The sequence below is a fragment of the Anomalospiza imberbis genome, chromosome 1 (assembly GCF_031753505.1).
Source record: "Anomalospiza imberbis isolate Cuckoo-Finch-1a 21T00152 chromosome 1, ASM3175350v1, whole genome shotgun sequence".
NCBI classification, from domain to species: Eukaryota; Metazoa; Chordata; class Aves; order Passeriformes; family Viduidae; genus Anomalospiza; species Anomalospiza imberbis.
The window spans coordinates 99195044-99430751 of NC_089681.1; the positions used below are offsets into that span (position 1 = coordinate 99195044).

Below are 235708 nucleotides of genomic sequence, written 5' to 3' on the forward strand. Positions count from 1 at the left end.
GCAAAGAGATGAATAAAGGAGACTGAAGTACCCACATAATCACTAGAATATCCAGATAGCTTTGCTGGAGATGGTGGGTTCATGTGTCATTCGGCAAACAAAACCTGCCTGTATTACACTGTAAGTGACTGGGTTAAATCACTTTCCTCCATTTTAAAACAATCAAAACAACCTTATTTCTGAACTAATCTTCTTTCTTAGTTTGGCTTGAATTTGTAAAGTTTCAAGCCGAAACGTTTATGAAATATTTTATGGAAATTTTGTGGTCTGTAAGTTTTGCCCAGCTCTCATATGTGTCCAGATCAAAGCACACCTTAATGTTCTTGACTCAAGCATCCTGCACACAAAAGTATAAAGAATTGTCTTTTGAATACAGGTGGACAAGTCAGCCTCTAAAAAATGTTCTATGTGCAGTCAGTCTCTAGCACTAATATTTCCTGGATGATCTCTGACAAAGTAGAAAGCCGTGAAGAGAAAATTTTATAGTTCACTGGTAGTCATAATAGCAGGGTTCCAAGAATGGGGCTTAATTGCTTTCTGAAATTCAAAAAAATCACACTGACTATAGTATATTTTACATCATGTGCTACAGTTATTTTAAGATATGAGCAATTTCAATCTTTTTTTAATAAAAGCTTTTTGCATGGCACTTTAGCAAATCTGTGTGTAAGTGGGTTTCCAGAATCACTTACATTCTTGGCATATTTTCAGGAAGATGCAAATTCTGTTAACTGGCATCTATATATAGATGTCATAAATGCACAGACATAATTTAATTAACTTTTTGCATTTTTTTTCTTTTTAGAAACATCTTTAAAATAAACTAAAATTCTGTGCTTCATCTTTGAGGTAATTTTAAATAAGGCTAACTTACAATTTCTGTGAAAATGCCTGCCTAAACCAGCCTTTAAAAGTTTGATCCATATGAATTATTGTTCTCTATTCAACAACAAAATCAATTAAAAAATACATTCTTAATTTTTGTTGTTTTCACTCAGGAAAAGATTGAGAAATAATTAACAGAATGATAGTGGTGGAAACACCAAAGAACAGTCAGAATAAATTTTTGAATACTGCAATAATTTTCAGTGCCTGCAATGCTTCAAAAATAATCGTTCTCTCAAGGGTCTGATCCTAGTCCTTTTCAACCTGATGGAAGTTCTTCAATTAATTAAATGAAAAACAGCATAGACACAAGTTAAAATGAACTTGTTAGTTGGAGTGTCACTTTATATTCTGCCTCCGCAGAGCTAAAATTTGTTGTCTACCAAATGAAATTCTCTTCATTTGCGTACTACATTTTTATGTTTCAGTGAGAAATATCCCTGTCTTGTGTTTACTTGGGTTTAATCTTCATGTGTCTGTGCCACTGTGGGAGGTAAACTCACAGGTTTCCCATTTGAAATCAGTCTCACCTATTTACCTGTGAGTTGCTGCTGACTATTAAGCTTTGGGTCACCAGATTAATTGCTTGTCTAAAGTCACTATCTCCATCATACTACCTAAGCTGCATGTTTTCTGAACGTGTTGGCTTTAATTTTCTAGTGTTCGGCACACCTCTGAGAAGACAGCTATCAAATCTTTTATAGTGACTCAGTGTAAAAATTGATTTAAGATCATTCCAGGCAGTGCAAGCACACAGCATTTGTCAATGCGGTGGACCCCCTCCTAGAGGCTCACCCAGTCGAGCTCCCACTCCTCCTCTTCCACAGGATGGAAGGGAGAATAAAATGAGAGGGGGGAAAAAAGAGCTTGAGAGTCAAAATAAAGACAGGGAGATCATTTACCCAGGGGTGCAGGGGGATGGGTTGGCGCGGTCACTCTGTGCCAGTCCCTCTTGACCGCTCCTGCTCTCTTTCGCTGTTCCCCTGCTCCGGCGGGGATTCTCCAGGGCAGTCCGGCGGCCGGAGCCTCTCCTGCCCCTCTCCCTTCGGGGCTGGCAGGGCCTTTCCTTCCCCTTTTCCCCTCACGCCTTCCTGCCCGGGGCTGAGGGGCTTGGCTGTACCCGGCTGTGGCCGGCACGATGCACCCCGGCCTCGCCTCGCCTGTGGACACCCGTGCGGCCCCCGCCGGCACCGGGACACCTGCAGCTCACACCCTCATCAAGAGACGTGCAGGACACACCGGGCAGACACAGCAGAAAGCCGTGCTGCTGCTCCAGGTAATTTGCTTCTGGTGGAGGAGCACAGCGGCCTCGGCAGCTCTGAATCCTGCGAGCAGCGCTGTAACTGATTTGTGACAAAACTGACACGGTGAAATGTCGATTTACGGAGGTAACTGCACACTGTAAATAGGCCAGAGATTTTTAGTAACTGTGACGATTATCACAAGGAAAAGCTAAACAAATGTTAGCAGCTGGAAAAGAAAACCTGTAGGCGCTGCTGGGTTGTGAAGAAGCTTTTGGCAAGGGGGTTCACCTGTCCCTGGCAGCAGTGTGCCTCCGCTGCCCGCAGCTGGGCCCGCGGCGTTCTCTGGGAGTGTGCTGCTCCTGCCGACCTGCAGCACGGCAGCAAGGTTCCGGGTGGGCGGGTGCACAGAGTTCTGCGGAGCCTTAGAAATTCTGTGTATGTATTAAAACACTCTTTCGGTGTAGAGCCAGGCTAGCAGTGCTAAGTATATGGATTTACACTTAGGTGGTGCTTGTTGTGGTGAAGAAAATATTACACATTTTAATATTTTTATAAAATTGATCAAAGGGTTCTGTCTTTATAGCCATGATAAAGAGAGCTGTGCCCATGGCTATGTACAATGCTGCCTTATGCAGTGTCAGGTTTTGGGGACCAAAGAGTCTTTGCTAATGATCTATGCTATTTAAGGTGTGGAGAAGAAACTGCTTTGACCTTAATGATAATAATCCAAGGCATTTGCACAATGAAGTTCTGAAGTTCCTTAAGATACCTACTATGCTCCATATTGAAGAGCATAAGATATATAAGTGGCTAATAGGGGGACAGGACAGGATACAGCGAAACGTATATGTTAACAAACTCCATTAGGACTTACAAAAAGCCTTTAAAAACATGCTTCCTTCCATTAGAAGCACAGAAAAGCCACATAGCCCCACTATGGAAAACAAAATGTTATTTTTGAATCTGCAAATGATTAAGTCAAATAACAAAAAAAATGAAGTGATTAGTGTTTATCCCACTAAAAAGCTACCATTAGAAATACCCTAGAAGTATTATACTTATTTTCCAGCTTTTATTTTTATGTAGAGACAAAAGAATTAAGCAAGAGTTCATATGAAAAAATGTCCAGAAGTTATGAAAGATATATCTATGCTGTAATGTAAATGTTGAAATACCTAAGTTAGCTTAAAACAAGAACTGGAACACTTTAGTGGTGATAAACTGGCAGCTTATCAACAACAGTGAATTTTCCCTCCCATGTCTCTCAGTCGGAAACAACCAGGGAAGATAGCTGGGTATGGGTTTCTCAGAATAGGACAGCTGTGGCCTTTGCTGAAGTAGGTGAACTGCTCTGAGTATCCCAGCTTGCTCCTTTGAAAGCAGACTGGATGTCTCCCTACTTGGGCAAAAAATTGCAGCAATTTAGGAGGCACCATGGCTTGGAAAAAAAAAAGCCATTAAACAGCCAAATAGGAAAAAAACCCCAAACAACTGAAGAAACTAAAAATCCAGATCAAACCAAACCAAACAACCTCCAATCCAAAACCACGCACAAAACTCCCCCAAAATCCACTTCTTGGAACATCTGTACGTTTAAAGGATGAGGATCCAAAAGCCATGAGCTATTTATGTGCCTTGCAAAAGTATAAAAAGTTGCAATGATAAATTAGAAAAAAAGTTTTGAAAGTGATCCTTATCACTCTAATCTGTTGTGTTTAGAGGATAAACCAGCCTTTACTCTCTGAGGTCAGGAGGAAACTTTTCATGTTGGGGCAGCTCTTCCTATGGTCACCTACTGAGTAGACTTTGCTGCACCTCTTACTAAGCTGGGACTGCCCACAGTTGAAGAGGGGATAACCGGGTGTATGAACCACTGGTCTCTTTTAGTATGGGAGGTTTTTCTTCCAAAAAGCTCAACCAGGAAACCTGAAAGAAGTGTGGTTTGGGGAGCTCAAATTGAGGTAAGAGACAAGGTAGGTACTACAGAGGGATTCTTCCATTGCATCAGCTTCTGGATTGAAAATGTCTGCTAAGATGTTTGGGTTTGTTTGTTTTTTTGTTTGGGATTTGTTTTTGTTTAGTTTTTTGTTCAGTTGGGTTTGTTTTTAAAAATCTTTTCCTGTGTGTTACTGTCTTTTTGCTACCTATATAGTTTTTTTTTTTTTAATTTATAATAAAGGAACTTTTTCTTAGTAGATTGCTGTGCCAACTATAGAATTTTAATATGCCTTCAAGATAAGGCACTGACAAGGTCTCATGTAAATCAGATGCAGCTGTTTCCTAAATCCAGTCATTCCTGCCTTGTTGTTTTCTAGTAATTATCTCATCTACAAAAAATACTGTATTCCTGTATTGTGCCCCTGAGTGTACTAAGTGCTTCTATTAGCTTGCCTACTGCTGAGACTGCTCAAGAGTTTTTGGTGTGGGATTGTCTTTTTTTTTTTTTTTTTTTTTTATCTGAGTAAGCCCTATGGGTGTTGCACCTTGCATCCCAGTATTCCCACTGGTTTAATAAAGTTTTGGTACACACTCCTTGCCTGCTTTGAGGTCTGTCTCTGGATTTTTGAGATGAGGGCTTGTTTACATACTGTGGAGTTTTGTCAGTCATAAGATGCGATGCCCAATGTTGGCATTCTGGCTGATCATAATTTTTTCACAACTTTTCCTGGGAAATGTATATCTGTTTTTGCCATTTAGTCCCTGGATTTTTGAGCAGTTACTCAAAGAATTTATGTAATGTCAACAAATTACCCCAGTCTCTCAGAAGCCTTTTTGTCTCCAGATGCAACATAGTTCCAGAGGGTTTTTTTAATGTCCCCATCTCTGAAAATGTGGGGCTTAATTTATGTATTTGTTCTACGTCACTTTAAGCCTGTTATGATTTTCAGGGTCATGTTGTCCTATTTCTGGTCCCACTACAATAAAATTCCTGAGCATTCATTCGTCTTAAGGTGTTTAAGTATTTCTATTGTCTTTCACATTGTTTTGATGACTTCATATGAAAAGGAATCTACTTCCTGGATAAAATCTAGTTTATTTGTCTGATTCTGTGATACACTGCCTTCCCCTTGCAAATAAAGGGTCTCTGTCATGCTTTAGGGAAAACATAAAGTTAAATATATTTTCTGTAAAAACTCATTTCGACATGGTTTGCTTTCTTCTCTGAGTAGAACAGATCAAACCATGCAGAAATCAGACTGAAAGTCTGATGGGGACATTTTTCTACTTGCAGTAGTAGTAACCTCTTGTCCCATCAGCCACTGGGTTCTTTCACATTGTGCACTCAATGTCCTTCTGTTCATATGGAATGACTTTTTTTTTCTTCTCTTTTTCCTTATAAACATTTCTTCCTAAGGATAACATTGGCATAATATTGAAAGTGAGATATACTGTGCAATTTCAGGTTTTATGTCATAGCTTTCTGTTGACTTTACTCATGTTCACAGTCAGTCCTATATAAGACTTTTTGAAAATGGAAGAAAGATTCCTGACTCTATTCATGATCCTTTTCCATGCCTTTTGGCTTGCAGTGATTACTGTTTTCCAAACTGCAGGGGTGAAAAAGCAGCTTCTGTGCTCTGTCTTCTGTTGATGTTTCATTGCAAAGATGATCAAAGAAATGCCAAATATTGTAAGATTAATTAGTTTTAAAAGCCTAACAACCTGTGTATCAATTAAATATTAGTTTTTTCATCAAGCATGTCATAATTCAAAGACTTTTATTTATATTTTTTAATATAAATATTGTAAGATTAATTAGTTTTAAAAGCCTAACAACCTGTGTATCAATTAAATATTAGTTTTTTCATCAAGCACGTCATAATTCAAAGACTTTTATGCAATGTCTCTCTATCCTATATTCCTAAAATGGTGAAGCATGAAACAACCCATTCTGAATAAAGGTGGATGACAAAATACCACTTGCATTTATAGCATGACTTTTTTAGTATTTCCTATTAGCTTATGGGTTTTAATTTTTCTTTAAAGGCCTGTGGAAAAAACATTGCCAGCTACATTGCTTTCCAAACAAGCAATATCATGAGAAGGCATATACTAGTATTTTCAAATGTAAATGTGGGATAGCCTCTGGGCACTAGACTAAGATATCTGTTAGTCTTGTGCTTTTCAATATAGGTATTTTTAGTTTTGGCATTAATTTCTGTTAGTGCTGGAGGCAGCTGTTCCAAAGCTGTATAAGTCTAAAGAAAGTGCAAGGAAAGAAGAAACTGGTTCCAGAAAGGGAAGATAGGAATGTGTCAGAATTTTTTTTTTAATAATATTGTACTGTTTGAACAATAGTGTTGCTTTATTACAGTAATTTGAAATTTAAAAGTTCATTATGGGAAATAAATATTTGGATACCGCAGCATTATATGCTCTGATGACTTAATGATTGCTACCAATTCCTAATAAAGAGTGACTTGTTCCTAACATATTGACCCTTTATACCTCTTTTGAAGGCAAGTTAATGGGATGCCACCTGTATTTCTGAACCTCTTAGAAAAATTAAGGTTAACCTATAGCAAACACAGCTTCTATCATAGCACTTGAACATCTGTCAGAGGTTCTGGTTAGAAGTCACAAGCAAAAATACTCCATATTGACTCATGAATGTTTCCACAATCCAGGACACTGGAAGAATATTGTGTCACTTATAAAAAGAGTGATAAAGAATGCCAACTGAGAGCCCTCCTTGCCAGGCTGTGAGTAATGCTCTATTATCCATTCTACATTTTGTGTTCCAAAGTCCACATTGTGTTCCTTGCTCCAAATCATGAATTCTGGACATGTTGCAGGCAAAACAAATTTTTGTTACCCCTTGCTTTGATCCTTGGCTAAAAGAGCAGGTTAATTTACATGACAGAGACTACCACATCAGTGCAATTGAAAAGAAAATTGTGTTTCCTTGTGTTTCTTTGCTTGTATCATAACTCAAGCTTTGTTTCAATGCAGGTTAAAGGTGAGTCTTTAACATATTTGAATGAACATCAGTGCAAAGCTTATCATAAAATCTGCCCTACGTGTAGCTCTGGTAAGACACCATTTGATCTTCAGTAAAGACACAAGTGTAAGTAGCATAAATTAGAGTTTGAAATTTCTGAAGTAATTTCTTTCATCCTCTTAAATAACTTGGCTGTGGATGGTCCATCAATTTAAATGATAGAACAAAAGATTATACAGCTACAAAACAAACTATTTTGGCTTGCTTCTTGGGTGGCTGCTTATTGTTTTACAAGACAATGGGAATTGTCATAGTGTTTTGGATTATTTTTATCAATTTATTGAATTGTCAGGAATACTTCAGTTTTGTATTTTGAAGTTTGATACTACTTACATTTTAAAGAAATCCTCTGGTACTTTTCCAGTTTTCCGTGACTTTTTCTAACTGCTTGCTCTCAAAATAATTTTATTTGTGAACTGAGTAAACAATCTGGAAGTCATTGATAGACAATAAAAATGGGACCCTACAACGCTGTTTAAAATAAAAAAAAAAGGGCGACAGACACTATTATCTTGTCTATGTTTGACATAATTTCCTAAAATTTCCCACAATTACTGTCTCAATTTCAGCTCTACTGGTAGTGAAAAATGTAGAAATGTCAGTAGATACTGATGTGAGCTGATGTTTCAGATAATCCATTGTTATTTATTGCTATTTATTACTTGTATATTGAAGTTTCTGGGACCCAGCCTCATGGATCAAGTATTCCATTGAGCCTTGCACCAGGCCAGGTCTAGAGAGCAAGACTGTACCTGCCACACTGGGTTAAAACACTGTGGTTAAACTGCTGGTGAGCCATGCACATCAAAATATTTCTTTGGTTAGCAGAAATGCAGAGGCAGACCAACACAGTGCCCAGGAAATTAAAATACTAGTTTGTGCTTTCACAACAACTTCCATGTGGAAGTTGTGCATTCTTTATCACTGTAAGATCAATGGATGTTTGAGTCTACTCACTACTACAAGTATTTTAGGAATAAACACAAAAATTGTGGTGGGGGATGAAGGACACTGACCATGAAAGACTTAGCAGTATGTAGGTTTTATACTCTACTGGCAGATGTAGCAATAACTTGTCCTTCCTGTATCTTTATGTAGGTTTCTGGAGAGCAGGAGAAAATAAATTTCAAATAGGTTTTATATTTCTTGTGAAAATTGCTCTTAGACAAATATATCATTATATATACACTGCTGTAATCTCTAACTTGGCAAGCCAAGTTAGCCCCTAAGCAGGGGCAACTGGATTCAGTGGACACATAACATGTAAGGAACTGTGGAAGTAATTTGGTAAACTATAAATGTTAGTACATTCACAGTATCACAGAGTCTGCTATTACTAGAAAGCTGAACATATTTTGACTGATCTGAGATCAAGTTGTAGCCTTAAAACTGCGTTCTTCTTCTGATTGAGTTTGACCAGAGGAAGTATATTTGTTCAAATGAGCCTTTCAGAGGAAGGTGTTTCATTACCCTCTGAGAACAGATACATGTGCCAGAATAAATATGTTTTAACCTTTGCAGATTTTTCCTAAGGGGAAAAGGTACTGCCTTTTCTCTGTTTTTGGGAATAGATGAGATTTCCATTACTGTAAGAAGACAATAATTTGTGGACACCTTGAAGTAGTGGTTTGTCTATAAATTTAGCTGGTAACTAACTGGAGTGGCATACTGAATTAAGTTATTACAGTATAACACGTTAGCCTGGAGCTTTTTTACTTATCCTGAATTACAGTAGTTCTTGATAATGATTGGATTGTTTCTTCTTCGGCACCAAATGCAGCATTGCTGGGAATTCACTGTGTTGTGTAACGGGATTAACATTTATTTATGGATTTCATTCATCAGTACTGAAGTAATTTCCCAAAGGCATTTTTGAATGCTTTATTATTATTATTATTGTATCAACTTTCCATTGTATCATCATGATATTTTTGGTAGGGAGCTGGCAAATATGCAGGCATTTAAAAAGAATGCAGGAACTTGGAGCCCCACTGGAAGGCTTTCATTTGTCATTTTTTAACATTGCCAGCCTGCCCTAGGTATTAATATTTCTTGTTATCAATTTTAATGGGTAAATAAACTGCTTTTAATTAATTTCTAATTGTTTCATGGTTTAGACAAAAGAGAAGAAGGGCTCTTGCTGGATTTCTTGTGAGTAGGACAATGATTGGTATCTTCATACGATCTCTATAGGAGTGACATTTAGAAATTCTAAACTGGTAGAGGTTACAGGGATGTACTTTCCCTGCCTGAAAGTCTTTATTGGATCTTTAAGATTTAGGCAAGCTCCACCCTGTGCTTTGATAAGAAACATTCCCCTTTTGTTTTCTCCTATGCTATCCAGAAATAAAATCCAGCTTGCCTTTATTTATTTATTTATTTTAATATCTCTGGAAGTTTTATTCTCTGAAATCATGGTTCCCTGGAACACCTCCCATGGAAAGCGTAAGATGCTTCATTTGCTTCTTTATAAAGCACTTTGATGTAATATTTCCATTGTGCAGCTTATTTGGCATGTTTCTGACTACACATTTACTTTGCTATAACCTTCGGAGAATACCATTGTTAAAACCTCACACATCAAACTATGAAAAGTATTGATTTATAGTAATCTTACTGGGATTATTTCCAGGTTTTCTAAAAGATCATTGGGTGAGGCTGTTATTATAGAAGCTAAAAATCAGAACTGAAACCACTAGGTAGAGACCTACTTTTCTCCATCAGAAATCCAACCTGTTTAAGATGCACAGCTACCAAGTCCTTGAGATCATTCTTTCCATTTAAAACATTGCAGTGCAACAGGAAAACAACTGAGAAGCTGCATGCCCCATCTCATCCACGTAATGAATGTAAGAGATCACAGAAATAAAGCCTAGCTCAATAACGTGACACCACATTAGGAACTGCAAAGAAACTACTTAAGAGTTTAGTAATCTACTGATGGGGGTGTTTAATATTTCCTGTCTAGAAGTTAGACCTTTTTAAGAGCTACAAGGAATGAGCATTAATTCTGCTTTGAAAAAAAAAAAAAAATAGGAAAAAACCTAATACAAAACCATTTTGAAACAGCTCCAGGAAGTCAGATATCATTATACTTGCCTTTAGTGAAGAAGCATTTTAGAGACAGGTCAAATTCCTTCCAAAAGTAAATTGCATTAGTGGGCACAAAACATCTGGAAAAATATGGTATGTCTAGAAACACCCTCAATGGCCTGTTTTCAGAAGACTTGTCTGTATAACATGGTCTGATGTTTTTCTTGTCTGTGGTTCAGTTAGTTGGTTGGTTTTTTTTCCCAAAGTAGAATATAGGCTAGGAGATGAGATAAAAAGGTATTTGTAAGACTATGGTCTATTTATGTAGCATTGATTATTGGAAAAAAATAATGGTTTTGAATGGAGAAATGAAGTTATATGTGATTGCAGGTAATTTGCTGTGAGAAAGGGTATAGAGTTAAGATAGGTAAAAAAAAAAACCCAGACCCTGAAGATCTACATTGTGGGTCTTACTTTGAATGGTTTACATTTTTCAGATGGACCATAAGTAGATCAGTTTGTAACTTTTCTTAATCTGGGAAATTCTTGTTCACAATTCATGAATCAGTTGTTTAGATTCCCTTAGGGAGAACATGACTAAAGTCTTTTAAAATTATAACAAAACACTTGTTTTAGCTTTACTGCAGAAGTCAACTCAAAATTTTACATAGCATCTCATGCTTTACATTGTTCTTCAAAGTGAACAGGAACTGAGATTTTGCATCTGAAATTAAGTCTATTATGTTTTGTTGTGAAAAGTGCCTTATGATATTAATTGGTTGTGGCATCCCGGGTTTGGGTGTAGATTAGGGGTTCTAATCTGTGTTAGCTAGCCGAGCTCTGTGTACCCCCGTGCACCCCCCATGTGTCTCCCCTCCCCCAAGGCAGTTCGCTCCACGTCTCTCACTGCTGGAGCTTCAGCCCGTCACTCCTGTAACCACTCCCCATCCCGTCCGGAGTCTTCGGTGTCTGTCATCCCGATCCTGCAGCCCCGTTCGCCCCAGAGCCCGGGGTCCGCCCCTGTAGCGTCCCCGTTGGTCACCGTGGTCCTCGTCATCGCCACAGTGCCTGTCCCCATTGGGCAGGAGGACTTCTGCTCTCCTTGCCTCACCCCTGATAAAATCCTGCACTTCCCGAAACTCAGGGCCACATTCCCCCATGCGGGCACTGGAGGCAGGTCGCGACCTCTTCGCCGCAGCTCCCTGCGGCCTTTAAAAGACTTTCAGCCTCCCTCATGGGTGAATTAGACAATTCCTTCGCTTCTTTGCCAAAGCCCCTCGCTCATGGCGGTAGAAACCACGGCCAGCCCTGCCCAGACTGCAGAAGGAAGCCGCGTCCGGGACAAGCGGTGAAACCCAAGTCCCAGAGAGAGGCGGTGCCACTCCAGGCACCGGGGCTGCCCAGGGGCCCAGGGAAAAGAATGGAACACCACAATTGGTTACAGCTAAAGTTGTGTATTGGAAATACAGAGTTTACATTAACTTAGTATTGAATTTTCATTGAGCATTTGATGGGAACAGTGGCAAGAGTTTGGAACAAGTGTATCAAATTTTGCAAGGAATTAAGTTCTTGCATATTGAACATATTGCTGAGTGTGAGCAGTGTCCTCACTTGGTCAAAAGGTTGATTCAGATTATTTTTGTCCTGATACTGTGTGGTGGAAAGAAGTAGGATTGTGTTCATGTCTTCTTATGATAAAGCTTTAGTTCCACAGAGGTGAATACCCAGGACAGAATTTAGCATTACCCAGCTTCTTTCAAATTATTATTCCAAACTTGAGTGTGTGCAACTTCCCTTTTAATGTTGATGGGCACCCTTTTCCTCTGCCACTCTGGGTCAGGAACGTTTTAAAAAGTGTGGTGAATGCTGTGGGTACAGTTATGTTTGATTTTTTGTTGCTTAAGAGTATAAAGGAAATGTTAGGAGAAAAGGCTTCAGTTTAAAATTTCCTGCTTATATCTTGCAAATATGGCCGGGATTAGTATTACAAATGTCTGCCTCCTGTTTTATTTGTACCTCTGCAAGTCAAAGAAGAAAGAACAAGTGTGGCATATAAAAATTGTACTAAGGTGTATTTAGATGAAAAATTTTGTTTCCTCAGTTTCTAAGGTGCATTTGAATAGCTATTTATGTATAACCTTTAAGACAAATTCAGGCATAGAGCAGAAACAAGGTCAGAGGCAAGCTGAAGTATGTGTTTCAATCAATGAAATACTTTATTTTCAAAATATTTTCTCACATACACTCTTTCTTGGTAAACAGAAAATGTTTTAGAAACACGATAGTGTAAAAGAATAGTCACGGACAACATTCAGAATTAAATCACTACTGGTATCAAATGATCCCTTCAGCTTGAGTGGACAATTTGTTGGCAGTACTGTTGAAATATCTCTGCTTTATTGCCTTGCAACTATTAAATAATAGTTTCAGATATTTAAGGCTTTACTCTGTGTCGTACAGAGGTAAGAAATACCTGTCTATTTTATGCTGAATGCCCCTTTTGTTTCACTCATTTTGCTGTATTATTTTTATTAGTTTGTTTGCAAATAGAGATAGTTCAGGATGCACTCTGTTGCTACTTACAATGGAGAAAGAAACCACAGCACCATCCTCACTGTAAGCAAAACTCTTTTCACATCTATGGAGTGTCTGAACAGACAAAAGAGCTTTGATCACTTTCAGCCTCTTTTAACAAGGGACTTGTTTTAATTATAGAATGCTTTAGCTATTACTAAACATTTGCCTGGCACAGTTGGCATATGACATCATTTTACAAAAGCTTGGGTTTCTTTAGAGCATTCCTGCCTTAGGCTGCTCTTGTTAGAACTAAAGAAGGAGCATTATTTTTCCACCAACTGAAGAAGGTATCTTTAAGTTAAAGCCAATAAAAATAAGATGATAATCCAGAACCATTCCCAAGTAATGACCACAATGCAGCAGTCACCTAATGAAGTCCTATTTATATTCACTACTGCAGTGTTTCCGGTGACCTCATAACAATACCAAAGATGCAGGAAAAAAAAAAAAAAAAAAAAAAGGACAGAATTTCTGGTAATCTCTCTACCAGTTGTATTGTATTGCTCTCTGAAAAAAAAAAAAAAGCCAGAATGATGGAGAATGTTTTTCTATCCTTGTATATGCTGCATGCAATGTATATTATAGATGAAATACCATGTAGAGTGAGTATAATGTAAGAAGAATCTGTCAGATCTGTAAATGGATATTGAAAACAATATTTAATTGTTCAGTTTGACTACATTGCAATATGCATAGTTTGTATAAAAATAGAGTATTAATATTTGTTGTCACTGCTAACTATCCACATTTTCTTTAGTTCCTAAAGTGGAGTAAGATATATGAAATGGGTCATGTTAATTACATTTTAGCAATTCTTTGGTAGAGCAGAGTATGACTACTATTCTCAATGTCATTTTCATAACCAATGTAAACTCTATACATATCCCATCATTTGGGCTTATTTGCTCTTGTCTTCATTCAGCTTTAAGACTTAAGTCAGGATTATATTTTCCCCTAATGAGATGTAAACTATTCATATTTTTCACACAACACAGTATGTTTAAAACTTAGCATAGAGTAGCTACAATATTATGACAGTGGCTGTCTGAAGTTAAAGTTTCATAAAAGCTTTTCAAGTTCAATGAATGATTTCTCAGAAATAAAGACTGCTGAACTAAAATTTTACAGCTTGGTGTTTGTCCAGGTTCAGTCTTTTCCTCTATTCTTGGGAAATTAATTTGGTTTTGGAAGTCTCAGTATAACCAATATAGAGTACTGCTTCGAGGTAAAGCAAAAAATTATATAAATTTCTCACTGAATCTTGGTATTTCTGCATTCCTATATGCTTCAGATATGATTTGATTGAGTACATAATTTCAGGGTCAGTTAGGGAGAATCAGTAACCCAGGCAGAGGAATTTTTAACACCATTGTAAATGTTTTAGTCATATCTTTGTAGAAACTAAAATTTCTTACTTTTTAAATTACACACCTGAATGAATTTATTTAGGATTTGTTTGTATTTTCAGCATCAATCCAGTATTTCAGCATTAATTTCAGTATTAATCCAATTCCAGTTGTATGTTGCATATGTTTATCACTACCCAGTACCTCTTTGGTCATTTCTAAGATAAGTTTATCTTTTTATCAACTTTGATGTAAGTAGGGCCATATCTGCGAGGTATGGTAAATACAATGAAAGTTAATTTGCTTGGGCTATATTTATCCAAAATTTCTTTAAAAAGCTTGTCAGCTTACCATCTGGTGATTTTTCTCATGCTATGTCTCAGAGATGATTTAGTTTACTACTTGGTATTACTTGAAATGAGAAATCTTGTTTTCTCAGAACTATTACCAAAATACTCTGACCTGACTTGAATAAATTTCAAAAATCTTAATATATCAATTTATATATCCTTATTGTGATGGCTTTTGAGCCACGTTTTAGAACACATGACTTTGCTTACCAGTGTAAGCAAGTGTTTGTGTTACTGTGTTTTTAATTTACATGATTCAAAAAGCTACAATTATTTACCTACATTAAACACATTACAGAAATTATAGTTTTGTAATTCAGTGCATAGGTTGTGCATTACTACCCAAGGCACTACAGTTGACATCAAGAATCCAAAACTTCATTAAATTGGATGAGTGTGAATGCTATTCAATACCATTTTACATTTGGAGGTTTTAGCCTTCCATTTTCACAAGGTTGAATATGATCTTGTTTTCTTAAGCTTTGGATTTACCTGCCTTTGAAAGAGAACTTAATTTTCTATTTTAGAAAAATTATTTCTCTGCAATGTCTACAGGGAGCATCTACACAACAAAATTAAGCAGTGGAACTGTAGTCATCTTTATCACACTAATCCTTCCCCAGAGATTAGACTGTATTTATTCTACTATCTGAAGTATTTCAGTATATTTAACATGAATAGATTCATATTATCCTTAATTATGCTATTTAAACCCTATTCAGCTTAGTGCTTAGATAAGTCATGTTCTTCAGGAGCCATTTATATGTCTAGGGTGAGAAGTTATTAGGATAACGTCATTGACAGTTGTAGTAGCTCTGATTTATCTCTATTAGTGTGACATATTGAAACCTCATTAAATTTCTCTGTTGCATTGAGGGATGCCAGCCTTGTCAGTTGGTGAAAGTTGCACACTATAACCAGCTGTGTTTTCAGTTTAGGAAGGTCTTAGCATAGGCGTGAGACAAACCTCTCTTGTTTGTGTTCACATCACTGCTCTAAGCAGTGGGTGGAGCGTTAATGTGATGACATTTTGTGAAGGCTACCTGCATTTCAGGAGCATGCCCCTTGTCTTCTATAGGTCTTTATTCCTCTAGCAAGTCTGATTCAGTGCTGGAGCCCCGCTGCTGGTGCTGTATTTTTCACATAGATAGCAGCCTTTTAAAATACTTTTGAAAAATACAATAAAAACAAATTTAAAGAGCAACTGTATGCCCTAAGTAGTGTTATTAATGCATAGGTAGCATTCGTAAATATGAACTGTTTGATTATATAGATCTAAAATAAGCTTTTTATCTAACATAGTTTTAGTCTGCTGATTCTGGAATGGCACAGGGTGTCAGCAAGCATTTGTCCTGAGTTAACCACTTCCTGTATTTCTCCTGAGAAGCAGTGGTGCTGTCCTAGAGGGGAATGAGAAGGAAGAGAAGTTATTTGGGAATTCTTTAGGGTAGATTTGCAGGAGTTCTGGGCTAATCCAAATTTACATTAATTAATCTGAAATCTTCAGATGCATTCTCTTAATGCAGTTTTACAAGCAATAAACTTGGAGGGGGAGAACTGGAGAGAAGACAAAGCAAAAAAGTCTGAAAATCACATTTCTGTGTTTCTCTTGAGCTCTCTGTCTTTCCTTTGGGTTAGCACGAGTTTTCTGTCTCTCTCACTCATTGTAAGTTCTCTTCTTCCTGGAGGATGAAGAGCAAAAGTAGGCTTTGCTGCTTTTCATTAGCACCTGCCATGGAATGTCTTTGAAAGTTGGCAGGGCATTCTTAGAGGGCTACTGTGTAGAAGAGGGGCAGCAAGGCTGCTAGTCTATTCCAGCACTTGTGAAAGACTTCAAAACACATCTCCTCACAGGTGTTATTTTTATGCTGCATAAAGAGGGAACCAAACAAGAAATTTTGTGTAATGTGACAAAAATATTTAGGTATGAATCTGACTTAATAATGCTGATTTTTCAAAGCTACTCTTAACAGAAGCATACATTTGAAAGGATGCTAAACTGGAAAATGTTTCTGCTTTCTGGGAGGGCATTAAAAGTTTTGATTTGAGAGAAACGGCTATTTGAATAGAAAGGTGGATGGTGCAACAAGAGAAGTAAGTGTCTAGAATACGGGAAGTTTAAATCACATCTCTGCCATGTATCAGGTGAGTCATCACACTTTTATACCCTTGGCTTTCCTTGGGTGGAACTAGTCCAGAAAAGAAGAAAATAAAAATTAAGGGGAATTTAAGTCTTAGTATTGCACAGGACTTAGTCTAGTTATTTTTTAACTCAAATACTGCTTAATGATGACCTGAAATTGAACATGTATAACAAGGTAAAAAAATATTTAGCTGGGAATAGCAAATCTGATGTAAGCCTCTTTCCATCACTTTTTTTCCTTACCTCAGTAGAGCTGAGAGCCAAGGGAATCCTAAGCCAGCACTGATTTAGGCTGGTATGCACACCAGGTGCAGGATGACGCATTCACAGTCTCCCTCCTGGTTAGCTCATGCAGTGCAGTTTCTGCAGTGAAATACCTGCTTCTTGTGCCATGACAAAGGGGTTGTACAGCTTCTGGTTACAGCTCTCATGCAGTTCATGGTGTGATCTCTGCACAGGAGACACTCATACAGTGAAGATCTGTGCTTAAAAATCTGTCTCATTAGGTGTAGCATGGCCCCCTCCTTATAGGTGTTCCACACCTTAAAAAAATCCTTTTTCATCTCTTAGCTTTCAGCCTCCGTTCACAAGAAAATGAGGTTTAGAGGATGACTCTCTCTCTCTCTTTCTCCCTGAGGAACTTAGTTTATTTGCATGAACTAGAAACCTGAAAACTTAACAAAAGCAGATATTTTTTCTTTGAGATTGGAGAATATAAATATGTGTTGAAACTTTTGTTTTTCAGCATTATTAAAAAATTATCATCTTCATTCAGTGGTAGACTACTGCTTTTTTTTTTAATCACTGTTCTTGGTTTCCCAGTGAACTAAGATGCTCTCTGGTTACTACCATGGAATTGTGTGGCTTTTTCCTAATCATGATATAATTTTAGGGTTAAAAGGGAGCACGAGAGAGCATCTAGTTCATCACCCTGCCCCAAGGCAGCATGAGCTAATGCTGACAGATGTTTGTCTAACCTGTTCCAAAGCTTTACCAATATTCTTTAAGGCCCCCAGGCAACCTATTACAGAGCTAGCTGCACTACACTTACTCTTGGGTATTTTCTGCTAATGTTTAAAAAACTTCTGCTGTTAAGCTTGTCACTTCTTGTCACTGTGGATATGGGAAGCAGATTGCTAGCTTGCCCTTTGCAAGGGGTTTGGGGTTGGTTTTGTTTTGTGTTTGGTTGGTTGGTTTATGGGCTTTTTTTTAGCTTAAAAATCATAATTTCTTTGCTGTTTTACTTTGCTTCCTAGAGTTCCAATCCTTTCAGTCTTCTTGTGCGGCTGATGTTTCTATAGGCAATACATATTGCTATCTTGTATGCCTGTAAGATCCATTCAGACAATTCCCCCATTTCTTTTTTTACCACTACCCAGAATATATTCTACCAATTCTACAAGTTTGATGGCATTTTTCTGTACTAAAAACTCAGTTCTTAAAAAACCACTCTTCATTTGTAGTCTACTATTGAAATGATACATAGCAGCAGTGCAGAGATAGCTGATGTATTTTTTGTAAGAGATTACCACTGCAGGCAGTAGTGATATCTATTTCTTTACTTAGTAGTTACTCTTTCCTCAACATGTCCTTAAGACCAGTGTTGGACACTAGGTACTGAATTGGATGATACTACCAAAAATGGCTGTATGCTTTAATAATCCATGTTTTTCACTGATGTCTTACTGCTGAGTATATGAAACTTCTATGCAATATTTCTTTAATGCTTTAAAAATTAGTGCAATACTTTGGCATGTTAAAAGGGCTATTTGAATGTCTATTTTATACTAAGTTCATAAAGAGAAATCTGCACTGTTGGCTGTCTCACTCATGGTCATGTCATTTACTGTCCCACATAAGAGCCAGCAAATGTTGTGGGTCGCAGGAAACCCCTGGCAGACAAACTGTATGGAAATTATTTTATCCCAGCTTAAAATGGAGGAACTTGTGGCCATTCCATGTACATCCATGGAAGCTAGGCATTTATAGATATCAGAGGCACTATGAATGACTTGTAATCTTTGGGGAAATCTTTAACAAGCATTAACCCTAGCCATGGTCTTGAATTTCCATGACTGTCTCTACAAAAATGTATCTCTTGGGGAAAGTAGTGTTTTGGTTTGATTGTTAAATTCAGAGTGAAGAGTTCAGTTATTTGTGTAAGACTGTTATTAAGTCATCATGTCTCAAGAGTTAAGTGATTTAAATGACTTTGTTATGAAAGAACTTTCATTTTCACCATCTCTGTCTTACTTGAAAGCAAAACTCCAGGTGGGAATCCAGCTTCTGAGAAAATGGTCTTCAATAAAGAAAATCATTTCTGGCTATTACTTTATATTAAAAATAAAAACAAGTTTATTTTCATTTTTTTTTCTTTCGTTTCCTTTCTTTCTTGTTTTCTTTTTGAGCATTCATATATTATCACAGCCATGTCTCTGTCTCTGTCTCCATTTTTTCTTGAATGTTCTGTTTTAAGATATGTTCACCTTGTCTAAAAAGCCAGCTGGGATGCCACAAATAGTGTGCTCTATTTATGACTGCAAAGTAATTACAATGGAATTTAAAGACTTGGTTTATAGATCCAAGACGAGGATCTTCTGTGTACACTAAAAGGATGAATCCTTTCCAGACCACTTCTTATTTGGCTGAAGATGAACTTGAGGAAGCATTTTGGAGCGTCAGCCAAGGCTGCTTTTAGAAAGACCTGGGTGGGATTCATACTGTTGATATCCAAATAAAAATAGGCCCTGATTTTAATCTCTGCATGGTTACTTTATTGTCGTTATGAAACCATGAATTAACTTTAAGGCTTTCAAGGATGAAAGGAGACATATAAGTAAGTGCCTGTTATCTTTTTAGATTCATGGGAAAATATTTTATCCAGTGTCCTAGCAGCTTTCTCTTGTGGACTTGTCTTTTGTTTATTCTGTTTCTGTGTGGTATGCATTTTGGTTTGTTTCCTGTGAGAGCAGAATCTCTGGGACTGGGAGAGATATATTACAGGAACAGGATAAGATGGGCAGTTTGGGGAGGAGAGAGGGGCTAATCTGCTACTTATAAATGAAAGTGTACTAAGTATTCTTTGCTAAAGGTGAAGTTGAATATAGCTCTGTGGTAAATGTCACTGAAAATTGTACAGTTTCAGTATTTTTCAGCAAGTTTATTTCAGAATTCATTAAGGGGCAGCAGTTTCATAATATAGCCCTAATCATAAGAGGGATATAAATATAATGATTCAAATGAATATATTTTAGATTATGCAGAAACCTTTTAGAGTTTAAATACTGTCCTCTCCCTGGTTTCTTTAGACACCTCAGCACCCCTCTGAGGTGCATAAATCATATGGACATCAGGGCATAATTTGTAAGACAAATATACTTATTCTGCATAAAATTTTAACACTTAAATGAAAGTAACTTTGGGACAGGAGAGAAATACATATTTATACTGTGTGTGACATAGAAAAATGCATTCTCAAATTACTACTTTATGTGATTTTGAGGTAGAGAGGTCTCTTTGCTATCAAACTAAGACTTACTTTGTCATCAGGACAAAGGATAATTGGCTGCATGACTGTATTTCTAAGCAAATATTTATATTTTGGCATCTAAAGAATAAGATATGCTGGTATTCCCAACATATAGGTCTCTTTCGGTTTGCTTCTTGATATATAGTCAAATGTGATTTCCATGTCTTACTGGAAGGCAAAAACTGGACTCATCTAGTGATAATAACGTTTGTTAATGAGCCATTGCCTATAATGTACAGGCAGTACAGAAAAGAACAGTGATACCACTTTGAATATAGCCATTGAGTGAACTTTCAGTCAAAAGCAGGCTTGCTTCTCCTAGTCAGCATGGAAAATCAGATACTTCAAAGTCCATTCTGCATTCTTTTATTATGAAGTTATACTTCTTGAGCCAACCTGTATGATAATGACGTTATTAAAAAATGCCTTCCAAAAATGAAATTCTCTGCTTTATTTATCTTTCTTCATGGAGTATTAACATTTGTTTTTTTCCTCCATCTGCTCCTCTCTGTGTTTCAGCTTTCCGTTTTTTACCTACAATGTCGTTTAACAGCTGTAATAACTGTGTTAGGGTTCCTATATATAGTTAAACTCACGGTCTTAGCACAGTTAGACTGAGACAACAGAAAATGCAAAATTAAAACAAGACTGGTGTGCCAAAAAGGTGGCCTAAATGGAGTGATGTGGTTGTCCTTGGCAGTCTGCTCAGCAGATACTGTCAGCATCACTTTGGGGGGAGAGAGAGCAGGAGATGAGCAAAAAGAGACCATCTGCTGTGTGGTTTTTTACTCTGGGATTATACAGTTTTCCTAGTCCCTGTTCCAAAAGTGGCAGATCTTGAATGTCTGTGTGGTTTTTTTTAGTGGTTACATATAGCTGCAGTGCATATTGGCAAACAGAATTGACACCATCTTTGTCAGGAAGCAAACAATCATCTTCTTAGTTTGTCCAAGTTTAGCAAGTACTCCTGCTCATCCTGACCATCTCTGCATTCCCAGCCTACATAATTTTGCCTTTTCACCCTTCCTAAAGAGAAAAAACTATAACCAAACTCCAGATATTTTAGTGAGCCTCTACAAATATTATTGCAACTGTATTGGCATAAGTGATAATTTCTCTTTGGGGCAAAGGCTGCTAGTTAAACAAATACACTTATCCCACTCAGACTGCCTATCAGTTACTGGAGCACTGTCAATATTTTTATATTTTTAATTTTTTTTTTTATGGGTGGAAATGAGGACACAAAAAATAATACATCCAAAGACTGGCAATTATTTATAACTTTCTAGAATGTAAAAATATGTGGAATAAAGCACACTTGTGTACCTGTGCCATGTGAAACTTTTTCTTGTCCACACATTAGTGGGAATTCGGGTTTACAAACTTGGCATACCTTTTCCTTCGCTTAGGTCTACATGGCAGGAATCAGCTCCAATATTCTGCTCTGTCAGCATGGGCAAAATGCCTTGTGAATTCAGAAAACTCAGTAATTGGAATTTAAAAGGGCAACAAGATCTGAATATAGGAGGTATAGCCATCATCCCTTTTTGAGAGAAAAAAAAATGCCATTAAATCTTAGCTGAGCCTAAATCATTTAGGTAATTCAGTTGACAGTTACTTAATGTTGGCAGCAGTATTTGTGTATGTACCACTGCCCTGGTAGTCAATGGAGGATGTCATAACCATTCAAGTGATTTATCAGTTTATAATTGTTATGGGTTGTAGTAGCTAGAGGCCAAGAGGAAGATAGTAGAGATTCTGCTTTAGCTCAAATTTTCCCTCTGGAAACATCCTACAGAATAGTAGTAAGAATGAAATCAGTGTTTTACTATGGAAAACCAATAGAATTATCTCATCCAAAATCCTATATAATTTACTGGCCATAATTATAATTCTTTGCTCTGTTGGCCATAACACAGAATTGCTGTTACTGTGGGATGTTTGAGAAAACAAACTACAAAAAATTTTGATGAGGTTATCATTCTCCATTAAATTTGTTAGTATTCCTCCAAAATGTTCTAAATAGTGTCCAGAATTTACACATCATTCCAGAAGAGCTTTTATAAACCAATTATGTTACCATAATCCATTTCCAAAGAAAAGATTAGGTATAAAGAATAGGACTAATCTAAAGTGATCAATGCTCAATTTACCAAGCCACATGCACAAAAAAAAAAAAAAAAAAAAGGGCTTATTCCCTAGTAGAGTAATTTCTAGATGTTTTCCTTTTTATTCCAAAGCTGATACACAATGATTGAAGACTTCCTTAATTTAAATTTCTTAAATCCACCTGTAGTTTCTTGGGTTATAAATATTACCTCCTGACTATGAACAGTGCTAAGTGATTGAAGTTTACCTGAGTCTGCAGATGGCCTGAATCAAATCTCAAAGCTGCTTATGTCCTGCCACTTTGAAAAAAAAGATGATGCACATCATTGTTCCTATTATTAAATATTTCCATAATGGCCTTTTTAGCAAGTGGTTTGCATACTTCCCCAGGAATTCAAATGTTCTCTCATTACCATGAGTGCAGAAAGCTCTGAACTTCTGCCATACAGTCATAAATACCATTAGCCTGATCAAATTTTGCACATTCTTAAAACAAAAGTCTGCATTGAGAACTCAGATTGTTTGCTTTTGTACATTTTCTTTAGCAGAAATGAATGCAAGAATTATGGTGACAGAGCTGCCCTTACAAAGTAAAATGTAAAACTTTCAATTAGTACTATTTTTAGAGGCTATTTTGACAACTACAGAAAAATCTTACAGAATTTAGAATGCTAGCATAGCATATGAGTAATTTATAACTTTTTTTGTTTTTAATAGTCATATCAAGAATTGCTTATTCTATAAGGCTGTTTAAAGGGTAAACATTATAGAAGAAGAGAAGCCATAGGAACACTGGGGACAAGTGACTTGAAAACTTTAGTATGGCAGTAAAAAGTTGAATTTCATAGGAAAGAAAAGAGAAAAATAATCTGGATTTTCTAAATGCATGGGATTACAATAGTCAGAAAAAATGAGTTAGGTTTTACTATTTAGCTCAGCACAGCTCCATTTTTTGTGTTTATCATAACATGCTGAATAATTGCTCCTCTCTGGCACTGAGATACCAGAATATGGGTATGTTGCATGTAATCAGAATCGATCAGTACTGTGCCTTTTTCCTACCTGATACAGTTTCTGCAAGGTGTATCTGCAGCTTTTGCATAGCTAGGCATTCTGAGCTTTTAACAAAATTAGCAAATTCATTTTCAAATCACAGCTTCAAAATATGGACAACAAGTCCCACTGTTTTCATTACTCGGATGGGAGCTCTGTGGCAGAGTGCTTACTCTTGTTTCAGGTCACCATTACACAGCAAGTCTGATGTTCTACTTTAACATATCTGTATGTGGACAGGAAATAGAAGGGACAGGAGTAGCTCTGAGGCACTTTTAGATCACTCTGAAGTCTGGGGCTGTCTTCAGATGTACTTAGTTCTGAGTAGAAACCAGAGCAATCTCAGAACCTCACTGTCCATTGCTGTAAATGGAGCAGAGTGCAGCAGTGGTCAGGAAATTCAGTCCCGGACAGGAAATAGAAGGGACAGGAGTAGCTCTGAGGCACTTTTAGATCACTCTGAAGTCTGGGGCTGTCTTCAGATGTACTTAGTTCTGAGTAGAAACCAGAGCAATCTCAGAACCTCACTGTCCATTGCTGTAAATGGTGCAGAGTGCAGCAGTGGTCAGGAAATTCAGTCCCTTGTTCTGTGTGGAGAGCTTTGTACAAGTGATCAGCGTTACCACTCCTACCTGTATCATTTTTTTTAATATCTTGAGAAATTCCTTTCAGGGTTGCAGGTTGTGTTTTAAGTTGTCCTTCTTCCACTTGTGCATTGTAAAAGGGCTGGGACACTAAAAGACAAGTTAGGCCCAACATGCACAGGGACCATTATATGTAGTTCTACACACCAAACAGGAGTCCTTCTTAATAAGGTCTAGACTGAGAAGGAATAGATTGCCTTACACCCGTGTGTAGACTACATTTAAATAATGTGTCTGATTTTGCTGTGTGAATTTCATATCTCATGTACCTTCACTTTCATTTAAATGCCAGTATAGAAAATGCTGTACTCTAGAAAAGGCTTACTCTGTGTAAGCAGCAAAGAGTTAAGAAACTAAGATGGTCCAAACATGAAGAAAAATGTAAAGACGTTGCAGTCTGATGAAGATTACCAGACCATCACAGCAAAGCCCAAAAGCATCCTTCAAACCTCAGGAAAAAATGCACTACAGAGTTACCATGGAAACAACAAATTTAAAGAACAAATGAAAACCAACAGTTATTTACACCCCAACAGAATTATACAAACAAACAACAAAAACAGAATCGTAAATCAGCTAAACTCAATAACTAAGCAGCATGTGGAAAAACTAAAATATTAAACTTGTGAATAAAGGAGGGGGGGAGGGCAGGAGAGGAACCACCCAACAATCCAGTGCTAACTGACATAAAACAGAAAATAAAAATGCTGTATAGAAAACAAAACTGATCATTACCACAAGACAAGATATAAAGCTAAGCAAATGCTTCAATCTAGATAAATGTTAGTGTATTTTGTGTGATTTCTGCTAATTTCTTTACTATATCATCAGTGAGTTTTTTCAACACCAATCACAAGCAGTCCATACTGAAATCAGTATGTTATGCTGATATAATGAGAACACCTTTTATCCATCATCCTGGTATTCATGAAGAATATATTAGATATTGATACCTTGAAAATATAGAGGATATGGGATTTTGATTAAAGGGATGTCAAACTTTTTTCCTTAGACATTCAGGTCCCCTTAAAATCAGATTCCTCCAATATATGCTTATTTATTTTTAAAAAACAACTGTAGGAAACTACAAAGTAGTGTTATAAGGTTACATTTGACATGAGGAGGAAAGGCTATTAACCTGTAGCTGGAATAATTTTTAATTAAGAACTCCGATGTGATAAAAAGATGAGTGACAATAGGCCCCCTAAGATTAATTGGTGCATTGAGAGTATCTTGAAAATGTTGTCTTCCTCAACCAAATAGGTGATTTATGTATATGATGCCAAGAAAAATTTATATTGCAAGAAAAGAAAAAAACCAAACTAAACTCAAAAACTTATCATACTTCAGTGTGTTGGAAGCATCCTTCTTTATATTTTACTTATGAGATAAAATGTAGTTTCACAAATTACTGGAGTCCATTAAGGAAGAACAAGACTGTGTGGTCGAAAGTCTCACAGGGATTCTGGTCTATGTTCGGGAAGCAGCTTATTCATTTTCTCCCAGACAAATATTTGTTATTTCGCCATTAAATCAAAGATGGGTTCATGCTGCCAAATAGATTTGAATTCAAACCATTAGAGAATTTTAGGTCACTCCCTTCCAGAGCTTTGATTTGTGCTCATCTCTTAATGTGGTGAGGCTTTTAAATTTCTGCTTGCTTTATCAGCATTAGTTAACAGATGAAACTGTGTGAACATGGAAGGGAGGGTGGGAGGAATCCTGCCTTTTGAAAGATTCTATTAATTTTCTTTGGCCAGACTTTGAGTTTGCTTCTTTCCCCTTTTTGGCAAGGTCATGGTTCTCATGAATATTTGACTGAGCAGTTGAATCTGCACATGAGAGAACATATAGTGGAAGTGGGTATTTTGACTTGGTGCTAAGGACAAGTGACTAATACAATACACACTATATATTTATACACTGTACTGGTAGAAGATAATCATCTGCACTTAAAAGTTGCAAGCACCTTTGTTGGGTGAATTTGAGTTACTGAATTTTTTTCTCATCATACTTCTTGCAGAAGGAAATAACATGTTAATCAGATAAATTATTAATTAAAAATAAATTTTGATTCTATTGATCATTTTAAAAAAGAGAAACCCCGCCTCTTGCTGGCTGGAGGCAAAATTCTTCCCTTGTTTGAAGCTAATCACCAATTTAAAATCTACACAGCCACATAAAGTCAGAGAAGTTAGTTGTCTGCTTCAGATACCAGTTAGTGTCTATGCCACAGTTGGGAATACATCTCAACATTTGTTGGGGTCTCATCCTGTGATAACATTCTGAGTTATTCCAAGAGGTTCAGTGCCTCCTAGAATAGCCATTGAATATGGGAATCTGTGCAAAAGTTGAGATTTAGCAGCAAATGGAGAAAGTTATAACAATGCTATAATATTAACATCTTGAAGTGAATTAATCGTGCTTCTATTGTAGAGATATCATACTGAGGTTAATCAAAAGAGAGAGAGTTAAGAGAAAACCACATCCTTTCCACCTTGAAAAATGTGGTGTAATCAATAGCAAAAAATAAATGGGTGATCATTGAAAGTCTGTTTAATTTACTGTTTACTGTTTGGTTGCTAAGGAATGTCTTGGAAGATGGGGGCCAGGTTTGTGAAATTAAAGTTTTTTATCCATTACAGATTTTGTTCCCTGTGTGAGTCTGCGTCAGTAGCACATAGTGAAATTCAAAGTTATTCCAGACTCCTTCATTACATGTGTGCTAACTGCTACTGAAAACCTCATATGATTTTAAAATACATTCTACACTATAGAACTCAAAAATTAATGCAACTTTTTGAATAATTTCAATTTTTTGATGGGAAAAACAAACCAAAACAACCCAAGCCAAACAGCATGGATTTGTTCCTTTTTGTTTACAAGGATATGATTGTGAAACATTACTAATAAACTTTTATTAACAATAATAAATGACAGCTGTGTGTAACATGTACCAAAAGCCTGTTCAAAGATTCATTTCTAGGTTGCATGTCATGTTTAAAGCTATAAAATATAATGACCTTTTCAGAGATCAAAGCTCTGTCTTTTTTTTTTCCAAAAGAGATGTTTGAGGTTGTGAGAGCAGTGAAGCTACTGAGTGAAGTTTCAGTTTCTACCAGAAGTTTATTAATAGAGAAGTTGAGAATGATAGTGTCATGGGTGAATAAGGGTGACCAGCCAGGTGGACAAGCAGTGGACTACATGCACTTTTCCTCATGCACAATCCAGTAGATTAATTTGCTACCCATGGATCTTGCCCCTAACAGAGGACCCTGTAATGACCTTCTGTAGGTGGATTTCCTTGTGGTGGTTGTGTGGCACAGAGCAAGGCTTTGCTGATAGTCAGCTTGCTATGCTTCATCACTCATAACAATGATAATAACTCTCTCATGTCTGCACAGAAGCATGGCTAATGTGGTAGCTTTGATACTCTTAGTCTTGTGGAAATATTTCCAGGCTGGCTCCATTCAGCTGGTATAAGCATGCCAAAGGACAGCCACATCATCTGGGTGCACATTCCTGTATCTCCATCAGTATTGTCACAGGCCTCGATAGTACTCCCCATTTATACGGAATCTTTACTGCTGCATGCTTTGGAAGTAGTATGTGTTCTTTCTATGGCATGTACTATGCACTTTGCTTTTATTTAAACTAGTGGTTGTTCAAAAAGGTATTAAAAGGCTCTCACTGTTCTCAAACTTGGCTTGAAGTTTATAAAGTACAAAGCAGCAAACTGATGTGTGAAGAAGCGATGATGTTTCGAATGAGCTACCACGATATTGTCACAGAATATTTTAGTTGGCTACCTCTGGCCTGGAATCTTGTCTGGAGAGGTCAGGCAGTCTCCCTACATCTGAAGTTTGCAGATTGTCTTGTTCTGGTGTAATATAAACAAAGTGGCACAGATCATATAGCAGAATCTTGCTTGCCACTACTTGCCATTGTAAAATTCAGATATAATTCTTCTGTGCATTTCTCTGTTGTGTGAAAAACCATGAACCCTGTTATGAGTATTTTAACCACAAGGTTCCAGATTCCAGATAAAATAATTTTTTAATTTGTCTGAGAAATAAGTAAAAAATTACGATGACTGAAAAATATTATTTTCAGTGTTTTTTCTGAATGAAATTTTGTATAAACCATCTCATGTTTTATGGGAAGATCAGCATGGTCTTTGCAGAACTTCTGTGGTAGAAGCTGTGACTAAGGGGAGATCCTTCTTGTCAGTTTTAATCGACCTGGTAAGGTAAGATTTCCATCTCTGCTCTCTTTCTTGAATGTTACATCACCACTGACTTTGGTCTGTAATTGTAAGTTACTGAGTAAAGATAGGCTTCTGAAGGAATGTATTCAGCCTCCCCACTGTTGATAACTGTACTGATGCTGAGCAGATGTTGAAAAGGATAGTTCCAGTGTTGACTTGTACTTTCACAATCTTTGGTCAATATTCTTACTGTCTGTGCTCTTAGTTAGCATTTTTCTGTGCTGTATTCATCCTTAAAATTCTGTAGCTGAGCAGAGACAGCACATGTGGGGTTCATCATCAGAAGTACCTGGTATTTCACCACCTTACTTTCACTCAGCATTGTTTTAACTTCCTAGCATACGTTTCCATAAGCCAGCTTCCCAGCTTCCCTTCTTGGTTTGCCTACAAGTGCTGTAGAGAATTACAGGGAGTTTGCCCTTCTGTGCTTAGGCTGGCATCACCAAGTGTTTCAGCAGTGATATCTTAGCAGCCAGGTTTGAAGAGCTGCAGCTCAGAATGAGGGAAGGGGCTATTTTGGGTGATATTACTCCATTGCAGACACAGAGGCTGTGGATAAGCACATATATTTATAAGGACTGAATTTTTGGAAGACACCAGATACCACAGTGCCATACAAGTACTTAGATAAACTCTTTTCTGGGAGGCTGCCAATATAACATCGAATGAAGCATGAAGTTAACACCTTGTGTTGCATGGTGGTCATAAACCAGGGCATTTCATCTTGAAGGGGAGAAATTGATGACATTGTGCTATCAGCAACTTCAAGTTTTACTACAGCCTAATAGAAAGCTAAATCTCCATAATAATGGCACCAGAAAAATGATGAGATGGCATTTTTTAAAATGACAGTAAGAGAGGAGACAATAGCAAGTACAAGTTCAATAGTAAATAACACATTTATTATTTACAGAATTACTATTATCTACAGAATTATTACATACAGAATTATTCTCCCATCAATAACAATCCATTAGGTTTGGAGGAGACTGACAAGGCATTGCAGTTAATATACAAGCAAACAAATGGATACATAAGTAAGTTTTCAGAATCAAAGAAGCAATTAAGGTAATCAGTATACATTTGGTACAGACATAAAATGACCATACAGCATTCTTGGTTTGGTCATAATATTGTGCATATATATTTGTGGTTCCTTTCTCTGCCTGTCTCTCTCTTTCCCCTCTTTTGGTAACATTGTCCAGATCTTCTTTCCTGCCTGTGGGGCCTCACATTAGGGTATCATATTTTTTCCTATCTGGTAGCCTGCGGTTTGTCTGTTCGTCTATCACTTGAGTGTTTCTATTTTGGTGCCAACTTATAATATCCCAGACTTCAGATCAAGGGTTTCTAACAGAGATTGTGCCATGGACCTGCTTCCTTCCCATTTGTGATCATAAAAGTACCTGTTTTGTTCACACAAAACCCCTGCAATATGCTGCTCAGGGAACCAAGACCTGCCCTAACAAGGCAGAATTTCTCCTAGTGAAAATGGAGTTATTCCAATGGAGTCATCTATATGCTCCACACTTTTCTCACCCAGGCGTGTAGGAGTTGTGTCTGGGCAGACTGGGTACAGTTTCATTCTGTACCAGAATTAGGAGAGCAGATGGGTGATTTAGAGTCATATTTCCCTCCCATCTCTGATCCTGCACTGAATCCAGATCAAAATCACTATTTTTCATCTCATCACCCTCATTCTTTTCTTCTAGCTGGGCTAATTCTTTTCTCTCTTTCCCAGCCTCCACAAGGAGATGTTGTCTTAATTTCAAGAGATGGTTACCAAAAAGTTTCCTCTAGGCATTTTGAAAAAGGACGAGTATTGATCCAAAGCTAGAAGGAGGTAGGAGTATCTTCTTCCCCACCCCACCCTCCAATTCAAATAGAATTAAAGTAAACTTGTGCTAAAAGCCAAATTTATTTTTTTAATCTATTTTAAAAGCTGGAGGGATGGCTTGCTAGAGTAATCTTGTATCCCAAGGATGAAAATACTATCTTAATAGGGGAAAGATGTTTTTTGAGCAGGGAATTCAGCCTTCAATGTGCCTGCATTAGGAGTTCCCTCAAAAGTGTTGCTGCTGTTGCATTTCTGAATGCCTTTGAAATGTCAGGTTTCTGGCCATAACAGCTTTGACTCCATATTATTCTTAATGAGGAACCAAAAATATTTCTATTTTCATCTTTTCACAGCACATTTTTCACTTTTGGGGGGCTACAGTGTTATTACTGGGGTTGTTTTATTCTTGTCTGTAGCTCTTTATTCTATAAAGCATATGGAAAGCCAAAGAGACAAAACGGAAACACAGAACCTACCAGTTATCCCTAGAAGTTATCTGTGCATTACTGTGGAGACTGTTCTTTGTGTCTTTCTATTGAATACTTGGTTTTGTCTACATTTATATTTAAAATTTATTTTTTAACAATTTAAATCACTCTTTTTACTATGCTGTCCAATCTTCCATCCAGTTATTTAAATCAGGTGCGCTACAATGCATCTCTTTACTTGAAATTGGTCTATAAATGAAATCTCTTAGGACCTAGAATAAATTTAATATTAAACTTATAACTAAACAATTTAACAAAAGCTAATTAAACTCCTCACAGGCATTCCAGCATTCCCTAACTTCTTTTTCCTGCAAAGCAATCTGTGCCATGTAATCAGTACTACAGAAATGCAGCTGCAGTTTAAGGCCAATGCATTGCATAAGAGTATGCACCTCTGCTATCAAAACCGGCCTTTATAGATTAAGCCCAGTCTTTAAAAGTAAGGCTAAGCAAGATTATGCTATTTGATATATTGCTGCTATTGTTTTGCTCTGGATGCTAAGTTGTGTTGTCTTACCCATTAGATTTTTCTATCTCTATCAACCTCTATCAACCTTACTATGTTTGTTGTTTCTTGTGTTTTACATACTTTGAAGCATGACCACTACCCTGAACTTTAAGGACACTCATGTCAAAGGTGTACCGAATATGCCTATGTCACGGGGGACACCAGCACTGTATAAAGTAAAGCAAACTGAGTGTAGAAAGGATCCTCTGACAGAAATCAGAGCTTTCTCCCCAGCCCCCAACCCTGCTTATTTCACCAAGCAGAATATAAGAGCATATGCACAGACAAACTGGCGTCGCATTACATTCCTCCAGGGTAAATAATTTATCAGGACTGATGCTGATTAAGTATAAATGTGGAGAGTGTCAGGAATCCAGGTGACACAGTAGTGAGTGCTGGCTTTTGCCTCCAAGGAGTGCAAGTCACATTTCTGCATTTACATCCACATCCACTTTCAGGGAATATTTGTGATTCTTGTGTGCTATTTTACTTTTGGTGAATAGAACTCTTTTAGAAGAAAACAAAATATATTCACTCAGGCTAGTGTCATAGCCCACATTTAGTCCTAGAGTGTATCTTCATTAGGAGGTAATTACACTTGGTTGGATCTTCAACTCACTGAATTTATTCAATCCTCTTTATAAATCCTTCTGTTTCAGTCTTTCCTTCTGAATACATTTTATTCCTGAAGTTTTATCTGTCTGTTTTGGAAATGCTCCAGTTTACTTCTGTCTTAAGGCTGTAAGATTTAAGCAGGTTAAAAGTTGTGTACACATACCTTTCATCAGATGGCAATACTCACTGCTCTGTATTGTTGTAACACGGGCACTGAGACAGGCCTTGGAACTCCAGTAGCTCACAGGGCATCCAAAAGCTAGATTTTGTAACACCTGTGGGGGTGTTGATGTGGACATTGTCAAAGTATCCAAAGCCACTTTTCCAAATGGATCTCATCCAAAGTATTCATTTGGTTCTTGCACTGATGAGATGGGAAACATCAAAAACAGCTCAGCATTTTCTTTCATAAAAAGAGAGACATCCCTTTCCTTATAATTACAGTCTTAGTATTCTCAAAGTCTATGCCTTTTGGAATCCAAGACGGTCGTCTCTTGAATTCCCTTTCTCTATTTCCTATATAGCTCCTTGTAAGTCCATTAGCAGGAAATCCAGTGGAATGTGCAGAAATAACTTCCAGACTCATGGAAGACAATCCAGTCATTTGTCCTTTGACATGGAATATTTAGGCAAAACAAAGTTTTAAACTAATCAAAAATCTACCAAATTTTAGAAAAAAAAATGTTAGCTAACTTATAAAACACTAGTCATTATAGAGTAGAAATATATAACTCTTACAGTAGTTTGATTAGTTTTACTAATATTTTTATTTAGTCTGCATCTGCTCTGTTCCATTTTCTTGTTGTGTTAAACTGTGTTGACAGCTATCCTAGTGAAAGTATTTCAATGCACTGAATAGACAAGGAATGATATAAAAGCTTCCCAAAGAATAACTGAGAATAAATCCTATAAATAAATATAGAAATGAGCTTATAACCACAAAAATTTATTGGGGCTAGTCTTGGCTTTTCCCAAATATTAGACATATTCAAATCTAAAGTCCTATCCTTTTTTTCTTTGGAAAAATTGACTTCAAAAAAAAAAATCTGAGAGGTTTGAAATTTTCAAAATGTGTTGTTTTTCTAGTTTTGTTTTAATTTAACTTATCAAATCAAATATAATTTCACTTAGGTTTCTTTAAATCTGAATGTCAAAACAGAAACATTATTGTTTGAAACACTTTTTTCCTCCTGAAAACTGTTGCTACCGTGCAAGATGTTTTTCTTTTTTTCTGGACAGTCTTACATTGCTAGTACCTTTGTCCAGCCTCTGAATTACACAGCTGCTAGATTTTACTGTCAGTCCCCCTAATTCAGCTTTTCTTGCTTCACAGGATTTGATTAATCAAAAGGATTATTTTAAGTTTATTGTGAAATGTCAGTTAAGTCTGGCAAGGGCTGTAACCTAAGTGAGGAGTAATGCTATCTAAACTTAGAATAGAAGACTGTACGAAACATCTCGATGAAGGAAAAAATAGACTCAGAGCTTGCTTCTGAAATAATTTCTCTTTTTTTGCTGTTTATATATAGCAGTCAAGTTCAGCAGAGAGAATTTAGAGGACTGGGAGAATACTGGCTCCTCTGTACATGTCATCTTGACAAGGTGAAAAGAGAGTGTCATTTCAAGCCAGCTGTGAGAGGAGCACGGAGCCCTCTTGGAAGTGGTACAAGGAAAGTCTTCATGTTGCACAGGAGTCAGTCTTCTTTGGAATCCTTTTACTAGTACCAAGCAATAAACTAACTTGTGTGTGTTCAACATGAGATAGAGTTTGAGTGTTCCTCCCCCGGCTCAGAGCCCCACCAGTAGGAGTAACCATTGTAAGGAGTATGCAGCTGTGGAGCCATTCAGGCCTGACCCTGTAAGGTTTGCTGTTGACTGCAGCCTGTTACTCATCTCATGTAATGTGTAAGGCAGCTTGGGCTGATGCAGCCAACTTACCTGATTTACCCTTTCTTCTAAGTGGGAGGAGAGAGCAGTAAGCACCTTGCCAGTGAGACACAGCAACCTTCCAGTGTTTCTGAGCACTTGGCTGGAGCTTAACCACTTGTGGCTGGTTAAGTTGGCCTCAGATAACAGTCACCAAATTGACTGTATATGCTACTGGCATTCTCTCTGAAGCCAAATCAGATACTTGCTCCTTGTGAAGGACTTAGATTGCAAAACCAGAGCTGTGTTGCATTCAGCATTGGAGTGGATTTGGAATGCTGTTTGGGGAAAAAAATAGAAAATTACATGACTCATTCTATGACAACCATAAAGTACAGCAGTGTCAGAATCATAAATTGTTGTCCATGAATGTATCACCCACCTAGCAGAGATAGATTTCTGCCAATAGATCTGCCAATAAGAGATAGAGTTTGGCATAATTTTTAAGGTGGAACCTGCTGGATTTAATTACAGTACTAAAGTTTGCCACTCAAAAAACATCATTACATTGTTTTAGATTATTTCCTGTTCCATTCTCAGCAGCTGTACTGTGGAGCAGTAACCTTCTTAAATATGTTTTGTGGACATTAGGAAAATAAAGGAAATCCTGACAACATAGTTTCCAAAGTTACCCAGAGGTCATTACTAAAATGAGACCACCAGAAAAGAGGCAGTGCAGAAAAAAGAAATCCATGCTTCGAACAATGTCAAGTCTTGACTTCACTCATACAGGGTGTTCTGATAAACCCAAAAAAATAATCTTATTTGCCCTTATTTGCTTAGTTGTCCCCTTCACTGCTTAAAAGACAGTAGATTCATACAACTGATCTCTATCTGAATCACCCTAGTTACAAGGAGCAACCTGTATTTTGGCCGAGGTGGGTACAAAATATAAGCAGTTAAGGGCAGAATGGGATAGATTGTTTTAAGGGGTGTTGTATGTACTCATGCAGAAGAAAGAAAAAACACACATCCTATTCCTAACTTCGCTAGTTTGCATGAAGCATGCTAGAGAATGAATACTGTGATCATTTAGAGCAGCTTAAATTCAATTTACATTTTCATAGTGCTTGTGTTGGTTATCGTAGTCTCTTAGAAAATATGGTAATCTGGTAATAACAAGTGCTAACTGTAGGAGGGACAATAAAACAAGCCTGAGAGCTGATGTAAGGATTGCCAGCTTCTTGACTTTAAGGATGACATAATTGCTGTCACCACAATCCATCGATGCAAAGAGGCTGGAAGCAAGCTGGCAGAAATACAAATTTTTCAGAGAGTTGACTGGTGGAGTAATTTATTTTACTGTCCTTTTGAGCAATGTTAGGACTCATATAGGCTCCCCATAGAGCACATACTGTGTATTGTCCCTATGAAATATGATGAAGCGCAGATCTTTTTGAGCACATTAGTAACCAGATCCAAAACAACAGGGCTATAATTTTACAGTTACTGTGCACAATCGACTTGCCTACATCCTCTTATCCCTTTTTTGCCTGTTACTTTTTAAAACATGAAATACATGCTGTAGTGCAACCCTTCCTGAAAGAATATATTATCAGTGCTTCTGTGTAGCGGATGGAACTGTCTAAAGATTTCTGTTTTGTTTCTAATTTTCCCAGTGTTTTTTAAATTGTTTTGAGAATTAGACAAGTCAAAATAACTTGAGCTAGGAAAAGGAGGAGCCACTGTTAAAAGTGCTATATAGTAAGATTTAAGTGACTGTTAGGATTTTCAATGTCTTAAAAATTTTAATGGGGTGCTGGCTGAAGTGCTTTGGAAGCAAGGAAGACTGTAAATACTTTAATTGCCAAAGTGAAGCTTCTTCACTGCTCTTGTCTGTAATACAAAATCACCTAAGGAAAGTGAAAGTGAAAGTTGTGATGACTGGTGCCTCCTCAAGTGTATAATTTAAGAATCATTGAATAAGAAGTGGTGCTATCATCTTGTATCACCACTGGCACGGCTTAGAAAATTTCATATTCTAACACGGTGAGGTGAAGTATTATTTTACACCATATATGAGACTTGGCACAGTGCAGTGAAACAGACTTCTTTAATTCCCTTTTTCCCCTCATTTATTCAGGGGAGAAAAAAATTAAAATTGAAGTAAATACCCAGAAAAATATCATTTAAAAAAAAGTTATCTCTCTCTTATGCTATATAAGAGTGCTTACATTCCTGTAAGCAGCCTGAGAAACTGGGAACAACTTTCTGTAGGATCTCCAGAGACTGACAGGTTTTTTGCTCCTAACAGAATTTTCTGGAGGTCATAAGCAATACAGTGGATTTTTAAGTAAAACAGTATTAAAAGATTCCTCTAGGAACCTTGCTGCCTTAGACAGAACCTGCCTCATTTGACTGGGATTGTGGTTCCATTTTCTTGGCAGTGAGTATGAAAACCGTGGAGCTTGTGGAGCATAGCAGAAACTACAGCCTTATTGCAAAAGGTGCAGAGTTGGTATGGCAAAGCTATAACTTCTCATGCCCCTTAGAGAAACTGATTGTTGAACCAACCTGATATTGATGCATCTGGGAAAGGAGTCTGACAAGGAGCGCACATGAAAATATACAGGATTTGTTGTTCGAAATGACAGGTGGCCATCTGACTCAAGCTCCTCCATGTCACAGGCAATGGGGACACGGTCTCACACAGTTCAGTAGTTAAAATTTCAAAACCAAGCTGTGTGATTAAAGTCAGGAGATATTCTGATTTGTTGAGTGTATTGCAAAAAATTATCTTGTAGGAACTGGCCTGAAATTGGCTCATGTATCATTCAATATGTAACATGTTTTTTTGCATTATGATTCATGCTGCCATTGCAATTGCTGTAACTATCAACTGATGGCTGACAGTCTATCACTAAATCTCAGGATAAATAGAGAGGGTAAGCATTACTTTCAAAGGAGTTGTGCCTGCTCCATTCCACCAATTAATTTACTTAGCTTCATGAAATGCCACACACCATTCTTTGTTGTGTTGTCGAGGGAAGATGGGGATTTTAAAGGATGTGCAAGTCTTTCCTCCTGTTATGTGGCATAAATCAACAAGTCTTGTGCTCCAAGGGGGAAAATAGGCTCCTACAGTGAAGTCCTGGTTAGTGCTAGGAGCTCTGCTTTGAAGAGCTAAAGTCTCACCCTTTAATTTTCAGAATTAGCAACCAAAGTATGAATGAATTTCTAAGTTGACAGTAAGGATAATTAGTTACAACTAAAAGATACTGAATCTTTGCATTTCTGCTGAACAAACTGAGATAATTGCTTCAGCAAAAAAAGGTAAGATGACACTTTTCAAGGGTCCACTATTTGAACATATATCTAGTGTTTACTGTGTTTTCTTACTGTGCTCCCTTTTTGCACACAAAACCCCTGTTCTCTGTGGGGAGAATTTTTGAAAGCCCGAAGAATGCAGGATCAGGTAGAAGTTAGGCATGGACATACTGAATGTGTTTTCAGAACATGATATATCATTCCCTTGCTAGTTTCTCATAATGCCTGGCTCAGAGAGTACACTTTATTCAGAGAAAGCAGTGTAGCTGGTCTGTGTCGTTGGGACATAGCCCAGATGTGTGTGAAGGACATGCAGCATGCAGCACTCTGCTATTTGTTTTCTGAGTACTTGTATGTCATCATACTGCCCATACATAACTCAGATGTAAGTGAAAGCCACTTTCCTGAGCTCCCTTGTTGATCCATAGGGTCTTTTTAACTTTGTAGAAGCTTGCAGTGGCAAAGGGCAGATGTAATTAGAAATGACCTTGTCTGTTCAGTAGGTTGCATCTGTTTAAATTTCAGCTTCTAATCTGACATAGTGCTCTCAGAGCCACATCTCTTAAAACTTTCCAGTAATATTAATAGGCAATGAGGCTAACCTATGTCAATTTTGCATAGCAAAGAATTTTCTCAGCTGAACTTTTAAGTATATATAGCACCATTTTCTATTGCTTATCTTTGTAGCATATTTGTTGTATAAGAATGATGTCTTTTCATTCCTGCCACTGCTATCTTTCATTCTTTGCCAATCTATATAATGGTTTTGAAGGATGAATGAAGAAGCTCTGAGCTGTTAATGAAAACTCCCTTTTTATCTTCCACTCTCAAAGTAACTTTCTAATAAATTTGTTTGTTAGAGAGGATAAACTGTTTGCTTCAACTTTGGTTTAATTATGATACTGAACTGTAAAAAAAAAAAAACTTAATGAGAAAGTGCTTGGTCAGTGCTTGAGCTGGAAAAATATTTCTACATTTCTACTAGAGCTAGAAAAATATTTTGGCATTTAGACTATTACTTAAAATTTGCAATTGACTTCACCCTTTGGGATTGCTTTGTACATAAAATCTAGGAAAAAAAATATTGGCAGAATACCTGCAAAAAACAGCAAAGTTGCGACTTAAGCTAATTCCCTTTGGTTCAGGTTTTAAAAAGCCAATCTTATTTATGGTTTCCTGCTTAATTTTTTACTTTCTTGTTTGTAAAGTTGGGCATAAGAAATCCAGTAACTAATGAGTGTTCTGGTATGCTTGGTGCATATGTGTAAAATGACAGAATCACAGACTAACCTGAGTTGGAAGAGATCTGCAAGGATCATCAAGTACAACTCTGAAGTGAATGGCCAATATGGGGATTGAACCCCAACCTTGGTGTTACTAGCACTATGTTCTAACCTAGATGATGATGATCCCTGCCATTATGAGTCTAAATTTAAACATATCCTCTGTCTGGATATCTCTCAGTATCTGTTTTTCAACAGAAATGTTGTTGAAATGGAAAGGCGCTGGACATTTGTTCAGCGTGTCTGAAGGTCCCAGATTCCGTATGTGTGATCAGTCCATGGGGCATGTGGAGAGCACAGGCAGGTAAAGGCTGCTGGGCTGCTGACCTCAAATCACTGATGCAGTGCATTAGAGAATAGGTATTTAGGAAGTGGTGTGCATAAACATCTGAACCTATGGGGCTGACATCTAAGACACCATATCAACAACTGAAACACAGAGAGTGACTTGCAACAAGCAGTTCAGAAAGAATCTGCATCTATTCAAATGGTGAAATTTATTAATGAGCTGAGAAACAACATAGTGTTTTGAGAATTGTTTGAACCCTATTCAGAGGACTGAAGTGATGCATATGCCTTATGCTGGTCCTTCACTGAGGAATGATATTCATCCAGTGTGAATATTTGTGAATAGAGAATGACTATTTAAACCACATGGAGACAACTGATGAATAGAAAAAGACGATAAATTATCAAATTAATTAATATTAGTAGTGAGTGCTTACAAATAGTGCTCATCAAGGACTAGACCTTTTGTTGCTCTGACTGGGTGGGCCCTTGCTGGTTTGAATTATCTTTGTAAGAAAACGATCATCAAAGAAGGCAAAACATATTTTAAGAAACCCTTTTAATACAGCATAGCTCAGAACAAAATATACTATTGTTTAATAAAGCTATCATAGGCACAATTCTGAATTCATAAAAGTTAGCCTTTTGGCTTGAAAGCAGAACGATATCCTATTCCAATGCATTTATTTTGTTATTATGAGGTGTTTCAGTCAAATGTAATGCATTTGATTTTAATAACCTGGAACATAACTGGCCTATAAAAGTGGAGGAGAGGGCAGCAAGCCAAATGCTAATGCCTAATTTCTGTGAAGAAGTACCGAACAACATATTTGTTTGGTTTTATCAGTACCATTATTAACTCTTAGATGCAAAACATACAGAAAACATTGTAGAAGTTCTACACTGTTTCTAGAAGATTTTGATACTTCCATGTATACTCTTTCTGAATGTTATGCAACCCTCTCAATTTTAATCACTTTCAATTTCTTTAATGTATGACATTCTCACTTTTAAGTTTTGAGATTTAGTGTAACACCTTAAATCAATAAAAATGAGCTTTTGGGATATTCTAAATAATTATAAATGTTTTAAAATTTGTTGATGAAAAACTTTATACGTGCATTTTAATATCAAAGCATAAATCTTTTTTCATCCATATACCATGACCAAAAGCTTCTGCATTGAAGTATTTCAACCATTAAATCTAATAATTTCAATTTCAAGATCTATGTTGTTTCATTGAAAAAAATCTTGCAGATTGTAAATTTTTACATTTTAGCAAAGATTTTTAAATATGTAAGTGTCCTCAGATAATTAGAACATTGCAAAAAAAGGAAGCATACAATCTTTCATTTTATGAACCTCACCCGAAAAAAAGTATTGCCAGATCGAAGTATTATGCTTATTTGACTTAATTTTTCATTAAATTAAATTAATTACCTTCTGTCCTTGTCTCTTCTCTAGGTGTCCCTCTTCTCTAGGTGTTTAGTTTTGGTCTGTCTTCCTTGGCTGACACCTTGTCAAGTATAACTTTGTTTCAATGTAGTGTTTAACTTATACTTTGAAGATCTATACTAAATCACAGTTTTCAGGTGTGTCTGCTACTGTCTCAGCTTTATTCCCATTGAAGTCACTGATTCCCCTTCCAGCCTTGATGTCAGTAGCAGCAGTTAGGCCATTATCAAGTATGATCAAAAAATTTGGTGTCTATCAACTCTGCACAGTCAGAATAATGATCCTTTCTTTGATATATCCTAAAGTAGTCTTACTTGAGTTCAGTATAAATTAAAACTCTAATTTATGGATCTGCTTTCTTCACAGTCTCAGGCCAATTGGCTGAAAAGAGATCTTGCCTCTTAATAATTTTATTTTTCTAAACCAATTTCCTTGTACCTAGATTTTGAGTTTTAATACAGGTCTTTGGTTTCAAAATATAGCAGTGTCATCACAATAGCTATTGGCATAATTAGCACTTTGGATTTCTTCACAAAAGAAAGAAAATCTACGCAAAACGTATGTTCCCAATCACAAAGAGGTGCTGACTTGTGCACTAGGGAAAATCCGCGTGCTGTGATCTAGAGGATAGATCACAATGTACATATACATTGTAAATAACCATGTCAGAGAGAAAAAATGTGCTGTGCAACAGCTATAATCCCTCCAGTAGTGTAGAAGATAAAACTGAACTCAAGAGGCTGGATATGTTTGCATTTAACCTTCTCAGGGAGCTAGCAGGGAAGTAACAGCTAGTGTGTGGATCCAAAACTCCTGAAGGGACCATCACACATAAGAGCAGGAAATAGAACCAGAGGGTAGTGAAGGTTGGTATCCTCTCTTCTACTTCCCTCCCAGTGGTGGGGATAGCCTAGCCCCAAAGGGCCCCAACCCCTACTTGCAAACTTCTCAGGTAGCTCAGCAATGGAGAGGCATCCAGCTCTCCTTGAGAGACTGAGTATGTCCTCCCTGCACATGATTCTGTTTTTTTAACCCACCTCTGTTTTGCTCTTTATCATCTTACTTGCTGACTTAATTCTCCAAAATTTATTTTTAATATTCTACATTTTAATGCATTGATCTGCTGCATGTCTTAAGTCACATGCTTTTATTGGCTCTTCTTCCTTATTTGGAATAGGCAGCATAGTAGGTCTCTGATAAGCTGATACCCATCTGCCCTGAGTCAGTGATGTGGTATTAATTAATCTACATTATGGAATGATTACCTGTATCAGTACATTAATCACTCTTCCATAAATAATGCAGACATTTACCTGGTTGTTACCTTAGAGCTTTCTGTCATTTCATACTCTTGGCTGGGGTTTTGGCTGGTTCTAATTTTGACACATCATGATGTGAGACTCTCTCAAATATACCTTTTAATTGTCTTCCTAATCATTCCATTCCTTGGAAGAGTAAAAAATACAAGCTTATACAGCTAAAGTTCCAAATGTCCATGATGCAACAGATAAAGCTTTCTCAAACAGTTACAGAAATCTTTTCTTGTAAATTGCATTATAACTGCTTTGAAATCCAGTGGAAATAATTTAGAAGTGGTGAGAGCATTTGTTGCAAGCCCATCTTTAACATATTAAAATCGCTCCTGAAACAATACTGGCTATGGACAAAAGGTAGTGTTTCAAGAGGAAAATACAGAAGAAAATAAAGAGTTGGCCTGCCACTCCCAACACATGCATGCACAGCCTGCCACAACATTTTTGTAAATTGTCCCATTTTTAAATTACCAGGATGCAAAATAGACACTTGTTTTATTTTCCACATGTGAAGCAGCTAGATGATGTCAGAGACCCCCATGTAAAAAATTATTCTCATATGAAGTGGACTCAACAATAAGGTGAATTCAACTTTGGGCATCATTAATTCATAGATCAGATTACCAATGGTGGATGGGTATGGGGAAATATCCCAAGCTTCTTTGAAATTTTCTATTAGTAGAGGAACATATATATGAATGTGCATGTGGCAAGAAAACTTTCTTCCCTATGTGCAGAGCAGACACACTTTCCTAGTTCAGTGTGCTACAATCCTTGCTCAGAGGTTTAGGACTTTCACAGATGGGTTTATTAGCTGGAAGCTAATAGTGCCATAGCTGGAAGGCAGTCGATGGAACTGAAATACAGAAAAATTCTCATCCAGTGTAAGAGAAAACTTATTCTTAATGATTTTTCTATTAGTATCTGTGCCTAATGAGATCTGTTCGTGGCCTGATTTAAAAATCAAGGAGGTTCTGACAAGGTGAGAAAAAATAATTATAGATATGGAATACTAACTGTGGACAATAGTTTGATATTTAAATCCTGACAGGAGAATTATAAAGATCTGTAATTCACAAGTGGTGAAGCAAGAAGTACTGTGAATTACAAAAGTCCTATTTCACATATCTGAGCAGAAAAATGCTTTATTAGTAGCTCCCATAAATTTCTGGACTTCATCTCTTAATTCTTTAAGTGCATGAATTAATTTTTACTTTTTTTTTTTAATGTGGTTTTGTATATTTGACTAGTATTGTAGGCAAGGTAAGGAAAAAAAAAGCTGTTCCACAGTGAGGCATATCACTTCATGTGTTAAACTGGCTTTTTCTGTGGTTTGCAGATGAAAGATTACCTGCTTTCTACATTTTGTCATCTCAAGTTCGAGAGGTTTTTATTTGTTTGTGGAGTTGATTTTTTGGCTTTTACCCTGTGGGGATGTGAGATCACAGATACTTAATCCATATTAAAGAACTCAACTTCCTAATGATATTTTCCACTGAATCCTAAAGAGAATCTGCAGGTGAAGAAAAACCCTGAATTGCCTGAGAAGGACATTTTTGTCTTAATACAGCCATATACAGTCTAACAGAGCCTTTATCTCTTTATATGACACCATTTCAAAGACATGAATAAGATCTGCAGTTGGGATTCTGTTGCCTATAGGTGCACTTGCAGCTCTGAATGGGGTGGCTGCTCCCCAGAGATACAGACCTAGACTGTGCTGGAGTTTGAAATTGCCCTCATTTCTGAAGGCAAACCTGTATCTTCATCTCCAGATACATAGAATATTTTTGATGCTTTAAGTTAAAAAAAAAAAAAAAGGTGAAGAAGAAAAATCCTGGAATCTTAGATTATGTATTTAAAACCAACAATCAACTATCCTCTTCTTTCCCTCTCCTTCACCCTTCCTCAGTGGATAGTTTTGGATCCTATGTAAATGCAACAGATATGACTGATTTATACTGGAAAAAATGTGGAGGACTTACTCTGTAATTTACTTCAAAGCAAAAGTAAAGTGCCAAAAATAATATTATAGTATCCAAGATACCTTTTCAAGGCGATATACTTTCACAGTAATTAATGCACGTATAGGAAAAAAAAAGGTTGGGATTTTTTACGGAGCTGACTGATAGTTTAACATATTCCACACATAATGAGTACTTCGAAATCTTAAAGAATACAGTATAGGTCACATTACACTGCTAAAACCATGCATGTGAACTTCACTAAGGCAGTTATTGAGATTCTATCTCCTCTCATCTCACTGGTTTATGTTGTTGATTTTGACTGTAAATGCTCATATATTGTGAACAAAACTTCAATTTCACATCCTATTCACTGTAATCATACCCAACACATGCCAGGTATACAATGGAATATGTTACAGTTTCTGTATAGATTCCATATAGAAACTATTCCGTAGATTCCTGTAATTAATGTAAGAGTTTTATAAGTTGCTTGTGACTGACTATTTTATCTGTGATATACTGCTGTGGTAATCCCCAAGCAATGAGATAAACACAGGAAGGATCCTACAGTCATGAAATATGGCTCTACAATAACCATTATGGATAATTAATCACACTAGTACTGTATTTCATTGTCTTCTTCATGCATTGAGTTGGGTAGAGTCTAGATTGAGACTTTACAATGCTAAAAAGCAAAAACCAAACCAAACCAAACCAAAACAAAACAACCAAACCAAACCAAACCAAAACAAAACAACCAAACAACACCAAAAAAACTGCCAAACAAACAAAACCAAATCACCAAGACCAAAACCCCAAAACTGCCAAACAACCAAAAAAAATATAACTCAGAAAAAAATGCAAGAAGAATTTTATCTTCTCAAACCAATACTGATGTAACAGGACTTCATGAATTCACAAGATGAGATAGACTTCACATATCAAGTGCTGCATTATAGAAGATTAAATCTTATTTTCTGTTAGAGAATATATCTTAATTAGAGATCATCATACATAATCTCTCTTTTTTTGAGATTTTGGACAATGATCACAGACACGTTGTATGATTTTTGTGGTTAGTCTGTGCATGGCCTAGGATTTGGCCTTGGTGGTCCTTGTGGGTCCCTTCTATCGCAGGTGTTCTACTATTCTATTATTCTGTGATAATGGAGCCCATAACTGAGATGGACTGAGAAAGACACCATAGCTTTGGCTGCTGTACACAAAAAGATATTCAAATTTGGTGGAGACAGGAGAAGAGGATGGGAAAAATTTGGATAATGTTGTCGGTGGATGGATAGCAAGCAGAAAAATTTCAAGGAAGGTCAACATGTGCTCCCCCTTTCTACCTAAAGGAATTTTTTTTCACCAGCAATAATTATCCAAGATTATCCAAGGCTTGTCATCATTGTGGGTAGTGTTAGATATAATCCTGATTTGTTGCTCTCCTCTTCACTGTCCTGGTGTCAGAAAATAAATAAAATACTAAAGGTAACTGTTGGTGAGGCACTTTTATGGGCAGGATCCAGCTTTTGAAGCCCTTTCTTGGGAGTTTTGTGTTGCTAAATCCAGGTTTCTGATTAGATGTTTGTCTGAAAGAAAGACATCTCTTTAGGTATTTCCAACTGCTTGTTTATTTTGCCTTTTAAAATTTGTCTGAATTGAAGAAAAGATTGTACTAGACTGACCTTAATCCATCTCCCCACTTCCACAAAAAAGGTGGCACATAGGGGAATTGCAAAATATTGGCATTACCCATTTATCTTTGAATTCCATGTTTTTACAAAATATATTGCTTTTTCTAGAGGACTAAAAACTGTAGTGTGCAGGTAAATAAACAAAATTTTGATTGAACTTCTTCAATTTCCTATGTATTTGAGAGTTGATTTGAGATTTATTTGCTTGCTGCTGCTATTTGAGATTTCTGACTGTACAGAATCTGGGAACATATTTTTCTCAGAAATAAGCAATAAGAATAAATACAGTCATATCTTACATCAAGGAATTAGTGGGCTATTTTCTGTAACTCTTTTAACTGTGATATTTTCTTGTATAATAAGTTTGCTGACAAGTTATTTTTCCCCACAGGAGTAGTAGACTCAGGGAAATTAAAGATGGAAAAGTCCTATTAGGTCATATTGTCAATTTTCCTGTCAACACAAGAATGCTCCTTGCAAAGAGATTTTCTTCAGTATTTCTGTCTGCTGAGCCATATGAAAAGAGTCAAGAGTATGCGTTTTTTTGATGTAATAACAGCAGTGAGAAATTAGGAGCTGCTATTTAAATTCCTTTTTTGAGGCAAAGACGGTCAGAATTATCTGGAAAGAAATTCGAGGCAGTTCTTTACAAAGTAAAAATCACTTAAAGGTGAAGTAGAAGTAATCAGTGAATTTTACTACCTTTATCAGAAATTAGCTACTTTTGGTAATAATAATTTGTTATTTTTGTTTGCAAAAAGTGCTGCACATAGAAAATGTCCACATTGGGTCCCATTCCTCTGGCTATTCACAAAAACTGTCCTTACTTAGGACATACCACAGATTGAATTGAGGCTTGTCATAGGAGTAGGAACTGTTTTTATGAGTAATAGTTTTCAACAATGATTGTATAAGCTGTGAGGGGGAAAATGCAGTATGAAGAGCTGGGCAGAAAATACCTTTTCTGTTCCGGGAAAATTTTCATGTCATGAAAAATGTTCCTGTTGCATGGAGAGAGGTGGGGGCAGGAAACATCTTTAAAAGTTTTCCATCTTGCAAAGAAGGTGTGGGTGTACTTGTTCACTAGCACAAACATGCAGATCAGCCAGCTTCTCTGTGCATGAGGCACATATCCAGCTCTGTGCTGTCTTTCACCAGCCTCATGATAGCTCTTCCAGTGTAGGGCTCTCCTAGGCTCCTTCTTGCAGCTATGGGAGCTCTTTCTTGGCTTGATTTTTTTAATGGTAAATGGGGCAGCTGCAGTGAGAAAGAGTGCCTATAATATGGCCCAGTTTTAAGTCTTACATAATATGTGAACAACTATCTGAAAAAGAGCTCTAAAGTAGGTCTCACATCCCCAGAAACCACCTGTGAGCTGTTGGCTGTCCTTGATCCTCACAGTTTCACCCTGGGACTCCAAGGCTTTTTTCGTTTGAAAATCCAATGAGAACTGGTATGCTCCCATAGAATTTCAGCTTCATTGGATTTACTCCTCATTTTCCATTATAATCTGTCACATTAAAAAAAATGCCACTACCTCTATTTCTCCAGACTGTCAAGCCATACTGTCTTATAATAAAAGGATTTTCTAAAAATGAAAGCAAACTACATAGTACTATTTTGAATACAGAAACTCTGGTTTGCTCAGAAAGGCAAATTCTGCAATATTAAGAGACATCAAAAATACCAAGCAGATCATTCCTGACATTGTCCCTTTCCTCAGGTGGTATTTCTGATTATTACTACATGTCAGTTTATATGATTTATTAGGTGGAAAAGGAGTATTAACTTGGCAGTGACTAGCTGTGCTCTCCTTGTAAAAAGTAACAGAACAATGGATCTGGTTGCTTCAGAGACTTGTTTCTGAATGTACTCTGAGAGCAATGTTATAAGATAATCACATCATAACAGGCTTTTTCTTTATATATTTATCACTACATGGTACTTCAGAAACAGATTTGGTAAAAAATACATGTATCAGCCTGAAACCAATTGCTGCACTTCTTCACTACTGTAACCTTATTCCTGAGTGTAAATACGTCTGGTTGCATCCTGTTTATAACCCACTCAATAAATAATAAATTGCTTTTATTTGCTGACTTTATTTACTCAAGAAGACCAATATATTATGGCATCATTCACAATATCATTTTTTCAAGTGTATTTATGTATTTTTAATAAAATACATAAATTTTTGTTATTGCTTATATTTCTTAGTATTAGCTTCTATTGCTTGCAGTGGATTTTGTATCATTATCTGCTCTGTGGCATTGAAATATATGTGGGATAACTCTTATTGTTTGTCAGGGGGTTGTTTGATTTTGGTTTTACAATCTGTAAGTACATTACAGCATTTATGATAATATAATTAATATAATACACAGAGTGAAGTTCTGTCCAAGTTCCAAATGAATGAGTATCAAAAGACTTAGTGCATGAAAGAGATTGTAATCTTTGTCTAAAACTAGAAGTTGGCTTGGTATGTAAAAATTCAGGAAACAGTGCAAATACTTGACATATTTATTTCTTGAGTATAGTGTGTCTCAGAACTGATACCTTATAAAGAAGATTGTTGAAAAGCAAGAATTGCTAAGTTTTGCCTATGACTAACAATAAGGTTTGGTTTTGGAGTGGGGTTTTTTATCTTTCACTTGAGGCTTTTAGCCACTTTCTATTTTTGAAAGAAGTTTTAAATTCTTGTTCTTGTCTTGCCATGCTGCTTTATCAACAAATATGCACTATCTTCCTCTGACTGCATACATATTATTCAGTTACTTTGCCTCTGGGATCTCTTAAAAAGCTGTCCATAAAAATACAGCCAGAAAAGTGGCCTCTTTGCTTGTCTCACTGGTTAGTTTTTAATGCAGGGTCATTCTGAATTCAGTGGAATTTCTTACACTTTCATAAAGAAGAAGCAGTAGCTGATTTCTTCTAAAGAACAGTGCTTAAACACATGCATACTAATACTCTGGGCATAATTGCATTGTCTTTCATCTTTACAAAGTACTGGATAACCTGAAATAAATGTGAATCCAGATTTTTTTTTTTTTTTTTTTTTTTTGCTGGAATTGCTAAGATGAACTTTGGTAAAGGGGAAAAAGATAATATTTGATGAAAGGAAAATGGAGAAAAAAGGCAGTCCTGAGTCTAGTGAATTAAAGATGCTAGAACCTGCCATACTAATGTTGTGGTTTTCATGGGTGGTTTTACAGGGAAAAAAATTTAAAAAGTAGGACCTCAGAGTGCAAAGTGGAAGGTCATGCAAAGAAAAGAAATGTAGGCTCAAAAACCTGACATGCTAACTGTGAGATACCACTGGTAATGCAGTAACAAAAATAAAGTATGAGGTTTGTGTTAATTGAAAGATGCATTTCTAGAACAAATTATGACGGTGTAGTGCTATCCAGTGTGTATTAGTTTTGTCCTTGTTGCAAAGATATATGAATAGCTGCAAAGGCTTTACATCATGTTTGAGAGAGATGGCTCAAAATTAGAACAAGAGCAGGAAAAGATCTCTTTTTCCATTCTGAAAAATCATAAACTAATCAGAATTTTTTTTTCCTCAAAATGCATGCAGTAGATAAAGTGGAAAACAAAGAATCATGCAAGATTAAGATGGGCCAGAGAATCAATAATTTTTGATTTATGATAAATTTACGCAGGAGATCAAGTCACGTTTCCTTACCATTATAGTACTGAGTATTCCAGCTGGGAGAGAAGGTGCAGCTACAAAGGCGTGTTAATATATAGCTAAAAAAGTTTTTTACCATATCTCTGAGAGTGGGGGACTCAGCATGATGGTGCAGGAAACTCCTTTTTACTTTGTTTTCTCCTCCTTTTCTCCTGTAAGTGAGTAAGGTGGAATTGTTGAGGATTGCAGGGACCTCTTGAGACCATCTGGTCAAACCACCCTGCTCACACAGGGCCACACAGGATCATCCCGGATTGTGTCCAGTCAGGTTTTTAGTGTCTCCATAGATATAAACTCCAGTCCTTCTCTAAGCAACCAATGGCAGTGCTCAGTCAAGAGGTAGAAAAGAGGTACCAGGTAGAACACTCATGCAGGTGGAACCAGACAGGGAAAGCTCCATCGGGCACATTTCAAAGTTTCTTTTCAAACATGTTAATTACTTCCAAGCCTTTCATCGACTGACTCCAGCTCTTTAAAATCTGACCCACATAGATGTTTGTGTAAGGTGAAAAGATTGTTGGAGCTGTTTTATACCTCAGAACATAGATTTGAGGGTTGGATGTGAATGTTAGGATTAATGATCCTGCATTGTTTCCGGATTGACAGTGCTGTAGCAGTATGACCTATTGGTCATTTATCATATGTAAGATGTATACTCAAAGCTCTATACTTAAATTAGTAAGACTCCAAATCAATGTAAAGCTAAGAACTAAAGGAGGGCAGAAAATAGTTTTCTACAAAAGTTTTTCCCCCTGAAAAGTTCCAAAGCTTGTAAAGATCAGTAGTTGTATAGTAATGACATTTTTGTGGTCCATGTTTCTGACATGTGAAAGAGCCTCTGTTGAAACAACCCTGCTCTAGTGACCAACTTGAATTTCATGTAGAATTTAGGTTGATAGTATAGAGTTCAATGGAGTCATTAAGGGCCAAATCCTGATTTCCTTGCCAATGCAGGTGGTTCCTGTGGCTTCCATGTGACTTTAAATTTTAAAAAAATGATTTTTGAAGATATTTCTTTCATCAACAAGTTTCCAAAGAGGTACTTAAAAAAATATATCAACATATTTTTCTTCAAAACTGTGTGATCAGTAGGAGTGGTTCCTTAATTTGCTCTTAAATTATCTGTAACATTCACCTCAAAATTCTAGGATCTAAAGTACAGTTCTGATGAAAATATATCTCCAATCTGAAAAGACAAACTGAATGCTTTATCACGTGATGTGCTGAGAAAGCTAAGCAGAGGTGATTTTTTCCAAATTTTTTATTTCAGGGTGAATATGGCATACTAACCTTAATGCCTCTTCATGCTCAGCACTTCAGAGCAAGACCCATTCTAACTGTCTTGCAACCTCACTTGTTTCATACTGAGATCCAGAGAAAAGCTTTATTAAGGTGCCATTGCTAAGTTGGGTCAGGTATTTACCTTCCAGAAAACTTCTGTCTTATGAGAGGGAAGACCTGCTGATAACTTACCCAAACAAGCTGGATAGGTATTCCCTTACCACTGTCCTAGTAAGTGTATTTACAAGGTCAGATTTCTAGCAGAGAAAAGGAAGTTATCTAGTGTTGATAGTAAAGTAAGTTTTTACAGGGAGGTATTGGATTTCAGTATTCCCCTTTCCACCTGCATTATCTTTTACAGATACCAAATGACAATAGTTTGCTGACATTTTACTGAAGACTGAGTGAAAGACTAAGCATTTGAGGGGAAAATCTTGTCTTGAGCAGCCAAAGTGAAAAGAAAAAAAAGAATCTATTGGCGAGGGGGTTGCTAGAAAACAAACATGAAAATCATTCTTGCAACTGAATGTTTTCACAGATATTTTAAAAATGTTAACCATTGTAATTTTGCCTCATAGCTCATATTCTGATCCCAATCTTCTGTTCTTTTGCTGTTTGCTCTTTTGTTGTCACTGTTTCTTTAAAACTTCAGGTTTGAGGCCTTATCATGTCTCAGTGTCTTACGAGAGAGGATTTTATTGACTGTGTTGAGGTCTTTCTAGTGGGACAAGACCAGGTGAAAAGGCCCTGAAAAACAAAGGCATTGCTGGGGTTACAAAAGGCTTCCAGAAGACAAACTTTTTAACTTGTTTTTGTTTTGTTCTGCTAGTGTACCATGGCAGGCTGCCTGGGCTCTTTTTTCACTAGGTGTTCAAGTAAAGCTAACTTTGCATTTGCAGGCTATCTTAAATTTTGGTCTCTGTTTATTGGCTGCTAGAAACCTTACCAGGGCAATGAGCTTAAAGGAACAAAGCGAGTGAAACTGCAAAGGCTAGTTACAGAGAGAAGCATATACTTTGTCACAACAGCCCTTTGTTTTCTTACATTTGCATTGGGTTAAATGTCTGCATATACTCACAATGGACAGCTGAATTTATCAAGGACAAAATTTGGTGAAATGCATAGGTGTGTTTAAAGCTCTGGCTTGATGAAATAGCAAAGCCATGACTGGCTGCTGCTAGTTAAACATGTGAAATCCAGAGATTAAAGCCATGGTCAAAAATAGCTTCCTCTCTCATAAGAGTCCTTCATCTCCCCTTCTAGTCCTGCAGAAACTAACATGGCCTATGCACAGTACTGTATCTTGACATACAGTACGGTGTACAGCTGGAATAGCTGGTTTGCAGGAGCAGCTTTATGAAAAGGTGCATTGTACTTTAAAAGAAGTCAGAAATCAGGAAAGATCAGGGTAGCAGGAGGATAGAGGTCTTCTGCATCCTTCTCAATACCACCCTTCCCAAAGACAAACCAGCACAGCTGAAAAAGCTGTGCACCACCTGGCTTTCATATTTATATTGCTCTCCATGCCATTCTGTAGCTGTGAGCCCATCAAGGTCTGCAGAGCTCCCTGACGCCTGAGACCCGACCCCTCTGCAGAGGTTTTGCTCTCCCACTCCAAGAGAATGAATATGAATCTGCAGAAGAGGCTGCAGTGTCTTGCTGCCAGTGGATGCTGGGTTTCTGCCTTGCTTTCCTGGGAATCAATGAGACTCATGCAGGAGAGTAGAAGAGACTTTGTTGCAAGCACTGAGTTATGCTGCCAGTCAATGCTGTGGAGACAGAAATCCATGACGTAGGGGCTGCAGGGGAGAAGATCCCTGAGCACTGCAGCTTTTGACAAGCATTGTTACAGCCACACTGGACAGTGAAAACTGCTTCATCCTGTTACATGTGGCATTATCACAGGTCCACTTATCTTTGTTCCTCTGGATTTAACTTTTTGCCATATCACTGCATGGTTTGTTACTTGAGGTGACCCCCAGGATTATAGAAAAGAATACTTTCCCACATGGGATGTCTACTATTGATTTTGGATGTTGTATAATCTTCCTTCCTCACCATTCCTGTCACTCTTACAAAAATTCTTGTTCTTGTTTATTGGGGGAGAAGGGGAATCCAATATGAAGACAATTTGTACTGTAAACTGTGGCACTAAGGAAGCTATGTCCACAGCAAAAACCTGCCTTCCCCTGCAGTCTTGAAGGGCTCTCCCACAGTATATCCAGTATTCTTTTCACGCTCCTTGGAGCTGAACCCTGTGTATCCATTACCCTCTCCTCCCCCTGTCGCATTAGAATCCTTGAGTGTTTCACAGTAGGGTGCAAGGTATCAGATGTTGCAGGATACTCTGGGCATGAAGGAAAGAGCTTCTGGGAGCTGCTGTGGGTGTCCTTGCTGTGCAGGCATGACCAGACTCTTGTTGTGCTCTCCTTCCATCCTTGAATTTCCAGAATTTTATAAGAATCTGGTATCTTTTCAAGTCCTATCATTTCCCACCTTAGTCAAAACATAGTTCAGACTAGCATAAAATTTCAAAACTGGGAGAAGAGGCAGAAGCACAGAGAGCATAATCATTCAAGTCTATTCCGCTACAGAACTCAAGCTTGCAATGCTGAATTTGCAGTGTAACTGGTGTTACATTTGTGGATAAGGGGTTAGGTTAACCATTAACAGGGGAATGGGGGTTCATGTTCTTTCACCCAGGTTATTTTGCTCAGCTGTGAATGTTGTCTCTGCCTCTCAGGGACTGCTCTCAAATGATTGCAGACAGCAGCACCGTGCAGAGCCCTTGGAAAGAACTCTTGAGGTTGTAATAGGGTTCCCCTTGGCATTTTTCCAATTTTGTTTTTGCAAAACTGGACACCTTCGAAATTTCCATCACATCAATAGTTGTTGCAGCAAAACACAGATCATTCAGCAATGTTATAGAATTTGTATGCACTGCCTTTTTTTTTTTTTTTTCCAGTTAGGTTGAGTTGAGTTAGGTTGAGTTGAAAAAATAAGCAAGCTGCATGGAAAGGGTGAACATATACCCAGGAAATAGTTTGCTGATAACATAGGAGCCTTCATGTCTGGTGGGTGGTGCCTTAAGTTTTCTTAACAAAGAAGTGAGTGTTAGTTCTTCAAATAAAAGTTACTTTTTGCACTCACATAACTGAGGCTGAGAATTTCCAAGATGAAAAACTTGGCCTTTTATTTATTTTTCTTTTTTTTTCTTTTTTTAAATGGAACATAATTTGAGTGGAATCTCCTCTCCCTCCAGCAACCCCCTACCCCCCACATTGCCCTCCCCATCTTATTAGGATTACAGTATCCCAAAAACTCTTTTAGTACTTTGAGCAAAGGAAACAGAAATGGCTTTGCATTATGAACTGAACAGAGATTAAGTTATTGGAGGACTTGAAATAGCTCTTTCTCAACTTCCATTCCCATGAGGTTATCCACATAAAGTTGCTGTTTAGTACAGGGTCAGTGTGATGAAATTTTTGTTGAGTCTCTTCGGTGCCAAAGCTTTTGCCAACAATCTGATCTACCTGATAGTGGTACTATTTCAAAAATGTCCAGTAAGTAACAGAAATGCTGTATCTGTAGAGTTTCAAAGACAGCAGTAGTAAGTGGGATCAGAACAAAAAAATCAAAACAAAAAACATCTCTCCTTTTAATAAAATAAATGCATATAATGATTACTTAGACCATTTTAAAGCTACAAAAAAGTAGACATTACTTTTTCATTTCACATACTGCCCCTGCCCCTAAGCACGTGGAATCTTTTATTTATCTGATTCCATCAGTGGACTGTATTGGATGTGCTTGTGTCAGCTGCTATATAAAATAATTAACTCCTAGCCGTCCCTTTCAGATAAAAGTTAATTACAGGAGGAGGGTACAGGACCAAAGTGTTAAGACGGCACGGACTCCAGATTTTGCATATGGTAACCGGTTTTTTTTCTTTTGCTTTATTACATTTAAAGAGTTCTCTTCCTAACCATTTGCTATATTAAAAATCTGCAGTACTGTATATCTACATAAATTATACATAAAAGAAAGGCTTAGGAAATGAAGGCTTGCCATTTTAAATACATATGTTGTAAAACTATATATGCTTTTATTTAGTCTCCAAACTGCAAAGGAGCGTTGTCTTTCATTTTATTTTTCAAAACCTTTAATTACCAACATCAAATGAAATTATGATAATCTTCCCTTTGTTTAGTCATCTGTGAAATGAGTTTATGCCAATGGTTTCCTCTAAGTCAGTACCACATCAAAACCCCAGAGTGTACAGGAGTAGTGTGTCTGTGTTAACTATGACCAATTCAATTTCCCATTTTGCATTTTATAGGGAATATATATATACAGGTATGGAAATACCACAAGAAGCTTTCCACTCAGCAGCCTTCTTTTATTTAATTGAAGACTAATATGAAACCTTGAGAAAAGTCCATCATACCCTTGCCCACCTCTGAAGCTTGGAACGGATCAACTTGAGACAAGTAAAACCACTGTTTCAAAAGCCTCACTGCTCTGACCTGCTGTCCTACTGCACTCTCTAAAGTAATGTGATTTGACCATCATGCTTTCTGTTTACATGCAGATATTAGCCAAAATTGTTAAAAAAAATAAAATCCAAATAAAAAGTCAACAAATTGCTTTTGTGTTCTCAGTTACATAAAATAGGGCATATACAATGCAAAGGCCTATTTTCATATGTTGCATTGCAAAATAAATGTCTGGCAGGAAGAGAAGATAGACATCTGTAGTTTCAAATTTCTACATGCCCAGCATGGTGTGCCAGCTGATAGCATTACGGCAGCTTCTTGCTCACCTCAGCTGGTCAGTGTGCTCTGACCTATTCCAAGGGTGTGTTTTACCTGTTGGTTCACCTTCACACCAAGGGTTGCTTCTTCATGACTGCCTGTTGCATCCAGGCTGCTGCAGCAATCCTGCAAGACAGTGCTCTCCTTCTGTAGGAAGCTCACAGTCATAGCAGGGAATATAATTGTATTTATTTAAGCTTAGGGTTAACCCTCATTTGGTGAACATGGATTCTGCCTGGTAGGCATGCTTTTCCCTTTTTCCCCTGGTCTTCAGGTTTTGGCTATAGGAGATTCTCTTATATTTAAAGATTTCAGAATGGTTGTGGAGGCTTTTTTGTTCTGAGATGGTGTTGTCTAAATATAACACAAAACACATTCAACTGCCAGTACTTCTTAGAAAGCAACTCTGTAGCAGGGATTTTTCAGGCTCAAGCAAGATAGGCTCTAGTTTAAGGAAAGCAGACTCTTGTAGGCAGAATCACAGCAGTAATGGGTTACTCTCTGTCTTTACTGAAGGACATAAGGCTGTGCAAGAGACTGAGCTCCCAGACTTTGGACTTCGGTAGCCATATTTCCCAAACTGCTGGTGTATCCTAGTTAGTGCCTTGAGATATTTTGGCCTTGATTTTTTCTTCACCCACAGAATGGCAAAATTTTGTGTTGCCTACATGGCTGAGAAGCTTGAAACTTCCCTTTTGTAAGGCTGCACATGTTCAGACAGCAGATTTTGAAAATAAGGTGGAGAATGTGTCAAGTGCCTGCAAGATGTACTGTAACTTTGTTTAAGACAGGTTAGGATTGAGGGTGGGCCTCATAGTCATGGTTCATGCCCGGACTGCTTGTCATAGGAGCAGTATGAGGAACATGTACAGTGTTGTCAGTATTGTTTTAGGAATTTAATCAAGGGCCATATGCTGACTCAGTCACAAGGGGTGATACTAATCTCCTCTGAGTTCTACTCTCACAGAACTTGTTCTCACTCTTTCATCCTAGCCTGTATTATTTTTATGCTCACCACTGAACTCTGATTATATTCTAAATTTTTTTTTCTCTTTCTGTGATGCCTTGATTGTCCCATTCTTTGTATGTTCTTCTGATTGCAATTAGAAACCAGTAACACTTAATTCAAACTAGTGGTATTAGAGGATTTGAAAAATCCACATGATGAATTAATTCACACATCCTTTATTCAGATAAAGAGATGTCAAGTGCCAAAATTAAAAAAAAAAAAAAATCAGTATTTCAGGAAATTTCAGTCTTTCAGGTTTCTGTATTTAAACAATTAACATTAAAGCAAGACAGCAGTAAATGATTATAAATCTTTAGTTTGACAGTCTTGATATGGACACTGGTAGTTCAAATGCATGTCATCCAACCCTTCACTCCTTTGTCTTAATGATAGACTGCTTGGTATTTTCTCCTAAAGCTTTATTTGTCCTATTGTGTGTTAAGTTTCCCGTGCCAAATTCTCTAGGTCTGTTTTCATAATTTACATGATAAGATAAACAGTATTTGTCTGCTGAGGAAGGTTAAATTGCCTGTCACTTACTTTATGTTTAATCTGTTGCTTCAAATAAGATAGAGCAGATACAGTACATGAATAATATCAGAAATTTATTTTTGTGGAATGCATATTGATGGAGTTTTAAAACAAGTAAGCATTAATTAGTCTTTAGCAAAGGCTATTGAATTAAACTCTTTAGTTCCGCAAATTCTACTGTCCTTCTTGTAAAGGCTTCTGCACCCAGGCCCACATTGATCAGCATCTTAGGCTTTTGCTGAGCCAGTGCTCCAGTCCACTGAAAGGTGAAGCATGTTGGAGAGGCTGGGGATTTCCTGGTGAGCCCCCTTGCCTACTCTGTGTGATGAAACCCAGGGAAACAGCAGTAGACCTGAGGCAGCCCTGAGCAGTATAGGGGAAAAGGTGATCTCTTCTGTAACTTGGCTGTAGGCTTCAAAGACAGCCCAGGCACAAACAAGCTGGCATCACGGGGCCAGGCATACTTATGGATTCACAGCCATCCCACTTGCAGTGGCAGGAGGTCAGCAGCTACTGATTCCTGGACCTGCTCCAGCTTGTCAGTATCCTCCAAGGCTGACAGAGAGCAGCCACAGTCTAGCTGAAGAGAATAGGAATCCAGGCAGAAGCAGTGCTGCCTTAGAAGGCTGGACAGAGAGGCCATACAAGGCAAATCTTTGAGAGTCTGAAAGATGAGCTGAGGCTGTTGTCAGACAGGTTGTTCTTTGGGGAATTTGGGGTTGTGTTCATATTCTATAGAGGTGGAAAGACAGAGACAGTGTACACCACCAGATGGATAAGCATTAGTATTAAACAACAGCTGGAGTGTGTTTCTCAGAAGAGATTTGACCTCTGTGAAATTGCAGCCCTCCAGAAGGGAAAGTGTAAGGTGGAGGGTGGCTTGTTATGTTATACTTCAGTGCACTTTGATGGGCAGCAAACCAGGGTGGAGAACTGCCACTAATACGCAAAAGAGCAATAAGCTGGAAAAACAGACATAGGTGACTCTTAAAAGATTGTGTTCCTCCCCCTCTACATGACCTCACAGCTTCCCTGCATTCTCGAGCACTCGATACTACATTTAAAAAAGACGTTGAATACTCCAAGTCCAGGTATTATGCTGCGATGTTTCTCATATGAATGGGCTAAAGTGTTTTGTATCCAGTACAAAAGAAACACAAGAAACACATGGAATTTTGTATTCACAGAGAGTATATAACATAATTTGGATTTTTCATTCTTCATAAAGCTGATACACAGAATTAGTTCAGGAGGATATTGTGCACTTCTCCTGTTGAAAGATTTGACATGAGTACTAGGAGGAAGAGAAAATTGGCAGTGGAACGGGATGAGAATTTGAAAACTAGAAAGTAACATGTTGGGTTATTCAAGTCAGAACCAAACAAACGGTACTTACCAACTCCAAGTACAGTAATGAAGGGCTAAATTTCATTAAAAACAAAACAAAGCAAAAAACCTCCATGCAGCTGTCTGTTGATAATTGATCATTTCAAGACTGCAATTTCAAAATATTTAAGAAAGCTTTGCCCTTGTCCTGGCAAAAATCAGCTTTTTACTTCATTAGTATATATCTCACACTGATTTATTGCATTGCAATTGCTTTAGCTTGGCATGTATGTAGCTGAAGGCCATGTTTAGAATTACAGTGTTTAAATTTTTTTTTATTTTAATTAATTTTGTGTTAAAATAATTTAGAGCTACTTGGCCCAGATACCTTCACAATAGAAGATTTCATTTGTCCATGTGATATTTCCTGGTAAAAGAATAGTTAGATAAATAAACAGCAACATGGAAAAAAAAAAAAAAGAAAAAGAAAAAAAAATTAAAAAAAAAAAAAACCTGCTGAACACCAGGCATGTTTTCATACTGGCATTCCTTTCTAAGTTATCATCATCATCAGACATCCCCTCAAGTGCTGCCACGGTATTGTTGATTTTATATTATGAGAACAGGACAAGTGCCTGGAGGTGCTGCAGATAGCATAGCTGGATTAAGGAAGCCTGCAAATTGTGGCAGCAATTTCCATTAAAATTTTTTAATTACCACATGGACCATGCCAAGAAACTATTGCAAAATATGGATAGTTTGATTTGTTTAATGTCTCCAGGGTGCGTTGTAAAATGGGAATCTGGGCCTATTACCTTTAAAAAAGTGTAACTCTTGTAGACAGACTAACACATGATGCTTGCAGTGCCAGTGGTATTCTCCTAGGTCAAGAAAAATGACTGCTGAGCCAAACAGTCTCTTGTTTTTTAGCAGATAGAGGGACTTTTTTCTCATTTGCTAATTTCTTTCTCCTGCAGAAGCCCCTTTTTGGCATATTCATTTTAGTGAGATGCAGCCATCTTCTGAGTTGTCCCATGTCCCAGTGCCTCACTTCATAAGGAGGGTATAATACATGACACTTTCAAGGTGAGGTAGACTCCACCCTGAACTGAAGAAACATGCATATCAGCAGGAAGGCAGCTGAGATTTCCCAGAAACCAAACCCCATATGTTGTCTTTTCCTCCACTATATTGTTGAGGGCAAGTACAGCTGGGAAGCTGAGGTATTTTTTAAATTGCATATTTAAAACTTTTAATGTTCAAAACAGACTACATGGAGACATCTGCTCTCTTACCATTCAATGAGTCATGACTCGGTATTGTTTTGGTTTTTCCAGGGTGAGAAATTTGATTTATCAAGATTGTTGACCCTGTCACAGGACATAAAAATTACCAAGGATACAAATTTAAGGATTATTTTGTCAGGGTTTTGTCATTTAGCTGTAGATTGGGTCCTATTAAAAGGTTTTAAATGCTTCACATCTGCTGTGCCACAGCAGAGAAAAACAGAGCTTTGTCTGAAGTTTAAAGTGTGGTTACAGTCAAAAAAGTGACTGTGAAAATGGTATGTTCTTAGTCAACAGATTCATTCCCTATGTGTATTACCACTTTCATATGCATACTTGACTTGTGAGAGTAAGTCTGTCATTACATTTCAATCCCTTTGCCCATGGAGTGCCTGCAGGCCTATAGGGAGCAAACTATGGAATGCTTTCTTGCACATCACAGATGGATTCCTCAGTGAAATCCCTCCCAGCATCAAAATCTTTTGCCATAGAGAGGGTGCATGAGACAACCTAACTTTCAGAGACATGGCTGACGGCATAATACTGGTTAACCTTGCTTCCGTTTCCATTCCCCCTCACATGCCTAAAGAGAAACAGACCAAAACAAACCCTAGCCCAAAACCAAGCACACGTACCATCTTTTTGGTTTCAAACCAAATAAATTTGATCTGGAAGTCATTGAGAAACAGTAAACATGAAACCCTACCGTGACATATTTACGGAGTGATATATTCAGAAAATGACCGCACTTAAATAAAATAAGTTCAAAGACTAGTAATCAAAACCAAATATGGTCAGTCCATCTCCCAAAGAAAAAAACACAAAAACCCCGAAAAAACAAAAAAACTCTGAAATTAGCATTTCTTGAGTTGGATTGATACTTGTATATGAGTGGTAGAAAACAAATGATAAACTGGTGGGATTTGAAGTGGAAAAATTAGCATTAGAAGAACAAAAACTTAGGTGAACAAAAAGCCTGAGTCAAAATTTATGTATTGGCTTTCATAATTTATGTTACTACTCTTATAGAAAAACTAAGCAGAGACTATCCCCTCTCTTCTCCTCCTTGGACTGCTTTAAGAGTTTGTAACACAGTAGTGAGCAAATCACTGCCATAATTCAATCCTAGCATTTTTCCTCTGCTACAAGTAGCCAGCCCAGCTGAGGCTGCAAACTCATTTTTCATAAGTCATTTTTCTCATCTACATACTCCTGAACTGCTCTGTCTCACAGGGTGAGTGGGCATGGGTTTCTGCTATCCCAGAGGTAAGTAGATGTGCTCTGGTTTGGGCTGTCTGCAATTACTGATGTCAGGTAACATTTTAGTCCCTCACATTCTTGCAAACTGTGAACTGTATGAGAGGTGATGTGTAGGAGGGTGAAAATTATATCTCTGGAACTTTCCAAGTGAATTTCCACATGTGGAAAGGCTGAAATACACTGTAAATTGGAGACACTTACATTCACTTAAGCCCTTTAAACTTTCTTCTGAATCCATTTCTATATCTTATTAGGTGACCAAATTTGAAAACCTCTTTTCTGTGCTGACATGCTACTAATTTATCAACTTGTGTATTTTGAAGTGAGTGGGAAGAAGGAAGAGAATAACAATTTTGATTAATAACTTTCATCTTTCTTGCTTTAGGAGTTATTACTCTTCAGCTGCCATGTGTTCTTTCCTACAATATTTCACTTGCACTTGTTCTGTTTTCTTCCTGTGATGGAAATCTCAGTGGAAAGTACTATGTCATGTAAATAATATACACATGACAGTCTATTATTTTCTGAGGTTATTAATCCCCATAGAGTTGAGAGCTTTCTGGTTTGCCTTAATGTAAAATCCATAAGCATGTTCCCACACAGAAAAAACTTCGGACTTGTATTTCAAAAAGCTTAGAAAAGTTCTTTTGTGAGATTTCCTGAGAAATTTTAAGAAAGTTAAAAACCTGCTGATAAACTTTGAGATGCAGATGTGGATTCAGACGGGCTTCACTTTTAGCTCTGCATAACTACTCACAGATATTTAAAAATTACTAAAGCCCCTGCTGTTTCTAAGTTTGGTGTGCATTAATGAAGCCTTGAAGAAATCAGTTTTCATTGCAGATGGCACCAAAACAAGTTGTCCCTCTCAGGAACAGTGAAATATTAATGTAGGGACTTGGAATCAAGCCATCATGGAGTACAAAAGAGGTGTTCCCAAGGCCTCATATTTATACATAAGTAATGTCTAATTTCTGCCTCCTTTACTATGTATCCTTACCAAATTCTTCACAAAGCTAAGTTAGAAAGGCATGCGTGCTTGTACAGAGATTTTTCTTGAGCTGGAATTTTCCTGAGAGAAGGTCTAAGTTACACCTATTTTACTGTAAATGCACAAAATAGGAGTTTCAAAGTGTTGTAATTAGACAAAATCAAAATAAAGTGAGACCCTCTTGCTGGGGAGTATTTTCACCCCATGTTTCTACTTTCTAGCTGCTTCTAGAAAGTCTTGCTTTTCTAAAATGGAAAAGAGCCTTTTTTTTTTTCCTAAGGTGGAAATTTCCTCTTTCCCTATACTTCCTCTCCCTTTTTTTTTTACAATCACTGAACTGTTCACTCTTTCAAAAAAATTAAATGTAATCACCTGCAGCCAGAGGCTCAGAAAATATAATCCTAGTGATAGATGTCTGAGAAATCTATCATTGTCTGGAAGCAAGAGCTGTGCTGTTGACTTCTGTTACCATTTTTGAAGCAGTTCCTTTTTCTGCAGGATCTATACCTTAAGAATCATAAAGTTTGCAACAACCATTATTAGATAAAGGTTAGGATATCTCCCTGAAGGAAATAACTCAGGAGAAGTAAAACTAAAAGTCTGTAAAGCAGAAAATTGAACAGCCCATTTAATGGAGATTTGGAAAAAAAGAAAACAAAATTGCTTGCATAAAGGTTGAATAAAAAGAACCAGTAAATATGCAGGCAGTGAAATATTTTTACTTCAAATACATGTGATGCCCCATAATCTCTTAATAATTTTTTGGCAAGAAAATAGTTGATTCTCAAAAGGCCTGGATTGCCCTCTGTCTCTCCTGTCCCATGCATCTCCAAGCTCTAAAATTCTTGCAGTGAGGGAGGTCAGGCAAAGTGGTGCAAAACCTAGGGTGTTCTCTATGGAGGTCAGCAGGCTCATCCTATTAAAGCCAGAGAAGGAGTTAATATGAAATAGGCTCCAGTGACTCACAACAATTCTCCTGTTTCCCTGCAGGCTGTCCCTGAGGCAGTGGCAGTGTCTCTTGCTGTGCTCTCCTGTGTCCAACACACAGGTAAACAAGCTCAAGGCTATGGAAGCATCACAACATGACAACCTGTTCTGAACACACCGAGCAATGTCTTCCATACCTCATCAATACCATGCTGAATTCAACTTGAGAAAATAAGTTGGGAAGCTGAGCAACAAACACTTTTTCAAGACTACTGAATCAAAGGGCAAATGCATACAAGAAGCATCACAGAAATAGCAGTGAGAAAGACATGTCCAAGCTGCTGGAAGTGATCTTTGTAAACACTGAACCTTGCATCCCTGTGTTTTACAAAGATCACACAGAAGCCAACACCACACTGAATCTTAAAAGCCAATTACATGTGTGGTTTACCTCCCAAGGTCTTCCCCAGTATTATTATCTCTAACAAAGGGGCCAGTTTTATAAAAACAGTTAGTGTTGGCTAAACCACTTGAATGCCATTAAGAAAAGTTTCTTCCTCCCTGGATTACAGTCTAAAAGGTTTGACTATTTTTTTTTTTTTAATTTAAATTGTAGTAAAATTATGAATGGCCCTTATAGTACCAGGAGCTCCTATGTATAAATTGTATGCTATTAGATGTAAAGGAAACAAAAGAATGATTTTGAAAAGTTTAGTAAGAGTATTTACAATTCATAACAATCAGGCTTTTAAATGTGTTGTCATTTCAGTTTTGTTAGGTTTGGGCTTTTTTTTTGCTTTCACGTTTTAACCTCTCTAATGAGGAGGAAGTTGGTGCTGAAAATACTGGCATCAATACCTGCTCTAAGTGTAAATGCCCTGCCCCTGGACACGTGTTCACATTTCTATTGGCAGAAACAGTATGAATTCTGCACTGACCTGGAATTTTGCAATTTTCTTCTTAGCAGCAAGAGATCTTCTGGAAAGTGCCGCTGGGGAATATTTTTTCATGTTCTTCCCTCCTTTTCCTACTTCTGACACCATCTGGTAAATTGGATTTTGGTAAATTGCATAGCCACTCCTGTCATACTCTTACTTCATACTCTCAATTTTTTCATTCCAACATCCCCATCTCAGTGCTCTCCAATGCTCATGCAAGCAGACTGGAATTATTCTTTTTTATTACGTTCCTAAGCACGCCACTGAGGATGTTTACTAAGGAAGGAAAGACTGATATGAACCTGATAGATTAATAGAGAACTGGACCCAGATTTTTAAAGAGAGTCTGGAGGGGTTTATATTCCAGAATTTTGTCTCTAGTGAATAATGCACTGAAGTTTGAATAATTCCTGCACAATGTCTTTGACTGATGAAAGGGACATTTCTCAAAGAAAAGCAGCCATCAAAAGTTTCACATACGTATGTGCAAATGGCCTTGGGATGGTTGCAGTGAGACTCAAGATCCTGCCTCAGTTCCATGCTGACCTCCAGTTAAATGTTTTACCAAATACAATCAGCCAGTTACACCCTGATTAATATTCCTTACCTCAGACTGTATCTGAAACAGGTTTTGAGTAATACAGGGAAAAAGCCCAGTCTCATTCTCAAGTAACATTGAAATCCTTTATTCTTGAGTTAAAACAAATTCATGGAAAGCTAACTTGTGAGCTTACAGAGGATACCTTTTTACTGAACTGGATAGAAAGAAATAACCTTTTAGTCACATTTAGGTGTTTTTCTATATGAGAGACAAAGGTTTAATAAATGTGTTCATCTCTGCTGTGTTACAGCTGGGTAGCCTTTAGACTGTGGTCATGTATTATAGCCTCTTCTGATACTCCCCCTCCCTGGTTTAGATATCTAATTTTTATTTTAGATTCCTTATCCTTGTAAGGAGATAAGAATTAAATAACTGGTATGTCTGTACCTGTTGGTCTTTGCTTTCTGCTCTTCTCCATCCTTCACTCTTCCTGCCACAAATGTTGTCATTTAACTCATGGTCATGTTCAGCCAGGCTTGGGAGGCAAATAGACATCTCAAAGATGGGTCTGTCTGTGCTGATTTCTGGGGGTGATCAGTTGAGCTGAGTAGTGAGCTCTGAAGGAAGGTGCAGCAAAGATGAAGCAGGAAGAACAGGTGTTGTGACCTCTGTCTGACAAGGCTTTCAGACCCCACTTCCTCTCTGGATAAATGACATGCTCTCTCTGGTGGATAGGAGACACTATCTAGGTTGTTGGCTACAAAATGGGAGGGAAGTGGGTTAATGCAAGAGGAAATTCCTCATGAGACAAAAGGGACACATATGTAAGGATGCAGGTTTCATTAGTTCAGCTGTACCAGAATGACTTTGAAGTACCTCTAAAATTGACATAGGTCCTAAGTTCTTCAAAGAGTTCTTTTTTTTTTTCCACCCAAGATATTCAACTGCTGGTTTTGTTTTTGTGCACAGATATATTTCTTCTAGTTAATTTTCCTTTACCCATATGAAGGCTATTAACACAATCAAATACTTTGACTCAGTAGTTCCATCTGAGAGACATGTATTTTTCTGTCAACAAGAAAAACAGTAGAATTCAAAACAGATCAGTTCTTCAGGATTGCATTTTTTAAAAGATACCATGCTTTTGATTTTATGAATGAAAGACACATGCTAAAATGACATTTTAAAAGCAGCTCGTGTAAGGTTTGGGAAGCAAGTCAGGACAACACTTTGGGAAAATAAAACCAATCTGTAAGCAAGCCATTTTCATCATATACCAGTGCTTCTCAATGAGTGAAAATCCAAGAGGTAACACATCCACTGGGATTAACTGAAACACTCCCCTTTCTAGTAATATCACAAGAAAAAACAAAACAAAATCATGTAGCACCGTTAGCCTTGTGATGTCAGGAGTGGTGCCATATGTCATCTTAGGAAGAACTGCCAGTCAGTAATTGCACCCTGCCTATTATTTTAGTTTAAAATGATTTAAATTCATTCCCTACAGACAGAAGTCTTCACAACAGATTGTTACTGCTTTGTTATTTTCTAGATATTTTTATTCTTCAAACCTAAAATATAATGACGAGATTTTCACCCAAGACAAATTTTCATGATTCTGTTTTACTAGAGTCAATGATTTTACATTCTGGACATGAGATAGTTACTGTCAGTTGTGAACATGAATCTTGTACAGATGAGCAGTTAGTCACCCGATGAATGGCTGGACTGACGGAGTAATGTGTAAAAAGTCAAAAGTCTGGTGTACAATTTGCTGCAGAAATTCGTTTCTCCATTTGAACCTTTCAGAACCTTCTGTCATTTCTTGTAATGATAAAATAGTGATTTTTTGCTTCTTTTCTTTTTGGCAGAAGTCTTTATGATTTTCTATACTTACATGTTATGAAGTATTTTATGCAGTGAATTATTTTTAATATCTCAAACTGCATATTTGCTGTATTTTCTAATTTAGCCATGGTAAAAGTCACTTAATTAGTTAGAAAAGAAACTCCCTGCCTGCAAGTGACTTTTTATTTACTGTCTGATTGTACTAATCTTAGGATTCAGTTCTGATGATACTTAAGAATCTCAGTGTTCTAATTTGCAACCAGAAAACAGCCTAAGTTTTAAAAAGAGACTAGTTATGTAAAGATGGGTCATACTTGGGATACACAGTACAAAGCATTCTCAAAGAAGCAGGGTTTTTGGAAGGTATTGTCCCTTAGGAATTTTCCATCCTCTTCAAATCAAGCATAAGACACTAGCTGTTCTGAAAATTAAAAATTAAATCAATGGTTCCAATTGCAGCTGGAGGCAGACTTCCCAAAAATTTCACAAGGAGCTTGTACTTGTGAGATTTTCTTTTGCTGGACGCTATAGGATTAGTATAGTCTGTCTTGTTATAAGCATCTGAGCATTGGAACTTTTTCCAAAGTAAGATATGAATTCCAAGGGTTTTTTTTAATCTTCATATGAGGGGATTGAAAGATGAGACTGCAAGGAAAAAAAAAGGTATAACTCATAAATAGTTACTTTTGGAGCAGATATGTCATCCTTATTGCTGAAGTCCTATTTTAATGTAGTGGAGTGGTGTTTTATTCTGTGCAATGTGATTGTATGGTGTTGATTCAATCCCTGTGTTCACTTGAGTTTGATGCTAATCGGCTGTAATTGCATAATTTACAGATGATTACTGAGAAATCCTCTACTGGTCTAGCAAAGACCTTCTGCATTTCTGGGCTCTGTAGTATCAGAACATCATTCTTGTGGTCCTCAGTCTTTCACAATCACATTAGTTTGGCAAATGCCCAAAAACATATTTAGTTATGAACTCATTACTGATACAACAGGCAACACAGGGCATGAAACACAATGCTGCCTGCAGCATTCCTCAGTAATGTGTTCTGGAATGCTTATCTTAGATTCCAACTTGTTATTACTTTGGCACACTTAAATAAATGGACTTGTCAACAAATAACCATCAGGAGCAATAGGCAACGTTTCATTCAAGTTATCTCATTGCCCTTCAGATTTCATCGTCCATATGTGAAATGCATTTTGTTCTTGGGAAATAAGAAACATGGGGAAAAAACAATGAATTTCTATTAGTGTTTGACAGTAATTCAAACACAGTGATGTGTTTGATGAGTAAAAGAGGCAGTGATACCAATCTAACACAGCAGCATTATTGTAGCCAAGACCAGTGCCTTCTATTCCATATATTACCAGTGAGTCAATGCTTCATTTATCCAAACTGCAGCTTGCCACGAAGAGAATTCTTTGACCCCAGTTTTTGTGCAAAACCAGCAAGAGGTGGCCATCCAGAATTTCAGAGGCAGAATTTAAGAAGCAGTCATAAAAATTATGCTTATGATGTCTCTGTGCTTCCTTGCATCCTTTTGTAAATTATAAGGAAAAAAATCTTCATTTTGGTAAGCATTTGCTTTATTCCAAGTTACTGGTGTGCATATCAGTAATAAGGACCAGCTCTTCATATCTATTGTGAAATGAGTACAGAAAGAGGGATAATTTCCTTTTTCATATGGTTTAGAGACTCAAAGATTTTGGTGAGATTAATAGTATGAGCTTTAAAGTGAGCCTTCACAATTTTTCATGCGTTAGGAAGAACTATTCCAGTCATAGGATCTGTGTGTGTGGGAAGAGAGTGGGAAGGGGTGTGTGTGCATAATTGACAGCCTTCTGAAAAGAGCAAGAGCAGTTCTTTCTTGGTTTACACTATATTAAAGAATACAGTGTGGTTTTTAGGGTTTCCTTTTGAAATACATATTAGTACTTCTACCCTGGGCACTGGAAAAGGCACATAGAAGAAATAGGGTACAATCAAAGAGAAGGCATAAGTGGGCAGTAGATAAGGCAGAGGCAGTATTGCTGATAGTGAGTGGTGTGGAGTGTCACCAGTTATAAGACAAACCTATAAAATCGGCAATCTGTGAGCTATCCCTCTTTTTCTCTCACTAGAAGTTACCTACAAGTGCAAAAAAATATTGGCAGCAAGAACTATTCTTATTTTCTTATTCTGTATCTATCCAGATAGATGCTATATCCTGATACATCCAAATACACTCTTCCAAAATAAAAGGCAGTGTAATTAAGTATTTTATTGTTAGCATGGTGATATTGCTACTCAGCAAGGCAATCACTTTCTTTGTCTTGTATTTTAAGTGCTCCTGCATTACTATGCTTCCCTTACTTGAGGCTTAGCTTCCAAGTGATAGCAATTTTTCCACTGAATCTCTTTTTATGGCCAGTCCACTGCTGAAAGGAAGATTGAAATTTTCAGCTATGCTGGGTATTTCCCATTGTAACAGCCTACTGTTTCCATAGAAATCCTTCAAAGTGTTTTAATAGAACATTATTTAAAAAGGAGTTTTGTTGACACATTTATTCTGCCAGGTTATTAACGACTTGATTAATGTCTCTTCAATATTCACTTCTTTTAAAAAACAAATGCAAAAATGTAGAAAACATATATGCTGTTGCCACAGCACTTTCACTATCTGTTTCCAGGACCCTTGAATTTGTTTCTCCTTTCTCTGTTTTTCCTCCCCATCACCCCTCAACCCTATTATCATTTTGTCCCTGAAAGCCCTTTGCTACATAAAATTAACACTAGAAGATCTAAAGTGGTGAAAAAAAAAAACCTTAAATCAGACATTGAGCATTTTATGATTCATCAGAAACTCTCTATGCCTCTGAATCAAGTTGCTTACTAAATGGTGGCTGCATCATGGGCAGAGCAAGATGTGAGTAACCCATGCCACGCATTGGAACTTTTGGAGCCTGTTGGAGATACCCACGTTGAGCTGAATACATTTTGTTTTAAGGGGGTGTTGATTTAAATGTTGGATGATTCACTGCCTCCTGCTGTCTCCTGCAGTGTGGGCATAATAGTCGCACATTTAAATGCAATGCTTTTTAATTGCTTTCATTTAATGTCCATCCTCCTCATCTATGCCACAGCATGATACCAGTTACCTTGGGAAATGTTCCGGCTACTCCATTCCACACTCACTCCTTACCAGGCCCCAAAGTTGTATACCAAAATTCCTAGGAGTCATAATTCTAGCTTTCAGCATAGTTGTTATTCTTGCAAGGTATTATTACTTGTAGCCATGTGAATCCTTCTCATGCTTCTCCTGAGTTTGCTCTGTTCACATTAAAATAAGAATTAGCTGTCTCTAGTTGTTAAGTAGGAACAGAAATAGATAATGCTGGCAATGACACATATTAATATGTTTTTTAATTAGATGCTCTGACATCTGGAAATGAGGTTTTGGTGAGTCTGATGATGATCAATAGACTTTTTATGTGATCAGCTAACCTATTCGTTCATGACAACAATGAAATTATTGTGAGCCTAAGTGTTTGCTCATGAACCTGAAGGATGATTTGAGTTTTAGCACAAAGTAAGTTAGTTCCCATTTTTTGTACCCATTATGTAATTTCAAAGATTTCAAGCTAGTAACCTGCTAAGCAGAAATCCCTTAATCTGTCAGGCCCTATAATGCCCTCAGCCAGTGAAGTAAGAGTAGGCTTCTTAACTAAGGACCTATCTGTTTATTCATCTTAAAATGTTTTTCTCATTTCTTACTGCCTCCAATTACTCTGTATTTTACACATTTTGAGATAAATTTCTGGGTGTTTCAATATAGGTATTTAGTGTCTGTTCAGATGTCTCTTCTCAGTATTTTGCAAATGTCTCAGACAGAAGAATGTATCTAAAATGGCAGTAGTTGGCTGTACTTAAGCACCTGAATCTCATCCCATACTACTTTTTAGTCAATATTTGCCTCACTAAACACTCTGTAAATCAGATAAATATAGGGCTCCTTAAGTGCATCTTCAAATGACTTGTGGTCAGTAATAAGCTACCTCTGCTACTTGGATTCCATTTCCATGGGAGTGAAAGAGACCCTTTTTATAGCTTGCATGTCACTGGTTCACACTTCTTTGCCTATCCTGTATTTTTAATGTTATCAGAATGAATTGGTGTGATTTGAATATATACCCTTCTGCCGGTGGAGATTGGCTTCTGCCTATCAGTTGATAAATTCTATTCAGTGTAGGTCAGAGACCAAAACTGCAGCTGACACCCGTAAGGAGGAATGTTCTGTGCATGTCCTTGGAAAGACAGGATTTTAATTTCTTAGTGTCACTTGAGTAAAGTGTCACTATTGCCAGGGGACTTCCATAAGAGTAACAAACCTACCAGACACCATGTAATCACTCTCTAAACAGCACCTTTGTGGCACGCATTTGGGATTTTCTCCATGTGTTGCTTTGAAGACTCAGCAGCAGTGATTAAATATGTGGATTGCTTCTTAGCTGCAGGTAAACTAAACAATTTATGAGGAAACTAAGTTAGAGAAAGCACAAAATAGGAAAGCCTAAAAACTTGGAGGAAAATTAACATCAGTGGAGAACACTGACAGCAGATGCAGATCTGAAAAAAGGCCAATCCATTGTGGTTTCTTAGCAAACCAGGCTAGCAAATTTATGGAGCCATTATGTTTAGAAAACCAGGGAACAAATAAGAAGGTGAAGGATAAGATATTGCACCTCCATTTCTGTTAAAGCAATTTTGCCCATTTAAATATTAAGCAATACAGTCTTGTCTTTTACATGAACCCAAGCATGAATCCTTTTAAAGCTCTGATATCATAAACAAATGCTCAATGAATTGCCGCAAGCAAATGGTATTTTAATATGTAGTGGTTATAAGAGCTTGCAGAAATCGCCTTAGGGTCTTCTGTGTTGTCTTACAGTTATGCTGCTGCTAAAATTCTTTGGGGATAGAAACAGCTCATTAAATTAAATGCAGCTTCTTCAAGATGTGACAGAACATAATGAAGTTAATAGTGATTTAGATTAAGGAAATTTTGATACTGATATTTTTGCTCTGACTGTTGGCATATATTGAATGACTGGATAATTTCTTTGCAATGAATAATGGATAATTTTGTCTAGCATACTGTAACATTATGCAAATTCATCACGCACAGCAGCGGTACAAACTTTGCTCTTCCCTCTTGTTACCTCTGGCCTGTGTTGAAATAAGAAAGACCGAATTCAGAGAAGAGGAGTAGGGTTGTCCAGGGTTGCTGGGGATTGTAACAGCTTTGCCATTAAGACTATGTTTAAATGCAGAAGTTGTATGACTTTTTGTCAGGTTTTCTGCATTCAGATCAGCATGGCATGCAAGCTTTGCCTGCCTTTTGTTATTTAAGCAAAATTAAGGTCATGTTTAGCACCAGTACACAAAACTGCTTCAGCTGAACTACAAGCACAGTGTTAGTTAAAGCCTAATATCTCCTATGAATCTGAACATGATGTGAATTTTGCTATGCCTTGATTCATATTGCTGCAGAATTTACAAGAAGTATAATGCTTACCAGTGGCATCATTACTGAAAAGTGTTTTTATATTGGTGAAAACACACAATAGCAGTGTTGAGTTATACAAAAATTTTGGGAGTGGAGAGCGCATTGATTTATTTTTGTTGCCTGGGGAAAGATGATTTTGCACAATTTCAAATGAGATATCCAGAAATGAATAAAAAGAAAAAAGCTTATCCCCAAAAAGCCTTCACATGAAAGATGCAATTCAGAAGCTCTGAGGAATGTTAGTAGTGAGTAAACTGTGTAAGTGTAAAATTTTCAGACCTCTTCTCTCCTATACACAGTGTGGGAACTCAAGCTTAGTGGAAGCTGTTCCCCACAGAAAGGGAGAAGAATGGATCTAGCCACTAACTGGGTTCATTAGATCCTTTCCTACACTACTTCATGGACTTACACATTTGACTGACCACATAAATCTTTCACCAAATACATAAAAATGGCTTTGTAAATTTGATGGTTAGATAAGCTCTGCTGACTTTAAACTAAATGCAGGATGTGCATTTTCATATGTGGAATGCCACAAAGTTCTCTGAGGGTCTCACATGGAACAACTGCTTTCTGGAGTGTGCAGCACCCTGCCACATAAATCCAAGTATGCACTGGAAGTGCAGCATCTTCAAATACAGACAGATAGGCATGTTAAGTATTTCTGCTTTGTACAATGCTGAGGTTGCTGATGCTACAGCTCTATTAGCTGACTTGCAGTCTCAGCAACTAGGAGGAATATAGAAAAGAAATCATCTGGAGAGGGAAGAAAAGAAGAGAGAATAATATGGGAGCTGGGTAACCATAATGTTTTCTGAAGGAAGGGATACTTGTGTTTGCACGTAACAGGTAGATAGACCTGTCCTTGTGCTGCCACTGCTTTCTTTGAGAATAGTCCGTTACTGCCAAGGATTTACTGGGTAGTCAGGGGCCAAGGTTCTGTCTGCCAGGAGCTAAGTGGAAGGAAAAGATTTGAGAATTGACCATCAAACTTTGTTCTTGAAAGATTGAATAAATGAGAGCTGTTTATTGAATTTTAAGCCCTCCAGCCTCTCTGGGAATTACGTGTCTCCTCCTACACAGTGCAATGGTAAAAAGGCTTCTGGGGAGGGGGAAAAGGCTGTCTCTTCAAAGCTTCCTCATACAGACCCTCAAGAAATTTATTGCTTTCAGATGTTGTTTCTCACTCAGTGTGTGTAATCCCACTCTTCAGCTGAGCTCTGTCCTTTACTCGATAGGATTCAGTTCTTGTCAGGCCTTATGTGCTACAATGAGCCAAGACAGTTTTAGGAACCTTTTCTCTTGTGTTGAATCACAGACTCTATGTAAGCGTCAAAGGAGCACAGGAACTCTTTGGCTATGGCCTTTTAGGACTGCAAACCAGTTTCATACTCCTGTTACTATATGTCATTCCTTCTTAGATGTCTATAAAGTCATTGCTGTAAGGAGGATAACATGGTATAAAGAGCAGCATGAGGTACTGCAGATTATATTCAAATTTATTTTATGCTACTGCAGATGCATTAGCTTTCTGCACACTTGCACCTCCTTTTTTTTTTTTTTTTTTTTTTTTTTGCTTTGCTTGCCCTGAAGTGGCTGATTTATGTGTTTTTAAACACTTGGTGTAAACAAATGAGTACATGAGACCTTTTGCAGCACTTGTGAAACCCCTCCCAAGTCCATCTGTCCTTTGCAGTTGTCCCAAGCCACAGAAAGGGGTGTGTACATGTGCTTGTGGTTGTATATGTAACTATATATTTATAGATTAATAATAATCAAACCTATACTTTTTCCATTAAATTGTATTGGAAACCACTCAGTTTCAAATACATCATGGTTTCAATACAGGATTGCTTTTTTACCTTCTCATTAAAAATAAAAATAAAAAAGAAGGTATCATGCAAAGTTGCACAGTGTGCTGAAGAAATCTGAAGTGGATGTCATGCAGGAAAACACTGCTTTTTGAACTGAGTTAGTTATGAGAAGGAAAGGGAAATAAACAAGGACTGAAAATGGGCAGTACCTCCTTTTTCTTTTGCAGTAATTTGTGATGTCAGAATTTCTTCCTAATGTCCTATTCTCATCCTCCTCCTCCAGATGTACCCTCACCCTAGCAATAGTAGAGAAAGGAAAAGTTTTAATTATATATAGACCAGAAAGTGAGCAAACTTCTTTTTATAGTGTGGCAGTTAGACACATTTGGAAAACTGAAAAATTTTCATTCAGATATTTCCTGGTCCCCTTGTGGGATCCATAATATAAATAGTAAAGCCTCTCCAATATTTCAAATATTTAAATCAGAGAGTTGCAACTGTGCTGAAATGTTTATTGAAAACACAGGCCATTTTCCCACTAAAATTTTACTGCCGATGAAAAGTATTGCCACTTTTTTTTATCAGACCTAATGTCTTTTCATTTAAAATTAAATGAACAGTACATGAATGATTTTTGATGGATTGTTAAACATTATTTAATAGGTTACTTCAACTGGTCAAGATTTTGAAGTTTTGGGGTCTTTGTGTGCATGTGTATGTGTGTTTTTTTAGTAAAATTATAACCCCCCATTGAGGCCCAGCTCTAATGCAACTAGTGGCAATTTAGGGATAAGACCTGAGCATCATTTAAATTAATACCCTTTTTTTTTTTTGTTGTGGATGAGACAACATGTCTAAATAAGTTCTTCCACCACTAAGCTATGCTGTTCTGAAGCTGGTGTTTAATGTCATTCTGTGATTCTATGGTACTCCTCGTTCTTTATCATCTAAGGAGTGCCATTTCAGTACTTGTATATGAACTCAGGTGCAGTTTTATTTTCTGTATGTTCAAAGCTGTGATGTGCAAGGGCTGTGTGAGCCCCAGTTATGGACAATAATTCAGTTTAGCTCCACTGAAGTATTCTAATATATTTGTGGAAAAAAAATTCTTGCTATTTCTTTATATCTGAATAGCATGCAATGAGCTACATGCAGTTTTCCCTCCAGATAAATGATGGAAGTGCAAATAACAATTCTGGGAGTTGTTTTAAATCAAGCAATTAAAATATCTGCTGTTTTCAATTCTGTTGTTATTGTGGTTTTAATGGTGATACTTCTTGTTTCAGTTTTCCTCCCATAATGCTATAATTGAATGAAGCTTGGAAATGCAGAGAGAGAATAACAAGAATTATATAAATAAATAAAGAAATGAGGAGAGAAAGGGGAAAGAACCCTTTAAAGAATCCGAAGGGAAAAGGAATCTATGTGCAGTTTGATTTTTAAGGTGAGGTATTCATCTGTTCTTAATTTATCCACACAAATACAATCTTCCCTATCCAGCTCATCATCTCCTGATGAATAATGCATGGATAGATATTGCTACCTATGAATGCAAAAGTAGTTTATAATTCCCCAGAAAGGTTTTATTAATAGTACAGTGTTAACCACCTTGGTCTGAGTCATAACTAATTGTTACTGTATATGTGTGAAACCCAAGGAAATGAAGACAAGAGGAGGCAGAAGACAGGAAAAAATCCAACTCTGGAGTTCATTGTATTAAAAGAATAAGTTCTTTTTAGTCTAAGCAGGAAGCTGGTGATACTTATTAATGTTATTCTTTAAAATAGTCTTTCAGATGATTACGTTAGAAATCTTCACTATGCTCTAGCTGGTAACAGAAACCACCTGAATTTTTGGAAGGAAGTCCAATGGAAATAGAGTTATAATATCCAGAAGCCTATGTAATGGCATGCTAAGTTTTCCATTGAATGGTTTAAGCCCTCATACTCCGTTCTCACTTTAAAAATATACTATTAAGGAGAGGTTGAGAAGTGAGCATGTTTGACATTTTATCCATTTGTTGCTTCACAGCCTATTAAACAGAATTATAACACTTTGTTTAAAAATAAATAAATTTAATTAGTAATGTTAAGTTACATTATACACACACCACTAACCTGCTTCACACTGTCTCCAAAAAAGTCACATTGAAAGGTGGCACAGCAGATCACTAACAGGACCAGAAGTGGAACCTGAATGTGCAAACTATTACTCAAAGTCCCTCTGTTCCTTCTTCAGTGTGAAAACTTTGTAGAAGGTATAATCCAAGAGAGGTCTGGCAACAAAACAATTCTTCTCTGAATATAGTTGAATGGATTGGACAGGACAGAAATCCTGGTAAACAGTAAAAAGCCCTAGTAAATAAATATAAATTTAATGCTCTGAACTCCTCTGAACCCTGACAGTGGCAATTCATTCCCAAAGAATACTTATTTGTCATTCCACCCACTGCTGTGCTATAGCTGACACTGAAAACATATTAGGAAAGTGTATGTAATGTTCAAGGCATCTTCAGACTCTTTCAGATCTGGAAAATCCAGACTGGTTGCTCAACCACCTTTTCTACCAAAACACCAGCTGGAGAGAAGCTCCTAATTATTTGGAACTCAGTGTGCTAGTATGAGCTTGAACAGATGAAGACTAGATGGAGCCAAATTGCCATTTCACACCACCTTTACATTGGTATAACATCACCAATTTAAACACCATTAAGTGACAGATGAGTGGGTCTGTGTATCTGCATAAAGTGTGTGGAGGAAAAGGAAAACTTTTTCTCTAAAATGATCTTAGGACCTGTTGTGAGCAGAGGAGGGAAGAGGAAACAAAAAATATAAAGTGGTCAAAAAAAATTCGACCAGTTCGAAGGGGAGGAGAAAAGCAGTTCATGAGGAGAACAGAATTCCCATGTTGAGAGACCTCTCTGCATGGTGTGCGTTTCTTACTGTCATACCTGCAGTACGCAGCAAACAGTGAAAAATGCCATGACTATTTGTGATCAGAGATTTTTCATTCCTGTGCTGTGGAATGTCCAGGTTAAGCTGCATGAGCACTAGACATACATACCGTAAGTAATAACAGTTTGTTCAGGAAGCTGCAGAGATTTTGGCAGCTACTTCAAAATTAGCAAAGATACTTGGAGATTTACGGGATCATTTTGTTCTCTGTGAGAACAACATTTCACCCTGTTATCACTTGATGTAAATTGATTCTTGCAAGAATTTCTATTGAATCTATTTAATGAAATAGGAATTTAGAAAATAAATCTTTCATGACTTGTAATGCTGCTGGTTTCACTTTTCCTTTAGCCCACTCTAGAATGTAATTGGCTGGATTTTATTTCTTGACTATTGAGACTAATATAGCTCTAGGCAAATCTCAGGAACAGAATATGTATGCCATCCCTGAGCCACTGATAAGAACATCGTTAACATGTTAACAGTGTTATTAGTTTTTATATTTTTTAGCAAGAAAAGCTAACAGAGTCACACCACTTCATTAGAAGAGCACAACTGTGAGTCTCTGAAGTATAAATTAAATCTCTTCTTGCTGCCTTTGTCTTTCTAAGCTAAGAGGGAGTGTTATCAAACCATTTCTTTACACTGCAGGGTAGCATTACTCTTTGGAAGGTCTCCAGCAGATGCTGCAATAAGCCCTTTAGGGCCAGATTTACACAGTTCATGCTTCTTTCTTCTTAGTGGCATGGAGTCAGAAGAGGGGACCATGAATAGGCAAAGTTTTGCTATCCTCCATTAAAGAGCCTTGAAAATCCCCATGTAGTCTTCACTCCTCTAAGACACCCAAGAATGAAAGACCTAGTTGAATGAAACTGCGTGTTAATAATAAAATCATAGAATATCCTGAGTTGGAAGGAACCCACAAGGATCATCAAAGTACAACTCCTGGCCCTGCACAGGATACCCCAAGAGTCACACCATGTGCCTCAGAGTATTGTCTAAACACTTCCTGAAATCTGTCAGACTTGGGGCTGTGACTGCTTCCCTGGGAGCCTGTTCCAGTGCCCAAACACTCTCCAGGAGAAAAATCTTTTCCTAATATCCAACATAAACCTCCCTTAACGGAGGTTCATAATGTTCCCTTGGTGTCCTATCGCTGAGCACCATAGAGTATAAATCAGTGTCTGCCGTGCATGAGTTAATTGTAGACTCCAATGAGGTCACCCCTCATTCTCTCCTCCAGGCTGAACAGACCAAGTGACCTCAGACTTTCCTCTATATGGCTTCCACTCAAGGCCCTTCATATCTTCATAGCCCTCCTTTCAACACTCTCTAACAGCTCAATATCCTTCTTATATTGTGGCACCCAAAACTGCCCCCAGCACTTGAGGTGAGGCAGCCTCAGTGCAGAGCAGAGTGGGACAATCCCCTCCCTTGCTCAGCAGGCGATATTGTGCCTGATGTACCCAGGACAGGATTGGCCTTCCTGGCTGCCAGGTCACTGCTGACTCACATTCCACTTACCATCGACCAGGACCCTCAGGTTCCTTTCTGTAGTGCTGATGGTCCAGTGTCTTGTTCCCCAGTCTGTCCATACATCCAGGGTTGCCCCATCCCAGCTGCAGAGCATGGTGTTTGTCTTTTTTCATATGGTTGATGGTTGACCAGCCCTCTAATTTGTCCAGGTCTCTCTGAAGAGCATCCATACCTTTAAGGGACTCCCAATTTGCTGTAATTGAAAAACTTTTTTAGTGTTTCTTAGTGCTGCATTCAAGTCATTTATGAAGATGTTGATCACAGGGCCAAGGATGGAGCACTGCAGAACCCCACTAGTAACAGGTCTCCAGTCTGATGTCACCCCATTCACTATAACCCTTTGTGCCTGACCTGTGAGTCAGTCGCTCTCCCACCCCATGATGTTTTTATCTTGCTGTGGGCTGGAAATTTTGTCCAGAAGGATCATGTGAGAGACAGTATTGAAAATTTTACTGAAACCCAAAAAGATTACATCAACTGGCTTCCCTTGATCAGGTAGGTGGGTTACCTTGTCATAAAAGGAAATTAAGTTTGTCAAGTAGGACTTTGACCTCATGGAGCCATTGGCTGTGACCAATGACTTCATTGTCCTTCAGGTATTTTTCCTCTCAGGATAATCTTCTCCATAATTTTACTGATGACTGCAGACACCAACAGGCCTTATCATTTCCAGGGTCATCCTTCTTGCTCTTCTTGAAAACTGGAACATGTCCCTACCTGAGCAGCTGGAACTTAAAAGAATAGGAAAAAGGCTGGGGTTTTTTTAAGGCGCTGTAAACAGGTAAGAATGCAATCTCTATTTTAGTATACATCTTAGCAGTATAATCCTGCTAGCATTATACAATATACTTGTTGAGCTACATAGAAACAGTCTAGGCAGTGCACTTAATACACTATTCAGGACATAAGAGTTTGACATGAGGAGAACTTACAGTCCCCATATATGCCAAGAAAAAATGTTGTTATTATACATAGAACTACAAGGAAATTTACATTATCAATGAGGCAATAGCATAGTTGTGTATTTCAGTTCATAAAATTGACATTTTTAATAAAAGGTGTTAGTTTAATTTAGAGCATAACCAGAGAACATAGGCAAATATTTTCCAATTCATTAGGCCACAGGCCCATAGCATGGAAATAAATTCTTCTGATGAGTCCTGTCACCACATTGTAATTCCAACACTGCCATTTTCTGAAATTAAGCAGACCCATGCCACCCTTCTCTCTGCTGATGTAGCTCCAAATATTTCACGTGAGTTTCCCAGGGCTGGCTGTGATGCTGCATCATAGTGGGAGCCATCTCACAGGATGCACATGGGGAATGGAAGGGGTGTTTTGCCCTGAGTTTAAGTTATGAGACATGAATCAGGAAAACAAGCTATTTTCAGTTTGTCCTCTCTTCCAAGTATTCATCTTGATGCCCACTCACACAAGCATATTTGTTCTGCATTTGTAGCACTATTAACGAGAGGAGGGTTTTGAGGATCTGAATATAAGCTGTGGATGCTCCCTCAATGTAAAGAAGAGAAAAGCAGAAAGACCCAAGTAAGTGCTGCAGCTTCTGTGGTTTTGGGAGGGAGGAGCTGTATCATGTGCGGCCTGTTGGAGGGGTTTCCCTACTTTATTGTGCCAACTGGCAAACCTCTTACTGAAACTTCTGTCAGTTTTCAGTATTACTACAAAAAATCAGTTGGCAGTTGTAATCCTTTTGTTTAGATAATTGCAATCCACTGTAGAACAAAAGATTTACGTCATCTGCAAAAGTATCCCAGTTTGTAGAAAGTGCATGGAATTTTTTGTTATTGTTGACATTTACCTTTCAGCCATTCATATTTATAAAGGAGTAAAATCTCTTGGCACAGCTTGCCTGGTGATTGCATTCAGGATAGACATTTGGAAACAAATATTGCTAAGCTAATTGTTGATATTGGTAGGTGAAGGTTGTCAGGTTGTCTTATCAGATGTGAACTGGTCAGAGGGGAGAGCACATCACTTCTTTTAATGAAACAGTCCATCATGAATTGTAGAACACTTCATTTAGCATAAATTATGCAAAAAACAGCTCACTTAAGGGAAATGGAAAAAGGTTGGGGTTTTTTGGTGTGGGGTTTTTTTTTTTTTTTTTTTTTTTCAGATCTGTCCAGTAGTTGCACAGTGAATGATGTCTTTTTCAGACTTGTAGATACAATGTCTGCATGCTGGTGTTTGGGAAAATACCTTGGACCCTACTTGGAGTGCTGCATCCAGGTCTAGGGTACCCAGCAAAAGAAAGATCTGGACCTTTTTGAGAGAGTCCAGAGGAGGCCATGAAGATGATCCAAGGGACCTTTCCTGCTGAGAGGACAGGCTGAGACCGGCTTAGAGAGCTGGGGTTGTTCAGCCTGGAGAAGAGAAAGCTCTGGGGAGGCCTTACTGGGTTATTTTCAATATTTAAAGGGGGATTTTAAGAAAATTTTTACCAAGGCCTGTAGTGACAGGGCAATGGACAATGGTTTTAAACTGAAAGAGGGTAAAGAGGGTAGATTTAGTCTGTATATAAGGAAGATTTTTTTTTTCATTGTGAGGTTGGTGGGAAACTGGAAGAGGATGCCCAGAGAAGTTGTGGATGACCCATCTTGGAAGTGTTTAAGGCCAAGTTGGATGGGGCTTTGAGCAACCTGGTCAAGGAAAGGTATCCCTGCCCATGACTGGGAGTTTGGAACTAGATGATTTTTAATGTCTCAGCCAACCCAGATAATTATAATAATTCAAATAATTTTGTCATTCTATGATTTTATGAAAATTAGACTTTTCTTCCATTTTTATCTGCAAGATATTGGGTCCAAAGGGAAAACCATGTGATCCAACATTGGGCACAGTTTTCCTCCCTTCTGCGGCCCAGTTTCCTTGGCCTTAATGTGAGTACATTCATCTTCTAGTGATTGTTAGAGAAATGGTCCTAATTTGATATTAAAAGAGCAACTTTAACTGAGTGGAATCAAGAAATCAAGATGCAACAATGAAAGTTTTCTGGTGAATGAATTTGGAATTAACCTCCCAGAGGTTTATACTGTGTCTACAAAAAGTAGCACCATATACACAAATTTTTCAATTACTGTGTTTTAGCAACTAATAATATAAGAAGATTTTGCATTTCATGTAATACATTTCATGTCATTTCATGTATACATTTCATGTAATTCTCTCCTATAATTAGGAAATGAAAGAAATTTTATGTGTGAAAGTGTTGTTTCCCACTGTCTTTTAATGATAAAAAACCCTTGGATTTGGTTGCTGAACAAAATTTTCGGACCCAACAGTGCTAAGTACTCTGCTCATACTTTTTTCTAAAGTGATAAAAGTAAATATTGCACTTGAGGTAGATTTTTCCTAAAGGTTTGTCATGAGAGCTTTTTTACTTGCTCCATGATTTCAGTGCCGTGGTAACAGAGACATAAGGATAACATGTTTGTGGATCCAGTATTTACAGTTCTATATTAAATAATATAATTATAATCCTCTTAAGTACTTCTTGCATAAATCTAAATAGCATTACACACATAGATTCTCCAGAAAGTATTGAAAATACAGTAATTAGGCTTGCATTAGCTAGCCCACAATAGAATAGCCGCGGAATTTTACAGTACTCAGCCTAATATGAGTATTGTTTACATTCTTTTGTTAAAGAAATAATTCACTATGTCTCCTGGTTTGCAGGTGGAAGCCTAATGCTTTTCATAGATTCTCACTAAAATCAGTGAAAGTATGCAAATTCTTAAAGCTCTGTACTTTAAAATATTTTCTTGATTCAGATTTATATACTTTAAAGCAGTGGAAGTCTTTTCACTGATACTAACAATAACTGGGTAAGAATACAAAGTGCAGTAATAACCATATTTTTGCCATAAGTGGTAAGTAGGAGACCCTATACTTTTCTTATGTGCTTATATTTTTCTGTTCAATTCCACTTTTCTTGCAAACAAGTTGGTGTAGCTCTGCTAATATTTTTTTTGTGGGAACAGTTTCAAGGAAGGAGATCTTTAATTGTTCCCTCTTAAAGCAGTAATAGGTACTTCCATCTTGAAGCAAGGAATGTCTGTTTTTTGTTGGTTATATTTTTCTATCCCCTGGATAACATAAAACCTCAAATATGCATAGGCATTATGGATAGTGATTAAGGTTTGCATAATAGAAAGCATGAGTTATATATTCAGTTTTTCCACAAAATAGAAGTTCTTTTTTGCAAAGGAATGTCTCCATTTTCCCTGTCAGTCTGGTTGAAGAGCACATGATTTTCTGTAATTTATGTGTTTTGGTGTTTTTTTTTTAAATTTCATCTTTCTGGGATAGTTTTAAGGGAAGCTTTTCTATATTCTAGTTTTGAATACTTTCTGGGAGAAACTAATAGGGTGAATGGAGGAAGTTTGACTTATTCAGTTGCCAAAAGTAAACATGACTGGAAATTTGTGGAAGGTCATCTTGTTGGTCTGGGTCTTGATCCAGATTTGTTACTTGTTGTTGATGTGGTGATGTCTCCTGTAGCATCAGACAAGTAGGTGGAATGGGGCAGGTGGTCCAGCTAATTGCACTAGTGTTTATCATGCCTTGCATGAAGATTTTTACATCAAGACACAGAATGGATCATTAGGAGTTTGGCAAGAGTGTTTTGTGGGAAGAGTAGCCTAGGAGGAATAGCACTGTAATAAGAATAACATAAAATATAAAGATAAGCAGAAAAGAGAGCTTACAATGGCAAAACACACTGTCTGTATCAGCTTAAACTTCTGAACTCATAGTTTGGAGAAATTAGAGCTGTAGTTACTATCTGAGATCTGCTTGGGTCACTGAAATATTTTACTACAGTCTGTGTACAGACAGAATTGCCATTGCTTTTCATCTAATTGATGATAGGAAATTTTGGGCCATTGTCAGGACATTTAGCTTGCTGGATTGTGCTCGCTGAGGTGATTTCCCAATACCTGATGTGAAGTGGTTGGTCATTTCAAACACCTTTAACCTCTCACTATCGCTACTAATTAAGAGGTGATTCAGTCATTTTGAGGACTTAAAAAGATTTTGTGTATTTTGTAGTAAATTCTCAGCTCTGATTTTATCTCTTTAATCAAGCAGTATAGAGGGACCCAACCCATTTAGATTTCTGCTAGAAATCTTCTGCAGAATGTTACAGATGCTTTTAGGAATCTCCAGTTTAGCAAGATCTAACAGAACTTAACTACAATCTCCATCCCTCTTCTAGGTGCCCGTGCATGCACGTCCCATAAGCCTCCACAATCCACTGTGCCACAGTTCAACAGCACATATTCATCCACAATTCCTGCTACCAAGATAATGTTTATGCATCCTTCTCATGGTTTGTCAATGTGAGTTTTATGCAATGTATGTCTGATTCTAAAGAAAAGCATTGCTTAATTCAGACTTATTTTCCCAGAAGAATGTTCCAATAAATGCTGAAAAAAAGTTTCAGTAGCAAGTCTTTCCTTTATCAGGAAATCTCATGTGGTGCCACCATGAATGTTGGGTTTTTAAAATCTTTTTTGTTACTTATTACTGATTGTGAGCGTTCATGCTCTGTTATTTTACACAGTAGAGTTTTGAACAGTGCATGCTATCATTCTCAATATTTGTAAAAAACCTGCTTCTCAAGTAGTTCTTCATTCAGTTTTGAGGTTACGTGGGCAGAACATAAAGTATCATAAAGCTGGGCCGAATATCATATGCACTGGACTGCTGGTTATTCCATATGTTTAAGAAGTACATTGTCTGTGTAATCTCTAAATCTCTACTGTTTCGTCCTCTTTCATCTTTTTGCAGCCACCAACTCACCTCTCCTAGTTTTGGTTTTGATCAATCATTTCTATCATTTCTCTTGAAGACTTAAGTTTGGACTTTTTTTCTTTGCATCATTTCTTTTTCCCAGCTTTTTTGGTTTTGACACAGATCCTTTATTTATGGCCAACTGCTTAATTTCATATGAAACCCATCCTGCACACCTATACAGGAGTATACAGCATTTATGAAATTTTGACTTACTGAGATCATAAACAGTAATAGAGATAGTAGAATTATCAATGCCCCAATGAAAACAACTGGAAATAGGAGGAAAAATGTGCAACAAACTGAACAACTGTCTGCACTCCCCATCCCCTGTCCCTGACCTGAGCTTAAGGAGAGGCAGAGCTAATTCAAAACTGCAGTTGAATAAATAATCTGTGGAAGATAAAAGCAGTCCTTTGAAGTTATAAAATACAACTTATGCTCTCTTGTTTTCCTTTCTGGCTGTCTTGGAGGCAGTTCTCTCAGTTCATTGGAAATGGCTAATCTGTATGTTTTGGTATATGATTCTGGCAACTATATTTTGCATAGTTATTTAAATGGAGAAAAAGGATAACTGAGTAATGGAATGTAATAAAATTCTCCAGTGATAGTAAACACTAGGCCCAAACTGAGAGGAAGAATTGAGCTAAGAAAGCAGTTTTACACTGGTGGCATTAGCATGTAGTCTAGAAAACACTGACTGGGCTCTGCTTCTCATATTCAGAGCAGGAGAAACAACGAAGCATCATGTTATCTGGTGTAAAAATACTATACTCCAGTTTAGCTTTGAGTAGTATGATCCTAGTGAACAGAAGTCAGGTCAGATCAATTTGAGACCAAAAATCATTTCACAAGCCCACCTCAAAATGTTAAAGCTTCTTTTGCCCTCACAAGGGTATTTTGAGGATTAATGTCCTGTCAGCACTTTGAAAATGTAAAGTGCTAAGTATATATTATTATAACCTTTTCCATTTATTACTTTTATTGATGGTCTCGTGGTTTCCATGACGCTATGTTGATTTGCACGGGATTTTCCTGCAGCGTGCATTTCATCTCATGAAGAGTAAAAAAACAAATAGTTCTTTTTAGGCCTTGTGCCTTGTTGGATAATTTCCAGTTACTGGGGGACTTGTTTATGACCCACTATCTCTGCTGTGAAAGCCTTACTGCAATACATTATGCAGCTGTTTGTTTTCAACTTTGTTTTCTCAACTATACAAGCCTCTGCTGCTACTGAGACCCATGTGCTGCTCCTAACTGACTCCTAAGGGGTTCCTGAGTGAAAAGCAGACTTACCACCCACTGAACTCCTGTATTTTTTAGTAGTAGTGTGCTCAAGGAGTGGGACTGAAGCCAGGCATGTCGATCACTGGCAATCAGGGAATATCTTGCTTGTTGAAGTTCAGTCCAGTTTTTTCTGCCTCTTCTGGCATTGGCATTACAGCCAGACCTCCTGGTGGCCAAGCTTTTCTGAGGAAAATTCCAAACTTTATTTCAAAATTTTAGATTTACACTTTGGCTCTGCAACATGTCTGTCTAACTCCCAGCCAAGTCCCCAGGCGGCATTTACTTTTGGAGCAGTTTGCCTCCTCAGCTCTGCTTTCCTGCAGACTTCAGGGATCAAGTTAGGCCAAGAAAAGCCAAAAGCCCATGAACCATGTGTGCCTTTTGCTTCCTCTTCTGTTGAGAGTCTCAGCATGGAGGTTGGCCCTGATCTGTCAAGAGTGTCAGATGACAGCCTCAACTAGGTGGGTTTTCCTTGGCCCTCATCTCCCCTCAGGACATAAAGAGCTGTGGAAGCCACAGCTGCAGGTCAGCCAGCCCCTCTCTTGGAAAAGGTCATGTGACAGGGCAAAAGTGCAGCAGGTTGTACCCAAAGGCATGGATGAATTGCCACACAATGCAGATACCAAAACTATCCAAGTCTGTGTTCTTGTGACACCTCTGAAATCTTTTAGGGCCTGTATCAACTGCTGTGCCTTTAACTATATCTCTCCACATCTTTTTCTCCAGGGTTCCAGGGGGCTTGGGGGTGGAAAAAGCCAGAAGATGTTGCAAAGGGCCTTGGACCTGCTACCTCTTGTAACCTTTCATGTCCCTTGCTGAATTATTTCACAGTCTGACATCTCGAGGAGAAACACAGGCCCACCATACTTCTGTGAAGTACAGGGGGATTTGTGGAACAAAGCAGGAACAGCAGACTAATGTAGGTTGGAAGGGACCTCCGAGGGTCATCTAGTCCATTCTCCTGCTTAAATCCAAGGCCCATTAGTTAATAATCAGCAATGTGGAGCATGCAATATGGTTTCTTTGCCAAATATCTATCCTGAATATTTTTCTAGAGCATTTTCTTAGCTTAGTTTCCCTCTCTTGTTCAGTTTAGTGAGAGAATAGAGTGCAGAGAGAAGATGATGAAGAATCTAATGATGCAATCAACAGTGTTTTGTTTAGCACCTTTGTGGACTAGAGCAGGAGTGATCAATATTGAAACAACAAAACCTCAAATCTGATGATTCCTCTAGACAGATAGCATTCCAATGCTGTCAAAGCAATTCCTTCTCTTAGTGAGAGAAATCCCAGCTGTCCATGCTGGAGAAAAGAGTAAAAAATATTCTAGCTTCTTAAGATGTTGATTAAAAATAATCAAACAGCCAAAGGCTTGAACTTTTTCCAACCCAGCTTAGAAGTCTGTAGTTCCTTGTTCTCTATGGGAGAGAACAGCAGGGTTTTCCTGTTGCACCTAAAGGATGCAATTAATGTATTTTATGTGCCTAGTACCTGCTGTATGTTTTTCTCAAGGTGTTAACTGCAAGACTGCTATGGTTTCATGCTCACAGTATTGGTCCAAAAATGCTGCCATATCTACTTGGAATAGCTTATCTCCCTCGTTCTGTGTCCACTCCATCTGTCTGTGATATGAAGAAGGACAAAAATCCAGACACTAGGAAGAAAAATGGGCAAAAGGGAGCCTTTTTGGCAGACTGTTTTTGGTATCAAAAAGGAGCAGGAAGTCGTAAGGCAATGACTGCTCAGGACACAATTTATTAAGATCTTTGGGCACTGCCCCTTCCACAGATATCAAGTGTCCCATCATGGTGCTCAAAGTGTCTGGCATTGTTCCCACCCAAGTCAGACAAGAACAATCATCTTTATCTTCAAGAGAAACTGTCCTGCTTCTGGTAGAGAATATGTCCTATCCGTGTGTGTACTGTCTGCTGAGAGAAAAGAAAAACACTAAGACATAGACAGCACAATTGCATACAGAGGTACCTTTCTTGCATAGCTTTGTGGGCTGACAACTGACCTCTTTGGCTGTCAGAATAGTCATCAAGAAAAATCATGCAACCTGTCTGTATCCCGTGACCTCACTGGTGAGTTGATAAATGATATAAAGTTCAGAAAGTTCCTGGGTCTATATGTGTTCACAGTCCCATGTTTTCCATTGTTCCTCAAGGTGATGCTGAAATAGCAAAGAAATTGAGAGGTGATCCTGTTTATGCCATGCTGTCTCTGGGGTTATGAGTGTCATGTCAGATAAACAAAACAGATCTTTAATCTTACATGTTCCAAAGAATAGAAAAGGACCAGTATTCCCTCTGGGACCAGGTAGACTCAAAACAATGAGTAAATGTAGTAATACTTCTCTGTAGATCCCAAAAGAAAAAAAAAAAGAAAAAAGAAAAAAAGAAAAATAAAGAAGTAGAAGATGTTGTGGAGTTTGGTGGTTTTGTTTTGTTTTATTTTATGTATACTTTTAAGGCCATTATTTTATTAATACAGTCTAACCAGTGGGATGAATTCTCCACAAAAAACCACAAATGCCTAAACAGAAGGCTTGAATCTCTTTCCAAAAAAGGAAATTATCTACAATTTGGAACATTAAAGATGATATCCTTAGGATATTGTTCACATATATCAAATCCTGAAATGTCAAAAAGACAACATTAATGTTCTTTACTACCTAGAGTAAACCTTACAGCAGACAACTGTATTTCATGTACCGTAAGAACATTTTCTCTAACAGGACTCTGCCATGTACTGCTAATTCTGGCACCTAATCTTCAGACCTGTAACAGTATTCACTCTTAAACTACAGAAGGACTATTTCTTGAACTTACTGAAATATCCAACTACAGTGTTTACAGCATTATGGGGTTTGGGATCCATGGTACTAGAACCATGCCCCCCTACCTGTGCTACACATTCAGCTGGCCATCAACACAGTAAAAGCTTCTAACACCACAAGATAGTCAAAACCATCTCTTTTTTTAAAGGTTTTTATTTCTTGTCCTCAATTTTTTCTTCTTTTTTTCCCCCTGAGAAATTTTCATAAATCTGCATTGCTTGGATAGCCATACATAAAAACTCTTCTTCACCCTTCCACATTTTTAGATGTGCGTGAATCCAGTTGTTACAAACTGTACAACCTAATGTGAAGAGGAATAAGGATATTTATCCATGTACATTTAAGTATTTTGTTCTTCTGAAAAATAAGATTCTAAAATCTAACTTTTCTTTGGAAAGAAGTATAATCCTAAATAGAAATGAACATTGCTGTCCAAGGATTGAAGTTTTTCCTGGAGCAGAAGTCCTACATGCTTTTTCCTCTTAGTGCTGAATTATATTTAACAAGATTAGTGGTCTGGGAAAATATATCGGACTTAGCCCAACTGTGCAGATTACATAAATTAGAGAGAACGTTGGGAGGCAGGGGATCCTCTGGTGTTAATGCCTTGAACAGTCAAATTTTGTGCCTATGCATCTAGAAGGTTGAAAAAACACCCCATGGAATGGACTTCTACATTGTATTACCTGATTGCAATACATTTGCAGCTGAACAAAGATTAATTGTCCTGAATTCTTGTTTTTCAGGAAAGCTGAGACCACATTTATGTTGCCCAAAAATCACTCAGAAACAATCACTATAACCATGCAAACCCTTTGAGTTTATTTCTGTAAAATATGTCTCTGCTAAATGTTAATGAAAGTATTTAGTCTGGAAAAGTTTGGCCACACACTGGACTTTCAATTAAATAGAAAGCTTTGAATTGGCCAAACATCTGTGTATTTTCAAGTTAGTGCAGTAGCTGAGAAGTGACTCTAGGTTTCTCTCTTACCCCTTACATATAGCGTAAAACAAGGTAATAAATGAAAATCTGACTTTCGGCTTTATGACTATGTAAAAGCATTGGATACAGAGAATGAAAGTGACACGTGATGAATGCGAGGAAGATTACAAAATCTTCCTGTGCAATGCAACTTACTTGGCTGTTTCTTTTTCAAGGGAATCCAAGCAGGGTAGCAAGACTGTCAAATCTGGATTATAAAATAAATAGCATTAAAGGGAGAAGGTAACACTTGCCATTATTTCTGCATTCATTATATTTTTCCATTCTCTGGAGAATGATCAAATCTCCTTCCAAATAGTAAAATATTTAAAACAAAATGGCTTCAATATATATGTCTGTGTTTGCCAAGATAGGTCAAGTGCTTTATGAAAGGGATGCAGAAGTTCACTATATTTTTCCTTTTACTTTACACATTGGAATACCTCCAAGTTATAGTATCATAGAAATGGAAACGACCTATTAAATGATGCATTTCCCTTCCAGTGGAAGTGTACTTCCAACATACAGAACTTTCCATCTCAGGCTAATAGGCACCTACCCTGTCATTTGAGGACTCTATTCCACAGTAAAATTAGTGTTGGAAATTTTCCCTACATCTCAGCATAAAAATATTTTTTTTTCTCTTGTATTGCCTTACTCGCACCTGTGAGCCACCTTTTTCTGTGCTTCCTTCTTAAGAGTTCAACTATCAAACTCTTGTAAATTGTTGTGATATGTACTCCAAACTCTGTGAAGTCAAACAAGTGTAAAAGCAAAGTGGGAAATCTGGTTTTAAGCTGAAATTCCAGACAAACTGTTTGCATTTAGTAGAGGTGAAATATCTGCCTTCTCTTTCACAAAATTTCACAATTGTATCAGTTCAAAGTGCTTCGGACCAATTCTTACCTTTATCAATGTCTTCCTCAACATTTAGATGACTCAGAGATAAAAAGGACAATATCACCGGTACAGTTCTACACTTGAATTTATTTCAATAGTATTGCAAATTCAACTTTAGAAACTGCTCAAGAGGTGTGTTTCTTTTATAGAGGTATGCTACCCCATTTAACATGGGCTCCACTTCCTCTGTTCATAGAAAGATTTAACTTAGGAAGCAAAAGCCCTAGTGAGCATGTTGTGTGCTGAGCTGGAACAGTTCCTTCATAATTCCACATAGTAAATGTAGTTTCATGAGCTTTATAATGTGTCTGTTAACTTGAGCCTTCAATCACTGCATTATTATTTCTTTTCATACTTCTGTTTGATTTATGAGTGTTTCCCTCATGATAGGTAATGTGGACTGTATACAAATGGTTAAAAAAGACATTTGAAAAGTGCAATAAGACAACAGGGAAACATTCTATATCTTCTTGTTGGAAAAGGGCTGTGTAGTTATGAGGAAAAAAAAAAGAAAAAAAAAAAGCCACCACTGGTTTGCATGGGAATTTGTGGGTCAGCTGCCCATTGTTAAATTAAGTTCATTTATTCATTTCCAAGAGTATTCCTTTTCACCACACTACGTTTTGCAGTGGATACAAGCCAGGTTGAGGATTTACAGCCTTCTATGGCTACTCTGAAGATCTGAAGATCTATGTGTCTGCTACCCTTGCAGACACATAGATCTTCAGAAGGTGTTCAATATGTATGAAGAATCTTTAAAACACAATTTTTTTGCTGTAGGCATTCACTGCTCCCTCCCTTTTCTTTCTTTTTCTCTGCCTTTCCACCACCTTAGTTTGTCTGTGGACTTGGCTTCTTTGTTCTTTCATGACTAATATTACCATCTGTGACATTACATATCAAGATAGCAATGCAACATATTAAGCACAGGAAAACCCGGAATGTTTGAGCTCATCCAAGCATTTGTTGCTTAAAGCTCCAGCATTACTTGTAGCCACCTGAAGCATCCCAAAGTTTCTAAAAACACATTGCAATAAAACAGCAGGTTTCCATGTTGTTATTGAAATTGAGATATGACACATTATTGGAGCTACCTTCTTGCAAACAATCTCAGCAACTTAGTCGGTTTTATTCCTCACTAAATGCTCATAAAACGAGCTTTCTTTTTTATGGCATTAGCTTAACTACCACTTAAAGCAGCTCACTTTTGGGACTCCCCAACTCATTTTTGTCAAGATCTCCTGTTCTACAATGGAAGCACCTATGACCACAGCCTATGTGAGCTATGCTCTCATGCAGCAGGGACCCAACAGCCAGGCAGGACCAGAAACAAGTGCTTATCTCTGCCACCTTCTGCCCTTCCAAGGATGAGGAGGGGGCAGCAGGTGTGAAGAGAAATGTATCAAGTAAAAGAATCTTGAAATGGACACGTCAAAAGATGAAAGATCACAATCAGAATGGAGGTCTCCTCCTCCTGATTCTCGCATAGTTCTAGACAGATCCACATCTTATTTACCCAATAGGGATTGCAGTAACCACCAAGATCTGATACTGTGACAGACAGACCTTTGCCTCCCATTGCTGATTTTTCAGACAATGAGTTGCTTCACTGTTTATCTCAAAACCTGTACTTATCTGCAGACATGAACCTGTCCAGTTTTTCTCTGCATTAATAATTTTCCACTTCAAGTTCTAGTACCTTCATGTGGAATTCAGTATTGAATAACTCTATGTTTCAGACTGTGTCTTATTTGCATTATTGCATTCTACATTTTATAAGAAAAGAGCTATAGCTATAGCACATAATAATAAAACAGTGAATTATAAAGGTCTTTGTAAGGTTAGGGAAGTTTCTTCCTGTCCACATTGGAAGTCTGTTATCTCCTTTCTAATTTATCCAAATTGCCACTAGCACAAGTGAGGAGGGAGCAAGCTTCCTCCCCTTATCTGCTCCACCTGTAGCACCCACAGCTCCTAAGAGCTGAGGAGTTAATGAATTTACTCCTCATACTGCCATATACAAAATATATGTGGGTATGTATAACACAACACTTTTATACTATGTTTAATTCTCCTGTATCTGGACATTTACAAGTCTTTACTGTCTAAGGTGTCAAATAGTCTAATAGTTTCCTGTTGAAAAAAACCCCAAACAAATAAATACAATTATTCTTTCTGTGTAAGTCAGAGAAATGAGAACAATATTACACAAGAGATATAAAAAAAGCACTATGGTAATGTCATGAGATGGATTTGTTAATTTGATTCAGCATGAGAGACTTAGAAAAATATGTAATGGTTGTATTATTCTGAGGAAGGAAAAGGTGAGCTGGAGCTGGAGAAAGAAAAGGAAGAAACTGGAAGGGCAAAAAAAGGGGAATGACAGCTTAGAAAGAGGAAAAGTGTGCTTCAACAGAAATCCCCTCATCTTTTGCCCTGGGCCTACAATAAACCTTGCAGGGCCAAAATATTTGCTAGTGGTGATGTCACTAGCCTGTGTTTTGTATAAATGCTGGGTCATTTATGACCACTGTGTTGACATGTTAAGTGGTATGTGATTTATCACTGCGGTAGGGTAAATGATCTTTCTCTGAACAGGAATTTAAGGATAGCCAATGTGCACATTAGATAAATGTGTGCAGACTCACACACATACTCAAGAGTGCACAAATAACATTGTAGATGAAAATCTGTCTGCATAGGAATCGACAGAAGTGCAGGTGTTGCCCCAAGTGTAGATACATTTTTAGTCCATAGAACACATATATTGAAATATGTGTGTAACTTACTGTAGTCCTCTGCACTACGATGAGAGATACAGTGTGATACAGAAAGTGTATTCAATGTTCATTCATGTATGTTCAGATCCTGCCTATTTCTGTAGCTGATGCTTTAAACATTGAGTGTAAGGGAAATACTTATGGTATAGGCATAGATGACTGAATTAGACATGTGGTTAAACTTCTGCTGTCCACCCCAAAACACCTTGCAGCACAGGCCATAGTTAAAGTTGATAGTGGCTTCTGTTTGTGAGCTGTCTTTCTGGCTTGGGTCCATGGGACCCCATCAGCTGAGATCTTACCCAAGGAGGTGGGGCTGGGCGCTTTCCTCAGCGGAGTGTCAAAAAATCTTCAGCAATGAGCCACATTGCTCACCATCCCTCAGAAGTTTTTCATGACACTGCTACCCCCTCCCTGTGGCCCCGAAACAGGGTTGATGAAGCACAGGAGGCTTTCCCCTTGCTGTGGTCACTCCTGGCCCCAGGCGCCCATGGGGCAGCAGGAGCCCCTGTGGAGATGGGGCTGGGGAAGGCAGGTGTTGTTCCCACGACCAGAGCCCAGCTCCCGGGGGGGGAAAGTGGGGGTCAGGAAGTTAGCAAAGGTCGGCCAAGTCCCGCTGGCTCTTCATAATCCTCTTTTCCACCCACAGCCCCTTGAAACTCCCCTGATTTCTCCCAGTGCGGTGTCTGGGGGAGTTGCTCTACTGCTGCAGGATTCAATTTGTTCTTCTCACTTCCAAACTATGCTTCTGCAAAGTCTCAAGTCAGTTTTGTTTCAGCTGGAGTCGAGCAACACACAGGAGAGATGTGGCTCTATTTCACTGGTTTGTTTTCCTTCTCCTTCCCTTTTTTAACCTTTTTTTTTTTCTATTTTGACAGGAAATCTTGCTCGTTTTTGTCTTGCATAAGTATGAAGTAACCCTGTGAAAACAAATACGATTACTTGTTGTTTACATGGGTAAAAATAAAAGGACAATTTTGCTGATCGAGTTGTATCTGAAGACTAGAGTTGTATAAAGGATTTATTTATTTGTATTTTTATGCTGGCCAAACAAAAAAATCAACAACAATTAAAAAATTCTTTTGGTCTACCCAGAATTAAAATTTGTCATTTTTACTGCCAAATACCAACACACAAATTTGAAAGAAGTGTCATTTCAGGTCAGAAGACATTTCAAGTAGGCTTTTTAACATTGATTAAAGACAAATATAGGTAAATTTCAAAAGAAACCCTTAATACAAAATGAGAACTGGAAACTTTCTGTTTGAAAACATCAATAGGATTCCGCTTGACATTTCAAAATGTTTCCTTTGACCAAAAAGTTTAATTCTGCTGTAATAAAGATTGCTCCTTGTAAGGAAATTAGAGCAAGTTTTTGAGACCAGTGATGCTTCCTCACGTAGAACTGGAAAGGTTAAAAAGTGGTTAACTATCAATCTTCTTAGGTATAGCTGGAGAATGTACTTCTTGGATTTGGCTTTATACAAAGCATCCAGGCACTAAAGCAAATTAAAATATATAGACTATAGTGTCAAGGAAAAGTTTTATCCAAACAAAATTTCAATAAATTAATGCATTTCACTAAGTTTAAAAAATCAAATAAAGAAATAATTTTGCACATATGTAATGGTCTCAAGATTTTGTAATTTCTCTTCCATTTTTAAAACAATAAGACCCAAACGTGGATAAAATCATCTCACTCTTCCCATTGAAAGTGAAGAACTTTTTCCAAGTTCTTATCCAGGAAAAAAAAAAGTATTTCTTAGGAACTGATGATTAAAACTATATAGAATAAAGGTTTTAGTGCCCTAGTTAAGGAAAAATAAACAACTGCATTAGCTAATCTGAGTTCAAATAAACAGATGCATAAACTGGGCTATCTCAATGCAATACAGAACTCAACAGAGACCATTACCACTCAAAACACTTCATATGGTTCAGAGATTAACCTCTTCAAAACAAAATGTCTCGTATGGTTGCACTGAAGGAGTGAGTGATAACACCTCTATATAGTAGCAAACTCTAACTGCATATTTGCTGAGCATGTATGCTGGTACACAGTGAAGCTCACATGAACTTAATTTTAAAGATGAAGACAACAAAAAATGTGCTCTCATTTACTGTTTACTGCAGCCAGCAAAGCTGACCAGACACAGTGGTGTCTAATGCGCTTTTGAGTCTTAGCAAAAAATCTAAACTTTCAGGAACATTAACTCTCATGTGCCAGAAGAAAGCCCTTTTGAGATATTACCTAAATGTTGTAACATAGTATTGAGCCTTGCTTATTCAGCTCTGTGTACAAATGATTGGTGGCTCACCGAAAAATGTCATGATTTTTAAGAAAATCTTGGCTATCTGTGCCGCTGGGTAACAGAGATGAAAAACACAAAATCTGTGGTTTGGTGCACTGTGAATTTTCAAACAGATCTCACCAGCTTCCCAAGTCTACAAACTATTAAAAAAAAACCCCAAACTAGCTTACCAATTAACCGGAAAAAAACTCCCCAAAAAGCCCAAACAAAACAACACAAAAAAAAAACCACTACAAGAAATCTACCACCAAACAAAAACCAGACCTATCTGAACTAGCAAAAGACTGTTGTATATAGGTCTCAGAACACACAAGATATGAGGACATCATGCAATAGTGCTGATATCCTGATAGAAAATACAAGACCTGACTGTTACCGATATGGAATGAGGCTTGACTTCTCAGGCAAGAGAGAGCAGCAGGGTTACTCACATCTCCTTTGCACCGGCCTGGGGACTCTACGTTATTACAGACCCTCACCTCACGCCTGCCAAAATCTTTTTCCAATCATTGTTTTGCAAATGCTTTAGATTCAAATCAGCATGGATTGCTTTGTATGAATTTTTTATTCAATCAGACTTTTTCATATTTCTATAAAATAATTCAGAATCATTGTTGAACTTGTGATATTTCAGTTTATTGAGGGAAAGGGGGAAATATTTGACATTTTTGAGGATCACCCAAACAAGATTTTTTTTACTCAGGAGTCCAGTCCAGGTTTTACATAGACTTCGGTGCAAGCCAGGCTAGGATTTTGGTGTTTAAGTCAGCATTATGTGATTATACATATAGAAATGATCAATAAGGTTTCTAGTTGCAGAGGTCACTATTAAAACCTTTACAGTTGCTATTTGCACATAATTAACATTACCACATGGTTTACTGTATTCCCCACACTATGAATGTTGCTGTAAAGATAATTAGGGAAAAGTTAGAATTGTAAAGATTTGAATTTGTGTATTCCTTAATACGGAGTCTCAATGCTATGATTTAAGGAACTCCCCATAACTGCAGAAGCTGCAGGGGGCTTTGCATGGGAAAGGAAGAACAGTATTTCTTTTAAGAGCTTCTTAATACTTTGTTCCACCTATGAAATCCTCTACAGTCTGTACTATTATAACGTAAATAATCTATACTATACCTCCAAATTTACGTATTTTAATTACTTAGTTTTTCTCTTATAGAAATGACCGTTACTTCTGTTGGAAGAATTCTGCTCGCAAATTTCATTTTCAGAAATCAATAAAAATAGCTGCAAGAACTCCTGATGGGTTTGAGGTCAGAGCTTTCAAACAGGTTTTCACATTTGCCAGGTTTTACAGCCCATTTTAAAAATATTTGCTGGTGTCAAAGAAGCCCAGTGGCATGAAATGATAAACATGACATGGGATGCTTCAAACACAGGAATGACTCTTGACTTCTCAAGCAAGAGGGAGCAGCAATTCTGACACCCTAGGGTCTTCCTGCATTGTTCTAGGCTGATACTTAACGTTCTTCCAAAATATGAGTCCAGGGAATGTTCATTTTGAGGTAGGAAGACATAAGTTATTTCAGCTGAGATGTGGTATCTCTGTCACCCCACAGCCTGCAGTCCTGAGTGTGTTTGAGCTGTATAAACATAACCACAAGCTAAACAGTTTCATTGTTCAATACAGTTTTTTGTTGTGCTTTGGAATGGAATTATAAATGCCTTTCTATAAAAGCGCCTTAAGGGTAACAGATGCCTAAAATATATCAGCTTCATTATCAAGAAGTAGATTATCCAAGCTGAATACACAGTATCAGAGTTTACTGTTTGGTATATAATGTACATTCTTAACATTTTCCCAGAGTGCTGTTAGTTTGAGTTAGCAGGACTTACTGTTCTCTCAGTGTTGAAAGATGAATAGGCCTATCAGCTGAACAGCATAATAAATTTGTTAGGCTGCATACATCATGCTCCACCTCTCTGTCGTTCTTCATCATGTATAATGTAGCCTAATGCAATATGGCAGCTGATAGCAGAAAAATGGTGCAGCAGCCATAAAAAAGTGATTTATATCTTAGTACCAAAGCAGCTAATATTAAGAAGCTGGTGCTTGGGAGGGCAGCAAGCAAGTGAAATGTGAAACACGGCACATATATATTCATGAAACGTAGGAAGCTGTGAAATGTTAGACTGACAGTGAAATTCTCCCTGGGTATCCACTGCAAGGTCAGATTAGTAAAGGGGGTAATTGGTGGTGATGGTTGTGGATGTTCAGAGTTGCCCACATGTCACAGCTGCTTATGCTGGAGTATCAGAAGTATGTTAAATGCATCTCCTGACATGAACCCAAAGATCCTTACTACCAAATGACATAAGAAAGGCTAATTTAAGGTGGCAGCTGACAGAAAGAAAAACATATCAAGTAGGAAAGTTGTTCTTAGCAGCCATAATGTAGAGAGGAAACAGTGGGATGAGAGTAATAATGTGGGCCTCATTCCTCTGCTGCATTTTTTTACTGGTGTAATACAACCAGTTTAAGGCTATAGATTAGGGATTAGTCATAGATTAGGGATTTCTCCCTGGATGCTGAAACTTCATCAGAGAAAATTCTGTCTTTGCCTTATAACACACCTGATGTGTTATAAGATATATGATCGTGTAACATCTTGTCAGTTTTGCCTCTGAATGATGTAACAGATTCATTTAAGACACAGTGAATTAGAGCTATCACACCAGATTAATCCTTGGTTTCTGTTTAACATACTCTGTCTATGTTTTTAGTACATATATACTAAAAACACACATATGTCTATGTACATATCTACTCATGCTGCTGCTAAGCATGATGTTCCTAGTTCAGTGGGTGGAAGTCTTCCTTCTCAGTCAGTGCTAAACTAGTTCTTCCTCCCATGGTGCTTAATGCATATTGGAATATGGTTGGGTCAAAGAGGTTAATAGCCCTACTTTTGTGAAAAGTGCCATGGAATCTTTCTTAGCAAACAGTGGGAACCTCACATTAAATACCCTTTGAAAGAGAGCCTGTGACTTGCTCTGAGTTACAAACTGGGGTGTTGCTGTAATGCAGAAATAGGGGAAATCATGCTACATACTTAAGTGACTGAGTCATCCTGCCCCCACAGACATTTGCCAGATGCAGTGAAACTTTGCTTGTGTGGAGCTACAAAATAATAATGAAAGGTAGTATGGCTGGAAAATACTGGAGCTTCTCTTTGACATTTTTTTTTTTAAATAAATATGACAGAAGCTTTCCCCTGATTGTGTGTAGTCATGTCATAAATTATTTGGTTGGAGATCTCTCAGACACTTTGCTGTCATATTCTGGATTCAATAAGTACTGAATAAGTTGAAGTAAGTGAAACCTGTGGCAAAATGGCCACATTTTGTGTATTTGCTAGAGGCCTCAGAGAAAATTCCAGTCCTTTTAGGAAAGGGCTGTAGAATACCTAGTTCCTATGCTTTAGATGTCCTAAATTACTTTCTAGCCACTGATTAACCAAGACAGAGATTATTCTAACAGAATGTTTTATGCTTTGAAGTTTTGATCATATCCATGGCAAAATTAAACAACCAGGAGGAGTCTGTTTTGTGAAGCCCTGCTGAGCTGTTGCCCTTTTCTACTCAATGTGGCTAGAAGCTTCACACTGGCCACTGTATGGGCTTTCTGGACAGCCACTGAAATTTAGCCATCAAAGTTTGTGTGGCTCCAGGAGTAGGTACTCGTTTTGCTTTTGCCAGCAGTGCTTTAATATTGCCCTATAGAGGCTTATGCCATCACAAAGCATTTCTGTACCTATCTCCACAGAGACCTGGTAGGTCACTGCTACCCCACTGAACTTTTAAATTATGATTCAAATCACATCGAGGTCCTCAAGTAGCCATTCTCCAAGGCCATCAATCTTGTTGTCCTCTAACATAATGATGGCCAGTTTCCTAAGGGTTCAGCAGCATATGTGACTTCTCTCCCCTTCCCAGACTTTCCATCCAGTGCCAAGGAAACCCTCCTGTGTGTTCAGAAGAGCCCAATCTCTGTTAGCCCATTGGTGTTGACTTCTGCCTCCACAAGCCACTTGGGCTTCAAAATACCAATCGTCGATCCATGCTATCATTTTTTTTTTCAGCACTGATTTATTCCAGACGAAGGGAGCATGCCCTGCATTGCCATCACTAGAATTGATTGGCTTGCTGCATCAACATGCCAAGGAACTCATGCTGCCTCTATACCCATGACTGGCTTTGTCTTTGCCCTGAGCACCATGTGTAGGAAACCTGTAGCTGCTAAACATGGCAAAACAGCTTAGGAACAATCCTGTCCCACTGAAGCAGGGGCAAAGAGAAAAGTGTACCTAGCTCAATAGAAATTCTAAGGAAAAAGACTTGGCAAGGACAGCAGGATTCATCCCACTATCTCTGGGGTTGAGACACCTCTTAACTGTGTATCTTGACTGTTTTCACAACCTACATGACTGAATTCTATTGTGTAATTGTGGTACCACACTATTAAACATATTTTTTTTCACCAGTTTCTCTGCAATCTCTCTATTAGAGGATATGAAATAATATCTTTACATTTCTGGTTAAAAAAAACCCATAAATCCCTATGTTAGACAAGACTGAAATAATATTTTTGTATTAATTATGTTGTTCAGCCACTACTTATCCCTTGAAAATTGTGATGGTTTCAGAAGTCCCAATTAGGTATTCAGACTTAAAACTTTATCCGAGCACACAGCGATTTGTCAGATAATAACACCCTTGCATTGGTATGGTCTGTTACCTGAATAGATTTCAAGAACTAAGTACAAACCATAGAAATTGCTTCAGCTGTCATTACTTTGTGGTATTCAAGGTGAAATGAGGTAATTTTTAAATAGCATGAAGTAAGATTGCATAATAATTTAGGTCAAAAAGTGAGTAACAAGTCATATAGCTGAGACGAGCAGAATATAGTGAGTATAGAACTGCAAATACCAGGCATCTCTATCATAATTCTAGTCCTATTAGACTAGTGATTTCTTGAAGTTTTGATAAGGGAAAATATTAACTTTTCTGCAAGGAACAGTTCTTACAAAATTTGATGACAAAGGATGATCTGTATTTTTATGGAGACTGACTAAAACATATTTAGAGATACAGGTACAAGCAGTATATGATTATTGGAAAGCTGAAGAACTTACCCTCTCATGAATTGCGGCACTAATTAAAACTCCAATAGAAAGAAGCAATTCCTGCCCACTACAGAAAGACCTTTTGCCCAATTATAACAGGGCGTGTGATACTGGAAGCTAAAGCAACGCAGGCAAATTAAAGTGGGCTCTGCTTCCTTGCTTTTCATTTTCGGAATGGATGAGAAACACACATGGATCAAAGCAAATGCCTTTGTTTGTGGCTGCAGTCTCTACCATTTGTCCTTTATATGCCAAATCACACAAAAGCATTCCAAAACAAGTTTTTCCAAATACTCCTAATCTTAAAGGATTATGATTAGGTGAACTTGTTATTCTATATAACTATTTTACTGAATCATCATTTTTATGATTTATATATTATATTTCAGCTTGGTCAAGTATGCTGTTGAAAAATGTTTCTAAACAGAATGTTTCTACCTAAGAGTATGTTTTCTATTTTTCAGTGGCAACCTATGCTTTGGTTTTGTGTCTTTACCCATTTGCATGAATCACTAAAGCAAGAAATCCTTTATTTTTCAACAAGTACCTTAGTAGATTAAAGACATCCTCTGATGGAAGCACCATATCCATCTAGTTTTCAAGACAAGGAATAGGATCATATCTAAACAAATAAATAAGTTTATATGCAGCTTTACTTCCAGATCAGAACTTCAAAAATCTATCTTGTTCTGCTTGCTGTATCTTAGAATACTTCTCTGACTTCCTGCCTATTCACTCTCTTGCTCGATAAAGTACATACTAGCACTGCCAGGATCAGCATTATAAGTAGCTTTACATGCTCCTTCCACCTCAGAGTTTTCTTCAAAAATACCCTGAACATCCTTGCAGTAATTCCAAATTAGGGAATTTATTCAACAGATAGAACCGAGTTGCTGTGCCTTTCTTCACATTGGCTGAAAGTACCTGAGTTTGAGTCAGACATCAGCTTTTCAAGGAGCTGTGTGTTGTGCTTATGTACCTTTTTGCTTTATGTAACTTTTTAATTTATGTGCCTTTTTAATATCCTTTTTTTCTTTGACTGTGTTCAAGTGTTCCATAATGAAGGATATTTCTGCCCTTGTTTATTCCAGAGTTTGTTGGATCTCAATTTCAGTCATACTGGACTGCATCGGAAGTTATCAGAATGCAGTAACTCCAAATCTCTTCTGGTGTCGCTAAGATCAGGTCTGACTCACTTCTCCTATGCCTAGTCTTTAAAATCAAATGTGTTCTTTTTCTCTTTAAAACTGTAATTTTGTTCTGCTGTACTTTAAATTGTAGTATTACTTTGAAAAAAAAAAGACCATAAAAATGACATTTCAGGGTTCTATATTTGTCTGACAGCTGTTTCTGTTGCAAAAGTACTCATTTTAAAAGTTAAAAAGTTATCTTTCCTAATACTTTCCTAATACTTATCCCAGAATGCAGAGGGTGTTATGATTCGAGTTATTGACACACCATCTTCATATTCTGCAACCACTGAAGGCCATTTTTTATTTTAAAGCCTCTGTTTGCTTGCACCACCCTGTCTTCTTCAAATCATGCCCTGGTAATACTGCCAGACCTTTTGCATTGCATAAGAATGTTACAGGTCTAAAGGATCATATAATGCAAGGTAAATATACACTTCAGAAAAAAAAAAAAAAGCAGCTCAGACATTATGTTTGAATGGCAGGAATTGCAATTATTAATAACACTAGAATGTCCTTTTTCCTATCAGAAACAAGTAAGGATCTATTCAAGGTCATTTTTTGGGTGCCAGGTTTGACACATAGAACTTTTAGCACAGAGATCTGGCCACCATTCTGCTAAATGTATCAGAAAAGCCTTAATTTGATCTCAGAGGAGAATCTAAGAAAATTAAAACAGTACCTTTCAGTTTGGCAGAAGTGGTGGTGTGTTCAGCTGCTTTGTCAGGGAATGTGCTGCTAAGGGTGTACAGACAGGAGCTGGCAGAGAAAGGGGTTAACTGAAAATTATGGATGTAGCACATTATGGCACCAAGCAAACTTCCACATCCCCTTGCAGTCAAAGGTCTGTCTTTCATTTTCTTTTATAAAATGTATCAACCAATTTAGCATTAAAAGTACAACTTTTGTCATGTTGAACATAACAACGTGTTATAACACAAAGGAACAAAGGCTGGAAGTAAGGGGAAATTTTAAAAAATGGAAGAAACAAAGAAAAAAATGAAGACATGAAATAGTTGTGTTTTGTTTGGAAAACAAAACCAAACCAAACCAAACCAAACCAAACCACCATCTTTCCCTTTACTCCTTGCCTTTTTTAAAATATACTTGAAAATGCAACATTTGGGAAAATGTACACATGTCTAAATTTAGGGTCTCTGTTACTTTACTCTGCATTTCTTTATCACACTTTACTTATCCATATATCATTTTGTAGAAAGCCTATGTGGCAGGCTGATGCATGTCTTACTTTATAAATATTTATTACCCACTGATGTGTTCCTATCTTTGAAGTTACAACCACTTCTTCTTTTCAATCCTTGTTCCCTCCTTTTTCTTATTAAAAAAAGAATCTTGTCAAACAATTTTGTTTATGTGAAAATGCTGTGAAGACTAGTTTTGGTTTTAGCCTCATCTTTATTTTAGTTTGCCTTGCTTCCCCCCTCACTTTTCTTCTTAGAAAGTGTAGGCCTGGAATAAGAATGTAAACAGCATGATCTCTGCTGCTGTTACATGAATGCAGCAAAGCAAACCTGGCCATTCACAGGCTCATATGCCCATGGGTCTGTTTCCACAGGGATTCCTTGGAACAGCTAGGAGGACTTGAGCTTGGAGGAAGTATGACTGGCCTTTGAAGAAAGTTCAGAGACAACAATCACAGGCTGTAGCTGCTCAAAAATGAGGATAATACAGTTTTGTGGTTTAACAGGAAGGGATATTAAAATATATATATTTAAAAACAAAACCAAAACACAGTCAACCAAAAACAACAACAGCAAACACAGCAACAACTAACAAAACCAAACCAAACCAAACAAAACCAAGAAACTCAAACAAACAGAAAGCAAAACAAAAAGCAAGCCAACCAACCAAAACAAAACAAGACAAAAACAAACAAACAAACAAAAAAAAACCCCACAACCCAAAACCACCAAGCAGTTGGCTGTATCAGAAGGATAACCAAACTGTCTGCTTTGCTGCAGCATAAATGTATTCTTGCCTTGTTATATAGAGTGAATTCTCTCTGTCCACAGAGGATCAATGTTTTTTCTCATAACCTGATCCACCATGTTATTCTACCAGAAAAAAATATGGTATTTTACTGAGGTAAAAGTGACGTACCTAACTGCGAATCAGCAATTAGCTTTTCAAGTCAGAAACATGATGACCTAAAATTTATGTCTTATTTTTCTTCCCTCTCTCTGTCCCTCTAAAAAACTTGCATGTTTGAGTAAGTTGCACTCAGAGAGAGCAAAAGAGATGCCTATTTGCTCTCTTGACCTATTTTTAAACCCCAGTCACTTAAATCCAGGGGTAAAACCTAGGTTCTTTTGCTCTGGGTAAACACAAAAGAGAAATACTGACTAGATATTCTCAAGAGGTAAAAATCGCACAAAGTTTACTGGCAAACTATGGAAAATCAAGGAATGTTGGCAAATTATTTAGTACAACATAAAACACATCACAGCATAGACTTATAGACTTAGCCCATTCAACATAAAAACCTTTAAAGCCATTTGATGTTACATTCTGTGAAAAAAGAGTTAAATAAGAAGAAAGGGAAAAAATCAGAAAGACAGGAAAGATAGCAAGACAGACATATAGCCACCAACTCTTGGGTTCTAGCAATGTAATGGATAGAAAACTCCAAGATGAAGGTAGGGTTAAGGAACAACAAGCTTGCCTCATGGTCTGGCTTCTTATAGCCTTGATGCATCCTGGGCCTTCTTCCCAGGTGGCATTTATGGTCTCTCGGCGCTCAGGGACTGGGTTAGGCAAAACTGAGTCTGCCTCCAGTGTGCATGATTGACAGACACTGTGGGGCCAGGGGGTATGGAGGACAGGGCACTACCTCACCAAAGCAAAGCCTGACCCACCCTCTACCATACACACCAAGAATCCCAAGATGTCTAGAGAGAAATTATTCATTTCAGTCTCTGACACATACCAAATGAGAATTTCTGTTTTACCCTAAAGTCTGCCATTCTCTTTCAATACCCAAAACCATGTCTGCATTTTCCATTTTCCACTGTACCAACAGTTGAACAAAATGTTCAGCTTGCTTTTCTTACTGGTGACACACATTTAGTTCACACTAGTCATTATAATGCTCAACTCTTTCTCCTGAGGGACAGTTCATTTCTATGCATGTAGCACAGTTCTGTGCAAGTGTTCAAGGCCAGCTTGGATGGGGCTTTGAATAACCAGGTCTAGTGAATGGCATTCTTGCCTATGGCAGAGGGATAGGAATTAGATGATTTTTAAAGGTCCCTTCCAACATGAACCATTCCATAATTCTATGATTTCTAATATTCAGCTGCTCTTTCATTATTTAGTCAAGTTTTTCAACAGCTCCATGCCACCAGTCTTTTTTTCATCCCATTTTTCAGATTTTCATGCTCACAGTGCAGTCCCTAATGTGGAGCCAGACACTAATAACATTTCCCCTTTTCTTTCATCTCTTTTAATTTAAACTATTACTTGTGTGCTGTCCTCTTTATTCCATTATGGGTTGGTTTCTTTAGGAAGAGTTAGTGGGGTATCTTTGTAAATTCCTCCTGGAAAATCCAAGCTGACTGTATCAGTGTGTGGAGGTGTTTCCATTAACTTGTTGATTCCTTCATACAAATGAAACAGGTTTTCCACATAGCACACATTGACCATTATTGTCATTTATCTAATTTGATCTTTTAGCTCATTCTTAGATGTTATGGATTTTGCAGGCTTTTCTCATTCTTTTCCAATTTTATGTTTTCTAATATGTTTTTAGATTTATTTACTTATATTTCTGTTCTTTTTAGTTTTTCCTCAAACACTTTTTCTACTGCCCCATTATACTGAATTTTGGGCTGTTTTTCAGTACTGTGACTCTACTACAGTATCCCTAGATAATCTGGAAGCTGCTTTGAAATATTCAGCCATCCTTTTTAGCCTCTTGAAGTCTTCATAAGATTTTGAGATTTTTTTTTCTGCTGTAGCAGAGGAAGGTGGAAAGATGGACAAGTACACCTTATCTTCTTCCTATTTCAGAACAATATTGTGATAATAGATTATTGAGTTGGGTTATGCTTTTCTTCTTGTCTAGATGCTCCCTGAAGAAGCCATTTCTGGCAGCAAAAAAATCAATCTCTGCATCATGACCTGATGTGATTGTTACTGCATGGGAGTAGTTGAAAACACTCCCCTGTTGCTGCATTTTCTCTCTCCGCAGACCCTCTACTTTTCCTTGGATGCTACAGAACCTCTCAGTACCTGGGTGGGTCACTAGCAGGGCAGGTCTAGTACTGGGCTGCTCCTGTTTGGACTTGGAGTTTCTATTTGTAGAGAATGTCTCTTATTTATTGACATAATTAATTTATTTATCTGATCTCTCTTCTTCCTGTCCAGACATGTGGGGGTAGCATAAAGCTCCTATGCCTGAGGTTACTTTCTTAGGCTATAGAAATAGGAATGGAGGAGCAAAGCCTGAGGCCTAAACCTGGAGACAATTTCGCCACAACTGTGTACAAATAACCAGGCTGCCCACTGAAAGCGTGAGAAAGGAGTAGGATTTGCATGGAAAGGTATGCATCTGAAAGCATGCCAAATTTGAACCTGATTCACACTAAGATAGTTTGCCATTGCTAAGAAGGGCCTGAATTGCTTCTGAGGGTTGTGTCATCTGCTAGAAATTAAAAAAAAAAAATAAAGGTAATAGTGTGATATGTCACTTGTTAACCAATCTGTCTGTCCAGACTCAGGTAGATTTCTGGCCTCTGTGTACTCTCCTGGTGAGAAAAGCGATGAGTGTCTGATGTCTGAAAGTGGTGCTGTGTCTTCTTCCTGAATTGTGCCATTTCTGGGACTGGCATGACTCCATGTCAGTGAAGAAGATACACAGCTCAGCTGAGAACTAAGATTTTGACTTTTGAATGGGCTCCTTCAGTAGAAAGACTCAGTGAAATTGCATAACTGTAACTGGATTTTTTTTTTTTACCTCTAGCCTGATTTCAGTTATCTTCACATTTTCCAAAAGTATTCCAACTCTGATCATTCTCATATGTAGTTCAGTAAAGTGCATGTGTTTTCTACCACCTTACTATCTGCTCTTTTATACTCAGTGATCTTTCTTGCAAAATAGGACTTCATTTTGCTTTCAGTTAAGCCACCCAGGTCTGTAACACCCATTTGCCTTCATTAAGATCAAGCCAGCTGCATCCTAATTCAGCCATAAGAGGCATTCTGTATGTCTAAGTTGTGGAGGAGCAGTCTGCTCAAGAGCCCCTCTAGGCATCTCTGGTAGTATCTCTTGACAACTTTCCTCTGAATGCTTTTGTTTGAATAAAGCTGCTATGTTGGTTTTGTCTGCTGTTATATGACATTCTGGAAGCCATAACTCTGTTGATATATATTTCTATCTTCTCAGAAACAGTAATTTTGTCATGTAATAGAAACTGTATGAGTCAGATATATTAAATAATTCATAGAATTGTAGAATGGCCTGGGTTTGAAGAGACCTTAAAGATCATCTAGTTCCCTACCATGAGCAGGAACACCTTTCAGTAGACCAGGTTGCTCAGAGCCTTATCCAGCCTTGCCTTGAACACTTCCAGGGATGGAGCATCCACAGCTTTTCTGGGAATCCTGTGCCAGTGTCTCACAGTGAAGCATTTATTTCTGTCATCTGATCTAAATCTACCCTGTTTATTTTGAAGCCATTGCCCCTTGTCTTGTCATTACAGGCTCTTGTAAAAAGTCCTTTCCAGCTCTCTTGTAGCCTCCTTTATGTACTGGAAGACTGCTCTGAGGTCTTGCAGGAGCTTTCTTTTCTCCAGGTTGAAAAAACTCCAGCTCTTTCAGCCTGTCTTTATAGGAAAGGTGTTCCATCTCTGTGATCATCTTTGTGGCTGTCCACCAGACTTACTCCAGCAGGTCCTTGTCTTTCTTGTGCTGAAGCCCCGAGAGTTGAACACTGTACTGTAGGTCTTACAAGAAAGGATTTAATTTGTCCCTGTGTCCACTGTTAAAAGAGAAAAATAAACCCATTCCCTCTCACAGTCTTCATAGGATGAAGATACATAGATACTGTCTAGTCATGTGGACCTTTCTCCCAACTCTTTCACTTTTGGTGCTCAGAATTGCTGGCTATTGGAGGGGAAAAAGGAAACCTCATTGTTCACTTAACTCTGTCCTGCAGAGAGTATTTGGGATTCTCTAGCAGACAGTGACTTTCTGCACTATTTTCTCAGTGAATTCAATTTTAGCAAAGCTGATGAGAAACAATAGTAGACAGAAGAGATGAGATCATATGGTGACATTGTGTGAGACAGCTCTTCTGAAACCATGAAGCATCCAGAGGTCATAGAAGTTGGGCAGCAGGTATTTGCAAGCCACAGATTTGATCACTGTGCTATACTTCTATCAGCAGTATAAGGGAGGACAGTCACCCTGACCCTACGCAGTACTTCAAATCAGTCTGTGTTTGTATTTCCAGGAGACAGAAAAACTTAAGAAATTAATCACTGAGGCCAGCCATATCTATCTAGCCATGAACTATCAAAACTTTGACTCTGTTAGCCCACTGACAAGCATGGAAAGAATTTTGATGTGCACTGAAACTAACCCAGTGACTCAATAGCCCAAGCAGCAGTGTGAAGATGCTGTAAGATAAGAAATCCTCACTGAGCAGAAACTATCCACATATCTGTTAACCAGAATAATTTGGTATTATCTGCCTTTGTATGTTATTAACTTGGTGTCATTTGTTTAGGATAGATTTTTTTCAGTATTAGCATATTGTTCTACTTGTGAAAAGAAAGCTCTTAGTTCTCCACTGTTCTTTTCAGATGGAGCATTTCAACAAGCTTGTACAATAGCAACAGTTCTCAAGAGCATTCCTAAAGTAAAAAGGAAATAAAATGGCCGGAGAAAATGGAAAACATCTGGATTGCACTATCTAGTACTGCACTCTGTGTCATGAAAAAGAAACAATTGCTCTCTGTTTTACACCTGAAGTGTAAGCTTCAGTTGTACCAGCTTAATACGCCAGCAGTTGGAATCAAGTAACTCTTACGGTTTTATTCTCTTACAGCAACTTCCAAATCCAGTTGAAATTGTCTTTGCTTGCAATAATAATCATAGAATCATCTAAGCTGGAGAGACCTTTAAGATCACTGAGTCCCATTGTATAATAGTGATCATAATGAAGGGAAGAAAGCATATATTCAAACATGTCTTAGTAGTCTCTGAAACGAATGCTTTCTCTAGCACTGATTGCATTGCTTTTTTAAAAATTATATTTTCAGTAAGAGGAAACCATTTCAGCTCTCCAGGCTTTGTAGAATGGCTTTCAGTGCCTAATTATTTAAAGGCCTGTTCATAGCTGTGATGGGCTATACTTGAGCATCATACAAAAAATCTGCTTAAAGATCAAATCAGCTTCAGAATTGTCACCCCACTGGAATGTAGCAGGAGCCCATTTATCACCATAGGAATGCAATGATTGGTGAAAACCCTTCATAAATTCACCCTGCTTTCAAATAAGAGGGTACTCAGATAATTTCTCACTCGGAACAGTAATCAGATGTCACTAGAGGACACAAGGAAAAACGATGTACTATACTTTTGGTTATGATGAAGAGATTATTTTTTTTTTATTTTAATCATATATAGTTCTTAAAAGGTGCCAGTGGATTGCAGGGTGAATGTGCTACCTCTCCAACGACACTGGACATACTACTAGTTTATTAAATTTCTCTGCTTTTATGAAAGAATGTAAAACAATAGGTTTTTTACAGAAAGTTGTGTGAGAAAGTTTTCTACAAGAATGTAAACTCAGAAGGTTTTAGAAAATCTTAAGATATCAGGGTGACAATCAGATGCTTGTAATCAGGCCTCTGATCATTTCATCTGACTACCTATCAATTTATAAACTAACCTATGTGAACTGACAGCGTTCCAATTTTCTTTTTCTCAGTAATGAAAATTCATCTTTTATCTATGTAAGCATCTAGGTCTGGATTTTTTCAAGGGAATTATGGTGATAGTAGCTGAAGACCTAACAGTCTGCAGGCAAAGGGAAGTTGCAGTTGGCTTTAGCTTTTGTACTCCATGTGTTTCACAAGGAGAAGTGAACAACCTAAAATTTCATTACTTGTTGAACTATGAATTCAAATGTCCATTTAACATATTCACATTGAAGAGAAAGATATAATACTGTTCAGTCCGAAGAGGCATCATTTCCCAAGTTCCCATGAATTTCCCAGCAAGGAATGCATATTAAGGAACGATTACACAAGGCTTGGTGAAACTCCCTTTATTTATTTCACTTGTGTTGTTACTGCTGTTGTATAAGAAAGAGCAAAATAACAAAAAGAACAAAGTAAAATAAAGTAACAGCTGATCCAAACATTTTTAACATGTTGAAATCCCGTTCCAAATGCAAAGATTCTTTCTTTCTGCCTTTTCTTTGCATTGATTTGCACAAGCATTTTCTCTGTGAGCCAAATACATCTCTGGTATAACTTCACTGAAGTCACTGGACTTACACCAGAGGTGGTTTTGGTCCTCTGTCCTGGGTAAATACAGTAGGAATAAATTGGTCACGCAGGCAGAGTGTCTGGCAATAAGTGCACTGAGTGGTCTTGGCAAACCAATAGGAAAAATCTAAAATAAAAAGCCCAAATAAGTCTTTTATTTAATATAGGGCCTAAAAATCTACTGGGAGCTGCTGAATACTGCCCACTAACTGTACAAAGTATAGGTAGCATGCCTTCCAAATATCAAAATACCAGACGGAATGCCGTGAAAATAAATAACTTCTAATATAAACAAATGAGAACATATCAAACTGTTACCTCTTTAAACATAATGTAAATAAAAAAAAATACCAGTCCTTCTACACAATAAATATTAAGAAACCATTGACATAGTTGAAATGTACTCATATAAATTAACAACTTTAATTACATTAGCCAAACAGACATTGGTTAAAGCACTGCATGTAGTATGCAAAATAATAATAATAACAATAATAATAATATCAACAACAAAACACAAAATTATAAAAACAAAATAGGCTTCATAATATCTTGGCTTTCATAATTTATATATATGTATATACATATATATAGTTGTGTGTATATATATATACTGTAGACTTATATAAAATATGTATGTATATAATATAATTCAATTTAATATAACATAATATTATATAATATGTTATGCCATATTAAATTGTATTATATTTTATATATACATATTATTATGAAGATATATATACACATACATATAGATTAAATATGTGTGTATATATATCTTCAACCCATTGCCAATGAAAGTTTTTGAAAGTATTTAAATACAAAGAAACCCATTGAGAATTAACAGATTCATTATATCTCAAAAAATAAATAGCTATAAAACCCAGAAGTGCTGCTTGTTTTGGCCCATGAAAACCTTGCTTCTAGTTGTTCACAGAAGATCAAATTATGATTTTATTTACTCATGCTGAAAACATTTTACTCCACATGTAATGCAGTGAGAGCATATGGGGGAGTAAAGCTTTTTTCAGTGTAAGGAAAGGGATTAGCATCTGGTTCTTATACTGATGTACACTATTGACATGAGGTTTAACTTAAAGAACTCAATAATTTCCACTGTATCTACCTATACTTCAGAAATAGATTTTTCTCAATTTATTGATGCTGACTGGTAACTTTCTAGGAAAAGAGACCCTCTGAAAATCAATGGCATTGCTTACAGAGTAAGGCACAATTCCACATGAGCAACTATAGTCCATCAATTTTTAATTTTGCACATATACTTTACAGATGCCTGAAGTTCTCTACCTAAGAGATATTGCTTCTAGCCTCTATATGGTCTTGTGGTGTCACTGTTAAATGAACTTGACAGCTTAATTCTCAACTAAATAGAAAAAAAAAAGGAGGTATATATATTGGAACCCTACTTTGCAGTGATTTGGTAGGAAACTGTTTCTATTGAAGTCAATGACAAAACTCCCATTTCATTCAATTCTACAGTTTTGGGCCCTAGACCATATGAGTGCATAATAATTACAAGCATCTATAAGCATTTCCTTTTGCTAAATCTAAAGGATACAAATACATTCAGCCCTCCCAAAGAAACATCTTAGCATGCACTTATGCCAGTTTCTTAGGCTTTGTAACCAGTGAGCATCTGACATGGAGATGTGAAAAGACAACCAAATGTGGTCAGCTCTCAAGCAATAAGATTACAGAGGTACTAAACAAATACATTTCTGTGATTAAGTATATACTGAAAACGTATTTTCAATATAAACAGTAAATAGGCTATATGGAAAGGAATGTGTTAGTAGTTAAGAGCGTTTCTTTTTTTTTGGTACAGTCATACCTGAAAGGAGAAGCAATTTTTAAGGCTGTGTGCCCTAGAACAACTGCTTAAATATGGTAACAATTTCTAATGCTATTTTAAGTACATGCAGATTTCATTAAATCAAATTATCAGGGATGGGCTATTTTGCTGGAATCATTCAGTCTTGATTAACATCCAAATTTCTTATTTTACTTTATCTTACAGTTTTTTATTTCCCCCTACTTTAAATAACTCTGACCACAAATCAAAACCCCATGACTGAGAGACTGCAGGGATAAATCTTTCAAATCTGTGACCAGTATAGACACACAAATGTAAGCTAAAAAGTAGGGCTTGGAACAGTTACTTCTTGATTTGAAAACTTTCTTCTGTTTTTTGTGTAGTGATCATGAAACATGCTCACAATATCTATAATCCTATTTTTCTTTCCTCACTTGGAAGTTGTCTCAGGCTAGTTTCATGTTTTCCAGGCCAGTCCCTATTCATCACATTAAATCTGCTATCAAATTCAGGATCAGAATTATTTTTTAAAGGATCTTTCTCCTTTAGCCAGAAAAACCATGAGTTTTTCTAAACGTACGTTGCTAGCAGCCAATGGGAGTTTTGCCATTGTCGTCTAGGGGAAGGTTCGGGGATTTCACGTCTCCAATACTGTCTAACTAATCACTGCTGAGAATAAATTTTATCAATGTGAGGCATCTGACCTGTTTCCCTCACCACTGTGTTCAGAGATCCACTGTGATGCAAACAGCCCCATTCAAATAATTGGATTAAACAGTGTAGGCTGTGGTGCCATTCACTCAGAATCCTTTTCATCCCTTGACAGTGCCCACAGCTGAAGGAACCTGTGATTCACCCTGGCACAACTTTACACATGCAAGTAGTTTTACTGATCTTGTAAGGAGACCAGTTGAAATCAAAGAGCCTGTTGACATGAGTAACCATTCTGGGACATCTGATGATATAAATAAGAGTTCTGGGGCACCAATTTTTAAGGCCAAGTACAAAGACCAGTGAACTAAATGGTATCCTCAACAACTCTCACAGACTGTGTCCCTACTCCTGCTACTCCAAAGGCTGGCTCTGCTTCTAGAAAAATGGACAGAAATTCTGCCACATGCTTCAAATAAGCAGAGCCAGGAACTTTGTTAACGTTATAAAGATAAATTAGTTGTGCATCTTTCTTTTCCTGATAGTTTTCCTACTAGCATTTGGTATGCCTCCCTTTTCCCAGGAAGAAAACACAAAAAACCCAACAAACTTCTGCAAATAATTTAGATCAGAAAGCCTTGATATTTTACAGAACACTTTAGTGACAAATTTAGTGTTTTTTTGACTTTTTTTTTTGCAAACTGCAAACAAGTCTGTAAAAAATCTGTGATGTATAAAAAGTACATAAATGTATAGCCGATTAGCTGTACTATGCAATCTAAATATTGTGGAATAAATTAGATAAAAAACTTAGCTATACGCATGTATGTTGATATCTATCCAACAGAGGAAAGGGCTTTTTTTTTCTTTTTTTTTCCCTTTTCATTTTTATCTCTATAGATACAGACAAATACGGCTATGCGCCCATGCGCATATGCACACGCAGAGAACACACACACACACATGCACACACAAACAGTTTTGGCTGACAAAAAATGAAGGCCCTGATTACACTGTTTAAACATGGTTCTCACCATGAAGGTGCTAACACACTATCCCTAGCCAGTGTGACTGGGTTATATTGTGCTTTTCTCTTTTTTTTCTTTTTATTTTTTTTCTTTTTTTAACAGACTATTCTCCTGACAAGACAGGGAGCATTGTTAGTACTTCTTTCCAGGAGAAGCATTTAGAAGCCTTTCCCATCAGAAGGCAGCTAACTGGGGCTTGGTTCAGCAACCTATGAGACTCTGAAGCTTCAGACTCAGGGTTATCAAACTCAGTGTAAACAGGGCCTAAAGGTTTCTCCCATTCCCTCTTATCATCTCCCCCTACCAAAGACAAATGTAAGTTTAACATTCTTTTAAATATGACAGCGAAAAATTTTAAAAAACTACTATCTACCTATGCCATACGGATTGGACCCTTCAGGTTAGGTGTTGACACTGAAAATTGGGTCTTACAGGTAACACACAAACCCATTAAGAGTTGTCATGCTAAAGGGTGGTGGTTGAGAAAGCCAGTATTTCAGCAAAGACTGTATTTCAAACAGAAATCCAACCACAATTGCCATTTTCTGTATATTTGCAGGAGCAATGGTGGACAGGGCCCAAAGCTGCTTGCAATTTTACATCAACATTTTAAGTGTATATCAGCACTTTAGGTTTCTCTTGCACAAATACCATTTTGAACATGTAGCCTCCCACTTGGCAGCAAGAAACAAAAAAAATCTTTTAACATACTGTGCTTTGCACACAAACATTCATTGTTTTAAGAACAGTATAATGAAGCCAGAAATGCTTATACCTTGTGTATACATACATATATACATACAAATATATATACATATATATGTATATCCCTTGGACAAAGTTGTTTCCCTACAATGCACATTTGCTGTGCATCAGGGCCAGGATTAGTGTTGTACATACAAAACAGTATGATTATGTTCAGATGAACTTCAGATCCAAGCACCTTGGATCCAAATCCCAGGGATTTTCTGGGCTTACTTCAAATGGCGATTTTTTGTTGAGGGCACTATTTGAATTTAACTGGTTAACAGATATTCTAGCCTGAATGTAATCAACCCACTGACTCTTAATTCAAACCCTAACTCATTATAGGTGAATGGTACCAACCACAAACAGACTTTATAGAGGCTTGCACGAATGTCTTTGGTGTATGTGTCTATTCATTTTAAGGTACAAAATAATAATAATTATTATAATAATAAAAATAGCTATTCTGTGTGCTGTAGCAGTTCTTGTATAGCTCACAATAAGTGCAGCTCTCAACCCCTCCCACACCCAACCACCCTCCCCTGCAAATATTTGTTAAATAAGGATTAGACAGGTCAGACACCATTGTAGTGCAAATAGTAAACGATTAAAAATTTTTTTACAAAATATAGAAATGTTTGACTCCAGTAACTGGACAAACATGTTCCTTTCAAGTATCTCTCACCAAAGATTTTTTTTTTTTAAACAAGTTACTTCCATTTAAAAAAAAAAGTCTCTCTTTTTTTCTTTCTCTCGCAGGTAAACAGTTTCAAACCATCTAGGTTGCATAGTTCTAACATTGTAAGCACCTTTGCAGAATGTAACTTTTATTCTTTCATTAATTTTTTTGTTCTTTTTTTTTCCTTCATTTTTCTTTTTTCCTTTTTTCTTGTGGTTTTTTTTTTTTTGTAAATGTAGTGCAGAAGATGAAGGTGTACACACCTGCACACTATTGACCCTTGATCAATGTTAAGTATATGTATGTGTATTGTGTCTGTATGTATAGAGACATGTATATAAATACATAGCCATATATATACAAACACAAACACTACACACCGACTCAGTTGCTCTGTACATGTGGGGGGAAAGCGCCAGTGATCATACACTTGGCTTTTCATTAACCTTTTGGACTTTGTCCAAATTTCTGCAGGTTGGATGAGCTGCTACCATGGCTTCACCTGATGGGTAACTAAGGGAGAGAACAGAACTTCCTTCCCCTAGTAGTAACTAATGTTTAGTATACTATGTGACAAGATAAGGAGCATACTGAAAGAAAGGGGAAATCCCCAATCCATACCACCTTTCAGACCTATTTCATTCAAGCCTGGCTTCATGACGTTTTCTTCCTTTTTTTGTAGCTGAAATCCTTTCTGGTCCTCCATAAGTCTTTGTTTTTTCTTTTTCTCTCTCTCCCTTTTCTTGTTCTCTTCTGGTTTTGCTTATATTTCTGATAATTGTTTCACTCAAAAAAGATTATACCATGTCTGGTCTTTCCTCTTCTTGGGTTTTTGATACATTTTCTACTTAACAAGAAGGGTCTTGTGCACACTAGCGTCTATGAACAGCCACACTCCTCCACAATCATATTCTGTATGTCTTTCTTAATGATGTTCTGGCCATCATCATAGTAGAGCATGGACATGGGCCGGAGCTTGGTGGGCACACAACATGATTTGAGGTTGGCAAAGGGGCTATGGCCCCGCATGCGGTAGTGGTTAATGACAGTGGAGTGGAAAGATAATGATGAACCAGATGTGCCTGCTATATGGCTGGGACACTCTCCTTCACAGTAGTTGGCATGATAACCTGTAGGAGCAATGATCCAGTCACTCCATCCTATGTCCTTGAAACTGACAAAGAACTGCTTCTTGCAGCAGATGTTGACTTTGCCATCACACTCCAGACCTCGTCTCCGTCGTCTGTGCTGCCGATCCTCTGAGTGCCGGGCAAGCATCATCAAGAAGGGCCGATGTGATTGCTCCTTCTCCTCTTCTCCTGTGAATTCTCCAGCTTCCTTTTCTTTCCCTTCCCCATCATCTTCCTTTTTCTTCTTCTTGCCCAGTAGCACCAGGTTGGCTCCTGTCTCTTGACACAGGTCACAGGCAATCCGCACATCCAAAGAGCTCTTGCCTTGGTCCAGGAGTCTCTGGACACTGCTGGAAACAGGGAAGATGTGCCAAGTGCTCTTACGGGTGTCCACTGCCTTTTCTGAAATCAAAGTCTCACTCTTTTCACCTTTCAGCCCCATATCCTCTGTATCTTCTGCTCCTACAGAATTGCCTTTTGCTTGCCACTGCTGTTGAAACAGGCGGATGGTGACTTTTGTCCTGCTCCGGTTGGCCTTGGAGACCTTCAGGAAGAGCCACACTTCAGCATGCTCCACCACCGATAATTCACTGCCTTCCTTGGAAATCTCAAAGTGCAACATTTTCTTGGCTGTGCCTGATTTGGTAAATGGAAATAGACAGGAAGAACTTGTTAGTATGTCTGCTTGCATTTTGTTAAAGAGACTTCTACTGCTTTATCCACAGGCATGAAGTGCCCTAGGTTTTCTATTTGGTTCTTTAAATTTTTATGGATCTTCTGTTCTAGCCTTCCTTCACCCCCCTCCTCAGTTTGTATTTTGTGAAAATTCTCTTTTTAGAAAACTATACATTTGCCTGATTTCCAGCATATTTTAACCAGAGCATTTTTCATAGTGACAATCTTGTCATTAATGTAAAGGATCTCATGGCAAATAAGCATCAGTGGCTGCCAATGTTTGCTTAAGCTGTCTTTGTGATCACTGTGAGCTGAAAGGCAAAAATGCTTTATGATGGCAGTACATATGTACCATATGCATAAAAATCTAAACCTAATATCTGGTTAGGAAATAAGGTCCAGTGCTACCAGTTCTTTAGCAATACTTTGAAAATTATATGGGGAAGAGGTTTACACTTTTTCCCCTCCATAAAAATATGTCCTTCATTTGCATCTTAAAATGAGTTGTAAATATCTATTGTTTCAAAAACAAACACATGCTAAAATATGAACCTCCACTTTAAGAAGTTTGCAGAGTTATATTGTAAAGAATTGAAGAATTGCAGCAGGCAGACTTTTCATCCTGTTAGATGTTAGCTGTAGATCCCGTTCCTAATTTAACACACTGTACTTGCTGTGATTATAGTGATGGTGAATACACTGAGAAATGAGCTAAAGAACATAATTATGGGGATGGTTCTCTGGCATAATTGTATCAACTTGCTGAGATGTCATTATGATGATTGTGATGGTGAGGAGGTGTTTCTCGGATACAGAGCTCATATCCCTGGCAGAAGTTGGAATGAATAATGAGGGCTGTTTAATGATTTGATCACTAGACCATGAAGAAGTTAAGAGAGAATGAATTAGCTGGGAGGTGGTGGTGATATTATTTTTTCAAGAGAGGTACTTTTTTATTTTCTTGACAAAGAAAAAAGCCCTGATGACGTCTTTTGTTCGTTCTCAGCATGAAGGCCAGGATGGACTGGGGTCACAGATTTGCAATGTACAGATATCTGGCCTTAGTGAGAAAGAAACAGTATTCATAATTATCAATTTTTCATCAATGTTATTCTTGAGCTACCCATAGTTGTTTACCAAATTTTCTGTGCAGCAATTCTTCTTGTCAGTGAACTAGAACTTTGCAGCCTAAAACCAGAAAGTGGGGATTAAAATGGAAGTAGCAGGACACATACAGGAAAAATTGCCCTCTTTGTAGCAAGGCTTTTCTCCTTGCTTCCTCTGCAACTGAATTCACCACAGCAGTCTCCCTGACATTTCCCTGTTCTCTCATTCTCAGGTGAGACAGGACCAGAGCAAAATCACAGGAGACATCTACCTTGTGTTTACTTGCAAATTCAAGAGTTGCTTATTTTTGAAGTTTGTAGGCAGGCCGTGCTGCCCCTTGAACTACCTGTTGGTTTTTTTCTCTGTGAAGTACTAGCACTGACACATCCAGCTTTCCCTTGTGGCATTCCCAGGTCAAAGGGAGAGACATTTCTGAATTACAGTGTCCAAAAGGCATAGTGTTTTGTTTTTGTTTTCCCTCCAAGTGAGAGTGTGAAATTGTAGACTTTAACTGTTGCTGAGATATGGAAACACATGTTTTGTGTTAACTGCTTCTCACAGACAGCTGATGCCAGTCTTCAGAGTGAGTTACATTAATTTCTCAGGGAGCTACATGAAACAGAGGGATTTTGCTTTAGAAAAGGAAGTAGCTTATAAAAAAGACAGAGCAAGCTGACCAGTACTGTAAGGCATGATGAAATTACTATTTTTCTATTATTTTTTGAGTCATTCAATAATAACTGGATGGCTAATGCTGGTTTTTTGGGTTTTTTTTCCATTCTGGTAATCAAACTATGTCAAAGCTGCCAGCTGTGTTTGAGCAGTAGTCACGTGATAGACACCAATCTCACTCCTGATTCAGTTTCAGAGCATGAGGAGTTGTACAGTGACATCCCTCTAGTCCAAAGGAAGTCCAATAGTATGGTTGCCTTGTACACAGGGTATTATGTTATGGAGTGTTCTCTATGAGAATGGCTACTTCTAAGGGCTGTGAGAACCAGCCAGCCTCTGGCTTTATTCTCCCTGACTCTCTCTTCTAAAGCAAGCTTCTGTCTTTAGGTTATCCCTTTCCAGTCCTGATAAATCCTTTTTGAAGGGGACCTGGACTTAAAGGGACCCTGAAGGCAGGTGATGAGCCAAGAGTGGGTTTCTGCCAACCAAGACTCTCCATCCAACCCATTCTACTTGCTGCTGCCTCTACCCAAGCAAACCTTGGTGAAAAAAAAAAAAAAATAAAAAAAAAGGTGGTTTAGATCAAGCTGCAGAAGGTCTTCTGGCACCAGCAGCCTCTTCCCAGCTGCTTCCTTTTCCCTAGAGCTCACAGACTTCTGTGTGGAATAAACATGAATTGCTGGGAATCGCCATACTTATTTTGCATTCTTGACAAACCAAGCTGGGCATGGACAACAGTTCTGGCACTAACAGGGGTCCTGTGCATGAGCAGATCAACTGTGCTGGGTGTATTAGAAGCTCATCTGTGCTGGACATGGACAAAAGACGGTCCAAGATGGTCTTGTCATCTGCTCTGGAGAAAGCAGGTAGGGTGTGCAGACCTGGCTCCACAGTGGAAGAAGCTGTATGACCCATCTAATCTAAAAAGCCAGGCAGCCCTGAATTACAGAATAACCTAGCGCTGATAAGTGCTAGTGCATGGTATTTCACGTTCTGCTATTTCCATCCTAGTGGGAGTTGAAAATAGTTACGAAGTGACGTATCTACAACAGCAAATATTCACATTACCTTTTGCACTGGCCAGAAGCATAGTGATGCAAGCAGTGTTTTTGACAAATATTACATGAAAGAAACAGGAGAAACCTTAAGAACCCTCTTAAATAGCTTTTCAAATGCTCCTCTATGTGTGAAAGTAGAATTCTTCCTCATTAGTAAAATATTTGAACAGTATGGTGAAAGTACATGAGTACTTGCTTTTTCTTTACTTAAGGGAAGTGAGCTTGAACAAGGTAGCCTAAGACATGTCCTTATACAGGGATAACAGTCTCCTTGTAGGTTGTTAGCTACAACAACAGCCTCTCTGGATGTTGTTAGCTACATTTTGAGAAAAAAAATGGTGGATTAAGAGTCCAAAGAAAAAAGATGCAGGAAGCTTATCTGAGCCTAATATTTCTGAATGAAACAAAATCCTGAAACCTGCGTAGCTAATAAAAGGTTTTATAGCAATTAAAAAACACTTTTCCTTTCATAGGTCTTTTTAGAAGGAGAATGGGAATGGTGCAAGGTTGAGGATAAAAAGCATGCTTTCACAATTAGGAAAAAACGAAGCTTTTCTGAATTCTCTCCACATTCACAACTAGTTTGTTACAATCACACAGCACAAATGGTATGAATCCTGCAGTTTTTAAGAGGTCACTGTTCTCAGACAAGCTCATTTTGAAGTCAGAGTTTGGCCTGTTCTAAAACCAAATTGAGATCCTAGGATGTGACTTATTATGGTTACACATTCACTTTATAACAGGATCTTTGTTTCCAAAAGGTTCAGTGCTACAATAAAATAAATTCTTCAAGTGTTCTGAGGAAAAAAAAAATACATATATATTAAAATTTTTAGCAGTCTTTCTTTTTAGGTCTGAATTAACAGTGAGGATCAAAGCTTCGGAAATATATACTTTTTATCAAACTGAAGATAAAAGGGAGATTCCTGAAATTTGGGGATGGTATCACTTCCATAATTACATTTTTTTTACCCTTTTGTCCTGCCTTTACATTTGCCATGGCTGATTTTCAAGGGTCTTTTTCCATTTGTAATCATCCTGCTCCTCCTGCCTGACTGCTGAGGAAAGACCCACAGCCCAACAATGATAATGCCTTCATCACTTCCATGCTCATAGAAACAGCTATGTCAACAGCCTGGATTGTTATCATAGCAGAAGGCAGCTGAAAAAGGAGACAAGGCATTACTTTGGGCTCCTCTTGATTGCTTTTCCTCATTTCCCTTTCCAAAACTTTGGAGAAGCTACCTCTCTACTGCTGAGAAAAGTCCCTTCCAGAAGGAGGGCTGTGATGCCAAAGAGCGGTCTAGCAGGGCAAGTGACACCAGCAAATTATGTGAGAAGAGGTTAAAAATACAAGCTCTAAGAAGTAGTGCATATATGGTAAAAGGTTTAATGGAAGGAGTTACTGAATGGAAAGAAATAGCAGTATATATAGCATGGGAGTTTTCTCATATCTGTTTTTCCCTTCACTAGTGCTCGTGCACCTTTTTAGGAGAGAGACCTGAACATGCAAGCAGAGGGGAGCCTGCACAGGTACCCTCCTCTCCACCTCTGGAAGGGCTGGCCAGGGCTCACACAGGACTCTGAAGTCAGCACCTGCTCCCAAGCAGTACAGGGGTGATGGGCATGGCACAGTAGCCCGTGGAGAGATTGGCAGAGCCCTTGAGGGCCCAGGCACAGGGGGACTGGAGGGGCAGCCCTGCATAAGGTAGATCATGCTGTGCTCCAGCAGGAATCTGCAGGTCCAGTGTGCTTTTTCTCTGAGGCCAAGGATCCGTCCTTCCTTCAGTATGGTTGGCTTTAACTATGCAGTTGAAGTTCCATTATTTGCAATTTGCAGCAGGATTCAAGATCAAGCCATGCTAGTTCAAGCTATATACATATACTAGGTGGGGTCGAAGCTATACAATTGAGAGTATCTTCTTTTGAGTAAAATGCAAAGATATTTAATTTTTTTAACCTATATGCTGTTAAATTAATAAGGCTTTTTCTTTCATAATGAAAGTATTTATTCTTTGTGATGTTATAATGTGGGTTGTTCTTAATTTCTCTTAATACACAGGATTTATTTTCCTTTGAAAAATGCTCAATGTGTAAGAAGGTGCTGTCGCTTTAAATATCTATGCTTCACTGGTGCTTAATTTTGAAACGTTTTTACATTATACTGTAAGTGAACTGTTTTTCCATACAAAGCAAGCTTTTTTTTCCTTTTTTAGTTGCTAACTTTACTACTGCCTATGTTTAGATTTGGGGGAATTTGTACTGCGTGCCAATCTGTAATTACATTCAAAAGCATCCTTCCCTTCACTTCTCATTTCCGTTCCCCAGGAGACAGAAAAAAATAGGTTACTAGAAAGGTTCCTCTAAAGAGAGTGAAGAGAAGAGCATGGTTATTGAGAGATAATTGCTCAAAATGTTTACTAATGAGTGACCACTGGAGTTAGATGAATTCTTTGCAGCATAGGATTTATTCAGAGAATTTAATGTTATCATCTGGTAATTATCCCCTAGGCAGACTGATGATTACAAATCTCCTATTGCCACAGTTAGACAGTGGCCATTTCTGTGAATGCATTTCAGCCTATGGATTACTGGCAAACAATTTATCCTGATTATTCATTATCCGGCATATGTGACCGGTCATCCAGGTTGCATACTTTCATTCCTGCTCCCTTACTGTTGCCTCTTATAGTGGAAGGAGAAATTACGGCACAATTAATACCTTATCTTCATGCTCACCTACCATTAGCTGCCAGAAAAGGAAGATTTTGTTGTAAGAGAAAAATAAACCAAAAAAGAATATCAGGAAAAAAGAACTGTTCCCTGAGCATTCACACAGGGAAAAAAAGCAGCAGCGACTTTATTTAAATACCTTTTCTTGAAAAGTTAACCCAGAGAGGCATTGACCCAAAAGTTAACCCAAAGAGGTCATTCAGAATGTGAAATAATTCAGTTCTGGTGAACCTTAACTCTCCTCTGCTATTTTGTTAGGAAGCACTTTACATCCACAGCTTTGAGTTCTTTCCAAATTGAAAGCCCTTCCCCCACATGGCTTCAAATATTTAGAAACAAAAAAGGTGTTTGTTTGGTTGAAGTTTTTTTTTTTTTTTTAATTTGATTTCTTCATTTATGTCTAAAATAGCTCAAGCAAAGTTTAGGATCATTTGCACCCATAAAATATTCCAAGGTAAAAACAATCCCAAGCCTTTTTTTTTTTTTTTTTTTTTTTTTTTTTTTTTTGAGAGAGCGATTTTTTTTGTGCATACTTGTAAATAGTTTGCTGTAAATTCTAAAATTAAGGGGATCAGAGGCTGCCTGTTTGTTTTCATTAAAATATTTAATTTCTGAGCACTAAGACTCAGATCCCAGGCCCACTGAACTTACAGTTGCTTCCAGTAAACTAAGCTTCAATCCTATATCAACGTTGCAAGGCTCTGTTGCATTAAATGAGACTGCCTTCTCATAAGGATATCTCTACATATAGATATAAGAATTTATCAGCATGAATCACTTATGTGTATGCAAGGTAGATCTATCCTGCACAGAGGAAAACGCATGAATGCACATCCTTGTCTGCAGGAATGGTATGGGTGCAGGCACAGGTGTACGAGTATGTCTGCCCTGGTATACCTGCATGTGAGGACATGCGTGTGCTTATACACACATACAGGCAAATACAGATTCAGATATTCCCTCCTAGCACACAAAACTCTGGGCCTGGCTACACAGACATGGACACATACAGTGCTTTCTGTTTCTCAGGTATGGTTTTCTAAACTGGTTCCCACCTTCCTGGATTCACCTGTGCTTTCTCAGGCTGTTCTTTAAACCAACCAACCCTCCCTTAATTCTCACATTTTTGATACAGTGAAACAGTTCAATACAGAATGGCTGTCCTCTTCTGGAAGTAACTTGCTTTCATTTGCTAAACTTGAAATCTTTGATTTGGTATGCCAAGGGGGGTGGGGGAGAAGAAAAAAACAACAAGGGAAAATAGGCTTGTTTTCTAAAAGCTGAGGAGACTGCATTAAAAAAAAAGATGTGAGGAAATTATCTCATATGGTGATTCATGGTCACATTTCTCAGTATCTTGTAAAAAACTAATATTTATAATTTCTGATCTCTGTAGATTGCCAGCACTTCTAGAATCCATCTTTTACCCCTTTACCTATTTCCTTCCTGCATGATTTTCCTTGCAGCTTTTCACTCCAGTGAATCCCTGCCTTTTAAATAAACTAGAAGAGAGAAACGATCCCCACTCAGAGCAGCTACAGATAAGCATAAAGATCTCTGGGATTCAGAATCCAATTAGGTAAAATAAGAGTTTGCAAGAAGGTTGCCTCGTGTGGAGCAAAAAGCCTTTGGAGCGTGCCCTCTCGTGGCCGTTCTTTATTCAGCATGAATACTTGTACCCTTAAATACAGCTCCTTTCAAAAGAAAATTGTTGAAATTATTCAAAATACATAAGCGACACATCTTTTGGTTTTTTCCCTCCTGAACTGCCAGCTTGGTTGTATAGGGTAGGTATCTTCAGGGAAAAGACATGAATATATACACACATGTATCCCTCGGCACATGAAATTAGACATCACATGATCAAGTCAGTTCACCTGGGATTCTCTATGAAGTGGTACAAAACAGTGGAAGTGGTCTAAATAGCTGGCAGACTTCTCTTTTTTTTCCTCTGGAATTTCTCCTGAAGAAATTCAGTTGGCAGAACCTCAGATCTGCCTAATAAGCTGTCTACTTAAAATATTGAATGAGTTAGTAGCCAATCATATTTATAAGTATTGAGTATCTCTGTTGTTGAACTTGTTGAATTCGCTTGTCACAAAATTATATGACCCCTCTCTTCAAAAAACTATTTTTAAGACTTTGAAGTAACACACTGAACTCTGGCACAGTTTCCCTTACAGCAGAACTAATCAAGGTTAGTAAACTTTGTTTGATATGCAAGTAGAAAGTAATTTTCATGTTTTACTTGTAAGAGTGCCAAAGGACAGTAGGGTGCATTTGTAACTTTTGCCTAATACTCATAGTCATTAGTTTTGCAGAGATCTGTCTGGATTTGTTAGCTGTGAAAACTACCTGCCAACTATTTTGCTGATTTCCTGGACATAACTACACCTGTTCTTCTGACAAGTTTACTGCATTTATTTCCCCTCTAATTGTCTGAAGTCTGTGCTTGTTTGAATTTTGGTCTATTTTAGAAAATAGAAGTCTCAAGACAGAGCCATATGCACAGGGTGCTGCTTGTTCATTCATTTCATTTCTTTGTATGTTTGAGAATATGGCTGATGAAAGATGGAAATACTACTTTTTTATAAAGGCAAGTAGTAAATGTGGCATCTGAAAGACATGAGGAAAGGCTGCTTTTTATGTCAAGCCATACCCAAAGGAACAAGAAGCCTAAAGTCTTATTTTGCTTTTTGTAGACATTTTTTGATACAATATGAGATGGTTTAATTAATTTTAATTGATTTCCTATTGCCCTCTATTGAGGCAGAGTGAGTTTGACGTTAAAAGCAGGAAACACATTAACCTGGCTGTGAGCGGAACATGTTTGTTCTCCTGCTCAGTGTTTAAGCTTCTTCATGCTATTCCCAGTTCCCTCAGAACAAAAAGTGGAGACTGTCCCTGTGGCTATATTCTATTCCTGTCTTTTTAACTCATACTTCCAATATGACATGTCACTTGCCTTTGTTTTTTGCCTCACTTTCCTTTACAGTAAAAAAATATTGGTTTAATATTTGACAGGAATAACTGCCAGTGCAGAAGAGGACAGGATCTCAAGTAGGGTTTACTTAAGTTGTCGCAGCATTGGCACCTGTAAAACATGGTAGAACCTCTGATGTTAGCAAATCACCAGATGAATGGCTGTAGATGAAGAATATGCTTGAGTAATCTGAAGTTACTCCACAGAGTGTATTTATCATTTCCATTATAAGCCCAAACCAGAACTCAGTTTAAGGTTGCTAATAGTCCCTACGTTGTCCCAAATCAAAGAGGTATGAAAAGGTAGCAGGTATGGAAAAAATGGGCAGAGCAGCCCTCCTGCCTGGGCTTCCAGGATCATCTTAGTATGAAGGAAGAGAGCTGTGGCAGGGAGGCGAAGGCATGAGAACACAGTGGATGCCCCTGTCCTGCAGCTCCATAGCGTAAGTCCTCTTCAAGTAAATTGTCAGCAACAGTAGGACAACGCTATGTAAATCAAGCTGAGTGACAGTGTTGGTGGCTGGTGGCGGGGAATCGGTGGCAGGATGATTGGCCAGTGTGTGGGCAATGGCACGATTTTTGCTGCTCACGTGACCGCAAGAGCCAATGGCTTCGGGAGCCGCCGTTGGAGGGTATTGTACAGAGCAGGCATATATCAAATTCCAAATTCCTTTGTGTCAGAGCTCAGGAGAGACAATAATGTGTTTACAAATGATTGCGACGCACACAGTGAAGAGAAACCACTGTTCGTGCCATATGTGTTCCACTGTGCTCAGAGCGAGCTGCTGAAAACCAGGTGGGGAATCCGACTCACAGCTTAGAGGTTTCCTTGCTTTTATAAATTCATTTCTAAACTAATGTTGAGCTACTCCTGCTTCTAATGACCTCTGGCATTGACACCTTCTCCCTGCTTTCTGAAGTGGAGGGGATGGAAAATCTGAAAAGCCTGAGCTCTCATGCTGAAAGAACTGATAGATAATATGTATATTGACAAGGACTCCAAAGGCAAAGGCTCCTTGTACAGTTGGAAATCAGACAGCCAGCAGGAATGTCTGCACTTACAAGCATGCACTCTTCTTGTGCATGGCTTCTGCAATCAGAACATCTGAGTCAACAGGTTTTCAGGACTGGAAACTCTGAGTGTTGTCTTAATTGTTTATACTGCTGCAGCAAACTTTTAAACAAAAATGCTTGGAGTTCCTTTGCATACTTTGCCTACCATATGCTGTACCAAACAAAACAATGACATTCTTTTAAAACCGTCTTGGCAACAGGAAAAATGCTTTGGCTAGACAGCATCATAAAAAGTTGCTGTTAGTTAGATGATAGACTTATTGCAAGTAACTGCTATTGATGCATGCACTAGCATACCCACATACACTAACAGATTTATGTGCAGATACACATATGTCGAATTAAAATGGGTTCTGGTCCTATTCATGTAGGAACAAGACAGCAAAGGACAACTTTAGAGTTGTTTCCTATGGGCAGTTTTGTGAGCCTTAAGACTTTACTTACTAAATACATATATTCTGAGCTCTTGCTGCCTAAGAGTTAGAGGGAAAAGAACTGTGAAAGGGTTCAAAATATACTCTACCAAGGTTGCATTTTTGGCAGGAGTGTTTTAGGAGCAGAATCTTTTTTTCCAGTATGCAGAAGTCTGCATTACAAATTGGATCAGCTACTGCAACTTGTCCAGTTCTATTGAAGTCATCTGACAGTCCCTGCAACTCTTTATTTCCGAAGATGCTGTGTTAAATTAAAAAAAAAAAAAAAAAAAAAAAGACAAAAAAAAGGGGAAAAAGCCCACCAAAAAAGCCATCTCACTTCTAAAACTTAAAGCTGCTTAATCTGATTTTATAACTTCCACTATAATTTTTACATGAAAGGGCTGTTTCTGAAGTAGTTTGTAGTTCACTTTCTGTCTTGATAAACTCCCCGAAAGGCTAGTCTTTTTTCTTTTGCCATCAACTCTGCAATCCAGCCCTTTACTGCAAGTACTCTGGATTTACAGGCAGAGTTTGGAGGACGCTGCTGCAGCCTGACTTTTTGTTCAAGATTGGTTAGAGAGCTTCCTCCCTGTGTGACTGACTGTACTTAGCAGACTGACTGTGCTTAGCAAGTGTAATCTGTAGCCAAGACTAAGTCAGAAAAATCAAATTCCTTCAGAGTCCTACCCCCCTATCCCATTCCTCCTTCTCCCTTCCCCCAAGTCTCATCCTACAACCTTGCAGAAAACATTATTACTGAGGAGAAGAAAATAAGTTAATTGCAGTTTTGGCAGAAAGGATATTTTTCAGTTTGGGCACAAATGCTATTTTACATTATTTTTTTTTTAAGCACTCACCTGATTCTGCAAAAGTGATGATTTCTGAGGTTTGCTCCACAACTTCATTCATTTCGGCTCTTCTTCCAACATCATCCTCTATTTCCACATAACCATCCTCTCCCACCTTTCCCACGTGGAGTTTTTTGATGGCATTTAAAAGTGCTGCCTTGGGCACTGGCTGGGTGATATTAGGTCTGTCCCTCAAGTGCAACATGTTCAGTATGTGCTTCTTTACTGCTTCCACCATCTCAGGCTGTGAGCTGGGCACATCCTTTGAGAGCGTGGCAAGGGCACATGATGGACAGTCAGTGACTGAACTGTGCCCCTCGGATCCTGGGGTTGGGGAACTCCTCACTATAATCCAGCAAAGCACCAACAGAAATCCTCTCTTCCAAAGCAAAGGCATCCTGGCAGCAAAAGTTGTTGTGATTCCCTTTTTAAAAGGCCCTGCTTTTCCTCCCCCTTCACGACCAGTTTTTTTGGGGGCTGGTTTAGTTTGTTTGTTTGTTTGTTTGTTTTTCCTTCTCTTCAGCAAATTCTCTGGAACAAGAACCAAAAGTTTTCTGTGAAGTTTTGTTTGCAGGTTCCCTCTCTGAATGCAATAAGTGCTGTAGATGTTTGTGGCTGTCAGGGAGAAGAGTTCTGACTCTGTCTCAGAGTAGGAGAGAGACACAGAGAGAGGGAGAGAGAGAGAGAGGACGGATTGGCCTAAAGTGAGTGAGTGAATGAGAGAGGGAGGGAGTTTTGTCTGTGAGTAAAGGCTATGATTAGGAAGGGGGAGGAACAGGCAGGCTGGCTTCCTTATGCTCATTGCTCCCCTAACACACACCTCTCTTCAAATATCACTACTCGTGGATCCTTCCCTCCCCCCTTTCTAAAATATCTTCTCATTCCTGTAAATTTACTCTTTTTTTTTTCCTTATTTTTCTTTCAGTTTGACCCCTCCCCCCCCCAGCTGTCATTCCCCCCTTTTTTTTTCCCTTTCTTTTTGTTTTGTTTTGTTTGTTTTATTCCTTCAACAGTATCACTGGCTTAACTAAACAGAGGAAACATGAATGAATGAAAAGAGTGAAATCTTTAACGAGCACCTTGCTCTTGGTCCTGCCTGGTATTGTTAGGGATAGCAGGAGATGTTAAATAGCTTGTGAACGAGATGGGAATGAGGGCAGGGGCTCTGAATATTTTGAACAGAACATTATTTTGCCTGAAGTAGATGAAAAAAAAATCTTTTCTGCTCACTTCTAAATGCTGGGGGTTATCAACACTGGCAAAAGGTCTGACAGGTACAAAATAGCACTGTTGTTTGGAAGGCTCTATAATACATGATACACTCCCCAGCTGCAAAATGCAGTCAGTCACTGAAAGCCTAAGCAGGAGCTGGTACATATATGTGACATGACATGGTAGTGCCATATAATAGCCCTCCTTCTGTGCTAGTCTGTGCCTGGAAGTTCTTGGGTAGATATGTTTAGATTTGGGGTTAATAAAGCAATGCCTGAAAAATGTTTTGAATGTGAAAAGTGTTACATGTCATCTGGCCAAATCATACTTGCTTCTGACTCAGGCAAATCCCTCATTGATGCCAATAATAATTCTGTCTGAGTGAAGGCTGAGTAAGATCTACATTTGGCCCATTGTTATTGGAAGGCACTTATTACTTCATTCATTTAAATCACAGAGAGCAATCATAATATTAGAATAGGACATTGGAAATTAAAAGAAATCTAAAGCACTACAAGAAGTTTCAACCAGTGTTGGTAGCCCCTTGTCAGTTTATGCCAGGGAGGGCTTTGCTCTGCAGTGAGAAGGCATTCCCTGTGCCATTGCCATGGCTTCAGGTTGCCTTTGCATTCTGTGTCCTCTGTTCTGTTCCATACCCAGCGAAGTTAAAGTTTGCAAACTCGCTTACATTTGAATTTGATAATGGAAAAATGACAGCTATAACTATAAATTTTGAGATTCTTCCTTTTCAGGCATTATCTGGTACCGATTTTCTTAGAGCAGCTTCTTCTTTTTTAGCGTTTACCCTCTTTCTTTTCATTCCTTTCATTCTCTTTCTACCACACCTCTGTCTTCTCAAATGGGTTTACCTCCTACCCAGCAAATATTCCAGCATCTCTCAGTATATTACTGTCAGCCATTGTATTTCACAGTGGAAAGGAGTAATTTATAAATATAAGCATTGAAAGGTCTCTCATTTCCATGAGATGACTACAGGCACATGGGCTAAGAGACAGGCAAGGAATTATAGGTAGAGTAAATGAAACGTACAGAAGTAATTGAACAATCAACCAAAGTCTTACAAATGTTATATACTGCTAGTCCTTTTCAATTAAGATCTTTTATAAGTCTTTTACTGTTATAAGGCATCCACAGTACCCCCTCATCTGTGTTTTACTGACCTCAGTTACTATACTGTTATATACTGTTACACTTACAGGTCTGTCAGCATTATAAACCCTGCAGCCATTCTTATAAACACATCTTTGTAACACAAACCTCACTATAATACATCGAATTTTCCTGGATCTTGTGAACAGACCAAAGTCTGTTGTAATTATATGAAGTCTGAAAGTCAGCTTGAAATAGAACTAAAAGTTTAATTGGATGAAAAAATAATTTCAGATTAAAATATGCATTCATGATTAGATATACTAACAGATGACATAATTAAAGGAGTTATATATAGTTCTAATATAGCACCTATCCTAACAGTGTCTGATGAAAAGTAAGGGAGTGGCATAAATCAAAATAAAATGCAGATAAGTATGTCTGGGTTCTTGCTGTGGGGTATATGTTGCTTGCCATATACTACAGGTACAGTTATCGCATACAATCTCTATTACATAGAGGTATAGCATATTTTACTTGCATGCCATGATGATGACAGATTTAATGTTAAAGCATAATTTTCTAAAAACCACTGTTTTCTAAAAGACAGTCTTCCAATACCGCTGATACATGGTTTATTTGTACTTACATGTATATACATATATGTACAAAAATCCATACAGAAATGTGTTTGAATACATACAGAAATGTTGGTTCAGACTCTTTCTTCAAATTGCCTGAGCTGCAAAGTTCTGTATATGCATTCATTCAACGTAACCCTAACAGTATGCAACAGCATGCACAGGAATTAAAAGTTTTAGTTTGAAAGGAAAAAAGCTGATTGAAAGTTTTACCTCTCTAGTCCTGACTCTCAGAAGGAGACTGCTGTATTGTGCTTTAAGAACTGCTGAAGTTCCTCTTTGTGGTACTCATAATGCGAAGCTTTATACTGTACTTCTCGTGTGTACACATCACATATAACGTCTGTCAAAAGTGGGCCGGATCACTGTGCTGGATTGGTTAATCCTGTTACATCAGCAATTGACTGTTTTTCCTGTATGAGACATACTTCTGGTAATTAATTATCTAATGGAAACTCCTAATTCTCTAGCATGACAAAATATCGTGGATCAACTTGTGGTGATTTCTATATCCATTTAAAGACTAGAACTTAACATCAGACAAAGCAAACATTATGAGTCAGGAAGATACACTCCAACTTGTTGTGTTGCATAGCTAGATATAGATATTATTAGATGTAGATAACACTGTTCTAGTTCAAATACAGTATTTGCCAGATACTTAATTACTACTTTGCAAATTGTTTTCTTCTTCGTACATACTTAAGGATATACCAGATAATCTTTCTGCAAATTTGGATTTTTGTCAAATTCAGGAAAATGCATTTGAGTAAGAATTCTTTAGCTTTGGAAGATTTTTTTTTATTTCAATCTCTGAATAAATATGTCCTTCTGTTTAAATTAGGGATCCCTAAGCTCTTTAAAAAATGAATCATATTGCTCCTGTCCAATTCTCCTGGCTCCTTGACGTGCAGATTGCATCACACTATTACAAACTGTTTAGATATCTAAAAATAAATTACAATGAACGACAGTTCACATTTTTTGCAAGTGTGGTACTAACACTTGTGGAATAAAATAAAAGGCAATTTTCATTTCAATTTACATTAATGAAAATCAGAAATAACTATGCCAATTAGGCAGTACAGAAGTAATACATAGAAGGTCAAAAGTAAATCCAAAATCCATCTCCTTTCTTAAACACATATAATAACTGGCTTTATGTGGTACCGTTTATGACAAATGGCATGATCATGCAGTCTTTACTCATTCGTAACACCCACTGATTACCAGAAAATCCCCATCCCTCAGATTTTTTTTTTTTTGGCCTGAATTGTATTTATAATTATATTTTTATGTCCTCTTGGTATTGTAACTTTAATTTAGCTTGGAATATGGCTGATCTGCATCAAAGAAAGATTTCAAGCTTTCAATTTACAGTGATACCAGGGAGTCCTTATAGCAACGTTGATCCCAACTGGTGTGTGTGCTGTATTCACACAACAGCTTTGGTAGAATGAGAAAAAATCAGTAGTTAATGGGAAACATATGACCAGATAGGTTGCTTTGTTTCCCATTTTTAATATGCATATAATAAGTGAAACAGGTTGCAGTAGCTTTTCTGCAATCTGAGTTTGGTGGTTCCAGTTGCTACAAAGAACAGCACTTTTTTTCCCCCTTTTTTTTCTTTTTTCCCCCCTCCTTTCTTTTTCTTCAGGGACAGTGAGATGCTTCAAGAAATAGATAGTGAGCATGTATATACTTAGTTAGTCTCAGGACTCTATTTTTCGTGGGGATCCTGAACCCAAGTTTTGCCAAATGACTTTTCCACCTTGCAATCCTGTTTTTCTCAGGAACAGGCTGAGTTTGGTTTTAACTGACATCCTAAAACTCTTTGAAATTTGTTGCGTACTGGTAGTGCAGTGCCTGTTGCAATTTGGCAGCAGACATTCTCAGCAAGAGACCCTACATGGCATTGCTTTTACGGAGAATAGAAAATTTGCCCCGGGAGTAACGGAGCTGTCTTCTCCTTGAGTCAGAGTGGTGCGGTGCCGGCTGTGACCGTCACTCCCCTCCTGGGGCAGCGCCCGCCGGGGCCGAGCTTCTCCCACTGCGGCGGTGGGGCAGAGGATTCCCAGTGAGAAAGTGTGTGGTCCGTGACAAAACGAGAAAGCTACCGAGTGAAGCACAGCGAGCATGTATGTGATTTATAGCGCAGGATAAGTTCTGAAAGGAGTTTAGGAGAAGTGAAAAGCATTATTCATTTCAGAGCATGCTCCTTATTGCCTCGGGGAGTTTGTGTATAGCTTTACCAAAGGCCTAATGAAAGCTTTACTCGGTGACTAATTTTTTTTCACACCTATTTCTCTCTTTATAAATATTTTTCTCCCCACCCCCCCGCCGTACTCCTTTTCATTTTGTTGAACACAGCAACACCTGCTGGCAGTGGTCCGGGAGTACTGCTGGAAAGACCCACTGATCTAACTCTTCAGACCAGCTGCCATTAAGCACTGCCAAGCCATATTAATGAGCTGCCTCTATTTTTACCCCTTCCTGCCAGAAAGGGCAATTGCTCTTGGGAAAGACTCTAGCTGGGTTTGGTTTTTTTCCTTTTTTCTGATTTTTTTTTTCTGTCAGCTTCAGAGTCCAGATAATCATTGTTCAATTGGGATTTCTAATTTAAATTCTGATACAACCAGCCGAGACCACATAAAATATTGGAGTGATGCTGAGCCTATCATGCTGGCTCACAGGCATATTTTAGTTCCCTGCTAGATCAGAAATAACTAATGGAATGGGACTGAGAAGGAAAGGTTAGTACTCCAGCAATCTCTCTTTTTTAATTCTTTTCCTACTTGTGGATTTTCACTTACAAACCATTTTTAAAAATGGCCCAATGCCACTTCATTATTCACCCACTGGATATTGTGTGATTTACTGACTACATTGGAATCCTGAATTGCATACAACAGTGTCTGTCCATCTCCATCCCTTCTTTGAAGAGCAGCCACTAGAAAATATACTGGCACAGATTTCCATGCAAATCAGCTGGAATTTCACTCTGTTATACCTTATTTTCCTGTAATAATAAGAAAAGATATGACAGAAACTTACATTTAGAAGTTTTATGTTTCTACTTTTATGTAAGTGGACCAATTAAGGCTGATCTTGCTATTGCTACTAACTCAAATGCTTATGTACTGTTTAGAGGGGTCAGTGATTTCGATAATATTTAGTGAGCTGGTCAAAAAATAAAGTTCATCTGAGGATAAGAACTTAGCCTAGAGGGTAGGATAAATAAGAGCTTTCTTGCCTTTCTTTTTAATATTGATGGATGATGCTTTTTACAGGGGTCAGGATAAGTATATGTTCTGTTTTACAAGAACCTTATATAAAGTCAGTCTGACAAATAGAAGCAAGTATGTTCATTTTCTTCCTAAACTATACCTATGTCTCCTGACATGTCACTCATTGATATTTTTTCTTGCCAGCTCATGGAATAGTGAGCTTTGACAAAAATATTTCATGTTCATGTTATTTTAGCATATGTGTTTCCTACTTACACTTAAAACTAAAAGTCAAGGCATATGAATACATAAGCCTGGTGATATAGATGATCTGTGATGCTATATGACACAGCTATATGTTATAATCAGAGCTTGTTCAAAACTTTTGGGAAAAACCTATTTACAAAGAGAATTTTCTTGAATTTATAAAGAGAGTATGGACTTAAATTGTAACTGGAGAGAGTAGTCCACAGAGCTAAAGTCGTTCATGCAGCTTGTTTGACAGGTGACTTTTCACTACATTACTGCAAAAGTAATCTTTTTTCTTGAGAAACAGTTCCGTAATATGTAAAATATCTTGAGTGATGATATCTTCAAAGATATTTTGAGATTATGATTAAAGTCACATCAATGATTTAAACCCCAAAGGAAGGACAACCAGGTGACAGATACCATTTGGCTCCAAGCAGGGTGAAAACAATTATAGGTGAATTAAAGCTATTATTGAAAGTCCACTAAAAATAATTTGCATGCTGTTGAAAACTTTGACTGATGCTCAAAGCATACATCAAAATAATTTCTTATGTAATTGTCCTTCCGTCAGTGGAGTTTTATCATATCTTTGCACCAACTTCAGAATAATAGGAAGTGGTCTTATTTCTCTGACAAGCCCTGAATTCTCTGTTCTGTGTTCTTTTTACTACAGTGAATCAAATCACAGCACACACAACCGTTTAATTTACAGACTCCCATTAGTTTTTTAGGATCAACTCTTGATGTCACTGAAGTTAGTGCTGACTGTGGGAGCAGAAGTCAGTTGAATCAAGCTTTGACTCTGAGGATAAGTATAAACCATTGATGGACAGAAAGAGACATGAAACATCGTATCTTAGATAAAAGCTTTTCAGATGATTATTCAGTGATGTACTTTCCAAAGTAATATTACCTGTGGATTGTAGAAAGATTTACAACTGTGTTTGCAAGAGGAATGTGGGACCCTTAGTTAATATGAATTGGGGTGGCTCTTCTGACGTCAGAGATTGAGTTACATCAATAGAAGGTCTGATGTAAACTCTATTTCCTTAATTTAACTTCTACATATTAATGTTTAGGTTTTGGCTTTTCCTTTTAAAAACAGATCCCAGTTTTTGTCTGGTTTGAAAGGTCCAATTTCATCTTGGCTTAGCTCCGTCCATGATGGGGATACATTTTGCGTACTAAGTTTTGGTTACTTATAAATCTGCTGATTGTGGGAGGGAATTGAATGAAGCTTGTAAGTTTTCTCTTTTCACTGAGCTGAACTCAACAAGAGATTACACTGGCAAATCTTCCAAGGTAGTCATCATGTACAGGCCTTTGGGAAAAGTTGCAGTGTCACACATCAGCAGATATTCCCATCTGTGAGAGTAACCAGCAGCGAACTGACATAAGTGAATTCACCAACAAAGTGAATTTTAAAAAGTATATATTGAACTTCTGCATGGTTTTTGCTTTGTCACTGTGATGAAGTAAATGCATTCTGCAGTGAAAATTTTAAGAGGAAGCCTGACTTCTTACAAAGGTTTACCAAAAAGAGTGCTAGATGGGGACCCAGGAAATCTGGATACTATGGCTCTACTATCAGCTGCTCAGGACAAGTACCTCATGTCCCCATCTGTAAAGTTGAAGGAATCAGTATCTCTTCTGAGATCTGTGGGTCAAAAATGACAAACAAGCCCTTGCTGCTGTTTCGTTTCTCATGGTCACTGGTTTTCATGTGTGTTATTTAAAATAATGTTTGAACTCATTTCCAAGATAGACACAGGTTAAATCTGAGGGATGGGTTAGGCTTCAATTATTATTTTCAGGGAAACACTGAAATTACTGAGAAAATTTCAAATGTGAAATTACTGAGAATTTCAAATGAGGAGAAGTGAGGGGTGTGCAATGAACAGCCATCATTTATTGACATAATGAAGTTGCTCCCCTTTTCTGTGCACAAACCCTTGCCCCAACTCTGTTTTAAAAAGCACTGGTGATTACCCTGAGATTCCAGGTTCCAATGTAAACCTACCTATGTTTTGAGAATTTATCTCAGATTTTTTCCTCAAATCTGGGGTTATAGCACTTGAGATTTAACTTGGTAGTATGAAGTTGAACTTTTGGAATGGGTATGAGATTCTCAAATCTTGATTTAATTTCCATTCTGTTAAATTTTCCAATTTGATTTCACATTTTATGGTTAAAAGTTTATACTTGTAGTTCAGGGCAGGTGGGACATGTAACATGTAGACAGTTAAATACCTACTTGCCTGGTATCTGCTTACAGACTACAAAGTTCACAAGCAACTAAGCTTAAGCCTCTTTATCAGTAAAGAAAAAAATAGCACCTGCCAAGCTCACAGGTCTTGGAGAAGTGCTTTTAAAATGCTTTATAATACCCAGTAACAGTTGGGGCAACAGAGGGTTGATAGGCAGCAGTGATGGCCAGTTGCCTAGAATATCAGTTCCTCTTCAATAACTTTTGTATGCCAACTATGAACTTATAAACAGTTATTTTCTTTATTCATTGTCTGCTTATTGGTGTCATGCCCTCATGATGACTCCTCTAAAAGGGGTGACATAAGGTAGCTCAGAATAAAGTTTTTGTGTGCAAACAGGGCTCAACTGTGAGTCTGTGCACACATTTTTAATTGCTCCTTTGAAGCTGCCCATTCAGGGACTGTAACCAAGCATCTAGGAAGTATAAAAACAACAAAGTGTTCAGATGTTTCTCATAAAGCAGATTATTTTTTGAGAGGGTTAGTTCTGGTTCTTTTTTTGCCCCTTAAACTGAATTTATCTCACGTGATCAGAGTCAAATTGACAGCTTTGAACAATAATTTAATCTGCTCGCTCACAGGACAGAACAGCTAGGACAGCCACAGGACAATTTTCTTCACTTACATTCTTGGGTACACAGAGACTTGCTCATACCCTCAGTTCAACAAGTTCTGGAGACATTCAGCAGAGCTACCTGCTGTAGTGTCTTGTTTTGAGTGGGACATGAGCTGAAAGAAGTTAATCCTTTCATACAAATCAGCAAATAGCCAATGTAGAAGTAACATTCAGGTAAGTATTCATGAGGAGTATGTGCAGAGTAGGGAGAGATGAGTCTTGGATGTATCATTTAGAGGTCTCCAAACTTAAAAATGTAATGTGCAATGACAGTTCAAAAAGCCAACAAAAAATGGGATGTTGTTAGGAATAGTATGAGAGCAAGACAGAAGGCACCATGTTGCCTCTATATAGATGGTGCATTCACAAAGTGGATGTTGTCTGCAGTTCTGGTCCCTGCAACTCAGGCAGGACACAGGAGAGTTAGAGAAGAGACACTAAAACTATTAAGGTTTTGGATCATCTGCTTAATCAAGAAACTGAAAGGCAGTTGAAGAAGGGAAGGCTGAAAGAGCATATGCTTCGGGATTAGAAAACCATGAAGATGGTAGGTAAGGTGAATGCTGAACTGTTATCCACCAAATCCTGCCATATTAAGGGCAATGCGTTGAAACTAGTAGGAGAAGATTTAAAACAGATACAGAGCTTACACAATGGAGACTGAGCTTCTGGAATTTGTTGCCACAGGAGGCTGTGGAGGCAGACAGTATCAGTATCAGAAGACTCAAGAAGGTCCATTAAAACTACCAGAGGGAATAGGCAGGGATATATCTTTTAACATCCTTAATACAACAATTGCAAATGCGGGGGATCTTGAAGGGATAGGCTTGCAGAGAGCAGCCAGGCTCACATTCTCTCTCCAAACAGCATCTATTGTTGCCAATGTTGGTATGAGAAAAAGGGGTTGGATGAACCACCAGGGGAACTACTCAGGATGTGTCCTTACGTGGTAGTGAGGCACTCCTGTCTTATGCTGTGGAAAGACCAAGAAAGTTCCTGAAGGTGATTCAGAGTAAAATGTAACTGTTCCTGCCCTGAGTCACCTTCAGAAAAGCCCATCTCTTGCCACCAATTTCAAAAGAAATCTACCATAGACAAAAGGAAGTCTTGTGAATGACCACATTTAATCACAACTGACACAGGTTGGGTTTAAACTGCTGCTCTAGAACAGAGAAAAGTGTCATATGCAATAACTTAATCCAGACACCTCACAGTCATTTTGGTGAGTGCTTTTAAGAGCAAAAACACTGTATCAAATTATTGGTTAACTTTGATCACAGGCAATTGGAAACATTTCCCCAGCCAGTGATGTTAAAGTATCACGTCAAAGTCTGGTTAAGATGAAAAGTTAAGAAAACATCCTCTGTATACATTAGACTGCTCTCTCATAGTCTCGAAGCTGAATCACTGGGAAAGACTGCCTCTGCTGTCTAGTTGCAAAGCTGATCTGAATTGCCCAGGTATGGCCAGATGTCCTAACATTTATGGGAAGTCTGATGCATGTCAGCATCTGGAAACAGAAACAGGCTGTTAGGCTGGAATTGCAGGATGACATCTGACTCAGAAAAAGGGGTGAAAGTCAGGAGGTGATTCTTTTATGTAAAAGCCACCCCAGTAGATTCATTTGAGCTCTCCAGCTCACAGACATGAAATAACTGCTTAAGGGACAGTTAGGTATTTCAATACCTGATCTCTACATACAATGAGCTATTTGAACATGCAAATATAGACATATTTGGATATAAATTACAGTTACAGATGTAAGACATTAGGAATATGCTGAAAATTTGGCCATCCCAGAAGAAAAAGTTAGTTGTTTCCAAACGTATTCTGAGATTCAGTAATAGGTTAACACGCAGTATGAATTGTATAGAATCTAAACTTGTCTTTTAAATGTGTTCTAACTGAAAAGTGAAGCTAAATATAAGGGATAAAAATGACTGATCCCTGGTAGCATGCATACTTGGTGTATATATATATTTTTAAGAAATCAGCTGATTAATCACTAAATCCTTTGAAACAGGTGTGTCACTTTTTAAACTGAAGATATGAGGTGGGAGTTTGCTGTTCAGAACTACCAAAGAAGTCTGCAGTCAGGATGAAAATGGGAACCTACGGTGATTCCCAAACTTTTCTTCCTATTTGATAAAATATGTTGCTACCTACTTATGAACTGTAAAACACCAAGATGCACAAAGCCTCAGACAGAAAATGTTTAGAATACAGTTAACTGGTCTGTGGTTGATCATTTCAGTATCTGTAGTACTTCTCAGCTCATCTTCTGCATGAATTTTCAGATACTACCAGTGGGACCATTATTCACTGATTCAGTTTAGAAAATTCTGTTTGTTTCCCTCTCAAGAAGTCTTTGTGAAAATGAGAAGTACAATATTATTATTGTTTGGACAAGAAAATTATTAGCTTTCACACTCTATCTTTTGCTTAATAATGTTCAGAAAAGGCATTTGAATTGTGCTAGCTTGGGGAACATTTTGGTAATATAATGTCCAGCCTCTGCAGCTACCCCTTAGAACTGTTGTCTTAGTTCCTGTAGGACAGAGAAGTTGAAAGCAATGTCATATGCCCCTTATATTATCAGTGCATAAGCTGTACACCTCACACATAAAAGTTAGGTTGAGGGAAAGAGCTCAAAGTATCTGACCTTCTCTCAGAGCACCTGTAGTTATATCCTAGGCTGCACAATGTAAGCGCTATTACTCTGTAGGGTAAGAATTCAATTTACACTGGAAGTCTTTTCACAGGAGCATTTCAGTTCAGTTGGTAAACATTTCCAGGTGGCCAAGTATAATTTTAGGAAGGGAAAATTTGCAGAGGTTAAATAGCAAACAGGATTGTTATAAGTCTCTATCAATTTGAAAAAGAAAATGTAATTAAACACAGCATTCTCCCACAGATGAACCAGAGGCTCAGGATTCTCCACAACATGTCTAACTTACTTGTGTTGCTGGTAAAATCCATGCTCCAAAGATGCATAAGCTGCTTTTGTAAAGATGTTCTTTTATTTGCAATGAAAAAAAAGTTATCACAATACCAGTAGGCGAGGCAGAAAATGTGGATCATGCAGCTTTGTGTTGGAAATACCATTGGGATAGTTTTTGACCGATTTTGAGTCTGAGTATTTGTGCATTAACAGAGAAAGGGAAGAGCTTGCTGCAGGCCAAAAGAAACAGCTTGCAACTGTAAAATGAAAATGAAGCAGAAGAGTTAAAATGGTGGCTCCTATTCAGAAGTTCCACCAGAAGTGTCCTTCGTTTCAAGGGCCCTTTGTGCTGTCAGACACTGTTAGCCCCTTGTTAGTCACTGCTGGAGAAGAAACTCCTCAGCAGCACACAACAAAGTTTGGTCAGTTTGCTCAGCTGCTGTTGATGTCACCCCTTGCCCACTAAGAGTAAGTTACTGTAATAATCCTCCCCTTTTATTAATCATAACTTTATAGAAAGCAAGAACAGAGTGACATCATTGTTGAAGAAGACTGGCTAAATCATGCTCAGCTTTAGTCAGCTTTGCTATGACATCTCTCGTGTGTCACATGAAAATAATTACCAGCTCTCACTTTCCATGTCTGACCAATCATCCCCCTTTTCCCCCTTTATGAGGCTACAAGTCTCTGCCTATTTCAAACACCTACTGAAGGTGTAATCTATTTAGAGATGAAAGAGAATATCTTTAACTGGAAGTTGGAACATTCCACGGGATCCATATAAGATGAAGTCACTTGCCATATAAACCATTAGTGGTATTTATTATAGTAAAACATCATAATCAGTAGTATAATATATTGAAGTGTTTTAGATAGAGGCTATTTCATCCTCTGTGTGATTCCAGCATTGGTAAGTTCCAGTATACATTTTTACACATTTTTGTTTTGGATGACATAAAATGTTTGTCTGCTTGTACATCTATCTGTATAAAAAAGAAAAATAAGCTAGATTTTGAGGATTTTTTTTCATTGTTGATTTTTTGAAGGATATGTAATTAGTTATTTGCTAAGAGGTCAATGTTTGCTAACCTATTGCCTAAGACGAAGGAAGAGACAGATTCTATCCTTTACTTTTGCCTCCATACTTCAGTCATTTTCAAGCCAAAAATACCTTCAAGAGAAGTGCAGTTGAGAAGAGTAATGTAGACAGTAAGCAAGAGGTATTTCATTAGGGCAAGTGATTCTTTCCCACCAGAGAAGGAAACACACCAGGACTTAGTTTGACAGCATGTCATATTTATCTGCTAGTTAGAGATATTTTTGCTATCTGATGCCTTCTCTTACTGTAGAGACTTAGAAAACATCATAAAATTACATATTAACATTCTCTTTGGACAGTTAATAATTTGAGCTTCATACATTTTTTTGCCAATGAACAGTCCCCTAGGTTAAATTATTCTTGTATTTTTCCCAAAACCTTTGTAATTTTGTGTTCCCACTTGAACGCCTTCCAAAAAAAAACCCTCAAACCCCCAAAAAAACAACAACCTCCCCTCCATGACAAACTAAACAAGCAAACAAACAAAAAAGGTTAGTCTGATAGACAGAAAAAGCACCAATTTGTTAGTCCTTTGCAATATAATACAAAGAGCTTTGCTCATTTTGTTAATTAATGTGACCTCTTAATTTTTTCTCCTGGGGCAAGATGCCACATACGGTGAGTATGACGGGTATTCTCTGTTGAAAGGTGTATTGCATTGGTCTCTGTGGTTCCGAGACACCTGTAATGCACTTGAGCAGAATTTACAAAGTTTGGTCAGCAATTAAGACAGGTCACTTACGCAGACCATTACCAATTGGGCACTCTGCCTAAGTGATCTATATTATTACTATTGCTACTATGACACCAAACTTTCACTGCCTTTAGGAGTTACCAGTAGTGATTAAAAATTATATTCCATGTAACATATTCAGATTGTAATACTGAGGCACTGGAAGGTTTGGTGAAATTTGAATGATTTGCACTGTTCTAAGCAGTTCCCAATGTACAATAAACTCTTATCTTCTGTACCTGTTTTAAACTTAGGAAAGGTTGTTTGGCATAACTGAATCTTTAGGAATCAGAGAGAGTGTAACAAAACTAAGTGTTTTATCCCTAATAATCTGAATTTTATTTTATTTTATAAATATTAAAAACCAGCACTTGAGTGCTAACAGAGCATTGAAGTCATCTCCTTTTAAAATGTTTGAAAAAAAGCATTTGACTCAGATTTTGTTAACATAAGTACATTATGGCATAAAACATCTGTAGTTATTGCTAAACTTGAAAGCAATCCATTATAAAGCACGTATGCAATGTTCCATTTGTTTTTTACAGAAAAAAAGACAGAACAAAACAGAAGTAGTTAAAATGCATGTTTGCTCTTTTTCTTTCATTATTGCTGGCATAAAAATTCCTAATAGAATTTGATCTGATGTATTGCTGGTGTTCCTTTTATGCCTGATTTATAAGCTAATTGGGACAAGAAGTATTTATTTCTGCATTAGCACCTCTTGATCATGAAATTTCATTAATAATTTTTGCTTCCCTTATCAATTATTTGCACTCTTCTGCATCTAATTATATTAATTGAAATAGCATGCTGTTCAATATTTCAGCAGAATCACAAGTCTTAATAGGTACTAAGGGCTTTAGGAAAATGGAAAATCATGTCACTAAAGAGCACCCATAAAATAAGATTTTTGGAGAAATATGTATTTCTATAGATAAGGGCCATTTAACCTCATGTCAACTGATAATACTTAATCTTCCAGTCCCCTTAGTTTAACCATAAGTTGCCATAATGTTCAAAATATCCATCTTTCTCAAAGATATTTGATTTATATTTAACATCATAATATTTGTCATACATACCATTTTGCCTGATTCACTCCAGTCTGCCTTGAAATGATGCTATGTGATTCTGTGATATATGCTATAACCCTCAAAAAGGAATTGACCATGTTTGAACAGTGTTACTGGAAGAATGAAGAGAACTTGTACTGCTTCTGGTTGTAACATGCTATGTTCTATGCATAAAGGGGATTTTGTTCTCCAGGCCACTAATCTGGCATCTTTCATGAACACAAAATTCACAGCCAAAAAGGTTTATCCTAGGAAATAAAGAATTTTGCATCCATTTCAAATCTCAAGGAAAATATAAGCAGTGGGAAGAGCATTACCCAGCTTATAATTTGGCTGGAGTTACTTCATGCGTTTATTCATAAAATTCAGTGTGCCTAGATTTGATAACTTGCTCCATATGACCTCACTTCAGTATTTGCATATTCACATTATAATACACTTGAATGTACATTTGCATCATACTGCAAAACATAATGCATTACCCAGCAATATTATAAGAAATTTTATGTTCTCTAGTATTGTTTGATTCAGTTTCTGTATGTTCATTTGTGAGTACATCTGAGTAAACTTGCGTTGTATATATATATATATATATATATGTATGTATATAAATCTATCTAAATGCTTCACTAGCCAATTGTTAGGAAAGAAAGGAGGAAAGGAGGTAGATTTTTGAAGCATGTCTGTATGGATTGTCCTGTCGATTTAAATTTTTTAAGCACAATTTCTTTGTCCTGTATATGCACCACAGACATCGTATCTCGTTCCCTCCAACCAAACAGCAGGGGTGAATTTAGGGAGCTAGCACTCTGCATCTTCATAATGGTTGTGATAGTAGAGCAAAGCAGTAACATTGCATTGTAGCATTCAAGCAGACGAGTCTCACTGTTGGTGTCTTAACTTCCTTTAGTTATCTTATTAAGTTAACAGATGATTGAGGCTGACTTTTTCACACTGAGGTGCATCCAGTCTAGCAGCCCTCAGTTCACATGATGTCTTGTTAAATGTTTTCTTTTCTTGTGGAAGTTTCCTTTTCAAGGGCTTTGCATCTTATTTCAGTTTCAGACTGACATTCTTTTGTTATTTTTGAGGCCTTGTGGAGTCTTCTCTTCAAGAGATTCTTGTTTGAAAACAGGTTTCTGCTCATCTTGAAACTAGTCTCTCTTTTTGTGCTACAAGGCAGATTGTACAGTAGGAACATCCTGCTTCTTAGAGCTCACAGGGTGACCCAGGCTGTTACAACTCCTGAGACCTTAGGGAAAAAAGTGCACAGACCACTGGGAAGACTGGATTCTGGTCACCAGTCATCATGCCAGTCAACAAGGGGTCAAGGGATTTGTCAGAAGCGTTGATGCTGTCACCTTAGGTCTGTGAGATCCACCAGCTGTGGTCACAATTCATGTATTTCCATTTCAGTGATTGTGTGCTCAGCGCCATCAGCCCTGGCATGTTTGGTACCGTGCAACAGATAGAGAATTCCTACACCTGTTGAACTTATCTTTCAGGACAGAGTTTTTTAACTTTAGATTTGTAATCTTTGCCAAAAACAATGTCCAAGAACAATGATGCCAAAGATTGGCATCTTTGTTCTTGGATATTTCTTCTTTGTATTCAGGATTTAAAGTATCTTGTGATGATAGCTTAGATTGCCAGTAATACAAATATCATTGCAACCATCATCTCTTGCCTTTGTATCTGTCTTTCAAAGTTTTTCTTCTCAAAGTCATGTTAGTCCTAACTAATCACAGGTCCCATTTTCAACCATCACTTCACTATATTCTCTTGGAGTTCCTGAAGACTTTAATTAAAATATCCAGATTTGTTCCTTCGAAAATCACTGGGAAAGAAGTCCTACTCACCACAGAGGAGAAGATTTGTAAGTATCAAAAGTTCTCCATACTCTGTTCTGGGACATGACTGAGCTTTAAAGTATGATTCCTCTTAAAGTTCCTAATAATTTCTATTGTGGCATCAAAACAAATGTTTTCTTGAATACAAACTGTCTTCATTTTCTAGGAAGTTTTTGTCAAAATCAAAGAAAGATTTGTGGGTGTTCTGTCACACTGTACATCTGAAGAAACTCTGTTCACCTTTTATTACTCAGCTGCATGTAGCTGCATGCCCTCAATTACTCTTTCCTTTAAAGTTCTCATGAGATCATTCAAATGACCTTTTTTTGCCTGCATCACACTTCCCCCTATTATCTCTGGCAGCCACATTCAAACTTTGCCAGTAATTCAGTGCTCCCACAGCTTGACAGATTGATTAACAGATTGCTACCAGGCTTACTGTTTAACAGGCCAAATTTTTAAAAAAGTAAAAATTGGGGTGGCAATTACCTTGTGATTTGAGCATGCTTATCTGTTTCAGTTTTGGTTTTGCTTCAGAGGTGTCTGTTACAAAATCTCATTTGTATTCACTCTATAACCTTACCCTTTAGGCTCAACATCTGCATCTTTACTTGAAAACTGAAGCAACTTTCAGAGCATTGTTGAAGCCACGTCTTGAGTCCTGTCCCACCCTTTCTCCACAGCAGTAATTCTTGTTATTTTATTATTTGTATTGAACAAAGGACTTTTTGCTGTTTTCTTCAAAAAGAGTAGGAAATTCATTAAGTCTGTGTGACTCAATATAACTTTACACTTCTTTATCTCCAAAAGGCAGTCATGTTCATGCATACCTAGTTCCTTTTTTACAAAAGCTTCTGTACATAATCCTAGTTTCCTTCTTGTATCCTTGTCTGCCCAGTTAGATCTGGAGCCTTTTTCAAATAACTTTTTGTCTTTTATGGTATACAAGTCCACGATAAAAGAAAAGTACTGTTTGGGTCTATGGAAGTCCTCAGGTCTAGCAGAAAAATATAAGGCATGAAAGCTGTTAGAATATTTTAAATTTTCCTCAGTTGCAACAGAATAATCAAAAATCAAAATCCAAGTTAAGGAAAAAAAACCACAAACCTGGAGAAAATATTAATGAAATATTTATAAAATTTTCTATTGCTTCAACCATTTTTATTTTTTCTAAATGTTGATACTATCATTATGAATGTAATTTGAAAATTGTTTTCAAACCCCATTTTTCAGTTTCTGAATGACTGACACTTCTATTGGGATAGAAACTGCAGGTACTTTTTCTGTCCTAATTTCCTAGGGAAGATATAAATGAAAATTATCCTTTTATACTAAGCTTCAGCCCAGCCAAGTCAACATTTTTTTCTGGAAAAAACTTGTATATGATCAAACATTTTCCATCCAGATAATTTCAATTGAATTTTATTCTCCAGAACTGCATTATAATGCAGTGTCATATTAAGCCACTGCCTTCTGTCACTTGGCTGTCCCTTTCATTTGACAAGATGCAAGTTCATTATATGCAGTAGTATTCTGATTCTGAGAGATTTAATCATACAAGCTAAGTTATTAAAAGTGTAGCAATTTGCCTTCTGGCAGTGCCACCATTCTTTAAGGCATCCAGTTAAAGTTATATGGATGGGTCAGCATTAGATGAAAGGTATGAAACGTATCACTGTGAATGGGGGAACTGATGGAAAAGAGGTTCTTTCTCTTGACAGAACATGTACCAGTATGTCAGAAGCTGAAATGATTAATACTGGGGTAAGGTATAATGCCTTTGGGAGAACAAGCAAGGCCAAATTTTGGCCCAGTTGCAGGCATTATGGTTCCCAGCCTACAAATGCATGCAACAAACTATTTACTTCAGTCTTGCCTCTTTGATCAGTTCTCACTTGATAGTTACATCCTGCTGATCTAACTTTCCATCACAGTTCTAACTGTATGGTGCTCTTCCCAAAGTCCTTCTGCACAGCAGAGGTGTGATGTGTAGAAGTTGTCACCCTTCACTTCTGAGCTATTTGTGCTCAACTAGAAAAGGGGAAAACATCACAGAGTCCAACTCCTGATGCATCCCAGGACACAGCTGGCCCTCCTGGCTGCCAGGGCACTGCTGACTCATTTTCAGCTTTCTTCCAAACAGAACCCTCAGATTCCAGCATCTCATTCCCTAGTGTGTCCATACATCCAGGTTTGCCCTGCCCAAGGTGCAGAATCTGGCACTTTTGTTCAACTTCATATGGCTACTGCTTCCCAGCCCTCTGATATGTTCAGGTCTCTCTGTGGGGCTTTAGAGGGAGTCAACAGCTCCTTCCAATTTAGTGTCATTGTCAATTTTGTTTGGTAATCCTTCCAGTCCTGCATCCAAGTAATCTATGATATTGAAGAGCACAGGGTGGATGGAGGATGGAGCCTTGTGGAACCCCACTAAGTGACAGGTCACCAGTCTGAAGTCAGTCCATTCACCGTAACCCTTTGCACCTGACCTGTGAGACAGTTGCTCATGCACTGCATGATGTATTAATCCAGCTGTGGATTGGACATTTTGTCCAGAAGGATCCTGTGAGAGATATTATCAAAAGCTTTATTGAGATCCAAAAAGATTAGAAGTAGCTTCTCTTGGTCAGCTTGGTGGGTAACCTTGTCATAAAACAGAATTGTTTGCAAGCAAGACTTTCCATTCAGGAAGCCATGCTGGCTGTGACCAATTACTTCAAGTGTTTTTTCAATAACTTCCAGGATAATTTTCTCCATAACTTTACCAGTCACTGAACTGAGACTAACAGGCCTATAGTTACTAGGATCATCCCTCTTGGTCTTCTTGAAAACTGGGGCACTTAGCAGCTTCCAGTTGACTGAGACTTATCCAGATTGCCAAGACCTCTGAAAAACCATTGAGAGAGGTTTTGCAATGACATCAGCTAGCTCTTTGATACCCTGAGATAAATACCATCAGGCCAGATATAGGATCAGGTTAGTGAAGTGCAAAATGTTGAAGTTCAGTTGTGACTGTAGAAGGATCAGACAGCTTCAAAATGGTCTCAGTAATTTCCACAAATTTAAGTTGATTTCTACAACTTGTATGCTTAGTTTTACCTTTTGCTCTATAGACAAAAAGTGAAACTTCAGTGAAATTTAAAATGTGTCTGTTCTTTGCATACTTCACAGATCAGTGATGAATTCAATGTAAAAGTTCTAATATAGTATAAGGACAATATAAATATGTTCTTCTTTTCCAGATCTTCTCAATCGGAGCTGGAAGTCTCCTGAGAACAATGACATTTCAGATAGAGTATCCTTTTTTATACCGTTGTTGAACTCCAAATAAAATTCATTTATAGCTCTTGCTTCTTAATAGACAGTAATTTGTATCTTGAAACCTGACCACTAAATTGTAATTTGTAGAACTTAACCGTTTCTGGTCAGAAAAGTCTCAAGTGTGAACTCACACAGACACTGAATTATCTCTATGCCTCACAAGAAATAGTTCCTCAGGTCATGGTTGAGGTCACTGTGAGAGTGTTTTCTAAAGGCTTGTCAGTATCCTTAGGAGACTTAACCTTGCAAAGTGCTGAGCACTTCTGATAGATACTGAGTGCCATTAGCTTGCATTTGGATTAAGATAAAACTGAGGACACTCAACCTGTCTTGAAAATGTTTAGTGTTTCGTAAGATTGAACCTTGACCTATTTTTTTTTCACTTTACAGTCCCTAAAGAATCCTAAATTTAATTACAAAAACTCTGCTGAAGCTCAGGCAGAATGGACACTAGTACATGCCAATGGTATTTAAAACTGTCTGTCAGTGGAGTATTGAATTGCTCTGTCTGGGTTTTAATAACTTTTTCTAAATGAGTGCAAAAATAATATTTAAATCCCATGTAATGTAAAAGTAATTAAAATGTATTTTTAATGCAAGACAGTACTTGCAGAAATTGTTGGATATCTCTCCTGTATTTAGGGGGAGGGAGACACTGGGCTTTGCAGCACTTTTTAAAAATCTAGTGAAGGCTTAATATTTCTCTATTCACTCCTTGAAATCAGAGACAACCAAATGATGAGATAAGTGGATAGCTCTTCTTTGAGGTTTTTCTTTTTTTTTTTTTTTTTTTTTTTTTTTTTTTTTTTTTTTTTTTGTAATTTAGTGAAGGCCTCCCAGTGCATATTCCTGTTGGAGGTGATGAATAGCCCCTTTGGGAGACTGTAAGCTCCACTCCATGTATTTTAGGAATATCTTCCATTTACACAGACCACATTTTTCTTGATCAGCTCATAAGGATGAGGGGAGAGAAAAATAAGCTGTAGGCTGCTTTTTCTCTCTTTCTGTTTTTTTTTTTCCCAACCTCTTGCTACTTGTTTTAAGCTCTGTTTTATGATTGTGGCAAACTGAAGCTTCAGGGATTCAGTCTGGCCTTAGTGCTAGAAGATACCCTCCCAAATCCAAAAGCTATCCAGTTAAAGAATCCATTAACCATTACTTTTCCTTTTTAGATGATGAAGTCACACTATCTGAGGACAACTTACTGGGAATTAATGCGAAGAAGAAAGTTTTTTCAGCCCAGCGCACAAAACAACAGCATTTTTTATGCACTGTCTTTTTAAGCTATACCTCTAATAGTTTAGTATTTAAGCCTCAAATACTTATTATATTTTCTTTACAATGCCACTGGCAGCAGATCAGTGCACTCCAACAACACCCTTAGATCTTTGTAGTACAGGTGCAGGTCAGGTGAGTTAGCCCAGGGTTGCACTTCTACTGCATGGGCTTCTCTAGCTTTTACAGACACTCTTGATGGCTAAAATATGGCGACTGTAGTACTATTGATGGGGAAAATGAAAAGGAGATTAATTGCAGCCAATAACACATGCATCCATCATGAACTCCTCTCCTGTAAGGGAGTGGGAGGTGAATCTGATTCACAGACTCCAAGCTAAATGGATTACAAAGTTCTGAAGTAAAGAAAAAATATTCCTCTGGGTCAGTGTAGTGGATGTTGGGATTTTTTGTGGTTTCTCTTCTTACAGCAAAATTCATGCTTTATTTCTCAAGATTGTTTTACCCTAACATGATTTTAGCTCCCAGTAGTTAGATGCTGATGATGCTTGATGCGGTATTCCTTCTATGGCACATTATAGTTCTGGATGCTCATTATTATTCATCATCTTTCCTAATTGTGTTACATGGGAACTGTTTCATGGCCTGTGACATGTGGAGTAGATGTTCTATGCACTGTTTGTAATTAAACATCTAATTCATAGTAGCCTACAGTGCAAGGAACGGTTCACAGATGGTTCCAGATGGTCCTTTCCAGTTCTGTGTTCTCACATTTTTATTACAGTTAAAGGGTATCAGAAGCAAAAGGTAACTGGCAATCTCTGTAACAGAGATTCTCTGGATTTACAATGTTCTTTGATCTCCATTTCCTTTGAAAGAAAGAAGGAAAAATATGTTACTTGAAATAAAATGCAGAAATTAAAAGTGAAATACAAGGTTAAACAGTAATAGTATGAGAAATTATTTTGTCATACTTGGTTGGAAGGTTTTCACAATTATATTTTATTCATTTTAAGTTTAATAGCAGTGCTTCACTCCAGCTACCAAATGAAATACTCACCAACTGTTTTCATCCCTCAAACACCATCTAAGAACAATGTCTTGTCTCTTCTCTGGTGTTAGTAGATTTAAAATTATCCCCTGCACAAGAAAGAGTTAACATTTTCCAGAGCTATACAGTTGTTTATCTATATCTAGCTATATCTATGTCTTTATCTGTATCTATATCTTACTAATAACTTGCATATGAAGCACTCTATATCTTACAAAACAGACATATGACACTTCTGCTGCTATGTAAGGACTCCACACTAATGTTCCCCCATGCTTTATGTAACACACACATGCACCCTGATGCAGAGGAATGAAGCAACTCACTAGGGGAAACCTCAGACCAAAGGGATTCACTGAAAGTGCAGAAGTGGGAGAACTACAGAACTACTACAGGAAAGGTCCCAGATCTTCTCTGCAGCAAGTAACTCATGCAGAATTGCCTCAGTAATCCATTCCACGGATTGTTCAGCTTGCCCATGTCAGACAGGCAAAAACAAAAAATATAACCTTGTTAGCAAGGGCGAGGTAGTACTGAAGAGCTCATTTTACACATAGTGTGTAACACTGAGTTTCATGCTCCTTTGGTCATTAGTTATGGGGATAAGGATCCAATTAAGCCCATATATGTTTGAAAGTTCCCACTTAGGGAAGTGCGTATCTCTATGTTTCCATGACTGTGTCTGTGACTATTTGTATTAGAACTTTGGCTGAACAAAACTCTAAATCCAGAATTAGGGGTAGGTGGGGTAGACTTTGGATTCAGATCAGAATCGTGTAGTTCAGGCCCATCCTTGTAAGAGGCTGTGGATGAGTGGTAGTGCTTATTGCTGTCTGTACAAGCAACTGCATTTCTAAAACTTTGACACAAGAGAATGAATTGAACATAGGACCAGTCTTGCACTTTTGCTGGATCAAAATTTTCTTTTGATTGAAAGACTCTGCTACTGTCACTCCAGCATATTTTAAAACAAGAATTTCCTGTGGGCTAGCACTTGGGAGGAAAACCTCTAGCCAGGGGTTAAAATTCAGCCAATCTTCTAATTTATTAGTTTGAATTAGACCTGAATCTGAGAACTGAGAAGGAGAGGGTAAAAAATCATGAGGCATTTGTATCCTGACACTCCAGCAATCCGTGGCAAATGAACGGCTGCAGTGTTTTCAAGATTAACTGATTTTTACTCAAAGAGTAAATGTCCTGGACCAAATCTATGCCCCAGACCTTAAGGCATTTTAGAACAGATAAATTTGGCTTTTTATGTACAAACTTGTTTTAATTTTCAGTGTTTCAGCCTGCAGAAGTATTCAGCTGGAGATAAAATATTGGATTTACCTATGCATTTGAATAAGTAATGGGGAAAGAAGTTTTAATCCAGTGTCTTTTTGCTGTCATGGATTTCATATGCTTGATTTTTTTTTGTTTTCTCCTCAGTCTGTCAAAGTCTCAAAAGTGACCTTGACAAATGATTTCTCTCACTTCTTCTGAGTGTGAATAATCCAAATTATTTCTGTGCTGATGGTTTGATTTTATTATGGATTTCCTTGAGACTAAGAAGCTTGAAATAGCAGCTTATCTTAAAATGTTTAAACTGGATTAAGTCACAATAAGTCTGTAGCTATGTGAATATGTAGATAGATATCTGTTCTTGGCACCTATATGGCCTTCACTGATGTAGTGTTTGTGCATCTTGCAATCCTAGCAGGATTTTAGTCCCACTGCCCCTGACAGGCAGGGAACTGTTAGCTGCCTTTTGCAGATGGAAAACCAAGGTGTGGCACACAGTCTATCCAGGGACTCCTGGGAAGTCCAAGTGCAAGTTTACAGAAGCATCCACTAGGTCAAACCTATCTTCTTACCATATTATCAGAGCAGTTGCAGGAACAAAGTAAAAGCAACCTTCTTTATCATATGCTAACTCACTTTGAATTAAATTTGGCCCCTCATAATAGTCACAATAACTTAAAAATAATTTTAATCATGGACAATGTTTTTTTTTTAAAAAATATCCACATATATAGGTATGGACAAGTTCTCTTACCAGACTGCAATAAAAACAAGCTGATTAAGACTCAACGACTTCAATTAAACCAGTTCTGCATTGGTGGTGATGGAACTTGAAAGAGTGAGTGAGCCAGCAGACTTACTAGTGAGCAGCTGTAACGACAAAAAGGGACAATCCCTTGTCTGCTAGCATTAAAAGAAACTTCTTGATGATTGAGATTAGACATTTTTCTAGTTGGCCCATCAGTGAATGTCATCTCTTCCTACAGGATGGATATCCACCATCAGTTAAATTGATGTTCATATGTACAGTGCACCTAGGATGTAACCCATCCCACATACTGTTTACAGAGTTTGTAAAAGAAATGTGAACAGGACAGTGTAGAGAGGAGGGCAGTGATGTGCTGAGGCAATCACCTTACAGAGTCAGCAATGTCTGAAGCTTTCCTAGTCCTTGTATGTTCAGGTCAAAATTGACTTACCCATCTCTAACTTTTGTTTCTGCAGCATCGAATAGGAATAGGATATTTTATCTGTACTTATCCAGCAATGACAATCACAGAACCATTTGATTTAGGAGGGACCTTTGGAGGTAACCGCCCAGCTTCCTGTAGAAATCAAGGCCAACTTTGGAGTTATACTTGGTTAGATTGGGGTCCAAAGAATGTCACCATTTCTGTCTGGTATGTGAGACCTCATGGATCAGATTGTGGGTTAGGGGGCGGGGGCAGAGGGACCTTGTGAGGCAGGGTTTTCTGAGCATTAATTCTTGATGCAGGCATTAGAGGGATGCTTCTGGCATCCTGAGCATCATGAGAGGCCAAAGCTTGACACCACAGTGTGTGGGATGTGGGTTCTGCATTCCAGAAGCCCCATGGCTGTCTCATCACCACTCAGTATACATGCCAGGCCTAATGGAGAGGTGGGATGTGAGAGGGTAGCAAGAGGACAGAAGCCAGCATGCTGTTACTCTTGCAGAAGCAGCTCTGGCTTCCCAGTGCGTCCATTCCTGTAGGTACTGCACGCTGGAAAAGGAGCAGCAGTGGATTCAGTGAGGCGTCTCACAGCCCCCAGGGATGTCACAGAGTAAGGAATAGCCGTAGTGCTCCCCTGCCTTGGGGAAGAATTTGGCAGGCATAGTGAAAAAGAAAAGCAAAAAGAGAAGCTTCTGCAGATGGACAGCAGTTGCTGCAGTCCAGCAGGCCCGTGACCCACGCCCTGGCCGCTGCGGTCCTGCTTGCAGCCGGCTGTGCGTGCGAGCGAGCTAATCCCGCGGCACGGGAGCCGGCACCGCCGCGCTAATCAGCCGGGAGCGCTCATTAGAGCAACTCCCGCGCTTGGTTGGTGTCCGAGCGCCCTCTCCTGGTGCGGGCCGGCCGTGCGGGGGCAACATCCCGGCAAGGAGGGGAAAGGGTAGGGAAGCTACCTTTATCCTGTGCCTTGGTGTGGGTAGTTAGAATCTTGTACTGCCTGTAGCATATTGCTGAGCCCTCAAAACTTGGCCTGGTCAAGTTTCCCAGATTCTTTCCCTCCCCACTTCCCCACTCACTAAAATTCTTCCCTTTTTGTATTTTTTTGTGTCCAGAAGAAATATTGGATTATCAAGCATCTTTTCAATCAACAGCTTCTCTGATGTTCTATGGAGATAGGCATTAGAACAGGTTTGTCTCTTAGTTCTTGTCCTGTCTCTGTGAAGGAGGAATCATTTTGAACCATCGTCTCTTCCAAACACCTGATTCTAACAGTCTGTGTTGCTGCAGAGAGGCCCCAGACCAGTTAATCTGAGGAATTTAATGTAAATTGCATATTGGTATATATGGAAGATTGCTCAAGAGCAGTTTTATAATTGATTGTGTGTATCTCACTGTTTGGATACCATGGCCATCATTAAAGGACACACAGCTTACAACAGCACATTAGCTAGAGTAATGATGATCTTGGTGAGGATGTAATTATCTTGCAGAACAGTCTGGGTTTAAGTATAATTTTAAATAACTTCTGCTACATTCAATGAGCTGTAATCCAGTGGAGACATTTTTTCTCTGTTCAAACTGTTCCACAAGGAATTTTTCAGCCTCTTGTAAAGGGGTGAATTCCAGTAAAGTAAGAACTACACAAACAACCACAGTCATTTGACATAGGGACCAGGAAAGAGTGAGAGCAAGCATACAAAGGAACAACTTCTATGTAGCTGTGAAAGAGTATCTGGATTGCCAGAAAAGTGAATTGCTCTGTTCTTGGGCACAGATTTCTGTCGTGTGCAGGAGGTTCAAGAAAGCTGATTTGAATGAGGGAGGAACATTCTTCAGAGTCAGAGAAGCCTTTACCCCTCCTGTTCAGATCTCAGACTGAATGTTTAACATACTGTTTGCTGCTATCTGTAGTCTTCCCTCAACTTCACTTCTGTCACCCAAAGATCCAGGGAGAAGTCAGTAATTGTGTAAGGCTGGAGATGCCATGTGGTATGGCAAGGGAGTGGGAAAAAAGCAAACCTTTGGCTTACAGGCCACAGAGTTGACATAGACTGAGATTGTGGGCCAGCCACAATTGTCTTGGGACTGCTGTTCTCTTCTGCTGGCACGTCATCTGCTTGCAACAATGTGCTGACTGAGTCTGCTTGTCTGTTGTACAGCTTATTCTACCACTCCTTTGCCCTGTAGAGCATTTCTGTATTTCAGTTGCAGATCATAGCAACTAGTTTCTTGTCCTGTCCCACTTCACAAAAGACAGATCAGAAGCAGGGGATTTTCTTGGTACCACACAGATACACAGCATATACACACAGCACAGATACCACCCTAGGGTGTGGGAATAGGCTCCTCAGATTTGTTTTTTCTTGTACCAACCTGTGAATCTCCCTTTTGTTTTCATGCAGTTCATGTCAACACTTAGAGCTTTAGATATAGTATAATAGTACAGAAGAGTGTCACAGAGACAGCCCTACCCTCTCAAGAACCAAACTACACAACACGTGCTGTGGTGCTGTGGGTAGGACCCCACATACCCTAATAGCCTGCAGAAGGTAGAAGTAGTATGTGTTCCTAGAAAACTCTGTAAGGAGAAGCTAAAGATGAACATGTTTTATTCAGCAAGCTCTCAGCAAACAGATTTCAGAGCAAGTATCCTTAGAGAAGTGTTCCAAAGTACTTGTGGAGCTCTCAAGTGCAGCCAGCAACCAAGATGCCTATGGCTAAACTGTGTATCAAAAGAAAAATAAAAATAATAGCTTAGAAGAGTTAAAGCTTGGCTTGTCTTTCTGTGCTTCCCCGGGAAAGGATATAAACTAGCAGCAAAATGTTCTCGGCATCAGCAAAAATTCTGGTGCTGTCAAAAAGATCTGAGATGTGTTAAACTTCTGCAGATGCGAATTGAAGTCATATCAGATTTGATCGCTGAAGGAACTGTGTGCCCTGAAATTTCACAAGAAGTCATGCCTAGCAGCTCTTTGAATGTCCATTGGGACACAAAGTTCTACTTATGGTCTAAAATACGGAGAGGGGGGTCTTAAGCATTCTTCTTTCAGAAGTAATTTTCTTGCCATTGTAGGGAGTATGGACAGTTATATTGACAGCATGGGAAGAAGAACTAGAACAGTGCAGCAACAGTGGCCCCTTGAAGGACCTGTGGGAATAGCTGGTGCCGCTGTCTAACAAAACAGTACCCAAATGGTGGAAATTAGCTGAGAGCTACGATTCCCAGCTGACAGCCCAAAAGGAACAGACAGGACTAGAGGCACCTCTTTTGGAGGGATAGACTTTCAGAAGAGTTGAGGGACTAAGGGATTGTTGCTAAGTGAAGGAGTTTTTATTCCCCCCTAGATTAATTTTAAAGGGCATTTCTGTCCAGCTTGCTCAAAAAATGTTTATCACAGTTAAGGCTTTTGTTGTCCTTGGCTAACAGAAAGCAAAACTAACCTCAACTGTGTATTCAAAAAGAAAATTGTGCTTAACGTACATTTTTCTCTCATTATCCCTCTGCTGTTTCTCTAACCTGCTTTGGAAGAAGATTATCTGGAGGTGGCCTTAGATAATAGTGTTGGCTTTTAAATACTTTACCTCCCTACCAGGTGTAGCCAGAGGATTGCAGTGGTGCTTTTCATGGAGATTTCTGTGCTGTGTGAACAGGACTGCAGTCACTAAACTTAATTTACTCAGACCAGGATATAGAAAGTAGAGGGCAACAACTTCAAGTCATTAATGTAATGTTTGACACATGACTTTTTTTCTATTTCACTGTCACAGATGTTGCTTATTTCAACACTTGAGACTGAATTTTCATCAAAGGAATGCTTGTAAGATAAACAAATTTTACCTGGAAAATCCCAAAAAAGAACACCATCACAACAGATAATCCTATTCCTCCTGGCATTTTTCCACTTCCACACAGAATTTATTCCAGAGCATTCCAGCAGAGAATTTAAAGATTTTTTTAGATAATTGAAAATGCTGGTTCACATCTCAGCATTGCTGTTTGAGTGGTAAAGACATGAAAGGAACTTACTTATATGAGCTGTTTCCTCCATTGCTAGTAAAATTTAGTCTCCTGAAAGTTGCCACCACCTCTTGAGACTCAACTGGGGGAGGGAAACATGTATGGGCAGGAGAATGAATATTTGTCCATAGTGCTCTTCTCACACTCTCTTACTTGTTAGAGCTGCCAGTAGAGCTGCTATTACTTGTTTTATAATAGAAAATCTAGGTTTCAGCAAACTCAGTTGTATTATTCTTCTGGTTAAATAGGAATTAACTCCTTCCTGTGTGTTGAATTGCACTTTACTGTCCTCATCATACATGATCCCCTCAAGCTGCAGTGAGAGACCAGCCCTCTTGCTTTGCACTGCTGTCTAGCTGGGATGCCACAAGTGCCCCACACTGGCAGCTGGGACAGCCATGCCCACTGTCTGCTCATGAAAGCCTAACCCCATCATGAAGTTTCTTTCTGACTTGAGACATATTTGAGGCATATCCATCATCAAGCTGGGGGATAGTTTTCTAAGTGTCATTCCTCACAGATTTTTTTCCTTTGCTGTTTAACACAACTGTAAATACATTATTGCACTTATATATTTATGATCTTCTAAGCAGCAATGCCCATATTCATACATTCAGTGTTATCAACATTGAAGAAACCAGTCCTGTTCAGTGGTGCACTCCAAAGATCCAGTTGGATCCAGTCACACATCTTTATTGACCTCTTTTGTTGTATTTAAGAGAATGAGTTTGCTGCAGCCTTTCTCAGCCATCTCATTGCCCCATGAATGTTTTGAGCAACTGATACACCTCACTGGGGTGTTCACTTAGTAACTTGAACTGCTTATGTTCTTCTCTTTGCACATCATGATTCGCTATACATAAGCATTGACATTGTATAATTGTTTATTAGTTTTGGCTTGTCTTTGAATTTTAGAGTAGGAATCATATTCTAAGAAATAGGTTTTTAGGTCAAATTCTCTCTTGCTTTTCCCATAGTCTGTCATTTCATTAACTTGAATCAGGTTTTTTTCATTTGTGTTCTTTGGAACTATCATGTCATTTATCTAAGCATATATCCCAGGCCATAACAAAACTTGTCTTTCCCTTTGCTAACTTTTTTCAATACCTATAATACTATGTTTTTCTTAAACTGCTGAAATCATCATATTTTTCCCTCTGACACTACAGGGTTCTGTTCATTCTTTTCTTTCTCAAATGTCAAGATTGTGGCAAATGCCCTTTGCTTGCTCTTATAAAACAGTGGATTTTAATTAGTGCAAAGCTAAAGGGGAGGAATACATCTCTGTGATAATTTTCTTGCTCTGTGGAATGAAATGGAATGTCTTTTATTTTTAGCTGGTGTAGATCTGTTTATTGACTTGCTAAACACAGGACTTCTAGAGTTGAATTGTTTTCCGTATCTGTGTTGTATTTGCAGCTCAGGACAAAAAAAAAGTTTGTAAAATAAGTTTTTCAGTTAGAAAGTCATAAATTTATATAAGTAAAGTATTATGCTGCATCAATAAAGCTTGAAACAAGCAAAAATTCTCTATCTTAATACAGGCATAGTATTTGCATTCCAATAAGGAGCAAAAAGTGGCTGCAGTGTTGTTGAGAGATGTTGAAATAAGTAAATAATTGCCTTTTCTGCAATAGGTAACTGTTGTTTTGATTGATGCATAAATAACAAGGTAGATTGATCAAATAAAAATATTTTAAAATAAATGAACAGAATTCTTGGTGGCTGAATTTTTTTTTGCCTATAAGGATCCCTTAATGCAACAGAATTACTTTTACAGGACTATCTTTAGTAAGGTGCAGAACATTCTTCTGTAGCTTGCCATGGCTGAAGTCACCCACAGAGGTTAGTGAGAATTGCAATCATTCTCAAAGTGGTGTATTTGCTTCAGCTTTTCTCCTCATCATAGCAGATGCTGCAGGGCAGAGAGTGCTAGCCATTGACTTGAGAGCATTTCAAGCATGGATTGCATGAGTGACCTCATTGACATGCTCCCAGGATGAGCACAGACCAGGGAATGGCAGACTGGGCAATTGTGACTGCGGGAGGAGGTACCCCAGCAGTGATTGTTGAGGCTGGAGTCAACCTACTCCCATAGGAATGAGCTATGGGCATCGTAAGAAGCATGTTGAAGCAAGATGATGCCTGAACTAATAAAAAATAAAAAAAGATGTTGTACATCAACTCTTTCTGCTTGGTTTTGACTCCTGGGTAGTTATGCTGGTGTATATTCAACCAGCATATGTTTCTCTATAATACAGAAAAATTGTGTCTTTCATTATAAATCAAATTAAAAACTCTTTTTCAAGCTAGATCATCAGCCATTATAAATCCATTCCTTTCTTCCTCGGGGATCTCTGATACTGATTTTGAGGGGCTTAGGGGAGAATTAATACTGGCTTAAGTCAATAGACTTTATTTTAAATACCTTATAATTTCTGTGAGTATAGATAATTCTTTATTGAAGGAAGTGCATCAATAAGGTTTTTAAAGGTGTCTGAAGCAGATCAGTCAGGATATGTGAATGATCTTGTTGACACGGGGCAGATTACAAGTGTGGTTTTGCTCCTCTTCAGTAATATGCACCAGTATTGCTGTGTTATGGCCCAGACTGTAAGAAGAAGTTTATGAATCTGCAAATATTTTTGATGTTGGGCTTCAACCATATTATCAGGCTGAATTTTTATAGAAGTGCTTAGCCAATGGAATTTCTTCTGGCAGATGGATCATTTGAATTATTCATTTACATCTCTTTGTGAGACATTTTTTTCCGTATCACATAGATCTGACAGTTGTGCTGGTTAGCCTCGCTGTACATGATCTGCAGCAAGAATCTTTTTAACTAATTTCAAAGCTGAGAGAGTATTTATCCTAACATCAGAGATACAGCTGTATTTCTGACCTAGAGTATCATTGTTTCATTAGGCCTGATTAACAACAGCATTATTCCAGTTTTGCAGTGTGGATTTATATCAGTGTACAACTTCAGTAGTGTAATAAATTAAAACCAGTGTGCCAAATCCTGATTCAGCTGAAGTCAATAGCAGCAGTACTGCTGACCTCACGTAGCAGAATGGTCTGTTTGAAGTCAGTTGTCCTTGTATCTCAACATCCTCGTGACTTTTTATGACTGAAAGTTAAGAGGCAGAATTTTTGTTTGTTTTTTTTAGTTTTCTCTATGCTGTCTGCAGCATGCTGTTGTGCTGCTTTTGCAAAACACAGTATATATCTGTTACATCGTCCAGTTCAAAGGATGCAGTTCTGCTGCCATTGTCTACTTAGTTATTGTTTGCCCTGCATTCACTAGGCCTACAAAAAGATCTGATTTACTGCCTTACTGTTACCCAACCAAGTGAAATTCTTGCGGCTTTAACTACTTCATGTATTCTTAAGAATGGTTTTAATTTGATTTTTAAAGCATAATTGATCAAATAAAGGGAAGTTTACTGCCCATATGCTTGACTCATATTTAATAAATAGAAGCTTTTGCTGCTTTGCAAACCAATTGCCCTTCTTGAGCTTCCTATCTGCATTTTTATACTTTAAAGCCTTTTTTTGATAATTTACATGCACTGTCCCTTTCATAGTGAGGATTTAACACCCTTTACCTCAGTGCAGCTATGACAGTTTTACCAGCTGAGGATTTGGCCTTGATCTCTGCTGCCTTAATTCACGCAGGCTCCCTTCCAGCATCTCTGGTCAAGGTTAAATCAGCTTTTCACAGCAGTGAATCAACATCATTGATTCATTCTATATTCTACATATGAGCCTTGATATTATTCCTGTCTGTTTCAAGATGCTTGTGTCAAGTCCCAAACAGCTATCTAAACATTTGAATATCTCCTTGTAATAGAGTTACATGGTTCCCTTAAAATCGTGTTTGAATTCCAAATTTAAAGGCAGTTACATGAATCAGCCATATAACAGTGTCCATGGGGACAAATGAAAGAAAAGACATCAGATATGTGACATAGTTCTTAAGAATACTTTGCTGCTTACATGGTCTTTATTATTTTCTCATGTGAAAGTGCTGTCTGTACCAGGAGAAGTGCCATTTTGTACATGGGAGGAGCTTTCTGTGTGAGGAAAGGTATATAAACTGTCACACAAAATCCTATTTTCCTGCTCTAGTATCTTCCAACTATAGTGAACTTCGACTAGATTGATATCTCCAGCCTTGATAGAAGAAAATATCTGCCCCTCAAAAAACTCAGGAGTGCTGTACCTCATAGAAAGTATAACATATATATTTAAAGGATAAGTGCTCAGCTTAAATATATTCTGTCTAGCTTCTGGAAACCTGCAGCTTATGCTGGGCACTCTTATTAACTTACTTTGAACTTCTTGTCACTGATTTAATAGCATAAAAATTCCATTGTAGTATCATGGTGCCTATATTTACAGTGTTCGCATCATGTCATATATATCCTCTTCAGAGGTATCCATTGAATATGGGAAACTCAGGTAACTCCAGATGTCATTATTGCTTTTAACCCAGTGAGCTTTTGGTAATTACTCCCACTGTCTCTTACATTGTAACAGTGCAGTGCCATGTACTATCTTGATTTTATTATAACTAATACAGAATCCATAATCTAGCAAAAGAAAGTTTGGATCTGATATATAAAAGAATAAGAGATAAATAGGGAAAGAATTTTAAAATTTTAGAGATTTTTATATTCTTTGGCAATGGTGGTTGTAGATCAGTTCTCCTCCGACTAACCCCACATGAAAATGAGATTTGCCTTATGAATACCCTAGCTTGTCTTGAAATGGATGTCCATTGGACTCCCATTGGTAGATCGATGATAGGGAAATATTTGGATATGCTGCTAAACCAGTTTTGCAGCCACAGCCTGGGCCAAGATCTGGACTTACTTTTCATTTTCCCGTATGAGAAACTCTATAGTATGTGAAAAATAGAGCAGACACCTGCTTCTGTACAAGTTATGTGAAAGTTCTGCTGGGCTTATGAGAAAAACAAAGTGTTCAGTACTTCATCCTGGACCAGCTTAAAGGTTGTGCTTTCGTGTCCTATTGCATAGTAGGAATGATAATCCAGACACATTGTTTTCAAATGCTATTTCATTTTCCACCTGCCTTAAATCTACTTTGCTGCACACCAGCATCTCAGCAAATGCCAATTCCCAAGAGCCGTGTCTGCCAGTTTCCTGCCACAACAACCAAACCACACATGAAGGATTCTTCCCAGTGCATGATGTATTCATTTGGCCTTCAAAACACAGCCCTGTTACACTGGATCATTTTTACACAAAGTCTCTCAAGTCACTAAGAGACAAAGACAAATTTGTAATGAAGAAAACTATACAGTGTCCTTCTGTTTAAATCTTATTGGCAGATCAGAAGTGTATTATTTCTATGCAGAGCAACAAGGGAAAGAGAAATAATACACAGAAGTGTATTATTCCTATGCAGAGCAACAGCAATTTTCTTTGCTGTTGCAAGTGGAGAGTCCATTACACTGGGAGGGCAGGAGAGAAAAACCTCAGATAAGACTCTTTTTAAACATCTTTATCTTACAGTTAAGGTTTACTTCTTCTTTTTAAAACGTGTTATTTTTACATTGCCAAATTTCTCAGACTAACTACAGTGGTTCCAATAAATTGTATTCATACCTCTGCATAGGCACCTGGTCCTTGAAGGGGGAAGTATGTGGCCTGCAGTTTTCCCTGGTTACAGGTTTCAGACAGGAGGTTGGGTAGTTCTATGAGGTTGAGGCACCACAGCTGATCCTGAAAGAACCAAGTCAACAGCAGGAAAGATTTTGCATGCCCAGCGTGGATTTGGGCAATTGCTGTACCAGCAATGTATATGGAGTACCTCATACTTGAAATATTTTGCTCTAACAGTATTTTTTTTCTCCTTGTCTCAATGAGAATTTTCTGCCTGCAGCTGTTTGCACAGCAGAATGCAATGTTAATGCAACTTAATCTGAAACAATCAGTAAAAAATCTGAATAATGGAAATTTTTGGGGCTGCTGGAAGGAAAAATAGTTTTAAGCTAATTTCACATGTTTAATGTATTTGCTTTTCTATGTTTTATTTCCATATCTAACCTCCTATTTTTCCATTTTACTCTGCAACAGAATATGGGGCAAATTTGTTCTGTGATCTGAATACTCTCAGTTCATGAATTCCTGAACTTTAGTTGCTAGGAGTATCAAAGTCTAAGCCAAGCTGAAAGGCAGCCCATTTCTGCAGTGGTCAGAGTAAAACCCTTGATCTCAAACTGAAAATGTTTGAAATCCAAGAACCAAACCCTGGCCCAAGCTTCACAGCTTTAGCACATCTCTCATAGTGACACTAACATTCTGCTTTTACCCAGAGGGTGATACCAAGAAACCTCTTGTAATGTCATTAATCCCAAGATGTGTTTGTAACTGTAAAAAAAGCCCAGTGTTGCTGGAGGTAAAGAGAAGATATCCCAAGGAATATTCTGGGAGATTTTGTGTTTTTGCTGGTCTCTAAGGCTCAGCTTCTCACCTCAGCTCCAGGCAGAGGCTGCACATCTGGTTCCTAGCAGAGAAGGGACATGCTGCACTAGCTTGCTGCTGAGTGAAGAAAGTGATTAACTTCGACTGTGTCTGCACTGCCATGTCTGTTCTGTGTGCTCACTGTTGAACTGAACAGCTATCATGGAAAGACCACTGATTTTCTTCCCATGTTCTTTAACTGTAGTTACATGTGGCCAAGCTAAACCCCCTCAGTGCAACTGTTTTTTCCTATTTACACATGTTACTAAGAAACATCAGCTAAGGATGTGTTATTACAAGTTTGTGAATGACCCCATTCTTGGCACAGGGCCAAGCCAAACATTTTCGTTCATTTAAAAAAGCAAAACGTGATAGAGTCAGTAGTTATGATTGACAAGCAGAGGTGGAGTGCTACTATGAAACAGAGAGACGGGAAATTCCAATAATCCAAATTAATAAGCATAGTCATTAATTCCATCAGTGAGATTATAAGACAGAAATCTGTTCATTCTTTATTAAGAGCAGTTTGGCCAGGAAAGGACACAGGAGACAAACTGTAAGAAAATGACTGATTCATTGATCAAGGCACCTTGATATGATAAAGATGTTAAAATTGAGATTTTTTTAAAGCTTGTTTTTGTTAGATTAATTAAGCTTCGAGTCTATTAAAAAAAAAAAAAAAAAAAAAGGAAACTAAAAACCAGAAATGTAATTTAAATAGCAATGAAACAAACAAAGAGGGTTCAAAAATGATGGGATGGTCTTATGAAATAGACAAAGAAGAATCTAAAAAACATTTCATTGTCTCTAAGCACAACAAAGAATGCTTTCTTTTTGTCACAGCAGTACTGTTGTAACCAATTTCTTACTCCTCTTCTCCTGTTTACATACACCAGGAGTATGTTGCCTTGACAGTCTTGTTTGACCATATGAACCACTAGTAACATTTTAGTGACAAAGTTACCCTGTTTCTGTGGTTATTTTCTGAAGACAATCAGTAATTCAGAAAATACTATTTTCCTCTCTTTGTACTGTTATTTCACTGTGGACTCAAAATGCTGGCATGAGACACACTGACTGTACTGGAGTAGAATTTGGAGGGGATGTTACTGGTGCATCCACTTGCACTATTCTGCTTGAGAGTTTGTCAGTGTTTCAACTGCAAACTGCTTCTTGCACAGATTTATAACCAGGTCATAAAACCTCTCTCCCAGCTAAAATTTGCAGTTCTTTTAAGTTTTATGATACAAGCACAAAATAGAAGTTGAATTTTTTTCATGGAATATATTCCATGATAAGGCATAAAGATTTACACACTTAAATGCCATTCTTGCTTGGGAGAGTTACACATCCGACTCCATCAGCAGGCATCAGCATAGGGTTCTAGAGGCAAATCATCAACTGGTTGTTCATAACCTCAGTGAATCCCACAGAACAAAGCCAATTAACACAAGCCAATCTGGCTCATACTCAATGTTCTTCATTTGTTGTCTGTGACCAGATTGTTTTTGTCAGCCCTTTGATCAATATCATTTCAGTATGCTTTCTAAACTATTGGTGGAGGAGAAGGAGACTCCACTTCAAATAAATATACCTTATGAAGCTGTAGTCAGAACAAAACAGAACAGATATTAGAGAATAAAATACACCTTTTTCCTTCGATCAGAATTAATACCCTGAATCCAAGCTAATTGAAGCTAATGATGTCCATTGGCCTCATTGTCTCTTGTCAAAAATGATAGAAAGCAACAGCTGGACAAGTGTCCACAATATCCACAGCCCACTTTCACAGGAGGATCTCCAGGTACAAGGTTTATTACAAACTCTGAAAAAATGACCAATTATTTGTTTAGGAGTTATATTTCATGTCTGATATAAGAATTGAGGCACTGTTTTCCTGTCTGTTACTACTTGTGCACAAGAACTGTTTTTCAGTTTGTGAGCAGTATTCACCAACTTTGCATGGAGCTGGCTGCAAGAGAAGCATAAGGACTGTTGTATCAGATGCTCACTTCCTTCCTGAAGCTTTAAAAGACCTATCACAGTTTTATGTATCTTTCTTAGGAATATTGACCATTCTTTCACAGTTCTTCCTGGATCCTTGGAAGATCTTCCCATCCATCCAAAAGACAGATCTTCAGGTAGTTGTGATGAAAGCTGTGGGCTAGACAAATAAAGGATAGTGCAGTTGAAACAGTGCCAAATCCTTCCTAAGTGCAGGCTTCTTGCAAGAACAACACAAAAATACTTAGATTGTCATTTCGCATTAAACTTTTTCTAATACTGTTGCTATTTTACCAATCTGGTTTTCAGGGATTTAGTTATTTTTTGTAGACACAGCCATACTGCATTTCCTTGTCCAATAACTAGGACCATGTGAAATACTCTCTGTCAAATCCCAAACCCCCAAGCACTGTCTTGGTTTCAACTTTCATTATGAACTCAAAATTCAGACCAGGATGGTCTATTGAGAAAATGGTTTGTTAAGGTTCACAAACCTTGCAAACAGACTTTAGGCCTATTTTGATTAACTCCACTTCTAACAGTTGGAGACATGTTTGAAAACCAGGCTGAAGATGGCTCCTCGTGATGCATTTCCCAGGTCTTTGGCTAAGCCAACCAGACAAATCAAGCCCCCACATAGTCACTTCTTCTGAACAAAAATTTTAGTGCAGTCTGGCAGTCTTTACCTCTCAGGTGGTTAACCTATGTTGGAACACAGCACTGAAGGGACCATTTCAAATTATTATGAAAACTGCCTCATTCTCAGTGCAGGCTTGGAACTAGCTAATCAGAGTTGCATGTATATAGTGTTCAGGATTCTTGGTCTTCATCCAAAGGTATGCAGAGCTCAAGGTTTTAAGTTACTCAGTTAGTTATACATTCAGAACAGAATTACAATTTTAACTCCTAAATAAGGTAATTAGAAAAGAAAGCTCCCCTTCACCCTTAGTTTTAACTCCCTGAAACAACTCCCACCACTACGGCATTGAGTGTACAGGGGTATATAATCATGACTGAGACATTTAGTTTTGGGTTTTTGTCTTTCCTGGTGTTATATTCCTGAAAGACTGTTTTATCATCAGATGAAAGCATTGGAATTGAAATATTGCCGTGTGGCTTACATTAGTGATAGTAATAGTCTGCTCCAAAATTACCCACCCAACATGCCTTTGAATTTGTTTGATTGAATTGACTTGCCAAGGTCTCAGACATGGCTAATCTTTGATCTCTGGCAGATTGTCTTCATTAGGACATTGCAGGGTTCTGCAGAAGCAGCATTCTGCTGGAATAGTGTCCTTTCACTGTATGCAAAGCCTATGGAGAGTATGTTTGTTACCTCACACTTAAATCAGTATTGGGTTTTTTGTGGTTTGTGTTTTTTGTTTCTTCTCTATGCATGATAGCTTCAAAGCTGGGGTTCGTCATACCAACTCATGCTAAAAGAGATGCCAAAATAGGCAGATTGTACATAAAGGGAAACTCTGTTTCTGGGAAAGGCACTAAATCAAGAATAGGTTGTGTTACTGTTGAAGCTAATTCTGGATAGCAACTATGAATGAGACTGACTAATGCTGCAATCTATCACATCTCACCCTAGCTGGTGTGACAGCACTTGCTAGGCACCCCATGTAAAAATAAAACATTTCTTAAAAAGTGTTAGAAACTGGTATGAGGTGACCTATTTGATTTGAAATGTGGAGTTATCAAATAAAACAGCTGTCTGTCAGATCAGGTGTATCCATGGAGCAGCAGTCACTTTGAAGAGTGCTGTGGGTTTGTAAACTGTCCATTTAAAATATTTTTCTCTCTTTCTCTTGCAATATCTTAGTATATTTAGATGTCCAACTTTCCATGCTTGATGTTCTGTTTATTTCACTGTATTCACATAAGAGAAGTAAAAAAAAAAAAAAATCCTGTGTGGCTTAGAGGCTGAGCTAGTTCCATCTCCATGAACAGGGGGAGAAAGAAAGGGGAGATGCATTAAAAAAGAAGTAGAGGATTTCATGCACATTTGTCTAACACTAAGCTTCACAACATTATCTGAAGACTGGGACATATACTGAGCATAAAAGAAAAACCTCTAAAATTGATTAAAAGAAATGTTTTGATCTTGGATGTGTAAATTGATCTGTCATAATCACTGCTACAAGGTGTTCTTGAGATTAAGAAGAAAATCTCAAACTATTTGGGAAAAGGGACAATGCTTCAGGTGGAAGAATGATGAGGAGACTACAGGAACCAACAGAGAAAGAACGAAAGTGACAGTGGATGAGAAAAGGGATGTATGTGTATATCCTATGTGATGGAACACGGGAAAGGGAGACGTGGAAACAAAGAAGGGTAGGTGGTATGAGGCAGTTGCCACAGAGCAGCAAAAATGAATAGATGAATTTGAATTGTAAGCCTACAATTTAAAATGGGAATTGAGGCTTTCTAGACAGTAAGACTAGGACTGGGAGAAGAAAAGGGACTGTGCACAAGCACCCAGAGAGCTTAGACTTGTTAGGCAAGGAAAGAGATGTGCTGATAGCAGCGACTGGAAAGATTTCATGAGAAAGATGAAATTTGGATCCTGTGGCAGAGATTTGGATCCCTGAGGGAAGAGATTAATGAAGGCAAAGCTGTGTCAGAGAAGGTGAGACAGGAGGGGTAATGCTGACATGGCATAGACAAATAGCTGAGGAATATGGAACAGTACATGTGATATTTAGGTTCACTCCCAGTTTCTTTGCTGTCAGCAAAAGTCTGTTTAAATGCTAGCAGAGTGTGTGTCATCCCACTTCAGTGTTGCCAATAAAGAGGTCAACAACCTATTGCTATAAACTACTCCATTAAATTTAATTGCCTAGACCTGCGTGGAAAATTCATACAGTTGACAGTACAGTGCTTACAAGTAGTTTCATGATGGAACTTCTGTTTTTTCACTTTGCTTTCAAAAAACATAAAAATAAGCAAAGAAAATTTGATAGTACTATTAAAGTTTAATTTAAGCATCTGGATTTTTTTTAATTTCCAAAGCACTCTGAACTTTGCAATCATGATTTTGTTTCCTTGCCCATTCCCATAAATTTGCTCTCTGATACCACCTTCAATTGCAAGCACACTGGGGATATTTTCTTTTTCATGTTGGGTATTTTTTTCTCCACAGGCCACTTACACACTGACCAGTTTTGGGTGTGAATCAGGAATGATCACTGGGGCAAGATAATGTCTTTAGTACTCTTTCTTCATTTCTTCACAAAAACCTGTGAGATGTACAGTGATGTAAGGTGGCTGTAGAAAGAAAAAGAACAAGTCATATGGCTGCACTAATTGAATGCTGGCTCACAAAGTTGGATTCTCTCTCTTTCCCATTACCATTCAATCCCTGTGCTTTGCCAGGCATCACACTTTTCCACAGGTGGTCACTAATTGTGTTTTCCTGATTTCTGGGGTCCTGACAGGAGACTCTAGGGTCTGGTTTGCAAAAGTGCTGAGCATTCACAGCTGCAACTGAAGTTAGTGGTACTTGTATTTTTAACACATAAAGGATTATGTAACATTATATACTCGGAAATATCCATATGACAAATTTTAAGTGAACTCGATAGTGAAGTCAACTGGCATGAAAAACACAGGGATTTAAATGTGGGGGAAGTTTGGAATTTCTCAAGTCGAAAGTAAAAAACTTTCTGTAATTTAGATCCCAACAAAGTGGGTGGAAAAGTCTTACCTAGAGGGCCCCAGCTCCAACTGAATGAATAACCATTTCTAAAGGGATATTAAGACTAAGCGGGGAGCTTTCAAGGGATGGAAAAAAGAATCGACCAGCAAAGAAACCTATGTCTTCGATGTCAGAAAGCATTTAGAGAAAGTGAGAACTGCCAGGAATCAGAGAGAATTGAACCTTGAGAAGAAAATTAAAGCAAGCAGCAAGTTCTTTGACTATAGAAATAAAAAGTGAACAAGAGAAGAAAAGAGATGAAATTTGAATGCTCTATAAATTAAGGATTTGACAGGGATTTGATTCTCACAATATAACCAAGAAAAAGTGAGCTAATACCTCAGTTTTCAAATATGGGTGATGGTGTGCAGGTTGACTGGCAAGGAGGAGGACCTGGAAAAACCAAAATGACATGAAGCAAGATTCAAACTCCTCGCTACAATCAAGTGAGGAAAGTGGATAATCTCTGTTTCTGAATGCTAGAACATGAAATTACAGGTCACATGCAAAGTAATTTAATAATCCATAAAAAGACAAGTACCAGGTAACCAATAAGAGTAAATGATACACTACTATAAAAGTATATTTAATATTTCTAGTAAAATAGTGCTACTGAAAAAAGGAAATCTGATTTGAAGAATTTATATGCCTTCACTATTCAGCAGTCTATATTTTAAAGATATGGACATTTAGAAATCGTGGGAGAAAGAACTAAATTGCATCCAGGGTGTATCATACCAGAATAACTTTATATCTCTGTTTGATACTTTGTGCATATCACTGAAATTTTCTCCTACATTATGTATGGATTAAGAAGAAACAGAAAGGTGGTAAAGATGTACAGAGGAATGACTGGTACTCGTAGGTGAAGGACTGCTGGCAAGAGAACACACATAAATATTTTCAAAGATTATTTTGGTCCTTAGTTATCTGAATATTTTCATTAATGGTCCTGGCTCAGATTTAATTGTATGCTAATAAAATCTGCTCTTGACCTGATGGAAAGCACAGTCAAAAAAAAGGAGAGATCCAAACATCTTATGCAAAGAATCGTATGACAATCAGGATTGGACTGTTTGTGAGATCATGCACATAAAGAGCTAAAGCCAGAAATGTCTGCCCTAGGCTGAGAACTCATCAATTTCCCTATGTGTGAGGAAGAAAAAGGCCTGGGGATTTGGGTTACATGGTGACAAAAAATGTTCCTGTCATTTGAAGGAGCCCAGGAGGAAGCAAATTAAATCCTTAAACTATGTCAGACATTACTTCAGTAAAGATGGAGAAGAATTAAAGCTATTTTACAAGTCACGGGTGAGATCCAAGAAGAGCATACCATGTACAGTTCTTTATGGTAAAGAACAATTAATTTAAACTAGAAGTTTTGTCTGTCTTATGGGAGAAAATAAAACCAACTTTGCCTGCTTTTTCTGGTAGAAAAATAGGACTGAGGCAGGAAATTATTAATTTCTATAAATACATGTGAAGAGGTTTGAAGGTATGGGGACTGTGAGAAATGAGAGAAGACAATACTGGATTTCAAGGAAACGTTCTCTAAGCTAGAGAAAATTAAGGTCAAAAGAATTCCCTGATAAAAAGTACATGTGTAGGTATTGGCCTAGGAACTGGGATGAGTTTTTTGAGCATCGGAAATCCACTGAAAAGCTTCTCTCAGAAGAGAGAATGAGCATAAAGACTGTACCACAGCTGTAGCTAGCATCCCTCCAGTGCATACTGGATTTCCTGTTGCTTTCTCTTCCTCTGACCGGCAGCAGCCTGGATTCCTCCCTCTGAACTCCATGCAGGTTGCTACATGTTCCCTTTTAAATACGTTTGTTGTTGCCATGTTCTTTGTGCCAGTAGTTGCTGATTTTCTAAGGCGAGACATTACAAGCACATAAGTCACAGAAGAGACAAGGAATCTTGTCTTGCCAGCCCATTACAGCGTCATAAGTCTCACAGATGTTCGAATATATTGGTTTTGAAATGAAACTCCCACTATGTGGTTGAATTATTGCTTCTAGTGAATGACCTGTTTCCATCCTATCTGACCTCCCTTTATTGTTTGGTGGTGTTTTCATGGTTGTTTGCATGTACTGGCATATCTTATTTCCAGTGATGGCTAAAGCTCTGCATTTCCAAATACCGGGCTTGGTTCCATTTATTGTAACACATGGACTTTCTGCTTTTATCCCATAGCAATATTCTTGTTTTTCTCTACCTCTTGCATTTTGCCTACAAAAAATGGGCTGGTTGAGCTTGAAGGTATCCCTAACTCAATATTTCATTTCTGAGGATGGTCAAGGCCAGATGTCTGAAGAAGGCTGTGGGAAGAGGGAAATGTAGTGAGACTTCCTCAAAATACTCTTTAGGTTCCAGGAATTTGTGGCTCGGGTAATTCCTGAGCCAGAGATGGGGCCTTTGTTTTTAATAGCTCAGATGGATTTTTCTTCTGTGAATTCGTTCATGAATTTTAAAATGAAAGTTAACTTGTAGTATCCCTCAACTTCCTGTGGCAAGGGGTTAGCTTGCTTTACTGTCAGTTAAGCAAGTTAAAAGCTACCTTTTTATTTGTTTGAAAAAGGCTTCCTGCTTTTCATTTGATACTCTCTAGCCTGTTTACCAGAAGTAGTGTGTAGTTGTTACCTATTTACCATGCTTATGCCACTTGTGATTTTACAGACATCTATCATAATGTCTCCTAGGCTGAAGGGTCTTACTGTATTCAATCATTCCTTAGATGGAAGCCAGTCCACAGCTTATGTCAGCCTTGGTACCCTGCTCTGTATGTTTACCAGATTTACTAACTATTTAGGCATAGTGGACAGTAGTTCCCCCTGTGGCAATTTGTACTGGGATTTCATATCCAGCTAGAATTGAAACGTAAACTCATAGCATCCTTTAATTCCAAGGAGCTCATTCAGATGGTGGTTTGGTTTTGAGCCTTTAATGTGGCTGTGTCTAGTGCTCAGACCAATGCTCTGAGCTGGCAGCTTTGCAGACTTCTTCAAGGTATCTAACATTGTCCCTGTTCCTCCTGTACTAATTTCTGCCACTCCCATTTCATTGTCAGTATGCATACAGCCTCTCTGGTCTTCTGCAGACCCTTTCACCCCATCTTGAGTGGCCCCATCTCAATAACAAACATAAAAAAGTAAACATAAAATACTTTAAAAAAGTATTTTCAGCTGTACAACTTCAAATGCCAGCTGATCAGACCCTGTCCCGTTTACCTCTCCCCCACCTCCCTAACCTGGCTGCTTGACAGCTCCTGCTATCACTTCCTATTTCTCTGTATTTCTATTCCCAAAGCCACAGGGTGTCTCTTCCTCGCTGTCTCCCACCCTCATGTCTCCTACCTATGCTAAATCCTCTGGCATAGACATCATAGCTATTCCCCAAAGCAGCCTTCTTTGAGCTGAGTATCTTTGAAAACATTCCAAAAGAGGAAATTTAGACCTAACCATGCTGTCAACCCAAGAGTCAGAGCTTATGCCCACAGCACCACTCAACTTACCATTGTGCAGGGAAGAGTAGGCATGGGAAGGAGGAAACTGGTATCTGCATGCACAAGAGAGACCTTTAGCCTACACATAGCCTTTGGTCCTGTCAGTTTCTTATCCCCATGCCACTGCTGAAACAGTCTGAATGCCCTAATTTCAAGTGCCTGTCAGAGAAGGAGAGGAAGCTTTCAGGAAAGAAGAAAAACTGCAGGGTAAAAAGAGAGAAAATTTTAAATTGCCTTTTTCCTTGCAATTGTCCTGAAGCCATACAGATGAGATACCCCCATCTCAAAAGTGCTGCCTTCTCTGCCCCGCAGACGAAGGCACTTCAGGATAATCTTACTCTTCTTCTAGGTCTGTTTGGGACCTGGTATCTTTGTATGTTGATTGTCTAAGGCAGAGCTTAAAGGAAGCAAGAACCAGAAAACCAAAGGGCATGCATGTAATCAGTGGATTTCCCCTTTTATCTCCTGGTCTAGACATGGCTTTTTGCTCTCTCTTTCTCAGATCTGACCAGTATCTCTCAGAGGTCAGAAGGTGTCTGGCTTCCCCTTGTCTGCATTCAGATACATTAGACTCCTGGTACTTCCTTGGGAATTGGTTGTGACTGTTATGTAATTCACTGAATATCCTGTTTTTGTTACCTTTGGCTACTGCAACAGGATTGTGGTGAACAACATGCTTGATGTTCCTCAATCTCTCCAGTTAGTGACAGGTTTACTGTTTGTCAGAAAACTTGGGTAGCTACATTTGTGACAATGAAATTGAGACTAAAGATAAATGGCAAATGTATGGCAAATAGCCAAGTGATGGGGCAGTATGTTCAGCAGCTCAAGCCAACACTGACAACAAGGACACTGAGCCCTTTTGCCCAAAGCAATTTTGCTAGTAACCCCCTGCCTTACTGGGGTAGTCCAAATCTTTTCAGGATTCAACTGTGAAGCACCCTTACACCTTCCTTTGAAGGCCTTTTTTTTGATTACTAGAGCACTGTTTCATTTTGTACTGGGTTTTGTCTGTAACAGTTAATGTCATTCATAGAACTACTGTTAGTGACTTTATCATGGTTAGATTTTGAGCTGCACAAGAAGAGTAATTTTGGGCTTCAGCAGGTTTTGTGTCTTCTTGAAATGTGGCTTTCTATGCTGGAGAATATTGAACAAGGTAATTATTCTTGTTCTTGTCTCAAACTGAGAAAAAAATTCTGATTTAGTTGCATGACTTGTGCTGACTGGCTGCAAGTGGGTTGGCTGTTTGGTGACACCAAGCTTTGCATTCTAAAATGCTCTTGTTTATATGGCTGTATTATTTTCTTCTTGAATAACAACAAGTGAACTGGTAAATTAATTGTCTTATATTGCTTACTTAACAGTGCTGTATTTCCAACAGACTGGAAATAAGCCTGATAAGTTTGTTAATCTAATACATTCATAGAAACCTTTTTTGGTGATAGGTTAAATAAATGTAAAAGACACTTTAACTTATCATTTGCTTGCTACCAGTCCAAATCTTTGCTGAGGCCAAAATTGGCATCTGTGCGAACCGTTTGCTACATTATTCCCATGGCCTACTCATGCCTAACTGCCCCAAACCACAAATCATTTGCTCATTCTTGTTCAAGCCATCAGTCTAGCCCTCTGGGCTTTGCAGAATCCAGCAATAAATCTAACTCTGATGACCCAGATCTTCTGAACCCTAACCTTAAAATTAGAGTTAATAGTCCAGAGACCACTAAAAGCAAGAGAATTAATCACAAGCCATTTGTCTCTGTTAGTCTAGCTGCTAGTCCTACAGTCATGCAGTATCCAACATTAAAACTACCTCTCTAGTCCTTGCAGTCCCAAAAGTAATCTGAACCCCAACTTTTAATGTATCCCAAACCCCAATATCTAGTCCTGAATTAACAAAGTTTCTTTAGTCTGTGGTGCAATTAAGAGATGTCATTGGTTAGACTTGATGTAAATGACATCAGAAAGAGAAAAATAATGACTTACAGTCATGACTTTACCTGCTGTAAATTTCCATGCTAGCCCATGGATAGCAAGTCTGAATGAGTAAGGATAATTTCTGATGTTATTAAGGTTAGAAGTGCAACTGGCAGGAATGCTAAGTCACAGCTTAGTGGCTGTGATAAATTGTCAAGTACAGTTAGGAGTAGATCTGGATGTAGAAAATGGGGAACTTATGAATTAGCTTTGCAACCAAATCATTTCCTCTTCAACGAGGTGAAGAAAAGATCTGGAGCAAGAGTCATCCAGGGCTGGAAACAAAGAAAAGATGTAGAGGCAGGCTGGGCAGATGTTGCCTTATTCTTTAGATCGGCAAGTATGGGCCTGAAAAATCTAATGTGAAAATACCTAATGTTGACATTGTCCTTATTCTTGTACCTACATAGAAGCAATCTTTTTCAGCCTTTCAGTGTACAGAAAAACAGTTTGTCTTCAAAACAGTTTGTCTTCAAACCTTCTTCTTGGGCCTAATGTACACTATTTCCAAGTGATTGAGAATACTGAACTACATGCTCTCGCTAAGCTTCCATAATCTTTTGTCTGGAGGACTTGCAAAATAATAATAAAAAGATTCTCTCATAGTGTCTCCTGCTTGGAAACTTCTCCTATTCCAAATGCTAATTTTGTCTTAATGTTAGTATAGAGGCCAAGAACAAGTAAAGAGTCTTCTGGTGCTTTCTCTCATATTTGATCTTTGAGCATGGCAAATCTTCCATCCTGTAATAGGACCTGCTCAATAATAGCAACCTAAAATACTCTGTGCTACTCTCAATGCTAAATCTAACTCAGCAGTTTCCCTGTGCTGGCAAGGGGAAAGGACACCTCATTTGGGTTTGACTATAAGTTTTCCTGAATGCTAGAATTTAGTTTAGATTTACAAGTAACTGCAGAAAGTGAGAAAATCTGTAGCTAAACTTTACAGAGAAATTCTACTTGCCCAGAATTAACAGGATGCTTTTACTACCTGTCAGGTTCAATACCAAACAAATGAAAAAAATTAAGTTCCATGATATTAATTTTTTTCTTCCTCATAAAACATGAAGATAAATACCAGTCTCCATAGAGGGGAGGTTAAAGTTTCATGTGCTTGCAGGTGGACTTCTGGCACTGAGAAGGCAGTGAAAGCTCTTCAGCTATGTTCGGGTTCTCATTATCACGCTTTATATCCCTTCCAGTTTGAAGAATAGCAACCAAGGAAGGAACTGCCATCAAAGTGCACTTCAGCTTAGCTGAAACCCTGAGACCTTGGAAGCTGGGAATTGAGAAAATAAGGGAAAGCTGCATAAGTGTTGACTTTTTTTGGAGGAAAAGTCTATGGGTGTGGGATGTTTTGAGCCTCTCTTTCCTGAGGAGTAGCACAGCTCCAGGGAGTCCTTGCAAAAATGAATTTGTGTATCAGTGACACTCTGATCAAGCTAATCAGCTGACTTCAGCTGGCAACAGAGGAATGGGTACTTCTTGGTCTACCACAGTGATCCTTGGGTGATCATGGATGACACTGCAGGTGTAACTTGTTCTCAGTCACAGGAAGCCTGCTTTTAATTGAATCACACATACTGTGCTGGGAACAGCTCCAGAGAAAAATAGACAATTTATATACTGTCTATTTTGTTTGCTTAAAAATATTTTGCCATCCTCTGTATCCTCTTCAGTATTGAATCCCCTTTTGCCCACTATTGTTTAACTTGTTCATCAATGATTTGGATGAAGGGTCAGAGACCTCCTCAGCAGATTCAATGATGACCCCAAACTGGGACAAGTAGCTGATACCACAGAGAGCTGCTGTGCTGACATTCATCAAGACCTGGACAGGCTGAAGAGATGGCAGAGAAACCTAATGAATTTCAGCAAGGGACAATGCAGAGTCCTGTGCCTGGGGAAGAATAACCCCCTGCACCAGTGCAGGCTGGAGGCCAAAGTGCTCTGTGGAAAGTAGCTCTGCGGAGAAGGACCTGTGGGTCCTGGTGGACAACAAGCTGTCCATGAGCCAGCAGTGAGCCCCTGTGGCCAAGGCAGCCAATGGTCTCCTCGGGGGCATTTGGTAGAGCATTGCCAGCAGGTCAGCAGGTTATCCTGCTCCTCTACTCAGCCCAGGTGAGGCCACATCTGGAGTGCTGTGTCCACTTCTGACCTTTTCAGTACAAGAAAGACATGGAGCTCCTGTAGTGAATCCAGCAGAGGGATATGAATATTAAGGGACTGGAGCATCTGTCTTACAAGTAAAGGCTGAGGGAGCTGCGCCTGTTCAGCCTTAAGGAAAGATGACTGAGAGGGAACTAAATAAATGTCTATCAGTACCTGAAGTGGGGGTGCCAAGAGGATGGATTCAGGGTCCTCTTGGTAGTGCCAAGCAGTAGGACAAGAGGCAATGGGTAGAAACTGATGTGCAGGAAATTCCACCTGAACATGAGGGAGAACTTCTTTACTGTGCAGTGAGCATGCATGGGAACAAATTGGGCAGAGAGGTTGTGGAGTCCTCCTCACTGGACATATTCAAGAACCACCTGGACACAATTCTGTACAATGTGCTCGTGGATGATGACCCTACTTGAGCAGGAAGTTTGGACTAGACAATCCACTGTGGTTCCTTCCAATCTTACCCTGTGATTCTGTGATTCTCTTATGAGTGAGATTCTTGCCATGGACTTCAGGTCTCTCCTTTAGGGTGGGGTTTAGGCAGAGAAAACTGTGAAGTTCTATTTGTTCATGAAACTTACAGACACTAAGAGAGTAAGATGTTGAATGAAGTAAGTAGGGGGAAAGAAGTTATGACAAATTTTTTTATGCCTCATCAGATGTACTAGATTAAAACAGACAATCTGCAACTCATGTGAACCATAAAATTAATCATAAACTATTTGACCTGGAGGCTATTTGACTCATAAACTATTTGACCTTGACCTCATGTTGGTCCTGTTGGCTATTTCCCAGAATAAAGTCCCTGAAATTCTAGACTTCTTCCCCACCTTACTTCTGCTCCAAAAGACAGCTTCTTGAAGTGCTAGGATTACTAATTACTTTTTTTTTTCCTTCTAGTTGTGTCCCTCATCTTACTTGTTATGATTTTCAGGGAAGGAGCATAAAAATATTTAGAGACTTCCTTTTCCTCAGCTTCAACCTTGAAAGGGTTTGCCACCTTGCAGAAAGAAAATTTACATAATTTCTGTCAAATGAACACAACTGATACAACTTGTAAGATTCTAGAGTAATATTTTCCCTTCTTTCTGAAAGAAATTCTATCAATATACCTAACTGTATGTCCTGAAACAGAAATCACAAAGCATTAGAGAAAAAAGGAGTTAGTTGTGAACTAATTCTTCTTGCTAACTACATCACTCCATCTTTATCATAGCAAGACTTGCAAGACTGAGAAATGAATCACAATTTATATTTCTTCTTTTCTTGTCCTACAAATCCTAAGCACCTGAAAGAGATGCTAACTACTCAAAAGAAGATACTTGAAAGTCCAAGGTTTAATATTAAGAACTAGCTCTATCGGTTTTCTTTTCTTTAAAAGTGTTCCTAACTATAGTATTAATGCTGATCTCAGTCAGAGGCTAGGCAGAAAAATATATCCTTTCTCCACAGTAAGGACTGCTTTCTTTATCTTTCTTTACCAGCACCTGCAAGATCGAGGCTTGTGTTTTGTTCTAGTTTTCCTTGTACTAAATTGCAACCCTTGAGCTGACCCAAACCCTAGCCTGAAGGCAGTAATCCAAGACAGTTTACCATGCAAGTGTGTTGTACTTTACATGGCAAACTCACATTTTTAAGCTGTATCCTTAATCTGGCTTTTTGAAAATCCAGGATTCAAGAAAGAAAACAGATATTTTCTTCCTAATCCCAACTCTTGCCAGAAACACACTGGCTATGCTACTACTCTGTGTCTTGTTGTCCCTAGGCATCCCCACAAGTGCTTGGGCAAAGCAGCAGGAGAGCAGCCAGGAGAAGGAAATAAAGTTTACTAAAGCAACCCCATAGGCACATGTCTGGCTAAGTAGAAATTCCTGCCAGGACTGATTTTTATAGGGAGAAACATGTAAACTGGCTGCTGCAGCTGTTCCTTGAGCATACAGTAGGGACTAAAGATATTCTTCCTAGCTAGTTCCTAGTTCGATCTGTTGTCATGGGAGACCATTTTTCAAGCAGTAACAATTTAATTCCTTCTCCAGAGCACACCATCTTATTTTTGTTATTGTCCTTTGCTATAAGATGCCCAAACACATCTCTATTTCCCTTGTCCCCTGGCAGCAGGAAGTGTGGAAACTCATTGGGCACTCCCTGGAGGTCTGGCTTTGAGATTTAGGTCTGCAAAGCTGACAAGAATAGAGGTTGTCATGGCCGAGAGTTTTCTTTGTCTCTGTACCTCAGGTCTCAGGTGGCATGAGGGGTGCCGAGAGGCTGCAATAATACATTATCCTCTTATTCTAAAGCAGACTCAACCTAACTCTTCCTTTATTTTTGGAAAGCTAAAGAGCTATTACCTAATTTGATACTGAGTATTGGCTTATAAATAAAAATGTAAAAGAACTGGGCCATAGAAGGCCCAGTCATAAGTAAGTTAGGCATTTCTGTTCTGGAAAGGAGAAAGTATAGGGACAGTATGATAAGAATTTATAAAATTTTGGCAGAATGGAAAGGATCGATAGTGATAATTTGTTCACTGTCTCATTCAACACAAACCTAGGGTAATCAAATGAAATCAGAAAGAGGCATATTTCAGAATGCCAAGGGAGTAGGTTCTTTTCACATTGGATAACTAAGGCACATAATCCTTTGCTGGATGACTTGTGGATACTGTTTACATGAATATTATTAGGCTTACTCTGTTTTATTCTCTAGGCAACTCCCTATGACTATTAGCAGAGCCATGAGGACTGTTGGTTTGATCTTCTAAGGCGAATTCTTGTTCCTAAATCCAAGCGCTACACATCTTTATCAACTGTGATCACTGATCTGAAACGGCCAAAGATCCAGCCATACTTGCAAGCTGCTTTCACTTGTTTTATCAAATCAATTTCCTTTCCAAGCTGAGCTCACAGTCAAGGAACAAATCAAACTGGCCAGTCCCAGATCCTAATCCTGAGTTTAATGTGTCCCTTGAACCTGGGACACCAACTACAATTCACTTTTCTTTGAAAGACATGCAATAAAGGATTGAGCACAGCTTCTCAGTCACTGTCATTTTGAAGTTTAAGCCGATACTGTAGTTGTAGCCAAAACTAAAGGGCCTCAGAAATAATCTTCATCTTTCACCCTTCCTTGCTCTGTTCCTGCAAGTCTTGAAGGATGTAGCAATAATGACACTCTGTTGCATCTCTACTTTTCACATCTCTAACATTCTCCTGAAGCTGTACTGTGGCTTTTCAACCCATTATCTCCCAAGCTTTCCACTAGCTCTGTGAGTCTTGCAGGATCTGGCAATGAAACTGAGCTCTCTTACAAATCTTAATGCTGTCACTAACCTTAATGTTAGTTTTCCCAATCTTTTCTTAAATCCCACCACTTACAGTGACCTTACAATCTCTTCATCTGCTGAAAACTGTTCTTCCTTCTCAGCTGTCTGTATGCTGGGAAAGATTTGCTACACCCTACACTTGTATTCAGTGGCTGAGAATGTTAATTTCTGCCTTTCATATTCTTCCCACGGTATGTATGCCGAGCCATGATTTTCAGTCTGGCTATGTCCTGAGTCATTGGCTTCTTTATCTTGGATCTATGTACTTGTTCTGCACACTAATGGCTGTCACTACTCTGATTTTTCCCTTGGACAGCTCCTGTGCTATTGACATGTGCATGCATTTCCCCAGGGTTGAAGATGATTCTCTTGATATTTTCTCCTGCAAACTGAAATCACATGTCTCACCAATAAGGCTGTTTCTGATTAAAGAATCTTTTTTTATCTCCAGAGTTACATGTGGATACCAGAACTCCATTGTGTAACTCACACATCTAACTTACACTCTTCTTAATTCCAGGTAAAATACTTTCCCAGCCTTCATCCCAAACTCAATACCTATCCACAGTATCCTTCTGCCTAAAATCATGGCAATTATTATTCCTCCATTATCCAGCCAAAGAATGGGATATGAGAAGGAGACAAATCTTTGCCTTATTAATCCTTTCGGTAATTTCAGTATTCTGGATCCATTTTTCCTTTGTACTGCTTTAATGATTATGCAATTCTATTTGTCTAGAAGTCCAGCTTTCCTGTGGAGTGAGTCATATTGCTTCTCTTCAGAAGTGCTGCCTTGTTCTCTTCTAAAACACGCACCTTTCTCTGGTGTGAGCATCACCCCCCCATCACCTCTATCCTAGCTAATAAAATGGCAAGATTTCATTATCCTTGTATTAGAGAGGTTATTAGGAGAAGCCTGTTCACAGATGCTGCAAGTCAACTCCAGCTATGACTACATATACAAACAGACTGGTGCCTCCTCCAGACTTTCTTCTCTAGATCACACTCCATCTACATTGCTGCATCACTAAAGGAAGATTCAAGCAATTTACACAATTATTGGTATGATTTGCACCCTTTTCAGATTATATTAAGACCTCAGATAGGAGAATTCTACTTCCAAATTCCCTGATTGTTATTTGGTTTTCATGGCTATTTTCCCATGGCTAACCCAGCTCAGCAGAAGACATTTTCAGCTATTTTTTTCAGTGACAAGATACCATTTATCTGAGTTCTCTGATTCAGCCCACAACAGTAGGGAAGGGCAAGAGGAAAAGAAAACAAAAAACAAACAAAAAAAAAAGTGCTGGAGGGTGTACTTCTAGAATCTAGTTCTGACTAGTATTTCATTTCTGCTGACATGAGATCATTGACTCAAACACCACTACACCCAATTTGTAAAAATTCAAGTAAAATTCAGACTGGCAGACTCCAACATATACTCTCTGACAAATGCATCTTTCAGTTCCTTAGAAAGCAGCAATACTATAATGAGTTACTTGGCCTGGTATTTCAAAGGACTATGCTCAATTCACTGGTCCCTGAGCTGCACTTTTTTTACAGAGAGAGGGTTTTTTCTGTGCAGTCTATGCAGAGTTCATGTAATGTGCCCTCCAATCACTCCTTCCTTCAATCAGCTCCAGTAATGTGGCATTACTAAGAAGAGGTGGACATATTTTGTTTCATTTCAAACCCACTCACACACTTTTGAAATGAGGAACAGAACTCCAAAAGGATTAGATTTGTTTTCCCTTTAAAGGAGGCAAAATGCCAATTTGGGCTGCTGTGAAGAGAAGGAAGTCCTGAATTAACAATGTATGAATTCCTAGCAGTGGCCAAACACTCTTCTCTCTGGCTGAGTTATGAAGAGGGATAAAATGCCATATTATTAGTGCATCCCCCTTCTTAAAATTGCACCCTGCAACTTCTGCAAAGCTCTCCCATACTTCTCATTCTCCCAGGAACCAATTCTTCTCTGGACATAAAGCGTAGTCTTCATGTTTCTTCTTTTCTGAATGGAAGGAGTAATGGCAGCTTGTCCTCTCCATAACAAGAAAGTTGCTACATTCATCTACTTTGAGAGGTCTGTTTTCAGGAGTCATTTCATTTTTGGATAGTGGAGCAGAGCAAGGCCAGTGAAAATACGGGAAGTGGAGTAAAAGTATTAAGTCCCAAGTCCTGGCTGCTGTTGCTGCTGCCACTGCAGCCACTGCTGCCCAGGAATATAAACTGCATGCAATGTAATGGAGGATGTTTACAGCTGAAAGGAGTACAAATGCCAAAATACTCAGGTGCAGCTTTTAGCAAAGTGTTTCTGGCCATGCTAATAGTATGAGACTTTCTTGTTAGGCTCTTTGAGAAAGCAGTCTCCTTCAAAAGTAGGGGCTTGGTTGCTTCAGAGCAAAGCCAATCTGCATTTGTTTTTGGTGGTATATATACCTTGAGTTTTGCTGTCTTCTGACACCTTTCCTTTGTGCCTTTGCTGCTGTTGAATTTCAGACTGGGTGGCGAAGTCTTCTATGTAGAACAGCAAGCCTGAGTTTCTTTATTTTTTTTTCTCTGAACAGACAAATAAAAAGACATCCACTTGCAGAACTAGGCTGCTTTTTTTTCCACAGCAAATGAAGACAAGAGATTTTGGAAGGATAAAGGCCTGTGTATCTCCCCATGTGACAATTTACATGACTTATTTTTTGCAGCTGTCCAAATTACCTCTTAAAAATGTGCATTTTTGCAATAGCTCTACTCAAAATTTCACCCCTCAGTTAAGGTCTTTCCACTGTGCAATGAAGCTGCAGTAACAGCAGTGAGGTTTGCAGGTGTGGCCTCAAATGAGGAGAGGTGAAGCTAGGTAACAGTGAGTGAGGGCAAAGCAGTTGGCATGGTGCAGCTGTCTGCTTAGATGGCTGGATATCTCCACAGAGCAGTAACTCCCTGCTCCCAGCTGCTGCTGCTGCCAGCCCAACTTCTGTGCTTCTGCTTTTGTTTTTTTCTTTTTCTGTGTGGGGCTCAGAAAGCCAAGCAAGGGCTCAGAGATTGTTTTTCTGATGTGCTTATAGATAGCATCATAATTATATGCAGATTTGTGGTACAATCACCATTGCAAACCTCTTGAGTGGAGAAGACATGACTCAGGACAGCTCCTTTCAGAAGATATGACATCTAGATTTTTGTTTCATTTCTTTATCCTTTCATTTTTCTAAAAGAAAGAAAAGATTCCTGGGTAAGAAGCCAGTTGCAGAAGGTGAGAGAGACCTTGAGAAAGAAATACCAACTATCATAATGGATGCAAAGAACCTGAGAGGCTTGAGGTTTTCTGGTTATTCTCCGCCCTCAGCTGAGGGAAGAATACTCCCTCTGATCTGCTTGAATGTTCAAGAGGCAGTGTATCAGCCTCAGCGTCCTGCAAGGTGCCCAAGATTTCGAGGCTGGAGGTGAACACCCGTATTTTTACTCTCCTTGTCGGACCTACGTGACCATTACTGTTATTCCAACAGAAGAAGTAGAGTAGGAAAAGGAAAAGGAAAGTTATTAGTTTTCCAACCCTCTCCAATTTTTTTTCCCTAAGCCTAGGATTCTATATAACTCTAACTCCAAAACACATTAAAGATCTGAGCTACTTACAAAACCCCTGGCTCCACAGGGTTTGCTTATCCTTAGTAATTATCACTTAATATTTGGCCCACCACAGCTATCTTTCAGTCTTATAAGGATAAATGTATTTGTTTCACTGCTATCTGAGCTCTTTTCCACCATCAGTCTGAAACCTATAGTTTATTATTCCTGGACAGAGGCCTACACACACTATATGTTACTCCTGTAGTTCCCTCAGTCAGTGGGAAATGTTTTAGTATTATTATCATTAAATATTTTGCCAGACACTGTGGTCTTCCAGCTTTCACATAGATAGGGAGGGACTGGATGTGTGGCTAAAGTGCAGGCTTAAGAGATGGGAGACAGGAGTGTTTTTTCCTTATCTGTGCCAAAATGCTTAGAGAGAAAATTCCTCTGGTAACTAGAAAGGCTAAAATGCCCTTAACCAGCTATTATCTCCTTGTACTTAGGCTTCTGAAACCATCATATTAAAAGAAGCATTTTGTGACCACAGGTGTATTTAGCAGTAAGGTTCAGGCTTAAATAATCTATGCAATACTTCTTTGCATCATCTTTTTTTGGTATATGTAGTACAGTACAGGCTTACTTCATATTTTTAAAAGATAAATTAAAGGATCCTCATTGCAAAGCTGGTTATTTCAGTGGGTTTAGTACCTACTCAACAGCCGTTTTTTGTTGTTTTTGTTGTTTCTACATGTTTAATCTAAAGGTTTAAACTGGTGCTGTAAATAATGGAGCTTAAATGCATAAGAGCCAATACCATTTTAATAATGCTCAAAAAATGAAAAGTAATGAATAAATTTTAAGGCCACATCTTTCAATATCCTGTTGTTCTGTGTCAGACTGGAAATGATAAGTGTTGTTTTAATACCTATGAAGCCTTTAATTGATGCAACTTTCACTATTTTTATTATATTAATATTACATAGCACAGGGTGTTAATCTGAAATGTCAGATGGCAATGTCAGAGCTGAGTCACAGTATCATGGCACAGTCTATTTGCAGTAGGAAATATATTGATTTCAGACTTTTGAATCCTTCTGTGCCAACTGCTCTCCTGATTTGTCATTCCTCAACAAGGAGCCAGAAGTTTGTAATTTTGTTTATGACAGTTCCCTTAGATACTACCTGAAAACTATGTGGACCAGTCATCTCATCTGTACTGGTGTGTCCATAGTTTCACCTGGTATTCCCCACTACTGAAAAGGGAAGGCTTAAAGGCAAGCACCAGTGCTGTTGTATGGGAAAAAGAGCAAGAGGAAACATTAGCAAAGAGCTGATAGATTTCATAGAAAATCAGGGATCCCCAGTTCCCATAGCAGTGGTCCTACTGCGAAAGGAGGAGGGTTGAACCCATGAATCTCTCTCAGAGAGTCACATCCCAAAGTTTCTGTTGGATGGACTTGCAGTCCCCTGACCTCAGCCAGAGTTGCTCAACTTGGAAAATCTGGCCCCTTTAGGTACAACTGGAGCATATTGATTTCAGGCCTGAAGTTGAGGAAATTCCAGTCTACTATATTAGCCGTCCACCTGCGCTTTGGGAGATGTAACTGGACCAGGAGAAAAATAGGGCTCATAGTTTGGCAGAAAGACTTAATGCAGGTGGATGTAGAAGAGCCATATTGCCAAATGCAATAGGATGCTGATCCTTTTCACCTGCCCCAGGAGCTGCCTGCTTTTCCCCCAGCAGCAGAGGCCATAAGGACCAGAAATTCCCGCAGTGGCAAGTGAGTTAATAGTTCTCCTAACGGCCTACATGCGCTACATGCATCAAATGAAACAAGTATGAAAATGGTTCATTACCTTCCTATGTTCCAAGGTCAGGTTTTTCAAAAGAATTCACGTACAGAAAGTTGCAGGTGGACAGCTAGTAATGTTTACAAAAGCACTCATGTGCCAGATTCCCATGGATTCCGGTGTAGGTTAGACCCCTGAAGATAGAGTGTGTTTAGGCATCTAAGTCCTTTGAGAGGTGAAGCATTTTGCATTTATTGCAGTGTCCTGCAGGGTGCATAAGGATTATTACTACAGAGCAGCTTGTGTGCTGTCAGTGCAACATACTGGCTTACTCTGCAGTGACTTGCTCATCTTCCCATACCCAGTGGTATAAAATCTGTTGTATACATCCCACCTATCTACCATCCAGGGAACCATTCTTATTTGTGTTCTGGAAGCCTTCTCTTGAGTTCACTTTTCCTATTAAGAAGTGAAAAGTACAGTGGGGAGGGAAGGTGGGAGGTGGAAAGAAAGACAGGCAACAGTGTCCAGCACACAGCACATTACCAGCTACTCTGCCAATTAATGTGCCAGGATTCCCTCGCTCACATATGTTATGTTGTTTTGATGTAACTAAACGACAGTTGCATTCAGCTGCTTCTTTCTATGGAAAAAACATCTTCAAAAGAGCAGATGAGCATGACCCCATTTCTCATTTTGTTTCCCATTACTTTAATTGTATATATATTGAATATATCATCTATCGTGGAAAACTGCTTTTGTCTCTGTAACATCTGCAGGACGCTGTTATGGCAAACACTAGTGCATCTGCTGACGCAGGTTTTGCTCTCCCCATTTTTTATTCCATTTCACATCCACAAATTTCAAACCCGTGCTACTAGAGCTATATCATTAAACCTACTGATTTCACTGGGAAGAGCAGGTGCTCGGTGACACAGTAGATCTGACCATTTTGGTTTAGGTGTCTAAATATGCCTTCACTAGCTTAGACATTTGGACTCAATATTTTTGCACTGGGAGCATTAATCTTGCATCTCAAGTGTACACTAAATTTCAGTTTGCTTCCTCTGTCTCAGTCTGTTAAAAATTTGGTTCCATGTTTTTATTAATACCATTCAGCAGAGGGTTTTTTCTTTGTTTCACCACACTGTCAACCTGCTGTTTGCTCATTGGTAATCCCAGAATGATGTATAAGTAATGTCCCATGTATGCATATAATTTTTATTGTTAGAAGACAAATGTAACCCTTACGCTGAGGCCAATACTTATAATTTCTTTGCATGCCAGGTTTGTGTGATTAACATTGAGGCTAATTTATTATGTAAGTGGCTTTGCTTAATCCCGTGACTGTCTGTGGGCAGTGCATGCATATCATCCCCGAATGCCTTGGTACACATGTTAACAATGGGAAAAGTACTTGATGGAAGAATGTAACTTTTAAACTCAGCTGCTGCAATTGGAACAGACAGTTCCTCCCTTCATCCACAATTTGTCTTACTTGATCTTGTGACTGCCTGTGAAAATGCCCCAAGCTGTTTTTCTTGCATTTTTCACCTGCAGGGCTTTAAATTAGAGACAGAAAAAGCATTTCAGCAGTATTGAAATAAATCCTTTTCTAATTGCATGCTTTTTTTTTTTAACTGAATTTTTAAAGCATTGGTTTAATAATGAAAATACCCCGGTTGGGAAAAAGAAGGAGGTAGGAAACTGCAAAGTTCCACATTCTGAGTTCTTTTTAATCCTATTTTTAGGGGAGTAAAGAGAGTTTGCTTCCCTTCAAACGAGCTGTCATTTTACCCTTCAAAGTGAATGGAAGTCTTTCTGAGAGCCACAGAGATACTTGGATATCTGCCAGGGGCACGGACATTCAGGACAAGGTTCAGTACCTGGTCTTCCTTCCTGCCTTTTTCTCTTCCACTCAGCAATATCACCACACCCCAAGGGCTGAATGCCATTTGTGAATTCAGAGACAAGAAGCATATTCAGGACTGGGCCTTCAAATCATTTTTACCCACTCCTCACAGTACCAGCAGCTCCTTCTCAGATCCCATTTGTAAGAGAACCAGCCCAGCAAAAAGACCTTGCAAGACAATACTTCAGAAACATCTTAAATTTGTGGATGTGGGGGTGTGTGTGTGTTTTTTGTGATTTTTTTTAATATCTATCTATCTATCTATCTATCTATTTATCAATCTATCTATCTATCTACATAAAGCACCTTATATATACTTACAAAATTAAGCATGATTTACTCTGGTTTGCTTAAGTCCCAGAGAACCCTGGGCAGAACAAAACTCAGGTTAGAGACAGTGAGAACATTTCCAGAAGCACTGAGCCCTGTCTTGCAGCTCTCATTCCATTGTATCCAATTCCAAAGGCACCATCTCTAAGAGAGTGTGCGTAAATCCTTACATTGTTTTGAATCACCCCTATATTGTATCTTTTTTCAGATTAATTGCGAATCTTGAAAATAAATTAGTGTTTTGTAGTGTGTTTGGGAACTAATAATAATCAGGGTATTTATTAAAGAATAAATCTGGTTTTGACAAGGAATTAACCAGAATCATAAGTAAAGCTTATAGCTGATTTTTTTTTTTATGAATAGGTAATTTACTGCAAATGTATTACTCTTCACATGTAATGTATTCAGAAGACTTTGAGTCTTTTTCCAAGAGATGTGCAAGTTCTGAAGTTCCTGTAACTTTCAGTGGGAATTAGGCTTGCTGGATTTTCATCACAACAAACCCCAAAGAAAACCCAACAAAGATTCATGCTTCTAAGTCACTTATGGTGCTTTGGAAACATTACACTCCAATCAGCTCAGTTCCTGCTTTAAGTACAAAAGTTGATATTTTCACCTGAAAGCTGATGTTCTGTTCTCTTTCTGGTCTCTTCCTTGTTTCCTCTTCTGTTTTTGAATCACAAATAGCTTTGCCATGGCCAATAAACTTTTAAAACAAACTAACACAAAACTCTTATAAATTCACCACAAGCAATAGATAAGAAAGCAGGAGCTTACATTAGAGCAAATATAAACATGCATTTAGTGTTTGCATGTATTTAAGCCATTTATGCATTTATGCCTCATTCCTGTGTGCAGACTAGGAGAATGATAAAATGTCCTGAAAGCTATGAAAATAGAATTGAAAGAATCCTTGCAGATTTATTAGAAAAAAAAGTCTGCCAGGTAAATCCTCTGTTGAAGTCAGTGGGAGTTTGCCACTAACTTCAATGGAAATAAGTTTTGGTTTTCTTACTGTAAATCCCCTTTTAAGAGACGACCACTGATCAGTAATGACTCATTCAGAAGCAGATCTGGTGAGCTGTTTGAAAAAGCCCTTGTCTGTTATTTAGCACTGCCTGAAATTTATTATTTAAAAAATCATATTTTGATTACCTCAGGAAATACAATTGAAGAGTTTCCTTTTTTCCTTAAACCCAGCCTCTTCCTCTCTTTACCCAGCTCCTTCTCCTAAAAAAAAAAAAAAAAAAAAAAAAAAAAAAAAAAAAAAAAAAAGTCGAATATACAATATTGCCAGTAATTATGTGTTATGTGATTTTTATTGCTTTGCAATTTATCACAAATGCTTTTGTGGGTGGTACAAAGTATTTGAACAGGTTCTAAAACTAGTTAGAAATTTATTAAATATTTGTGATTGTTATTACAGGTTATGTTTTGTGATCTAGGTTTTGATTTATATGTACAAAAACCAAAAGGCAATGCAATGAAACTCCTTAAGCGTTCTTCTTCAGTAATGCTCTACAATGTACAGTGAGCCTTGCCAAGCTAAAGAGGCTCTACATATGCTGAAGACCAAAATGTGACCATTACTGAAGCAGAAACCAGAATAATCTGTATATCCTGTTGGTTCCACTAGGTTTCTCGATAGTATTTACAAAGAGCTTTCTGCAAATTTTAAGAAACAAACTTTGGATGTTGGATTAAGAACATTTTGCTGAACTAAATGTTGAAGATCACTTGAAATGCATATGTAGAAATACTTTCCAAAGGAGGAGTAAAATAATTGCTGTTATGATGTATGTATGATTAAAAATCTAGATGATTGATTCAAGGAAAGCACAAGGCACATCATCTATAACAGCTGGACCATAAGGTTACCCAGATTATTTCATGATGCACACATTTTAAACTGTGCAGTAATGAGTAACAGTCCAGAAAAAGGCACATGGATGTATTTGCCCAGCAGATGTCCTGCTATTTAGCTGACTTTCTCAAAAGTGCTGGTAGACCTTCCATATCCTATCCCATTTCAACTGCAGATCATAACATCAACCACACTGTGCAAGGGTTCCCCATACTTCTTCTCTCCTCATTTGTTTTATTTTCCCTGTTGGTTGCCAATCAGAAATGGTTCCCACCCTGACTGGTTTGAGAACAGATAATAATGAACAGCAACTAACCACAGAAAATCTTAAATCTGAACAGGATGTTTTCAAATAAATAAGAAACATGCTTCTGCCTTGAAGAAAAAAGAAGAGGAAATTCAAATGCAATGGCTGTTTGTATACATAAAGGCTTTCCCTTTTCCCCCCCTAGCTGCTAGAAAATTATTGATTGCTGATAAATTTAGAATTGGATATTTGTTCCACCTTACTTTATGATGGAAAGTCTTGAGGGAAAAGCGCATGAGTGGTGCAAGGACTGAGGTGGCTTCATCTTTTCTCCACAAGCCTGGCATATCAGAGATTATAGATAAGTATCTTGCTGGCCCAGAAATTGGTCCATAATTTGTCTTCAACTGTCAGAAGTAGTTGTGGTTAGGAAATGAGTCACATCTCCCTCTGCTTCTGTTGTTGAAACAGAGAGATTGCCAAACTAATGACCTGCAAGACTGTCCAGGTTTCTCAAATTGTAAGGTCACAAAGGAAATAAAAGTATGGCCTATACTTTGTTTGGGACATCTTCATGTACTTGCATTGCAGCCAGCAGCAATAGGTTTCTGCTTCATTTCAGCATTCAAAACCCATGGGATTTTTTTCTTACATCCTTGAAGGCAATGCAAAAAAATGGTATCCTTGAGTATAAAAAGAAGCGGTCCAAGTGCCCTCTGGACTGACAGCAGAGGGGGAAATTCCCAACAAGTCATATTTATAAATCCATGGTGGGCTGCTGAAGAATAGTCTATGTTTTCATCCAAGTTCATTCTGGCCTTGAAAGTAAATCCTGTCTAAATCAAGCAATGATCCACATGGACATTTTCTCTTCAGCTCTTTCCCCCACCATACTGTAACTGTCAACATACTCCCAAACCTTGATTAAATTAAAACATGACACTGCACACACAGCTCTTCCCTAAATAGCACATGAGAGAAATGTTGTATAACTTAAGCCACCTTTGGAAAGTCTAAAAGTGTTATAGTGATGTAAAAATAAGTGTCATGCTGAATGACAGTAGAGGCTTTTATTTATTCATTGGCTGTTGGAGACATGATTGAAAATTTCTATAAGCTATCTGGCGCATGTTTTAAGTCTCTGTTGAATCCATTAAAAAACTAGGTTGTAGCAAAGAGGCACATCATTCCTTCTTCAGGCACTTTACTGCCATTTGTATCAATGGAAATTAGATAATTCACACATCTGGTCCTTCGTCTAACTTTCCCAACTGTGTCCTTGGGGTGCTGAACTTGAGACACTGAAAAGGGCCTATTTTTAATGCTAAGAAAGTCACTTGCAGCATTCTAGGTAGTGTTACAGTGAGTAAAAGTTGGTGTTCCAAAGTGGAGGCACCTAAAGTCCCTAATTACTTTTAATCTTTTTTATACCTTTATTTACTTTTATGTAAAGGCAGGCAGAACAATATACAGCTTCTCTAGCTATATTTATACCTTCCATCTTTAATTTCACATTAACACCGAGGTCATGGGTTCAATCCCCATACCTGGCATTCACTTTAAGAGTTGGACTCGATGAACTTTGTGAGTCAATTCCAACTCAGAATATTCTGTGAAATCTGTCAATTTAACACCCATTAAAAGTATGTTTATTTTCTTTACTTTGAGGAAGGTTTTTCTCCATTATTCTTGGCTATTCCTTGATCCATCTTAAATGTCCCTTTTCATGTTTAGTATTCTCACCTTTCAAATCTGATACTAAAAATACACACATGCACATGTGCCAGTACACATATATGTACATCCATAGTTACTGTTTAGGTGAGTACACATAAAGGCTGTGCATTTTTCTTGATATAGTAAAAAACACATTAAAACACAGTTTTTACTGTGAAGTATTCACAATGTCCATCATTCTCATTTATGTAATATGTGCATTTCAGATGTGTGTTTAAATTCAGCACAGCTTAAAAGACAGGCAATTACTTTTCTCTAAAGAATTTATTTTTCTCTAGGTAGGTGAGACACTTGCTTTTAATTTCTCATCACAGAACATTCTTTCAAGTCTCTTGATAATTTCATTGTTTTTTGCCTAGAACACTTCCAGGCAGTTAACTGGTTTCAGAAATAAATACAGAAATTCAGATAATGTCAAAACCAGCATGAAGATCTGCACACTGATCTTACAAAGTAATAAGTACCGTGAGTGCAATCCAGAAAATACATTTATCTGTAGGCACTCCCTTGTAGTATTTGTAGCCTGTGACTGAATCTTTAAATATAGACAGATCAAAGTGAGATTTTCCTTTCAGCTTTGTAATGCTGGGGCTCTGCCCTGCCAATCTTTAGTCGCTGAGTTGTGAGCACATTGTCATACAGCTTGCAAGAGGGATCCTTATATTCAATGACTCTCCACTCTGTGACACTGCTCCTCCTGTCAGTGCCTCACAGTGATCCTTCTTCTACAGCACTGTGCATTTGAGTCAGGTAGAATGACTTTATTTGTGTCTTCCTGGACACACATCTGTACATCCTCTTAGCAGCTTGCTGGGTTGCCCCTGCCCCAGAAAAATGCTTGGTGGCCTTTCTTGGCAGTAGCTGTAAGAAGCTATCATGATGTGAAACTGGGGCTAAGTGTGTTGATCATATTCCAGTACTGGCCTTTGTAAGGGACTTTTCCTTTTTTAACACAGAAGAGTGAAGACAAAAAGGCCAAGGGTTCCTGGCAGGTACATTGCAGCCAACAGCAGCCGAACATGGGTAAGTCTTGTGTGAGAGTGTATGGAAAACAAGGATGGGCTTATCCCAGCCCTCGCACTCACAAGAAAAGGCGACTAAGCCAGGACTTTGCCCTTTTTCATAAGTCTATGATTTTTAAATCCTTTTGAGAGTACCAGGTCTGTGGTTCAGACATTCTTCTACTTTAACTTTGATCCCTGCTTTCATATCATGTTGTCCTGGGGGGAAGGTTACACTCGAAGTGTGGAAATCCTCCCCTGAAGCCCCAGATCTGTTTCCAAGAAGTATGCATGAGCCTGGGGCAGCACAGGGTAGGACTGGCTGTCCTGCAGGGTTTCACCTCCCTGGAAATGAGTTGTAGGAGTTCTGGGACCCCAGGCAATGCAAGAGGAAGGAGTTTGCCTCAGAAATGTCTGGGTTTGAAGCAGGTGGGACCTCATAGATTGAGCCCACTCACAGCAGACTGGTGACCTTACACAATGGGACTGAGCCAGGTTGTGACAGATGGTGTCCCTGGATCTGAGACTGGGTCCTGGCTCTTACTGTTTAGTTAATTAATAGGCAGGAATATAAAAATTAACTTGGTTAATTGTGTATACAGTATAAACCCCCTGATTTTGTAGACAGCAAATCCTGTGATGGACTAAAATGACAAGTATAATCAAAATTGCTGGTAGATTTTGATGTTTTCCTCATGGCTCTTGTCATTTGATTCCCAGAAGTAAAGACCTATGATCTGATGAGGTTTATTGGATAGGCAGGACTGATGGGATAGAGCCATTTCTGGTGCTCATGCATACCTCAGTAGCATTTTTCTTCAGCAAGTCGTCAGTGAAAAACCAACTTGGTGGAGTGTATTTTTCCACAGCTAACAAAATCGCCTAAGTGATGTATCTTACAGCAGGTAAATGTTGAAATCTGATTTCTGAGACTATTGCCTGAAATGTTTTACCTAGTTAAGAAGGAAAGAAAAAGAGACGGAAATGTCCACCCTCTCTTGACACTGGCTGACATCCCTGTGCCAGTAGGAAAAATGAATAGATTGGGCTCCTTGCTGTGCTTTGGGGTGCAGGCTGCCACTCGGAGAAGGGTTGTGCCTATCAGAGGCAAACCATCATTTTGTGTATCCCGAATGGCACAGGAAATCAGAGACGGCAAGGCAAGTGTGAGCATTGGCATGAAGCCTTTTTTTGCAGGCACACCCTCTATGCCAGCAGCTCGAAGGGAGTCAATTGTCCCAGTTAAACCCTTAGAGGAATGTCCTTCCCTTTGGTGAGATTCCAGATAACACACACACTTTAAAGCATTTTTCTATCCCAGCAATGTCAGTCTCAGGGCAAGAGACCCATCATCTTTTGTCAGTTCTTTTGAGATGTGGGTGATACCTCTGTGCCAAGATAGTCATTTACTTCCACAGTGGCTTTTTCCAGCAGGTTTCCAGGAATGAGAAGAACAGCTGGAGAAACTGAATGCTGTGCTTCTTTGGTGGGGGTAAATTCTCTGTACTGCAATATTAGTACTCACTCGCTGCCTGTTGTGGTCACCAAGCACTGTCATCAAGGAGCTTTCAAGAGGCTGGTAAAGAAGTGGGATGTACTGAAGCTCTCACGCTTGAGCTATTCAAGTCCAGGAGGGTAATGCAGGGAGTATGTTTATCATGTAAACAGTGAACTGTCTGTAAAAAGGGAAGTTTTATGAAGTGATGGAGCTGTGGGAAATAAGAAACCACAAATTAATGAGAAACCCTACCGAGGTTAAAGTTATTTACTGATTAGATTTGATTTCACTGTGTTTGATCAGATTGGAAGGGGGAAAAGACATAGCACTGTGTGATAAATCTTTTACTGGCACCGATCTGAGATTATTCATAAGTGAGACTAACCCACATCAGTACCAACAGTTTATGCCATATCATTCTGTCAGCTGGATGTGCCAGCTGAACAGCTGTTTCAGGCATATTTTCTTAAACCTTACTAGACATTGTCTCTTCTCTGTTTACCTGTGGAGGTTCAGTAGTATTTTCTGGTATTTATTCTTTAGGGGGATTTTGGAGAAATAAACAAGTCACTAAAAATACCACTGGAGTCATATTGTGACTAGAAGTAACCCAACTTCCCAGTCTAATTTTTTGGGACCTTCCAAGTATAGTTATCAGGTTGTGTAGAAAATCAGGAATCTCCCCGTCTATTCAGGGCATGCCTTGTACTCAAGGTCACGCAGAAAATTACTTCTGTCCAATATCGGGATTTAATCTGATTGCTTTTTTTTGCTAATGTGATATATTTTGGGGATGTATGTCCAGTTTAAGGAAAGACTGAGAATGGTAGGATGGTAGAAGATACTTTAATTTTTAGAAGCACAGATGAGGCACAGTTTTAAATGTTGGGTATTTTTTTGTTGATGCAATTTATAACAAAATGCCAATCTCTGATTATATAGAAATCAGAGTAATAACTTTTAGCCCAGGACAGTGACATTTGAGGTGAAGCAGAGGGGTTTTTTTACTGAGATTGGGACAACAGTATAAACTTATTTTGCGTCAGAGTTTCAGCTGTTTATTAAACCCTTGCCTGCCTGAAAAGAAAGAAGGAAGAAAAAAGAAAATGTCTAAATTCTAAAGCTGGTTTGGCCTGAAGAATTCAGGGCATACTTAGCTCACACAAAATTGCCATGCATCCATTGCTTCTAGCTTGCAGCTGGCTTGCATTTGACCAGCTCAACACATGGCAAAAAGTTGTTTGTTGCATCTCTCCTTTGGATTTGGCTCTGTTGCTTTTGTTTGTTGCAATGTAAGATAATTTATGCAATATTGCTGTAAAAGTGAGCTTGAAAGAAATAAGAAATCTTGGGGTTACTTCAGGAATGCTTTTCCTGTACTGTGGTCATGTTTCACTTGTACTTTATGAGCAAATTGTTAATTCCTTGAAGTTACTATATCATTATGATCTGAATGTACAAAATTATTTATTAACAAAGTAAAAGCATGTGAGAAAGAGACAATATTCCCCTCCAGATTGCATCATCTGAGAAAAAAAATAGCCATTTGGGAAATTATTGTCTCCTACACACAAGTAACAGAGGGGAATTTTAAAAATTAAGTGTCTGCACAGATTGAAAGCAAAACTTCTGAAACTATTCAGAGCTCTAACAGATGAGACATGCCTACAATGCTGACAACTATCAAACTCTACAAGAAAATTTTTTAACTTCTCAGGTGATACAGATGTGTGTCACTATTTCAGAGCATCAGTGTTCACAGTGTTCCACGTCTAGGAGTACAGCTTTGTCCTTCTATGCATAAGCCAAGAGAATAATTTCTGGATGTAAATGCAACTTAGGAGAAGGTCAGGTCTGAGTTCAAAGAAGTCTAAGGTTTCAGTTCAGATTTGTTTATTCTGAAATCTTGCCAGACCTCTATTGTTCATTATGTCCTCTGTGTCTTTTAACATAGCAGTTCAGTGATGGTGATTAATACACAGGAGCCCACAAAGAGCTTCTTCGTCATGTTTTACCACCTAATTGAAAATAAAATTGAGAGTCTTCTTTTCTTTTCATGATGCTGATGGAGAAGTGGTATCCCTGGGACTCATAAAAATATTCCTATCTGTATCACATTTTACAACAATAAAACTTCTGACGGATAAAATCCATCTCCACGTTCCAGCTTCTCCCCACTAATGATGCTATTGTGTAATGCTGTCATAGTTACTGGATCTTATTAACATAAAAGCTCTGATAATTCTTGTATCTAGACCGAGAAATATCAAGATACTTCCTGAGATTTCTGAAAAGAAGTTCAGAATACTTACATAAAAAGTTTGGATCTTTGAAAATATATAAACATTTTTTCATAAGGCAGGTCTCTTTTAGGCCACTTGATAAATGACTGACAAGTCAGCAATGTGGAAGCTGCAATACTAAAGTCACACTTCTACTGATATTTCTACCATCTGGTATCAATATTTCACCTGATATCAAACTTGAAGCACACTCAGTTTCCACTGAAAATTCACAGTGCCTGAATCCAACAGCCCCAGTCACCTTTGACATTTTGCATATGATTCCCTCATTACGGAGCGTTTGTTGGTTTTGATTCAATTATCCCCCTAAGACCCCATGCACAGAAGTGCATCGTGGTGCAGTATATTTGGAGTGCTATTCTCAGCATGAGTTGTTAGTCAGTTCGGGCCTTTCACTCTAGTTCAAATGTTCCTGAAATCCAGAAGGGCTCTGATTTCATAGGTCTAGTAGAGGTTTCTCACAAAACCAGAGGTATTTTCAAGATACCCAGAACCACAAATTCAGCCCCCATTGAATTTCAGTTTCCCTTACAGGTCATTATTGTTTTCACCACTTTATAGCAATACTGGCCAAAATCAATCTTTTAGAATTCCACTTCCTACTCATACTAAAAGAAAAAGGTTGGGGCTTTTAATTAGAGCTATTTATATTTTCAGAATGAGGAAGACATTCTGAAAAAGGAATTATTTCTGCAGCCAATTCAGGGACCTTCTGTCTACAAAATCTGCTCTAGACACTTTCCCACCACAACTTTCTTTACATTATTAGGAACTTACACCACTTTGTATTTAGCTTGGTATTTTGCCAAAAAATGTTCTTTAGGTCTCTATAGTACAAAATCTGACAGAAAGCATAACACAAGGAAAAAAAGGTATTTTTAAGTCCCTACTTTTTTCCATTTTCCCATCAGAAAAAAATTTTAAAATATTAGTAATATAAATCCATCTCTGTTCCAGTTATTGCACTGGTTATTTATACTCTTTTAATGTGATCCGTGTAGAGAAGTCAAATGTTATTAAATCCATTCAGATAGTTCTTCAATCTATTCAGGAGCTGAGTGTACCTGGCACAGGCACTGAATATTTCCTTTTGGTTTCTGAGCTAGAAATAATACTTAAAGTAAATTATTTTCTGCTGTGATAATGATGATACTACCAGATGTCCTGAGTGGAAAAGGCCAGGGAGGTTCTGATCCTGACTCTCATTCTGATATTGTGTCTTACTTTTTTTCCTAAGAAAACTCATCTCAGATTCTGTCTGTGGTTTTCAGTAAGAACAGTCCTTTTCCCTCTTCCTGCACAATTTTTCAGCCAGATTGACTGAACTACGAAAAGGTCAAATTACTTACTTGAAGGGTAAACCATGAGTCAGTAGCACAGCTAGAACTGAATCAAATCCTTTCCTGTCTTCCAGTCCAACCACTAGACAACACACAATTGCTTTTATTGACCAGAGAGCTTTAATGAAGTCAACATTAGCTATGGAATGTTCTAGCATGAGTCTCTGGACAGTTTTAGTATATATTCATATGAGTCTGTGAAAATCAGTCACCTTCTACCAGCAATTCATAGGGTATGTGGCAGACAGCAGACCTTGGGTCCCTCTCTGTGCATGCCTTGTGTCCTGTCTGTGCATTTCTCTGCTTGCACACACAAGCCATGCTGCTGAGCTCCTGTCTGCACTGGGAGCTGGTGTGTTTGGTCCTGGTCAGCAGCTGAACTACAACCTTTGTTGATCTTCAGTTCAGCTCCCTTTCTTTACAGTCAAGAAGAGGGGAAAGGGCCTGTTATTCTGCGCTGTAGTCATATGAGATCATAGTTTGGAAAATGTTCAGAAACACTGGAAAAGATAAACTCAGCAATCTATTTTGACCTTACAGTCTACCGATGTTTGGTTTAGCTGACCTGTATGCATCTGCACGTATTTTGGCAGATAGATGCCTGGAAACTTTGTAGAGAGGCTAATGGAAAATACAGTAAAAGAAAAAAAAAAAAAAAAAAAAAAAAAAAAAAAAAAAAATGGCTGAAAAGGAGCTTGAGCAGGCATCTAATCTCTCATCATCTAAAGCAAGATGAGCTTTGTCTACATTACTTCTACCAGCTGACTCAACTGCTACCCTCTACCTTTCCAAGCAATCTGTGCTGTCACTTCAAAACTTAAATTATTAGATTAAACATTCAGGGAATATTTATTGTCCTCCCTTATTGAAATGAGTGTGTCACTTACGTATATGATGTAAAGCAATCAACAAAATATAGAACGCAATATAGAATGGTATGCACTACAAAGTCAACAGCACAGAAGTGTCCTCAGTGAGGATTTCTTTTCTCTTATTCTACATTTTGCAGTACAGAGAATTTTCCCCCATCTCCTCTCTTTACTGAATAATGCTCGGTACTGCCTTTCTCCTAAAAAGACTCAATTTGCAAAGATTTTCCAAATGTTGTTCTACACAGTTGCCTGAGTATCTGAAGAAAAGGTAATAGGAAAAAAAAAATTGTTTTAAAATTATACTGAAGATTTGACTTTTCAGTTTTTCAAAGCTGGAAAACTAATACTGAGTCATCTGACTGTGCTGTGCTGCCATGTTTTAGCTCATACAGCACACAAGATAACCACTGTTCAGAGACCCTGCAGTAACTCAGCAAAATAGGATGACTTGAGGATGACGTTTCTTCTATAAATCATCAGGTCTGTAGTGTATATGTGTAATAGACAGGACTTGGGAAGTAGGGAAAAATGGGACTGTTGTGGAATGCCAGAAGGACTTTTAGCATGTTTCTTTTACTGATGACTAGTTGGCAGCTCAAAAGAAAAGCTCTCTAGTATAAGGTCACGATATAAATTAAAATGGAAAGAGGTACTATCCTCTTTTCCATTCCCTGTCACTGTGGAATTGCTCCCCACCGTGTTCTTGAGTGTTTTGTCCAGTCTTCTCTGAAATAACTTAAGCAACAGGGTTTTCATAGCTTCTCCTTGGAATCCTACCCCACACTGTAGTAGATCTCATTAATGGGAAATGTTACTCTAAAGTATAAATCTTCCTGCTCTCCATTTCATCTCATTAATTCCACTTATACTCCCTTCTCTGGTCCTAATCAATCCCTTTGCCTCTTGAGTGTTTATATACTCCTAAGATTTACGGGGAATTATCATAGCCCAATTAGATATCATTCAGCCAAGATATGTGCAAAGCCCATTCCCTTCATTTTCCTTCAGCCCACATCTAAGCTCTGGCTCATTTTTTCCCCTGCTCTGAAGTCCCTTCAGTTTGTCATCAAGCTGCCCTCAATTTAAGTGGAAGAGAGCTCTGGTCCCTACACTGCAGCCAGAGATGTGGCGATCAGGTTTCCAGAACACCAGTGATCCCCAGCTCACCACAAAGTTAGATGGTGTGGCCACAGAGACCACTCAGGAAGAAGAAAATAAAGGAGAGCAGCAGTTTGCAGGGAAAGAGCAAAGTAAAATGGCAACCAAACAGCACAAGCAGTGGCCCTGCAGGAAAAAGGGCCACAGGAAAGCTTTGCAGGAGTCGTGGGAGCTATGCCATCACAGTGAGGCATGGCACCAATAGCTTACACCCTGGCTGGCAGCCTTGAGGAGTGCTGGTGGGGTAGAAATGCCCCCAGATCACTCCATGCCTGCCCCACACCAGTTGTGACAGGCAGGGCTGGCGTCACCACTGCCAGCATCGCAAACCACCCCACACTGCCCCGTGCCATGACCTCACAAGCTGCAGCGACCCGGGTGAGCGTGTGTTTCACAGATGGACAAAGCCCACTCTGTGCACAGGTTTTTTCCTTGTGACCATAAAATTAAGGAGTGGGAGAGAAACCTGGGCTGTATCATAGTCTCCTGGTGGTCCACTCCCTGCACCCAGCCCTGCAGACCATCCAAAACGTTGTCATTTTATCCCAGAAGGCAAGCAGGCCTGGGGTAGATCCAGAACGGATTACAACATAATCCAATTCACAGGGAGGGGTATTTTTGAAAGAAGATTATTTTTTTTAACTCTGGCTGGCTGCCAAAAATAAATAAATGTTGTAAGTATAATGTAATGTTTTTAGAGGACACGGTGATGGAAAGAGAAAGCTCGTTTCCATATCCACATTAAAGGGAGGGAGAGAGTAATTTGATTTTTTGCAGCACTGTGCAGAGCAATCTGAGGGTATGTAAGGTATAAATGCCAGTATTTCACAGTGGAATTTCAAACACAGTTATAGTCTGAAGAAAGCAGTGCTTCATTTCTAATCAGAACAATGTACTATGGCTGTTTGGTCTGCATTTCAGCATCAAAAAGCCTCTGCCTGAACCTTTTGTGACCTTTAGAGAGTTTTGCATAATTAGCTTGATTAAAGACACAGCACAGTTTTAGCACCAGAGACCAAAAACCACAAATTACTGAGGATCACATGCTTTGCAAAATAATACCATTCATGTGATTATTTGTTTTGCTCTCATCATTTTTGAAATATTACTCCATTGCTTTGACTCAAATTTCTGGTTGTAACAGATAGCCAGTTCTCAAATAAAATGTAAGTCTTTACAAAAATGTTTCCATTGCATAAAAAACTCTTACTGGATTTCTGCAAAGTCATAGAGCTGTTTGATTTGATTTTGTATTAGGGATATGACTGAAAAACACCAGCAGTACAAAGACTTTCAGCTATCTAGAGTGTCATTTCACAGGGCCTTCCCTAGACTTTGCTTTTACCACTTTGAATTTAGTGCGTTAACGTCAAATTTTAAAGTATGACAAAGTCAATAAAAGACCAGATCAAGAACATATGATAGATAATACATCAACAAACTTTTGCATCTAGAGAGCACTGGGTCATCTTACAGAGAGCAGTTTCGGGACTGCTCTGATCAAAGAATCCAGAAGATAGCTGTGGGAGCTTGCAACAGAGGGGAGTACTGCCGTAGTATTCCTTGGACCATACATACATAGTACATGCCCAAAGAATTGCCAGAACAGACCTACCTGGCAGCAGGACCCACCTACCTGCCTGCTGAAACAGAGACTGCCTAGTTCTTTTCCCCTCCACTCACACAAGAGGTTGTGATTTCCCACTGCCTGAGGGTGGTGGAGAGAAAAGTTCTCAGAATGTCCCAAGCATCCCAGATGGAGAGCTCTTTTATAGGATCCTCATCTTCTGCCAAACACCATTTTTCCTCACTGCTTTGGTGCAGAGTGGCTGTGGATCCCTGCCCATCCACTCGCCTTTTCTAACAGATTTCCTGACACACTCCCTTTAACTATGGATAAAAAGAACTTGGGCAACTGCAGTTGGGCTCATACAATCTGTGTTCACATACCTATGCAGCTGTGTAAGGCCAAGTTTACATCTCCTGCTCCTCTGTCCTGTGTGCAGTAGCTACCAGGCTAAAGAAAATGGTCAGCTACATTACAGGGCTTGCAAGCTATTTCAAGTACTCCTGCCCTCATCCACACTGTACCTACAGCCTTCATGATCTGCTGGAAAGACTGCACAGATTTATGCAACCCTCTACTGTTAGCACATCCTCATTGCTGCAAAAGATCTCAGCTTGAGACCTTCATGCGTTAAAAGAAATCAAGGAAGTTGCAAAATCTGTTGGTACAATAATAACAGTGGGTGTTCTTACAGAAACCAGTATAAGCTGGTTGAGTGGCACATCTGGGATGGTTTTAAGAAGAAACTTGATTAATACCACAGATGACTGCTATTTAAAGCCATTCATTTTGATGCATAGTTTGGGGGAGGTTCAGTTTACCCCTAAGGAAAAAAACAGGAGTTAATACAGACAGCGAGTGTTTGTGCTCCACTGGATGGTATTGATCACTGGCAGTTTAGATTTGATATTTTAAAAGTGGGGAACTTGATTACAACACATATGAGGACATTTCAGTGAGGCAAAATGTGCAAGAAAAACAGTAGCAAATCCCTCTGCTGATTAGATCAGACATTTAAACTGAAGGTTGGGTGTGACAAACTTATTGGGAAAATAAATACATTTGCATGTTGGTCATTAAAAAAATCCTATTTCCAGCACTCTCCTTTCAGGGATGTAAACTTATGATCAGGGTTGAAGACTCTCGGATTGGAAGAACTTGGAAGAAACTTGTGCTCCATGAAGGAGTGGGACACCAGAGTACTTATCCAAAGTATGAAAAAAATAGGCTGGATACTGGCACAAGCATATATTCTAAGTAATTAGATATAGCTGTTGTTAACCAGGGTTAAAAGTCCACACATCAATTATTTGTAATAGATGAGAAGAAGAAACTGGAAATCTTTTCCTTCAAAGGGTTAAGCTTCACCTGCATCCTTGAGAAAGTGAGAAGTGAGTCAGCAAAAGTGAAGGACCATACTTGCAGTCCTTATAAAGGTCCAAGGCCACATAACTCTACTAAGGAAATTCAGCTGTAGTCTTCTCCAGTGAGCCGGATCTGAGCATCTATGTTCAGCAGAGGGTGGAGATGGGTGCTGAATCCTTTGTTATCACACTGTAACTCTTCAGAAGCCATATGACAGTATCAATGTCTTTGTAGGATGCATGGAAATGCTTCTCTTGATATAAGACAGCCTAAGATGGATGCAGCTTTTGGGATGAACAGATTTTGGGCAGCATTCAGTTCAGCATACGGACTAGTTGCGGCACCATATGGAAGGTGACGATATTATAGCAATAGATGTAACGGATCAGATTGTGATCTGGCTTGCACCAGTTCTAGGCAGATGCAACTCCTTCAGCTTTAATGGACTTACCACAGCTTCACACCAAATGAAGTGAAATGAGTTCTGGGTACAATACATCTACATTAAGCAATGAAAGACTGGTGATTTGTGTGATATCTTTTTTAATTTCTCTCCTCTTTTTTAACTAAAGTGCTAGCATGTTGTGTGGGGAGGCATTTTTTATTCTTATTAACAGTTGGCATTCTGTTTGTTGTAAGCTGTGTGTGGGTTTCTGTGCAAGACAAAGGCATGGCACTACTCTGGCTAGGAAGCTTTGTGCCAGCTCTTCACTGAGCAACTTCACAGCAGTTTTGGACATATTTTTCTACATTGGGAGTGGAGGGAAGAAAACAGAGCATGTGTGCACAGCAAAGGCAAACTTTCCAAACCTGGTTAATCTCACTGTATCCATGCTGTGCAAGCCTTGGCTGCTCTAAATTAAATGGAGCTGGAGGAAGCAAAAGCACAAGGACTAAAAGAGAGAAAACAAAGGAGAGAAGCAGTGAAGAACATGAGGAGGTAACAAGATAGGGAGAGAGCATTGAGCAGAAGGCAGGCTGTGATAGTAGTGCTGTTCTTGGAAAAGAAACACACAGAGAGAAATATTTTTTGCAGATAAAAAAGACCTAGAGATTTGGAGCTGTGCTGCCTTTTCTCTCTGTCAGAACTTGCCTCTTGACAATCCATTTTGCATCACTACTCATCAGCCTTTCCTGAGAATAGGTGGCTGGAGACAAGGGGCAAATGCTCTTTTAAATGAAGAGCTTCCAGCTTGGTTTAGTTTAGCATGTATATGCAAATAGCTGCATTAATTGATATTGCCCCTAGCAGGCAATCCTGCATTTGGAAAGACATGGAGGAAAATGAGGGAAGGTTAACAGGGTAGGGAAGATGGGAAGCAGTAGAGGTCAGGGCTGAAGAAAACAGCAAGAAATTAATTCCATGGCCCTCTTCCTCATCTTCTAGCCTCCTGCTTGGCTGTGGCTGGAGAACATCTGATGTGTAGGCAGCACTCAGAGCCCAGGAATTTGTATGGCCTTGACATTCACAGGAATAGGCTTCTACAGTTGTTAGAGATGCTTTTGTCTTGTCACCATGGAAAACAGCCTGGTTAAGTCCAGGCCTGGGAGGCAGTTGCAGATTAGGGAAATTGTCTTTGGAGTTGTTTGTATGGACCAATGTAAATTTGAAAAGGACAGTATGCTATTGCTTTACTTTTTTTGGCCACAACTAAATAAAGAAAATATGTTGTAAATATAAGAGGTATCTACTTTCAACTTTGCAGGCTTAAAAAGACTGATGATCTGGATTATAATCAAAGTTTGGGATTTCATTTTCCTATAGGTTGCTTTGATGAATCATGAAGAAAATTGGCTTTTAAAATGTTATCCTCTGTGCAGAAATACATTGCCCATTGTCCCAGCTGATCTGTTGCCTTTGCAATGGCTATCTGGCTGTCAAGTAGAAGTCAATAGAAGAATGCTGCAACAGCATGGTAGAGGGACTGGAAAGGCATCCCACAGGCTGACACATGTGATACCCACCTACCTCCTCTACAGCTGTCCATGCCACGATAAAGAACAAGGGTAACCCCACTGAACTACACTTGTGTAAGACCGGGGCTTCAGCTGCAAACACGAGGAGTTAGAGGAGAGTCATGATGTAAACACAGACAGCTGAGCAAGATGCACCATGGAAGTCGCTCCTTTACCAGTCTGTCTCTTCACACACAGTCATTTTGCCCAAGCTCACTGGGTGAGAGTTGGGCCAGCCAGCAGAAGTGGGCCTGCATCATTTCTTTCATATTTATCTGTTGGACCACATGACGTTTTAGAAAAAGCAGACAAAGAGAAACTCATTAGAGTGCTTGAAAAGGGGAAAATAACTGTTGATGTTCCCATGATTCTTGGGGAAGTGATGAGGTGGAACTGCAGCACAAGACACACCACGTGAGTGCATTAGCCATCCTTGCACTCATTTGAGTTGCCACAACAGCTGTGCAATGCCAAGGGCCAGGGTATGCACTTCTGCAAAGTTGCAGAAGGGAAAATACAACATTTGTTCTGCTTTTAACTCAGCTGATGTCATAATCAACTCATGTGAAAAGAAAAGCTTTTCTCTTTTGGTGTTTGAATGTTTTAATCTGTTCCATACTTCTGTCACCGATAACCTGCCTTTGAATGTTGGCACAATCTACATTATACTTAATCCAGAGCTATCTATATTAATGTATTTTTTTCTAATATGTCAAATGCTGCTAGGAAGTTACTCCTCATGAAGGACTAGTTGTGTGGAGGATTTCAGCTCTTGGAGCTCAGCTGGTTTTAATTACCCACACAGATAAGTGTAGCCATTTATTTTCTTTGAACTGGAAAAGGTTGCTTTTCTATTTTTAACCCCTGAAGACAGCTGAGTAATTCAACTGAAAGTCCTCAGTCCAGAAATAACCTTTTTTTTTTTTTTTTGCCCTACGAAGATCAAATTGTTTCTCATGAGCCAAGGTTTAACCCATAGCTGTTCAGTTCAGTTTGGTTATATTCAGGCCAGGTTTCCATAGATCAGTAATAACTAGAGTCTCTGATACTAATCCAGTGTGGCATTGAGCAACATGTCATGCAATTTCCTTTTGAGAGAGAGTCCTTTTGCAGAAATAGTCACTCAGAGAGGTACTGCTTAGTAGGGTTCCTCACTGAGTAAGATTCTACTTGACATATACAAGGGTGGCAAAGTCTGGTCCAAAACAAACATGTATGATCAATTTTCCAAAAGTGCTCTGCATGTTGCCCTTAGTGCCACAATGGGGAGAAACTGCGTGCTAAGCACTTACAAAAATCTGGCCCTTGTTTGAATGTGAATGGGGGCTTGAGTTCTTTAGAAAATCTGGCAGCAATTGTGGGTGCTGAGTACTTAGGAAGCAGTGGTGGTCTTGAACCAGGGCTGCCATTATTGATTTACGCCCTTGTCAGCCATTGATTTTCAACAGAGTTACACCCTTCTGGAATTGGAGCAACACAGTCAGACTGCCATAATTTATAAATTAGTGCACATATAGATATTTATTTTATTTTATTTTATTTTATTTTACTTTTTGTTTTTTTAGGAAAATTCTTTTGAAATATTACCCTGTTGCCTGAATCCGTACTGCTCCTGACTGTCTGCCAGCCCCCAGATTAAATGTAAGTCATTACAGAATGTTTTCCTCACATGGGAAAGACTGGAGTGGCCCAGTGTTAGTTTTGCCCTCCGACATTAATTCTAATTACCTCAAAATGCAAACATGTTTGAATTTCCAGCAGATGACATTATTTTTTCTTTGACATCAGACATCAAAGAAAGAAAAATAAACATGGGACAGTGACAGCATTAGGCCTCTAGTCATTTTTCAGAAGGTTTTTCATGTCCTGTTCCAGACTGGTTCTTCTTTAAGTCTTGTCTCGGATATTAGGGAGGGGAAAGGTTTACAGACTCCAAGACTGATGGAGTCTTTTCCCTTCCAGTTCTCTGAGGCAAATGGGGGAAGGAAAGAAACAGTCTGGTTTACATCAGGGTTGGAGCCTTGGTTTTCAGAGGCATACACACACGCCCCTATAGTTTGGTTATTTTCTTAAATTTTTTTAGCTTTTCTTCTAAATATTCATGGATGATACTGCTGCATTTAAAAATTGCAGCAATTCAAAGAGAACAGAAATTTGTAAATGTGGATGAGAACCTCAGAAATTTGCAGTTCTTTAGTACTTTTGGGAGATCATTATTCACACAGGTGTCATAGCAGCTGAAAGCTGATGTTGCCAGATATTCCCTCTACAGAGCACTGACCTTTCAGACCTTTCAAGTCCACAGTGTTTATAAGTGGACCAATCAAGGGAGCTGCCTCTACTTCTACATATCAGGGTTTGGGATGTGCTAGCTTGCACCCACATGGCTTTTATAAAGTTGTGGCAATGGCAGCTCCCAATCAACTTTCATGGACCTGGACACAGAGCTGTGATCCTCTCACCTGCACCCCTGCCTGCACCCAGAGCCCACCTATCCCCAGTTTTTCCCAGGCTCCTAGGCTGGCCCTGGAGCAGAGCATCTCTGCATCTGAAAAGCCAAAATAAATGAATAATACCACTGCTCAATCTGACAGACACCATGGAGAGATATGAAGGCTGTATGATTAGAGACCCTGATTCTGTTTTGGTGAGGCAGGCTATAGAAAAATCCATGCAAGAAATCAAATTATGAGAAAATTACAGAACTCTCTTCCCATGGCCTGGGAGAGCAAGGTTATTGCAGGACATGGCAAAGATGTGCAGGCAGAGCTGTGCAGGGAAGCTTGAACAATATATCTGCGCTACTTGCTCATCACTTTTTCAGCACTAAACCTGACTCCCCAGTTTAGAAAAGGGTCAGCTTGTGATGAATCCAGCCTGCAGGAGCTGCTGCTGTGGCTTTGCAGCGCAGCAGTTCAGGATGTTTCTTTCCCTGATGGAAAAATAGCTCCTTCCACTGCATGGGGTAAGTAGTAGTTTTTTACACCACACACCCTTCCCACTCCATGCTTCCAGCCCCATGTCCATTTAAAAAGTGTAGAAACAAATTCATTTTCAGTCAATAAATAACAATAAATAAATAAATAAGCCATGTGCTGTGCAGTTGTTGCCTGCAGTGTGAGCTCTTGTGTTTTGAAGTGTTTCTCATTGGGGCCCACAAATGTTTGTAATAAAACTGACTGGCAAAATCTCGGGCTGGAGCCTCTGGGCTGCTCAGCCAGCTTCACACCCATCCTCCTGATCCATTTTCCCTTGATGTGAGCCCAGGGCAGGCAGCAGCTCCCCAGGGGCCCTGCAAGAGCTGTGGGCTGGAGTGACTGGGCTGAAGGGCATCAGCCAGCTCACCTCAGGCTCCCTAGAGAATGCTAATGCTCACGCTGAGGCACCTAAGGACAGTGGCAAGATGCACTAAAATTAATCAGTTTTGCTTTTCTTGCTTCTTCTTGAAGTTTGACGGCATAGCTTAGAGTCTGATGCTGTCAAACTGGTTTTTTTTCTGTTCTCTGCAATACCTGGAAACTACACCATGACACTACTCCTCCCAGGAAGCATTGTAAATGGAACATAGTAAAGTATTTGATTGTGCTTACCTTTCTAAAATTGCCTACAGACTCTGAGAGGTCTAGCAGGAGACATCCTGCAGGGCTCATTTGAAAACAAGAGTACTGAAAATCTGCCCTCCAAAAGTCAGTGTTTCCATTTGAGTGCTCAAAAATGAATGTGCTTAAAATCAAGCTTTGTACGGAAATTTGAACCAGCCCAAATACTAATATTGGCAACAGCTCTGCATGCTGGTAGATCATACCATTCCTCATCAGGCAGAGTGTATCATTTAGGGGTATGTTTTCAAAATTAGATAACTCAAATGTTCTTACAAATGGCTTTGATTATTTTCTGTCTGTACAAGACCGAGTTTTTGTAAGGGAATGGACAACAGCCTGAGGAGAAATGGTGGTGGGGTATGTGAGTATCCTTTTTTGCACACATCAGTGCATATTTGGTATATGAGGTGGTGCTTACACAGTTTTCCTTTCACTGTTCAGTCAGCCAGTTTTTAAAAATGTGGCCTGTGGTGTTTGTGTTTCTTTGATGTTTTCAAATGGGATTTAGTTATTTTAATATGTCTATTATATCTAATTATCTGTTAAGGCCACCTCAAGGCTCTAGAGGAAATCAGACTTTATGTTGTCCTAGCTGTGTAACCATTTCTAAATTAAAATAAAAGGGAGCTGTATCCTCTTCTAAAATGGCATTCATCCTTCTTGTTTATGATGTGAGAAATCCTCTTGGTTCAAAAACATGCAGTCCTTCCTTTCCACTTAACAGAGAGTCCATTAGTTGCTAGAAACATTGGGCCAATAAAGAGTGAGTGACTTGTTCTCATCTCTTCTTGATGTTGTGTGATGGAAGATAGTCATAGTTACATGCACACGTTCAGAATCAGCCTGATGCTTCACCCAAGATCATAAGATGAGACAAATTATACTGGAGCAGGTTTACATCTTCAGCAAAATCTGAACAAGATAGGCACTTATAGGGCTCCACCAAGAGAACAAGCCTTACACAAATCAGTTTGTGCTCAAGCTGTTGCTATAAACCAGCTAAATGTTTTGCAGGATGTAAGACAACTGGTACAACATGGGCTTTTTCATGAGTGATACTGGACACCTCCAGCCCTTTGCTGGGATCATTGCATGAACAGAGACTGCTCAATCATTTCTTCAGTCAAGTACTAGCTAAATTGTATCACTAGCAACAATGCAAATGTACAAAGCTGTACAAAATTATGTACGTGTGTGATAAGTAGCAATGTGTCCGTTAATATTGCGTGACTTGTTGGGAGAGAGATTTTTCTAGTGCAACTTCAGAAGTGCTTAGGACAACAAGATATTCTCTGTGGGAGCCGTCTACTTTCCACGTGGAAAATGCATGATGGAGTTTTGGGTAGGATTGGATATATTTTGCTGCTTTGAATTACTGTCTGGATGAGTCAAGCTATTTTTTGTCCTATTGGATCTCTGTGATGTTGGTGAATAGTTATTTCTGCATGGACAGTGCATTAAAGTTCCCATTAATAGTCAGGTTCTCTTCAGCGGCAGATGTTAATATTTTATATAAAAATAAGCATTTAAAAACAATTCCTCTGTTATCAATACCTGCTTGGCAGTTTCACCCTTTGAGAAGCATATGTCTGGACAGGAGTCAGGGCTTGTTTTGGAAGAGATGGCCTGTTGCCATACCCTCTTGCTGTTTCTTTTAAATCTGGCTGTAGTGCATCTTTGAGCTTTGTGGAGGTTTGTTTTTTCTCTGTTTCATGCCTAGCAGTGGTGCCTTATACATTCACTAAGAATTAGTCCAGAGATAAAGATAAGAAATTTGGGAAACTGTAAATGTCCTTATCTCTACTGCTGGTGTGGGTAGAATGAGTACCCCAGAGAAAAATATTGTTTTGTATGAGGTAACAGCTGCTGTTGCTGTAGGAATTGAGTGAGGCTGTGCTGCAGTCATTAATCTTTTATTGCTCCTGTAGCCTTTCACTAATGAGAAATAAGAGCAAGACCATCACTGTGTGGGGATTAGAAATGGAGACTGTACCATTCAGGAAGGAAGACCCAAACCCACTAATGATAGTAGCTGGGCATTTTGCAGATGCAGCTTGGACTTCTGAGTTGACACTGGTTAACTAGGAGTGTTTCTTACAGTGAAATAGTGTCTAGGTGCTCTCAGTAGTTGCTGTGTGGAGAGGAGGTAACCTTTACATGCAGGTTCATAATAACTGGGGGGTGGGCTGTACAAAAAGTACACCAGTCCTTGCTGAACCTACCAACAGCCAGAACCTCTTCACAACCGTGTAGAGGTTGTGAACCTCTACACAGTAGAGGTTCACAACACCAGTAGAGAGCTCCCACCACAAACCTATTCATTATGCATTATCACCATGCAGCTAGTACATTAAGGAATGATTGTAATGAAAAAATCATTTGGATTTAGATATTTAAAACCAGCATGTTTTGTACTTGCTTGAAATTTTAAGAACTACTGGAAAGAAAAACATGTCTTCCAAACCCAAAAATATAGGAGAAACATGAACAATGTGTATTGTGCTGTCCTGAACTACCAATGTTTGGATAGTAGTTGCTTGTTCCTCTCTTCCTCTCCCCTAAAGATTAACCTGGCAATATATCTGCAGGGACACCTACTGAAGTTCTTCATATCATGCTCAAGATTAACTCTTTTAGAAATACCACCAAAAAAAAAAAAAAAGAAGAAAAAGAAAAAAAAAAGGCAACAAGCAGTCAGGATATTCTAGTGATTTGCCATGTGCTTTCTGAGGGGAAAGCAAGTGCCTTGGATGGCTAATGAGCCTCTTCTCTTGTATGTGCAGTGGTGATACATCATGAACACTGAGCACCTTTTTCACCCTGAAGTCCTCAGGGGAAACTAGTTAAGGAAGGTTCTAGATCCTGGACCATGTTACCTGTTATGTGACATTCATAGGACTCCAGCTGTGTGGCTTCTTGACAGTCCCACTTCAGAAGGTGCCTTTTGCACATGCCTTTTTCAACATATCTGTGAACTCCTCAGAGTGCTGTGGGAAACACAGAACAACCCTTCTGTGATGGCATGACTGCATCAGTGGATAAGAGCTGCAGATGTCATTTATCTGGACTTCTATAATGCTTTTGACATCATCCCCCAGAGCATCCTTCTCTCCAAACTGGAGAGAGACACATTTGATGAATGGACTGTAGGGTGGATAAGGAATGTGTTTGGACTGTCACATCCACAGAGTAGTAGACTCTTCTAGATGGAGATCAGTGACAAGTGGTGTCCCTCAGGGGAATACTGGGAACCAGTGCTGTTCATTAACTTCATCAATTACAAACAAAGGGATGGAGTGCACCCTCGACAAGTCTGCAGATGACACCAAGCTGAGTAGTACAGCTGCTTGAGAGTTAGAATGCAATCCAGAGGAACCTGGATAAGCTTGGGAAGTGAGTCAAAACCAGGAGCTTATCCTCCAACTTCCTACTTCATGGCTAAGAAAAAAAGCAGTGTAGTTAGCAGTTGTGGCAATTGCTTAACTTATTTTACACCTTTAAATTGGTATAGGAGTGTAAATACCATTACCTTTAAATTACCTAAATTACATCTAAATTGGTAATTTGGAGTGTAAGGAAGGTGAGGCGAAAGTTTACAAAGTTGGATAAACTAAGGCTTTTACAGCTAGTGCTGTTAGTGGTGTCTAATTCCTTTTGATTTCTTATGCCTCTGAGAGTCAGAGTCTACTTCCAAATTGTGGCCTCAAAGCAGCCTAGTTTTCAAATGTGATGAGGACTAAATAGCCCAGTTGACACTGGAAACTGAGAACTCTTCATCAGACTGTTTATGCAAGATATCAACAAAAAGCTTCCCTCAGTACCTGTAAAGCTCCTGTTTGTCATTCCAGAGCTTCCCATCGCATGGGACACATATACTGCATGTATACCTCAGTATGAAGTGTATGTGAGGACTAATGCTTTTAGCACAGTCCAACTCTCACAGCTTGAAACAGTGCTCATTTTTCAGCATATCAGTTAGTAAGAGACCAATAGAGAGACATACTGTCCTCTCAATATTCAGGGTTCAGCCTTGAACCATGGGAAGAAACCCTTCTGTATGTAAACATAGGGGCTGACCCTAAGGAGATGGGATGGAAGAAAAAAAGTATTTTTGAGATGATAAAATGGAACCAGTTGGAAGGAGGATGCACCAACTACCTGGTTGTTGGGGATGGGGCAGCATTTTACACAGGAGGTATGTCATAATAAGAAGTTCAAGGAATCCACTCTGATTCAACAGCTGGTTCAATCAAACCAGATTAAACTGCCTTCAATACCATCCTGGACCAGATTTTTCAGAAGAATTCAGCAGCTTGGTAGCTAAGCCCTTTTGCAAAACATCTTTCACTTATTGTCACAATAGAAGCTGCTGGATGCTGACCACTTCAGAGAATCTGGACCAAATGCGAGATGCCAGGCACTTGAAACTCTGGCACTGGACTCTGCAGAGAATTCGATCCATTATGTGCTGTTCCACTTCAAAGTGCTTAGCTGCTTGTGACAACCGTACAGCATCACAGCAAATGTCACTTTTTGTGCAAACATTTAACCAACATAAAGCAGCTTTTTAGCATGGTGGTAAATTTCACCCAAATCTCAATTTGCTTTGATTTTTTTTTTTTTTTTAATTTTCACTGAATGGAAAAGAATCACTGAGTTTAAGCCTTTCTGATGCAAGTATTTACAAAATTTTTCAGGGTAGCTTGGGGTGCAAGAATGACACAGGAATGTTTCCTCACCAATCTTGTTTATCATTTTCTGATACATTAAAAAACAACATTAGCACAAGTTTTAAAACAGTCTATTCTTCTGAGATTTTCTGTTTTCTGCACAGTTTCATGTTTTAGTTTTGAAAGAAAAGAAAGGGCACACACCTTCTTGAAGGAAAAGAGGAAGACAGTTTAGCACAGACTAAGAGCTGAGGTTCAACTCTGCAATCTGGGTTCAGACCCATCTCCAGCTTTCAGTATAATCTTTCTTTGCATATTTTTTTTAATCAAACCCAGAAATTATACAGCTGTTGAGATAAGAATAATTAAGAACAATGCATTTCCTTTTAAAGCTTCTCAAAGGATAACCTCTAATAAGATGAATTGAGCTTCTCATGCAGGCCACACACAAATGATTGCTCATATTTAGTAAAACATTTTTGGGGGTAAAGATAAGCTAATTTTGCTCAAGAGCAGAGGGTGGTCTTTAAGCCTTGCATTTGTCAAAGAAACAAGCAGTTTTTTATCTATTTCCTATAATCTTCTACAGCTCAAGAGGAGTAACGTAGGGGGAGGGAAATTCAGGCAATGTATTTATGTTGGAGCTCAAGCCTGAGCATTCGAACAGACTATAAAGTTAAAGAGACAATGGGCTGGATTGTAGAAAACTCACTTGCAACCCAAAATTTATATGTGCTGATGCTGTTGCTCCTGTAGGTACTCAGCCTTGCAAGTAAGTGCTGGGTGAGCTCTGATGTGCCACAAAGCTCATTTGGAAATGTAAGGCAACTGAAAATCAGTTTATCATAGCTTTCATGTCTGTTGCTTTTTTAAATGCCCTTTTCTTTCCATGGAAAAGTTTCACTGCTGATCTACATGGAAGGTCAGCAACATCATCACAGTAGAAATGAGCTTGCAGGATGCAGGGGGATCCCTGTGGTCCTCTATTCCCTCCCAAAATCTACCCTGATCTATGCCCTCTGGGTGCTTAGCACTGGGTAAATGGTTCTGCTCTGGCAGTATCCAGAAAGACACAAATCAGGTCAGGTAGGTCATTAGGACCCACACCTTGTACATGGCCACTGGAGTCCATAGAGAGACTTGCAGTTTGCTCTCACATGCACACTAGTGTGAATCCAGAAAAATATAATGAGAATGATCCTTGGAAACCTTTGTGCAGGGTGTTGGAGAGCAGACCAAGCTAGTGCTGGTCCTGTGCGCTCATGAAACTGGCCTCATTTGAATAGTTCATGGGGGAAAGCCTAACTATGAAGAAAAGGCCAGACATAGTGCAAAACATGCCACTGACAGGTTCTCCTCCTCCCCTTAAGACATTTCACCTGAAAAAAGAGAAGTACCAGCTGGAGTTATAAATTATTCCAGCTCCTAGTTGCCAAATGTTTCCACTCTCCCCTTTGTATCTGTTACAGATGTATCATCCACATATGAATGTTTCCTGGAATTTGGTTCCAGAGATTTGAGCCTCTGAAGTTTTGGGGCCAGACTCACTCAAATGGAACTCCCAGGGAGCAGAAATTGCCTGTTTAAATCAAGAGGCTTATCAGAGAATGTTAAATGATTTTTTACAGCTGAAAGTCAAAAGATCTTACCAGTCTTCTCCTTGCTATTTGCTGCATAGCTTTCAAATTAAAAAAAAAAAAAAAAAAAAAAAAAAAAAAAAAAAAGAAAGAAAAGAAAAGAAAGCCCCAACAAAACAAACCTCACCACCACACAAAAAAAAAAAAAACCAAAAAAAACCAAAAAAACCCACCCAACAACAACAAAAAACCCCACCAAACTCAAGAAAACAAAAATAACAACAAAAAACCTCAAACTCTATCCAGACAGCCAAACTACAGTCAAACAGTCAATCCAGACAGTCAAACTCTGTCCTCCAGACAGCCAAACCTATTCCTGTCACTACCCTTCTAATTACTAGAAAGACCCCTCTTGGCTGGAGAGATCAATGCAGAATTGTTTTACACCAACACTGATGTTTTGCCTGCTTAAGCAGAATCTAAAAGAGTAACAGATATCCATTAGCCAATGAAAGAGCATTCAATCAAGCAGTGCTCTGCATTTCTCCAGCATTTTTCACCTGAAGCAATTAAGCATTCATTGATTACAAGCATTTATTAGGTCTAATCACATGCCTGCAAACGAGGCATTATGAAAACATGAAAATGAGTGCTGTGTTTTCAAATGGATTTTGGTGATGAAGAAGGACATAGCCATCTTATGGGATTCCCAGAAGCCCTTCATATTCGTAAAGACAAGATACTGATCATCTCCCAAAAATCAGGCCCAGCTGGTCCAGTCCAGGCAGGGCTGTCAAACATCGAAGCCTCTGATTTTCTTTCTAGCTGAACTTCGACCACTACCCTGTATTACTCCAGTATTCCATAATGAAATAGAGCACAACAGGGGAGAACAGGCAAGTGAGCTGGAGGCCTGGCAGCACTGAGATCAGTGGCACAGCCACCTCAGCCAAGGACAACACACTGAACGGAGAACTGCCGGGGACAAGAGTAACTCAAAGCAGTTGCCAAGTTTGCCACACTCCCTAGGACTACCTGGTGTGATTACACTGTAGTTTTTATTCCAAGGGTTGTTTTTATATTATTTTTTTTTTTTTGGAAATTCAATTTACACATATGTCCACATGTATTTAGTGCTTTTAGCTACTGGTGAAGTCACCTGGTTAGTGTCTGAGGCTGAATAGCAAATTACAAAAGCTGTGTTAGTAGCTCTATACCTGTCTGCTCTTTCTCTAGCTACTCAGTTGGTACTTTGTTCATTCATAGACAATAAGACTATAAGACAATATCTAAACACTTATAAGGGCCTTTATCTCCCAAGCCTGGTCCTGCTTTTCATAAGCTCAGCCTTCTTGTTTTACACACTCCTCCATTCCACTCTAATTTCCATTGTTTAATCTCACCCAGCTCTTTCTGTCCCTCCCCTCAGCAGGACACAAAAAATAAAAATCGGCAATGCTTTAATTTTGCAATGTTGCACAGTTGGGTGGGTTCATAGGAAAATATCAAAACAGCAAAGACGAAACCCAATCTTTTCTCCCAGCTCCCACAGCTTGATTTCAAGGCCAAGAAAAGAAAAGACTGCAAGGCTGCATCCACAAGGGCTAGCATCGACACCAGGGTGCATGGCTGCAAAGCTGACAAATTGCTCCTTGGGAACAACATAAATCATGAGTGAAGCCTGGATCCTCCTCACAGTGTGCAAACACTTAGCTTTTCATGCATCCCTACACCTACTCTTTTTCTAAAAGTTAATCAAATGCAAGGAACATGGGGAGACCTAATGCAGTTGCATAAGTAAAATCAGTCAGCAAGTAAAACCCACAACATCACAACACAGGCCACTTCCCATCCCCCTGTAGCCTGCTCCGCCCTTCCTCTATGCATGGGGCACAAAGTAGATGCTCAGACTTCCAATTGCTCATAGGCTGCTCTTGACATTGAACGTGGTTTGCACCCAGCAAAATGCCTGACTTCTCGTGCCTGGTGCAGCAGCAATTCTTGCACACACACAGAAAGGATGCTCACAGCCCTTATGTCGCCTGTCCCTGCACATTCAGAAGGGCCTCTGTAAAGAATATTGCTTTGACTTTGACTTTTCTCTTGACAGTGAAAATGAGGAGGAAAGTCAGGGGTGTAGCATCACTGTAAACCAGAACATATGGCCCACTACTGGTGAAAAGGCAATCACTCATTGGGGGTGATAATGATTAAGATGGGATAAATTGCAATTAAAATACCGGAAACAGAGCCTTTCAGCAGAGAAGGTGCTGCATTAGCTCTAGCATTAAAGTGGTTGCAGTATATGACAGTAATTTAAGAGAGAAGAGAAGAGAAGAGAAATCTGGGCACCAGATGGTACAGCAAAGGACCCTTACAAAGTCTGCAAGCTGGGATGATGTGCAAATGGCAGAAGGCAGATGTTGATCTTCTTGTAATACTGCAAGGAGGTCCGAACCAGAACAAGTCTAGATAAACTACTGACCTCTTACTCCTGGAGATGGTCCCCCATGGACTCCAGGGCAAGGCGATGGGCAAAGCCAATCATGGAAGACCTTGCTAGTGCTGTTGCTATTGCTCAATGGATGAAGTGTTTGGGAAATGCCTGCTGTTTTCTTGGCATGGCAAGTAGGGTGGCAGCATCTGAGTCTCTGCTTTCTTCTGTCAGTGTTTAATGACTCCACAGGTCTCAGTGGAGTTGCCTTCATGTAAAACTGGCACATCAACAAGCCAAATCAGGCCTCAACATCTGTTAAACTGGATAGGTTCACAAGGATTTAGTTCCCTCTTAAGTATGTACAAATCACATGGGATGACACTGCGTAATTCCCTGCATTTCTGCATAGCACGGTACTGTCGCTATTCACTGGGAAAGAATTTCATATTTGCATTTTTTCAAGTGCGGTAATACTGACATTGCTCATCTTCTCCTAACACTCAATAGCAATAATTTTTGTCTCTGTCTCTGGAGAAAAAGGCACAGATTTTCCATATTGCATCATACTGCCTATGAGGGTCCTTGTCCTGATTCTATCACCTCTGCAGTGAAGTGGAAAGTACACACATCTAAGCATGCATGCTTAAAATCAGAAACAGAAGCAAACACAGGTTTTTACCTATGCCACTTTTAAAGCTGCAGAGCAGGCTGAAGTTCTGTCTGCAGATATCTGGTAAATGTCAACAACTAATACAGGCACTGGAGAGCAGATCAACATCATGCAATACTTGTGTCAGTTGCTGGCTCCAACTCCAGCTCCAAATCTGGGAGTACTGCAGAGCCATTGGGAACCAGCTCTTCTTGTCTCAGGTGCAGTACTAATAACCTGACTCTTCTTTCAAGAGTCACACTAATCTTTTCCCATAGATTAGTAGGAAGTTGAACTTGCTCAGTTGTCTGCACCATGCACCACTAAGAGTGGTAGGTCTTGCTGTGACAGTGCAAGTAGGGTTTTCTCCTTGAAGAGCTTTTTGAGTTTTACTTAGAGGATGGTATGTCCCGGCAGCCTCAGGAAAGGGGGTTATGTCCAGGAAAACTCATAGGCTTTGCTCTTTACTTAGAGGGGAGTCTAGCTCAAATCCAAGAATACAGACCCAGTTTAAATGCCCTAGTCACCTAAATGCCCTTCTGAGTGACAGTAGAGGGCATGTCCCAGTCCCTGAAGCCTGAGGTCCTGCCAGATGTCCCAGAAGTGCTTCATGCCTATGCTAAGAGAGCTAGATTTGTGCATGTGGTACAATCAGGTAATTTCTGAGTGGGTACAGCTGTGATTCAAGGACCTGACCCTGCTCTATTGGTTTCTGTCAGTGGAAGAAACAGTCTTAAAGGACACCAAGTGACAGTTATGAGTGAAGGGGTGACATTCCTACCTCTTCTGAAAGGGCTGTCTCACTAGACATGAAGGTGCTCAGGTGTTACCCATCCTCGTACATTCCAGCTTGCCCCATCCTCTAACCAGGCTTCTCATGCCCAGAAAAGACAGTCTTAGGATTTAACTTGAAGGAGAACTTTCTTCTCAGCACAGAGACCCTGCACAGTGACCTGTCACAGCAGGCAGTTGCAGACTCATTAGCTTTTTTGGAGCCCTGGTAAGGGGACACAGTGTCATGTGGAAGTACATCAGCAGCAGGACCGCTGTGCAATGCTATCAGCCCAGCTGTGTAAAGCAGCTACATTGCAGCTACTGCACCACATTCTGTCCAAACATATTTTGCGTAAGAAATCACACCTCCAGGCCTGTGTTCACCACAGAATGCTGGGGTTGTGTTTCATTTCACCCAGGAGTAAAGGGCTGTGCTGATGTGGAGCAGGGTCATTCCCAACTGTCAGGAGCAATAGAGGAGGGAAAGTTGGCTGTGGTTTTTGCTCTGGGTCCAGCTCCCAGAGGCTGTGCAGATCCTGTACCATTAAACAAAGCTAAGCTCGTGAGCTATACTTGAGTAGCTATTGTCTTTGCTGCTGTTTTTGTTGTTAATACCTTGGCTGCTGCTAGTATGTCTGGTGTTTTTAGCATTGGAGCCAAGAAAACAGCATTAACTGAACAACCTCAACACAGCAGAGGTTGCCAGGTTGAGAAACCCTCTGATGCTGGGAAACAAAGCGAGTGTCTCTCCCCATTTCAAGTCTGTTACCTGCATTCGCTTAAGACTGTGGAAACCTATACAGCCCTGTGGCTGAGTGATGAGAGTAATAAGTATAAAAGTTAATGGCAGGTGCTCGGGTTTAATTATATTGTTTTGTAAACTACACCTGTCAAAGGTGACCACTGGGAAGGAAAGCACTGGACAAACAGGCTACTTGAAAACATAGCAGCTACAGTGGGAGAAAACTAGTTGATTATGTTGGGAATTTTTTTAATTGCTCTGAATTATTCACAATATCAGTGGTTTCCTGTGACATCAAGCTTCTGAACATTGCTTGATTGCTATAAACTGTGGTGTATTCAATTTTCCATTCCTGACTACACCCAAGGCACAGTTTGTCTGAGAAGCTGCGTCTGCAAGAAGGCATGTACTGGTTGGCAGCTGAATAACTGATAGATGAGGGTAACACAGAGGCACCTGGTACTCAGCACTGGCATGGATGAATACATGTGATTTTTTTTTCATTGTACTTCCAGAGAAATGATGGTAAAACAGCTAATGAGTCAAAGGGAGGAAATGAGAGCAGAGGCCAAGTGTGTGAAAGACAGAGCTCTGTGGACTGCTCTGCCTGTGCCAAGAACTAGGGAGTTTCTGTCAGCTTGGTTGGGAAAGTCGAGCAGCCAGTGTAAACTACCGCCTTGACTGTGTGTCTATAAGCACTACTGCCCTCTTTTGGGTGGAATTAGACCTGAGCGGCTGTGTCATCCGCCAGCACACGCTGCTACATCGCCCGGGTGCAAGGAAGAGGGACGCCTCCTGCGGCAATGCTGACAGCGAAGCTCCCGTGAGGAGAGCTGAGCAGCGGGATGCCGATGTGCAGAGGGTCTGCTCAGCAAGGATGCTGTCCGAGAGCAGCGTGGCCATGGCATTACAGGTGTAGCCCATCAGCCTGTAACCATGCTCTGATCCGGCTCCTCAGAGAGACTCCAGTTCCTCGGGTGAATCGTGACATCCAAGCTGCAGTTCCTTCAAGTGCTTTTCCCCACCTCTGGCACTGTTCTGCTCCATCATCTGCTGTGCAACAGGGACAGAAGAATGGCTGAGCAGATTTGTCTCCAGCCTTGCTGCAGGCAGGTAATTATGTCAGGTGTTGCATGCCAGTGCCAAGTTCTGCTGAAAACGCTGTGTCTGAGACCATCACTGTGGAGGCATCCAAGCCTGTTCTGATGGGGAAAGGTGCACCTTGAGCACAGCTCCCCCCTCCTTTGTCCAAGTGTTTTCCTGGAGAATCTCTCATTACGCCGCAAGGGCTGCTGTTAGCAGAGGCGTAGATTTAGGATATGGGTCAACCTAATGGTTCAAAGTATTTAGTGACCTATGTCCAGCAACAGTCAGATCTTGTGGCAATGCTACTTGTCTCAAACAAGAGAACACATCCCTCTGAGAGCCCGCTCATGTCCCCAAACATATCTGATTACACTTCATTCAGCTTCCTCAGCTAGGACCATGCCTGGTCACAATCTGACAAAGTCCTTACAGTGACCTAGACATAAAATTTTAGTTGATGAGTGACACTTTTTTATAAGACCAACTGTTTCATTATGAAACTTTTGAGGTTGGAAAAAAAAATCCCAAACAAATAAGAACATGTCCCTGTTAAAAGACTGTCGGAGCATTTTTATGTATCCTCCTTGTAGCAATTGTGGCTGCATGTAAAAGGCAAGCATGCCTTCTGATCGTGAGAGAGTAGCTAAAAAATATGAGTCACACGGTCGAACCTTGTGACTTGGTAGAAATAAGGAGGTCTCCTTAAAGGCAATTTGTGGACGAATTGGAGAGAAACGCAATTTTTCAAGGTCAGCCAAAGGCTAATGAGCACTCTTTCATAGTGTGATTGTATTGCCTGAATTTCTGTATTTCAAAGCCAGTCTAACTACTTTATTGCTGAAGCACTGTAACTGAAGAGGCTGTAATAATATTGACAACTAATCCTGCCAGAATCTGAGATGGTATTCAGCATAATATGAAACATTTTCTCCTGGCCTGGACAAGTACAGAACAAAGAGTTAAACAAATATGTGGTTCCCCAGAGTAGCACTTATCTTTCTTCCCGAAGGGCATGTGTACAGATGCTTTGTAAGTTGGATTGTCAACAGTTGGGGCTTGTGGCCAGATTCACATATTCTCCACCTTTTGCTTGTGAGCTGCAGGAGAGTCATCTCCAGAGGGACAGTTTTTCATAACTTAATTAGATTGGCACCGTTTGTGCAGCTACAGTTTCAGGTTGGCTCAGCTTTACTTCTGCTCCAGCTCTCCAGTTCAGGGGATTACAGTAGCACTGAAATTGGTTCTGAACTGAACATTTGGCAACTACCTTGGGTCAAGGAGGCAATTTGTGCTACTGCTGTTGCTAAATTAGAAATAAATAAATAATCAATGTGCAGCCCTCAATGAGAGACTAAGAATGACTGACAAAATGTTTTTGCAGCTCTCCACTGTGAATGTACTTAGGAATATGTAGAATTTTTTCCCATGAATGAACAACTCTACTCTAGAAAACCACTTTAGTTGAAGAAGAGCAATCTCCAAGTGCATTCTCTTAGCACAGTTTCGCACTATGCTTAATGTAGTGTAGCTTCAATCAGCTGAGAATCTGGATGGTCTAAACAAACATTAGCCAAAGTGTTCCCACTGGAGTTTCAGTGGTTTAACTTAACTACATCAGTTTAGACATGGATAGAAGTGAAATCACTGAGATTTTTAGCATGGAGACGAAGCCCTTAGCCCTGACTAGCTTCATACTACTAAACTGCACCCAAAGAAAAAGAGATTTGCAAGCAGTGAGTGTAGACTGGAGGAAAAGTGAGAGTGCAGGCCACCTTTCCAAGCATTACACGTAAAATGGGCACATCCTGCCTGCGACGTGCAGTGTTCATTAGGGACCATCTACGAGTGTATCTGGGCTCACTTCCATGCACTGTGAGCCACAGAGACTCACAGCCCACACTGCCCCCACTAATTTCCTTAGTGTGGCTCATACTGCATGTGGCTTCACTGAAGTTTTAAGGTTTTACCTGGGCAGCTGGTAGCTGGTAAGCTGCACGGTTGTGACTTTTTTACCAGATTCAGTGATGAATGACAGCCCAACCCCTACCATGCAGTTTTGAAGATGTCAGCTGATAAACAGCACTTTAGCAGGTGACAGAGGTAATAAATTAAAAGGCATCTGGCAAAACTGCTGTAAAGGAAGAAATAGATGTTTGCAGGGATGGAGAAAAATGACCACTACTCATAGAGAGCAAATAAGAGAGGAAAAAAAAGTGTCTTTATGTCTCTCCTGAAAGCAAAGCAAAACACAGACAAATCGATGGTCCAGATTTTTCTCACAGAATCACAGAATTTTTGGGGTTGGAAGGGACCTCTGGAGATCATGTAGTCTAGCCTTCCTGCCAAGTGGTGTTATATCACTTGGATATAAAGAATGCAATTAGACCTGGTTCTGTCTAACTCAAGATTTTTGTTGCTAAAGTTCTTCCTGCCTCAGTGTTTCCAAGAGTGGGTTTGCCTGTTTACTGAAGGTACCAATTATTTTATGGCTTTTCACTTTCTCTGTGATATGAGCCATTTGTGAACTGGAAGTAGCCTGTAAAAGCCAGTTAGTTGCTACTCTGCAATACTGAACAAATACTTTATAGAGTCAAGTTGGGGGGAGACAGGGGGCGATGGGGAGTGTGGGGAAAGCAGGCTGTGATCTGTTTGGGGCAAGTGTTTTAGTCAGGGTCTAAATTTTATAGGTCATTTCATGGATCTTCAGAAACAGCCACATGCATCACTATCACCAGTGCCTTAATTCTGATCTTTAAGAAGAGCCCGTTGCACTGATTTTTCTGTAGAGGACTTCCTCAAAAGTTGAAAGAAGTTTGGTGCTACCCAATTGCTTACCTGGCATAAACCTGGTCTCCCTAAGACCCTTTGATAATCAGGGAGTAGGAAGCAGGGCAGGGGTGAGGTGTTTTCCTCCAGAATGCATTTCAAAGCAGATGCTGAATTTAGGCACACTGAATCATCCTCTGAAGAAGTTTTTTATCTTTCTCCATGGGCCAGGGAGAGGCTAGAGAGACTGGCTGAGTGACTTGGCTGACTGCAGCTGGTGGTGTGAAATCTCTCCTTGCTGAAGCCAATGAAACATCAAGAAACAGAGCCATTCACAACCTCTTTAAGTAATTAATTCGCTCCTATTCTTAACACTTGGTGCCAGCTCTCCCATTTGATCAGGCTAGAATTGTCCTGCTTGAACTGTTGTGATGGCTTTCTCTGCTTGATGGAGGAAGATTTAGTGGGGACTGTTTCTGTCCTTCATGCAGAAATTGAGATGCCTCTGAATCTTCTTTGTGATTGCATAAATAAACCCCCCTCCCAAAGAGTCTCACTTAGATGCAGTTTTGCCATTTATTGTTTGGCTTTTGGCAGATTTTAACACTCCTTTGGCAGTTGTGACTTGCAGCCACAGCCAGCGCTCCAGAGCCAGACAGCAAGGCTGCAGTGCCCTGTTTGTCCCCTGCCCCCACCTTCTACTCCATTCCACCTCCCACTCCAAGCCCAGATGAGAGGCATACTGACCTTTCCACTTACCTACAGGCCAGCGTGGTGTTTCTGAAGCAGAGCATTCCTCAGGATGCCTCTCAAGACCTCTGTGGCACAGGTCTCAGGCAGAAGAAGACGCTACTGAATTTTAATAGTTGTATATTTCTTAATGGACTGGTAGATAATTTGCCTTTGCATATAAAATAATTTCCTTGCTGCTCATTTCCAGTACTGAAGTAATAGGTAACCATTTCAGCTTTTTCTGCATCCACTTTACTAGTTTTGCTAGGATTATTTTTGTTCTTAATGTATTTTTAAAACTTTTTTTCTACCTAAATATAGAAAGCCTGAATATTGAGGCACCATTTCCATCAAGACCCACAGCTTCCCTTAGTGCATTTCTGTTATTTCACAATGTCATCAAAATTCTTTACTTTTTCCTCCTTTTTTGTTACCGATATAGCTAGTAGTTTCCAGTTACTGACAAATTTGAATGAGTTTTTTAGCTTAAGCTTGATTGTGGAGGGAGGCTGATTAATTATTTCTCTTTTAATTTTTATTGTGCCTGCACAATTTTCATTCATATTTTTTTCTATTTAGATTTTTCATCCTAACTAATTTTGAATGCAGTTTATAGGAGTTTTGGGAAATCTTTTTGATGCAACAGTTGAGTAGATTAAATACTACTTGGAAATTTCTCTTTGCCCACAGAGACAGTAATCACATCACAATTAATGGTCCTGATACAAACAGCGACTTCCATCCTAAATGAGGTCCATAGTAAAGTCATCTTCTGTATGTAATTATTGTGTAAGTATTATCTGCTAGTTTTAGAAACTCTAGACTGTTTCTCAGTGGTATCAATGTAACCTCAAAAATATTTCAAACTCAAATCACCTGTAACAACCAATTTTTTTTTTTTCCTGCATAAAACAAACAGCTGTTGAAGGAGTAAATTAACTTTTCATTTTCCTTGGCCAAGTGATCCTGAGACCACCCATTATTTCTTCTTGGGTTTCTTCTATGCAGTCACCCAAGTTCAAGATTTTTTGGTCTGAGTCCCTAGAGTGTGGTGGCACCCAGAACATATTTGTCTTATTGCTTGTTCCATTCCTGATGAGATTACAACATCCTGGTGTTGGAGGCTTTTCAGCCCACCTAATGTCATTTTTTATCTCATTTTCCCTTACCAGCAGTACCAACTTTCAAAATTTATATGTAGGCATTTGAAAGATATTGTTCATTCTTTGAGTTAATTATCAGATCAGCTTGGTTGATTTTTGTTATGCCCAATTTGAGATTTATGCAACAAAATTAATACAGCTGAGAATAAGAGTTTGTCTGGCATTTATCTTTTAACAATTATTGTAGTCAAATAAAACTATGACTTAATTGCATAAGCTTTTAAGTGAAAAAAACAAATATGTACTTTGTTTAAGAATAGTATAATCAAGTATTTTACTGATTTTTAGACCTACATGGGCATTTCTCTCAATATTTTTACTTTAAAGTCACAACAGAAATTACTGTTGTTCTTTTCTTTTACTAGTTAGCAGTTCCCTGCAGTTGTTTCCTGCAAAGAGTGCTTGATGTGAATAGGAAAACCCAACTGGAAAACTGTCTAGAACAAGCAGCAAGAAACTGTATGTTTCTTGTGGAGGCTGCCTCTGTGAAAGTCTCACCATCCAGTTTCAGCCGTCTCTCCAAATTGTATGTTTCTAGTGAGGGCTGAATTTTTTTGTAAGTAATGTATTTTGTGTCCATTGTTGTTGTTGTTTTTAATCAGGCTTCCATTAGAAGCATGAGAATGCTTTTGTTTTCCATTCTTTTTTAAAATCAAGCCAGATATCAAAATCTGGCAGTCCTTTGCCAAGATAGGGCTTCCCTCTTCCTGCAATTCTCTGATTACTTCATCACAAGTGCCCAAGATGGAGCCATGAAAAGAAGACAAAAGTACCAATGCTACAAAATGAATAGTGCTTCTCATTGTTCTTGGTGGTGCTTTAACTGCTGGAAAGTAAATGCTATAGGTAGTGGGTTTATAGTGATTTCCCTTAAACCTGGCTTTGGCCCTTTACCTGGCGAGGGCCTGAGCACCTGGGCTCTTGGATGAATCATCTGCACTGGCTTCGGAAGTAAACCTTCCCAGTGAAACAGCAGCAATATCCGGACTGGCCATCGGTTTCTATTCTGTTGAGCCTCAGCTGATATATTTCATATGTTTTTGTAGCTGAAGCTGGGCCAGGACTTCTCTAGCTTTGACAGGAGGGCTAAATGAGAGCAGGGAATTTTATGTGCCTCTTCCCACAGCATTCCAGTGACCATGCAGGAAGTAATTGATCAGTGGGATTTAGGCAACGTGCACAAGAAAGGTGTGTGTGTGTGTGGCCCAGTGGCCTCTGCAGCATGTTCTGTGACGACACCAGCCTCTGATTCAGTAAATGGAGGGATAAGAGCCTAGGTGGTGAGCCACACGCCACGGCTGGACTGCATCTCTGTGGCTGAGCAAATACAGTGTGGGCTGTTTGAAGGCTGTTCTGTAAGGCTGTGTGTTTCCTACAAACACTGTGCTTTAGATGTGGTAATAGGAGAGTGATTTTCCTGGGAAATTGCTTAACGTTCTTTCACAAACAGAGGGCAAGTTCCCTGACCTGGTGGCTCATCCTACAGGAACAGAATCTGACCTCTTGTAGATTGCTTAGTATTGTTTGATTGTCCTGATCTGTATGGCTTCTCTGTGCCATAGCCCAGGAGAAGAGCTGAAAGGCCATGTCATCTTTTCAGATGTCTGATGTTCAGGCTACACAGCACTGGGACGGTGAAGGAGCTGGTGTGCCTGCACACTGACCCAGAGCTGTTAGTGGTAATGGTTTTGCAGAAAGGAAAATGGTATTTCTGACCCAAATGTCATTAAACTCATTCCTAGGATAAGTTTACTGACCTTTCTGGACTTGCATGGAAAGAACACTTATCCTGTTTTCAGATATGCTTTGGACATAGAGAGTATTAAAAAAAAAATATCCAATAAATGTATGTAATTTCTCTGTAATTTTTTTAGAGCATTAGAATTGCTATGGAGAGATCTTCCAGACCTCTACTTTCCTACCTTGTACCAAGAGCTGTTCTACTGTAAAGGAAACCTCATTGCAGCAGTTTGTGTGCATTAGCATGGAGGGTGACAATTTGATTTTTCATCTTTCCTGTACCTCAGTTTCTTTAATTGGCCACATTACATGGCTTGGGGTAGGATTCAGCTGTTGTGGGGTGGACAGGAAAGGGGTTGATGTCAGTTCAGTGGCTCTGTCATTGCATGACTTGGAGCATAAATTAATGAAGTAAATCTTTTTTCCTTCTCTCTCTCTTTCTTATCTGTGATTTTCCATATACAAAGGAAATGAAGAGGGGGAGTCAGTGAGAGGTTATCATTCAATGATGAGACAGGCTGTGGAGAAAAAGATGCTACTCCTTCAGCAATCCCAAATGTGCTCCCAAATCTCAGAAGACCTGAATATTTCAGCTGAAAGAGTCAGTCATGAAATAGTCTTCTCCCCAAACATGAAAATAGCTGTCACTATTGTACAGCATCAACAGCCAGCTGAGCTGAATGGGGGCAGCCTGTGCAGAGCTAGTGTTTCAGTCTGTCCACCTGCAGCCCAGTAAATAATGGCAAGGATAGTTTACAGTTACAGAGGGATCACAACTGCTGGCTGAATGGTCACAATCCAAGAAAATGTGTTTTAATTTAGCTAAATGAAAAGTAATACATCTGGGAAAAAAAGAGTTCAAGCTGTACCTACAGGACAGGAGACTCTGACTTGGAAAACAGGATTATGGGGTCATTGTGGTACCTGCCTCCACAATAGCTGCTGGTTCAGTGGGGCTAAGTGAGCTCAGCTGACTCTGGGAACCTAGAAGCAAATAATAGGACTTGGGGATGGTGGAAGCATCGTCAGGAGCGTCCCTGGGCTGCAGCATCAGGTGGTGGTCTCACCATATCCACACCTCAGTGAGAAAGCAGGAACTCTGTGGAGGACCACTGATAGGGTGGCTGGGAATTCCTGCATGGTCACTGGAATGCTGTGAAAAGTGTCTGGGAATATAAAAGCCTTTATAAGGGTTAAAGTGTGACATCCAGTCAACTTTTCTATGTCAAGGTTTGTTATGTCTTTGCAATGCTGGATCAGCAGTGCAGTGAGGGGCCACTGAAGCGACTCTAATTCAGCTTTGACATGAAACCCTCCTTCCTAATGGTGGGTACTGCTGGACAGGCAGGAGATAGTAAAATCACCTCAGGAGGTTGCCTTTATAGATGGAAAAATCACCTGTAAAGGAGATTGCCTTTACAGACATGTCTGAATTCACTGCAGGACAGAAACTCAGAAACTCTCCAGCATGAGTGTGTAAAATTTGATTAGAATGATCATCTCTCAGTTCTTATTCCAGTTCCTTTCTCTCAGGGTGGTGAAAAAAAAATCTACATTTCCCTCAATTTGTTTATTGATGCAGCTCTGCACTGAGACAGTGATGGTGCCCAGCCTTCAGCTTTAAGGGTTTGGGCCACAGGTAGTGTGTAGTTGAGTATCTCTGGAAGCACTGGACATAGATGGGGAAAATGCTTTGGAGTTGTGAGATGATGCAGTACATCTCTCTCCCCTTGGGACCTGCCTATAGCCCTGCCTGTGGCTGCCACTTCTGTGAGGATTTTCTGAGCATTGCCCTGCCTCAGAATAACCTGCCAAAATCACTTGGTAATGTTGCATGAGCCAGTTTCCCCTTTGGTCTTTTCTAGTCTTTGTATGTGGCACCAAGCAGCTTTGCTTTCAGAGAACTGTGGTGTCTTATTCTGTCTGAAGCCTTCAGGCTCAGTGCTGGTGCTGCTGACTACCCTGAGCAGCAGAGGAACTCTTGCCAGTTGCTCACAACAGGCTCAATTTGAACTGTGAGAGCTGGGAGTCAAAACATGATTTTGTAGAAAGCATCAGGTCATATCAAACAACAGGTCAAAATACACAGTTTCCTCTGAAATAAAGGACATGAGATCTCAAAATACATGGAAAGAGATCAAGACCACCTAGGAACAGGAGTCCTATATTATTTTGTTACTTCATTATCTTCATTTTCATCATCATCACCATTTTTATTATTGACATTATCTTTGATCTCTCTGTTGTTTCATTTGCTGCTTTTGGAAGGCAAGGCAGCAGTTGGCTTTCCTAGCCTTCCTTAATTTCTTTCTGTCAAGGAGTGCAGAAAGCACACGCTAAGGCAGAATTTAAATCTTTGCACATTGCTTCATGCCATCACAACCACAGACTGGCGTCACCTACAGTTTGCACTGGAACTTGTATTTCACAGATTTCACAGAATTTCACAGAATTTTCTAGGTTGGAAGAGACCTTTAAGATCATCCAGTCCAACCCATGTTCTAACACCTCAACTAGATCATGGCACCAAGTGCATTTGAACTTTTCTAGCTTGACCTTGGGTTTTGGATCTGCACTTTAGGAAAAGGAAGACCAGCTGAGATGAAGGGGTCTGACTCTTGCTTCAGATCTTCCCAAACCATGGGAATGTGCCTCCTGCACAGTTAGGATCTGAGCCCATCTCTAAATATAACCATAATGCAATGAAATGCACCAAAAAAACCCCAAGAAATATGTCCAACAGTGGTTATTACCACAGTTACATCACAGCAGAAACAGGTGCAAGGAAATAAGCCTCCCAAAAGTTTCTATTCAGGAGGGAGATGACTGAAGAAAGCAGAAGGAAAAGAGGAAGGCAGAGGTAAGGAGCGAGAGGACAAAGCGGAAGTTGTTTCTCTTGGGATGTGGCCAACTTAGTAGCTGTCCAAACCCAAGAGATGTCTTGGATGCTTCTTCTGTTACTATCTTTACTTTTTCCATTTTAAGGCTGCCTGCTAGCAGAATGCGTGTCCAGTGTTGCAGTGCCCTCTGAATGCTCTGGTGCCTGGAACCTCCACAGAACTCTGTTCAAGCTTGATCTAAGAAGACACACGTTCTTCTGAGCAGATTTTGCATAAATGTCAAGGAATCCTTCAAGGACTCATCAGCTCAAATAATTCTCTCTGCCCCAAAACTATGGGGAAGGAAGGGAAGCGATTATGGGAAAGCTCACATTCCTCCAGCAGCTGCAGTCACTTTGGGTGGGATTCATCTGACTAAACACAGAGGCCTCCATCTGAGCTAGTTACATTAGGCTCCCTTTATGGAGGAGAATATGCAGAAGCATAGGCACAGCAATGAGTCACCTCTCCTCATTTCAGTGTCTAGAACTGGTCAGGCGAATCATGCCCATTTCTCTTCTTTGCTTTTAAAGCAAATGAGCTGCAATGAAGGGGCCAAGTGTAGGTCTTGTAAAGTTAGACAAAGCTCATCCTTTATCTGGTGTCCAAACCAAAAGATTTGATCTGGGACCAAAGGGCCAAGCTGTGATGAGGGCATTGCCAGCAAATGCTGAGTAACCACAGCAGAGTGGGGTAAATTGTCTCACCCGCAGCTTATTTCACTGTGGGAGAGGATGCAAGGAGTGCAGTGCTGGAGAGGAAATGGCCTAAGAAAAATGGCTATAAAAGTCACCGTGGGATGTCACCCTAGTGCCAAGACTCTGTTTGTTTTGAACCAGATATGGTACCTCTGCTTTTCTGTTTGCAGGCAAAAGTTACTGCATTCCTGACACCACTGCAACTTGGCGTGTGACCAGTTACTTCCCCCCTCCCAGCCCCTTTCCTTCCCACTTCTCCTTTCCAGACTTTAGTACAGCAGGCCCATCTTCAGATCCCTGTGGAGCATCGGGGGGTGGTGGCTCAGCTCTGCCATGTTCTTTTCCCAGATGCCTGGTTTCAAGCTGAGCTGTGTGTCAAAACAGAGGAGCATTTCCCATGCAACGTGTGCTTCGGGGACACATAGGGAAAGGAAGTGCAGTGGTTGCCAGAAGTAGCAATGAAGTTATGTTGTTATCTGATGAGAAAAGTGATGAAACAGTAATGCTTTTGAGCATGCCATGGACCAGCTCCTCTCTTGAGGGTTTTGTGCTGAGGACACTCAAGGCCTTATGTGTGTCCATGGCTGTAACCTATGAATAAGAGTGTGAGGCATACACACAACGTAAATAAATAGTTAGACAGAGCTGCTTCAAGTCAATTTCCCCTCCCACTCTTTTCTTTTCTCACCATTGAAAGACAAACAAAAGCTTAAGTGATGTCATGGGGCAAAGCATTTGTGAAGTTTCTTGCCGCTGCATCCCAATATGCAACAAGCCTATTTACTAACACTATTTTTTTCATTCACCAGAGGTGACGTGCAAGAATTATGGCAGCGCCTGGCAGATCAAAGCAGAGTGCAGAAGAGACATGATGCTTTTCAGATCTACTGTAACTGGTTCTGCTCAGTGCTAACCTGCAGCTCATGCATGGGCCAAATGCCAAGTTTCCAACTCCCTGCTGTAGGTTGCTGGCTGACAGAGGGGGGCTGGTGCTCTAGAGGATTTTAATTTCCCTCCCAGAAAAAAAAAATCAGAAAAGTGAGTTAATTTGCTTAAAAATAGACAAACGAGTGAACATGTGTGTATATGTATATATTTGCACCTGCACATGATGTACTTTGGAAAGACCTAAAGAGAGGAAGTCTTCAGAAGCTGATATTAGAGAATTTAGTACCTCTCCTGAACTCAGGACGTAGGCTCCTCAGTCTCAGCAAGATGCTCATGGACAATTTGTTCTGGGACTTTTCAGAGATTGCCTTTCTTTAGCTGACAGGCAGAACTGTGATTCTGGTGCCTTTAAACCTGCCAAAGGATTTAGTGTCAAGGCAGCTTCTTGCTCTGTGCTCTGATATTTCTGGGAAAGCTGGCTGGTAAATAAGGAGAGGTATGTTCATTAAATACCCTCACTTGGAGTTAAAGGGCCAAGCATACTTCTGCTCCTCCTCCTTCACCCTTCTACAAGAAGATCACTGGGGATAAATAAAATGGTTAAAGATGCATGATGAGAAAATAGCCTGGTAATTGCATTACCCCCATGGTGGAGTGGCTGCCGGTAGGGCCCTGGGTGAATACTGGTTCCTGTTACCTCCCACCGACCACAATCCCTCTCTGGGACAAAGAGCCATCTTTGCTTCTCATTCATTAACACACTGGCTGTGTGATTGTGTGTTTGAGCCAAGAGGCCTGACCTGCTCTGTAGGATTGAAACAAGCTGTCCCAGACCACCTCCCTCACCAGAGATGCTAAGGCATGGAATGGATTTCCCAGGGATCCTATGTGCCTGCACACCAAGGTTGCATTGGTACTAATGCTTATTAATAGAGGTAGAGATTGCAAGAAGTGAAGATCCCAGTTCTTTCCTGGCAGTTCGTAGCTCTGCTCAGATGGAAACCTTTCCTCAGTGCAGTGTATCACCCCAGTCCTTGTGCACCATATTTTCTATCTATCATCTCTACTAGGATATGCATGTCTTTATTTTTTGCTTTAGAGGGCTAAGAATCCACCCCACACAGCTGAGCCCTCTGTGGCACCCTTGTAATCTATATTTGCCTCACATTCAAGCTCCTACAATTTTCTTCTTCTCATCCCTTGCTTTCAACAGTATGGATAAGAAGCTTTAAGCTTTCCTGAAGGTGATGAGGGAGAAACAGCTGAAACCATGGATTTGCCTCCTCCACCAAGAAATATATCCAGAAATGTTTCACTGTTTCAGTCCATGGAAAAAGAGAGCTGGACTGGACCCCATGCAGCTCTGGGCTTGCAGTGCTCCAAGAGCCAAACAGGCATACAGGCACTCTAGCTTTAAGAATTGGTTTCTTAAGTGAACTGTCAACTCCCAGTGGCTGGAAAAATCTGCAAACAATTTCTAGTCAGTGAACAAAGCAAATCTTTGTACTGTGCTGTAATAGTTCATTATTAAATAAAAGCTCCTTTGTTAGGCTATAAGAAATGGTGTGTACTCCACCACTCTTCACAATGTGCCTTGGTGTGACTTTGCAATGCATATGAAATTCTCTTTCATGTCCTGTGAAAAGGTAACATAGTGTGTAATTTTAATTTTGGTAGGAAAAGCTCAGGGTGAAGCAAATATCACAGCACAGCTCTGATGATTGAACTTTATTGCTGATGCATTTGATTCACAACCATGCAAGAGAACATGGAGACTGAACTTTATCTCATTTGCAAAAGAGTAAATGAGGAACAACATAGGTAAAATGACTGGTGACAAGACTGAAGGAAAACTCTAGCAGCTGCAGTTCCTACAATTTGTATTACTTACTGGGCTGTCTTATTGCAGTTCCAGGGTTAAATGAGTCAAAACAGGAATCAAAGGGCTTCAGTGTTTTCCCAATCAGAAAAGCAAATGCATTTCCAGCTCCCTCTTTTCTCTCTTTTGCTCTGCACCCATTGAGTTCTCAGTAATCTGCCAGTTTGGGCCCTACAGCCACAGAGCCCTGTTATCCTGCTAAGCAGCTGCTTTTGTTGCGTGCTGATGTTGCTTTGCAGCAGACCAGGCCGAGGCAGGGGCATGACAGCTTTTAAGCCCTTCACCTGTACCCTTTGTCACGCTATGACCTTTTAACCAACCCCATCAGACCACGATTTAAGATAATATCCCCCAAAGTTTTTTCTTCTCTTGATATATTTTGCATGGGGTTGGCAGTGCCTGAACAGGGATGTAGTTTTTCTGATCTTTCCTTTCCTCTGTCACACCATCAGGACCCTGGGAAATCCCCAGAGCTGGTGCTTTCCTCTCAGCTGGAAGAGGCGGCAGCCAGGGCTAAAGTGCACATTGGGCAAGCCATTTCTCAAAGCCCTGTCCACTTTTTGTCTCTTGGCTGGGCTTAAATGGGGCTTTTCCAATAAGTGTCCAGCTCAGCTTAGGCTGAGGCTGCTAATTCCAGTCGTGCGGGTGATTCATATGCCATCTAATAATAGCAGCTTCTGGCCATGCCAGCACAATAACTGACCATGGAAAACTGCACACTGCTTTGGGCTGCCAGCCCATCAGCCTTCCCAAGCTGAGCTGTCCACGGCTGGTGGTTTGTCTTTGAGGGCTGTGCAGCTCAGCAAGTGGCTGCGAATTCTGCTGTGGGCAGTGCTGTGAGCAGTGCTGGTCCTTCAGCTGTGAGCCCTCTGTCCCAATGCCAGTGCCACCACCGGGCCACTTCAGGAGCTGTGGAAAATGGACTGCTCCTCCTGCTGCTTTATGTAAAGCGGTTACTATTAATTACCTGTGCCAGCAGCCAGCTTAGGTAGTTTGCTTTCAAGGGCAAAGCTGTGTTTGTCCTTACTTGCCATCCAAATGCTGTTTAGACCATATGCAAAAATCTGCTACGTGGCTGCCAAATTCATCTTGGCGGCAGAGTCACTGCTGTTCCTGCTACTGAAAGGCAGCAGGGGGTTTTATTGGGATGTTTCATTCATTTGTTTGGATGCTTCCAGGGAGGAAGGGTGATGACAGGGCAAAATGACACACATGTTCCCCAGACAGACTTATGCACCACCTTTTTCCATGCTCCAGTGGGATTTACTCGCCTGGTGTTTGACCATCTAAAAATGAAGGCAGGAAAATGGTGGCAGAGGCTGGAGAGGTCTCAGTCCTAGGAACATGCAGCTGAAGCCTTGACAGGTGATGGGTCTATGTCTTGGCTGCAGATCAGAAGCCAGTCCAGGATGGAGGCAAGAAGCTCATCGCTACCCTGAGTTACAGCCCCAGTCAGTCAGTTAAGGATCTCCCTTCACAGGGGGGACAGTGGTCCCAGCAGAGCCCATGGATGGGAGCAGCATGCCCACAGTGGGATGTCTCTGCAGCCAGGCTGGCACCGCAGGCTGGCTACAGAGCAGGTTAGCATCATGAGCTGTGATTCCCACAGTGTGGCGGCACTGGACTGCTGATGCAGCCTTGGGATCTCGGGCACAAAAGATGATTCTTGCCCCACTGCTTCCAGCACTGAGAGCTGTGGCGAGCGGAAAAATGTACATCCAGGGCAGAGAGGGTTGCTGTTTAGTCCTTGGAGGTGGGCACCAAATACCAGAAGAGGACTGTTAGAAGCTAGAAAGCCAAAGTGTGATGTAGCCAAGGAGGCGTGTGAGACTGAGCAAGATGTGACAGCACAGTGAGCAGTACTGCAGCGCAAACCAGGCACCCAGCCCCACTCCTGGGTGGAAGGACAGGGGCAAGGCAAACCCCTCCCCTCCTGCTCTCAAACCCTGTCACTGCTTCTCACACAGGGGTACTGCACAGGTACCCCAGAACTTCACTGACTTTAACTTAGAGGGATGGCAGCTGGTTAGGCAGGCCAGGCTGTGCAGGACATGTGCTCCTTGGACACCATCACTGCCATGCCCCTGGCTCCCACAGCTTTCCAGAAGGGCCCCAACTTCCCAGCAGTCATGGGGCTATGCTCCCACACCACCCGCACAGCAGCTGGGGGATTTTCCTGGTAAGCAACTGGCTCATTGTTTCACTTTTGCCATTTGTCTGCCTTTCAGGAAGGTTTTACTTTTATTCCTGCCCTGACCTAAGCTAGAATTGGGGTTTCCCAGACCCAGGGTCAGGGTGGTACAGGTCAGCTCTTTGTCTCAGCTGTGCTACCTGGGGAAGGACCTGAAAGCCAGGCACTAAGGTTCAGCTTTACTTGTACCAGGGGTGGTGAAGCAGTGGTGGTGCTCAACTCCTGAGGGCTTCAGATGTGCTTTTTGGAGCTCTCCTGCATTGCAAAAAAAATGACATGGTTCTTGGGCAGAGGAGGAAGAGCTGGCCCTGGAGCCAGCCCTGAGATGGTCATATGTGGCTACAGCTTTCAAGGACATCCCAGTTTGAAACTGACCTGGCACCATTTTTGCTGAGTGATGTCTCTAAAATTACTGAATTTTGTCTGTTTCCTTTGTTTTTCTTCCTCTAAATCTGATCTTTTCATTGCAGTGGACCACCACATATCGGCTCAAAGACTGACCAAATACTTATGATCAGCAAACACAGTGGCACCACGAAATCTAAGCAATGCCACTGTCTAGGGCACACTGGGAACAAAATTTGGGGTTTTGAGGCTCTCCATTTTTAAGTTTAGCACAAGGCCAGCCAAGCATGGGATGACTTAAGTTAGGACAACATTGTCATAAAACTCATCATCTGGTGTAGGATAGGAAAAGAGAAAGCCTGACAGTCTGCAGCCTGTTCTCTTGAAGGAAAATACTTTGAGAACATGCACAAAGAGAGGAGGATTCAGTTCACCAGGGCTCATATTTAACTGGGTAGATCAAAGCCTGCACTATTTGCTTGAGGACTGTTGATTTTGGTTTTGACCAGCTCCTCCTCCACAATGAAAAGTCCAAGGGGATTTTGTATTCTCCTGGGCTTTCTGCTGAATGGGACTCTTTGCACCAGAGCTTCTAAGCAAAGCTTGGCACACAAGCCTCTGAAAATATGGCAGCTGCTAAAGGCAGAGCTGACCCTGCAGCAGGCAACTTCAGCCCCCAGTCCTGTTTCAAACAGGAAAGCCAGGCCCTGGTTTTAGCATCAGTAGAGATGGGGGCAAGAGGATTCCCTATTACATTTTGCTGGCTGATGCTCCAGTTTTCCTTTTCTCTGCTAATGCTCCAGCTAAACTGGAGCCTGCCACTTTCCGGCTGCCCATGCCAAGCAGAGCTCAGGTGAAGAGCAATTGAAACCTAAGACTGAAACCTAAGATGTCTCAGGGTACAAGGGTAAGCAAGAAGTGCTACAGTGGTTCAAGACTGCACTCCACAGAGCTAAGAAAGGCATTGCTGCCTCCTTGACTGTGTGGCTAAGCCTGTATACAGCTTCAAGCATTTTCTGTAATTGGGAGAAAACAGCAGCAATCTCCAAGAGACCAGCCAATGAGAACAAAAAATAGCATGCAGCATTTTTGGTTTTCCCCTATGCTACAGCCCAGCCTTGAGGAGGAAAAGGCAAGGAGAGGCATCCAAGGCAAGGGAAGGACTGGACTCAGGGCAGGTGTAGGAGCTGTGCCACTGGGATTGCACATGCTGTGCCAGCCTGCAGTGAGGCCTCATGGCGGGCCTGGACTGGGACACTGCACCGCAAACTTCAAAGTGACATGAATTCCTTTAATTCCCTACAACAAAAAAACAAGCAAGGCGTGGTGTGTCCTACTATTGGTGTCCAAAGGAGACCTCTTGCCAGCTGGATCAGCCACAGGAACTTGCCTACCCCAAAGGTGATGTGAAGATGAGATAGCAGCCCTGGGGGACACGCTGCTCCTCCCTGGATGGCTGCAAAGGGCAGCTTGATTTACTGTTGCTGGAAGGGAACAAAGCCCAGTGCCCACACATGCTGCAGCATACTTTGCCACTTATGGCAGCCCTGCAGTTCTTCGC

The 235708-nt window shown here is 39.0% G+C and overlaps 1 protein-coding gene and 4 long non-coding RNA genes across 7 annotated transcripts; 3 read left to right on the forward strand and 2 right to left on the reverse strand.

Moving 5' to 3' along the window:
- Nucleotides 1–1860: 1860 nt before the first annotated feature.
- LOC137480711 (uncharacterized) lies at nucleotides 1861–77871 on the forward strand. Of its 2 annotated transcripts, XR_011003052.1 has the most exons (7): nucleotides 1861–2419; nucleotides 2947–4102; nucleotides 7083–7161; nucleotides 9856–9980; nucleotides 12715–12780; nucleotides 73925–74082; nucleotides 77741–77871. It is a non-coding gene; the product is annotated as an uncharacterized lncRNA (long non-coding RNA). The 2 variants fall into 2 exon arrangements; XR_011003057.1 differs by lacking the exons at nucleotides 1861–2419; nucleotides 2947–4102 and adding an exon at nucleotides 5533–5760.
- A 746-nt stretch (nucleotides 77872–78617) lies between these two features.
- Nucleotides 78618–111906, forward strand: LOC137480737 (uncharacterized). The gene is made up of 3 exons (XR_011003063.1): nucleotides 78618–78676; nucleotides 107213–107268; nucleotides 111568–111906. It is a non-coding gene; the product is annotated as an uncharacterized lncRNA (long non-coding RNA).
- On the reverse strand, nucleotides 83564–86249 carry LOC137480723 (uncharacterized). The gene is made up of 3 exons (XR_011003061.1): nucleotides 86216–86249; nucleotides 85724–85850; nucleotides 83564–84415 (listed from the first exon to the last, which is right to left on the reverse strand). It is a non-coding gene; the product is annotated as an uncharacterized lncRNA (long non-coding RNA).
- A 573-nt stretch (nucleotides 111907–112479) lies between the features above and the next one.
- Nucleotides 112480–129831, reverse strand: INHBA (inhibin subunit beta A). 2 transcript variants are annotated; one of them, XM_068201980.1, is made up of 3 exons: nucleotides 129718–129831; nucleotides 126551–127072; nucleotides 112480–115612 (listed from the first exon to the last, which is right to left on the reverse strand). In XM_068201980.1, the coding sequence occupies exons 2-3, from the start codon at nucleotides 126936–126938 to the stop codon at nucleotides 114726–114728; spliced, it is 1275 nt and encodes a 424-aa protein (XP_068058081.1). In that variant the 5' UTR covers nucleotides 126939–127072; nucleotides 129718–129831; the 3' UTR covers nucleotides 112480–114725. The 2 variants fall into 2 exon arrangements, with proteins under 2 accessions (XP_068058081.1, XP_068058071.1); XM_068201970.1 differs by lacking the exon at nucleotides 129718–129831 and having other exon boundaries at nucleotides 126551–127446.
- Nucleotides 129832–218539: 88708 nt separating this feature from the next.
- Nucleotides 218540–229911, forward strand: LOC137480740 (uncharacterized). The gene is made up of 2 exons (XR_011003065.1): nucleotides 218540–218893; nucleotides 229654–229911. It is a non-coding gene; the product is annotated as an uncharacterized lncRNA (long non-coding RNA).
- Nucleotides 229912–235708: the final 5797 nt, after the last annotated feature.

Excerpts from the sequence above, each read along its gene's own strand:
- INHBA (XM_068201970.1), bottom strand. The coding sequence starts at position 127,343 with ATGAGCATAAGGAAGCCAGCCTGCCTGTTCCTCCCCCTTCCTAATCAT. Across the intron at positions 115,613-126,550 it reads CATCACTTTTGCAGAATCAG|GCACAGCCAAGAAAATGTTG; the intron begins GTGAGTGCTTAA and ends TTACCAAATCAG.